A 209023-nucleotide genomic window follows, 5' to 3' on the forward strand; every position below is an offset into this window, starting at 1 on the left:
TTATGGTTTAAATGAACCGCCAAACGGAGGAGAGAAGTCGTGTCTAGAAGGGAACCCTTGATTTGCGAAACTCTCGCGAGATCTGTATGTATCGTTTCTTCGTTGTACGCGTTGCACAAAGTAATTGTGTCAACACCGTGGTTAAGATCTGCTTAGCTTTAGGGACACAAAAAATTTGGTTAGGGTAAGAAAAATGTCAGGGTTTAGGTTAAAATGATGACTCTCGCGAGAATCTTTTTGCGTGTTTGGGGTCCCCTGTATGCGAACCTATATACTCGCATACAAATTAAGATAAGGGTTGTGGTGTTTAATTACTAAGAGTCTAAGGGAAAAAAATGGAAGCAACTGTTCGCAAACATACATTTACTACAGTTAATTAGTACCAAGGAACTAATTAAGCACATAAGCACAATGGGGGCAATCACAAACAAAAACCCTGTAGGTCTGACATTGTTCTCTGTGTACCATGGTCAAGATTTATTAATTGTATATTTGCAGGCAACTGCTTCTAATCTTGTTTTTAGATTACACTTTGAGAAACTATGGAAGCTATTCGTTTTTTCTTTATATATTTATGCGTACATGTGTAAATAAATTTAAAAATGTTCTTGTTATTTTAATTTAAAGGTATTTTACTCAGAACAAAGTTACAATGGGTTTTACAGAATGCTTAATTACCCTTTCCTTGGTATAAATGTAAAAAAGAAACCTTCAAGGATAATTTCATATATATTTAATTTTCAATTTATCCAACCAACATAACATTTACGTGGGACTTGTATTCGTAGTTCATCTATACAGTGCCAAACACAGCTAAATGCAGTAAACAATTGACTCATCCAAATTAATTTAGTGAGTCATGTTATATTCCAGGGCTTATGATCTACACAGAGTAAGAAACAAAATATTTTTTTTCTTACTCATTTTCTATCACATATAAATCCTTGAATATAATGTGACTCATTGAAATCAGTTGTGAAATAAAGGTTATAGTATAGTTTTTTGTCCAGGAAAAAATTCAGCTCCCCCATTCACATGTATTTGTTCAGAGGCCAGTCTTGACATTTTCAGTATGGTGGTAATATTGATGCATGATCCAAAGACCAATGTGGCGTCTACTTATAATATAATCTATGCTTCAGACTGGTTTGTTCCCTCCAAGATCAAGAGGCCCCTGAAAGTTTGACATGAGGCAACAGATGACCCACAGCTGATTGACTGAGCCTACCATAGAAAGAGGAACAAGCCCATCCCAGATACGGCTCCTTCACCGTGCGTATGGCCCTCTCTACTAAAGTCCGCATACGGGTAATAGCCCAAGTCTTGTGGGGGTCCTCCATGCTGAGCTGAGGAAATTTCTTCAGTGGAGGGATAATGAGTGTCGTCCCAACCTTGAACAGCATCTGTTTCACAGCAGATCTCCACGCAGTCTATAATCACTCTCACCTGAGGGCAGTAGAGCTTGAACTTGTCAGGCATTGTGGCCTGGACTTGCTCTCTTGTCTTCCACAATGGTAGCGAGCCAAGAACCTGGTAAAGATACCTAGTCCATGTTAGGATGGTGCGACTCACTGTAGACAAGCTGACTTCAAAGATGGATGCCAAGGTTTTCTCCTGTAGCCCAGCTGCAACACGACAGAGAAACATGTATGACTCATCGATGAGTGGAAGTTTTCTCTGAGGGCCAGGTGTCTCTGGTGCTGTTTGCTGGGACTTGGACCAGTAAACAAGCCTCGAAGCAGAGGGGTAAACTGACTCCCAAAAGACAGTAAAAACTTCCCTTGAGCTGAACCTTGTGTAGTAACAAAAGTCCTCATCTGTGACACAAAACTTGAAAATCAGTGGCTGCTGCTTCTTAACTGTCAGTTGCTGGATTTCAGTTTCTAGTGACAAAAACATATACATTACAAAACTGTTTATAGAACATTACAGAACTGTTTTGGTTTAATTATTTCTCGTGTCATTCCAAGTATGTGAAAACAAAGTGTTATGTAGTAAAGTAGAGTGTGCATGACCAAAGACCAAATTGCAGACAGTGCGTTTTATTTTTCAGTAATGGACAATCCTGTATTTTACAGGACAGGTGGCAACCCCAACAGGCCATCGGGCAACGGTTAATGTTGAACCTTGAAAATAATAAAATTAAACATTTTCCAATGACTCCTTTGACACGATTTATTGAAATACTTTCAAATGGCAAAGCCAAACATCAAATTGTGTGATCCATATGAAATAGCACACAGAAAGTGAAGAAATTAAGCAGACATACAAATATATATATTTAGCAAACCATCAAAAATACTTACAAACAATATATTTGGCTGTAGGACAAGTAGAACTGAGCACCTGTCAAAACAAAGGCTTCTTTTTAACAATATTTTAAGGCCAGGAGAAACAAAATTACAAAAGCAAAAGTGCAAAAGACAGAGGGGAAAACAACTGTAATGAGTGCTGCAAGACACATTAGCTGTGTCCCAAATCCATGCCACTACATACTAAATCAACGCAGGTTTTGAGTATTTAAAGTGACAAAATAACGTATACTCAAAACAGTGAAACAGCTCCAGGAGTATCTCAGAAAACAAAATAACTGTAAACCAGCAAAAACTTTTTGTTTTCTCATTGTTAACTTTGATAGGCAGTGACATTCAAAAGTCACAGTCTGATTGAAGTCTCTGAAAGCATAAGTATTGTATCAAAAGTATTATAAAAACGGTCAAGTATGTGGATTTTCTGTATAGTAACTGCATTAACAAGATGCTACAAAGATTAGTATACAGCATATACTGTGTACAATTAGTATGTCGCAGGGAATTGGGACACAGTGGTTGCTTGAGACAGTACAAATCAGGTTGTTACACTCTATGTGTGGTTTGTAGTAGTCCCTTAGTGACTGAAATATGGACAACTTAACATGAAACAGACTTTACATTAGTCTGTTAACTGCAACACTGTATTTCACACCATGTACACTTCCACGTTGTCCTGTAGCCATTATGGCGCCTTTATGCACCCCCTCTGAGTGTTCTCATTGTCCCCAAACAGTATCCAGTAAAAAGCTCAGTGTAATAATCTCAGCTGGAGCTCAGGAGTGGACGTAAACAAGTGGAAAGCACAAGCACATCATGATACAGGCAGCTGATGCAGAACAGCAGAGTGAAGGCTGGTGTAGTTTATAATCCTACAGTTTATTCAGGAACAGTGCACGCCAAATTTGTATGACCTTCAGATTAGAGCTGCAACGATTAGTCGATTAATCGTTTCAGTCATTGTTCAAGCAGAATTGTCAACCATTTGCTGGTTCCAGCTTAAATGTAATGATTTGCTACTTTTCTTTGTCATATGTAGTAAATGAGGAGTTTTTTGGTTTTGGACTGTCGGTTGCACAAAAGAAGTAATCTTAAAATGTTACTTTGGGCTCTGGGACATGGTGAGCAATTTTTTTATGATACTTTATAGACTACAATGCTTAACTGATAATGAACATAATTATAAGTTGCAGTACTACTTCAGATTTAGGCAAAATAAACAGTATAAGGAAAGCCATTTAAGTAGTCGTTATCACCAATCCAGAAAGGATGACTACTCAGGAATCATAGTTAGCAACTGTGAGTGCTTGTTAGTGAGGATTTAAAATGATAAATTCTTCAGGATCAATAAAATATATTCCCATTTCAGTGTTGTTTACATATATTTTCAGTGCTCAGCATTCCAGGGGAACTCTGAAGGCCAGCCCCAATGAGTGTATAGATTACCTTTAGGTTTAAGGTCAATGTACTTTCCAAAGGAGACCCCTAACTACTTTGTCTCAGCACAGGAAATAAGAGCCTTTACTGGAGAAGATACTGGTAGACGGTTACACCCAGTAACATCCTAAACAACAACATATTATTCTCAACTTCCCTTCACAAGCTACCTCTTCTTGAACTGAAGTGATCTTCCCTGCTGCCACTCCCGATAACATTAACCATCACCACGAAAGTAAAGACACACGGCCTGCTAACATTCAGACTGTCAGCTGTTACCGAGCGGGCTCCAGCGACCCCGTGACCTTGAAGTTTATCCCGTCTCCAGGCAGAGGTGATGGTATGAGCGGGCAGAGCCAACAGATGTACCAGCGACGGCCCAGAGCGTGACGCAGGTTGCCCAGGAGTCCGAGGCTGTAGGGGCGGCGGGTTGAGTACCATTCCCGTGTGGTCTGTCCCCGAAGCATCAGGAAGAGGTGGAAGAAGAAGAAGGCAGACACCAGCAAGAAGCCCACTACGCATGTGTCAGCGATGAAGGCGAAGGCAAAGGCACGTGCTGAGACCTGGCCTGCAGGGAGAAACGGAACAGCAGCACTGATTAACTCACAGCCAGTCATATAAATCCAATATCAGATTAAATTTCAATATGAAATAGATTTGATTACATTTTGGATGACCATATCATCAGAAACAACAATTACCATGTGTCCAAGAGCAACATCCTGCGGTATTAAAAGCTAAAGAAAACTTCAGATTTGGTGGAAAGTGAAGTGTAACTTATGATATGACAATATTTGGCCTTGTTTTGATACTGATACCAGTAATGGCCCGGCTACTTCCCAGCAGTGTAACCTGATCCTGGCCACACAACAATGAGAGCAATCATATCATACCCATTAGCATCATACAGTAGTTTCAGAACAATTTAAATTCTTTAAAATGAGTTAATATTTAAGTTGCAAACATTACAACCAAAAGGGAGCAATTAATTTACTATAAAAGTTAAATTAAGAATTATTCCTGCAAAAGCTGTAGAAAGCCCATTACTCAAGGAATTGATCTAAGAACTGGTGCAGTGGAAGGAAACATATGGACATTTTCTTAAATTGTGATGTTAAAAAACCTTTTCAACAGAAGCCATATTGGTATGAAATAGTAGGGTAACACAGTTACAAATGATACTAATTAAGGTCTCATTAGCACACACTAGCAGCACCCTGACTCTGTTTGACCTGAATGGAACAGAGTCTTAAATTAGTACCATTGACAACACCTGTGTTAACCATATTTCATGTCAAAATGGCTTCTGTGAAAAAGGTCAATACTGTCATTTTCATTCACCTTAGTTTATTGATAATGTTGTTATTATCAGGCTGTCTTTATCCTTTATTATTAGTTAATCTTTACCTATTTAATGTTATTATTATTTCTCTTTCTTTTGTCTGGTGCTGTTGGGGGTTGTGTTGTTGTGTTTTCTATGTTCTATGGTTTTGTGTTGTTAAAACTGGAAATATAATAAACATAAAGTCACAAAAACTTGCCTGCTGCAATAAGGATCACTTTTCTTCTGAGAAAAAAAAGATAATGCCTTTCTCCATTTAATATCCTTCTATTGAACTGTCCATAATTACACTAATTAATTAGCTGCTCACCAGAAAATTAATTGACAACTTTTCTGATAAACAATTTGTAAGAGTAATTTTTCAGTCAAAAAAATACTTAACATTTACCTCTTTGAGCTTAAAGCTTTTCTTTGTTTTGTCTCATTGAAAATAGAATATTTTGTGTTTTTGGACTGTTGTCCAACTTTGAAAAAAGTCATCATGAACTCTGTTATTCTGCATTTCTCAATTATTTTGTGAAATTTTACCGACAACAACTAATTGATGAATCAAGAAAAAAATTCTGCAAAAATAATAACTGCACTACACTACACGTGGGTTTAAAAAAAACAAAATACAACATTTTTTAAACCACAACTAGTTTCTGTGTAGGAGCTCACTCTATTTTAAAAGCACACAGTCAATAAAGAAAAGTTTATGGATTACATTCTATTGATCAGTGTGCACAGTGAACAACATGTAGCACAACTACATGAGCTGGTGCAACTAATATGGGACAAACCTGAAACCAGCATGATCCAGGGTATGAGCAGCAACAGGACGCTGTGCAAAGTCACGCCCTCTTTCAGTATGACAATGAAGACTTCTGCATTCATCAGAGTAGCGTACAGCAGCCCAGACCACATAAACAACAAGCAGCTCAGGAAGTAGCGGTAGTTACGGAAGCCTACACACTGGCCAAAAAAGACACAGTGGTGATCCCGCCGTAGCACACACACTTTGCAGTCATAGCAGTGGGAGCAGCGAGGAGGAGTGTGCGTCTCGCATGTATAACAGTACCTGTGTGAAAAAAAAAGTGATAACATACCGTCATGAATGGTCAGGGATGCTTCTAAACAACATTTAACAGATGACATTGTCTGTAAATAACCCTGTTTAATCAATCCAAGTGAAACAAAAACACTATGACCATCGGTTGGAGAAGTCCACTTGAGAATAAATGGAAAATCTATCTCTGTGAAAAAGCAGAGGTTCAAGTTTCTTTGCTGTGATCCCTCCTGTAATATAAGCTTCTTAAAGTCACACTGCACAGACACTGTTAAACTCTGTGTAATACTGACCAGCTGTTTTAGAGGAGAAGTTACATTTCCTTCTAACATATACAATATGTACTGTAAGCTAATATTTTTAAAGATCTTGTAATATTATTCACAATTAGTGAGAAATTTGTGCAAAAAAGGAGAAAACAACACATACATGCATGAACCTAATGCAATGTATGGATGGTCATATAATCTTGATAAATTATAGGACCAGTTTGAGGTTGTTAAAGGACCCGCAGGCTGCTGCAAAACGAACAGGCATGTTCTACATTTATTCTCTGTATGCCTCTGCTCATGTTTTCATATATGTGTATATGAATGTATGTATGTGCACATATATGTATATAGTGGTTAAATGTAGTATTACCTACTTTCCACCGCTAGTTATGGTTTAAAATATAAGATTCCTTGTCCACCTACTTTTGTCCTTGTAGTATACTGTACATCCACAAATCAAGTCCGTATAATCCATTCATTCAGTTTTATTTAATAACCCCTCCAGCTGCTCCTTCCTTACCTCCAGCCCTGGCCCATTCCCTCTCCGCCCAGGAACACACCCTTGATGCTGGGACTAGTTTTGAGGAAGAGGAGGGCGTTCCAGCAGATGTTTCCAAGCATGAAGTACTGGGCCAACAGGTGGACCGCTTTCCACCAGGTGGACCACTCCGTCTTCTTCTGCTCTGCCTCCAGCGGAGCCTCGACCAGCACTAGGTAGCTCACCTCCCCGGTGATGGAGAACACCAGGAAGGTGTTGAGGACCACGGGGAGGTGGTGACACAGCCTCTCCACCCTACAGAACACTTTACTGGCGAAGCTCGTCATGTTTCCTGCCAGCACACACCTCTCCGTGCTGTTTGAATCACAGCTCACTGGAAGGACCTGTTTGACAGACGCACTGTCGTAACCGTTGGTTAGCTTAGTTAGCTAAATAGCCGCTCTGTTAGCTCCCCCTCTGCGGTTAAATGACCCGCATTATATCAGTAAAATCTGATATATCATCGACACAGATTCGTGTAATAGAAGAGTTGAAATGAGACGCTGTTACTCACTCTACACCCCTATCCACACCACGGTCTCTGCTACTGGACGGAATCGAATTTCTGCTACCGGGTGTTACATGAAAATACATCCGCAGTGCAACAAGATACCGGTGTTCCGCTTGCAACATCCCATGAATGAACAACCGTGTACCCCTTTAAAAATACAGATTTTAAAATTAAGAAATTTAGATTTTATTATGGTGTTAGACTGATCAATTATTATTTAGATATTAGGTTTTTTTTTTGTTTTGTTTTTTTTTTGTTTTTTTTTTCCATATTTACACATGTACTCATGCAGCTTTCTTTCTTCTACCCTCTAAAATAGGATGGCACTAACATACACACTGCTAGGAGTTTGGAAGGTAGGTATTTATGGCAGCATGGTAAAAAAAAAACAGGTCATTACAATGAGACTTTCTCAAAATCATGAGCTAGTATCTCAAAATAATTATCAAAATAATGACATTGATACTAAGTCATTATTTTGAGAGAGTAAGTCAATATTTTGAAATACTAAGATATAATGATATTAAGTCAATACTTTGAGATACTAAGTGATTATTTTAAGATACTAAGTCATTATTTTGAGAAAGTTTCTAATTATAATGATTTACTGAGTCTTTTCTTTCTCATCTTGTGGAAATGGGCTTCCACAGGAAAGACAGTCTTGTCCAGGGGCAATACTAGAAAATCTGGGCCCCCTGAAAGCATCTCATGTGAAGCTCTTAACTAATACAGTTCCTGATCCCTGTTCAGCTTCAGCCCCTCCTGAATCAGGTCCCCCATTCAGGACCCCTTGCCTCGATGCCACACATTTTACTATATCTAAGTAAATCTAGTTATAATAATTTAATATTTGAGTTGTCTACAACAGTGCATACACCTGATTACATACACTTATGTCATTTCTGATATATGATTCACCAATATGTGTTGTTGAAAAGTAGCCTGAGCAAACAGATACATTTCCTAGATGGAGTGAGGATTCTCAGATGTCAAGATTTTTGTTTGGTAGAAATTTGAATATGTCGCAATAAAGTGGTATATTAATGACTTTCAGATCTATATGTTGTATGGCATTAAAGAAACTCTCACTTCCATATAACTCCATCACTACACCCATGCGTGGATTGGCAGCAGGTCCCTCCCCCCCAGGGGACAGACTTGATAATCCCTGATAATCTGTGTGTCCACTGACAGCCTGCAGCCATGGCTGCACACAAGGAGAATTTACTGTCTCTTGGACATCTGAATGCTACAGAAAGAAACATTTTCACCAAACAAACACAGCACAGTTTCAAAAAGAGGTAAGGTCATTGAATGCTGCCATGGAGTCAGGGAGTGGAAATCATGACAAAAATAACCATAACACTACTGGACGTCTACAGGGATTTATGTAGAGTGGTGCTAAAGAGAGAGCTCATGGCGCAGTCTGTAAAATTTAAAATTATGTGTAGTTTGTACTTACTAGTTTGATTTGGACCAGGAAAATATTAATATAATGTAAAATGTAAAGTTAAGTGCTGTCAACTGAGGGGATTGTGTACGTGTGTACATGTGTGTGTCATGGGTCGCTATGTTGATGTGTTATGATGTACTGTCGCTTTCTCTCACAGTGTCAACAGGCCAGTGTTATTGAAATCTGACTTTTCAACTCTTCAAAGTCATCAGCAACTGTAAGTGTACAAACAAAAGGCAACAAGATGCTCACACTGTGCATCGTTGTTTATGTTGATGTGAATGTTTTAAAGGGCCAGTGTGTGAGATTTATGGGGATTTATTAGCAGAATATGCTAGTAATGGTATATAATATTCCTAACTATGTTTTCATTAGTGTATAATCATCTGAACATAGGAACTACTATGCTTTTGTTACCTTAGCAGGTCCTTTTCCATGTTGCACTACCATGTTTCTACAGTAGCTCAGAATGGACATTCCAAACACTGGCTCTATAAATGGCTTTGCATTGTTTTTCACAAGTTTTCACAGCCACTATAGATGCTACCTGCAAGCTCACCATTAGATGCCACTAAAATCCTACACACTGGTCCTTTAATCTCTGACCCTTTGTGACTGTGTGTGTGTGTGTGTCTTTCCTGCAGCAGGGCGATGCAGCTGCAGCAGCGTTGGCAGGAGCTGAAACAGAGAGAGCTCGCAGCTCAACAACACAACAGGCAGCTGCTGCAGCAGTTTGAGGAGGCCCAGAACACACTGAGAGAGATGCTGACCCTCAATACTGCCATGAAAACAATTCGGGTACACAAATACAAAGAGAAAACTCACATATTCACACATAGACATATATACATAGATGCAGCATTTATGGCTTCAGCTCACTGCTGTCTTTGTTGCTGCCATATGAGACCAGGAGGAGTTACTCCTCATAGATCATGAACACGTGAACTCATTGAATTGGATTAGAAATATCAACATTATAGTATTTTTATCCCCAAAAACTGCAGCTTTTATTTGTGTTTACAGGTCAGTCTTGCCCTGTCCAATATGGCAGTGATGTTGACGTATGACCCAAAGGCCAATGTGGCATCTATGTGTTGTATGTCTATGCTGGCTACTAGTGCACTCGTGTGGTGTCAGAATAATGGGAAAAATGATTTCCCGAATGGGAAAATTCATGTGAATGCACCCTCAAGTTGGAAAAACAACTGGGAAAGTTGGAGAAAATTTTGTTACACGAGTTGCCGAGTTGTGATTTGTTGATGCCGTATATGCAGAACGAGAGTAAATGTTTGGTTGATAACTTTTTATTAATTCAACATCTTTGGTCAAGTGATTTGTAATGAAGTATTAAGTTGTAATCTTTGGTTGCTGTCCAGATAGAGTGACCTAGATTAATTAAAAATGGTATGTATTAGCATTAACCCTGATAACAAGTTCCTTTCTTGACACTAGTACAACCTACTATTAGTTGCATCAATTGTTCTTGTTTCTACTTTAGGACTTAGAAGCACATGAACTCACCAAAGTCAGAATAAAAACTTCCCAGCTCGTAAACCAGGACCATCTGAGGAGCACAAGAATGCACTATTATTCCTTCCTTTGTGAAGCTCTGTTGCTGAACTTGACCGTTCTTCTTGACCTCTGACCCCTTTCAGATGGAGTATGAAAGATACCTGGAGGAGAGCGCCCCCCGCTGGCAGCAGCAATTCAAGGAGAGGACACAAGCAGCTCAGAAGAAGGTATAAACAGTCCTCAGTATGGATTATTCATAACCATTTTAACTAATTCTAGCTCATCCTGTTTGGTGTAAAGAGGAATTACATTGTTTCCATTTGTCAAAAAAATGTGTGGGAAGTATCATGATACATGTAAAATACATTTCTGCTGACCTTTTATTGCATAGCATGCAGCTCTATCAGAGGAGATGTAACAATATATCATATATCACAATATCATAATAAAAAATGACATTTAATGATAGTACATGGTAAATTATTTTATTTCATTTATAGTATTTTATAAAATGGCTGCTACTGACTGCTGCATTGTTTTTGTTTTGCAATTGTACAACTATAATTCAAATATTCATTGCCAGAGACAATTCATGTCAATTTTTTGCACATGCAAAAGGTCATGGTTGACTTCTTTTATCTTATCTTATTAAAGAAGGACAGCAGTAAGCATTTTCGGGAGAAACAAATTTCATAGAAACAAAATGCTTTACACATCAGATTTATTATTTAATAAAGGGTATTTTTAATGTTCATTCACTTTTAAATATCGCAATAAATATTGGATCACAGATTTTTTATCATGCCATTATCATACCTTGAGTGTTTGGTGTTGTTGCATCCTGTTTATCAGTATGAAAATAAAAAGACTCTTTCTTTTACAGAGGATGGAGGACTGTTTGAAGTCACGTCTGAAGAACACAGAAGATTTAGTGACAAAGTCCTCTGCAGATCGACCTTTGCATTCACAAGGTTTGTTCTTCTCTTCACTGACTTTAAGAAGTCATATTCTCACAATTATTCTTTAAATTTAATGGTGTATTTCTGCCTAATAAGTATCTTAATTCACAGGTCCTACCACAAAGCCACAAAATGTTGCTCCACCTCTGCAGCACTACAGCCAAAACAGCCTCTTAGACTACAACCAAGATGGCTTCAATCATCTCTCCTACATGCAGTCTTCCTGGCTGACCCAACCTCAATCCCACTCTGCTAGGATTCCCATCAGAGCACCCTATCAACCCCAGGGTGCCACACATGTCCCTCCATCTTTCCCCCCACCACCCATCTACTCACACCCACTCCAGCTCCACCACCTTGCCTCCACACACGCTCATCATCATCATCACCCCTCCTGGCCCAGGCAGAATCCACCAGGCCGGGTGTCCCCTCAGCCTGACTACCCCTGGTCCTGGACGGCTAAAGTCCCATCGGGCTCCGAGGCTCTGTGGGGTCAGCTCCACACAGAGGAGCCTCCACCTGAGAGGGAGGTGGTGCAGGAGGCTGAGACGAGCAGAGCAGCAAGTTCAAAGAGAGACAGAGGAGGTGGCAGCAGGAGCAGTCATTTGTCCCAGGAGCTGGACATAAAGCCAGGTGAGAAAAGAAAATATGATGAGTAAAACTTGTTTTTCTTATGCACTTATCTTCCTCAAGGCTGCAAAGATTTGTCAATTAATTGTCATCAACTTTTAAATTAACCCCCAACTATTTTAAAAATTGATTAATCATTTTGGATCAATTTTTAAGAAAAAGTGTCCAAATTCTCTTTCAGCTTTTCAAATGTGAATATTTTCTTATTTTTTTTTACTTCACTCTGACAGTAAACTAAATATATTTGTGTTGTGGACAAAACAAGACACTTGACAATGTCACCTTGGGCTTTAGGAAACAGTGATCAACATTTTTCACCATTGTGTGTGTGTGTGTGTGTGTGTGTGTGTACTGTCCCTAGTTCGTCTGTCCAGTGGGGGTCCTGCAGAGAGCAGTGAGAGCAGCAGGGAGTCCAGTCAGGCGAGCAAAGAGAAGAGGAAGAAAAGGGAGAAGAGAGGAAGATCACGGCGTACCTCAGACAGAGAAAGACTCAGCTCTCAGGGGTGAGTCATACTCTCCACAGATGACTTTGTTTGTTACACACCAGTTTTCAGAAAGTTGTTCCTTCTACCTGTAGTACTATATATCCATCTAGATTGTGTTGGCGTGAGTTGCTGAGTTTTGGAGATAAATTGGTCATAGAGATGTCTGCCTTCTCTCTAATATAAAGGAACTAAATGGCGCTTGCTTGTAGTGCTCACAGCACCAAAGAAATACATTTTAAAAACCCATGCAGTTTCATGTAGGAACTATTTTCTGTCTACTGAACATCAACTGTATCACGGTGCAGAAGGAATCTCGGCTCTAACACACTCCACCATCTTATTCTTTTTCATCGTCTCCTCTTTCAGGTCATCTAGGACTTCCAGTGTCATCATCGCTGCTGCAGTCACACCGGCTCAAAGCTCAGAGAGCGACGCTTCATCAGAGAAAGGCAGAACCAGCACTGGTCGAAGGAGCAGGAGAAGCGCCGGACTTTCTGTTGGATCACCGAGGGCTGAGGAGGTGGTGAAGGAGAGAAGCAGGAGCAACGGAGACGATTCAGGGAATAGCAGAGAAGAGGAGAGTCCGTCTACTGCTGAGGAGTCCAGGAGTGAAGAAGCAGGAAATCAAAGTCCTGACAACAAATCAGAGAGCTGTAGAGAGGAGTCTGGGTCCCAGAGGGACGAGGAGTCAGGGAGTGTTAGTATACAGATTGGAAATGGAGGAGATGAAATAGAAAAGGAGAGGAGCAGCTCTGAAGGAAGCGGTGTAGGAGAAAAGGATGAAGAAGATGAAGAAGAGCAAGAGCAAAATCTGGGAGATGGAGAAGAGAATGGTGAAGAAAAAGAGGACAGTCAGAAAGGTGAAGAGCAAGAGGAAAGAGATGTGCAGGATGATGACGAGGCTTCTGAAAGGAAGAATACAGAAGAGGAAGAAGAAGAGGAGACAGGAGCAGAGGAGGAGGTGGAGGAGCAGGACTCAGATGAAGAAAAGTCAGACAAGTTGAAGAATGAGTACAGCGAGAATGTAAAACAGGATTCAACATCCTCTCAGGATGAAGAAGTGGACGAGGACGAGAGCGAAGGAGGTGAAGACAAAATAGAAGAGAATGGAGAGTCAGATGAAGAGGAGGAGGACGCAAGAGGGGAGGAGGAAGAGGAGCAGATAGGAGACGAGGCAGGAGACCCAGAGGAAGAAAGAGATTCAGATGACAGCATCATCTCACCACCGTACAAGTAAGATAATTAAAGTAGGGCAGCAACTAACCATTTTCTTTATTGATTCATCTGCTGATTATTATGATTGTCTGTTCGCCTATAAAATGTAAAAAAAAAAAAAACAAATGCCCATCACATTTTCCCAGATGTCAAAGTGATGTCTTTAAATTGCCAACCAACAGTCCAAAACCCAATGATTCTTCATTTACTAGCATAACAAGGTCAAAGAAAAGCAATAAATCATTACATTTAAGAAGCTGAAACCAGCGATTTCTGCTTGAAAAATGACAAATCAATTATCAAAATAGTCTATATTCTACTATAATCAGTCTATGGTTTGTAGATCTAAAAAGATGCACATAATTCCTGAGGAGGCAAGTGAAGATGAAGATGATGATGAGGAGGAAGCAGGTGGGGAAGAAGAAGAGGAGGAGAGAGATTCAGAGGACAGCATCATCTCACCTCAGAACAACAAGTAAGATAATTAAAGAATCCCAGCTGGTTTTCTCCTCTGACTCTTTCCTGTCTGTAGTCTACAGACTCCAGTGTCTTGTTGAGACTGATTGGGCGACATCAAGTGAAACACTTCACAAATAACCGGTTAGATATCGGGCCCGTTACAAACTGCTGGAAAACCATTTTATTTATGACTGCAGTTTGATGAATTAGCAGAGAAATAAGACAGAAAATCAACATATGTTCCTTAACCCTTCTATTATATTCATTATTTCCATGGAATCAAAATCATTGTGTTATTTGATGGACTTGCAAGAATTTGGTCTTTGTGCCCCCAAGAACTTCACAACATCCAAGGCCAAGAGGCATTGCCCCTAAAATAATAAAATTCCAGGCCTGATGTGAACTATAACAATCTGTTGTTTTCAGGTCTAAGAAGATGTCCATTATTCCTGAGGAGATGGTTGAAGATGAAGATGTTGAGAAAGAGGATGAGGAGGAGAGTAACACAGGATCCTCTGATGACGACTCGAATGAGTTCAGTGACGAGGACATCGAGCATCTTCTTGCACCTCAGGAACAATCACAGAAAAAAGAGTGAGTCCTGATTTTACATCTCTGATGACAAAAACTACATCTTAACAGAAGCCTCTAATATCTCTTTTTCAAAATTACATTTTCAGAGAGAAGGACCTGAAAGCTGATGACAAACCCAAAGGTACAGTATCCTTACAATCACAATATATATAAAAAAGTTTTTAAGGACGTCAATTGTGATCTTCGTCATTTCTTTTCCAGATATTTGTGACAAGGTGGCGCTTTTTGTTGGATCAACAAAGACGGATCAGCAAAGTGACTCTGAGGAGTTTGACCACTTTTACGACTAAATGTGTTTGATCTCAACTGTGAAACCTGAGAATAAAAGACAAAACCTTCCTCAGAGACCTAGAAATTAGATTAGAGCTTGTGAAAAAGGAGGTGAAACAAAAGGGTCAGAGTATCTTTTGGTTACTGGATTTTTCTTTCAGAAACGTGCATTAAATAACAAAAGAAAGTGGTTTTTGAGTTTCATTGTAAGATACAAAAATTAAAATTGAAACAAGGTGTTTTTCTTTGTCATAGTCAAACAGGAATGAGCTAAATGTTTTTTTTTTTTTTTGTTTTTTTTTATGTTGGATTTTCATTTTCTGTTTTGTATGACTGAAACTAAGACTACTGGAAGAGAAAAACATTTAGTTTGTCATATTCATATTGACTGGGTTTTCACAAATGAAAAACTCAACCAGTATTTTAAAATAAAATTATAAAAAAACTTAAGCAAAATACAATGACCAAAAGATACACTAATCAGAAAATATTTTAACTATAATAACTCCACTACAATAAACTGCATTATATACATATTAAACAATTATTTATTTAACTTTTGGACAATTTCCTCTACAAAAGAATTCGAATTTTTATGCAGATTTCTTTCTCTTACAATCAGAAACATGGAAAACAAGATATAAAGCTCTTAGAAACAGAGGAGAAACAATTGTACAAAGGCTGACAATAATTTATTGAAAAGAGATTATTATTGTATCTGGGTGACTGAAGAGTCTCAACATGTTTGTTATATAAAAAATAAACCAGTGGTTTTACAGTGAATTGTTTTATTTTACATCAGCGTGCCTGTAGAGTGCAGTGTTCTGGTCCCGGTCACATCAGCTCATTTCTGTTGACAACGAGCATCAAAAAGTCTTCATTTCCTTTTAGATTTTCACCACCTGAGCAGCCAAACAGGGGCTCACTCTCTTCCCGTCCTCTGATGCAGCGCTGCGCTGAATGAGCAGCCTGCTGTAGGTCCCGCCCACCTGGCCTTTGGTCAGTCGTCCAGGATTGACACACACGCAGCCGACAACGTCCTGAGGAAAGAGAGGAGAGCAGGTTTCAAAAGAGAGAAGGTGCAAATAATAAAACACTCATTTAAGTGTTTTGCTTTCAGTGACATTTTAAATCAAAACATTTTAAACAAATAAGAAAAGATTACATTTAAAGAGGCAACCATTTCCCACTTTTCCAGTAAAAATTCGACGTTTTTAGGCATTGTTTATATAGAATTCTTTACTGAAGTCAATATGTTGTTAATATGTTGTTTCCATCTTAAAGCTGCACTTATTTTGACATTGACAATACATCAAATGGACGTTCACAGAAACAGGAGTTTGGTACCTTCACAAAGTAGCGCAGCTCTGAGGGAATGATGAGAACATCAGGGGTGAGTGGCATCTGACCGAAGGTCTGGAACTTCTCATAATCCATGTTGACGTCCTCCACGGGTGGGTACAACGGGTAGTAACTGTGTCGTGAACACACAAACATAGAGGTGGGCTTTAATGTTGGTCAATCGTTAACAGAAAAAAGAAGAGAAGTCTTTCAGGACTCTTACCTCCTCTGGGTCAGCATGTGCTTCAGTATGCGTGAAAATCTTTCTGATCCGGTGCCACTGCAACACAAAACAGTTTCAGTTACAGCACTCATTGAAATATATAATCAGTACAATGAAACTGCTGCATCTGATGTTTGAGTTAAATATCATATAAATTTAGCTTTAAAGACAAAGTGAGGCTTGCACGTGACCAGAAGGGTCTTTCTGGCTATCAGTCCCCATATCAATGACACTGGTCCTTGAACAAAACTAATTACCACACTTGGCTTTAAGTGCTCTTTACATGTTGTTATAGCGACCCAAGAAACATCTGAGCCTCACTTTTTGGTTGTGTCCCATTCTCCTTTATGGGAAATGAGACTGTCCTAAGTTCACTGAATAGGTATTTATTTGTTAAGGTGGCTGAGTGAGCTGTTCATATTCTTGTTTTTAAGCCTTGACTCATATGGAGTCAGAAAAATAAATAACATGGATTGATTTGATTTGATTTGATTGGATTGATTTACTCTGAGTAAATATTTGTTCTTGTGCTTCATCACTTTTTGTTATTTATCAGTTATGAGGTTGTGGTAAGATCACAGTTGCTGTCATGTTCATCTCATAACATGCAATACATCTATATTAGAAGCTAATAGGAAACTCAGAAACACGTAGGAAGTAGGAAAAAAATGCAGTTTTGGCCTGGGACTGAAAGGGTTAACACATTTTCCTCCCAAATTAATTCCTAACTGAGCCGCACTGCTGGATGAAGGTATGTGAAAATTAGACATGTTAATTTTGGCACACAGTTTTCCTCACCAGCTTATCTCCTCTGCACCCATGTGGAACAGGATGTCAGTAGACGTCAAGCCAAAGGTCACACCGTCGATCAGCAGGGTGCATGGGTCAGGGACCAGGGTGACACGCTGCATAGTGGAAAAAAAAAAAACACTGTTTAAGTTTATGATGTCTGGCTGCATTTATTAATGACTTAACTGACAATTTTCTTTGTTTCCCTGTTGAATCTTGTTGACAACCTGTCTGAAAAAAGGTGTTGACTCAAGTCACACAATTAAGACTTGAGTCAGACTCCAGACTCTAATCTGACATCTTTAGTTTTGGAAAACCACAAAACAGACTTCATACATAACCTACCCTAAGACTAGCAAAACCACAAAGTTTAAACCTACTAACTCAATGATGCTTGGCATGATTGCTCACAAGCCTAGCACATTATTTTAGTTGGGTGTTTGTGCATCAGACCTGGGCCTGGTCCTTGCTGAGGTTCGGCAGGATGAAGGGAGGCTGTGGGTAGATGAAGTGATGGTGGATGTCTCTCTGGGACGGCACAAATACCAGGTGGCAGCCAACACTGGATGGAAAAAACATCAGGCTTCATTATGGTAAAAGTTTATGATTAGGCCAAATTACAAGGTACCATGCAGCTCTTTAAATGTCCTCAGGAACTAAAATAACAGAATCATAGCTAAGAAAGATGAGAGACTCACCTTTTGGTGCCATCAACGATGCTTTCAATACATCTGGAGAAAATGGTCTCAAATGTCTCGGTGACCTGGGCTTTCTATTTGAGCAACAGGTGGAGATAAAAAGGACATGGTCACACATATTCATGATCAACCGGCATGGCTGTGTGTTGACTTGGGATGTGGAAGTTAAAATTAGTTTAAAAATGCAAAACATCATCTCTAGGAGCAGTGGTTACTCTGGGATAAATGCTGCAACCCATTGTACTCAAGGAAAAAAAAAAATACAATCTCCGATCCTATCGACCTCTGCACTGGATTGCAGCAAAACACACAAACTGAGCGTGTCAGCATACCTCAATCTGTTCATGTTTGGAATCCACAAACGGGCCCAGCTGGTGGAAAGAAAAGAGAATCAGAAAAACCAAACATAACATGCAGTGATGTGACGGCTGGAGGAATAAGTGACTGTGATACACGAAAAACTTGAAGCAACTGTACCAGCAGGCAGACATCAGGACGATCCCTGACAATGACATGGATGAGGTCCAGCAGAGGGTCAAAGCTCAGGCTGTCAGAGGGAGTGTACGGTCCGCACGCCACTAGTACGTTCAAGGGCTCTGTGATCACACGAGATGACGATGAGTGAGAGACTAAAACTACCTTTGATAAAAGCAGACTGAGCAGATATTCCTTCTATTGTAGTTGAAAGCTTTTTAAGTTAATGAGAAAGTTGTGCTCAACTAACAGAATTCACTATAATAAATACCAACCAACATCATTTCTCACCTTCATCCATCTCCAGTTTTACCTCAGCAGTGTAGAAAGGAAGAGGGACTCCCTAAAAAAAGACGCACACAAACCAAACGCAGATCTAAATGTTGAGATACTCTGAAACACTTGATTTAGATTTTGAAAGAATATTTAAAGAAAAAGCAGATTAGTAAATGATTTATCTTTGACTCTTTATGTGGCAGCACTTGTTAACCTGTAACTGACCTCATAAAGTTTGGAAGCCACCAGTTTTCTTCCTGTTGTGTTCATCCCCTCCATCACTACCACCTGAAGAAAAAAACAGACGAGAAGATCAATGAGTACTCTAAAATAAAGGCTTCCTGCAAAGTAGATTCATACACCACAGAGAGGGAGAAGTTGTCAGAGTTCTCGGTCAGACGCTGGGTGAGTCTCCTGCCCAGGTCCTTGGCATGCTCTGTTATTCTTGGTGGCGGTATAACCTGCTGCACACACCTCAGTGCACAGGCAAAGAAGAGCCACCGCTCATAAATACTGCAATCACAATGCACTCTGCACAGATGGATGTAATTCTTCATCTGATTCAATAAATATGTTTAAAAAGACTTTCAAAACAGTCCCATGTGAAGCTTAATCTGCCAAGACAAGAAGTGTCCTTCTGCTCACCTGACCAGGAAACAGGGAGTACTCTTTAAGCTCCGATAGGTCAACAGGTATTTGCTGACCACCTTGCTCTGGTCCCGCCTCCAACAGAACCGACTGTGCGTTCAGTTTGCCATTACTGTCACAGCAAATCTGACCCAACACGGTTATACCGTCCTACAGGTGAAGAGACACAAATACACCAAAGTCAGCAGGCAGGAAATAATTAATCATATAAATATACTGTACAATTTAGTTTATTCAACAGTTTCATAGCAATAAATAGTCAGATAAGGACATTTAACCAGCAGGAAATCACACACATGAATATTCTAATACCATTCTATGAAAAATGGAAAATTCCCACTCATGACAAACATCTTCCTGAAGTTCAATTACAACTGATTCAAATTTACAAAGTTTATCACTGATCAGCTCTCACATTTTGTAAAACTGTACGCTGATGTATTGGTTTATAAGGTTTGTAAATCTTAGGGTTGGGTGTCTAATCACATTGTGGTAAACAGATTTATATTTTTAAGTTGTGAAATTGCTTTAGTATGAAAAATATTAAGCTAAAGATTTTACTGTAATGTGTAATGTCATTTTCATTTTGTGGATTTTATAGAATTGGTATCGAAAAGAGGTAGTGTTCAGGAACCGATAAGGAAAATTTTTGAAAGATACCCAGCCCTGGCAAATCTATCAACTTCGTAGTTAGGCATTAAACAGTTCCTGGATTAAATATCCAATTATAACTATAAGACATTCATCCTGTTTCTATAGCCCCTCTGTACCTGGGCAGGCAGAGAGACAGGGGAGAACTCTTCGATGTTGAAGTGAGTCCTGAGGGCCTCACCGAGCTCCTCTATCTTCTCTGTCAACACTGAGGAAAACAGATGCAAAGATTCTCAAATTCAAATAATGTGTCAACACATTTTTGCATCAGTACATTTAGAGGAATCTATTTACCAGTTGAGATGATTTAAGATTTACTGGGTGTTTTTTTTTTTTAAATTACTCTTCTACAACACATGAGAGTATTTTACCATTTCGAACATCACGCAGCCTCTGGAACATGTACTTGTAGCTGCAGTGGAGAGAGTCTTCAGGCCCTTCCAGCAGCTCCAGCTGGACGCCTGCACCTGGAGCCTTCCTGCCTGCCCAGCGAGTGCCCTGCACGACCCCGAATGTTACCACCACCTCCCCTTTCGCTCCTCGCTGGCTGTACTTCTGTGACGGTGTAGCACTTTATAAGAGAGATGGGAAGAAGGGCAGGGTCAGGTCAAAGTGCAACCAATGTCCATCTTAACAAGCGATTCAGTTAAGTGTTTTGTTGTTGCAATGACTTAACACGTTATGCAACCTATGCCTGTGCAATTGCTCAGTATTTGCAACTTGTCTTGATAAGTAATACTACTAGGTCCATCTGAGAAAGTGAATTTAAGACTTGTCGAGACTAAATAAAACCAACATAAAAACTAGGAACCTCTGTGTGTTTCAGCTGTTTTCCAGCAGACTGTTGGTATGTGTTGTTGCTGAGTACCTGGGAGAGAAGCTGGCAGGAGACAGCAGCAGGCCAGGGCTGGCCAGCAGAGCTGCGCTTCTTTTTGAATGAGGGTGTTCGGGAGTGGTCAGTGCTCGCTTCTGGGAGCCCTACACACACAACACACACAGGTTAGGGAACACAAGTGACTCACACTCGATATGGTAGTAATTCTGAGAGACGGGGTCACAGGAGATTTAATCCGGGTCGCTAAATAAATGAAAGACTATGGAAAGACATTCTGCAAATTTAATTTAAATTGTGTATATTCCTTTACTGATGACCGCAAAAAACAAGAGCCTGTTAATTCTCCCGAAATACACTTATTTTGTCTCATTTATTAAGTAGAATAAAATGTCCTACATCGTTTTCCTGATAAGGAAATAAAAACAGTAAGATGTCCTGTTCACTCAGTCTAAATGCATTTATTTCTCATTTATGAAGTATTCAACATGTTAGTGTTTTCAATGGTACATGTCAAGATTATATAAGGTGATGTGGAAATGGCAGTAAAAATGGTGAGGAATGTTCATTTATGCACAAATGAACTCTTCTCCAGATTCATTGATAAGGCCTATTATGAACTGGGTTGTGATGGTTTTTCATTTTTAAAAAGTTGGGAAACAAGTTTGGGAAACAATGGTCTATAGGGCCACCAAGGGAATCACGCCTAGTTCATTTAGCCTTAAGCATACAACATGCAGTTTATAAATATATTCTTTCTGTGCAGGTGTGCCCCATGTGTTGGTAATGTAGCCAAGAGTTATGAGTTGCAGAGGCTCCGAAATATGAAACAAGATGGAACACTATTTATTGCTTCCAAATATTTTCAACAGCAGCACATTTCAGATCCACTTCTTCTCTACTTTGCACATCTGACTAAGAGGCAACTCAATAAAACAGCTTATGGTGACATTAGATGATATGACCGAGGAAGAACCACTTCTTGTATAGTTTTTGTTAAATTAACCGTTCACCTGCACATGTCATCACTGTTATATTATTATAATAATATTCTCATTTAGCGGCCATGTGAACAGTTAAGTTTGAATCTATTTTCCATGTAACTACAGCTACTGTCTGATGTCAAGGGCTGAGAGCTGCTTACCTTAGCAGGAGTAGAGTAGGCGTCCAGTAGATTCTCCTCCTCTTCCTCTGCTTTGATTCTGAACAAATAATGTCAAGTACTATAACACAGTGACACTCCTGATAGTTACTGAGAGAGCGAAAAGCTGTAAAGAGTTCACTGTCAAGGATACAATTCCTGGAGTGAGTGGATATCTCTGGTTCTGTTATGAATTTCTTCTTTTCTGAAGCTCTGTTTGGATTTAATCTTCTTGTTTAACACCTACAATGGAAATGAACACACTGTAAATATAAAATCAGTGTGACAGAAGGCCAAGTACTAAATTATAATGAATATGAATAATTGGGAAAATATGAACAGTCATTATGTTCCTGTTACCTCATGTTCAAACTGATCCAGGGTGTCCATGGTGAGTTTAAGTCCATTTTTTGTGGTGCTGAAGGCCACCCACTCCAGCACCATCTCATCTGCCTGTATCCTGTTACAGATACATTGCTCCACCACTGAGAGAGAGATGTGATGGAGAACAGATAAAAATTGAGACGTTACAATGAGGTGACTGCAAATACAGTGCACTTAGGTGCTATAAATCGAGCATTAGAATGACTGAAAATAATACTGTAAATCAGAGGTGGATGATAATTACAGCAGACGTATCTGATCCTGAAGTATTTTGTGTGCAGTATCACTCTGATTTGAGCACACCTAATTTAAACATATGACTGACTGATGCACATGAATTGGTTCAGATTCAATATATTTTTTTCTCTCAACTATACTGTCTGTTCAAATATTTATTTATCATCAGAAAAACAGACTAATTAACAACAATGTGATGTAAATGTTTTTGTGTTTGATGTGCCTTTTGTTTTGTTTTTTCATTGCTTCACCTCTTAGTGTGATGATGATGATGATGATACCACCACCATGTACATGTTGACAGTGTGAGGGGTAAAAACAGCTGTCAGGATTTGAAAGATATAAATGAGGAAAACAAAAGGTAGGCAAAAAGTATAAATGCCCATATAATGAGTGAGCACAAGTTACAAGAAACATAACAGCCGTTTAAAAACACAACACATATGAGATATGACTAAATAGCGGATGAGAGGAATCGTCTGGACAGTAAACATGTACAATCGCCTTATTGTCAACTTCAGCGGTAGTTGAGGGAAAGCTTAGCTACTTTTGCTAACATATATTCATGGAAAGGATTAACGACTATCCATCTGACATAAATTAGGAGACGTTAGCTACTTACTCTTGTCGAGGACGGAGTCATCTTGGCAGGGTATATCAAACACTTCCAGCTCTGATTTTAGGCTTTCTCCTGTTACTAGTACCATTGTCTTACTCTGTATAACGCTATTAGACTGTATATGAACTATGCTAATGTTTTGATACTTCGGTAGCTAACGTTAGCCTCGCTCTCACTTCATAGCAACGACGACGATCTAATTCTCTCAACAGTGCGACTTCTAAATACAAACTACAGATGTTAACTACACTCTAAATGGCAGACATGAAGAATAAATCCGTCCAACATCAGGTGCAGATGGCCATTTCATTTTACCGCGAAAAAGCGCTATAGCTGTTGGCGGCCGGAAATTGCGTCACATCATACGCAGTCACAAACGGAAGTTTACAGCGCCACGAAAATAAAAGCCTCCAATAACTCATTTTTAACTTTTTTTTTAAAACACAAATATTTTTAAGCAACGAGAAGAGGAAACAAAGAGCCAGGGAATTAAGCTATGACAAACAAACAAAAAAAAAAAAAAAAAAAACCCAACAGTATTCCGTTCGGTAAATTAGTAATAGCAAAATAATAAATAAAAGTAATAAAACAAAGGTGGATGGATTAATAAACGATTAACATTAGTCGATGTGTTTGAAATATTGTTTGGGTCACTGTTTTGTTTCAGCTTGACTAGTGAACTGAATCAGAAGTAAGGTAAATTCAATTTTCTGTAAGTCCATTTCATTTTATGTGTGTGGAATTTGAGATAACATCTTTGTCAAGTCAAGAGTTATTTTCAGAATAAATTAAAATATTTTTATAAAGCATTGAACCATTTGATCTAGTTTTCTAGACAGAAAGTTCTGCATATCAATTTAAAATATTCTGGAATATATACAGTTAAAAAAAAATATATATATATATAACTGTTTCATTTAAACCACAGAAATCACAACAATAATTAATATCCAATAATACTGAACCTCTCCATCATGTGCTTTAAAGGACATATTCTACATAAAATTTAAAATTACACCTCCTTCATTTTATTGTTACTACAACATTTATCTGATATTCTTCAGGTTTTTTCAAAGTCAAGTCACCATAAATAGAAGACCAAAACATCTGCACCAGGGGGATATTATGAGTCTTCAAGATGTGTTTATTTCTACATTTTTTATTTAGGACCCTAAGGTAGATAGTCCTTGTTCAATCTGATGACAGCGTTTGTCATCATGAGTTTTTCAGAACCTGTAAAACATCTTTTGGAAACACTAATACACATTCTTTCGGTAGAACAGGTAATCCAACCTTTTTCAGAAAATCAGTGGTAATTCAAAAGCTACTGAATGAATGATATTATTGTCAAACCATTTCTGAATATCTCAATATCTTTCTTGTTCCATATCTAATATCTGTGTGGAAAACAGTTGTGCGTATAAGCCAGGGACCACGCTAAAAATCAACTGGCTTAATAGGCAATTCATCTATGGAATAGTAACAATTAAAAGAAATTCAATCCCATATGACTATAAGTAACTGGGAAAGGTGTTCCATATGTTATTTTTGTGTCTCACTAAGGAATGCTCTCCCTTGTCAAAGTGCATGTTGCAGGAATACACCACTACGCCCTCCAAGAGAAATGATGGTGTAGAGAGGGTTAGAGGTGTACACATCTCAGTTTCCTGTACCACCTAAAGCTAAAGAATTGCATTAAAAATCAATACAGTGAATGTGTATTTTGTAAAACAGAAATATGCTCTCTTCTAATGCCACCTAGTCATCACTGTGAGCGTTTATTTAGTTTCAGCTCTCAGGTCTGACAAAACATTTTTTGATTTAAACCAGTCTCGTTGTTGGAGTGTGAACTACAGAACCATATGATGCTAACTCAGTCACAATCATAATTTATAAATTCAAGTACTCTCTAATGCACAGATGTTTGTGTTATTTTACCACAGTGTTTGTTGGAGCTATTCATTGTTTTGTAATATTTAATAATTAAATACTTATTTGTTTTCTTGCTATGTTGTTTTGACAAATCTGGCAAAATAGTTTGATTACAGCATTAGTATCATTATTTTTTGTTAATCTGAGTTCTTGTTAATGCTTTTGTTTAAAGCACTGGGCAGCTTGGGCACACCTGGGGAACCTATACAGTCTGTGTACGCAGGACCAGCAGGCACTGGGAAAGGTTTATGTATTTTTTTTGTTTTTAACCAGTGCATGAGAGGCTGCAGACGTCACTGTTCTTTGTTTGCTTTCTTGCTGATATAGTAAAATAAACTGTATGAAACGTTATATGAACGCCTGGACTATGGACTTTTTTCCCCTGTGTAAGATTTGTCCCCCAGATGCCTCAGTGGCTGTCTGATTTGAGTTTTCCCCTGTTTTTCTCTGTCTTTCAACTGTGTTTATGACAGGGGTACATAATAGGAAAAACATCAACAAAGAAAGTCATAAATTCAGTTCAATGGAGCTCTCTTTTGGAACACTTTCTATCTTATAATTATGTTAGAAACACTAATCATACATTGCAACACAAACTATAACAAAAACAATGCATTTTTTAATTAAATTACATAGCTATTACTATCATCAGCACTTTTACAACATGCCCTAATACCAGACTTATACAAAATATTTTTCTATTGAGAAATACTCCTTCCAGTGTTAATGTCTTTCACAGCCAGAACAACCAGAAACAAAACGTTTCAAACACAAACACTGACATCCTCAGATTTCTGTTCTGGTGGGCTCATCACTCTCAGGATGTTCTTCCATCTGTGAAAGTAATGGTGTGCTGTTACATTATGGGTTAAAAATCTGATGTCTAAAAGCACTGAAGCGCTGCTATAGTAACAACCCATTCACCTGAGTGGAGTAGCACTTTCCCCTGGGAATAAATTTCCATGATGTCACCCTCCTCAGTGACTCACAGAGGGAGGCTGACAGCTCATGGGTGTCACGCACCTGACAAACATACAAATATGATAAGGATGCACATCTGATTTTAGTCACGTTATCAACCTCCATATGTAACAGATGAACATCTTTGGCAGTGGTGTCTCTAACAAATTAAGAGAGCTGTAAATGTGAAATAACTATAAATATCTTAATAAACATCTTTAATTTTTTTCCCACCTTCATGCTGTTGAGACAGGCATTTCTGAAGTCCATGTTACTGCTGCAGCTCACAATACCGACGGATGAACTGAGAATCACTTCAGCAGCTGAACGCAGCTTCTCCTGGTCCTTACATGTCACACACACACACACACACACACAACACCCCAACACACACTATTAGGCAGAGGTGGGACCTCCTCAGCTTTGAGTTTTGAGACCTTAACAAGTCAAAATGTAACAGTGAGTGTCCAGTCTCATTCATTTACAAAGTTACTTATTGTTTAGCTAATGTTAACTAAGAATTACCTTGCTAATTACGTTAATATTAGCCTCGACTTACCTTTATGCAACTTAAAGTATCAAAAGAATGTGGGAGTAATTTTTGGTTCGCACATTTTGCATGCTACAATAAAATTTTTGCTGACCTCCGCATACTTTCTGTACATAAACAAAATTATCTTAAGTATCATTTTTTCTATCCGGAGCTCAGTAACATAATATCACTACTGTGCCTTGATTGAATGCAGTCAGATTGGTTCCAACAGACTTTTTTTTTATTTTATCTAGTTGAGTCTAAAGTTATATTTATTTAATGCTATTAGGGCTCATATCATTTAGAAATTTTCATTATTGTTTTCATTCTTTTTTTTAGATTAATCTGCTGCAAGCTGCACAAGTGTGACATCTTGATAAACAACATCAGCAATAAACTAATTATCAAAGCCATTATTGATGACTGTTTTCTGTCAAACAAACTGCTGAGGTAGTACACACTATTATATAAAGACATCAAAAATATGAAATAAAGACAATGTATGATTAAATATCATTATTATTAGATTATTTCCTCTCTGGCAGTTGGTGTGTATTGCAGACTTGCCTTTTTTCTTTTCTTTTTTTTTTTAAACTAATATTGGAAATTTTGTCCTAACATTATAAGACACTGCTTAGGAATTTTGATATCATGATTCACTCCCACATCCATCTACTGTACCTCTCTCACTAACTCCATAGCTAAATAAATAGTACAGAGAAGATTAACAGTACAGTACCAAAAAGTAAAATAATTAATTGACATAAATAAATAAACTGACTTGCCTTTTTTCTGCAATTTTGTGTTTGCAGCGTGTTCTTCAGCTCAGTCTGCAGGGCTGCTGTGACTGCCTGCCTGTTGTTGTTCAGAATGTCCTCCAGATGGCGCTCTATCAGCACCTCTGTGGCTGTGGGAGCATCACCGATACACAAAGAAATTGCAAGGAAGACCAACTATAATGAAGTGTTTTGTGATAATGCATGGAGCTGTGTCTCACCCATAACGTCAGAGAGGTGGTAGATGAAGGGGTCACTGTGCTGCAGGAAGAGGAAAAGCAGGAGACGCTGTTGCACTGAAGGAAGACCTGATTGTTGTTCTGAATCCTCCCACTTCTCTTGCTCTACTGTGTATACAGTGCCACCGCCGTGCAAGAGATCTGCGCAGGATGTTAAAATGAGAAGAACATAAAAGGACAACCTGATTAATAGTGATGATATCCACTTTAAACGGCAAACACACTGCAAGTCTACACTGGTTGAAGGTGGGGGGTTTTAACAACGTGTATGAAAGACTGTGGTAAGAGCAGACACACCTTTGGGTTGAGCACGTAATTGTTATAACATTCTGTAACAGTAACAACACCTCAGTTCGCTTAGGTTCAACAAGTTAACAGATGCTTAAAAAATCTTTTCTTGAGCATAATGAAACAACTTCAGCACTTTAAAATGTGTCTCAGAGTAAAACAACCATCACTGATTTGTTGTTGTGACAGGATCTTCTCTCCAGCTGTCAGGGACCGGAGCAATGTCTCTTATAGGACACTTTCTTGAGTTTATATTGTGAATAACTGAGCTACTTGTGATTTATGCACACTCGTGGTTTTGCTTGTGGTTGTGAGTCACTGTGTAAACTACAAGGCTAAGAAATGCTTATTAAGCAAGACTGTTTCTTGAGAAATCGGCCAATTCTTCACATTATCACAATATGAATGTACTGCCCAATATTGTGCCAGACAGAGATTATTTGGACATGATTAAGCTTCTATCCAGACAAAGTGGCACACTACACTAAACCAGATCAGCTCAAATCAGCTCTTTCACACATAGTTTAGAATAACCCCAGGGAGAATTTAGCCTTTTAACGTAACTGACTGACTGACTGACAGAAAAACTATTCCAGGACTTACTTACTCACAAAGATTATTTGGACTATTTCACTAAAGACCAACCACCTGCTTGACAAATACTTTGACATGAGAAAATGGTTCAGAGGCCACATTTATAAAAATGTTCTTGGATTTGGGATTGAACTTAGTCTTACAATCACATTCCATGCAGGTTCTAAAAAACAAATTTGTAACTCTGTTATCTATAAATCTCAAATTAACTTAACTTCCAATCAGCAACTTCCTTTTATATAATGCAGCACATCCGATGGTTAGGCCCGGAATAGCCAGGGACAAAAAGAGAAAAGCAAACTTGGTAGAGGAGATTGATGCTAGATAACCTGTGTTATTCAGTAAACTATATAGTGGTTTGACAAACAAAGTCAAGTATGTGGCTTGGGAGTTTATCACAATTAATTCCTCACACCTTTAATGGATAATTCACATCAAATTGTTTAGAAAACTGATTCAACCATCACCACAGGAACCTGCAAAACCCCAAAATAACCAGCAGGAAAATCACTTATGTCAGGGTTAGACATTGCTTACAGATAAGATCATTTCCACACCAAAGTAAGGTTTTACAATAACCACTTATACAAGTTTTTCTGTGTAAGTAACACTTGAGATCAAAATTGATTTAAAGTCTATTTCATAAATGAGGCCGACGGTGCCGGGATACGGTTAGCGTCCTGCAGCAGAAAGACTGGACTAACTGAAAAAAGCGAGTCTTTTTCAAAATAAGGTTTTATAAATGACCACTTATGCAGTGTTTTTCTGTGCAAGTCATACTTAAGATCAGGGGTGTCAAACGGAACCGGCCTGTGCAAAATGGGTCCAATCCAACCCACTGGATCACCACTTTGCAAAGTACACAAACAGCAGAGTGGTCATTAATTCCAGGCCTGAATATAGTTCTCTGAAAAAGCAACAAATACTTAGTGTCATCATATTTACGGGTATTAAACATTGTGCAAAACACTGTAAATCAGCAGCTTCAGTACATAATCATCTATATCAGACTCCTATAAATATAAACATTGGCAAAAATATCGGCAAAACCCTATTTGTCTTGTGAATGGTTTGTAAATGGTCAACGTCTTCCTCATTAGCTTCTACTTTAGTTATTGTTGTGTGATGATGTCAATTATTACCACACAGGAGTAGAAATGTGAGTGTTTCCAGGTCTCAACAAGTTTTTTTAATCATGTAGAAGTAAAATATTATGTTGTTTTTCATTTCCAATTATGAACATTTTAGAATGCACTTGCAGTTCTTATAACTAAAAAAAGGGGGAAAATTTGGAGATATTCTTATTTATAGATTAACATGGAGTGGTTTTCCTGCTCCAGCTCAGTTGAGATCAAATTGGGCTGTACAGGGCCCATTAACTAAACTGAGTTTGAAAAACCCCTGCTTACGATTAAAACTGATCAGAAGTCTGTTTTATAAATGAGACCCTATATTAGCAGGTATAAAGAAAATGTTCTTACGAATCATATTCATGTACGAGTATTTTCCAGATGAAAAAATAATTTTGGGGAAATTAAAAGCCACCCCCATTGACTTTTTTTAAACACATCAGATGCAACACATATGTTTATCACACCTGCAAAATGTTTTATTCTTTAACAATTCCCCTTGTGGGAACTAAGGCAGGATTAAGTTGTGATTAGATGATGGAAACAACATGGGCAAAGTTGAATATAACAAAGGTAAACACATTTCCAGTCCAAAACATGATGGAAAAACACATTGTAGACCATTTCTCCGCCCCTAATACCGCACCCCAACTATGTGCTGTGAGAATTGTTTTGCTCAGTAAACACAACTCTACTTCTTGCATAAGAATTTACTCTTTGCAATGAATGTAAACCATTTGTGCAGATTGGCTGCATGTGAACATAAATCACAAGAGACAGTAAAAATACTGTGACGATAATCATTTCATGTGTTGGAAATGTTTCTCTCGAGCGCAGTCGCTTTAAGTTTTTCTGTTACTGTGCTCTGTGTCCTGTTTTCTACTTCCATTGTTGTTTAGTTTCATTCCTCTGATTCAAATTATGGGCTCTTTGTGATCCATTAAGGTTTTACAAGCAGTTTCAGGCCAGGGCACATTCTCTTAACAAATAAACACAGGTGGTTGATATTAACACATCCCTCATAGTCAGGAAGTAATCAAGGGTTTAAGTGTTTTGTTTTTTTTTTTTAGAAAGGATTAACTGTCCTTGACTTATGACCTACTTCAGGTTTGATTTACACCGTGTCCTTACAGTTCTTCTGGCCTCATACGTACCCTGGCCATCAGTATGTGTTGTTTGCGTCAGTGATTGTGGTCTACCTTTGGAGGAGGAGCAGCGGAGGCCGTGCAGACCCAGCTCCTGACAGTCCAGATGTGCAGGAAGGTTCTGGAAGAAGGTGGAGGGGCCTGTGACAGGAACATTACTGGGGCTGCATACCAACACATGGACACACGTGCAGTCAAGGAGGACTAATCCAAATCAGATGCCCGAACCACTTCAACCGAGGCAAACATAAGGAGCAGCGATTCTACTCTGAGTTCCCCCTGGAGTTCATCACTCTCCTCACTCTCTATCTATCTGTGAGCCCAGTCAATCTACGAAAGAAGCTCGTTTTCATCGTTGTGTCATGACTTCACCTTTTGGTTATTACCCAAAGCCTACGACCCAACATGTGGGTTGTAAAGTAGGTTGACTGGTAAATCAAAAGCTTCGCCTTTAGGCTCCAATTTGCCAGCTGTGTGAGAAAGTATACTGGGTTTGAACATCTCTTTATAGCAAGATTTTTTCATTTGCTGCAAGTCTATTTCTGTTACGTTTCCCATGAAGGAATGAGTGCAACACTAAGACTGTGTTTTGGGAGAAACTATGCACCATTATCTCCATATTGAAACAATATGACAACTGGCTTTTCACCACGTCTTTGTGTGTGGCCATTGAGAACAATTAGAAACACATTTGGCTTATGGCATGGTCGGACAATACGTATCGCAAACTTCTTCTGTTAAGCTGCTTGAACTCCTTCACATGGAGCAGTGACTCACTGATCCAGGGGGAATACCATGGCCTTGGACTTAGAGGTGTTGAACTTCAACCCTTCTCCTTTCATAGTCAGCTGCAAAATTGTCCCAGTGCACACTGGAAGCCAGAGTCTGATGAGGCCAGCTGAACTGCATCCAATGCAAAAAGCACGCAATGCTGAAGCCTTGACAACTTGACTGCAGCTAGAGATCCTCTCTATAAAAACTAACCACAGCACTGTGGTAAAACCAGCAAAGGATATTTGTATGTGAGTGAGCTGTGTTGCCAGATTGGGGTACTGCAGCACACAGGGACTGAGGACTGTGACAGGCTGGACGCTGAGCTCCCCAAACAGGCCCTGGTCCATGGCTTCGGGTGGGATACTGAGCGGTAACCTGCCTCCGACGACAGGGTGCCCTCCCAGACACCAGCATCCTTTCTTTACACACTCTGGAGGCCTTTAAAGCCAAAGACAGAGAATCCACTTTCTATTTTCAACATGTTTTTGTTGCATTAAGAGATGAGGATAAAATTATTTTGGTTATGCTTCAGTACCTGTTGGATTACATGGACCTTAATATTACACAAATAATAACAACCCAATCAGAATAAAAGAACCTCAGGTAAACACCTCTAACTTTTCTTTTAGAGACCTCAAAAGATTTACAGACATTAATATTGTTGATCTTCACAGTGGGAACCAGGTGTCGAAGTAAACAGAGCTATTGAACCACACAAGCAACAACATTAAATAATATTAAAATCAGCATTACTGACTGTGTTCTGGAGGTGACATCCAAGATCATTGACGATTGCTTTGCCCATGCAACTTTACTCGCAATCTTCACTCTGCAAGAATGTAAATATTAATAAAAATATGGCCAAGGGGATTTTAACATGAGTGAGCGTGAGCCACTGTGTTTGGTATTGTGTTGCAACACCAAAAATCACAGCAAACAACTATTAAAATCTGATCTTCATCCTTTGTGTATGAGGTTTTACATTTATATGTTTAAATTGCTTCACTGAAACAAAACAGATAAATTCTGTGTATCAATGAGTGACTGAATAAATAACTGCAGAATGCATCAGGCATGTCAAATCTATAATGTAGATAAACAACCCAAAAGTACAGTTTTGAGTAGCACCGTTCTAACATGAGGTCATCTCATGGGTGGGGAACATTACCAGATTTACGAGAAAATGAGGTTATGAGCTGTGGCTGTGTAGTTGGCAGTCTTACCTAAACTCTCGCTGGAAGGTCTGCTGACTGAATTTGACTTTGAAGTGAATTCTGATCTTTAAAAGAGAGAAGCTGTCAAATATTTGCTGACAACTTTAAATGATGATGATGTGGATACATGACAGAGGGAAACAGATCCTACCCCTGCATTAACCAAACTGAATGCATGTAGAAACACTTCTATATGAGCACACCACTCTGGACTGAAGAGTCCTGTGTCTTTCATCTATATGGTGCAAAGATACAGACAGAGATGATATGTCAGTCACACCGTGATCGTCTAACTTAAATCACATTTTAAAAGAAATATTGTATATCAAATGTAAAAAAAAAAAAATCTATGCTGGTAGAGGATCAGTTGTTTGTACCTGAAATGACAGGAGTAATCTGATGGAACCGTACAGATCAGTGAAGGCACACAGCTCCTCAGGATCAGGCTGAGGACACGGCCACGCACAGGGGAACATGCTCTCCTTCAAATCTGTCAGGACTTGTGTAGCAAAAGCAGGTGATGTAGAGATACAGCATACAAAAGCTGAAGGTGTATACTTATGTTAGGTGTTTTTACATACCTAGCTTGAGTTCTTTCATTTTAATCCCTGTGCTCCAGGGACCTGCAGCAGCAACTGCACCACAAATGTGAATACTGTTACATCACACTGTGGTAAATGTCAAACCTATTTGTTTTGTCTTGCCCAGAAAGGAAATCCTAACAGCTGCTGGCAAAACTATCCCTTAAATTTTCTCTACAATGTGGGGAAGAGTTCTAATTTCAGGTCTCAAGTTGTCTTCTAATCTTCAAGTGTTTTCAAGCGAAGTCTCAGGATGAAATTATTCTAAATAAACATGTAATCACACCCCAAAGCACCCAGTTAGTCATGTCTGTTTTATTGTGGTGATCAGTTTCTTTATTGGATCAGATGGATTGCACTTTTTGGTCAGATTTCTCTGAGATTCAATGTCTGATGCCATATCTTCACTGTATCTTGTACATTTTACTTGAAATTAGAGCTGCATTGATTAGTCAACTGTTCAAGTAGTTGTCAGCCATTAAATTAATTGGCAACAATTCTGATAATCAATTAATCATTTTGAGTCATTTCTTAAGAAAAAAAAAAACAAATTCTCTCATTCCAGCTTCTCAAATGTGAATATTTTTGAGCTTCTTTAGTCCTCAGTGACTGAATATTTTCGAGTTGTGGAAAAAATAGATATTTAAGGACGTCATCTTGGGCTTTGGGAAACATCGACCAACATTTTCTGACATTTTATGGACCAAACAGCAAACTGATTAATTGAGAAAATAACTGACAGATTAATCAATGATGAAAATAATTATTAGTTGAAGCCGTACTTGAAATGTGATTTTATTTATATATATGGATGGTTAATACCCATGGTACCTTTACCATTTTTGATTGAAACCATCTAAAATGTAATACTTAGTTTAAAATGCTCATCAAAATACAGGTTATATATTGTGAACACCATATTAGACACTGCTAAAGCAGTTGTTTACTGCTTGTTTTGGGGTCAGATGGTTTCTACTGTTGAAACATTTAAATAAAGTACTCACTCTTACGATGATATCATACGATATGGGCATGAAAATTCTGTTTCAGAAGGGTCAAATTATTGGCCTGCATCGGGCAAAGAGAACAACTAAGAGGAGACTGATGAGATTGCTAAAATTAGTTTAAGAACTGTCCAACACATTATTAAAACCTGGAAGGATAGCGGTGAAACATCATCTTTGAGGAAGAAATGAAAAAAAATCTTGAATGATTGTGACTGGAAATCACTTAAAGGTTTGGTAAAATGGAATCATAAAAAATCAACAGTAGAACTCACGTCTACATTAAACAGTGAAAGTAAGAGCATTTCCACATACACAATGTGTAAAGAACTCAAGGGATTGGGACTACACAGCTGTGTAGCCTTAAGAAAACCACTCAGATTGGACGGTGGAGCAATGGAAAAAGTCATGTGGTCTGATGATTCCAGATTTACCCTGTTCCAGAGTGACGGGAGCAGCAGGGTAAGAAGAGAGGCGGATGAAGTGATACACCCATCATGCCTAGTGCCTACCATACAAACCTGTGGGGGCAGTATTATGATCTGGGGTTGCTTCAGTTGCTCGGGTCGAGGTTTAGCCACGTAATGTGCCCAAAAAATTAGGTTAGCTCACTACCTGAATATACTGAATGATCAGGATTTTTTCTTCTCTAATGGCATGGACATATTCCAAGATTACAATGCCAGGATTCATCAAATTGTGAAAGAGTAGTTCAGGGATCATGAGACATCATTTGCACACATGGGATGGTCACCAGAGTTCAAACTTTAACCCCACTGAGAATCTCTGGGATGTTCTGGAGAAGACTTTACACAGCAGTCCTATTTTCCCATCATCAATACAAGATCTTAGCGAAAAATTAATGTAACTCTGGACACTGGAAATAAATGTTGTGATACTGCATAAGCTTATCAAAATGATACATGGCGTAATGTGTGACATTTTTTTTGGCCATGCAGTGTGTTTTTCCTGTCAGATAAGAATTGTTCAAGCACATCTGGTCTTAATTTTGAACATTTCTCTCTGAGAAAATGTAATACTGCAGTTTTTTGTTTTGTGTTTCATAAAGTAACTATTGTTACATTTCTTTGTACATCCCTTTGTTGTAGAGAGATAAATAAATGAATAATAAATTTTGAAAAGTATTGATGCCTACCAGTGCACATTAGACTTTGAACAGAAGCTCCTGTTTCAGTCCACATAAACACCAAAAGTCCTCCTGCAGTCTTTAAACCTCTCTGATGCCTTTGCTTTCCTAACAGCATGACCAACCGCAACACCTGAGGTGATGATTGAAAACACAAACTCTTCATTACACACAAGCTAAAGCTGTAAGTTAGCTAGCTAGGTTACGTTATGTTATGCTAGCTAGCTTCAAACCTTGATTGACCCTCTCAATTTTTAGAAACAGTAGATTCACTGTTAAACAATAATTCTACACGAAAAATGCAGTGTTTGTATATAAAATAAACACAATTTAACTCATTACCTGCTGTATTTCTCTGAGCATCTTTACTGAAATGAGTCAACTTTACTGCCACGCATGCGCTACATTGGTTTTAATATTGCGCACGTGCCCGTCCTGCTCCGTACTGGTCGTGTCTAGAAGGAAAGATCGTGAAAGATCTCGCGAGAGTGATAATTTTAGTCAAAAACCATGAACTTTCCCTGACATTAACCATGCGTTTTCTCTACCTAAACCTACCTAGAGTTTAACACAGCCGTGTCACATTATTAGTTTATACAAAGTGTACAATAAAGAAACAAAGCGCACAAATCTCGCGAGAGTTTCGCAAATTAACGGTTCCCTTCTAGACAAGACTCTCTGTACTCATACAACTGAGTGAATGAATGGGTACATTTTTATTATTGTCATGCACAGGCAAAGTTCCCAGCCCAAACAGGCTTACAACACACCACCATCTGATTCATTCTCAACTTCTCCTAAGTCACACAATTCACATAATCTGTCTTCAAGTGTCAGAGGGAGGATTCCTGTTTGCAGCAATGCAACTAAAGACCTTTGACTCCTCTTTAAATTTGCATAAGTTTTGGGGCCATATTGGGCCCAACCCACAAACTTTTCTACACTCTCAGGTATTACAAATCTCAGGTATTACAACATCAGTCTCTAAATCAATAAAAAAAAGCAGAAATTACCTCGACTTTATCATTGTAATTTCCAAATTTTTAAGATATATCCTTTAGTCAACTGTGAATGAATCAAAAAGTCCAGCACAGTGTTGATCACTTGTTCTTGCTTCATATTAATCACTATATATAAGATATCCCAAGAAATTAAGTTTTTGACGAAATCACACATATTTATGCTATTCCATTTGATCTACATTTATTAACTAATGTAATATTTTTTTCATTTCCATTCAGTGAGCCTCCCCTGAAACTGTCTGGAGCCTCCCACTTTGTGTACTCAATCTTTATGTTACTGTTACTGTATAATAGCAGAATATTAGCTCCTCTTTGTGTCTTCAAATACCATCAAATTTACAGCTATTATTGAAAACATTATCTTAACTACGGGTCCACATACTAGCCTTTCCCTGAGCTGTTAACCACATCTGACTCAGTATCAGTAACGTACCAGGCCTGTTCAACTGATGGCTCCAATGAATCTAAATCCAGAGCGTTAATAACCTTTAACAACCTCAATCAACCCCAACTTTAGAACTGATTTAGACTTTAAATAACCTGCCAACATTCTGTGTTTATGGGTGTTTACACTGTTTGTTAGAATACCATTATTTTAACAGTAGGCTGACAAACCCATTCATTGGTTATGTATGTTGTTAAGCACAGATACGCTTATTATTTTTAAAGGTTTATGCCGTTTAAGCAGAGGGAATTCAGTCAAACTGAATGAAAAAACATGTTAAATGCAACACTGTGTTTAGTAAAACAACAAGCTACTTCTGATTATAAAGGTACATTGTTTTTTTCTTGTACTTTTGCATGTTTCTTTTCCAGTTGCAAAAATTAATAAAGTGGGGAACTTGATCAGCTTTACAGGTCAGACAAGCTACTTCAAATTTAAGATTATAAACACTTTATTTTTCTTATGTGCTTGTGTACATTGTGTTTCTTTTCCCAACTGTGAAAACATCCAGGCCCTTGGCACTGTACTTTTTTAAAAATCTGGCTCTTCTAAAAAGTAATTGAATAGGTCTGATATATACTGTCTGTTTGTACTATACTTGATGCTAGTGTGTAAATCTTTTCAGCATGCAGAAAGTGTTTATTTCCACTTTTTAATGATGCCCCAAAATACATGTAAATCTGTGTAAATGACATAATTTATTTCATTTGCATTTATGCATTTTTCAATACAATGATGTGCAAAACAATATCAAAAGATATCAAACAAAACACAAAAATGCTTCTCTATTTTTTCTGTTCAACTTTCACAGTTACTATTTGTATAAATATATATGAGACTTTGCCTTCAACATGAATTACTTCCCCTCTTTCTCAGACCACTCCTTGTATCCTCCGGCATAATTACGTGCACTGAAACAGAAGACAGATGGACAAATTTTAGAACAACAAGAAAAAGTAATACACATAAGGAGCCAAAGCTGTCAAACTGAATGTTTCTGTGAGGAAACAGAGTTGTTGTGCAGGCGTGAGATGAATTTTAAAACAGAGCCTCTATTCATGTACGAGACTTGGGTTGTCTGTTTAAAACCAAGATGGTGTGTGCATGTGTGTGTGTGCAATGTATAGTAACCAATCTCTTACTTACTTCACGTATCCAAGTGTGTTGGCCTTGTCCGTGGCCACTCCCCCTCTCCTGCCCATCTGGCAGTGAAACACAAGCTCTGGTGCATCCAACGGTGGCTTGGTTACTCCGTACTTGGCCTTGAATTCTTCTGGCTCCAATGCAAGAGCAGCTTCTACAGTATCAACTGAATGAAAGGGAGGAATGCAGACAATTGTTTTAAGGACATAAACATTAACATGTAATGGAAACCATTCAGAGCCTTAAAAAACAAACTACAGTACACCAATGGTTATCCACGGCTGTATGCTTTTGTATATCTATTACACAACAACATATTTTGATGTGTATAATGAGTGGCAACACTGAGTGGAAAAAGGAAATTCTGTGTTCAGTATGAGACAATAGTACATAATGTATTTTAGCCTTGATATATTTCCCTTTATATGAATTTAAAATGAGCTCACCTGGGATGTGAACAGATCCTGGAATATGTCCTTTATCCACCTCCTCTTTTGTGCGGACATCAACCAGAAAGAGATTCTGGCTCTTTCCCACAAGTGCTTTCAGGTCCTCATAGGAGATGTTCTTGGTGTCTGCCAGTGACAGAGGGAACACATTACAGGCTTTGTAGAGTCTGATAAGCCTTTGTTTCATACGTCCATAAAACTGTATCATTCACTTTTTTTTAAACCCAGGTTAGGCTTCAAGTAATAAAACATCCTGGCACAAGATTATATTGCTAACCATTATTAAGTGATAACTACAGATGGGTCAACTTTACTCTCATGTATACAATTATGCAGAGTTCAATGTACAGTGAGTTTCAGTCTCTGAATTTAACCCTTCCTTGTATTACGAGCAGTGGTCAGGCACTGTGCCGCACCTGGGGACCAACTCTAGTTTTAAGCCAGTGTGTGGAAAGCAATGATTAATCTACTATTTTGTAATCAATGTACTTGTCTGAGTCAAAATGATCTGATTCCAGCTTCTGAATATTTTCTGTTTTTTTTTTTTTTTTACTCCCCTGTAACAGTCATATGAACATCTTTTGAGTTGTGAACAAAACAAGACATTTGAGGAAGTCATCTTGGACTTTTGGGAAACATTTTTCACTATTTTCTGACACTAAATAGGCCAACAACTATTAACTGATTAATCAAGAAAATAGTCGACCACCTAATCAACTGTGAAAATAAACAAAAGCAAAAACTGAACCCGCTGTATGAACTTGCACACTGAAACGTAAAGCACTGGTATCAGATCAGTACCTCAGCTGAGAATCAGTATCAGGAGAACAAATCGTGACAAAATGTGCCTCCACCTTCAGGGTACATTCCACTCCAGAAGATTGCTGCCTCATGTTGGCACTCATACCTTTTTTTAATCTGGCTGTGTGTTTAAGTGTGTGTGTGTGTGTGTGTTTCTGAAAATGAAGGAGTAAAGGTACATTGCCCCCACTCGCCTTTGATGTAACAGGTCAGGGTATGCAAACACTATGATGTTTTGCTTTACTTAAGGGTGAAATTATGAAACTGGCTTGTGGCTGTTGCCTGGGTAACCAGCTGACACTCCCAGAGGATATAAGGAGCTTCCGGGTATGACCTTATTAAGACTTATATTATTTGCTGAGTCATTCTGGGCCGGTATGGTACATATATATTAGGCAAAAATTGTTTCCTCATGTAATATTTATTAGTAAGAGAAATCTGTGCGTGGGATAGTTACTTTAATGTAACAGCTAAGGACCCACCGTTAAAACAGTGCAAGTGACAATACCGAGACTGTTAAAGGCACTTTACCTGCGTCTATTATTTACTAACTAAATATTTACAGACTCACGTTAGTTAACTATATAGCAGAAACCTAAGTTTCTCCATCTACAATAAGGAGGTTTGAAGTCATTAATGAAAATCAGATAGGCGGTAGATGGCTAAACGATGTGTCAGTCAGTCAGCGAAGTGAACAGAGACTCACCTGAGCTCGCCATTGTTTGAAGTCGTTATGAGTGAATGGTGATGATAATTTTCATACGTTAAAAACAGCACACCTTCTTCCTCAAATTGTTTATTGACATACCATTGGCTTAGACACCGGTGGAAGGCGGGACTTAAAGCGCTAGCCAATTATATCAACTTCCTACTTGCGGGTTTTTTTTTTAAGACTTTCAAAATAAAAGTTGATATGTTGGAAAATATGCTAAAAATATCAAAATTACCCATAATTACCCTATTGTATGATATTATTGAAATATTATTACTGATGCATTGAGTTAAATATAATGTTTTAACTGGTTGGAGCTAATTTAAACAACTTAATGTTGCCCAATCATTTAATGTTTAAAAATGCATAATATTTTACTCAACTTTGTATGTAAAGCTAAGTTTTAACAACTTTAAATCCTGTTGAATAGTTAACTCTATAAAAATGTGTCATATTTTATAAAATCATATTTGTTTTGTATGTCAAATCTTTCATTTGCAAAGTAAAAAGTAGCAAAAGCTCTCAAATAAAAGAGTAGAAAGTACATTTCCCTCTAAAATGTAGTGGAGTAGAAGTATAATGGAGCATTAACTTAATAAGTAAGTAAAGAAATGTTCTTAAATTAGTATATTTTTAAACTGAAATATGTTCCAGCAATGCTTACATTTATTAATATGTGAATAAATGAGAGGAGAAACATAACAAATGCCAATCCTTTCAAACAGCACACAAGGAATCAATGACTGGTTAATTAAGTGTTGTGGGGTGACATCATATATCAGTCGCCAGATCTCAACTCAAATCAACATCTGTTCGACATTTTGGACCGGCCATTGTCCAATCCCTCCAGTAAAGTTTCGGAGATGCCAAGACAAATTAAACCTATCCTTGTGGGTTGTGGTGACCTTAATAAGACACATTACGCTGTTTTTTTCCATTGATTTGACACCCTGCTGTATGTCACGATATGTAGGCCTTTTCAAAACCTTTTACATGAAAGCAAAAATTCAACCAAGACATTTTACACAGTTTTTTATTAAAATAAGTTTTAGTTTATTACAAAAGAGTCAGTCAGTATATCCTAAAAATATTAATATTTACAATTAAATTCAGCAATGATAGAATAAAAACACTACAACAAACCTACAAAGGTTAATTTGCCAGCAAATAAACCTGCAGCTTTGACTACAAAAAACAGAATTACTCATTTGTTAGTGTTATGCCATGAACATTACTCCTCATTTCCACAATATGTTTACACATTCCTTGAAACAGGACTGTAAACAACCTTTTGATCATATAATCAATCATGACAGCATCCCAGAACTATGTAGTTTTTTGTTCATGGTTACACCGTTGCTGTGGCCCCGTCTCCAGGAGCCTGTTCAGTGTGACTGAGATGGATTGTCTATGCCAAACTAGCGTGGCTCACAGAGTTCCCTCTGTGCTGTAAGAAGGGTTTCCTAGTCCATCAGTGGAGTCTCTCTTTGCTCTTTGGCAAATTTTAAACTTCCAGAGGAGTACGGCTGTTACGATGAGAAGTAGAACAAGGGCGACCCCTCCTCCAATGACCCCGGCCCACAGCTGATGGTCCGAAGATTCAGGAGGAGTATACCGCTTACAGGAGAATGGTGAGGCGCTGCTGGGCCCTGCATTGTTCACTGCCTCCACACACACCTTAGTGCCAGCTTCCAAAGATCCGACCAAACCTTTTCGGGACATGGCTTTAAACTCCAGGGCATCTCCTTCACTCCCCTGAACCACTACTCTGTAGCTAGACACCACTGAGGATGGAGCACACCACTGCACCTCCACCTTCCCTATGTCCTCCCCTTTAGTAATCGGCTTAAGCATATGGATGCGTGGTGCCTGAGGAGGCTTATCAGCCCCACTAGTCCCAGGACAGCGGCACCCAGTCCTTTTGGCAAGCTGGGTGCAGGGCTCCTGATCCTCCCTGCAGTAGTCATACTGGCAGAACCGTGGTGCCTGTTTGAGAAGGGTGGTTCTCACAGGGATCACCACTTCAGGAGGAGAGGTGGAGACCTCAGGGTCATCATAATCTGTATCAGGGTCACCGTTTGGGCCAACGGCAATCACTTTGATCGTTGGAAGTGTGTCAGGAGGAGAAGCGGAGGCGGCATTAGTGAAGAAGTAGGAGGGAAGGAGATGTGAGGCACTCAGCAAAAGGAGAAGTACAGTCAGGTTCCTGCACAGTGACATCATCTGTAAGGAAATGACAAATGATGATAAAAAATTATTGACAATCGTACAGCCATAAATCAATCACTAATGCTGTTAACAGTAAATTGATCTATTCAGTCTAAGGCTGGGTTGAGCTAATAAGGATGAATAATACTTAGATCCAATTAAATAATGGTTTAATTTTAAATTATTTTGTACCAAACTTTTAAACTAGCTTAAAATGAAGTAAAATTAAAGTTAAAACCTCTCTGAACCTCATTTCAGTTTTTACTCAAACAGATTAAATTTGTTGTCCATTTTTTAATCTTCTATTTTTTGGCCATATTACTCCATTAATTTGGCCAACAGGTCTTTCTTATAGGAGGAGAAAATTAGAGCTCCTCTGTTGAGCCATCGTGAGTAGTAACTAACTTTTTAGCTAGCTCGTAAATAATAAAGGTTTTGTTAACTTTTTTAGATAGATAGCAAATAGTGTAACATCTTGTTAACTTTTTAGCTAGCTAGCAAATAATGTAACGTTTTGCTAACTTTTGTGACATAAGATAGTATTTCTTACATGCGTAACGTAGTTACAAGAAATATCTCCACAGTGACATAAAAGACAATGTCATGACCTTTCAATTGGACTGTTAATGACAAAGCTCATAGGCTGGGTTGCACCAAAAACAATATATTTTTAAGCCCAATTTGATGTAACTTTGAATTATGTTTCATCAAACTTTTAAAATAATAATTAAGTCAGTTTAGTTTTAAGTCTGCATTTTTTTTTTTGGTAAGCTACCACTTTGTTAAATAATACAGACCATGTGAAATGTAACAGTTTCCCCTCTTTTATTCTTACTAGCTCACAGCAGCTCACAAATTTATTTCTATTAATTTATTTAGTCTATTTTAATTCAAATAAACAAGCATCTCCATATTGATTAAACCATATTTAATTATGGTATACACACCATTAACCTTCAATTTACTAAAGGGATATTAGTTTTTAACTGTGCTTATCATTAATTTGTGTTTACTGATTTTAAACCTAGATTTGCAGAAATCATTGATTAAATTTATCTTTTTGAGGGCCAGTCTAGTAAAGGAAATACATGTTCATTGGTCATTGTTTCTTTTTTTAATGTGTATATTCAAATAATTCTCAGAGGCTATTTATAAGAAAGAATTAAAGTGTAAAGACGGTGAATAAAGAAAGTGAACTCAAGAAGTTGGTGTAATTGTAGTAGTCATCACTGCGTCATAACACAGAAACCAAAATGCAGAACTTGGTTAAATTGGTACACAAAAGAGCTACATCCCCTATGGTACTAAGAAAAAGTGGTATAGGGTGAAATTTTGAAATGTTTTTTTCCTTTTAACAAAACACAAGAAAGGTTTGTTGAGAGTGTTAAGACAAATCAAAAACAAATCTCTTTGGTTTGCTGACTAGGACGCTATTTCACCAAAGTTTACGGCTCGGAAATGAGCCTGTGTGTAATCAAACATTTGTGATGTCCTACTTTCCACCATGTAAACAACTTCAGATAAATAAATGCTGAGTCTTGGAAGGAATAATACAACTATTGGGGTGACCCCATCAGCACTTCCATTTTCTCCTGGCAGCAGGCCAGATGAGATGTGTGGGAACCCAACACTGAATGAAAGTGCAGATGGATTTTCACTCTCCACTGTCTGCTTCATTTTAGTTCAAATACTCACAAGATATTTTCTCATGGCTATAAATTCTATGATGACCACATCTGTTACCCATTCCATTGTTTTGTATTTGGTCAATACATGTCGCCATAGTAATAAAAAGTGGCTAAAAAGTACAGAAAGTGGTTTACTGTACCTGTTTGGTGGTAGTGGAAATATAAGTCTTCTGTTTTTGTGTCTTGTTCCCACTCTGTCTGCTCACACAGTGTACTAAAGTCCTCTGTTCTCACCGTCTTAAGTTGTTTCTCTCAGACTCCCTCCTCCTTCTCAACACCCCCTCAGTGCCTCACCCTCCCTCCTCCTCTCCTCTCTGACTCTCTCGTCTGCCTTTTTTCACTCCCTCTCTTTCTCAACAGGGCTCCTGCTATCGTTACTCTTTTATATTTCCTTTATGCAGAAGTTTTTTTTTGTGAATGTGTGTCGGGAAAGGGAGAAGGGGGGCAACACAGTCGCCATGTGCCTGTGTGTGTGTGTGTGTGTGTGTGTGTGTGTGTGTGTGTGTGTGTGTGTGTGTGTGCTGCTTAGCATATTAATTTGCTGAGCAGCAGCATGAGGCAGGCTTGTGCTTGCTGCAGAATGTGTTTGTGTAATCCGGAGGTGTAGCTGCCTGTTTGTGATTACTTCTTTAATAGTTCCTGCATACTCTGCAGGTGTTCTAGTAGAAACAAACAGCACGTAAGGTTACTTCAGTGTGTGTTTATGTGAGAGTAGGGGGTGAAGAATGCATGCATGCATGTGTATTTATTACAGGCCCCCTTCCACCTCTTGAAGCCACCATTGTGACAAGCTGGGGAAGGGACCGATCAAGGCTTTGTCTTCTCTTTTATCCATTTATGGGGTGAAGCTGGCAGGGAAGGCGTGTTCTTTCTGATTCCAAGTACCCACATTGTACAGATGAGAGGGAAACTACCAGGGAAGAGGCCTCTTTCGTTTCCAACTTCAAAACTCAAAGGATTTGCTTGACATACACAACTGAAAATACTGATTAAAATGATGATTCCGCTGTCTGGCTTCGTTTAGATTTGATGAGCTGAAAGAGAGTCTGTTTTTTGTTAAGTACAAGGGGTTTTTGGATCACTTCTCCCCCAAAAATAAGAAGGAACAATCAACAACATAAAACAAACACGTCAGGTTGTGAGGATGTGCACTTTCATGTACAAGTCAACTTGTTCGGAAGAAGCCAGACTGATTTACTAATATATGCATGAGATAAATACACATACACATAATTATTAGGATATGAATTGAGACTTAAATGTACAGCCACATAAACTGTACAGCAGGAAATAGAGTACAGATTTATGTACGGTTTTATGGGAAAACATCTGGTGTTAAGATTTGTGCACACACATTAAAGGGACAGTTCACCCCAAGATCAAAAATACATATTTTCCCTCTAGACTGTAGTGCTATTTGTCCATCCAGATAGTTTTTGTGTGAATTCCTGAGTTTTGGATTGGCCATAGAGATGTCTGGTTTCTGTTGAATGTAATGGAACTAGATTTAAAAAAAAAGAAAGAAAAGAAAGAAAAAACATCTGAAAAACTCAACAGCAGTGTATCTTTCCAGAAAGCATGACCTGGTTACTCAAGATAATACACAGACCTTGTTGAGAGTGTAGGAACTATTTTTTCCCTCCAAACTAAATCCACCAACAGTTTCACAGTCGTGTCTAGAAGGGAAAATTTGATTTACAAAATCAGTGAACCTCTTGCGAGATTTGTACGTATTTTTTCAGGCTGTAGGTGCATCCCAACCATAAAAAACAATTTATTTTAAATGACCTTTTTATTCATCTATTTGAATCATTTTTGTTTTGTGAGCTGCATAAAGGGGCAACATCAAGCACTTCATTATAAGAGGATAGCATGTGAAACACTAACTGGAAGCAATGCCAACAAGTTTGTTTGTTTGTTTGTTTGTTTGTTTGTTTGTTTTGTAATGAGGATGTTCTAATCTGCTCTGTACATCAGCAAAGAGGCTGAATTTTTCGTCTGGTTAAAATCAGCGCTGACATCCTTGAAGTTTCTATTTCCCAGCATCAAAGCAGTCAACAGGGAGGATGAAAAACGAATTAACAAGGTTGAAAAGGAGCATCTTTTATGGCACTATCCCCCAAAACAAACACTGAATTTACCCATCTGCAGAGGGAGAATTCACAAATTGTGTAGCTGCAACATTGCTCATACTATAAAAAATGTACTGCACTGAGACTACATGTGCAATAATGCAGTAGAACTAGAGTATGTATGTTCATGATTCATGTCCAGGGCCTCGTACATCAAGTTTGCATAGGGCTTTGATTTGGGGGTGAACTGTCCCTTTAAGTGAGGTTGTGAGAATGCACTTGCATGTACAAATCAAGTTGTTATGTTCGTATAAAGGCAAAGTGATTTAAAAATATTTACACAAGATAAAGACACAATACATTATGGGGAGATGAATAAACACTGAAGAGAGACTTAAATGTAGAGCCGCTTAAATTGTACAGCAAACTCACTGAAGCCAAGTAGGCTGCATCGTTCGCTCATCTCGACCTTGTTGAAATAAATGAGCAACAGTTTCACATGGGTCCAGAGCTGAATTTTATTTTGGTATGAGGCAACATTTTTCTCATTATATCACTATGGATGTAGAATTATTTGTTGGCTTACAATAAGAGCGAATGAGTCAGAGGAGAGGAAGCGAGCAGCTCTCTGTTTTTCCTTATAAAATATGTTGATAATTAGGGGTTCTGTGGAAGAAGCTTTACTCTTCTTACGATTAACCACGAGGGATTGCTCGGAAAACATGGTGCCTCAGGTTAGAGAAGTCAGAATTTACGACGCCAATGTGTATATCTTAGCTCTTGTCATTGTGTTGCATCCAAAGGATCTTTTTTCCCAGATAGATGACACACAGTGTTCTCACATGCTGGGTGGCTGCTTCGAGGAAAAGATCGACTGAATGGAAACGCACGATGACGCCTCTTGCAGCAGATTGTAACTTTTAACTGATTGTATTTCTACTGTAAATGATTTCACTCCCCCGTTTCATCATAGTTCACAGAAATTTTAAAATATTTTAATATTCATTGTTTGACTCTGTTAATTGTTGGTTGGTTGGCACACAAACATGGTCCTCTGAGGATGGCACCCACTGGCTTTAGTGATTCCCCTGACCTTTCCTTGACCACGACTATGAAATCAACTGCTTTGGATTATTATTGATTATTAATGATTATTATATTAAGTCAACATTAGGGCTAGAATAACACACTTATCTCTCAGTTCAATACTGTCACAATACTTGACAATTTGACGTTGTCCAATTTTTAAGTATTACAATTTGATAGAATGATTTTTATCGGCTTTTTAGACACCAGATCATGTGGAAAAAGTTGAATCATACACTTCTAGGGACTGCATATCATTAGTCTTTTATCATCTCATCACATGTCAATCAGTCGTTCTGAGTTTTATTTCAGCAGCATCATGGCTACACTGCTTATAGAAGTGGTAAATAAAAGACTTAAAGTAAACTACTATATTTAACTGTTTCGTGCTCATTAAGCTGATATAAGTGAAACTGAACTGAATCCCCTGACTTTTCATCTAATGCCACCAGCAGGTCAAAGTTTTCATTTATTGGTTGAAATATATCAATTATCTATTATATTTATCAATCTATTAAAAGCATTAGCACAGATTTTTTGTAAAAAACATTCAGTGTCAGGCTGACATTTGTGGCTTTGAGAGTAATATTGCAACAGCTATCTGATGAATTGTCATGGAATTTGTTATAGACTTTCATTTTCATCATGTTTTTAACTAGAGCACGGCAATCATTATAACTACCAAACATCAGCATGTTAGCATCATTGTCAGCTTTTTTGGGGCATGCTAATGTTAGTGTAGAGCTCAAAACACATGGAGCTGCATGGCTGTAGATCTTTAAGACAGACACGTTTATGCTATGATGCTAGTCAATACAAAGTGTGTGGCGCAAAAGGGAGGGTTCCTCCTCAAGTCTACCCTCATCTTTACAGTTTTTCCAGCTTCAAACGTTGGTTTGTTTTGGCTGCATGAGACAACCATCTCTTCCACCCCCGTCAGGAGCTAATATGTTTCAACAACCTGCCTGTAACTGGATGGCACAGGTTGCTGTGACTTACCACACGACTGAATGATTAATTCCAGGATTCATTCCTGAATGAGACAAACCACATCAAGGAACTTCAAGTTCCAAGTCCTCAATTTATTTTTGTTGTAAATTAGAAAATGGTCAGATGGACTGATAAACCACAATTTAAACCTATTTAATCTAACCACTGAGTAGACTGCAGAAAAAAAGAAAAAAAAAATCCTAGTATTTACAGCCCTCACTGTTGTGGTTCAAAATGGTTTAGGGTCATGCTTTTCTGGACTGGAAAACAAATCAAACTAAATCAAAGGGTATTTAAAGGGAAAAATGCCTGTCATGCAACACTGTAGGGAAATCGACTAGAAGTTTTAATCATTTATTCTTCTGGGGCCCAAACTATTTCAAATGTAAATAATACATTTGTTTTTTTGATCCATCCACTCTGGCCAAGGAGAAAGCTTGAAGCAGAGCTCTGTACATTTTAGAAATCTGAGAGAAAAATAATTGCTCGGTCCAAAATAAGTGCCATTTCTCTCACCTGTCCTTTAAAATCTCTGAGAAAATTATTATTACCATTATTAGAGGAAGGAAGGATTATCAGTATAACAGTTGATTTCAAACTTTTACACAAACTTGTTCTGTTGAAAACTCTGTTATTAATCATCTTATGTATGCTGATGACCTAATAATTGTAGTCCACATACTGCTGGGCTGAAGTAGTTACTGAAGGTGTGCTCTCACTACGACAAAGATTGTGGCATTAAATTTAATGCAAAAAAGAGTGATGTCATGACTGTCAGAGGCAGAGAAGCCAGGCGATCAGTTTTTCTTGCTTCTCTTGCATGATATTCCTCTTATGACATGCAAGGAAATAAAATACCTTGGCCATTGTATCACCAATGATATGTTGATGTAAAATGTTAATTATCTAGAGCTTTCTGCACAACTATGTAAACAGCTCATAGCAGGAGGGTCATAGTGGCTTACAATGATCCAGCTGCTTCAGGTTCCCGGATGGCATAGTGCCGGTCAACTATTTGTGTTTTTTGGTGTTCCTACATGTGAGTCACTATTAAGACATCTGAAGTACAATTTTGTGTCACTTGGACGAGTTTGAAAATAGTACCATAGAGGCTTTAACCACCTCTAAGAAAGCTGGACTCTGGACTCATCCAGGCTCAGAAAACACTGGCAGGACAGCCCACATATGAACTGTTTAAACTGATGAATTACTGAAGTTTTATATTCTGTTTTGTTTTGCTTTGCTCTTTTTTTCTTGCTATGGACGCCCCTGCGAGTCGGAAATAAGGTGTGAACTTAGTGACATGAGTGACCTGTGGGGTTATGGTGCTGCAAGTGTGTCACTATGTCAGTGGGCGATCACAGAATTAGTCTGTGACCACAACAGCTATTAACATGACATGAGTGTAAGAAATATAGTTATCAAATTAGAACAAGCTCATGTGCTTTTTACACAATGAGTGAGCTCATACTTATGTTCGGTTATGATTACATCAGAAAATAAAGAGCTCTTCTCTTGTTCAAATAAGGGAAACGGATAAGAGAGAGAGAGAAACACAAACGAGTCTGTGAAATGTTTCTAAAGACGACAAACAATCTGTATTTGTCAGATCGACAGAGACTGTGGGCATGTCTGTATGGTATATGACATGTTTTAAGCTACACTCTTAGAAATAAAGCTGCTAATTAGAACCAGTAAAGGGTTCTTTTGCTTGTCCCCACAGGAGGACCCTGTTTGGTTCCTGTTAGAACCTTTATAAAGATTCCACTCTCTTCCAGAGAGTTTTACTTAGAACCCAACAAAAAAAGGTTCTATCTAAAACTATCTGTAAAAGGTTCCACCCAGAACCCCCTATGAAAGGTTCTACAGAGAACCCTTTTTGGAGGTTATGTCGAGAACCTTTGTACCTTCCAAAGGTGCCAACAAGAACCTTTTGGGTGGCTTCCAGAGGTGCCAACCACAACCAAGAGAACCCCTCCACAGAGAATGTTTTTATATTTCAAGGGTTTTATATAGACTCCACCCAGAGGGTTCTACCGAGAACCCTTTTATATTATAGTACAATACAAAAAAAAACATTGACAAACCCTTGATGAAAGAGTTCTTCAAGGATTTCATCAGTCCTGTTGAAAGGGTTCTTTGGATAAAAATAGGAAAAGTGGAACCCTTAGTATTACAAAGAACCCGTGAAAAACCCTTTCGTCGCCTCCCTTCAGGAGGAACCCTTTTGGAAACTTTATTTCTAAGAGTGTACTTTAAGCCTCTTACTATCCCATTCAGTTACAGTATAGTGACTAATTTGTTCAGGAACACGATGGCGTGACGATGGGTGGGTTGGTCAATCCCTGAGGAACGTCTGGACTCACCTTTTAGGTGAAACCAAGCAGAGCGGCGCAGGAGGCAGACACAGATTGTAACACTGATATGGTTCACTGTTTTGTCTTCATCAGTGATGATGAGTAAAGCATTCGCTGTTCACGTCTGAATTGTTCAGTAGTTTTCTTCAAAGTGGGTGGCACCACTAAGGAGACAGCGTTCACTATACTCATTTTTCCACTAGTACTGACAGATCAACATGCTGAAGTTTTGTATAATTTGTGGTTTCAATGCCCCTAAGGAGTGACAGAAGCCACTGAGTGTGAGTCATCTCCCTCGTGATAATGGCGAGCCTGCCAGTGCATTTCTCTCTCCCACTACAACAACATGTTAGAGCCTGCTGCTGGACATGTGTCAGACAACCTGCACGTATCCACCGCCACCATTGTTTGATTGTAGATAGCACCGCAATTTCAACAGAGTGTTGTAAGTCCTTACGTGAACTGTTTATTTTATTAAGTTAAAGGGATAGGTCTGATTTATGGAAGTGGCTTTGTGTGAGGTACTTATACACAGTCAGCATATTAACAACAGTGATGGCGGTTGGCACAACCTCAGTCTAGAGAGGCAGAGAGAACCAGTGTTCACTCTTAGAAATAATCTTCTTACTAGAACCATAAAGGGTTCTTTGACTTGTCCCCATAGGAGAACCACTTTTTGTTCCTGGCAGAACTTTTTTTTAAAGATTTGACTTGGAACCCTTTCAAAGACTTATTCCGAGAACCCAGCATAAAGGGTTATACCTAAAACCATATATGAAATGTTTCACCCAGAACAGAGAACTCTTGTAATGGTTCCACCCAGAATACTGTCTGGAGGTTCTATTAAGAACCTTTCCACCTTCTAAGGGTGCCATTAAGAACCCACCTGTGGGTTTCTACCAAGAACCTTTTTATATTCCAAGTGTTCTATTCAGAACACACCCAGGAGGTTCTAGGAGGTTCGCCCTTTTTATATTCGAAAGGTTTTATCTAGACCCTACCCAGGGTTTTTAACTGCGAACCCTTTTATATTTCAAGGGTTTCATCTAAAGCCTACCTAGGGGTTTCTACCAAGGAAACTTTTATACAGTGGGACAAAGAATCCTTGACAAAGGAGTTCTTTAGTTATCTCAACATTACTTGAAAAACTTTCTTCCAGGATGGATTCATTGGATGAACAGTTATGTAGCTTTTCCACTGGCACTTTTGACTGTGCCGAGTCAAACCATGCCACGCTGACTTGTATTTCCATTACCACTTTTATTGCGCGGCGCTGAACCACGCCTGAGATGGACCTACTCTGGAGTGGATCCAAAGTGAGCCCAACATGCCTCCAAGTGGGCTGTGGTGCTGTCTCGCTGACTACGACTAACCTGTGACAACGCCCCTTTTCTCCCCCTCAAACAAGACTGTTGTGATACTCAGCTCATGTGTGTACAAGAGAGCAGAGACAGACAGTTCTAAGAATTTGTTTGTTTAGCTCTCAGTACTTTTGTGGCTTCTAACAGAATCTCCATGCTTTGAAATTTACTTTCTCTCCCCTTTCGCTGTTTGTTCTTTCAGGTATTTGCTTTATTTTGATGTTTTATATTCTTTATATACTGTGAGCAAAGTCAGCAGCAAAACATAAATTAGCCACCTAAAAAATGTAATGTTACTTTTAATGTATGCCATATTTGGAATATTTTCACCACTTTATTCATTTTTCCAATGGGAAACTGCTGTTTTATAGGCCAAATATCGCTGTCTCTGAAGCAACCAGACTCCATTGGCAAAAACAATAATTTTACCTCACAAACACAGGAGTTCCAGCATTGCCTCGACCTGTTAGTTTGTTTGTGTTACTGTGTGACTTTGTGAATCTAAACTAAACACACAATAACAATAAGACAAACACTCTAACCAACTAACCAACTGATACCTGTAACCCCCCATGTTCTGCGAGGTAAAATTACTGTTTTTGCTCAAAAAGTCTGGTGGCTTTGGAGAGAATTATATTTGGGTTGTACAATGGCAGTTTCCTGTTGGATGGCAGGATGCTGACCGCCATCTACTGTAGCTACTACACTGATTATCAATAACCACCTGATATAAGCCCAGTTAAAAAAATCTGAACTATGCCTTTAACTCAATAAAACAATCATCAGTCGTCTTCATCGCCATCTGAGGCAGGAATTTCCCTTAAAAGACTTTACTTTCATATTCAGTCTCAGTCAGGCTTCATCTTACAGCGTCTGCCTTCATCAGACTCAGAAATATGTGGGCCCCTCACAGATGCTCATTCCCTCTGCTACCCACACCTCTCTGAGGAGTTGAAACATTCCAATTCAAACAGGAAGCACTACTATTGGCTGTGTCCCTATCACCTTTTGACCCCCACTTCATTCAAAAGGAATCCCAGGGTAGTTTTGTAACCAGACTCCGTGAAGTTGTGCGAACTGCTATTTTTAGCTAGGACACACTGTGGAGCCAACGTGGGTTCTTCTGTCCTGCCGTTACTCTGGGGGATAATTGGAACCAGGAGTGTGGTGATGTAGCAGCTCCATCTGATGACAAGGTCCCACATTCCTACTTCCACTGCCTGTTTGGATGACTATAAACAATACAGAATCAAAGGAATAGGCACAAACAATGTTGCAACACGCAGAGTTGAGTTGAAATCCACTCTGCTGAAGTGGATCTCCATAGATGGTAAAATATATTCAAGGGATAGTTTGGATTATTTGATGTGGGGTTGTATGAGGTACTTATCAATTGTCAGTGTATCACCTACAGTAGACGCCAGTTGGCACGCTCCAAGTTTAGAGAAGCAGAGAGCGGAGCCAGCACAGAAGCTATGTCATGAACTGCTTTGGATGGGGTTAGGAACAAAGCATATTTCAGCCCCTTAAGAAAGGTCCATCTTAAAAATCTTTATATGTTTTTTCTACATTTAGAATATTTTAGTGCTTTACTGATGGGAAACTACAGTTATATAAGCCAAATGTCTCTCTCCATACTATAAAATCTAATAAGTTGGGTGTACTCAAAATTAGGATTTATGCAAACTCATTGCCTCAAAAAAAATAATTAAAGTTGAGATTTTAAAGTAAAAATAACTTCTTTATTTTGAGTCCACAATACTTAGACTAACTTGTTTACTTTGAGTCCAAAATACTTAAACTAATTTGTTAAATGAGAGTGCACAAAAGTTAGACTAACTTGTTTATTTTGAGTCCACACTAATTAGACTAACCTGTTTATTGTGAGTCCACAATACTTAAACTAATTTAATTGTGAGTGCACACTAGTGAGACTAACTTGTGTATCTTGAGTTCACAAAAGTTAGACCAACTTGTTTATTTGAGTGTGCAAAACTCATATCAACACTTTATGTATCTATAAACACACTGTACTCTTTGTTGATGGTACTGGCCAGATAACTACCTACATGAGGTAATACTGTGAGCTGAACACCCTTCATCTCCAGCCCCCCACCCAATTTCACATAAGATCCACACCAATATAGTTGCTGACTGTTTTGAACTTAGAATGGCGAGTTTGCCAAAAGGTGAGGAATTGTCAGTCACATTGCAGCAGCATGACCACATTTTGTTGGTGATATAACAGATGAGCTAAATTATCTTAACCAGCAAGCACCAGATAGCTGATATTCTTTGAACAGTATATATGCATTAACACATTTATTTTCAGAAATGTTTAATAACGTATATAATATAATATAATATAATATAATATAATATAATATAATATAATATAATATAATATAACATATAATGTATAATGTTTTATAGTATTACAGATGCTGACAAAGAGAAGAGGCCAGAGTTGGGCTGTTTACGTCAGTGATGACAGTCTGCAGCACAGATCAACTGAAATAAAAGATGAATGAGGGTAACCACATTTCTAATTGTAGGAAAAACTCTGTTGACTGAGGCCTCATCTATGAAAAGATGTTTAGTGGTTTGAGTAGCTGTCATTCATTACATCCACCCCTGCTCACCATCTTCAAGTCATTTCAGTATAAATCAGTAAACTGAGACAAAGTTATTTTCAATCAAGTCCAAAATAAATATTCTGTGAATCTCTTAAGAGTTCAACATAAAAACACCACTATTCAGGTCTTCAGCAATAAACAGCAAAAGGAACTCGGTTTGTTCAGTGTCTCAGAATTTGGCCCGAGTAAACGCTCTTCACTGAAATAAATCAAATTAGGATATGTGGGAAAGTTTTAGTCGTTGAATTTATGTTTTACCCCATAAGTAAATCACCTCCCCACAAAAGTTTAAACACTTTCTGGCCAGGTTTCAGTTGTTTAGTTCAGTTTTAAAGGACAACAGAATGTTTGATCATTTTGTCCTTTTCTTTTTATCCATGAAGCACTTTATAATTTACTTTGATTAACTATAACATGAAGAACCGACAACTAAGTTTGTGAATATTAAGAGAAACTTTTAATTGACCCTCATTGCCCCAGGGGCAAATGTTCAGCAGCATTAAGGCAAACGACACAGGGTTAGAACCAAACATGAAATTAATGGTGATTAAGAGCAGAAAATAAAATGATATAAGGAAAGATAAAATTCATAACTATTCAAGTACAATACAAAAGTCAAGCAGCAAACATAAATTCAAGCTGATAGTGCAGTACAGTCTAAAAGTTAAATGATAGTGAGTAAAGTTGCAGCAAATAAAACTAAAACTAAATCAAATCAATATTTGGTTTGACCACCCTTTTACTTCAAAACTGCATCAATTCTTCTAGGTACACTTGCACACTTCTGTGGGATCATATTCAGGTGTGTGATTAACCAATTATACCAAACAGGTGCTAATGATCATCAGTTTCATATGTAGTCTGAAACACAGTCATTAATTGAAACTGAAACAGCTGTGAATGAGGCTTAAACCTGGGTGAGGAGCAGCCAAACTCTGCTATCAAGGTGAGTTTGTGGGAGACAGTTTGATGTCACAGGTCAGACACCATGACAAGACTGAAGGATCTGAGACAGCCTACATCCACAGAAGATCTGTGGTTAGTTCTCCAAGATGTTTGGAACAATCTATGTGCTGAGTTCCTTTAAAAACTGTGCGCAAGTGTACCTGGAAGAATTGATGCTGTTTTGAAGAAAAAGGGTGGTCACACCAAATATTGATTTGATTTAGATTTTTCTTCGGTTGGCTCACTTTGCATTTTGTAAATTGATTAAAAAATAAAATAAACCATTAAATGTTGTACTTTTGAAAGTATTCTTAATTTGCTGCATTTCTGCACACCTGCGTAAAAATTTTGCACAGTACTGTGTGTGTGTGTGTGTGTGTGTGTGTGTATGTATGTACACTATGTATGAACTCAGTATTTGTAATTAAACTTGATGTTAGTATTTACAGTGCATACTATATTAGCACATTTCCTCCCCTAATAAATGTTAAAGTGATAGTTAGGATCATTTGATGTGGGGTTTCATAGTTGGTGGATGTACCTACAGTAGATGGCGGTCAACATGCCGCCAGTTTGTAGAAGCAGAGACGAGTACCAGGACGGAAGTTAAGCAATGTGGACAAAACAATACAAATAACAGTACAGGGAGTTTTGGAAAAGAAATAAACTAATAAATATAAAGTAATATAAATGTGAATGAATAAATATTTTTAGAATTGAGAGAATCAATTTACAATTGCCATATTTTACGACTAACGCAGAACGGATTGGGCAGCTGGCTAATAGGCTAATATCAGCGAACTGCGTGGTGTTACTGGTAACTATCCAAGATGGTGGCCCGCTTGCGCATGTGCACGAACAGATCGTGTAGTGACAAGGTCTTTTTCACAGCAGACATTTTGACTCATAATACAAGCACAGGTATCACTAATAACATTGACACCAGACCTGTTCTACTGAAGTGTCCCAATAGATTGTTTTCACCGCAGCCATATTGATCTGAAACAGTAGGTGTTACCAATGATACTAATTAAAGTCCGGGTCCATTTGGTGTAGCAGAGCCTTACCAGTGAGCACAACATGCACAATAACAGGACCCTGACTCTGTTTGACCTGAATGGAACCTCAATACGGTAACATCTGTGTTTACACTATGACCTGTTATACAAGACAACTCAGACGAGGTTTACTGAGTGGATTATGTGATGATGCTATGGCAACAAACATGGACACACATGTTGATATGTGTTTTCTGATGAGAAACAGAATGTGTCACACATCAAATAGATTACACAAGATAAAAAAAAGCATGAGTGGAAAGTTGGCACACTGATTTACTTACCAGTGTGACTTTAAGACTCCACTGGATCATAATTAATACTTGCAGTATTACTGCAGCATGTTTCTGCTAGTTGAGATCACAGCTTACCTTTTATAATTTGAATGAGATAAAAAATGTTTTCTGAGTGGTGTAATTTCAGCAACTTTATTATTACACGTGGGTGAGTTAATATTAAACATTAATGATGGTGAAATAACAGCTGCTTACAGGTGCTCAGTAGTTGCATTGAACAAATAAACAATTGGATGTGCCAGATTTTTTTTTTTCAGTTAAACAAAGATAAAACTGAAGTAATTGTTTTTGGAGCCCAGGAAAAATTATTAAAAGTCAGCCCTTAGCTTCGGTGGTAATGTTGGTGTGGTCATGGACCCAGACATGAATTTCAACACATTAAGATAAGTACAAAATCAGCCTACTCTCACTTGAGGAGGATATCAAGAATTTAAAAAAAAAAACTTCTCCATGCATTTATCTTCAGTCGACTCAAGTACTGTAACTTTCTCCAAATCATCGATCAGACAGCTGTAGCTGGTTCAGAACGCTGCTGCTCGAGTCCTCACTAAGACCAGAAAAGTGGATCACGTCACTCCAGTTCTGAGGTCTGTCAACTGGCTTCCTGTCTTCCAAAGAAATTACTTCAAAATACAACTGTTGGTTCATAAAGCACTGAATGGTTTAGGGACAAAATACATTCCTGATCTGCTGTTATGTTATGAAGCACCCAGACCTCTGAGGTTGTCTGGGACGGATCTGTTTTCTGACCCCAAAGTCCAAATTAAACATTCAGTTTTTATATATCTTATATTTTTATATATCTGGAACAAACTCCCAAAAAACTGCAGGTCTGCTGCAACTCTCAGTAACTTATACTTTCCAGTCTTAGCATATTTTTATTTTCTATTCAACTTTTTAAATTGAAATGTCTTTTCATGTTGTCTTATGTTCCTTTTGTATGTTTTACATTTTTCTTTTATGTTTTATGTAAAGCACTTTGAATTGCCTCATGTGCTATACAAAAAAAAAACTTGCCTTGCCTTACAACCTTAGCACTTGAACTTGAATAAAATGGTCTTACAAATATTTATGAACATTACATTATACATTATATGAACATTAAACAAAACAGATTAAAAACAGATCAAAAAGACACACACAGAAAAAAAATCACAGAAACATAATGTCTTGGGATAATCAGTAAATCAAAGCAAGGTTGCCTAATTTAAAACAGGATGTTGCGCTTGATACAAGCAGAATTTATGAATGATCTCGCTCATTGTCTAAATAAACACACTGTTTTCCCCCCGTTCTTTTTGGAGTGGAATAGAGCAGGTCATCTGTTCTAGAAGATGTTAAGTGTTTAACAATATTGACAAAGAGGCCTGCAGTGTCATCATTCCATCAGGAATATGTCCAAGATGGAGAGATGTGAATGTTGATACTAAAACTCAGGACTTTTGAGGTTATTCTTGCCGCTTACTTCCAAAAAGTCTAAATGGAAAGACAAAACCAAAATACATGGGCACAATCAACCGTAATTTATGCTCATTACACAAAAATGCCTTTTATGGTCCTCAGCTGTGTAACTTGCAACCACTGCAACCATACTTTTTGACGTGCCGTGGTTAAAAAAAAGCACAGCTGTTACGAATAACATTAACAATGGTTCACTTTTATTCAAGTAAGCCATAACTGTGTGGCAGTGAGTCGGCATGCACAATACCAAGACCCTGACACTGAAACACTAAACACTAAAATTTATTTTCCCAATGTGGCAAGTCATAATGTCTTCAATAAAACAGGCTCATGTATTTGTTAAAAATATAACACAACATTTGTGCTAAAAAAGATTAGACCAAATGAGTCATGAATAAATTAACGTAACATATTAAGGAAATCTGTGAATCAACCACTCTGAATGTAAAATGTTGGGCAACAACCTTGCTCTTGCCATTGCGAGCCTGAACAGCAGCTTAAAAAAGAGTCACAGCTCCACTTAGTGGTGAAGACTTGTTTTTGTCACTTACTCTGACATGAGTCCAGAAAAACACAAGTCCCTGTGGACTATCTCTGGGAAGAATCTAGCTGCGGTTCTTGCCTATTTGAGGTTATCTAATTAAATCTAATGGGCTGGTAAATATGCTGACTTGATTTGATTTAATCTTTATGTCAGGAGAAAGGGCAGAAATTATGTCCAGACATACAAGAGACTGAAAGAGATTTAAAAATCTTTTTCTGCTTTTCAGATCAAAATGTCATTGAACATATTAAGATTCTTAATCTTTGTGTGTCACACAGTGGACATCATCAAAGAAGATTATAATGTTATTTCTGCTTGAGCCTGTGTTTTTGTTGCTCGCTGATTTGAAAAATCTGTTCAAGTGTGAAATTATCTCTTTTAATTATCTCTGCTTGGAGACTCTTTCTCCCTCCTCTCTCTGGTTTCATAAAGATCAATCTTTTGTCTGGAAACTGGATTGTTGACCTACATGTTTAGAAACAAAATTATCATCCCAGCCTGATCTCATCCTTTAAATTATGTTTTTGACTGTAATGCATTAAGTTATTACTTTAATAAAAAATGTCAGCGATGGAACATAAGTACATTTACTTGTGCTCTATACTATCACACAGTTTTGAGGTACTCACTTGAGTGTTTCCGTTTTATATTTCATACTTTAGTACTATACATTTCAAATGGAAATATACTTTTACTCTGCTACATTTATATTACAGTGAGTATTACTTTGTTTACACACAAAACGAATAACGAGTTCGACCTCGTGCTGCATGTGAGTCCCCTCTCTTTTCTCCTACTTAAGTACAAAACTGAGGTCCTTGAGCATTTTAATTCAATACTTGGTACATTTACTCTCAATATTTTACTTGTGTGACAGCTGCTACTTTGAAGACAGAGACTTAACATATAAAACATATGATCAGCTTATTAAATTTGATTAACTGATATTAAACCACCAAGCAGCCACCTGGAGAGAGGCCACCCACTCATCTGGGGTTGAACTTTCTTCAGGTTTTCTATGGTTACAGCGACGCTCTCACTTTGAAACTTTCTGTGGGTTGGATCCTCTCAAAGCGTGAGTGAGCTTCTCTCACTCTTTCTGTAAGGATCTCTATGTCGAGACGTTCCTAAAAAAATATGTAAACAGTCTGAGCTCCTCTCTCACGCTCTCTCCTGATCTCCTGATCAGTTCAGTTCAGTCAGAACTTTGGAATATCAAATCATTGATCTTTACTTTCTACATCTTGGCTCTACAGGTTATAACTACAGTTTATATTGTATATAGGGATGGACAATATGGATTTTTTTTTTCAATAATTACCTGCTTCACATGGCTGAAACCGATGAGATAACCAATGATTTCACATTTGTATTTTTAAAAGAAGTTCATATAACAGGTAGTTTTTATTTTAATTTAAAAACTAAAATTTAGTGCTCCACAGCTCTGATCAAAGCAAATATGACTGATATCACTATTAAAACAAAAACAAAGAACAACTCTGACTCTTCAAATGTTCATTTATTTTTTCACCAAAAAACTTAATAAACATACATTTAGCTTTATAGAAAATTTTGCTGAATAATTAAAATGAAATGCTTTGTCAAATCAGACATTATTAGAGCCAATATCGATTGGCCAAAATTTTCCAGTACCAATATAGACTGATATACTGTGATAGGCCAATATCAGTCAACAGTTTATCAGCACCGATATTTATTGTGTGTCCCTATTTATATGAACTTCTTTTGAAAATACAAAAATGTGAAATTATTGGGTATCTTATCAATATGGACCATGAGAAGCAGGTAATTATCAGTTATCGGTATTAGCTGAAAAAAAATCCTAAAAATATCATATTAATATGATATGAAAGACAAACAAACAGGTCCGACTCTGAAATGGCATTTAATCATTGAGTCAACAAGGATTTACAAAACTGATTGCATCCGACTATAATCTTTTGATCAGCTACCAAAGCTGTTTTGCACCCTGTTTGTAAACAAGAAACCAGTCTATACATTGTATATATTACTATACATGCCTGATTATTTGGTAACCAATTCCTCTTTATTATTCCTCTGTAGGGAAGAAGACTTCAGTTGAGAAACAGGATTTTTTCAGCCCAGGAAGAAAACTTGTTCTACAGTTTTGGTTCAAATTTCATTCCAGGGTTTTTAGTCATTTTCACTTTTAAATGAGCAATATGTAGGACCTGTGCATGTAAAAATGAGTACTGTAGTCCAAATAGCAAGTTGATGAAATAGATAGTGTAAATCCTACTTAAGTAGTGAGAAGTGAGTTGTTTCCCCCTGCTGCCTCCTTCCCAGACTTGAGGAGCAAAGTGAATCACAGCAGGAACTCAGGACGAGCACAACATGGTCAAGTATATTATGGTATCAAATTAATATAGTAATGCCTTTTGCAGTAGTTGAATTAGTGCTATGATAAAAATACAGCATGCTGAATATTACTGTACAGTTACAGTATTGTGACTATTACTGTCATATAAAGTACAGTACTGTGGTATTGTGATTAGATTTATAGTAATCATACTGTGAAATGTGTTTTCAGCAACTTTCCCGGGCTAACTTCTTCCAGTAAGTTACTGTAAATTGTACAGCATTCTTGTTACAATACACATAAACTTTTGTCAGGTAAGAAAAAGAGATCTCTTATCAATCATCATCTTTTTTTTTTTTTTACATATCCATATGAGATCACAAATTATAGCTCAAAATGTCAAGAAAATGTTTCAAAAACTCGACAGCAGTGTCTCTTTCCTGAAATCATGCCCCATTACTTCAGATAATCCACAGACCTTACTGTGAACAGTTTCATGTAGGAACTATTTTCTCTCCTGTAGAAATAAAGATGTTCTAGTAGATTCTACTGCAGAAATAAAGTAGTTCCTACATGAAACTGCTCCCAACATGGTCTGTGGATCATCTTTAGTAACTGGGTCATGATTTCTGAGAAGAGACATTGCTTCTTATACTTGAGAGAAGGCAGACAGCTCTATGCCTGATATATCAAAAACTCAGCAACTCAAACAAAAAAAATTAGATGCATGTAAAGCACTACAAGCCAGAGGGTGAACATTTTATTTTAAATAGCTCTCTGGTGCTGGAGGTTTAACCTGCTCTTCAGCACTAAATTGTTTAAATTATTATTACAAAGTATAAATTATATAAAAACAACTTCCATTGCAGGCATTTTCTAATATGAAATTTCTACTTTCATAATAAATACATCTCTGGCATTTGTAACAATCCAAAACTTTTGAAAAGTGGCTGAAAATCCAGCCAGTTATGATGTTTTTAATTGTGAATAGCACCGCCTCCTGCCTCGGTAGATTTACATTAGGAGGCGGGCTCTTCTCTACCAATATGGCGACCGTGTTGATCGCCCCAACGAACCAGCAGCGGACAGGAGGTGCGTTCGAGCACGAGGCAGAAGCTACTCGAGTATTTCCGTGAATCCGACAAAACCCGAAGTGTAAGCTCGTCCCACAACTTTACCGTAACTGTTCTGAAGCTCCACCACCGGTTCTAACCGCCAATCCGCCGACTCTGAGCCAGTACTACTCGCATCCGCCGGGGAAAGAGAGGCGGGGGCGAGCTGTTGAATGACGGCCGTAGCTCTGTTGACACTTTAGAGCCGAGTCAGCCTCTGGGACCCACACGGGCCTACCTAATTCACATTTAACGCTATCAGATGAAAGAGGAGGACCGCCACTTCAGTTCTGTTGTCACCGGGGGATGTTGCGTACCGTGTACGGACAGCGTCACTGGACGGTACGGTGCCGAGACTGAGGGGACGTTTTCACAGGTTGATGATCCGTGTTTGGCACCGAGCAAGGAGACCAACTAAAGTAAATACATGGTTGTAGTCTCTATAGGTTGTTCATAGACAAACAGGCTTACACTTAAAGGAGACATAGGCGGTGCCGGCTATTTCCTGGAAGAAAACAAACCAGAATGACACATTTAACGTGTGCAGGTTGAGGTTTATTCACCAAAGTTGATCAGACTTGGGCTACAAGCAGCGAGTAAGAGACTTGTCTGTCAACAAAGAGACAGTCTGTGTTGCACATTTTGACAGATAACCAATCAAATCTGCTATTCAAATCGCTCCTCTTATGTCAGTGACCTATATCTCATGCATGTACGCCAAGAGCCCACAGTAACCTCTCCTCCAGCAGACCAGACAGCATGGGGATCAACGGGCTAGACAGTCAAGCGCAGCCGCCGTCCAGCGGAGGAGTTTCTCAGTCTGCTGCAGATCCTCACATGGAGCAAAGAGATGCTCCCCAAGAAGCAGACAGGAGTAATAATAAAGATGATCAGGCGGCTGCCAGCGAGGGTAAAATCGTGCAGGAGGAGAGCGCCTTGCAGCTGATAGAGGCCGGCTGCAAGCCGCCCCTCTCCCCGGCTTCTGAGTCCGAGGCGGGGGTCCAGGTGGAGACGCACCACGGCAGCGAGGGAGGATTCGTCCCACCCGAAGGAGGTTACGGCTGGCTGGTGGTGTTTGCAGCCACTTGGTGCAATGGATCCATCTTCGGGATCCAAAACTCTTTCGGCATCCTGCACTCGATGCTGGTGAAGGAGTATGCAAACCCAGAGGACAACAAGACAACTGAGTTCAAAGTGGGTGAGTACCAGACTGTCTGCTGAGGTGAGCCTGACAATGAGATGAAGAACATTTGTACTGGACGTGCTTACAATCAGTGGCATGTAAATTAAATTATTCAAGAATCTCCGCATGTTGGCAACTACATATGTTTTAATGTGACACTAGCATGGTTGTAGTTCATGATGTATATGTTTCTATAAATGTGTCACAGACATGCAACAGTCTAAAAAAGAAGTGGGTCAGCTCAGAGTTCATGTGGGTTTACCCTGCACTTAAAGGGCTTAGTAAACATAGTATTAGATTGCATATGTCTCTCACCAATACATTCCTACAGTCTGCAATTCTTTTTCTTCACGCATACTGAAAATGCTCCATTATTCCACAGGCGAGTTAGTCGGTTGCATGTTTTTGAGAGCAGCATCAAGTTTAATGATTAACAGCCATTTAACTGACCCACTGTGTGCTCGCTATCCTTTCATTCACACCACTGTTGTTCTAACTCCATTAGGTAGCTGCTGCAAATCCATCACGGTTTGTCACAAGCAGCCCTTTGGTGAAGTTTTTCCCCTGGAGGCTGGAAGCCATACAAATGTACTCCAGACCATATACTTGAACAGTCATTGTGTGAGCATAATGTACTTAAAAAGTGTGGCACCACATTAAGACTACCTTCATAAATGATTTCTAAATGTTTAGAATTAAATTAGATTGTAAGCGCTTTATAAATAATTAATAAAGAATGATAAATAAAGTATAACACAGTTTACATACATCGATGAGGGCTCACTATTTGGCAAGAGTTTCTGCTTACTACTAATTAAACTTACTAATGAGTTACTGACATTTACAACTGGTGAAAAGAAGCCTTATTGTAAAGTCTAAAACTGCATGCTGAAAATGTCAAGGTCAACAATATTGCCAAATCCTTAGTGTACGAATTTGATCATTTTGTATTTTAATTTGATAAGTCAAATGAAACTCTGAATGTGACCCGATATATGCCTGATATGGGTGTATTGTATGGGCGTATATGTTTCCAATATGCACTGATATATACATGAACATATAAAGCAGAAAGCGATGCTTTGGGTGACTTAGATTTAGCACAACGAGGAACATGTATGAGTACAAGAGGATCTCCCTGACAGGTGTAAATGCTGAGAAGCTGTGCTTCTTGTTTTATGTACTGCCCCTACTTGACTGACAGTATCAAAATATTTATCAATTGACTGATCCTGAACAGTACTGTTGTTTATTTAGCTATTTATTTTATTTTTTATTTATTTTTAATTTCCCAGTTCATTTCTAGAATTGTTTGCCATTTATTTAACATGGCAAGAATATTTAACTTAAATTTTCTTAGATATTTTATTTGAATATATTCTTTATTATGTTATTTGTTTAAGAAAGCAGCCTTCCGAGTAACTTAACATAGTTAGATTGGTCCAAAATCGGTATGAAATCCACTTAGAAAATATCTATTTTCATTCCATTTCTCACTATATGAGCCACCATAAATGTGGGCTCACTATTTGGCAAGCAACAGGTCCTAATTTTTTCCCTTTTTTATCTAATATGTTGTCACAGTTTATGAATAATTTATAAAATGTTTACAACCTAATTAATAACCTAATTATAAACCATTCATAAATCATTTATTATGCAGTCTTATTGTGACCCAACAAACATTGCGTAGTGACACATTCTGCACCCACTTAGTATTCAACAGAATGTGAAATATTCAATGCTTCATTCGTTGTTGCCTTGCTTTTTTGGTTTTCCCCTTTCACTGGACTGGACCAGCACCCACATAGAGTAGGCCTATACAAAAGCTCAAAGCTGTCATGATAAATTAATTCCAGGAATTGATATTCAATTGTCTCAATAAAGCTGCTGTTGACCACTCATACTAGTGCATGTGACCAGAATGAGGCCAGTGTTCACCTGTCTGTCGCCCTTCATGCTGCAATTTAAACCATTCTGTTGAGGATTATAGCACAAGCTGGTGAAAGTTTAATCATTTCTCACGGTATACTGGCTTGACTGTGATACAATGTCATAGCAATCAAGGAGACATCTTAAGAAAGACATCTACTGATGTTACCTTTAGTGTATGAGACAGTTCAGTTTTCTTTTATACACATATATTAGTGTTTATTGCTCTACTTCGGTGGCATTTCTTTTCCTTTTCATTTCTTTTTTTTTTGAGTTTAATGTTTCCTATCAAATGTCAGTGGCTTGTTGCATGGTGGTTTGTACACAACACTTAAATCTGCTGTCTTTATATTGATTTATTGTGTTTCTATATGCTAATTGCAAATTTCCTGGTACACGCATCCAGTTTAACACCATTTATCAACATGCTCAAGTGGGAAAGAACAGAATTGGCTGTCAGCACAAGTTTTATGAATCCCACATAGGATTTTCTTGTTTTCCTCTTACTGCTTTGTTTTTGACCAAATGTATAAGAAAAATAAGAGAGCATTAATGTATGAGGCCCAATATCTTTATTGAATGTTCTGATACACAAACAACTACAAAACCAGCCACCAGACCAAACGGTATCGAAGGGAAAGGCTATGTCACACACTAACAAACATAGGGGGAGATCACATGCCCATCAAAGACAGCAGCACAGTTTTGTACTTCCCCATATGCAGTACAGAATCAGAAACACTTAGGGACAAACAAATACACAGACAAGTACAAACAAATGCAAAAATAAACCAACAGAAGGGGGGCATATCACACATAAATTATGAAATAAAATATAGATAAATGAATGGAGGTTATGATATGTAATTAACCCCATTAGAGACAGAATCCTGGTCTTGCATTCCTGTACTGCACAGCATCATTAAACACTTATATATTGTAATCCGTGCAACCCCATAGCAAATCAGTTATGCATTAGTACATAGCGTGGTTTTCTAACTGTGATCCACCAGATGTTTCAACACAATGGCTGCCAGTATAGTTCCAATGTAGTCTCAGAACGGGAAACAAATCTTCTAAAATTCTTTAATTATACACTGAGAAATGAATGTCAGACATTCCATGGTTATTATATTAATATATGAAGTTAATGTACTTATCATTATACAACACAGGTTTGCACAACCAAATGAGAGCTGTAGTTCCTTCATGCTACACGCACACAGAAAATACAGTATGTGCAGATAATTAACTATAAGAGTAGAAAAGCATAAAGTATAAAATAGATTATATTCTATTATATTATATACATTTAAACATGTAAACATCCAGGATTTTTTTTAAGTGCATCTTGCATCTTAAGTGCATTTTTTAAATTAGATTATAGGGAAATGTAAATGGCAGCAACAAGGTGATCATTACATGGTCAACATCTGTCCATTAAGTTTGACTATGTTGTTGAGCATGATGCATCATTTATGTAAACAAAGAGTCTACCTCCCCTTGTCCTGCTGGTCCCCTTGTCCTCTGTCGGGTTGGAACACGGTCTGCCCGTCAAGTGCGTGAGCAAGTTGTCGTTTTTGCCCATTTCATTTTCCTGTCCAGACATTAGCCAGGCGGCAGCCTTAAGTCTAATCGTGGTTAGCACAATGGTTCACACAGTCCTTGGTGGTGCTCGGCCCGGCTGATCCGGCTGAGTGGTCAAAAGATGTGCATTTTTGATCGTCTCAAGGTCTGCTGCTCTTTCACCCAAACTCCATGCTTCCTTTTCCAGTGCCTATGAGTATATTTCTGTCATCAGTGATAATGTGTTTTAGCAAGACAGCCAAAATAAAACAGATTAAAACAGTAACTCCTGTTACCATGGAGCACGGAGCATCAAATATAACCTTGTGCCACTCCGCTATTGTTAGAGGTTATCAGGCTGTCCATTTCAGCAATGTGTTTTTTTCCTTGCACAGAAAGTAAGGATACATACAAGTCTTTTGGAACGTACTTTCAAGTTCTGTGTCTGGCAGCCGAAACAATAGGTACATAGGGTTCTTGTTCAATTTGATGTCAGGAATTTGGCAAAGTCCATCCACCGTGTTTTTCATCTTTATATCTACTAGTTTAGATAAAGTTTGAAGGCAGGGGGTGTAAAGACTTTCTCAGCCTGCTGATGCTCCATCAATAAATATAGAAAACTGACAGTTGTTAATTTTGTCAGCAGATTTTAATTTAGTTTTAGTCAGTCTTTTGACAAAAATGTTATTAGTTTTAGTTATATTTTATTCATCTGAATTGTTTTGTTTTTTGTGTAGTTTCAGTTGACTAAATATCATAAGATCTTAGTCAACTAAATAAACAGTAGATTTAGTTGACCAATATCTAACAAGTTTAGTTAAAGTGTGATGCATTATTTAAATGTTTCTGTAGAATGTCCAAACTCATTATACAGTATATTTCTGGTCAAAAACATCTATTAAGCTGTTATTAACATTAAATATACTACATTAATACACCCTTTTCCTATTATATGTCTAACATTAAATATATACTACTTCTGCTTCCCTTTCCTGCCATTGTCTGTGCATTTTTATTGGTTATGTTACACATTTGTTTCAGTTCTAATATTGACAAATCTGGCCATTCACTTCTGCAGTCATTACAGCTGTGATTTCTTTTAGCTGATAGCTTGAAAGACATCTTTGTGTGCTATGTTTGCATAAATGTCCAGATGCCTTGTCTGCAAATGTTTGTTTTGGCTTCACCAGTGATTGTTGCTTCACGTGGTTAACAAGGGGTCAGACGTCAAATGTGAAATTTATTCATACGTTTATTCTTCTTTTTCTCCCAAATGTTGCCATTTTTGTACAGCTTATGCAACCAGTGCAAGCTAGTTGACTTCCGGGACAGATCAGTATTGTTGTGTGTCTAAACTCCCTACCACACAAAGAGATCTCTTCCCAACTCGTCCCCCTCTAACATTTTCATCCCATTTTTATTAATTAATGAAAATATCAGTAGATTTTGTCATAGTTTTTGTCATTTTAAATGAGTTTTTATACAGTCATCGTCTTGGGTGAAATTAAGCAATTGTCTGTCTAGATTTCAGTGAAAAGACGTGTTTGTGAGGAGGGGAGTCGCAGCATGAAACGAGTGCGTATTTTCCTTACCTTCCTGTCAAGTTCCACAGTCACCAGCAAAGGTGAAGGTCAGGATGTGGGAAGGGATTATGTTTCTAAGACTGTTCCCTGGAACAAATTCAACCCTTTCTCATCACTGAAGAACAGTTCCAGAGGAAGATAAATCAAAGGCTCAGACATGATCGAGCTTGTTTGAGTTGTTTGTGTAAACACAGACTAATATCTTTAATGACATCTTGCAGCTTGTGATCTCTAATTTGTGTGACAGAAATCGTTGTGTTGGGGGGAAGCGCGATGAGGCGTCACATTACTTTCAGGTGTGGTGTGATAGAGAGCCTGAGGAACCAGATATATTACTTATATATTTTAAATTAAACAAAGAGAAGTTACTATCATTGTATTTTTGTCCAGATTTCCCTCTTTTTTTTTTTTTTTTGTCTTGATAGGGATTTCGTCTCCAGCCGTTCTTTGGATTTGATTCTGGTCGTTCTCATATGTGAAAGGATTAAGCTGAGTCCTGACCTTTTCCCCTCAAGCAACAGAACAAAACAGAGGGGAACAGCTTAACTATAATACTCACAGTTTTCAACAACTATCCAGTCTGAGAGGGATCAGTCAGTAAAAGTTAAATTCACATGTGTAGAACCTCTTAAAACACACATCAAAGTAATTCACAAGCAATAAACTACAGGACTGTTAAGAAAGACGGTGACAAGAAAGGATTGAGATGTGATTAAGTCTTGCTAATAGATTAGGTCTTTGCATAGAGCTCGATCATACTGGATATTTATTAAGCCTTGAGGGGTAAACAAGAGATTTTAAAATGTTTCAAGTGCATCAAGGCGGGAGATCAGAACAGCCTTTCTTTAAATAAAAGATGGTAATGAAGACGTGGTGAACGCGTTATGAGTTGCAGATGGTGATGTTTTGCTCAACGATTATAGCACGGCTCAGTCAGAGGTTTCATTCCTCCACAGCGGTACAAAACTGTTGGTACGTCAAGGTGTGTATTGGAAGTATCCAACAACACATTCTTTTCAAATTAAAAATAAAAACTGCGGTGCTTTTATACTCGGTGGGGAGTGAGCCCCTTCTGAGGTGATGTGTGATTGAATGTGGGTGTGCCAAACGTGGGAGAGAAGTTCAAGCTGCAGCGCTGGCTCTGCTGAGACAAAACTGGGAATGTGTGTGAAGGGGTGGAAGAAAGGGAATGAGTGAGCCAGTGATGAATTTTTCATTGATCTCTGAAATGATTCCCAATTATATGATGTTCAATAGGAGGACTACAATGAGACCAAAAAAAAAAAAAAACTGAACCAATTATTCCTGATATTCACTTTTTTTTTTCAGAATTTTGGTGCCTTATCAAAGGCACAAAGGCAAGAATGACACTGCAGCACAGGCTCTATTAGTGGTGCTGCTCCTTCCATAAAGGAGAGGTGTTTTTCATTTTAATTCCAGTCTAAAGTCCAGTATATAAATCTTACTGACAACAGCGTCTGGGCGTGCAGAAAGTTTCCATTAAATGTTAAAAAAACAAAAAAGAATTCAGGCTTACACAATGTAAGTGGAAAAATGGAAAAACATCAGAAGGCTACACTTCACATTGAAAGATACTGTAGTTCATTATAGCTCATAGTGACTGCAGTACAGGAATGCAAGACCTTTGAGTAACAGAGGTAACAAGAAAAAAATAGTCAGAGATTGGGATTTTTTTTTTTTAATTTTCCAAAATTGCTTAAGTCTGTGTGCAGATGTCAAGTTGTGTGTTTGATCAAGCCTCTGTCCTCTTTGTGTAACCTTATTCTGCATTATTGGACCTGGCAATCATTATTATTAGGGTAAAATCTGGTTATTTTGTAATTAAGTCGATGATCAGAATTAGCATTTCTTTGAATGTGCAACATGTAAGAATTTTTGCTTAAAATATTTTAAAAAATGTCTATGGTATGGGTCTTGCAGAGATATCTACTGCAGTAAGCATGCTAACCAGCAAGCCTTGGCCTGTGCTGTCTTGTAATACTGAACCACTTTGTACCTTAAAAAGTAAAAGTGAGTCAGCATCCAGTCCAACTACACCAATGTAGTTTTCTTGCTAGGTTTGGCTGAACAATTAATTGAAATTTTATTTTGAAATGTTTTCTCTAAAATAATAATTAATTAATAACATTTTGGGTCTATGGAGTCCTGGTTGGAGCTGCTGGAAATCACCTCTGTATTGTGTTCTCTGTCATCAAACAGACCTCCGTCAGTCTCAGAGGCTGTGTTTGGTCCCAGTCTGGCAGTCGTCACTGGGATTTTTTTTTCCTAGGGGAAGTCATGTTCTGCCCTCTTGTGGCTCTGGTCATGAAGAATCTGGCTGGGTAGGGTATGAATATCAGGGTAAGCTAATAAGGCAGAGTAGGGCAGGTCATGCCTTTGCCATGAAGTGTCGCTCACTGAGTGGCTTTTGAGCCTTTTTCTGTCGCCCGCTCACCCAGCTCTGGTTTTGGTGCCCATTCTGGTCGTGCCCCTTTGCCAGAATTTCCGCTGGCTCCCCCCTGCCTGTGCCTGAAAACCTCCTCCTACTCCCAATGGTCCAAAGTTCATGTGTTCATGGAGTTTAAACCAACACCAAACAACACTGCTAGCTGCATGGCTAACTGAGCTAAGTAGCTAACACCAGCTACAGTTAGCAGCAGTTAGCAATTACTCTGGTGATTGCACCATGAAAAGACCATTCTAACCATTTAATTGTATGTGGAACTCAGCCTCAGCCTAGGACTTCAAATGAACAATTAAATAAAATGTAGCTGCAGGTTTTAACTCTGAATTTCTTTATTTGTGGTCAGAAAGTAGGCTTCCATCATATCAGTGCAGTGCTCAGGGGCTGACATTTCTTAAAAGCCAAACAATAGCTCTCTAAACAAAATATTTTAGCCAGGATTCAAACAGGCTTGTGCTGTCACAAGCAATCTCCAGCATTAGCATACTACTGTGTTCTGCATAGCGCTGTATTGGGTTCTGCTGCCCCAAATTTCATCAGCATCTCTGGGGCAGCTGCAAAATCCCAGGTTGGCAGAACACCTAGTACTGGGGCATTTTTGGCATTCCAGAGGGCAGGGGATTGGGTTTAGGTCGGATCAGAGTCTCTAAACTTTCCATGCACTCATAAGCAGGTACATACATATGATCAGGTCCAGGCATGTGTTTTTTTGTTTTGAACTTGTATTTATTTTAACAGTGATTTAATGCAACAGTTTTCTTGAAGATGCAAATGGTGAAAGGACAAGAAAATCAACTATCCCTGTCTGACGCGAGTGGGGAGGTGTTAAGTAGTATTATCCTTTTCACAATTTGAAACAAGTGTCTATGAGAAAAACATATCCTGTGTACATCCATACCACCACCCCGTCTTGCATTATTGATAGTGTGAACACAAGCAATTTGCACAGCTGTAAATATTGGTAGCGTGGAGCCTGATTTTGACTAGTCAACATCAGAAGGAGAAAATAACTAATGGAGCATCCAGAGACTCTTGCTGTCAAAACACTCACTGCTGAGACTGACTTGTTTGAAGACACTCCTTTCACATCTGTGACAGCTGATCCCCCAGATGACTTGTCTTACACTGGCAATCCTATGCAAACTATGCAGCCTGACCTGATGTACAGTATGGTAATTAGCTGCTTAGGTAGTTGATGCATGCTACAACAAAGCCTTATGAATACAATACCCCAGTCATATATAAGGAAACAGTAAATAGTATTGTAACTCCAGACTTCTCAATTTCAATCCTTTTTATATGTCAGAGCCTGCATGGCCCAGTGGAATTTGTGGCTATTCAGAGGGTTAATGTTTTGGCGTACAGCTTATTAGATTGTTCCCAGTAACTGAATTTAATGCCAACAATTAAACACTATCATGTTCAATTTCCCAAATTTACTCCACTTTAGTGGATCATAATATATCAGGTATAGAATTAATTAGTAGATGCTCATGCTAAGATGAAATTAAACTTTTCTATGGATGTCAGTTTCTGAGTTATGATAAAGGCCAAAATGTGGCCAGCATCAGACACGTAGGTAAACCTTGTTTTTAGCCTAGCAGCTGTTGATGAGTTGTGGCCTCTACCGGCAGGTTAAGAAAACAGAGCAGTCAATAAAGGTAAATATAAAGGCAATTAAGGTTTTTCAAAAACCTCACCACAACCATGAGAGGTCCTTAGGTATACAGCTACAAATGTGCACAAAATATATAAGGCTGATTGGTCTGGCAGTACACAAGATTAGCTGTGACACAACAGTAGATTGAGCCTTTTGGATACACACATACAGTACATATGCACAAACATACGACACATTGCATCATCTCCCCCAGGCATACACCTACAGGAGATAATTATAACACCATGGTCATTTTATAGCTAGTCTTTTACAGCTTCTCTTCTTTACTCTTTGGCTAGTGTGCACCTCTTTTTTAATTTCAGTTTTTATTTAGTTTTTCTTTAAGGAACAACATAACCAAGTCCAAAAGACCAAAAACACAAAAACACATGAACAAGAAGCAAAAGAGCAGAGACTAAACAAAAGCACTGCATCATCCCAGCAGTGTAACATTAATGATTCAAGAGTCTGTCAGCACAGGACCAGTCCGCACCATAAAACATTTTTGGTAGGTCTAATACTCTCCACTGGTGCTGGGCGTCTTTTCCTACTCTCCAAGACAGTGTAATAATATCTTTTAATGTCTGTGTTTTTCATTTCGAATAACCTCGTACGTCATTGCCCAGCTCTAGCACCTGCTAAGGACATTTAATGTGGTCTTGAGGGAGTGGGCTTCCGTACCAAGTGTACCGTACCACGTGTATTGTACCCTCAGCCTTTTCCGCTGATGTTACAAAAATATGTATGGCTATTGTTATTTTACCTGAGAGTACCCAAGACAATTTCTAACACAATATGTTGCATTGTGTGTTTGAGGAAAATCACAAGCAGTGTCGTCAGAGAGCATTTGGACAGAGATGTGTTTTTGATTGTTTTGGCACATTTAATTTGAAAGGAAACAATGACTATGAGGTTTAGTTTAGTTCATTTGATTTGTAAAAGGACAGCGTGCAATGACATTGATTATTTACAAGAAATTAAAACATGTTTGCACCAGATTTAGTGAGACACTAATTTTCATCAATAGGTTAAGCTATTGTTTCTTACTTACTGCAGTGGCATCTGTCTAAGCAGGCAGTTTTGATTGTGTTTGATTGTGTTTGGAGATAGATCCTAGATTTGTACGGTCACCTAAAACCATTGGAGGTGAATAACATTTTTTTGGTACTGCTCAAAGCATTGAAAACATTTGAAAAAGTCAGCAGGCAACCTGTCTTTCCAGGAACTATGTCTTTGTTACTCAGTATAATCCACAGAGCATGCTGTGAACAGTTTTCTTTGAAAGAACTTCCTACTTTACTTTCTGTCCACTAAAAACGAGCATCTTAAGAGCTGTAATTGCTGTACTGGTCATCTGATATGAATGTTAACACCATCAAATTAAAACTGAAAGTTGATACTTTAACCTCTTTGTTAAGGATAGGATAAACAAAACAAAATGTGTCACTGTCCAAACACTTTGTTACAGAACAGGAGCTGCTATTTTGTGAACTTAATCTTTGGTTCCATATTTTAACTTAAATGTTCCACCCCAACAATGTAGATAAGTAAATTTCAGTGATGTTTTGAAAGGAGGAGCTGAATGATATGAATGATTCAGTGTCATTACACTCAGTCAAGTGGTTCGTGTGGCATGCAGGATGCTTATCAAGAAATTCAACTCATCTAGAGTTTGAGTTATGTACTCACACATGTCATTGATCAGTATAAGTAGACACGTATAGCCCATTAAACCTGGTGGATCTGTACCTGGATACATCTGGAAAATATATGATCCAATATTGCTTTTGTGTTTACACTTAGTATATTTTATACATATTTGATGAGATCAGACATCACAGTCAAACACAGTAATTAATAGGTAGTTAGGTAATAGGTAGCAGGGCAGAAATACATATCAAAAATGAGAAATTAATTCCATGAACACCTAAGAAGGGCGTATTATCTAGTGTGTTTCCTGATTTGACTTGGCAGCAAATCAGCCCAAGACTCCCTTTAAAAAACCACCGTTTTGTGAGTTGTTGAGTTAGAGGAAACTTTCTAAACGTTTTTGAAATACTTTCTAAGACATATTCTTGATTATTTGTCCCCTGCTGTAAATTTGGCAAATGCAACACATTAAGTAATTTATTTCTTTGTATAAAAAATACTGTGTCAGTTTGTCCCAGTGTGTTGCAGCACTGGCCTTCGGGCTACTATGTGATAACACAGATTATATGCCTTGCTAACAGCTGATCAGCTGCACTGATAAGTACAACATACACCGTTGCACACATAGTTATATCTTGCTGTATGTCATATATTTTGCACCCCAGTACTGGTTTTATTTTTCAAGCGGCTCTGCTGAATTTGGCATCTGACATTTCATGTCACAGAAAAGACATATAATCAGAAATGAGTGTTTCTCTTTCAGCCTTTTTACTTGCTTGCTAATTCAGATGTGTGTGTGATGTGTTTGGAGTAGTGATGTCAGGATATCAGAAATTTAGTAGTCAATACCAATACCTGTGAATCTACAGGATTTTTCATACCCAATTTTATACCATAGTAAAAAACACAACACAAAACAAATAAAATTAATCCATTGTTGTTTTTCTTTGCCACCTGAAATAGGAGACATCCGCCCTTTGAAACCCAGAAAGTTGACCTGAACCCATCTGCCCAGTGGATTGACCCACAACACTTTTTCTTACGAGTCGAGGTGGAGCTGTTGCAGATGCATATATCACTCTTACATGTTTTGTTGTTGCTCAGTGTCAGTATCCGTTTTTCTTCTTCCTTTGACATTTAACAGCAGACTTCAGCATTTGTAAGCATATATGCTGTCTCTGTCAAGTCCAGAAGAATTGCATTGCTTGTACCTATGGTACTGCAAAAAATAAGTCCCACTACATTTTCAAGCTTTTGGCATTGACTTGGTACTAAAATATTGTTTCTCATGACATCCCTAGTAGGGAGCATGTTGTATGGATATAGAATATGAGTCAGACTACCTTGGCAGCAAATCAGCTCAAAACTCCTTAGAGTTAGAGGAAACTTCCTAAACTTTTTAAAACATTTTCTAAGACAGATGTGGTCAAACAGATCTGATCACATTCACAACTCATTTACACCTGCATTATCATGTGTTTTTCCTTATCTAGATAATGTGGTCAGAAACAGAACAGACATTTATACTAGGTATCAGTGGACTGATGTTCAAGCATATATATATATAAATATGGTGCATTACTCCAATATGTTTGCTTGGGTTTTACTTATTAGACAACGTGACACTTGAAAAAAGGTACATAGTTCACAAACAAAGGATATCCACAAACACAGTTATCCTGTATGCATGCCTAATAGAAGATAAGTACTCCGGGGGAAGTCTCTTGGCACTGTCTTCAACAGTGTTTCTCTGCTGCAAGAAGTTTGTTTCTCCATGTACAGATGGGTTCTATACAGTCTCTGAGTCTCTCTCTGGTTGTCAGACTGCATCCATCTCGTAAATAGAGGAAAGCTTGTCCCCTCACTACCACACACACACACACACACGCAGCTTTTCATTTTGCCTCAGTCTCCCTCGCTGTGTTCTTTTGCTTTTGTTTGGAAGTGTCCAGTCCTAATCGTCTATAATGAGTACACTCCACTCAGTCTAATCAAAAACCTTTGCTTGTGCCAGGGCAGGCGGGGGAGGAATGGGGCTTTGGAGGTGGGGTTGGCCAGAAAAGAGAGGAGAGACCGGAGGGATGAGAAATGTTTCTGCTTGTTGCTTTGTTAGCCTCTGATTGTAGATTGGACTTTGAATGCTTTTTTGCATGCTTTTGTTTTAGTTTACCCCAGGGGCAGCAGTCAACCTCTCCACATTGGTTCTGTCAAGGAAGCCTGTTGATGCAGGCTTGAGTGAAGTAATTGTGTAATATAACATAACAAGCATCAATGGATAGTACTGTTGGAACTACAGGTGCTCAGGGTTTCATATTGCCTCAGAGCTGGACTGGTGCTGCCTCCAGTTATACAATTTTCTTCCTCTGAACCATTTTCTACTGGAGACTTGGTAAAGGAATGAATGTAACATACTGTTCTCACGTCAGTCTACAGATTCTTCCACATTCTTCGGTACTGTCTCTGTATGGTCCTGTCTCCCTGTAATTATATTACATATGCAATTCAGGAAGAACCAAAAAGGAGGAGATACTAAGCAATCTGATAATCTTAGTTTAAAGAGCTAATTCTTGATTGTCTTCATCCTTGGTATTAAGCAGTTGTCACTTACACAGTCATTTACACAGTATTTCCCAAACTGTAACATATATTTTCATGGATTTTCTATTGATTAAATTTGGGTTTCTGTCCTTTTTGTCTATATTCCCAGTCTTTCTGTTAGGTAGCCACATTTCTGAGTCTTTGAAGCTTCAGTCAGAATTACCTTTAAATATTAAAAGCTTTGACAGGTTGTAGGGCGTGTAGACAACGCAAGCCATCATACTTTCCCAAGACATGAAGGCAGGAGGGGAGACAATGTCCACTGTTTATTCCATCCCCTGCTTCCAAAGTCTCAAAGTCCTTGGTTTTTATCTGTGCAGGTTTTGAGACTAATTAAATGTCATGGAGGAGCTCCGTTTCTCACTCTTAATCAGTCTTTAGCCTCTTTTTCGGTGCAGCCGACGGTAAAAAACCCAAACAAACAAAACACCCCCGCAGCATTCAAATACTGATTTGGATGTGTATTACCATAGCAACGGTAGAAGTTTCGAGCTTCAAAGCATTTGGGTCAGCCCGACAAAAGAGCCATCTTACATTTACTCAAGTGCAAAGTGCAAGTGCAGAGCCACCGAGAGCCGAAAAATTGTAATTGTGGAAGAGCATACAGGAAAAGCATATGGTAAAGGCTATAGATGGAAAGAGAAGTCAGAGCTCAGACTGCTTAGACAGATCAACTGTAAAACATTTTACAACTCTGTGGGCTTCCAAGGATGAACCGCAAAGAGTGTGTAAGATACCGGTAGAAATTCCAGATGGGAGACACCACTATGAGAACTGGCCCTCCCAGACAAACAAACTGGACATGCGGTCATGGACAAGGAATAGAAAATGGAACTGGTGATAGATTGAGCTGTCCTAAGTGCCTGTGACATAAATAAGAAGCAACTGAGAAGTTGGAGAAATGCCAGTGAAAGCAAAAGTGATCCAAATGGTAGGAGCACACAACGCTGTAGACATAAATTTTCCAGGCACCAGAGGACTGCAATCCAAACTAAAGCCAACCCGATTCTGTCAGGACTTTTGGGCTGAACTTTCAAGGCTATACAAATATATCATTAAATTTTTGATTTATTTCTGACAGTATGACAGATTCCACCACTGAACTGGTACTCCTCTATAGTCATGGAGGTTTAATGACTACCATTGCGTGCCCTTTGTGCCACTGTTGAGCCAGCCGTCATCTCCCTATATGTTTGCAGATGTTTGGTTATTAACACAGTACAGCAGCTCTAACTGGAGGGATTAGTTGCTCAAGTCAGCACTATAGGACAGTGCATTGTTGTTTTGTGATGCCTTTCAGCTTATGTCCATATCGGAAAGCCATGTGTTCTTCCCTCGGGGCAAATGTGATGCAAGAGCTAAACATATAGTTTACATTTGCTCAACACTGTTGCTTGATCAGTTAAGGAAGTGTTAAATGTTCTGAGAATTTAATAATTTTATAATCAGTACATCTGTACAATGGATCAAGTGCTGTATGTGTAATGTGAAGAAGAATTCTTGCAGTGATGAACTAACAGAGATTTATAACCCAATTCTTCCATTTCTTTCACGTCTACAGGGCATCTTTCAGCTCTTTGTTTCGGTTTCGGTTCAACTGTATTGTTTTGACTCACTCTCATTGAGAGTTGTTTTTAGTGAAAAGGCACTGCTATACACTACCTGCCCTGCACCAGATGGCTGGCAGACAAGCAAAATCAGAGACTAGCTGGTGAACAAAGTGAAGCATTTAGCAGCTGAGAGCCAGATATTTCCATCAGGATTTGATGGAGAACAAAACAGATTGGGAAAGGTGCAGGGTAGAGAGTTTCAGGCCCCTTTCGACAGTCTGACAAGCAACAAGTTTGAAGGTGCTTAGAAGTGTGGTTGTTAGCTCTCTAGATCAGTGGTGCAATGTGGTGCAATTGTAATGCTAAGGTGCTTATGGGAAGCCAAACCCAAACTCCTTGGCTTATTAAGTAAAGTGGGTTAATCTGATCTCACGCCACCTTACTCAATTTCTCTCTCTAATGCATATATTTTTGTTTATAGTGCATCAGTTGAAATGGGATAGGAGACCAATGTAGAACTACCATTTCAAATTTGATATAGAATTTAACCCACTTTGCTGTTTTCCTTGTTGATACGCCATATTGATATCAACTCTATCATTAGTAGGTAGGCATGCGGGTAATCCATCCGATCATTTTGTTTGGGTTAAATGAAATGATTGAATGGGCCAGATTGATTTTTTTTGTCATACCGTTTTATTGATTGCTTTGAGGATGAACTGAGAATCGACTCTTCCTAATTCCTGCTCCTTTTGGAACCTTGGTCGACTTTCTCCTTTACTGTTTCCTGTATTTAGATATGTCATGTGCTTGGTTTGTCTGTGTTGACAAGAAATCCAAATTTTCAAAACAGTTAGTTAAAAGATGTTTCAGAGGGAGTGGTAAAAGCAACATGTATAGTCACATCTAAAGTTAGCCAGTGTTAGTAAAACACCAACTAACTAGCTGGCTAATCCACATTAATCATTAGCTGGCTAGTAACATCTGATAGTTAATGTTAACCAAATGCTAGCTACCTAGCTACTGTACATTAATCATTAGCTAGATAGTTTGCTAGCTTTTTGCTAACATTCATTTACTTAAGATGTTACTCAATGTGGCTTTTTCAGCTCCCTCAGCAACATGTTTCAACGCTCTTCAAAATTGGGGTTTCTTTTCAACATAGAGGAGCCAAGCCCATAACATATCTAAGTACAGGAATGAGGAAAGGGGAAAGGTGACTGAGGTTCCACTGGCTACCAAGCTTGCTCAAATGTAACTGGAGCACAGAGAGAAAAAGGGGCGGGGCTTAGGAAGGGTCAGTTTAAACAATTATAACAAAAATATGCTATCTGCCATCTGCTGCTAGCTTCAAGTAGAAGAGTCCCTCCCTGTCTTGTTTGATTTAGATAAAAATTTGGAAGGCTGTGGTGCTGTCCCATCGTTACACAATACAAAATTGGACTTTGTAGTGTACACTGTCTACCAGGTGTATAATACAGAATGTTTAGATCAAACTCCACAACAAAGACAGTGTTTACATTGTGCTGTACAATAGAGCTCATGTTTTATACTGTAAACAGATATATCAGTCCATCAACCTCAAGTCAGTCTCTCTGGTCTCATTCCTACTGGGCTGTTGGCTCAGTGTGACCCACAACCCAGACACCACGGTAGACATTAAAGCTACCTTTGCTCCCCAGGAGACTCAACCCAGACATTTGTTTGTTTGCACTTCAGGGTACGCAGTGTCTCTGTTGGATCATTCTGGCTCGTTATGTTTTAACACTGGATGGATATTACACCGCAGGCCAGAACTGCCCACTTTGATCCACTTTTTGATCTGCGTAATCACCATGAGAAATCTTATAGCGTGTTTCAGATGCAAGTGAAGACACAATAAAGAGTTACATAAATTTATATTAATAGCAAATCACATCAAATAGTGGAAGGTCACAGAGAGAGAGAAATTTCCAAGAAAAATGGCTGCATACAAAGGCTTTCAGATTTTCAAAGCTTGAGCAAACATGACATCCACATGTGTGAGGACAAGATTCAACACGTAGTGCACGTTTACCTTTGGTTGTGACTTCTGATTAGATCACGGGTGGCACATGTGCATGCAGTCAACTAGACATGAGGCCAAACACGATGACTTGCAAGTGCAGGGGGTCATGAATAAAGGCCTTGTTGCTGGTTAGAGATGCCTTTTTGATTGTCACACAGTGACTTCTATATGTGAGAGAATATATTATAAAATCAAAAAGCAAGCATCTCATCTTTCTTTTGTAACAATTTTTATTTCTTGTTCACAATTTCAAGAGGGGGGCCTGTACACTACAATAGTTTGACTGTGTAGCATTAAAAACAGAGCTGCTTCAAGGCAAATTCTTCAGCTTTACATAATGTGTGTACTTTAGAAACTGTTGAAAGATTACACTTGACAAAATGAGGCAGTGCATTGTTTCCATGCAGGAAAGGGAATCCATTTCTCCTCATTGTTTTTACTGTATGTTGGTTGCATTGCACATGACTGCATCCTGTATCTGTATCCTGCATATCTATTATATGTTGATTCACAACACACAGTGCATTTCATTATCTGTAACTTTCATCCTTGCTTGGTGTACAAACTGGTTTAAGATTATGTTAGGTGATAGCTAGGGCTGGACAATACAGCTGAACTGTATAACGATAAAATGTTTTATTTCACTTGATATTGATAAATTAGAAAAGGTTGAATTTAACCACTTTCTTCTGAGTTTAACAATTTTATTTATCAAGGCACACAGGTAATAGACTTTAAAAAAAGACAAAAAAAAAACTGTCATACTAGTGAGCTGACCTCCTTTTTTATTGACAATTTCCTCACCGTCTGCCTCATTTTATCATTTCATGCTGTTTCTATTGTCATATGCCAATAGTGCAACTGAACAACACACCTTTTAATGATTGGCTGTTTGCTTGTCAATTGTAGCACGTTTTATTATCAGGGGATATTTATTATATTTATATTATTTATGAGCCACATTCATTACGTGCCTTTGTGGCAGCTTATATTTAATGCATTAAAATGGAACTACTGAACATTTTACTGAACATTTTTCTTATTACTATTGATGAAGTGTCTATTTTTAGTACATATCACTATTGTTTTTATTGCCCAGGCCTAGTGATAGCTAACCACATGTTTCTGACGATGAATTTTCTCTCCTCTCCACTTCCTCCTCAGCCTGGGTTGGAGCCCTGGCCATGGGCATGATCTTCTTCTGTTCACCTGTGGTCAGCATGTTCACAGACCGCTTTGGCTGTAGGAAGACAGCTGTTGGTGGGGCAGCGTTGGCATTTATAGGGCTGCTCAGTACATCCTTTGCAAAGTAAGCTCCTGTACATTTATTAAAGACAACATTTGTTCTAGCCCCAGTTTGTGGCTCTGATACTCTACAATTATGTTTTATTCACAGAGCCACATTTTTTTTCTGAAAAAAACAAAAAAAAACAACAAACCAAAAAAAAAAACACAAAAACCCTCTGCCATTTTTGAAAAGGACAGAAGTTCATTTAACTACACATACTGGTGTTCTTAAGGAATCTTCAAAGTCTCCTTTAATTGTTTGGATGTAAAAATAATTGCTTACCACTCACCACTTAAGCTTTTCAACATTTTCTCAAGTTGCAACTATCTATATATACATCACACAATAAAAGCTAAATATATGTCTTAAGAAGTAAGATAAAACAGGGAACTGACTCTGCAAGCCTGATCTTCTCTGGCAGATTGTTCCGCAGTGTAGGGAACCTCACAGCAAAGGCTCTGTCTCAAATATACCCATTACTCTGTGTGTAACTGTGTTTTCTGTCATAATGTTACAATGTCAGATGTTTGTATCAAATGTGGCCAAAGTTTCAAATAATGAGGTAAATAAAAAAAGTAAAAGCTCAGGCTTCACACTGCTCTGAATACTACAGAATGCTTCCATTGTTTTTTTTTTTCTACAAGTATTTTTTGCATTTGATGTCAACTTGTCAGGGATTTCTTGGTTTGTCATCTGCTCTGGGAACAGCACACCCACATAGTGTAGGAACTCACCCATCTACCCACTCAGACTGTCTATTCGCACTGAGGTGATTTACAGCTACTGTGACCAGGACTCTGATCTGGGTCCAATTATATGGACAAAATATTTTCTGGTTTTCCCTCTGATGTCCTGTGGCTGCTCTCCCTGAACTCTCTGTGATTTACTGAGTTTCTTGATCCACAGAGAGCTTTACTTGTTGCAAAAGTAAGAAAAGTGGCAGGAGCTAAAACAGCTTGTTTAAGACAGAGGGCGAACTGAGGTGCTGCAAAAAGGACCCGTGTAAGATAAATAAAGAGGAATTTTTAAAATCTTTTTTTAAATTTTTTGCATTATGCAAAGCTGCTCTTGTGGAGCCCAAGAATAAAGATTTACACCTGGGAATGAGTACACAGACCCGCTTTGATTAATGTTACAGCTAAATAAATGGTAAATAATAACCAAATTATTTATTTTTTCTGTCCTGTTGCAGCTCCCTGATCCTTCGCTACTTCACATATGGCATACTGTTTGGCTGTGGCTCCTCCTTCGCATTCCAGCCCTCATTGGTCATCCTTGGCCATTACTTCCGCCAGCGCCTGGGCCTGGCCAATGGTGTGGTGACGGCCGGTGCCAGCCTCTTCTCTATGGGCCTCCCGGGTTTCCTCAAGAAGGTGGTAGAACCTATGGGTCTTAGCAGGACCTTCCAGATCCTCAGCCTCTTCATGCTGGTCCAGGCCCTGCTGGCACTGATGTACAAACCTTTACTGCCTGCTGGAGGGGGCATGGGACCTCCAGGCATGGGTCCTGGCCCAGCCGATCCCCAAACTCAGTCAGGGGCCATGGCTCAGGGGGGGAGCAGGTGGAGCAAGGTCCTGGGTGGGTTCAGGAAGTACTTCAACCTGCGTGTTTTTCACATCGTGACATACCGGGTGTGGGCATTTGGAGTAGCTACAGCTGTACTGGGCTACTTTGTGCCATATATCCATCTGGTAAGAACAACACTGTTCATGCATGTAGTCATATTATACGTGTTTACTCCTGCTTTAAACTGTCTAAATGTAAACACAAGACTATATATACATTTTGAATAAAGTCCAAGAAGTCTGTCTTAGTTCAGTGTGTATACCAGTGTCGAATCAGCCACCCATATTTCATTTTGTTTCTATTTGATAGGTCTATATATTTATATTTGATATGTCTAGTAGATCGGGAGATTGTATGGAGATACTAAGCTTTGTGTATTTAACAGTCCTCCCTTCATCTCAGTATGCTAAACATTGCCTAATATGGAATACACAGCATAACGTTTGGTATGTGACTGTGAAAATCTAGGAATCCTGACCTCTTTATTGATATTATAGGGTTATATGAACAGCATCGTGGTGTCACAGTTGCATAATCATGTGTCTGACATCTGTCAGATCACTTCATTTTGAACCATATATGCATAAAGCAGTAATGTTAATGTTATGTTTCAAGTAGACAGTCACAGTTGACTAACCAGATAGCAACCTGCTACACAACACACGAGCCACAGACTGAAAAACAACTCAGATTAGCTTTTGTCCTAAAGCTTGGTATGTACATACTAAGCTTATCTCACTTACAAGCATAAACACGACTGCTCTGCTAATATCAGTCTGTTTAGATGCTGGTTTGGTTCTTTCACTTCAATACCATTGCTAACAACAAACGGGCTGCCAATGGTTTGTAAAGTGGAGTTTTTTAGACCTGATTTTCTACTTGTCTGCAGTTTTTGGACACTGATGACAGTAGCTTCCAGATCAGAGGCACACACCCCTGTGAGTGATGATTGCTATGTGTGAACTGTTCAAAGATGCAATCCAAGAGCTTGTATCAAGCAAGTTTAACATGAGGTTGTGTCAGGAACAGTTTGGGAGCCCTGTAATGAGATGAGAGTGAGGAGAATGCCACCAGAGTGTCGTGTCTGCTAAAGACTCATTTATGCCCGCTCTATGTACGAAAATGGGTATATTAATTTCCAGTGATATAACCGTCGCTGCCAACATACATCCAGGTGTCCCTTATGTTGGCATGGTTGTTAAGCGATTCATCAACTGGTGTGCCCTGTTAAGAGTAAAAAAAATTACCCCAAAGAATAAGAAGAGTTAAATGTTTCTGGAGGAGGTTGTAATAATGTACTTCTTGACAAAGAGGCAAAAGTGGATGCAGCGTTGCAGACGGTGGTGGTTTTTATTCACAGACTGATTGTCGATAAACATCATTTCCAACACTTCCAGATATTTAAACTTCTTTGTCATGTCCTGCTTTGTTTTAACGTATCCATAACCTTGCAGAAAACATGCAGAAATACAGAGCAAATGAACGCAGAATACAGACAGAACGATCTGTCCTTATCTGTATGTGTAGCTAATGTTAAACACAAACAAGTCTTAATACAATACCTTGAAATATGTAAGGGGTGGAGGTTTGTTAGTGGCTTCTTTCCCTGCAGTTCAAGCAACTATTATGTCTTTAGAAATCCCATCTCCATCATCTCTGATGATGATCTGGTATTGACTAGAAAAGCCCAAATATAAAAAGTAGTACTACTATTAGAAGTAGTGAAATAGTTTATACAAGTGCCGGAGATAGGTCTGGTTATACAAGACTACTATAACAGTAACATGCTGCACAATGATGCCTCAGAATTAATAGTTTAATGTAACTCATAGCATGTGTTTTTGTGACAAAACATGGAGAACCAGACAGGCTCGTTGAGGATTCCTCCTGGTGAAACAGTCATAATGTGTGACCTCCTGTTGCTGTGCAAACCACGGCAACATCAAGATTACGGATTACAAGGCAGAAATCGTTGTGGTGTGAACGATATAACGATCTATCGACGTGTGAACTTTGAAAGTCTTGTTGTGCGACCAAGGCTTCAGCTACAGCAGAAGTTTGTTTACTTTGTGTTATTCCCCTGCTGGGACTTAGCCTGCAAGCTGCTGTCAATCAAAGACAGACACACCCCTCCAGTGGCTGAGAGGATACTTACCTCGGAAATCAACTGACAATAAAAATAAATCTGACATTATTCTTGACTGCAGAAAGGGACGACTGAATGCGACTTCTGTTGGGCATCACGATGAAAACAAGTCAATTATCTGCCAAGTCAAAGTAAAATTTATTTGCAAAGTCCACACATGACCTGTGGCCGACTTTAGTGAGAGATGGTGAGATAGTGAAGGATGTGGATGAAGTGTAAAGCTGCAGTGTGGAGCTGTGAAGTTGATCTCCCTCTATCCAGATGTCGGATGTTCCAGCTCCGGCCTCCCTCTGTCAGGCCTGTTGTTTCAGGCCGGGGCCCAGATGTAAACACAGCCCCGGCCTTTGTATTGGCTCGGCCACCTCAGGAAACCTCTCCTGTATGGCCTCTCTGTATCCCTAAACATGCTTATCCTATGGCCATTGATGAATGTAGAGCTCTTCAAAGCAGAGCAAATATTACACAAGGACCAGCTTGTTCAGGAAAGACTTCAGAGGGCGGTTTAATGTTTTGGATCTGATTTAGGGGGTCAGGACTGAGGGGAGTGGGAGGGTCTGACCTATATGCGTTGGGTCTTCCTGTCCCGCTGTTCCAAAGGTCTGTGGATGAAGACATATTGTTACTGTAAGACCTTGGTTTCAAGGCCATGGATGGACAATTCCTCCACTCCACCAAATGCACACCCAATTGCTGAGGTCATTGACTTCTCGGGCATGCAGCACAAAAACATATGAAAGCATTCATCAGCAGGTTGTGTGATGTCTTTGTTCGCTCACTCATCTTTAGGAGTTTCAAAACCCCAAGAAACATTTAGTCCTCATCTACAATGATGTCGAGTTACAGACAAGTTAAAAATAAATCGGACAAAACACAGATGGGACTAAAGAAAAACAGTTAAAATGTTTTTTTTTCATTGTTCATAGGTTAGTCGAGGATTGATTTTCAGTGTGTGTTGAAGATCTTATATAGTGGCAATACATTTAACCACCAAACACATGACTAAAATTTATTTTCCTCTATTATTTTCAGATGAACTTTGTGAAGAAGCAGTTCAAGGACACCCAGAAGGAATGGGTGCTCCTGGTTTGCATAGGTGCTTCATCTGGGGTGGGGCGACTCGGTTTCGGCAAGATCGGCGACCTCATTCCTGGTCTCAAAAAGATCTACATGCAGGTGAGGAAGTGTATGAGGGCATACATGTGGGCAGATCACTTTATCTTTAATGTTTTGCATGTTTCTATAAAAACTCTTAAAGTGACCTGCCTGCAGCATTGAGTCCATATTGAAACGGGTAAGAATTAGATCTAATACTGCCTATTGTATCATGACTTCAATGATTTATTTGTACCATTTTACAAATGGTCAACAGTTGAAGTCTTTGTTCACTCATATCTGATTTCTCACTATTTTTAAGACCTTTGTAAACACTACAATTAGGACTGCAACTAACAATTATTATCTCTGCGAGGCGTAAGCCTGGAAGGGATCATGGGGTCGCTTGTGTGTGCATGGACCGAATCGATCAGCCAGTTTTTTATGCAAATTCAAAGCTGTACACTGAAGGACCTCTGTGATTCAGAATTTGTGGAAAAACTTTTTTTGTGGCTCCACACTGGAAATAGCCGTGGTTAGAAGCATTATGTTTTTGGGTCATGTGATATCTCTAGAGCGCCTGAAGAGAATTCCTTCTTGACCACTTGAACTCAGGGATGAACTGATTAGATTTTTGTGGTCAAAGATCGGCCGTAAACTCAAGAATTCATCTGCTTATGACACAAGTGTCCAATAGGATACTAATACTTACATGTAACTAGTTACATGTAATTAAATTACAAAATAAATGTAAATGTAATATGTTAGTTACTTACGTAATTAAACTACAATCTTGAGGGGATCTCTACTGAGACTATACTGAGTAACCTCTTCTAGTTTTCATTATAAATCAATCTGCAGATTATTCTCAGGATTTATTGTTTAGTCTATGAAATACCAAAACAGTGTGTAAAATGCTCACCACAATTTCTCAGAGCCCTTTAGATTTCTTCTTTTATCCAATCAACAGTCCTAAAGTCAAAGACTCTTCATTTACTGTCATAACTGACAAAGAGCAAAGCTGCAAATCCTTACATTTAAGAAGCTGCAACCAGCAAATGTTTGACATTTTTGCTTGGAAAGTAACTCAAAACATTAAATTAACTCAAAATAGTGGAAAATTTTTTTTTCTTTCAGTTGACTAATTATTGCAGCTCAAACTACAAATAACATGTCTGTATAATTATACTCTCAATTTTAACCAGAAATAGATGACTTGTGGTTAATTTTTGTATGTTTTGAAGCTCTTTTTTTGTGCTGTTATTCACATACTTACATAAATCTGCACAGTGGCTAGGTTTGATGTTAGATATTTTTATTTGCAATCTGACTGAGTGAGAGTCTTTAATGGCTCATCAGGCTACAGATAAACATGACTCTGATGATAATTTGCCTATACTTTGACAGTAGCAGAGTAAAAAGACGCTGTCATGCTGCTATAAAATTAGCTACCTGGATAATAGTGGGGATGAGTCAGTCTTGAGAAAATGGAAAGGGGAAAAAGCACAGCAGTTCAGAGCAGTTTGAGAGGTGAGTATACACAGGCTTTGTCAGTTATTGCTGGTGGTATATGTACTTCCTGCTGAATGAAAACACACAGATAATCCATTGGCTGTGTTTGCCAAACTCAATCTGTATGGTGTTGTTGTGTGGTGATGTTCAGTAGAGGGATACTCATAGACAGACCACCTTTATATTGTGTGACATGCGTGCTAAAAATGTGCATGTGTCTGTGATATAAACCATAAAAATATACATCTTCCTAATGCTTCCTTGGCACTATTAAACATTTAGACTGTACAGAGATGTTTTCCGTTGAAGGGGAGGATGTGTTTACAACATACTGCACATTAATTTCTCTCCTGCTGCTATAATAAAGAATCACACCGGCTTTGAGGGACTCTTCTACAGATGGACAGCTTTGTTCATTCTTTTATCCAGAGATGAATGCACTGTATTTTTTTTTATATTTTTAGAGTTGCTTTCTTGTACAATGTGGTAATTGTGAAAGGTTTTAAGATTACAGCTTTTAGGTTGTTGTTGCAGCACAGAACCCTTGTTCACATTTCATGTTATTAAACTCATGAACTCGGAGCTCAGTGTGATGCAACAGTGTTAGCTGACTCTTTAGATTTGATCAAACAGGCAGGCAGCCAACAACAGCAGCTGACAAAAACCTAAAGCACTAGATTCCTCGCTCAGCCTATAGAGCAGTTGATGTAGTTCAGCTGTAGAACAATTCGTTATATTCGTTTAGCTTAGTTATGATCTCCATATAGCATTTAATATATTAAAATTGGTGGATGTACCAGCCAACAGCCAACTCAAACTGACTTAGCATTTCAGCTCACCATGCTCATGGGAAACAATATATTTATTTTTACAAATTTATGGGATTCCTAATGTTACGGAGACTGTGCGCATTATATTGTGTACGATTGCCAGTTATGCCAGTTATGTATATCAGTGTTGTAAGTTATGCATTATAAATCCTGATGTTTGTACAGAAGTAAAGATGATATAAGTTTGGACTCTGTTATGTCATGATACAAGAAATTAAGTAGTCAATACCAATACCAGTGAGCTTCCACGATTCTCAATACCCAATTCGATAAAACAGTAAAAAAACAAAAACAAGACATTATCATTTTTCTTTGCCACAAAATTGTTCTGAGTTTCAAGGACAAACACAAAGGGGGATATTTATTATGCCTGTCAGGGGAGTATGTTGCAATGTCTGGAAAGTAATGCAAAAGTGCAGTGATTTCTGCTGCTGAAAAACACTAATGTTATATTTTGTAATTTTGATGACAAGCCGGTAGCCCATTGCCATTGCAAACATTGTGGAACATAACTGGCAACACAGCAGTGCAGCTATCTCAGACTGGACTAACTAATGGTAATAATTTCAGGATAACAAGGAGAACACTTTGGATATGTTTGTAATGTAACTTTAACGTAAAGTGAAATTCACTCAGTCACCCTCTGCATGTCTGTCTGTGAACTGCTTCACTAAGTTGTAAGTGTTTCCTAGACAACTCTGTTTACTCTGCCTGGAGTCGTGGCAGCAGCTGCACTTGTAGCTATTGTACACACGTAGTTGTTATTGTTCCCCCATTTTTTCGTCTTCTTTTGTCATTTAATGACAGACTGCAGCACTTGCAGGCATGTATGCTGTGTCTGTCAGGTCAGGAAGAACTGCTTCTCTGATACCTTTTGTATGGGAGTATCTGCTGCCATACCACTAGACTACAGAGCAGTTTCTTACCCCAGGCTGTGAGACTCCTTAATTCCTTCTCAGCGCTCCACCATGCAAAATATACTCAACAAAAATATAAATGGAGCACTTTTGTTTTAGCTCCCATTTGCATGAGTTGAAGTACTACACAAAAGGTTTATTTCTCCCAAGTTTTGTTCTCAAATTTGTTAAAATCTGTGTTAAATAAACCTTTTATGTGCAAACTCATGAAAAATGGGAGTGTTGTGGTTATATTTTCATTTATAGGTAGGTGCATTTCTATGACATTATTTATTTAACCCATCTACTGTATATAATGTTTCTATAAAATGTGTAAAATAGAACTGCAACTTAATCTAGTTTACAACCATTTGTTGTAAATGATACATAAATCTACCTTGTGTTTTGTAACATTAAAGTTTAATTAAAGTTAATGTTAGAGAAACTATTTCAAGCAGTTTTCAGCACTTGTTTGTTTCAGATCCCCTTCTGTAATAGCTAGATGATCTCGGGCAAAGTGGTACATTTTTTATCACGCTTAGGTTTCTGGCAAGTCCTAACAGTAGCTGGAGGGTGTACTCTATGTAACAGAGTTCACACTGAAGACTAAACCCTTGGAGGCCAGATCTCTGTGTACAAGCAGCGACAACAAGTGTAGAAAATGAGCCAACTAAAAACAGGTTATGTATTTTCAACTCTCTTATTACTTCTGTTAGCCCTAAAGAAATCAAATACTGGAAACAAGCAGACACCAACCACTGCCATGAAAACAGCAGTCTTGGCCTTTAACAGCAGAAATACCAGAGATTTAAAGCTTTTTAATGTGTCCTCGCTGTCTGTTTCAGGTGGTGTCCTTCATTGCTCTAGGCCTGATGTCCATGATGATTCCTCAGTGCTCTGTGTTTGAGGCGCTGGTGGTGGTGTGCGTGTTCCTGGGGCTGTGTGACGGCTGCTTCCTCACCATGATGGCTCCCATAGCGTTTGAGCTGGTTGGGCCCATGCAGGCCTCGCAGGCGATCGGCTACCTTCTAGGCCTGATGGCTCTTCCCATGACAGCAGGTCCACCCCTCGCCGGTGAGAGGAATGCTCTTCTTGTTTTGATCTTGTTTTTCACAGCAGGATTTATATATCGTATATTCCAGAGAGGACTTGCTGGCTCCTTGTACCGCCTCCAGGATGTTGGCGGGAACAGCACACAGCACGTTGATTGATATTAGCAGAATAAAGATAGAGCAAATCTAGGGCGTAGAGGGAGAGCAAGACAAATGTGTGCCAGAATGGATTGTACAGCAGATTGTATTTAGGGAGGTTTTGGCTCGTGTTCAGCTGCAGGCTGTCTCCTGAGATTTGTCTTCCAGGAAAAAAAGAAACACACACAGACAGTGCTGAACTCCCTTTACGTCTCCTCTACCTCCGCTCTCCCTCCTCTGCCTTTCTTCACTCCAGCTCTGCGATAACAGGAGCACTGAGGGCAGAATATTAATTTGATGACTCAGGCACCCCCTTGCTTCCTCTTGCCAACCTCTTTCATGTCTCGCGCACATACTATAGACCGCTTTTACTACAACACACTCAGATTCTGGAGGTTGTTATTAATGGTTTGAGATATGTGTCCAAACTATATTTCTCAAGCTGTTGAATTTATAAAAACATACTCTTACTTAAAACAAACAAACAAACAAACAAAAAAAGAAATCAAAATGACGAGCTCTCTCTTTTTTAGACAGTGTTTTGGAGAGAGCAATATACTGATATTTACCAAATTATTATTATATAGATTATATATTATATACAGTTGAGCTGAACAAAAACAATAATAATTGGCAGATTATGAAGATCAGTTGCAGCTATACACTTTTTTCTTTTGTATAATCTTGTATAAGATAAATATAAGATAATACTTTAGTAATCCTATAACTGGGAAAGTTACAGCAGCAAAAGGTAAAGTAAAACAAAGCATTAATAAAAACGCAATAAGGAATTAAAAAGTAAGGAAGTAGGAAATAAAACAGTAAGAACAATATAAATGAGCAACAGACTCACACTTGAATTAACTTCATGGCATGTTGTAAATATTGATATTGCACAGTATGAAATGATATCACACTTGTGTAATATTGGTATTGTTCTCTTAATATGATTTTAGATTTAATTTGTATATGAAATGTTATGTATTATTTAGGCAAAAAAAGATTCAATTAACTCAACTTAAATGGTAAAAAAATAATATATTTCCAAAGCCTAAGATGATGTTCTTAGGTGTCTTGTTTTGTCCACAACCCAAATATATTCAGTTTACCATCATAGAAAAGTAAAGAAACCAGAAAATGCTCACAATTGAAGATTTTTTTATTTAAAATAATTACCTAAATCGATGAATCGATTATCACAATAGTTGGCAGTAAATTTAAGGTTTGATTAATAATCAATTATTTGCTACAGCTCTAATGTTGTGTGAATGATTACTCACAATTTGGTTTGGTTTGCCTTGTTAGTGTAGAAAGGAGTAATTGTGCCTCATTTGTCATAATTTGTTTGACGGAGCCATTTATTGAATACAGACAGGTGGACCTGAGCAGCTGTTCTGAGTCGAAACTTTCATGTTTTATTATACTGTTCATGTAAATTATTAGTGAAACATGAATTAATGTTTCATATTACTAATGTGCCATGAAAGTTATTTAAAAAAACTTAAACTGGAAAAAATGATTGATAATTAATAGTTAACTTGTTCAACTGTCAGTTAAAGAAAAGCCTAGTTTCTGCTCATTTTATGTATTTTTTTCTCCTTGTCAGTGACATGCCTGTCATATAATGGATTAATAGCATCCAGTACATGCATGTGTGATGTACTTTTAAGAGACTAACAAGACAAATGAGAGCACTGTTTGTGTCTCCACACAAAGACATTCATTGAGACATAAATTATAGTATGGTGGCATATGGTTTCAGTTTTCCCTGACTTACACAGATGCAGATGTTACTTCCCCCACTTAAACAAAAAGTATAACTGATGTATAAAGTGCTACATGGATAAATAGATATTCTGTTGAATATGAGCTGCTCCCTGCCTCAAAGTCTGAATGAGGTCATCATTGTGTCCACATGTGTTGTTCAGTACAGTCTGTACAGTTCATCATGAACAAGAATGCATACAAGCATGCAACAATGTACGTGCACACCCCTCCCACTGCTCTCAGGCTCTCCATGGTAGATCAAACATACAGAGCAGCGTGTTAAACTTGTTGACCTTTTCCTGCTCACTGTACAGTTTGTTTGCTTCAGTTCGCACATAAATACACACACTATAGACAGGGTGAGATGTTAGTGCCGCATTGTATGTCCTTGTTGACTTCCGCTGACTCAAAGATGAATTCATGTTTAAATTCATGAGTATCAAATTATGTTATATGAGAAAATTATTGTGGCCACACCTTGTGTTCCCACTTATTTTTATCAGCAGAGAACACTTTAAATAAGGTACAGTGCTTTAATGAGCCAGAACAATGGCTGAATCTAAAGAAATGTCACTATACATTACTCTGACGATGTCACAGTGTACTGGCACACACTGGTGTACACTTCTACATAACTGCAACAAAGAGAGACATTAAACTGCAGGAGGTCAGCAAAAATAAGATTTTCAGCTGATGTTACTGCACTCTTTTACAGGAATAAGCCAACGCTTTCAGTAAAAAAAAAGCTAAATTGTTTTCTCTCCCAGAGTTGGATGAGAAAATTGCAAACACTCTCATACCTGTGTGTTGAGTGCAGAGCTGAAGCCAGGAAGTGGGAGAAACAGCTAACTTCTCCAAACTTAAGAAATATGTCTACTAGCATCTCTAAAGATCACAAATTAACATGTTATACATAAACAATAAAAATGACGATATGAGGTTTTAGGAGAATCTGTGTGGACATCTGTGTATCCCCAATTTGTTGTGACCATGCAGACTTGTCCACTGACAAGGCCACGTGGACATTACGCCACAGACTCCAGAAAGTAGTAGAAACAGCTATTACTCATCTGTGGTGTCCCCACTTGACCATGTACGTGTCCATTTGCTTGTATAACCAGGCCTCGAAGTTGCTAGGTGCCATCATGGCTGTGACTTCTATAACATGCTATTGCATAGGCTACATATATATAATCCTAGGAACAGCTAAGATACTGCGCAGAACCATCAAACTCCCAGGCCTCTGGTAGAGGAACCGAGCTTTAGGAAGACACACCAACCCCAGGGGGGGGTTGAGAGAGGGATTTTTTTTATATATATTTATATATATATATGATATATATTTATATATTTATATATATATATATATAAATTCCAAAAAAGCAAAAATGTAAAAATACAATTGTTTTTTGTAATTATACACTCATTCTGTATTTGATGCCTGCAACACGTTTCAAAAAAAGTTGGGACAGGGGCAACAAAAGACTGAGAAAATTGTGGAATACTCAAAAACGCCTGTTTGTAACGTTCAAAAAGTAAACAGGCTAACTGGTAGCAGGTGACAGGATCATGACTGGGTATGAAAGGAGCATCATCGAAACACTGAGTCATTCACGCACGGATATGGTGAGGTTCACCACTTTGTGAAAAAAATAGTTAAAGATAGGAATCTCAAGGAATTTAGTTATTTCACCATCAACAATCCATCAAGTTATTAAAAGATTTATAGAATCCAGAGAAATCTCTGCACATAAGGGGCGAGCTCAAAGCCAACATTGAATGCCTGTGACCTTTGAGCCCCTCGGGTTGCACTGCATTAAAAAAACATGATTGTGTAAAGGATATTAGTACATGGGCTCAGGAGCACTTCAGAAAACCACTGGCAAACACAGTTTGTTGCTCCTTCTACAAATGCAAGTTAAGATGCTACCATGCAAAGTGAAAGACATATATCAGCAAAATCCAGAAACACTGCAGAATTCTCTGGGCCAGAGCTCGTGTGAATTGGACTGATGCAAAGTACAAAAGTGTGTTGTGGCCTGCCGTGTCCACATTTTAGTTTGTTTTTGGAAATCACGGATGTCATGACCTCCAGGCTAAAGAGGAAAAGGAAGAAAGTACACATAAATGAACAAGGGCATTAAGCATAAAGGAAATGAATGCTCAGAGGTTCATATGCTGTCATTCAGATGACATGGGTGTCCCTGTTTATTTCAGTAAGACATTGCCAAGACACATTCTGCACATGTTACAACAGTGTGGCCTCTTAATAAAGGAGTTTGGATTCTAGACTGACCTGCCTGAAGTTCAGACCTGTCTCCCACTGAAAATATGTGGTGTATTATAAAGTACAAAATACAACAATGGAGAGCCCAGACTGTTGAGCGCCTGAAGTCATATATCAAGCAAGAATGGGGAAAAAAAAATTCACTTTCCAGACTTCAGCTCTTAGTGTCTTCAGTTTCCAAATGCTCAATGAGTGTTTTTAAAAGAAAAGGTGATGTGTCACAGTTTTTAACATGCACCTGTTACAACTTTTTGGAACATGTTGCAGGTGTGAGCGTACATTTACAAAAAAACAATAAAGGTAATCAACTTAAATATGAAATATATTGATCTGTCATCGGTAACAACAGTGTCCTCCTGTCTCCCCTGTCCAGGCCTCCTCATTGATCACTTTCAGGACTACACGGTGGCTTTCTCCCTGGCTGGTGTTCCTCCTATGGTGGGGGGCGTGGTGCTGGTCTTTGTGCCCCTGATACACCACAGGCTCCAGCGAGGCCAGGCAGCTTCACCAGAGGAGACGTCCACAACCGCCCACATGCTGCCCAGTGCCCAGCCAGCAGAGGAGCCCAAGAGCTGTTCTAATGGAGACATCTTGCCCGGCTACACTGACGTAGAGACACACATCTGAGTCGCACCGTACAAAGGTGACCTATATTAACACGTATCCATCACAGATTATGTACATACATGAGAAAGTAATAATATAATAATGATATCAGTAATGTAACTACAAAGCAGATAAATAAAACCAAATGATTTAGCACAGAGAAAGTAAAAACAATAAAATGAAAAAGATCAAATACATAAGAATAAAACATGTATGAAGCAGTTTCAAAAAGCTTTGACGCAGAGAAAATTTTTCAAAAGAGTTTTAAAAGACGACTTCAGGGACTTCATATGTGTGACTTGAGTCGACACAGAGATCCATAGTGTGGGGCCTCTAACAGCAAAGGCACATAATAAGCTGTGACCTGGGAAAGCTCAGCTGGAAAGCTGTGAGATTTGTTTGGCTGCAAGGATCCATGGTTTTTAATGGCAGGCATAATTGAGTGTCAACAGCATGAAAAGGGTAAAAGACATAATTATGAATAACCTGGTCTGAACCTTGACCTTGAATAACCTAATATGAAAGAGGAAAGTTGCGAGATTTTCTTAGCTCTTAGGATCTGTGGGTTTTACTGTGTGGTATAACAGAGTTTTGTCAACATAAAAATGGTAAAAGACATCATTATCAATAACCTGGCACAGAGGCAGCATATAAATAGAAAAAAGAGGACCAAGAGCAGAGCCTTCAGGAGCACCACAAATCAAAAGAGCTGATGGAATTTGGGGGTCCAAACATAATGACCTCAGACTTATTATTATTAAATTTAAGGAAATTTCGGACATCCAGGATTTAATTTAAGAGGAAAGTGTGAGATTTGCTTCGCTGTTAGAATGTGTGGATTTTAATAGCAGGTATAACTGAGTGTCATCGGCATAGAAGTGGTAAAATACATCATGATTTTCAATGACCTGGCCCAGAGGCAGCATATAAATAGAAAACAAGGGAGGGCCAAGAACAAAGCCTTGAGGGACACCACAACTGCACAAGTAGCAAGCTAAGAGCCAAACCCTTGATTCCAACTCGAGTCTTTAAGTGATGTAAGAGCAATGTATGAGCAACTATATCAAAGATGCCACTTAAATCTAAAAGAACTAAAAGCATATGTAAATGCACATATTTCATCTTATACATTACTTCACTTTGCTTTTTTTCCCAGGGATTCAGCCCACCAGCACCTTTTTTCTCATCCTTAGATTGCCCTCCTCCCAACCAGAGCTCTCAATCATGGACTTCCTGCTGGCTGACCTTTTACCCTCTCACCCTCCTGGACTCTCATTGGCTGTTTGTTATTTTCACGTGGAGCGAAATCGAAAAGGGCGCTCAGGCTCATGAGCCACAGAGGGGATGAAAAGAAGGCACATCGGCATAGGATGATGGACACATGTCTGAGGAGGATAAGCACAACACAGTCTCAACTCTGGGGACTCTGTAGTAGCTCCAAGACGAAAGAAATGATGAGATTTGAACTGACAGTGGTAGTTCTTGATTTCACAGCCTTTATCTTGCTACTTTAGCTTTATAAAGCTCTACAAAATACTATGCTATGTTTTTAGATTCCATATAAACATGTTTTTAAGATAAGAGGCATATAAAGTAAGAATTAATGAAGGGATAAATTCACGCTTTCTTAATGTAGTACCTCATGCATCTAATTTTTTTAACACGATGCATTTTTCTTAGTTTGTGTAGCTGAAACAGTCATCTCTTTTTTTCTATTTTTCTGCTGTTTTCTGTGACAGAGAAGCATGCGCGTCTGTTAATGTCACAGGAGGCAACAGACAGCTCCTCTGAGAGATCAGCCACCAGACACAATCACCTCAGCTCAACCGCACACTGTACCACACTGTACTCACACCCAGGGTCCAAAAACTTCAGCTGCACGACTCCTCTACCAGCCTGCCTGCGCAGGAGACAGATGTGTGATTGTTGCAGCTGTGTATTCCACTAATTCGTATGCCAGGAACCGTAGAGTGTTAGATTTTTTTCGTGGTTTTAATATACATCAGGTTAACGTATGCAGTCAAAGTCAGTCGGGGTGAGTCGCTAGAGTGGTGCATCTTCTGCCTGGATTAAGAGAATTTAACACTACAGTTGTTACAAGGTCTTCTCATGAGTTGCACAGCCTTAACTTTCATCAAACTACAGTTTTTATTGGCCTTTTAACAGTTTTAGCAGGGTGCTAGATGAATCCGCATAAACTGTGTTTGTTACAGTTAGAAAAATAATTCAGAATAGTTTTTTTTTGTAGTGTGCACACTGTATACTTGTTAAAGTGGAAAGACAGTGGAGATTGACAGCTGTTGGTAGCATAGATCTTCATTAACCTTAGAAAAGCCTTTTTGTATCAGTTTATTCTGGACCTTTCTTCTGTGCACTGCACCTACAGTTTTTGACAGTAGAGGCAGTAACATAATATGGAACTACTACGTCACAGTCCATCGATGAGAGGGGACTACTGAGATTAAAGCTGCCAAATGTCCTGGGCCCCGATGAGGGTCAGGCCATCTCACAGATAATCCAATCAGTTTGCTGCTTTAGTTTAGTTTTGTGTCATGAGAGTGTCGCTCACTGTGTTGGCAGTAATGAAACAAAACATCCCGGCCTCACTAAAATATTCCTTCATGAGGACAGTCTGCAGTTATTATGTTCCATGTTTCATGTCACATCAAGTTTCATGTTACATTTGGAACACTTACCTCTGCACTCTGAGGCTGTATTCAGACCAAATCAGGCGTTGAGGCAAAAATGAATTGGGGTTAAGGCTCATTTATGCTCAAGGTTTGAAATTGACGGAGATTCTGCATGTTTTCTGGAAGCTTACAGATGCAAACGGAACGGAGCAGTCATGGGGGGCAGTGTAGGCAACAGTTAACACGAAACAGAACCACAGAATATAACAATGCAGTTCACGTGTCACGATGTATTTAATGACCACACAGACCTCCAGTGTCTGAGGTACATTATTACAACCTCCTCCAGCATCGCCATGTTTGTTGTTGTCAGAAACTTTTGACTGCTCCTCAACTTCTCTGGGGTAACTTTTGACTCCAAGGTGCACCTTCTAGTGGATGTGTTGCTAAGGGACACTTAGCATAAGTGAGCCGTTAGACTGCAGTGGTTGGTACTGCAGGGGATTTTGAAAAAAAGTGCAACCCGATGCCCAGTCACGTAAGCTGGTGATCAGACTGCTCCACAGTCCGCCTGAAATATTGCTGAAACTGTGTACAAAATGTTAATTAAAAATGATTTTATTGATTTAATAATGGTTTTATTGCTCCTTCCGAGTCTATCATCAGAATCATAGACATGGTCTGTTATTCCAAAATAGATCTTAACTGCTGCTATAAGCACAAACAGAAACTCCCAGATCTTTGCCTAACCCTGCGCTAACCACCGCAACGCCTTGTTTGGTCTGAACGCAGCTTTAGATTACAAGTTCTTTTGAACAATGAACTTTAATGAACAGATGTGAAGTAGAGACTGTTTGGGTTACACTCTGTGGTTATATGCATAACTGAATTGCAGAAAGGGGATTTGATACACAGTAAGGAAGGACATGCTCTAGTGTTCAGGTGGCCTTCCTTTCTGTCCAGCCCCCTCTTTGCTTTCACTGCCATTATTCAGTCGGTTTCTGTGTTACAACACATTAGAGCCTCAAAACTACACAAACCTCACTGCTGAGTGTAGTTTTTGGGGGTTGATGCTATAGGACAAACAGTTCTGAATAGGAAATATACACCAATACCTCAGTAATCTAACAATCCTCAGCAATCCAGTGGAACCTGTCGACATTCTTCATTATTTTATTGTGTCACTGTTCTGTGGAGTGGAGTTTGTTGCAATCACAAAGCTGCCAAACATCTGTTTTCAATCAACCTTGCTTCCTCAGAAACCTCATTAATGTCAGTTAAGGAACCACGAAACTGTGGAAATGTCAAACTTCCATCCCCCCGTAATCATAACAGTTGGTGCATAATCTTCATTTCCTCCTTATTTTGCCTTCATATCCATTTGCTTCTGTTTTTAATCCTCACCATTCCTGCTCTCTCGTACCTCTACCTACACATTATCATTAGCCTCTCTTTATCACAGTCTTATGTCTCTGTCTGTGATTGAGGAAATACAGTAATATAAATGTCTAATAATATCCTTAACTGAAGATAAAAGAGACACTAAACCATAAGCAGTAGAGATCCATATGATGGACAAAGCGTGTCTGAAAGAAACAAAGGCCTCTAGTTTGACTGAGGTAGTGTTACATTTGTCCAAGTTTGACAAAACAAACCATATGGTCCTGAGCAGGGAACACTGAGCTCAATTAAATCTTACAAATAAGGAATCATTTGTCCATCACTTTTAAAGTGACTCATTCTACAGTATTTTGTATTTAAAGTGCTTTATTTAACTGAACAAATGCCCTCCTGCCTAAAAATAATGGCTAACTGTTACATTTATTTATTTAGTTGAAGTTTGAATGTTGCAGGAGAAGCTTTCCACAAAACTGCAGACCCGCATGTAAAATCTGTAACCCATAGCCCTAAAAGACAATTTCCAGTTATTTTGACAGCAGTCTAAGGCTGCCTTTACACAGTGAAACTTCCATGCAGCTACTGTAGTTGCAGCTTGCAAATTGCATGATACATAATTTCCATGCAGCTTGACAGTTACTCAAAGAAACTCACAAATAATCAGAGTCTCATGCAACACATTTGTTTAGTCTACTTGTCTCAATGGAAAATATGAAGAAAAAGAATAAACTGGTGTCAAAAGAGTTAAGAGTTAAACGTTATTTTGTAAAGTTACCCAACAAAACAGACAACAAACCTGAGGAAAATATTCAAACAACCATAATGTTAACGTTAACTCAACTAAACCAGCGGTAATGTTCGTTTAAACTTTAAAGTTACGACAGTGTTACCAACCTTGCATGAAGTGTGTGAGGATAATTTCCTTGTGAACCATCCAAGAGAACATTTTCTGTTTTATTATTTAGTTCAGAAGTTGTTCGCTGGCACATCTTAATTTGATGTCATCATCTGGCATGTTAGCAGCATTTTGATTGGCTCTTGTGTGAAAGGAATTTCACAACATCGAGAGATTCCAACTGAGTTTCAGACAAGTTTCAGGTGTGTTGCAGAGGGTTTTACATGATCCAACACAGATTCAACCAACTGAAGTTGTGTTCACTGTGTAAAGCCAGCCTGAAGATGACATTTTTACAGAATTAGAGATGCAAATTTTGTTAATAAGTTTGTGTTGTGCTTGTTTGCACAGCTTTAAAGTTGAGCGTCTGTTACTGCTCCACTAAAGAAAACGGTGCCAAGTGTTACCAACAAGTTGCCGAGTTTACTGCTGTCAAACTAGAGGCCTGTGTCGCTGAAGTCCCACCAATGAATGAGTGAATGAAAACTGCTACAGAGGTCTGACCCTCTGACAGCCATATTAGAGGATCTCAGCCTTTTGCGTAACAGGGCTGCTTGTGTTTCTATGCACAAAATGTATTTGTCTCAACAAATTTAAGAATTGTTTAGTTTTTGTGTTTTTGTTTTTTTTTTGACTGTGAATTGTTTTTGTTTTCCATTTTGTTTGTGTTGAATATGTCGTCACCTTGTTAGCTAGCGGCTTTACATCACTGTTGTTTTCGTATATTTTCGAAGAAGAGACGAGGAGTAAAAGCAAGCAGTTTGAAAATAAATCTGCCTTATAGTTACAGCTGTGATACACCACAATCAGATTCGAGCTGCTAGATTTAATAGCTTGTGTAGTGACCTTTTCAGATCGTAGTGAGACTTTTTACTCTTCATTTTTCTTTTTCTTTTTGTCTCTGTAGTTATTGTCAATTCTGTTCCTTTCTTAATAGCCTCCTTGTTTGAGTCAGACTCAGCTGAGTGCTCCTTTTTTAATACGAAAACTGACATGTATCAACATATGTACTCTGTACACTTTGTAATGGTTTTTGATTAACCATAAACATTTTTTAATGTGTTAGTTTGTTTTTGATAATTATTATTATTTTTTTATTTGTTTTCAATGTTTTTAGTGATACATTTCAATGACTACTGGAAAAAGAAAGCTGAGTCAGTGCATCTGTTCAGATTTGAAATGATAGATAAAAGTGAAGGAGCTGAATGAATGATTGACAGAACATCTGGATGGTTGCATGTGGTGTGTGCTGAAACCAGTGTTTGGCTTGCCAAATCTTTTCTTGTCTATGCAGCATCGTTTCCAGGCCACTTCAGGTGACCACTTCACCTTCTGAAACACGACAGACTCAAAACGATGAATTTTTACTTGGACGCTCAAGTTTGCATTTGTCGCTTGTAGCACTCGGAGCTGTAGCCTGCAGCAGTTTCAGGACCAGTTAAACCTACGGTAGAGCCCCTTACCCACAACCCTAATTCCAAAAAAAGAGTGTAATCTCCTGTTACCGATTAGCCTGTTTACCTGTACAATGTTCCAGCACATGCAAGACATTAGGTCTCAGGACTCTCTGCCAGAAAGGGCTTTCTGGCAAACATCTTTCTATCAGAAAGCCCAGAAAGCTGTTATGTTTTTTGTTTGTTTTTTTCTTTCTTTCTTTTGGCTCATAAATATGATATCAAAAATCTGTCTCACACATGACAAGATGAAGCTAGCAGACACTATTGATTCTTGGTTGTTGCACTCTTTCAAAACTGTAGTGCAGCGCAGGTAAAATCAGGTAAAATCAATATGTTTATACTGCATGAAGTCATGCGACTTAGTATAAAGAGAGACATCCACAACAGCAGCAGGCTGTGGAGGATAAAAAGGTCAAACATAGGACTTCTGCCCTGGAGACTGGGTTTCAGCTGCCATGTCAAGTTTATTGCTGACTTATTTTTAGACTCAGCTGACTGATTATCTTCAGCTTTTTTTTTTCTGTTTTCTCTTGCAGTTTAGGCACCAAAGCTACTTGGTTAGGTTTAGGAAAAGATCATGGGTTAAAACAGACTGTCAAGCACAAAAGCTCTTTCCGGCAGAAAGTGCTGCTGCCCTCAAATTCAGAATAAACATATATTTACAGGAATCAATGACATTGATGAGGTAGAACATTAAATAAATTGTCTTTGTAGTGTTTTTAATTGAATATATGTCAAAAAGGATTATTGTATTATCACATTTTATGTTCCTTGTTCTTTGTTTTACACAGTGTATCAACTTTTTTGGAATTGGGGTTGTAAACTATAAACTACTAACACTACTACATGTTTGTTTGTTTTTAATGATCAAATAAGGTTTTTGAGCTGTTGTTGTGTGGTGTATGTTGTGTTGCCTGTGGCATACAGTATGCAGGTCAGAGCAACAAAGAGGTACTTTCAGCACATGAACAGACCTTCCTCACAGCAGCCATTTCGACAGGAAATAGTAACACAGGTGTTACCAATGATACTAATTAAGGTTCTATTCAGGTCAAACAGAGTCAGGGTTCTGCTGCTGGGGTCAACTGAGAAAAAAAAAAAGAGCCATGTGTAAATCTGTGGTCTGCAGGCCCGGTTTTGCAATCAGATTCCGTGTGCACGGTTTTATAAACCTTGCCCGTGGTTTTAGAATTTATGCAGACAGATTTGCAGTCTGTTCCCATGCTATTGCATTTTGCAAAATGTGTGCATGGTTTTGCAATCAGATTTGGTGCATGCAGATTTACAAACTGCGTGCACATAACCGCAGGAGCAGATTGGAAATCTGTGCACATAAATTAAAAAACAAAGAGCATGGTTTCCAACTACGTGCACATATATTTGGAAACTGAGAGTACAGATTTACACATAATCCTTTTTTTTTCTGAGCTTATCCGAGGGGAGCTCCTTAATACGAATATGGCTGCTGTGAATACAGTCTATAAGGAGAGGCTGGTGTCAAAGAAGGAAAGATAAAGTTACCAGCCACTATCTGGCCATCGGCTGTTACAATCTTCCAAACCTATTGCAAAGCAGGTAAAATGAATTAAAATCAACATGTTAATACTGCATGAATCAACATCTAATGTGACATATTTACTTCTTTAATCAGAATTTCCTTGACTGTCTCGGTCAGAAAACAGAACCTGTACTTTCAGTCTAACCTCATGAGACTTTTTCCCTTTGGCAGAAAAAAAACACCACCTGACTTGAAATCGGTCCAGAGTATTGCAATATTGTGCCTCCTCTGCTCCTCTGACCTCAATCTCTGCTTACTGTTTAACTGCTTGTCCTCAAACTGAGACCATTCAAACTACATGTGAAACAGGATAGCTCTCTATAGAATATCGTGAAGCTGAGCCGTGATTTAAGACAACACCTCATACACTGCAGTGGATCGCTTTCAGCAACTTCTTCCGTAATGTTGCCAGTACCAGTCATTTTAAAATCATGTATGAAGGATTTTTTTTTTATCGCTTTTAGTCAGAATAATATATAAACCTTTATGTGCTCCATATGTCATAGAAAACCCTGTATTATCCACACATGCTTTTCATTATCCTGACTGTAGGCATCATGTTTTCACAGCTATAAATACTCAAGCTTTTTTTCTGGTGATATATTATTCTCATTTATATTTCTGTATGGTCACCGGGGCAACACTCTGCCCAGGCCTTCCCTCAGCCTTACATGTTGAAATAATACTATTTCAGTGCGGGGCTCTGCTAAACTTTCCTCCTCTAACCTCCAGTAAGGTTGCTGCAGTTAAACCTCTATTGCCTGTCTCCTCCTCTTGAAGCTGTCCACCCTTCACTAGCTATACCATTTTTATATATATATACAGTATAATACATATTTCTGTTGTAGTCATTTTACAAAATGTTCTAACAAGGCCAGTGACGCCGCAAGACCTGAAATTAAGTCATGCTGCTAGAGAGAGTTAATGTAATTTTTTGTGTTTGTGTCAAAGTAATTTTGAATCTGTTATCAAAGAGGCACATTTTTTCTATTAAACCAACAATAAAGATGTAATATGAAAACAGCCCATGCTGCCATGGCCTTTGAGTCTTTGTTGCGTGTGTGCTTTCAGTCCTCAAGTGCTCCACTTTCACTGCAGGCGCTCAGGTTGCTCTTGACACACGGTCATGGCAGAGATTAACCCCTCTGAATACACACAGAATAATGACACGAGTAAAGAGGAGAAAAGCAGTACTGTTGCTGCGGGACAGGGACACGTCAAGTGTGTTTTCAAACATTTGATCTGCTCATTATCACCACAGCAACATGGCTGCTTATTCAGGCGTTAAAGTCCTCTCTTGACTCCCCATTACCTTGTTTAACCTCAGTAGGCTATGTCACAGCCGGGCAGCCAATCATGCTGCATCTTAAAGATCACGCTTCACTGAGTCAGTTCCGAGCTGCAGCACAGCTCTTTATGTACATACAGGGTTCTATTGTGCACAGATCTCAAAGCAAAGAATAAATCACTTGTTGAGGCTGTCTTTAAGCCCCTGAGCGTAATATGTATTAATACAATGAAGAATTATGCTTATCTGGGGCATATACATCAAAATAAAATCATCTCTTTTATTAAACCTTGAGACAGTTCCTCTGTTGATCTGACATAATTATTTTCAACAAGGGCTCATGATGAGGTCTCAACACAAGTGTCTGTGTGTTAAAATGAGGCAGGATTCACCACTACTAAAACAAAAGATCAGGTTTCAAACATTTTGATTTTGCTTTGAATTCAATGATTTATGTCACTCCTCTGGTGTTTATTTCTACAACTATAATATATAATGTAATTCTGAAATGCTCAACTTCTTAAGATGGATGTTTTTGAATTGTAACCTATGTGTGGTTCTTTTGGGTTTTTATTCTAAAATAATTACAGTACAAAAAATGTTATTGTTTATTTATCTTTACACAAAAATCAGCTTCAGTTGTATGTGCAGCAAGTAAAATAAACACAGGTGCTTTATTAGAGATTGAAAAGTCAGCATAGATTGAAACACTGTTTCTTAAAGCTGAGCAAGTAATGCTGAATAAGCAAAACAAAACAAAAACAAAAACAAAAAAATATTGAGAACACACAAAACAAGACAGGGATCAAGTATCCAAAAGCTGAAGACAGAATCAAACAATAATGGTGGAAATGATCCTGCAGCAAAACTGAAAACAAACAGGAAACAGTAGAGAAGTCAATCAGAAAAGGATATATAAGAACGAAAATAACAGAAGGAAAAACAAAAAGAGCACAATGAACAAGTAAGATGTATTAAAAAAGGACAGAGAAACAGATATGTACAGTTTTTTTTAACCTTTCTGTTCATTCTTTCCATAGATTCCAGTGACTTAATGCTGAAGTGTGATGCAGCTGCCTTCGTCTTCTTGTGTATTCATTATTTAGATAAAACCAGTTAGTTGGACGGGTACAGACTGTACAAGCGTAGAGTGTAGCCATTAGGGCCTATACAGTGCATTTGGGGATATGCTGTACATGCTGGCCAATAGGCGTCTCCACACAGCAGAAACAAGGGCAGGAAACCATGACTTCAATGCATCAACTCATGTAACGCTGTATAAAGTCCAGTAGGGGTCCTCCCTCCCTCATTTCTGTGAGTGAAACATACTGAACTCATGAATTCACTTAAAGGATCTTGTACAATTTGAGACCATGAAGAACCAATGGGGTTCTATGCCAATGAGTTATGATTCAATCTAGAATATATTGCATATCTATGTGTGTTATATGGCTGCATAAAGAACATTGAGGATACAGTAATAAAATAATGGAGGGGTTTTCAATCAGTAATTATTTTAAGTTGGTGTTATTTATTAAGACCTTGCACATATATTTTTCCCATCATTATATTTTTGCTTTAGTTTTTTGCAGTTATCTGATAACACCACAGAGTGAAGTTAACTGTCGTTTTTAATCTAGGGATGCAACATCTATAAAATGTCAGAAAAAAGTGAAAAAATTCCATCCCAGTTTTTCAAAGTCCAAGATGATGTCTTTTTTTGTCGGTCTAAAACCCAAAGATATTCAGTTTAATATGATAAGAGAAAAGGAAAGCAGGAAATGTCCATTTTTGAGAGGATGAGGACAGTAATTTCTCCCAGTTTGCATGAAAATTTATTTAAATGATTAACTGATTATCAAAATAGCCAAACTGAATGAATATTAATTCTTTTTTAAGCACTTGCCAGCGGTCAGGTTCCCTGTGAGCACATGCCCATGTTTAATGTTTCCTATGGTGGTGAAATTAGTTACTTTCAGGAAGTTAACTAGTGTCAAAATTATAGGAATAAACTGTACAACCTCCCACACGCCCACACTGTTGAGCAAGAACTGTGTGAAATCTATTCTTAGAGAGTTAGTAATTAACATCGAGTCACCTTATTGGGAACTACGAACCACAATGTCTTTTCTAACACTGTCGCAGAATCACCACGTACTTAATGTGAGTAATAGAAAATATATTTGCTGTTTCGCTGTTTCTTTTTATATCAGCGTGGAGGTTTACGGTCAAGCTGATGATTTTAAAGTTAAATTCAGGACACATTGTTTACCAAATGGTAAGCAGTCTATTGTGTTGCTCACAGGTTTTTAATATTTTTCCACCAAGAAGTATATAAAAAAAATACTTATTAGTTAATAATCAGTTTCTTGTTCAATTAATGTGATGAATAATTTCTGTTTACAACATAATAAAAACATTATTAAAACAAGAATTTTCTTAATGCAAAACTGCAGTAATTTCCTGTGTTGTTACAAACTATTTTCTTCTACAAACAAATCAGTGAGACTCAGTTAAAGCACCTTTTATTTTCAGAGTTTAGAGATATTAGACTTCCCAGCATGCACTGTGTGTGAGTTAAAACTCTCTGAGAGACTAGACTTGAAAGAAAACATATATGGTGGAAACTTACTGTCTGTCCCTCAAACATTTTAATCACGCTTGTCGAACATATTTTCATAAGTTCACTTAACTTACATGTTTAAGTTGAAACAGCTCAAAATTATTTACCGTACTCATCAAAAGTTTTGTGTTCAAGCTGTTTAGAGTAAACTTTTACAAGGTTTGAGCACAACAGTCAAACACTGCCCTCCAATGGAGCTCTTTCAGAAGCTCCGCCCCTCAAATTTGTTTAACACACATCGCCAAGGAAATGACAGGACAACTGAGCAACATGGAGGAATCCAACATGTCTGGAGTCCAAAGTTACCAGTAGCCTCAATGAGGGAAAATAATATTTCACTGCTATGAAAATACAAGTGTGGAGAGGACGGAGACGGAGCACAGAGCCGACAGACCGCTGCTGAGAGCTTGGGACAGGCCGAATGCTAATCCTTTTGTGCTCAGAGTTTATGTTTCAAACTTTTGGAATTCAAAAACAGAAAAACAGATTTGTCTTCATCCTTGTTTCTCGACCCGTCTGCAGCAGTGACCCACAGACGAGCTCCATGTTGACTGCTGACAGGATCCAGCGATCAAACTCAAATGAGTAACACGAGGTGAACACACGCCAGTTAGTTTACGGTCCGTCTCACTTCCCTCATCTTCCCTCGTCCTCCTCCTCCTGTCCTGTGCACAAACACAAACATCACCTGTTGTTGACTGGCTGGAATAGTGTTGCGTGGCTCGGTCTACGCCGCTTTGTTTATATCCCAGCTGTGTAGAAACATCAGATCTTTTTGCAGTGCACACACAGAATGGGGAGCTAGAGGACCGTGAAAAAATATTCACTTAATTTGATTTTAAAAAAGTGTATTGGATTAGAATAACACACCCCACCTTTAAGGTGAGTGAGTCAATTGGCGTTTGAACTATTATTGTACTGCTGCTTGCACCCACACGCACAAATTGTCACTTAAAAATGTGTTTTAAATGTCACCAAGAAAAAGAAGAAACAGACGAAGAGGAAAGAAGTCGATAAGGTCAACTTCTGGTTGGTATTATCTTTTAGCCAGTGGGTCTCCAGGTCTTCTGCGGGACCAAGGCAAGGAAGTGATGTAAATGAGGATGACAAAACTGTGGTAATTTTTTCTGTTGTCTTTCTCTGTTTTTCTTTCCTGCCACTTCATGGCACTTCCTCACTAGTCTGCTGACAGAGAAACAGATTTGTTCACACTGTTCTTACTTGGTAGCAGGTTGTGACAAAGGGAAGTGTGGCAATCATTCACGTATCACAGAGAATATGAAACTCCAGGTCACAGATATGTCATGTTCTCATAGTACTTGGTGCTACATGGCTGGCAACTTGGTTGTCCTTGTCAGTCCACAAGATATGTCCTTGTAAATGGATTATAAACATACTACTATTTAATTTGTGTTGGCAAACTTTGTCTTATGTGGTCTGTTACAAATTGAAAGAAGAAGGAACCTTGTGGCCGATTGTGAATTTTTGCCCATTAACCACAAAGTGTACACTAAATATTTTGTCACCAGTCCCACTCGTTCCTCACAGAAAGTCTTTGGATTTAGTTCCTTATTTAATTTTTTTTTTATTTCAGTACAGGGAAAATGAACTTCTATGTATGAAATTGGTACTTTTAGAACTTCCTTGCATTGCAAAGGATGTAAGTCAACACCCAACTCCAGATGTCTGACTCTCCCACAAACCCAGGAACATGAGGACCTGTCAAAACAGTCTGGCTCAGCTTCTTAAATGTGACACTTTGCTGCTCCTCTTGGTCTTATATAATTGTTAGTATAGTATTTTTGGTTGTTTTGGACTATTGGCTGGACAAAACAAGCCGGCTGAAGACATAAACCTGAACTTTTTCACTTTTTTTTTTGAGATTTTATATGTCACTAAATGACTTATTAATCAATAATGACAATGACGTTGCTCTCTGTGTTGGATAAACTGTCTCAAGCAGGTTTTAATGTCTCTGCATATTGAGAGACTTCCCAGCATGCATTGTGTGGGAGTTACAACTGCTCTTTTTCATAGTTTGATGAAACTTGCTGTGTCTCTAATACATTTTAATTAAGTATATTGAACATGTTTTCTCATGTTGCATTAACTTGTTTTTTTTAAAACTTGAAACTAATTAATCAACCAAAGTTCAGTTAACTTAAATGTTTTAAGTTGAAACAAAAATATTCATTTTTATTTTATTCTCATTATTTTTAATTTGGTATAATCATGTGTAGCTAAAAGTTACCCAGCCACATCTTTTAACCGTCTTAAAAATAGTTTTCTTTTCAACATAAATGAGCTCAGCACATGGCATAACTAAGTACAGAAATCAGGAAGAGGAGAAAAGTGGAAAGTGGAAGAAATGTGGGACTTATCTTATTAATATCTGCAGTATCATCTGTAAAACTTGAGTTTATACAATCATATTAATATCAATATGGCTACTAGTTTATCTTGAAGCTGTATAGTTCAAGCAAAATTTGGAGTCACTGAGCTGATGATGTGAAAGCTAGCGTGGCTCTTTGAACTCCCAGGTCATCTGCGGTGTGTGTGACCGGCCTGGATTTGTTGTTGTTGCCTCTTTCACACGGTGTGAGCACAAACCCAGCAGCTGATAGTTAATCACACCTGGGCAGCAGGCCATGGCCTCTGCTCACCTCTGTGTGATGTGTTTCAGATCATGTTTATTAACTGCTGCTCAGTTGCATACAGGTGCTGGTGTCTGTTGCTGAGATTAGGGACGGTGTGTTATTGTTTTCGCAAAGATAAAGTGTGACAGCCAGGCACGATGTGCTGCTGCCATGTCTCTGCCAACGCATGTCCTGTCCTCCAAACGAAACACACACCCCTGTCTGGAAACTTCCTCTGCTGATAACGACCTGATAAATGTTTTTTTGGACCCACAACGGTGCTGCTGGTGTTTTCGTGTTTCACACAGTCAGACCCAAAATATACAGTTTAAGACACACTTTGTCAGTGTTTCCCTTCCAGTCGCCTCATTATTTAATCCTCATATGTGAACATGATTGTTTTTCACGGCTGCGTATTTTAACTTTAACAATGTTGGAGCACAGTCGCTCATTGTTTCTGTAGGGGGGCCTGGTGGAGGTGGATAAGAAAAAATAACAGATCAGAAACGTTCTGGACTGCAGACAGATGGAACGAAGAAAGAACTGCGATAATGTGCTGGGCAGAGGGTAGAAAACAAAAGAAAAGAGAGAACGCTCTGCTGCCTTTCCTGACATGGAAATGAAGAACAGGACACGAAGCCTCCAAGAGGGTTTATCATAGTTTGTTTGCTCGTGTTCAAATACCCACCTGAACTTGGTTAAGAGCTCTGAAAGCACACGATTGTTTGAATTTTGCCTTCAGCTGGAACATTAGTGTTTCTTTGTGCATGTGTTGGTACAGAAGAAGCTGTCACACTTGAAATAAATGCCAGTGAAACCTGTTAAAATTCATTGTTTTTATAAACTCTAATAAAGCAGAAAAATACATTAAACTTTTCCAACAATATACATCGACCATTCAAACTTTATACATCCATCTGAGTCTGAAATATTTACACATTCAGCAGGTTTGTTCTATAAAATATTGTCACTCAGCTTAAACTCACATCTTTTTTTATAAACTTCTTTCTTCTAATCACATCAAGCATGATTCTTTATGCTATTTCTGCATGAAATGACAAAACGCCATGTTGCAAAAAAAAAAAAAAAAGGGTGGAAATGTAAACAAAGTTGTGGCCATAGAAGAAATAGCTTCTCTTACACAGTTAGATATATTAGAAAACTTAATAAGTGCTCTGCAAAACAATACAACATTTTTCATAACTTGCTAAACTCCAACTGAAACCAGGATACTTTATGCTACTTAATCGCTTCTGCACAGTGTCGGTGAGTTTATCCAGCGGTGTCAGAGCCCCTGCTGTGTGTCGCAGCCCAAGACCTCCAGACGCAAGGCGATGTCGTTGATCCAACCCCGTGGATGGATACGGAGGTAGCGGCCAAACAGAGGGGGCTCAAAAACAGAGAGAGCCTCCTCCTCCGAATCGCTGTTTCCTGTGAAGATCTGCCAAGGAGGAAGAGAGGAACGATGAAGAAAACTAGGGAGTTTAGGGAATTAATAAAAGTAATAAACTAACACTGAGGGCCACAAGTTATAGATTATATACAGTAAGTATATCCACATATGGGATTTTCAGGGGTTTTTAGGAGTCATATCCACATTTAATACAGTATGTGTCACTAAAACATGAAAACACACTTTCATAGGATTCTTTTATTGGTTGTCAGCTCCATATTACAGAGCAGTGACTCATCCACGTGTGTAACAGTAAGGGAAACTGTGAGAGTACTACATTAATGATTAAATGACGGAATAAGTGACGCGAGTAAAGAACATGTTAGTCAACACAGCAGCTCTGTCAGGGGCCTGATTTCAGTAGAAACGTGGGGTGAAATCCCCACTGTGCTCTACAACACATGTACCTTTTCTCTTTGGGAGCCCTCCTCTAACACGCTGTTCCAGGTGTGTTCATCATGGCTGACGGTGACAGAGAACTCTGTCACCATCATTTGGGTCAACAGTGATCGTGCTCCTTGGGTCACGACCCCGGTGATGCGTCTCATTTTCCCCAAGTCAACCTGGAGCCACTCGTGAGGGTTGTTGTTCTGTGGTGAAAAGAGCAGAAGAGAGATTTTAGAAAGGGAAATATGAATATAAAACAACACAGAAACAAAAATAATAAAGTAGATGGGCAAACTGGTGTACTTGGGTCCTTCCTTATTTACTATAGAAAGAAACCACAGTATATTTATTATCTCCAGATTAGAAATATATATAATATTATGTGCAAAAGAATGTGATTATGAAATTATTTGACTGGAAACACAAAAGTCATGACTGTAAAGCCTTAAATAAAATAAGGGAAACTCTATACCCGCCTCTGAATGAAACAGGAGTAGCCAAAGCAGAAGGAAAACAAAACAATCCAGATGTTGGGATGGCCAAAGGGAACGCCAAACCACTTCCTCTCCCACATTAGGAAACTTAGAAAGTAGGAAAATGTTTCTGGCAGTACATCTTTTTTTCCACTGACATGATGTGGCAGCAAAACCAGATGCGCTGTTAATGAAGGGGTTTTAATTCCTCAATCCTCATGAAAATCTTGAACTGATAAGCGCAGGGTTGCTCGGCTGCGGGAAAATTCACTATAAACAAAAATGATTTAGAGTTGAAACTGGGTGTGAAGAAAGCCAAACACTGCTTTCCTATTTTAAAGTCAATCAAGGTCATCCCATTTTATTCTGTATCCTGGAACACTTCTGCAAGAAGTGTGATTTCCTGTTTAGACTGATGTCGAGAACAATGAAAAACTGCAGCTACTCTTAGAGGACACTTCCAAATGTCTGGGGACGTGTAAAAACAGAGAAATCTTTGTTCATCAGAGGCCATCTGCTAACGTCATTGCAGCACTGGTCCAGATAATAGTTGGCCTACAGTGGGTGACTTCAGTCCGTGGAGTACAAGTGCCTCTCTTTAGTGTGTGACCTTAACAGTCTGACAGAAGGACAAATCACACCTCTGCAGTTCAGTGCTACAAAGTGTGAAAACGATAAGCTGAGGAGGAGGATAGGAGAGGAGGAACCACAGAACAAAACAGTAAAAGAATAAAGAGTGGAGGGTGAAAGGGTGACAGGTCTGTGCTGGTTCCTGTCACAAGGTGAGGGAGGAACTATGGAAAAGGATAAGGGCCACAGGTGGAAAAAAAAAAAAAGACTTCTGACTCTGTTCTCAGACTTCTGACTTTCTGAGTTTCTGGGTTCAAAGTCAGAATTAAAGTAAAGTCCGAATTCTGTCACAATTCTGAGTTTAAAGTCAGCTAAAACACATTTTTCACAAGTCACAAAATCCGTCCTCCTCCACAGCGAACAACTTCACTTTGTCTTGTATTTTAATTATGTGGTATGAAAGAAATGTTGAGTAAGTAAAGTTAGGTCAAGGATCAAAACCGTCTTTTCTCTCAGCTTGCTGCAGTGACGCAGAAATGTACTCCAGGGTGTGTTAGTACACTGTGGCCTCAGTGTTGGATGTGTATACGGGTGCGACCCGTCACGGATGGTCAGATGGGAAACAGACTTTCACCCAGTGAAGTAGACGACCTTCCTCCAGAAGAGGATTAGGCTAATCTTACTTCTGTGTTTTATTGGACAGTGGAGAGACAGAGAGAGAGGTCACTACCCAATTGAAAGTTTATTGAGGTATCTGTTTGCCAGATTTAGCTTTACTATGTAGTATTAGTGTGTATGTGTGTATTTGTGTTCACCTTGGGCCTCCAGGCGTTGGTGATGCCTTCCTGATGGAGGCGGGCGAGCTTGGGGGGCCAGCTACGCAGCAGATACGAATAAGATGAGGAGGCAGTGAAGCTCTCGTCAGGAATCACAAGAATCAAAGGAGTCAGTCCCTTATGGAGCCCGAGAGGGAAAGAGCAGCCTGGTCACACACACACACACACACACACACACACACACACACACACACACACACACACACACACACACACACACACACACACAGAGTCACTGAGTCATTCTCAGCACTTTCACACAGTAAAATTAACTCCAACCACAGATTCTCCTGCTGGAGGTAAAACTCACTGTTGAGGTCGCAGCCCAGCAGCTCCAGTCGCAGAGCGGGCCTTTGCTTAAAGTCCATTGGCTGAATCCTGACGTAGCGAGCTACCAACGGCGGAGCGAAGCGGTTGTGTTTTATTCTGGAGCTGTCCATGTTGCCGTAAAATACCTAAAACAGAACCACTCATGTCAGTTGAGAGATCATGGATCATTTCAGTGCAACAAGCCTACAAATCAACAGCTGTCAGGCTTTTCTGCAGATCAGACCAAAGCACATGTTTTCAGGCTGATCTGTCAGGAAGCCACTGGTTTCCTTCTTTATTAACTTGCAGGGACTTGCTTCAAATAGGCGACACCTTACAGTAAACAATTTGCTACTGTTGTCCAATGGACCTAATGCAACTAATTATTCTTGAGCAATAATTACATTCATACTAGTGCAATAATTCTTGTGCAGAAATACACCTAATTACAAATTACATTGTTTATACATTTATTTTACTTATTATTTTAATGCCTGTGTTAACAGCTGTGGATGCTTGTTTGCTGAGGGTGTTTTTGCTTCTCTTGAGTTTCCTTGTGTCTTTTTTTATTATGTGTAGTGCTCCTCATTTAGTTATATTCTGTACACTGATGATAACGGCTTTCTATTTGACAGTGTAACAGTATCATGTCATGGCCGCTAGTATGCCAGTACGGCTCAAACTCCCATGGTTAGTTGCTGAACAGCAACCATTTTTAATGCAAACACATTTTCTGGTTTGATTTTCTGACATCATAACGCACAACCACGAATGGCTTCAATACAAAAAATATATAGGAAGTAAAATGATCACTTCCCAGTCATCACAATAGCAATCTTAAGTATTGTTCAAGAAACACATGTAAAACAATTACTGTAGAGGGAGATTTGAAGTCAAATAGAATTTGTTGTTAACAAGCTAAAATAGACAAGCACTTGTCATGTATAATTCAAAGGTAATTTGTGCAGGACAGTTTCAATTTAAACTAATTTTAACAGCAAAAGCACTTTATTACTATTTACCATTTTTATTTTATGCATCGTCTGTAATATGCAACCGTCATTGCTTCTATATTTATTTGCTCTTTATTGTGTCTTTGTACTAAATCCTGCTATACTACTGAGTATTTTTTACTTTATTATTGTATATGATTTGTAAATAAACATTTCACTTCATTTTATACTATTACTTTCTATTTATCTTATTATTATTGTTCTGTCTTTTATTACTTAACCTACCCATTTTTTTTTATTAATTTAATCTTTAATGGAGATTCACAGCAAAAAATTTTCACATGATTGTACTTGTATAACAGGTGTTACAATAAACATCTTGAATATTGAATCTTTATGTGTTGATGTAATATAACTCATCTACAGGAGAAGGTCCATCCTCCTCACAACTCCCAAAACAACAAGATAAACAGATTGTTGGAGCTGCTTGTAGCATGTTAAATATTTTAGTTATTTCACCTAAATACACGAGATATTCTGTCAGGGTTCGTATCTGCTGATGTGGCAATTACATGTTCCACGACTGCAGGTTCAGCTTCTGCAAAGTTGAGGAACTCATGAAACCTGAAGAAATTAATAATTTTATTGCTGTCAGATGGTAACTGTAGCCCCAACTGCGGCAGACAAACAGTGTGTGTGCAACACAGCAGAAGACATACTTTGGTCTTCCTGGTGCTGTTTCCCCTGTAAGTGGTCCAGGTCTCCTGATCCAGGCTGTAGGAGACGGTGAAGAATGTGATGTAGTTGTCCCTCAGCTTTGCCCTGACGCCCTGCGTCAGCACACCATGCAGCAGAGTGGGCCTCTGAAGGTCAACCTACCACCACATATGAACATTAATTACAAAGAATATACAATTCCTACAATATCCTTTATTTGGCACACTGGAGACTACATACTGTAGCATATACAGTGTGCAGTAAGTGCTGTGCAAAGGTTAACAGGAGGTAGGCTGCATGTGTTACCTGTATCCATGACATCTTGTTTGTGCCCATCCAGGCGTTGATATAACCGGACTGATCCAGCCTCGCCAGCCGCGGCTGCCAGTTATCTGGACACAGACATGTGTAAACACAGTTATAATCAACTCAATGGGGGTCACTTCCAGGCTTTCACTTTTCATAAAACTGACTGGAGGCCACAGGGGTATTTGTGGTAAGCACTTCCACTTCCTGTGACAAGAATTAAGAGTCTTCCTGGTGTGTTTGCCCTGTTAAAAGAAAGAAAAAAACACTGCCTTACCTAAATAATCTGATGCTGTGATCTGTGAATCCCCAATCCTTCCTGATTTCATCCCCAGAGGTGAAACACATCCTGCATGTCCGTACAAGAAAACAAAATTTCAGCTCATTAATTAATGCTAAATTTCCAGGTGAACATAATTATCAGTACAAAAAATTCTTACTTCCTTACTTCCATTTCTGTGGAGTACAGAACTCTTCATTTTGAAATTTCTGGAAATTACGTTTATGACATGTGTGACTCTACAGCTTTACCTCAGATATCTGATGTAGCAATATGGAAAGTCCTCTTTAATTAAAAAGCTCCATCAGTGACACAATAAAAAATACTTTGTAGTGTGGAAAATGAAATGAAACTGATGATGAAATTTCAAAATGCAGTGATGAGTGTTTAATACAACTGTACAAGTTGCAAAATCTCTTTTTTTTCTTGAACAATTCCAGAGTTAAACAGCCCCATTAGGCTGTTATGCTCAACACACACCACAAAATACATAAATGAATATATAAAAAACAGATCCTTACCACTAGTAGAAATGTTTTTGCCTGAGTGTAGTAACAAAGGGAGAATACTACTCTGATCTGTACAGTGATCATTTTAAGTAATCTCAGGTTTGTTAGGCTCAGCTATGTTGGCAGAAATTTCTCAATTTTAACATGTTGAAGTGCAAACCATTGTGTGAAAACATGCCTACAGTCAGCATGGATGAAAACAACTGTTGGTTCATTACATGTTGATGTGTGGAGTTCAACATGGAGCATATCTTGGTTCCCCAGGTTCTATGTTCTATGCCAACCCCTCGCCCTATCCCCTAACCCATTATGTGCTATACAGAGCTGTGGAACGTAGGAACAATCCTGTTTAACATCAGCATCTTAGCATGTTAGCAACAAAGCTATCATTACCATGTTTACATACATACACCACTATCAAGACAATACACTGAAGTATGCTTACAACTGATGTTTTAACAGCAATGTTACTTTGCCAGAGCCTTTTGTTTAGCATGGCAACATGCTTTAACTCAAGCTTAATAAGCTGAGGTTTATGTATATGTTAACCTGAGAATTTCAGAATACAGAGATACTCTTTCATGACGTGTTGGAATGGTGGAAAATTTTAATTATTTGTGGCCCTGAGTGCATCATCAAAATCCTTGCCTGCATTGGAGACAAAAACGATACTTCCTTTCCTTGAGTCACTAACATGGCTAAAAAAAACAAATGCAAATCCACTATTATTACTCTGAGTATGTATTAGAATATGTATCATATTACATTATAAATATTTCTCACAGGTACGTGACACGGCGTGTACCTACGTGGATTATAGACCAGTAGTTTAGCCCTCATGCCGGCGAGCTGGTAGTCTCCTACGGTGCACTCGACCAGCCATGTGCCAACCGTGGGGGGTCTCATCTCCACTGTGCCAAACACTCCTGGGTGACAGACAGCAATAAAACATTTTAAATAATAGTCAGGAATAAGGCTTCTGGGGGGCAAGAGAGCCAATTACCTAAAACAAGGATAAGAAAAACACTGGAATTTACCAGGGTAGAGGTTGTAGACCCCCATACGGTGTTCTTGTTTAGTATGAACAGTGAAAGGTAAACCATGGAAGTGCACAGCGTGGTACTCTCCATCACTTCCCACATTCAGCAGGTGCCACCTGACTCGCTGGTGCTGGGCGACCATCAGACCAGGAAGTGTCTCCGCCACATAACCGTTTATTGCTGAGGAAAAAACGCAGGGATTATTTCAGAGAAATTACAAAAAAACTAATTACAAGATGACACCAACAATCAAGCTTGTTGCCTCCACCTGCGAACTTGTTGCTGACGTGGTACCAGGAGTCCTCAGTGTTGGCCTGACAGGGTGGAGCACAGTGCCGCTGGAGGCTCTCCTCCAGGTACCAGCTTTTAGTTTCATCAAAGGTGTGGAAGAGGAGGGAGAAGTCCTGGACGTCCGGCTGCGTGTACTGGCGAGTCCGGAGGGTGCCGGGCTTACAGATCGCCAGAGGACCAATCAAACCCGAATGAAGGTCCCTCTCCTGGAACATAGCAAAGAAGTATTTATTTTCTCTTTTACTGGTTAGGATTTTATACCAATTGTGCAGCTTTTTTCATTAAGTTACAAAGAATTAAACAAAAGACTAAAGGATGAAAATTACAGAGAACCATACAGAAAGATCACGCAGATTCATTCATGTAGGCATACATACATACACTGTGCAGACATTACAATCTACAGTGCACGCTGTATATTCGCCTATACACACCTTATTCACAGTGGAGTAATAAGCCCCGGTCTTGCAGTCAAATTCAGTGTCAGTTGGTCCTTGTTTCTTGGTTATTCTCCAGTTATACGTCCGCGCCTCCCCAGGAGCCACAGGATCTCCCGGGACCCCGGGTGGAGCAGAGGAGGCGTGCGTTTGGGCAAAGCCGGCCCCCTGGCTGCGGTCATAAACTCCCTGAAGGTGGAAGGAGTACGGCCTGGACGCCTTGTTCTTAAAAATCACCTGGAATAAGACAGAGAGGGAGAAGATGGGTCACCAAACATCAGTAATAAATCAGACAGTTACATCATCTAGTTATGTTTCATAATTCAAGTGTGTTGTGAAACATCACTTGTGTTCACATTTGTTTTCATTTTACATGAAACAGTAAAACTGAGGATTGTCAAAATGGAAGCAGTTACTGAGACAACAGAAAAACATCACTGCGTCCTAAAAACCAGGATCACTCACAGTGAGGAGATCATTAATCTCAGTTCTGATCAAAGGTCCCATGATTCCCAGGTGTTCCTGAAGCTCTCCTCTGCCTACAGGATCTTGGAAGTCTTCGTCCCTGTAGGCTCGAAACACCACCTTCTTATATTCTGGCAGGAACTTCCTCATCCCACGACGCATCTCTCTAAAATGAGGAGTGGAGTCAGTTCTGCTGCTTTTGACGTTAAAGAGATTGGATTTTAAAATGCGGTTTTCTGTCACAATGGTGCAACATTTTGTGTCCTTTCATCAATAACACAACTGTTCTCTATGTTATATCATGTTGATTTTGCCCAAAACACGAGGTGTCAAAATTCTGGACATTGCTATTAATGAGGAAAATCATCTAAAACATCAAATTCTGACAAACAAATATGAAACTAGACTCTGCAGGGATTCAGACTAAAAGCAGCTCTGTGTGTGTTTGAGGGTCCAGAGTTGTACATGAACACGCTAAAAGAGCAGCATTCATTGAAAATGCTCTCATTTTTTGTGAATGGTGAACTGAACAGATCAGTGTTACGACCCCCAAGTTGGCCTTGGGGATGAGGGGTGTAACATCAAATACATTTAACCGGGAGAAAAAGGAAGGAAGGAAAACTGAGACAAAATGGTGTAAACAAAGGGTTTTTATTAGCAAGTGGTGTGAAGTGAACTAATTAAATAACAAAAGGGTTAATCCTTTTGCAGACCTCCATCTGCCGAATGGCCCACTGGCCCTGACATGTGGCCCATGGGCCCTGACTGGCTGCACTCTCCAGGTTTTTAAGCACCAGGTCCTGATTGCAGAGCAGCTGCACCTGATGCCAATCACTGCAATCTGCAAGGGGGGAGGGGCAGAACCTGGGCACAGGAGATCACAACACCACACAGACACTGTGGCACGTAACAATCAGTTTGAGATTAATGAACGTGAATGTGAGCAACGTTCACTCCTGAGAGAGATAACGTCAGCTGATTTAAACAAAGTGTGATCCCAGCAGAGAGAGAGACAGAGTGCGTGAACGTGGATAGAAATGTCGGCGGTTTATATAAAGTTTGGCTGATCATGCATTAAAAAATGAAAGTCATGGACCACTTCATACAACATCATGACAAAGACTCCAGTGTCCCTGGTCAGAGGAAGTTCTATTTAATTTAAATTTAAAAACAAAATAGGAGAAATAAATGTGAACTAGTTCATTTTAATCAGTGTGAAATAAACTTTGGGATAGCACTTTTTGATTGTGAACTTGCACAGCACTGCAAGGGGGCTGCACTGGCAGGGGAGTGTTGTTTAAGTACCGGTGTAACAATGAGATACAATCCAGGAAGTTGGAGCGACAGATTCATGGGTTTAAAAGGCTTTTCAGACGCCAAAACACAGCACAAACAGTTTGCACTGACAGGCTGAAGGAGAGCACTGCTGACTGCGCTTTTTCCTACAGGAATGCAGTCTGAGACTCTGCAGCCACACTCGAAGACCCTGCAAGGATGTAATGTACACTGCAAAACAGAACTGTTCAATGAGACAAATTGCTATTCCAGTACCAGAGCAAAGTCTGCGTAGTTTGACCTGGTTTGGCATAAATCCCACAGACTTACTTTTCACATTTTGGTTTGTGTATGGATTAAAAAAAAATGGAATACAACATGTTAGTTAGTGAGTCAGGCAACCTGTTTCTGCTTGTGTCCAGTCTCATCCCCAGCTGCCAGTCCATACCTAAACAACCACCAATGCCAATGAAAATCTATCTGACAAGACTCCGGCAGAAAGAAGGAAGACTTCCTTCCTCACTCTCACTCACTGTGTTTACTTCTAAGAAGCCACGCAGCTGTTATAACTTATACATGCAGGTCCTGTATAAGTTATAGCAGCTAGCAGGAAATGCACTGTTACCTTGAATAAATTATAGATTTTTATGTGTTTGAACATGGTTTGAAACATTTAGGATAATGAAGGACGTCTAGATGTTCTTAGACATTTTAATGTGGAAATGTTAAATGTTTAACCCACATATATCAGAAGTGTTAAACCTTTCATGTCTCTTGACAAGACGATGTCAAACAATTACTTTTATTTCTAGTACATGCCTTTCTTCTTTTTTTTACCCTGTTAAAAGGTTTGTTGGGGAGTTTGACCTTACAGCCCCCTCAGGCAAATTGTGATTTGTGATTTTGAGCTATGCAAATAAAATTAGCTTATTAGTCCTGTCTGGAAACCTATCCAAGACATTGTTCCTACCCGGGTTTGATGAACTGATGTGGTTTTCTGATGCCGTAGTCCCAGGTGATCTCCTCTGCAGCAATGTAGTAGTGGCGATATCTGACCTCTCCGGAGCGCAGGTCCATGTAATCTGTGCCAAATATATCTGATGTGTGATTCACCTATGAAAAAAAATCAGTGTGGGTGAGGGGAAGCGTTTGTATTTGTGGTACATAGTGTCCAATACATTGGAATTATAAGTACTAAATAAATGTACAGATATACAGACATAGAAAGTGGTACCTCTTGGCTGTAGTCATCATAGTCAAGGGACAGATCAAGCTCTGCTGTGTTGTTGTATTCTGGATCCAGCAGATCCACTGTAAGTCGCTCAGGTTCAGACTGAATGTAGTTTTTATCCATCTCTTCTGAATCAGTTACTTCTACAGCTGAGACATTCTCGTTCTGCGGTAGATTTCTGTTCACCAAGATCTCGTTGCTGTCTTCAAGGTCTCCTCTTGTCTCATTATTTACACTTGACATCTCACTCATGTCCTCAGCTTTTACTTTGGCACCAGTGTCAGTCCTATTTTCCAGAGCCTGTTCTTCAGGTTTTACCTCGGCACCAGTGTCAGTTCTATTTTCCAGAGCCTGTTCTTCAGGTTTTACCTCGGCACCAGTGTCAGTTCTATTTTCCACAGTGTGTTCTTCAATCTCCATCAATGTTCCTCCATCTGCTGAAGCTCCAGAACTGGCATCAGCATCTGTCCAGTTGCCCTCGGCCTGTCTTCTCTGTCTGATGGTTCTCTCCTCTCCAGGTTCAGTCTCATTCTGAGAATCTGTCCACTCTCCATCGATCTCTAATTCCTCCAGGATATCCTGTGGGATTCCTCCCTTCAGCACGTTGGGTTTGTCTCCTTCCGGTGGTGTTATTGTCACTAACTGCAGGCGACATCCTGATGATGCGTTTAATGACTGAGTATTGTTGCTATCCATGGTTTTATTGCACACTCGAACCAACATGCGATTTTGAAGTCTGCTGCTCCTCGGCCGCAGAGGTATCTGATCAACGTAGTCAGAGATATCGTCTTCATCGTGATCACGATCGACTAGTGGGAGGTCTCCATTGTCGCAAGGACGAACGGTGTACCGGATGCTCATCCCCCGGCTCTTCAGAATGCCATCAAAGGCACTGATCTCCCACTCACCTGAGAGACAACATGAGTAAAAATTAATATGACTCAAGAGCAACACAGACAGGTGGTGAATTACATGTCAAAAAACCTGTGCTGAATTTCAATCAGATCTGTATCGAGGTATGCCATCTGGATAATAAAACTACCCAATCTTTGCCTTCACACCTGGTATTTTTAACGCTTTCTGATTAACATTACTGAGATCGAATCTCTGTCCTTCAGAGAAAAACCTGCATGAATAATTTAAGGTGGTGGCAAATCAGCGCCTCTTAAAAAATCACAGTTGGTAAAACAAGAGGTCCTATTTGCACAATACTAGTATTACCATGTGTTTTAGAGCGCTGACTGCTGTTCAACATATTATGATCCACAACCAAATATTACACTTGTTCAGTTGCATGACAACTGAAAACATTACAAAAAATAATACAGTCCTAAATCACAGAGATATCCATTCACACAGCACTATTATTACAGGACCTCCGTGGTGAAATATGGTAGGTAATTTGAGGTGGAATTTTTTACAAATTACAAGAGATTTACATCAGATTAAGATCACAGATGACCTCTGCAATTATTATAAATTAACAGAGTTTCCCAGGTGATACTCACACTTTGTGAAATGCCGTCTACATCATATTTTCAATTAGTGTTAGTGAGTATTAGTGCAGATGAACCATGCAAACATATCTACAGTAGATTACTGTACCTACCATATAGTTGACCTGACCTTCCAAGGTGCAATTAGCAAAAACTTCAGGGGTGGGTGAGTGCATGCATGTAGCTGGAGGCAGCTATTACCCATAAAGTCCAGTCGGGAGAAATTAAACCTCAGTCTCACCTATCAGCTCGGATTCCATGGAAACAGTCATGCCAGTCATAGGGAAGAGGGTGAGAACAGACTGGAAGAGGCCTTCATATTCAAAGAGATTTCCCGTGAAGTAAACAGAGAGGAAGTCACTCTGGGTCCCCACATTAGCCACATGCCAGAAGGTGACGTCTGTTTTACAAATCACAAACTGACGCCCGCTGAACATGATGCCGTTCACACCTGGAAGTGAAGGGAAAACAGAGCGCAAAGAGAGTGAATTTTGCACTAACATTTGCCATGTCGTCAGAAATACGACTCCAAACGAATGCTAGTGTTGCTTTGCAAACTACTGAGAGCTGTTTGCTGTTCAAAACTGATGATTATTCCACAACAGCAGCTCAGAAGAGGTAAATATACAAATGTAACTCTGAGGTGAACTTACTGTAAATGACATTGGAGTTGTAGAATTCAGGGTCAGAGGTGTTGTAGGAGTTCAGGCTGGACCTCTGCATGTTTTCGTTGATGTACCAACTTTTGTTCTCATCAAACACAGCAAATATCACGCTCCACTCTTTATCTGAGCCAAACTGCATGCAACAATAGATTCAGTACAAGAGATTATATTACATTAATGCAGGTGTATATTTTTTTTCAAATGATTTCTCTTTGGTGATCAATTGCTGTGTCTGCAACTCGAGCCTATTTATTATCACATGAACGTTCTTCTCACCAGACGTCCACTGATGTCGATGGCCTCGCTCTTGCAGATGAGCAGGGTGCCCACCAGCCCGGAGGCCAGGTCCCTCTCTGGAGAGACAGTGCTCTGATACAGGTGGGTCAGACACTGGGGGTCTCCGGTCAAGGGCCCATCATCTGTTGTTAGCTTCCAAACGTAGCTAAACGTTTCATTGGGCAGTACTCCCATGGAGCGCAAATCCTTCTCTGCAGCTGTTTAATTAGAAGAGATGAATTTTGGGAATTAATATAAAAGATATAAATGGCTCATTCTAAGATAAAGAAAAGAATGTGATTCTCATTTTCAGATGATTATACACTATGAAAACATACATATATGCATACATATTCTGCCAATAATTTCACTTAAGGCTTATACACTGGACCGCTGTAAACTAAATTATATCATGATGACACACATCAATGCTGATGTTGACATTCACATGTCTTAATAAATTTATGGAGTCTGTTGAACAGCGTTCTACTTAGTATTTTTGAATTTTAGTACTTTTTATGACTGTAGAAGTTCCACCAGACTGCTTTCTCTCCCTCGATGATGATGATCACATGATAAACGGTAGGATTATGATTACGTACTGATACTCCACTAGTTAGCTTTAGCTCTGCTCGCTACACTGCAAGTACAACACATAAACCTTTTTAAAATGGGCCACAAATGTGGTTCTAGTAACTGTGAAAGCTGCAGCAGACTCTGTGTTTCCAGTGTTTCTCTGCAGACACGGAGAGTCTGACAGCAGCTGCTCATGGTTAATTGGCTCGGACTGATGGGTGTTATTGCCACATTAAGCGGTGTTACTTCCTGTGTCACACACTATGTGGCCAAGAGGCCACATCCCCTACAGTGGTTGTACTAACCTTCACATCATACAAAGCCACACTCGGCTATTTTCAATACAATGAATTGGAGGCATGTGGAAGCCTCATCCAATTAAATCCTTGACCTTCCTTACTGAGCCTTTTCATTAAAGGAGCTCAAATTTGTAGAAAAGCAGTCAAAATAGAAAGACATTAGGCTTTCTCTGTTGGTTTGTGTCCATGCTTGAGCTTACCATTTGTGGATCTGTGGAGGGGAGAGATCTTGGTGAGGCCGTTGGGGTAGATATTGAAAGGGCGACTGGCCATGTTTCTCAAAATGATCTGAGGACACAATTCAATCCAGTGAGACATCAGTTAGAAGCCATACAGAGAGCTGCACAAGTTTACTTCTGTTTCATGTATGTTGTTGTGGCTTGATTTGTTCATGCACAAAAGAAAAACTCCCATATTTTCTTTTCAGACATTTTACTCACATGGATCTGATCATTGACTTTTCCTTTCAGAAGTGGACCCAGCAGTGTGTTTGCAGCTCTCTTCCTCTGAGTGAAAGAACTGTCTGTGTATTCCACATACGCCGCCTTTTTATACCTGTACCTCAGGTGATGGGGAGCTGCAGGCAAATATTCAGACTGCAGCTCACTGATGTGTAAGAGAGAAAAGAAACAATCAATTTGAATCAAGTCACTTTGTTATTTTTCCCTCTTTGTCTTCCTTCATCTGCCCTACCTGGGTTTGACATGAGGGGCGTAGTCCCAGGTGACCTCTTCAATAGCGATGTAATGCTTCCAGGTTGCAGGCTGCTGTCCTCTGCTGGCTCTGGCCTGCACTTGTGTTTTCCTAGGATGGAAGCTTATGGTGTTGAACATATCGTCATTGTAGTCTTCACTGTAGTCTTCACTGTAGTTCGGGTGTTTGACTTTACGAAGATCGGGTCCGGGCAGCCCAACAGGGTCGGGGCATTTCTCCACCACAAACCATGCATTCATACCATCTGGGTGGAGTAGAAGTCCACACTAACAATCAGATTATCAGTAAAATACAGTTAAATTAATATAATATGGAAAAAAGATTTTAGGACGCTTTATGTTACCGTGGCGGTGAGCATGTATCTGACAGCTGATAAGAAAGCGGCCTACAGCAGCAGGTCTCATTTCTGCAGTGATGAAAGTCATAGGGGTCACTTCCAGCGTGACTTTACGATGGGTCATTACCTAAAAAATACAGAGCCAACATATAAGATTTTTAATAAAAATGCTACACTAGGTTGTGGCAAGAAAAGTAAAACAATATTCTGCTCATTCTATGTTGGGAAACACACTTTGTTGCTAAGGTTTGATAAGAAGATCGATATTTCTCTTGTGTGTGGGTGTTAAATATGAATATCAAGTCAGAAGCTAATTAGCTTAGGTCAGCTACAGTGAAACTGCAAGAAAAAATAACAAAACGTGATCTTTACATCACTCTTTGTGAATGCTTTCAATACAATAATTTGTGTAGTTTAGAGGTGCTGGGAAGTGTATTTTTGGAACTTTGGGCAAAGCCAGGCTAGCTGTTTCCACCTACTTCCAGTCTTTATGCTAAGCTAGGCTAATCATCTCCGGGCTCCAGCTCTTTACTTCACAAGATTGATATGAATCTTGTCACTCTCAGAAAGAAAGCACAAATGTCCTTTAAACAAAACACGGGCCTTTCAAAAAGTTTCTCAAAGCAAAGTGCAAGTATTGTAGATAACAAATGTTGTTAAATGCTGTATGAACACCTTTCTAAATTAAACTGTACTAAAACACAACTGAATTCAATGTCAGTCTTAACACAGAACTTTCAGAAAACAAAACTCATCTTGGGGTCGCAAGTTCATTTTCTGTTTGAAAGATATCAAAATAACTAATTAATTAACTAATGTTCTCCTGTGAAAAAATGGTTTCACTGGGTGGAAATTTAAACTTTTTTGTCTTTAAATCAATCAATCAGTGAAATTGTGCACAACAAACGAAGGAGTAGCTGAACAAACTAATGAACCAACAATGAACACAAAACATTATATTAGGCTTAACAGTTTCATCATATTTTATGTTGTAGTAAGTAAAAGTAGTGTGAAGTAATCAAATTACATTACTTTAATATTGTGATACTTGGATTAGATTACTGACTACATGTTTAACAAGTAATTAGTACCTGCATGGGAAAACATTTTTAAAGTAATCCTTTTCGGCCCTGACACTTGATGTATATTGGCTAGCTGGTTAGCTTAGCTAGAGTTAGCTAACGTTAGAAAAAGACTAGCTAACTAGCTAGCTGATTGATGAGGTACCAAGCTTGCTCATCTGTTATTGGAGCATGGAGCAAAAAGGGGCGGGGTTTAATTAGTCAGGATAAAAGTTAACTTATTTGTTTGATCTCCTTTAACTTTTGAATCAGTTTCTCTATGTGAAAATTCATATTACCTCCAGAGAGTGATCCTGGAACTGAATGGAGTGGATTTCTGGAGCTGTGCCCATCCCAATCATATGCCAGAACACATGATTACGACCCTGACAGATTTTCAAACCTACACACACACACACACACACACACACACACACACACACAGAGACAGAAAGAATGAAGCCAAATTCCTGACTGGACCACATGCAGCGCAGCTGCTGATACACTGAGCACAGTGTTAGCAACACTTAACATTTCAACACGACTTCATGGAACAAACTCCGTGTCTACAGCCAGTCTGGTTCATTACCGGGTAACGTAGAGTTGACATATCCATTGATGGTGTGGTATTCCTTCCTGTTCTTGTTCCTCTTAAACTTCTCTCTGCTCCTCCTCTCTCCTATCTCTCCATACCAGCTCTTGCTCTCATCAAACACTGCAAACAGCAGCACAAACGCTGGATTTCTCCTCTGGCCATTCTCTGCGAAGGCACCTGGGAAAACACAAAAGCACATAATATATGTTACGCAAGATGCAGCGCAGTCTGATATTACAGGAACATTAAGAACGTCTGCTCCTATTTCCTGTTAAATTCCTTTTTCTATAGAGTGAGATAAACCCCTGCCAATAGCTTAAGGTACGACAATGTTGATCCACCATGTTGGTGCAGACTGTATCTCACTATTGAATGAATTACTGTACAATTTGGTACAAATATCAGTGGTGCCCAGAGGATGAATTTGAATGCATTCTGACTAACCCTTTAGTGCCACCATGAGGTTCACATTTGCAATTTTGTGTTTGGTATTTCAACAACTATTGAATCGACTGCTAATTGAGCACCATCATCAGATCATACAGTGTTAATTTGGTTTGTGACCAAATACCTGCAAAACTAATGACTAATGACAGGTTTACTGGCATCTCACACTGAGCTTGCAGATTGCAAACATGTCATTTCACCCTCCCCTTCCAAACACGTATGAGAAACTAGGGTGGCTGTGAAACTTGTACAAATTAGTTAAGTCTGAATCAATAGTCAATGTTTGGTTTGTGTGTTCTGGGCTACTGTAGAAACATTTACATATAAATGGCTCATTCTACAGCAATTTGGCTAGTTTATGTAATTTATCACCTCATCTTTTCATTATTGCCTCATTCAGTGTATTTATTGTCACTCAAAATAAAACTTTTAAAATATTTGCACAACTTCTTTAATTGTGTTTCTGTGTGCATTTTTATGTAATGAGCTAATGAGGCAAGGTGTCAGTTGTTCATTAATTAATATTAGAAAAGTAAGTGAGAGCATTAAAGGACAATAAATTATATAAAGACACAATACTGACAAAATACAATGCATGTTTGTAGGTGAAATCAGATGCTGTGTTTGTGAAAGACAATAACAGATCAAAACTACACACTGACTTGATTTGCAGATGAGCAGGGCACCGATGAGTCCTGAGTTTACATCTCGGACTGTGTCCACCTGGGATGAGTAGGAGTAGGTGAGGCACTCTGGGTCACTGGCGGTGGGCCCGTCTTTAGGGCTGATATCCCACACGTACTCATAGTATCCTCCAGGATAGACGGCATCATCCTCCTTCTCCTGACCTGCTGTGGAGTCATCATATCCGGCTCCTGGAGAGAGAAGACACAGCATGACTTCTCTGTGTTCACTCTGTAGTAGAGATGAGTCAACGCAGGAAAAACCGCTTAGTCTTATCTTTCTTTGGAAAAAATACAGTAATTGACCCCTCCCACAGCTGCATTCAGGTGCTCCTTTGATGGTCCCATTTCCTGAGCTGGTAAGTCACTCTTATGATGCGGGTTTGTTCATGAGTTGTTGTTCTTGTAACGTCTGTGCGATACGCCGGCAGAAACGAGTATCCCAGTGAAGATTCATGATATCATCCAAGTCTGCTGAAACACTCTGAACTTTTATATTGCAAAGTGACTCAGACTTGGTGCTGCACCAGTAGGAATCAGTACTCAACACCTTTAAGGTACAAAATGAAATAACTGAGTACCATGTACTGTCAAAACTTCTCCAGATTAATGATACGTGCATTTGATCTTTTGTGTATCCAGATCCAAAAAAAAAAAAAGACTATGACTATGTAGTTTTACTTGAAGCATTCTTTGATTTAATGCAGTATGTGATTGGCTCACTACCACAGCTACACACAGTCTGTGGTATATTTGATGGACAGGTGCTGAAATGGCCCAAAATGAAAGAAGAGGGATCAAACAAAGTACTCTGTTGGTGTTGGCGTCACCAACAGAGTACAGTATAGTAATTATTTAAATGATACCTGGTCCTATGCACCAGTATATCCCTTACAACCATTAAAATATTGCTTTACCTAACTTGTTAACAGGGTTAATGCTAAAAAAATGACTTTTCTAAGTAATCTAGGCGACTCTATGTGGACAGCAACTAAGTGTAACAACCTAATACCATGTTACAAATTACATGTGAGGAATAAATGGATATACAATACATGAACTGATAAAAAGTTATCAACCAAACACACTTTCATGTTTCTGCGTTTATTGTGTCAACAGACAAGTCAGAAAGTTGTGTTTTTAAAGATGGTTAAAAGATGTTGCTGGCAGACATTTAAAATCAGTAGGGGCATCTTATGTTAGCTAATGTTAGAAAAATACTAGCTAAATAACTAACTAGCTAAAAATAAATGTAAATTACCTAGCTAGCTAGCTAGTGTTCTGCTAACATCAGCTATCAGATGTAACCAAGGAATGTAAACAAACCTTTTTAGCTAGCTCAAATTTCATGCAGATTAACCAGCTAGTTAGCTAGTGTTCTGCCACCATTAGCTAATTTAATATGTGACTCCATGGCTTTTACAGATTCCCCGGTAACATTCAAAAGTTGGTTTTCTTTTCAACATATACAAGAAACAGGAAAGGAGAAATTTTGACTGAGGTTCTGCTGAATACGAAGCTTACTCAACTGTTACTGGAGCACAGAGTAAAAAGCATCAGGGCTTAGGAATTATAATAAGACAGTGAAGGACAATGTGCAATGATGACTTATATCAGAAATGGCAGTAACCTCTTTATTCACCCTTAATACCACAGGTTTATGTGATTAGATGTGCTTCATGACGGCTCATTCCTGGACATGACAGATACAGCTTTTCAGATTATAATGAACTGCTTTATAGGAATCTGCCTTGTGGCAGGAAGACATGAGCCGTTTACAGGAACCAACTGCTTTGGATCTACCGCAGCATTAGGACATACGCCAGCGCCTTCTGTGACGGGTATTAACCTCTGAGAGCTTCTCACATCAGGGATATTCTGTTATTTTCTTTTCACTCTGACATTGTAATTCAAAGGCTAGTAAAACGAGGTATTTTAACTACATTAGGTTTCTGTATTTATTGTGGAAATCTCCAAAGCCATCTTCATTTTAACTATGGTTGAATGATGTTTTTTTTTTAAGCTTGGAAAAAAAGTTTTCTCACAGGGGAGCACTGATGGTTTCTTCATGTTATGGAGACCATTTACTGAGAATTTTAACAGCCTGTAACCATTCCTGCTGACTAATAAGAACCAAATCTCTGGCTGCTTACCGTATTTACTAGAATGTACTTTGTCCTGCTGAACTCTTTTTTTAAACAAGTTCTGGAATTGTGACTTTAACCGTTATACTAAAAGTAAAGTATGGTGATTAAGTATGTTCTACCTATCCTGCTTTCACCAATAAAATATTTACACGTGTTTTAGGCAGACAACTCTGTAAGACTGACCGTTAGGCACTAACACGTACAAAATCTGCACACACGAGATAGCGGTAACGGTTGCTCCCTGTAATTTCTCCAGAATAAGGAGGCAACTTTTTTTTTCTGTGTTTCCTTTACACTTAACATAATTCTTGTTACATCATTGCCTTTGCCATGAATAGTTTCTCTGCGTTTAGCAAAATTCTTTCAGACTCAAGCAAAAAAGCTGTGAGTAAGAAGATCAGATTTGGATTTCTCTTTCATGCTGTGGAGGTAGGATTTGTATGTTTTTGCCATTGACTCATCTTCGCTATTATAAGATGGACTTCAAAGTGATTATGAGTCAAAATGCTGAGTCAAATGATGAACAAGAAGAACGGGACTCTGCTGACTAACATTCAGTGTGTGCTGGAGAGCATTAGAGACAAAGTAAGAAAGTTCACAACCTTCCGACTGTTTCCAGTAGGTGATCCCCACGGGGCTGATACTGTAGGGCTGAGAGGCCAGGTTTTTGAAGTGGACCACCACCCTGTCACCCGCCTGGGCAACAATCACTGGGCCCTGAATACCTGCGACCAGAGGACACAAAAGAAGTCAGAAGACACATGACTCCCTAATTTAAGACAAATCTGAAGATACAAGAGAACTGACAACTATTACATTTTACACTAAATCTATACCTTTAATTTTGCATTGCAGGCACTGATCATTCTTTTGCTTCCGATTTTTGTAGAGCTGCAACTAACGACGATTTTCAGTGACACTTAATCTGTCCATTGTTTCCTCAATTAATCGATAAATTGTCTATAAAATTTTTAAAAAGGGTGAAAAATCAGTGTTTCCTAAAGCTCAAGATCACTTCTGAACACTTCTGTCTTCAGAAAATATTCACATTTAGGAAGCTTAATTCAGAGAATTTTGATTTGTTTTATTTTAATTATTCAAACCCATTAATCGATTATTCAAAATAATCAGCAGTTAATTCAACACAACAGTTGACAACTAATCAATCTGTTGTTGCAGCTCTACAATTTTGTTTTACAAACTAAAAAAATGAAAGAATACTGATTGAGGGGTATTAACCATTAACATAAGTGTGATATGATGACAGAAATCTTTTGAAATATATAACTGAAAGCGAGAAACTGAGAATATTAGAGTAGGAGACCTACCTGTCCACGGTGGCCTTGGCTTGGGGACCATGTATGTTGAGTCTTCATACTCTCTGTAAATTGCCTTGATGTATTTTTCAGGAATATCTTTAGATGTGCTGAAAGACAAACAATATTCAGACTGTCAATCAAACCAGATCAACAAAATAATAAGAAAATATAATGTCTTAATCAATCTTACCTCTCTTAAGATCATTTTTTGGGGGAAACTTATGACCCGACCTATACGCTACTTGATTTCTGATGCTGATGCTCCCTAATAATGATGATCAATATTAGGGAGTAAAGACATTCCCATGTCAATAGGCTGGCCAATTACATTAATAGGTAGATAATAGACTTATTAAACTAAATGTAACATACAAAACTGGCCATTAATATATACACACAAACGCACATTTTTCCAGTGATCCCTAAACAAAGATATGTAACGGAGGCAGGATATTGAGCAATTTAACAATATTTCAAATAATTAATAATTAAATTAAAAAGAAACATACAACAGAATAAATGTATAGATTAAAGTATTCATAAAATACTGCCTCTAAAGCTATAAAAATCAAAACAATCTGCATTATGTTCTATTAAAAGAAAATGTCTTCATATCGGACAACATATGTGTAGTCCGATTTACCTATGATCGTCAAATATTGGACCAATAATAAAATATTCATTTTTTTTATGTAAACAGCCCTAAACTTATGAAATACATTATTTTATATTATTTTAGATTTTACAAGTGATGTAACAAAAGCAGCCTGTGGAAACTGGCAATAAGGTGTCGCGGTCCTCCCAGAGAGTGTTTCTGAAATGAGACAAAGTAATATTCACCTTTGATCGGCAGCTGCAGTGTCGGTGTCGTCCAGGTAGATGTAGTCCCAGCCGATCTCCACAGCAGCTATGTAATACTCTCTGACCGCAGCGGCAGGCTGCTGAGCGTCTCCCTCCCAGGAGCAGAGCAGCAGCAGCGGCGGCAGCAGCAGCAGAAGTGTCGCTGTCATGGCGGTGTGTGTACCTGCGTGTATCCAGACGCTGGCCCGGCTCTGCCGCTCCTCCCGCGGGCTGAAGTATTTAAAGGGAAGGGGGGCAGAGGGTGGAGAGAGAGGGCAAGTGACCGGGAAGCTGGAAATCGCACGTGGGGGCGCGTGGGTGAGACTGCCAGGCTATGATAAGATCAGAGGAAATTCTGTTGTACCAGGGTAGGGTTTAATCTGCTGGAAAAAAAAAAGCTATTTGTCAGGGCTGCCTTAAACTTTTAAGTTGGTGGAATTTGAAAAGTTTAGATAATATTTAAATGATTTTAAACAAACAAGCTTTCTAATCAACTTGTACTTGAGGAAACACGTTTAATAAGCTTAAAGATACTGTATATGATCTGACTTTGTCACACCACAGAAATGTGTTATTAATCACAAAGCCAAATTTGAATGGATAAAAACAAGAGCTAAGTATATAAAATTAGGTCTCAAAATCATGAAATCCCATTGTCAGCTGGGATAGGCTTCAGCCACCTGCAGCCCTTCTGTTGTGGACAATGAATGAATTAATGAATGAAAAATCACAAAAAATTAGCAGTTTTCTCTGCTCTGAAATGGTGGGGGTGTGTCCAATCTTGTCCCAGTGTCAAACACCAGTGTGACCTGAAACATGGACCCTCTGTCTAAAATAAGATATTCCTTTATTAGTCTCACAATGGAGAAATTTACAAACATGTCAAAAAAAAAAAAAAAAAATACCTTCTGTGTTGGGTTGTTGGAACTGAAGTGAGCTGAAGTGAACTGTTGGCCTGATTTGGACTGAGAGAGTAGTTGAGGGTATGTTTGTAACTAACCCTTAGGGAGGGTGAGAGGAGGGGGAGGCAGTGTCTTTTGTGGAGCTTATATAGACCCTTTTACAGTTTATAAGCAGTTATGATTGGATTCTCAGTCCAGTCAACACATTTAATAGCTTGCAGCCGTAGATGCCACTGGTTGCTCTGAAATGCACATGCGGCTTTTCGATGACGTCGGCTGTAAAAGGGCGTGTGGTGTTGTGGTGAGCAATGGCTCTGACCACAGAAATCGTGAACAACAGTTGAAGGGTCTAAACTCCAGAATTCAAAACCACAGAGTTCTCAGTGTTTTCACACGTTTTCAGTTAACATGCTGTGTTTAGAAGAAAGCCCCTTTCCTGTACATGGACTTCAGGTTTTTAAGTTGAATCAAAAACCCATCAGTCCCAGTGACAAACTCTACATCAGTTTCATCTTGGTTCACAGCATGTTAATTATTGTGAAAACAAACAACCATGACTTATCTTAAATTGTAGTAGAGACACACAGCAAGTTCTTATGTTAATTATTCTTATGTTAAATATTATTATGCTTTAACTATAAAAAAAGCTGATCGTGTTTCTCTAGAAACTTGATTTAATGAGTTGATTGAACTCTATACAGCACATTCATTAAATTCATCATTTCAAGTCAAAAGACTTAGAAGTTAGAGGAACTTGTGTAGTAAGTTCTAAATTGTTCTGAAAAGAAATTTTAAGTTTAATTAAGTTAAACAAATGAAACTTGAAACTATATATATACCTTAAGTTACTGAAAAAAGAAGTCAGAAGTTAAATTGTTTCCTGAGTTACTGCATTTAGCTGCATTATTATTTTTTTTTTTTTGGTAAAGTAAGCCCACATGTTAGAACATTTTGCCCTGTTCACTATTGAATTTGTGTAACATCATGTAGACTTGGGTCCAAACTATGATTTAATGAAATGTGACACTGGTTGATTTTATGGTGTGCAGTTAATGTTGTGATACTGTTCTAGAATACAACAATAAACCACATTGCATTGAACAAATAATAGAATTTAATGCCCTTTACTTGATTCATGAGTTAATTAACTGACGCAATGGGCACAGGGTCCTAAAGTGACAAGCTTTTCATTACTATGCTTCACTGCTATCTTGTGGCCAATAAGAGGTACTACCAGACTTTTTCATTTTGCAGCACAATTAACTCGGAAAAGTAAGAGCCAGTGTACAATAAGTGGTTTTAGTACTTTAATGCAAACGTATAAACGTACAAATCCAGAAACAAGCATAACTCCTCAACTCTGATGGCGCAAGTATATAAAACTGAATTAAATAGTCAACAAAAACAGAAGGAAAACAAGGCAATACACCATACTTAAAAAAAAAATACATTTCTTCAGATTAAACGGCTCATATTTGTACAACAATGGGGAAGACAGGCTCACAACAAGGAGACAACCACCAAAATGGACGAGCACCAGTTTTCAAAATCAAGTGAATGACAAAAGCTTGATAATCAGTGTGTGACTTAGTAATACAATTCTGAACACTAAAACTTTAAATTACTTCTGGAGAAAACATTTTTAAAACTGGTGACCACTCTGTTTCCCAACAAAGTTAGGTAAAACTGTACTTTGTTCAAAAGTGCTATGTAAAATGGTTCTTTATCACAGATTTTTGTAAAAGAAGAATTCTTTCTGAGCATATATTCTAAACTGTAATGAGCTGCTCATTGTTGTTTATATTGCAAAACAATAAACATAAGAACAAAAAACATAACGTGATGACGATAGGACAATGTCACATTATTTTCCAAGTAACTGACATAAAATAATTACAATATACTTTAAATTTGGGTTCAACAAAGTTTTATCAACCCAAGGTTTGCATAGAAGAACACAGGAAAAATGAATCCAAAATCTGCAGGATGTTTACAGCTGTGCTGATCATAGTTTCAGTGAGTTGACCTCTATGATCTGCTGCAGGATGTGGTCTACATCAGTGGTCTCCAGACTGATGCCAGCCAGGTCCAGTTGGGGCAGGAGGGCAGTGAGAAGCACCACCACGTTGTTCCGGATGCCATGAAGACTCTCCTGCGCCAATCTGACAGGAGAACAGCTTCATTATCAAACCAATAAAACATTTCAGTCACGTTTTGATATTTGCTCATATTTAAAAAAACTGCTGAAATCTTAAGTTTTTTTTAAAGAATATTTAAAGTAGATGTGTTTCTCCTTCCAACCAGAAATTAGGGCTTTTCATTTATGCATGCATCTCTACCCTTGCCTTGCAAACGGTTGGCTCATTGGTTTGTTTACAACACACAGAGCTGACCGTAAACATGCAAGAGGATGTGTGTGATGGATGCAAACTGCAGTAAAAACCCCAATTGAGATGCATATTCTGAAAGCGCTGTATACACGTCTAAAGAACACTCCTAAACCTGTATATCGGCATATCCTACGTCTTAATCGGAAAATGTTATATTCAGAATGAAGCCTAATGCAGAATATTGAAATGGAATATGCTGTTTACATGACCTGTGTCAAATTCAGAATATTGCCATATTCTGAATGTTAGTGGAAAACTAGTGTGCATGTAAACATAGCGTCTGACCAGTAAACTCACTTAGATGTCAATCTGCATGAGCCACATACAAAAATGCAATGAAGTAGAAACCTGTTAAAAAGAGAGTTTTATTACATAAAGCCAGCACTGTCTGTCTAGAACACACACCTGCTGTCGTCACAGGCCTCGCTGTCACTGCCTCTCATCCTCCTCTGAGCGTCAGTTTTGTCTTTCCAGGGTCTGTACTGCTCGGGCTGCTCCTTCAGCCCACCTGCGGCCTTCTGACCCTGGACCACTGACCCCTGAAGTCCGGGAGCCTGAACCAGACAGCTGGATGAAGTCGAGCTCTGATGAAGACGAAGGACAGGAGAAGATTACTGAGGGTCTGTTGTTAAGATCTTCATTTAATATCAGTGATAAAACACTCTTTGTCACTTTGACATTTTTTTTTTTCGTTATGAATAGTGTAAGGACTGTTTTGGTTTCATTATCACTGTCAGGACTCTGATCCTTGTACAGCATGTGATGGATCAAGAATATAAAGCTTAGCTGAGCACTGGTTTTAATATACCAAACAGTGAAATCTGATCTTGTTGTTAGCTTCTCCATCTTCTCTCCATCTTCTCCATGCTATATAGAGCTATAGAGCAGCAATATGCCACAGGGTTTTAGTGGCAGTCATATATCTTATCACTTGCAATATATTTTAACATGTAATTTTAGCGTAATTTTCTTTCCAGTGTGATTTTTTTTTCAATTTACCTGTTGAGTAAAGTTGAAGAAAATAAATGCTTCAAACTCTAACATTAAAGGGGGGTATTATTCTTTCCCTTATCCTCTGTCATACAGTATTTTATGATCTGAATGCTAGATTACAACAGTGTTTTTTTCTTTTTTTTCTTTTCTTGTTGATTTCAGCTGATTGCAGATTTCTTTATTGGTCATCTGCTCCAGGCACATCATGCCCACAAAGTTCAGAGACGCCCTCATCCACCCACTTACTCTGTCTGTTCATACCAAAGTGATTCACAGTGGCTCCAACCAGGACTCTGATCTGGGTCTTACTTTATGGACATCATAGTTTGTGGTTTTCCCTCTGATATTCTCTGGCTGCTCCACTAATCACTAACTGCTGCTCACTGTAGCTGCCGTTAGCTAGTTAGCTCAGTTAGCCATGCAGTCAGCAGTCCTATTATCTGACACACTGCACTGCAATTTGAAATGTTTGGTAATAAACTCTGACCTCAGCCACATCCGTCTGGCAGCTGACCTCTCTGCTGGCTGCAGAAGCTGGTTTTTCAGTCATTGTGCCTCGAGTTGTCTTTGTGATTTCCAGACCTAGAAGCCTCCGAAGAGTCTGGGCCTCTTTTTCCAAACCAGCCAGCCTCTGCATGTTAGCTTCCCGGTCGCTCCCCTCTGGAGGCAGCGGTCTGGTCCGCGGCCCGTCTGTTCGACTCAGTGGAGGCACCACCACAGTCTGGGTGGAGGGGAGCGAGTGGGTCCAGGTGTGGTTGGTGAGGATTCGCTGTGCCGTGTCACCTGATTTCTCTATTTGACAGCTGCTGTCTTGCTTGGTCTTCTCTGAGGATTGGGTCTGGGGTTCATGTGCTTGTTTCTCAGGATTATTCTCTTCTGCCACATTTTGTGACTCGGGCTGTTGCTGCTCCCGAATACATGGTCTCTTTTTCACGCAGTAAAATAATGATCCTGATTTCCTTTTGAAGCTACAGAAAATAAAGACTAAAGTCAGTATTGTGTGGAAAATTAAACATCCTTGATACAGTTAATTCATAACACTGAGCATTACATTGTAGTTTGTTGTCAAAGTTGTTTTACCTGTTTTACCTTGCCATCAGACAGCCTTTTCTGACAGGAAAACATCATTACACAAGACAAATTTCGATTTCTCCAAACCAACCAAACTCCACAGGTGAAATAAGTAATTTTAGCGTGCAGAACACAGGAGCTGCTGGTCTACCGCTGCCTCAATCTGTTAGTTTGTGTTATTGTGTGGCTACGTGAATCCAAAATAACATTTTAAAACACTGAGGTCGCACAGTAACATAAATAAAGTAACAGATCAAGACAGCGGTAGACCAACGACTCATGTTCAGTGAGGTAAAATGATGATTTTGCCAACTGATTTTTTTTTCTTGGTGGGCCTTTGCAGGTGGCTAAAACACATTTTGCTGCTGACTCAGTCCATTGCACTTTATTAATTTATTGGTGTCTTTTTATTGGTGTTTGCCACATTGTCTCACACATTTGGCCTAGTGCTCTCTAAACGTTATATAACAGTTGATGAGGTAAGGTTTTGGGAGAGGCAGCAAGGACTTTGATCCTTTAAATTGTCTATAGAGGGAGGATCCTTCAACATTAGAGATTTGACGGTCAGCAGTCAAAAAGTAATGCATCCATCAAGACATTAAAAAACACACCCAGACAACTAATAACACAAAACACCAATAATCAACAAGCAAACACTGACACATCTATTTATAAAAGCAAACTGTTAGCAGCAATCTCTTGAATCTCAACAGTTGGAGTGTCTTGGAACATTTTCACAACTGTTTCAGCTCCCAACTGCAATTACCATATACTGATGACACAACTTTGTCATGGAGTTGCTGCAAGTTTTTCACTGGAAACTGAAATATATGAGATTACAATGACTAAAAGGGGAAGAAAAACAGTAAAATTGACAAAACTGAACATGCATGCAACATACTCCACCTTATTGTGTACGTGCTCTCCTCCTGTCTTTCCGTCGGCTTCGTGTTCGTGTCTTTCTCTGTGTCTCTCTCCTCGCCTTCGGGCCTGTGATCTTTTGTCGTATTTTCCACATCCACATGTGTCTTGTCTTTAATGACTGTTTCTCTTCCAACAAGCTTCTCTTGTGTGTCTGCATCATCATCTGTGTGTGTGTCTGCCAGATGCTCTGTGTGTGTCTGATCTTGTTCTTGTGTGTTTTCCTCCGTGTGGCATCGATCTTCTGAGCTGGTGTGCTGAGGTGTGTGTGTGGACTGGTCGATGGGCTGGCACGGCTCTGACGAACTGCGTGAGAGGATCTGATGTTTAGCTGCTTGGTCTTGAAACGAACACACCTGCAATGCAAACAACCACACATGCAGTGTTCACAATATATCCAGAAGTGATGCAGCAAAACAGTATTTTTTATCAAAGGAAAGTTGTCTTAAGTTTCTAATTTTTCACAAACCTCCAGGGATTTTTCTCGTTTTCTGCTTTTGGGCTGCTCTCTGTAGGAAAAAACGCAGAGATTAAAGAGTTGAGAGGTCAGATACTGAAAATATGAGGAGATTTACTCTAAGTAAGTAAATGTTTGTGTAGTTAACCCTAACCCTAACCCTAACCCTAACCCAACAAGAACGTCACACATTTTTGAAATTTTTACTGTGGAAGGTTGGCTAAAGTGATGCACAAGGAGAATTAAATGAAAAGCGCATGTAGAGTAAGAGTGGGTTTGTGAGCAGACCAAGATCAGCACTGTGTCAATCATCACAGTCTCCTCATTCATTTCAATGAGGCCACTGTGTTGACACAGTGGCACAAAGGGTAAAAAAACAACAACCCAAAAACAAGAAGGGCTATCAAGTACAGACAATTTGATCTAATTAAAATTTGCCAGTAACATTACATCACCTGGTAAGGCTTTAGCTGATCAAATATTTGCAGTACAGTGTTGGAAGTGTCTAAATCCTTAACGAGTAATGGGACATCGAGAAAAGACAAATTTTGCGCATTTTTGCAAGCACATAAATTATTTTAGGTTGAGAAATTATCATCAGCTTCTAAGTTAGTCAGTACTTTATTTCCTTGCACCCTAACTATCTACATCTATTTTGTCTTGAAATTACAGCTTCAGAATGATTTTGATGGTACACTGACTTCAGGAAAATGGTGCCTCTTCACCAACCTAAATGCCTGTTCTTGCACTATGCAACCTGGGGTGCCAGACAGACTCTCCTGTGCGTAACGGTTTACGGCACTACGTCACACACCACCAACAATGTTATGAACCTGGATCAAATGTTTTCAAGTTTTTCTTTTGATGACCTCTGGTTGTTCTGACTCTGTGAGTTTTTGATGGACAGATAGCTTTACTTGTTGCTAAAGTTACAGTTTGCTGCTGCTAACTGTAGCTGTCATTAGCTGGTTTGCTCAGTTAGCTGGGCAGCTAGCTGATTCTGCCTGGACTGAACTGGGCGCTCAGAGCACCCGGGTAGTTCTGGTGTTTACATAGCTGGTACATGAGCTTTGGACTGCAGGGAGGAATGCTGGCAGGAAGCGGCACTGGAATGGACATCCGTCCTCGACAACAGATTTGTAAGTGGGCTCAGCAGCCTCAATGGCTATCATGGCAGGAGGAGAGGAGACCAAAGAAGATGTTGATGGAGGAAGATAAGAAGAGTGAAGGAGAGAATGACCAAGCAAGAAGCAAGACACAAGAGAAAAACTTGGACTGGCTTTTAGTCGCTGGTGAGAGCTTTGCAAAATATAAGACTGTAAGACAGATGCCAAGCTATTTGCTGTCGGACTAGTAAGTAATATTAGCTGTCTTGTTATGTCTTGTGTTGTTGCATTTGGGTTATGTCTGGCTCTGTTAGCAAAGTTGAGACACTAGTTTTTGAAATAATAATTATAAATGCACATGTATAGCTATTCATATTTACAACAGCAGCGTTTAAGTGAATTGCTCTAAGAAACTCTGAGGGCCAAAATTGCAAGTTAGCCAGCTAATGAAATGATTCCAGCTAAGAAAAAGCCATTAACTTCCAACAAATGACAAAGTAGTTACAGTTAACAGTTCAATATTTAAATTGCTGTGTATTAATGAATAACATATTTTGAGGAACTGACTGATTTCTCATCAGTCAGTCCTTCTGTGTTGATCATTATCAGGCAGGGCAGGGTAGAGCAAAAGACTTTTCTCAACCTACACACACACAGTCACGTGAACAACCACCGGAAATAAGAGCATGAAACTGACAGATGGAGACCACAAAATGGCATGTGAATCTAACCACACACACACGCAGGAAGACAAGCAGCGTGAAACGTCTGTCCAGCATCAAATTCTCACACACATAAAGAGTTCGAGAAGTTGAGAGAAATGGGAATTTACTGCTTCTTGTGGTTCTTCTGGTAGCTGGGTGTTAACTGCTCCACACTGTCTTCTGTTTCCTCTGGGGAGGAGCAACTTCTGAAACACCAGAGACCAAGAGACCTTAGCAACTCAACTACTGTTAAAGTTAGGCTCAGGGCCTTCCTGTTACAGCGCCACCGTACAAACACACACACACACACAATCACACACACACACACACACACACACACACACACACACACACACACGCACACACACACACACACACACACACGCTAGTCTCCTTGGCTGGTTAAGGCACAAGTAGATATGTTCAGTCTTATGTGACAGCTTTAGGGGGAGGGTTTTTTATCTTACAAATCAATCAGAGATGTAATTATCTGAACATTTTAAGCCTTCACTATAAACAGCAAAGAGAGTACATGAAACAAAGAAGAGACAGTGAGTCTGTTGCTAACTTTGGTTGATGCAGGGCAGTATTTACCATGAGTTTTTTTTTTAAAGTAATGAAAAAGTAATACTGATTGTTAGAAATTTTATCTCAGTTAATCATAAATCAAGAAATCATTTCATCCATAATCAGTTTTGGGTAGTAATATTTTACTCAGTAATATATTACTGTAATATTACGACTTCTTCCAGTATTAAGAAGTGTAAGGGATTACAATTTCTAAATCAGTAATTATGTTACAGTTACAAATCAAAGTAACTCTCAGTTAGTGGGTTACTTTTTGATCTAGATAGGCTATCTTATGATAACATGTACATCTGCTGCTAGCCAAATTGCTAAACAAAGGCTGGAGGACGAGGGAAACATACTTTCCACAGGACAAGTAAGGGTATTCAGGACTACTGCAGTTTAGTCGTCATCAAGTACTACCGAAAAGTAGCCGAGTAGGTGAAACAGCAGAATCCTTGATTGGCTCTGAGAGTCTGTTTACAAATGAGCCATGATCTGATTGGACTAAACCTCCAACAAGCTTATCTGAGCTGGAGATGCTCTGCAGTAACAACATGACTGCTTTCATTAAGCATAACAGAATAAACTCTGTTAAAACCACATATAAACGACTGGTCTGCAATGACTCACAGTTTGACAAGTGGTTTTGATAGTTGACTATGTGACTATTAAGTGAAACCCCTCGTGGGAGTTGAACATGCACAAGCTTCTGCACTCATTCATGTAAACAGTATGTAAAAACTGCGCCTGTTACACAGGAAACTAAAGCAAAAAAGCAATAATTAGAAGGTCACACCTGTAACGTGAATTGGGGTTCTGGCTGCAGTTCCAGCTCTCAGGAACCACTTCGTAATGACCAGGGGGAACGCTTCGCCACTTCAGGCACTCTTCACACTGTAACCACATGGGAGACCTGTAAATACAGAAGTAGAGGTGTGAAAACTGTTAGTTAGAAAAGTAGAAGTCCATTTGCCCCACCAAAAAAAAAAAAAAAAAAAAATTCAGTTGTTTTTATTTGCTGTCAGTTTGTCGTGTACTTCAGGGGACAGATTGGTTCTCAGAAGCAGCTGAAGAGTGAGCACTTCCTGCTTTTTCTTCAGGGTAAGATCACTCCACTACATCAATTCATCCTGTCTGCTCTGTGAAGATGTCTGCTAACAGGTACGGGCAACTGCAGAGACGGACCCAGGGTGAGTCTGAAGGCCTGAATTTACTCACAAACTAACAAGACACAGACACAGACATGGACAGCTGCAGACACTACAGATGCACAGTAGTACGACTAAGGCAGCTGCCCGGAGGAAGAGAGGTGTTGCCGAATCAGGCTCCGAGGTAATTTTATCTTCTGCTTTCTGCTTAGAGGTGGTGAACATACAGCTCACTGCAACCTAACATGATATGGTCTCAGACTTTTGTTTGATACCTGGAGTTAGCAAAAAAATGTTAGTGTAGTTAGCACACATTAGCTTCAAGGGCGCCCCTTTGGGAGCATAATCCAGACATCGCTAAATTGACTTGTTTACAATATTATGTGAACATCACTGTTGTCCTGAGCGTCCTGCTGAACCCCGGTTCAAAAATATGGCAGCTCAGTAGCATGACATGATAGTCTATATCAGGGGTTCTTAAAGTTTTGATCACTAGAGGCCCTTTTCTTCCAAATGACCTCTGGTTCTTTTTGGAACCAGCCCATGTTTCTACCAGTTTTGACTGGAACCAGTGTAATCAAAAATGTCACCATTAGAGGGTGTTGCACAATGAACATGCTGACTTTGGTTCCAAGGAAAACTGTTTTTTGGAACTGGACCTGGAACAGGGCCACTTCTACATGGCGGTAAAGGCCAATAAGTGACAATTTAGAGAGCCAGCATATGACTGAGAGCGTTACAGGAAAACCCATCAACTTGTTGTAGGATCTTTGATTGGTCTCATAATCACGTTTAACATTTAATTCACGGAGGATTGAATTCACCTGTTTGCGGATCAGTCAGATCATCTCTAACCTGACAAACAGTTGTTAGGGGGGCACAGTTTGATAGAAGTTGGGTTGTGTATTAAACGTAGGACATTTAAAGTAAAAGTATTGACAGTGAATGATTAAAATATAATGGCTGCATTTCATGTCGCATTCAGGGGCTGCACTAAATGTTTCTGAGGGCCACCATTGGTTTGCGGGCCATACTCTACACACAAAAAAGGAACGATGGGTACAGCATTAATACTCTCTAGTTCAGCTCTCTTCAAGTTCTCTGCCTCAGCATTTTTACTCTGTCAAAACAGCAGCTCCAGAAGCAGCATCTCAATTCTCTGGTTTCAAGCTTTGAAAAAAAAAGAGACCTATTTCCACTTTCATTTAAACTGACAAATATCCAATATCCCTGAGAGAGTTATCAACTGACTTGCATCTACCTGTTTTTTCTTCTTTTCTTTTTTTTTTTTACTGTCATGATCCATAAAAGACTTCTGCGGCTGCAGAATTTAGACTTGAAAAATTTGATTTTAAGCACATTTCAAGTGTTTTAGAGCGAAGTTATGAAGACTCTTGTAGGTGAGAGGAAATATTTTCACAACTTGCACTACTACTATCAGAAGAAACACTGAGCACTCACTCGTCAAGCTCATCTTCATCTTCGTCTCTGTCCAGAGCCTGAAACTCTCGCTCTCTGGCCCTTTTCTCTGTCACCTCCCTCCAGTAGTCGTTAAGTTTTAGGCCCAAAGCACCAAGGGTGAGTCTTGGCAGAGGAAAAAATAAAATACGGTTAATTTATTAAAATATTTTTTTCTAATATGATAAACACAACAGCACAAGTAAGAGTACATCAGGCATGAATTTCATGACAGTTCGGTCTCACCGGTGTGTGTTTGTTTTGTGTGTATCTGTGTGGTGTACCTGTATTCTTTAGTGTATTCAAAGTCTTGCTTGTTGTGAGCAGGTTTGAGAAAGTTACACTCGATGATACCGATGACTCCGACTCCTGCCCTTTGACCTGAAGTCTGCAGGACATTGTGAAGTGAGATTTAGGTGGAGGCAGGCATAACACTGAATTTGGAAGTCAGCACTCTGCTCGTCATGCATAAGACATACAGTAAGAAATCCTTTCCCTTTACCTTCAGCTGGCAGCCCACTTTCTCGTAGGCTTTTATGAGTCGGTTCTTGTGGTACATCATGATGCCATAGTGGTCTTTGTTTTTCAGGCTCAGCCCAAACGTCACCTTCACCTTCTCTTTCTGACAGACATCAGTCAAGATTAACAGCACTGGACACTGGCAGGTTTCAGAATAACGTGTAAATTTTACAAGCTTAAGATATCAGTCGTGGACAGAAGCAAAGGCCAAAAAACTGCTACTAATTACAACTGACTTTTATTTTTATTATTATTACCATGGCATATAAATGATAGAATAAATATTTCCTGGAATTACTGAAAATACAAATTTTAATGAAAAGAGGCTGTTCAATCAGCCCAGAAATACTGTATATAAAATTAATTGGACTGGATATTGTTGAAAAATCTTGAACACTTTTGCCGATATGATACCTGAGTATCAGTGTCAAAACAACACCTATTTTTTTTGACAAATATATACATATTTTTCTGCAAAACATTTTTTCATTTCAGTAGCAGCTGCTAAGGCAAAGCTCCATGGCTGGCTGGTGATCTACAGCAAAAGTTTCAGCATATGTTCTGTTTTCTCCATAATGATAATTTCATCATTTCATAATGATAATCTATTATAAATTAGATAAATTATATATTATATATTGAATAAATGATCAGATTCTGATAAGTGATGAAATATACATCTCATGCTTGCCATTTAATCCAAAGATTTAAATCAGGAAGTGATGATTAAACAAGATTATCCGACCAAACATTTATGCCAGCTTTCCATACTGGACAGTGTTCAATACTGTGTGCAACAGACACATTTCAGTTGGAAACAACTGGATACTCAGTCCTAACAATGACCAATTCACAAGTGTTTCATCAGTGAAATGACTTACCACTCTAAATTACACAAATCTATTTATTAAAATTAACTGTTTCATCTAGGCAACGTAGATATAAAATGAAAACATTATTCCGCATTTGCAGGGGTTTTATTTTGCCTCAGGTTTGTTCGTCAGTACTAAAGGTTTTGATGGACACAAATTTATCATTGCCTGAGCCACTGTGTTTTTTGGTGCAACATGTTTGGTTGTGCCAAAACAAAGCAGTGGAAAGGAGCTGTGATGCCTGTTTTCATTTTCCCTTCTCAAACATCCCCTTAATTACCATATGTATTTTTGCCTCGTCACGCAACCACATTTCCAGTCTCCACCTGAGTATAGACACAAACACAGATACAGACAATGGCTTGACTTTATACTATCATCCACACACACAAACAAACATAAAGATAGCGTAAGGATACACTGAAGTGGGGTTTGTATACGTCGTGCTCAATATGTGTCAGGCTCTTCGACACCAGTTTAGCCAGATTCTTCTTCCCCCTCAGAATAACCTGAGTCCTCGGCTTCAGGTACAAGATACTGAGGTAGGCCTGAGACCAACAGAGAAACAGAGAAAAGTAAAATAAGTAGAGCATTTTTAATTTTTAATTTTGTGGTCTGACACAATCTGTTACGACTGTTGATTAATATTTTGATATATTAGCCTCATTTGAGCATTTAAGACTCACTGAGCAAACGACTACATCTAATTTTGAGTGTTATAATGACGTCAAAGTAGAAACGGGGCCCAAAAACCACTAACAATTTGAACATAGCCTTACAATGAAACTGGGGCAGTGTTACTACAAAACCACAGGTACATCTCAGGCAGTGAAGATGTACTGAAACTGGCACACACACACACAGCTACGCCCAGCTTCACACACACATTTCTATAGGACTAGAATTTGCTATGAACTGTCTGGGCTTACCCAGACCAAACCACAACCACTACATTTCTTGCCCTCAGTTCTGTTCTAACTCTCACCTTAACCATCCACCCAAGAATCACGCACAGTGGTGTCCAGGTGTCCAAACCAAAATCTTGAATTTCTTAAGATAAATAAACCAATTAAAATCCGCACATTACTAAAACAGTGGCAATTTTTAGTGGATTAAAGGCTCACATTTTGGAGATTCATTGTTTTTATAAGGAAGGAAACATGTATTTTAATGAACGTTTTCAGCTGCATTACATGTACGAACAACGCTACATTACATTAGCTATGATGGAGTGAGCCAACCTCCTCACTGAACAACCTGCGCATCTCCATCTGCTGATACAATTGAAAGCTCCAGAACAGCAACTAAATGGACGTTGTGTAATTAACAGCTGTTTCAAAGGTCATAAATTAACTTGCAATCCCAACTTTTAGGCCAACCTGGATGAAAAGAGGCCAACCTGGAGAAATGAACATCTACAATTCTACAAAAAACAGGGCAAACTCCATCTGCTGATGAAGAGCCTGTGATAGGATCGAAAGCTCCAGAACAGCTACTGAATGGACCTTGTGATATGCTGTTGGCGTGATCTGACAACTACTAACTGATTCTCAAACTATGCTATGCATCTAGTGATACACTGAGGAATCTCCTCTAAAATTTAAAAAAATAATTTAAAAACTTATTAAATACAACTAAATTTCAAGTGAAATTATTTAAACTCACTGAAATATAATTTAAAATAAGTTTTGTCTTTCCTGTAATATTTTAGTTTCAGTATCAGCCTGACATGTGCTTACTGCACGCATGTGTCATCCATGATTACTCACAAGCTAAACTGTGATGGCGAAACGCTAAGCAGAGACAAAATGAGGAGACTGAACATCAATGCGCGCGTGTGAGGGTCTGCCACCTGTGGTGTCAGTTCTAGTGCTAGCTGTTTGCACATTGTGGTTGTGGTTGACAACAGTCAGCAACAAATTATTAAAGATGGCAGAAGTACATACGTTCCACGCCCAAGTTAGAGTACAGATACCTGTGTAAAAAAGACTGGTGAAGTGGAAGTACTGATTAAACTTCTTTACACAAATAAGCGTGAAAACGTGAAGGCTTGGAAGTGTACTAACCCTTTCCACCAGCTGTTTCTGTGCAAAGCTAACAGAATCTCATCCTTCTCTCTAGTTTGTCTCTCTTGTCTGTTTAATCTTGGTACATATTTTACACCATTTTTAAGGTTCTTACGTCTTTTGCGTCATTTTTTGATGTAGCTTTTCTTTTTTTTGTCTTTTATGACTTGTTGCATCTTTTTATGTCTTTTTCGTATTGTTGTCATTTATGTGTTTTTTCCTGTTGTTACGTCTTTCTTGTCTTGTTATGTCTTTTGTGTTAGTTTTTACTTGTTATATCTTATATCGTGCATTTTTTTTGTCTTGTTAGGTTTTTTTCATCTTGTTATGTCTTTATTTCCTTTTGTTGTCTTGCTACATTTGACATTTTCTTGTTACGTGGTTTTGTTTTTTTTTCACAGATAGATACACAGAAATGGTCTTTTGTTTGTGCTATAGTCCCATCTATTTAGGCTGAAATTGGTCTTGAAGTTGGGAAGGCGGTGCACAATGACGTAAAATAAAAATAATCAGTAATTCTACTAAAATGCTTTAAAACTAAAATAACAAATCTGTTTTAAAAATGTAAGAAGCAGCAAGTACAGATATTTGTGTTAAAATGTCAGGAGTAAGTATTTGTAGTTGAACTACTTGTAAATGATCTTATTAGTACACCTGCCTCCTGCGTGAACTGTCCCGAGCTGAATAAGGTCGGCCTACACTTCTGTATTTTAACGTGAGACATTAAAGGTGGTGCCTGGACAGCTTAATATTTTCTGGTGGTACAGAGTGTAAAAAGTTTGAGAAACACTGATTTACTGGATGGGAAGGAAATTAATTTACAAAACAGGGAGAGGGTGCTGTTTTGTCAGTGGAACCAGAGCTAAAGGTGTCAAGAGTTTCTTGCAGCAGCAGGTGGAAGGTCCTCATATTCTGCTCGGTGAAGAAAGAGAAAATAAATGCAGGCACAGCAGGAATGTCAGGTGAGAAAGGACAACCTCTCTGCATGAAGGGAACCAGGAGGTTTACAGCCGAGCGCACAGGTAACACGCTTTTTCTCCACTCACCCTGAGACTGTAGTGCATTTCTGGAATGTTCTGTTCGGCTCTCAGGGATCCACTGTTCCTCAGACCCTTCTTCAGCTCCTCAATCTGAATCGAGGGCAATCGGAAGTCACTCACATCGGTCTCAAAGTCCATCTCTGGCTTACCATCTTTGGCCCTTCAGGATACCATCACAGGGAGCAGTTATTAAAACAGGTCATGACACACTATCTCACTGCTCTCAGACACAGACAGCAAAAATAAGATATAGCAGATCTTCCAGTTCAAAGGTTATAGAAACGGCTTCTGAATGTACTTTGCATTTGATGATGGTGAGCAAAGTGGAGAGCCGTTTCCAGCGTAAAGAGGAAGTGAAACAGAAGAAAGTCTGACAGACACCTGAACCGTTTCTCTTAGCAGAGATTAGAGTCCAGAGGTGTTTGTATATGAACGCCAGGAGGAAAAGAGACTTCACATCTCTCTTTCTAATATTTCTCTGCTCTTCATATGACGATGATATGAGGGTTAGTTTTTGAACATGTGTTGTTTTGCATGGATTTGTCTAAATGCATGCTTAAACAAATACATGTGTGTGTGTGTTCATCCTTATTTGCCTCTCTGTGTTTGAGTCTGCGTTTGCATACTCATCAGTCTCACATGCTGTACCTTGAACCCAACTTCAATACATGCAGCTACAAATTCAACCCAAAGATGTTTGTGTGAACTCAAACTAAAGAGATAATAATAATTCAGACTGGGAATCTAATGTCAGTCCAGGCCAATGTCCATATTCAGCCCATTCACAACAGACAATGTATATTCAGGCAAATTTAACATTTGTGTATATACTTTTTGTTCACTTTTGTAGTGCTTGTTTTGCACCTGGCATCTCCTCTGAGCTCTGACCGGATTTGCGTTTATAATCCTGGAGCTTCAGGAACTGACAGAACATTGTGGTGATGTGTATCTAGGTGCCTGAGGTTAAAAGCAGGCAGTGGGTTGACTACAGGTCTACAGTTGTTTTGTGTTGTTTTCTCTTTAATCTACACATTTAATTTAGCATTTTTAATACTGGCCAATCAGCTGGCTAGACCCCCAGCCCTCCCAATGGCCAATCCGCCACTGCCAACATTTTGGGAGACGTGTATTGGCTGAAACACACTTAGCCTGGCTCTGTATAGAGGTAACAAAATCTGCCTACCAGTTGTTTACTACCTACAAAACCAAAAAAATCACACTTTGTGAGACAAACCATTTCAGAAATTAAGCTGTAAAGGTGCTAGGAGCTTTTTTTTTTTAAACTTTGGTAAAGTCAGACCAAAAATGACGCCAACCCAGAAGTGCCAAAAACTGCAGCTCCTTGAATGGCCACTTGAGGCTGGCTAGTCAATCGAGCGATTCGATCCCTGTAGATCATAATAAAATGCCCATTTTTACAGCAGAATAAATATGTTCACAATAAGTATGTTTACAGCCCTGTACAAAAATACTTTTGGTCTCCATAGATACATTCCCCATAATTAAGGCCCGCTTTTAGTAACAGGTGGGTAGTTGCTAGGTAGCCGTTTCATTCGGCCACCTCAGCTTCACTCACGCGCCACCTCTTTACTCAGTTTGAGTCAGGTGCTACCAAGAAGGGACAACCAGAATCACAACACGGAAAAGCTTCACAATGAGTCACCAGAAACCTGGGTTACATCACAGAGACTTTGTCGACTGTTCAAGCTAGCTGTTCTCAGTCTTTATGTTAAACTAGCTAAAAGTCTACTGTCATATTTAATGGTCAGATAAAAGAAAAGCATCAATCTTATCATCTAACTCTCTACAAAAAAAAAAAAAAACTTATACGTGTATATCACAGTTTTAAACCATTTTAAAACTGAATTTTGAATTTCTAACTTGCAGGTGAAAAAATTAATTTGCAAAACTATGATTCTGACCTGCGGATGTTCCAGATTAATATCTTGGTGCCTTTTTTGGAGGGAATGGAGTCAAAGTGTGTGTGGATCTGCTCCTGCGAGGTGATGATGGAGTTTTGGAGGATGGCTGCCAGGCTGGCCTCTGAGTCCTCAGTCGTCACCAGAGACCGTAACACTGAGTTAAGGTCCAGAGATCAAAGAGTTTCTGACATGATCTTTAACAACCTGCGTGAAGAAACAGTTTTACTTTACTTTGAATATTTATTTACTGTTCTCACAGCCTTCAGCTCAGTCTGCCAATTTGCATTTACACTGTCTCAGTCTTGATGGTTCACATTAATTACACAAAGAAATCACAAAGTTACGCTGAAGCTCATGTTAATTTTTCCTTCCCATGCCCTGTTATTTCCCGAAGGATATTGGTTTGTTGGTTGAAGGGGACAATGGGGACAATGACAGCCTGGGCCTTGATGTTTTCCAGGTAGGTCTGAGACAGCATTCCCACAGTCTGACAGCCGCCATTCTTGGTGAAGATGAGCGCATCGCGGCCCAGACGCATGGAGCCAGACTTGAAACCGTTGCCGTACACGCCGATGGCCTGCTGACTGGCTTTACCTGGCCCCTTCTCTGTGAAACCAAAGCTGGATATATGGGTGAGGGGGGGAGAGTGAGGAAATAAGATGTCAGATGTCAGAAATGTCAGATAAAAAGTGAAAATGGCTTGTTTGACTAACGAACAGTCCAAAACCAAAGGATATTTATTACAGTGATACAGAACAGAGGAAAGCAGCAAGTCCACACATAAGTTCACATAAGTAAATGTGTTCTTTATTAATATGTCACCTTCATGAGGATTATATGTGTCCCTTACCTGAGCATCTTGTGCAGCTTGTTGGGGGTCATGCCGCTGCCATTATCAGTGAAAGTTAGACAGAGGTGTCCGGCTTCCTCGACTACATCTATCCAGATCTGTTTAGCGGATACACCAGGATCTGATGCATTGTCTACAAAATGAGACATGAAAACATACTATTATTAAAACATAATAGCATTTTCTGCCATATTCTGCCAATAAATCTCCAAATTACAATCCTTTAACGCTTCATTATAAACTGCAGATTCTGGGACTGGCTGATATGGACAAATATCACAATAATACCTCAATATCGATATTTATTGATATTGCAACTAGGGAACTAGTTCCAGTGGAGAACTAGTACCAAATTGTCTAATCCATCTGATTAATTAATTAATCCATATATGCCTCAGATCTTATCCATTCCTTTTATCAATGCTGACATGTTTTTCAGACAGTTGCGCAGGTAGTCGTGGTGGGAAGGAAGTTCCTAGTATGGTTTAATTTCACAAAGAAAGATGACAACAGTGTTAGTTGTAAAGGGTGGAAACACTGGCAATATGCTGAAACATCTTTATACCCAGCTTGGGCTTAAATTCCAGGAATGTGTTGTATTTGATCCATACAACTCGTACATTCCAGAGGGTAAATATTCCACGTTATAAAAATGACAGCACCACGCAGGCAGGCATAGCAGATTTTTTCTTAAATGAAAATAAAAGCTGTGAAATGACATCTGTGTGGACCTACTTTTTTTTCCCATACAGAAAATTGATCAAGTATCAGTTATGACACTAGTATCAATAATGCCCATCCTTAATTACAACAATTTTGGAGGGATAACTTTTGGTGGGTCCATAAAATATTAACACAACAAGACTTTTTTGATGAATAATCATCAGTAATGTGGATATAATGACTAAATGGATAAAGACAAATAAAAGAACAATGTCAACAGTCTGGTAAGTTCGGAAATTTAAATTGTTTTCCACTAAGGCAGCAAAATAAGCCAGAAAAAGAAAACGCACATGCCGTATCATGATTTGACAACATCCAAAATCTGATACTTTGCCTCACAGTATCGATATATCAATATATTGCCCAGCACTAGTAGATGCTAATTTTGGTTTTCATCACTAATCTGTACCATCTGTTTTTATACTTTGCTGCGGCTGTAACCCTTCACTTCCCCTTGGTTTATCTTATGCTTACCTCATCTCTTTGACACCTCTCTCACACATACACTGATAAAAACGTGATGTGATAAAAGCACCTCAGTGGCTGAATGTTATTAAGTACATTTACTCGAGTACTGCACTTATGCACAAATCCAAGGAACTTGTACTTCACTTGAGTATTTCCATTTTATGCAACTTCATACTTCTACTCCACTACATCTCAGGGTTAAATATTGTTAATCTACAACATTTGTCAGACAGCTTTAGTTACTAGTTACTTTTCTGAAGTAACTGAAGAATGAGGTGCTCCTTTATGGTTTGAGAAAATCCTCTTTCTTCATAAGCAAAGTAAACTATTTAAAACCTCTCTTGGATTAACATTGTCACAGAGGCTGTTTTTCTGACACAATGAAAAGTTGATTTTTCAAAGATACGTTGTTCTTACGGGACAGCAAAGCTACAAACATATGATGATCTTATAGATTATGATGCATTTCTGCAGATTAAACGACCCAACTGTATATAAAATAGTCTGCTGGAACCCCCTATATAGTCTATATGAAACCCAGCAACGTTGTTTCCTGTTAAATTTTATGATTAAAATGTCATCTATAGGCTTATCAGAAGAAATTAAGCATTGTTGCTAGAGTTACATGTTGGGCAACATGAATAATTGGCATAATGAGCTAATGAATTGCCTTGCATTGAAAATGGTGGTGACGTTTCTTGTTAGCGTAGAAAATTTATGTAAGAGTCTAGGCCATGTTTGTGATATCCGGGAATATAAAAGCAAGATTTTATTAACAATCCTCCCTCTTCCTCTCTTCTCCCACTGGCATCACCTGCTACCTGGTCAGTGGTTCTCAAATAGTGGTCCAGGGACCTCTAAGGGGTCCACAGCACTCTCCATATAATTTTCTTTATATTTCTGGACATCACAAACATGGACTTAGACTCTTGACTCATCTTTCTAAGTAAGCAATAAGCAAAATCATAGCCAGTCCCAATGCAAGGCAGTTCATGATTATGATAACTGCCCAACTTGTTTTTTTGTTTTTTTTTTGTGACCAAGCTTAATTTCATCCACTAGGCCTACAGATGACATTTCAATCTTAAAAGTTCATAGGAAACAACATTAAAGAGCTCAAGAAATTTCCAGCAGAGATATGAGACTTAAGTTTAAGTTAGTTAATTAGGATTTGCTCCTGTAATATAAAAAAATCTTCCTATCTTAATTTAAAGGTGCTACTGATAAAAATGATAACATTCAGCCACTAGAGGTCACACTCCCAGCCATTCCATTTCAGTGGTTACCAGTTTGCTGTAGTGGTTGCCCAGGAACTCGACATCACATCTCACAGACATGCTGCGTCCAAAATTCACTAAACTAAAACAGTATGTCATATTGTAAGCTGATTCTGCAGTACGTCTGAAACCTTAGTATGAAACTATTAGTAGGTAAAGTGCATTTTCAAGGAAATATTACAGAATGCAAAACACTGGTCACTATGCAGGCATGAAAATCCGATAATGCAATGCCGCATTGTTGCAGCACAACAACGAGATAACAGAAGACGGAAGGCAGCAACCAGTGCAGCTCTGGTGTAACATCAGTTGTGCTTCAATTTAAGCTGAGGTGTAATACATTTTCAAATTAGTTCACTGTAGGCATGGGGCAACATAAGGAGACTTTCAGGAGGTGACATAATGCTGCTGAGCAGCTGGTCCAAAAAGATACATACTACTTTTTATTTACACAGGTACAATGAGCAATACACTTTGGATATGTAGTGCATTATGCTTTTTTTTTTTTTTTTTTAATGATTAGTTCACAATTAAAAAAAAAACGTTTTCACCACACCTGTCTAACAGATTTGTTGGCGTATTATATTCATAATTATTTTCTTATTTATTATTTGTCTATATACAAATGTTTACGGTTATGGCCCCAGGATACTTGTTCCACCGCTGGAGTGCATCTGCATGAACACTCCCACCGCTGTACCTGCTAAAAACTCAGCAGCCAACAGACGGTCTGCACGTCTGCACCAATGACAGAGCTCCACTCCGTACCGTGCGAAAGGCAATGTTGACAGCGCAGAAACAGACGCGCTGCATCACGTGCGGGCTAAAAATTATCGAGTGAGAATATGTCGTTTTTAACCGGACTCTTCCTTATCCCTTTTTAACAGTCTGAGGCCTATGTGACAAAAAGCTACGGTTCATAGTCCTCATAAAATGATACAAAACTATAAATCTTTGACGCTGTTTACAAGTTATTAGAATTAACGACGTTAAGTAGAATAAACTCACTTATTATTAATTTAAAGCATTCTTATTACAGTGGCGCTGCGCTCTCAACAGACATGAATAACCGCGTAACGTCAGCCGTAATAAAATCGTTGGGTGTGTGAAAGAGGAAGTCCATTCGGTCCATTTTAGCACAACACAAACGTCTGTTCAGCTCACAGTCCACTTTGTCTGCTTTGACAGCGGAAGAGTGCACGACGTGAAAACCACGAAAAGTTGCACGAGCAGAGAGCTCACCGCGGCAGCAGCAGGTGCACAGACAGGACAGCACAAAAAAAAAAAAAAAAAAAAAAAGTTTCAACAACACCGTGACCTACCTATTAACTCTGCCACCGCGCTGAAGGGCCAGGTATGACTGGTTGAGTTACTGTTCAGGAAGGAAGGACTCATCTGGAAAAGACAAAATAAAAAAAAAGAAAGAAATAAGTCTCACTTGTCAGCTGTCTTTCTTCTGTCCCCTGCAGCGACGGGCATTTTGCAAATAAATATTACACAGGACACACGTGCGATGTGGAGAAAAAAAAGTGAAATACGTACGGAACTCAGACGAATGCCATGCTCGCTTAACCTCGCCATGTTTTGCGACTAAGTATTTTGCCTCTTGTGGTGTGTTTTCTGCGCGCAGGCACGTACAGAGAGACATGCAATGGGCGTTGCAGCGTCCCCCTGACTGCTCTATAAGAGGAAGTCAGATGAAGCACAAGAAGCATTCACAGGCTGAAGGTAACACACAGGCTAGAGGATGATGAAAGCATTTTTTTTCTTTTTCTTTTTTCGTGATTGATATTTTTCAACCACACTCCTTATTTTTTAAACGAAATATCTGTAGGAAGATGCAGTCATACAATCAAAAGACAGTCTCTAAAGTGCTGTGTGGCAAAGAGATGAAGTGCAGAGAGTTCAGTCTTCCTTGCATAGAGATAGGGGAGACAGGGGGGGTTGGTAGCAAAGGGCAGTTGTAACACACTCAACCCCCCCAGTCAGAAACAAGATAGAGTGATGATGTCCTCTCTGCACAGGCTCAGTAGGATTCACTCTGCCTGTGGAAGAGGAGTGGGATCATTTAACCTCGCTAAAAGGAAAATTGATTTTGAAGTATGAAAGTTACTTTTTGGATGTTTTTTTTTCTACTGGGTAAAGTTCAGATGACTGTGACTTAAAAATTTCAGCTTGACACGAACAAACTGCTGCTACAAGTTTTTTATCATGTCTGCAGGATCGAGTTACAGCTGCACCTGAGCTACGTGATCGAATGTAAGCACCATGTTTGTCTGTGTTGACATACTTTTCTGTTAGAACGTGAACAGATTTCACTAAATTTGAAGTGGAAGGACAAGTCAGCATTTCAGAATATTTTTGGAAATCAGGAATTTCATGTCCTCTGAGCTAAAGAGGAGGAGGACTATCCCAGCACTGACTTTAAAGGTCAGCATCATATGGCATATGGCCATGGCATAGGTAACTGTCACATCTGTGAAGACACCATTGATGCTGAAAGGTACATGCAGGATTGAGAGCAACATAAGCTGCCATCCAGTCGACATCTTTTTCAGGGATGTCCATGTTGATGGGAACTAGACTGACCTGCCTGCAGCCCAGAACTGTCCTTCATGGGAAATGTGTGGCGCATTATGAAGTGCAAGATACGACAATGGAGATCCTGGACTGTTGTGGCACTGAAGTTGTATATCAAGCAAGAATGGGAAATAATTTTTGGAACATGTTGCAGGAATCAAGTGTAGAATGAGTGTATATTTACAAAAATATAATAAAGTTAAACATTAAATATCTTGTCTTTGTACTGTTTTCAGTTGAATATCTGTTGAAAAGGATTTGCACATCAATGCATTGTGTTTAACACAGCATCCCAATTTTGGGGAGAATTTGGATTTGAATTAGTGCACATACATGTATGTATGTTTCTTAACAAAAGATGGGTGGTGTACTTCAGGTAGTCTGTTGGTTATGAAGGAAAATGTAAGAAATGTAAGATATTGCCCCCAGTCTCCCCTCATTCAGGTCAGAAATCCAACACATGCCAAGAAAGGTTCTGATTTTTATCAAGAGTCCTCCACCATCTGAGGTCTGCAAGGCACATGGTTGTTGATCATGTCACTGTTTAATGAAAATGGCACATCTTGTTTTCTATAGTTTGACTCTCACAATACTGATGGAAAGGTTCTTTTTGTTTGAATGACAGTCTATACAGCAGTCCAGGCCCCTGCAAAAATGGACCAGTGCCCGGTTGCATTAGGTTGCATAATCCACTTAGGGTAAGGGTTCCTTAAAATTTCATCTAAGGATGCCTTAGGAAAAATTAGTTGCATCAAATCACCATAAGGATTAACCTTCAGCGTGATTCAAGACCCCTCCACTTCACATCAGGGGTCGTGCACCAGCCCTGTGCTGCTGGTCATGCAGACCTTTCCCTCAGATGAACATGTCGCATCTCAACAATATTTGCCATCATGCTGGTGACTTTTACACTGCAAGCTGCCTGAAGGTGATTGTGTAGAGGCCGGCTGTGATTGTAGATTGTGATTGTAACATGCCAGAAGAAAAACAAGCAAAACTGACTGTTCAAACCAGTTTAACTGCTGCTGGTTTAGTTTTGTCTGTTGTTTTATTTTCCTCAATGATACCCAGCTTCTTTTCTTTTTTTTGCAGCTTAGTGCCACTCCCCTCAGATTGGAAGGCATCCCACAAAATGCATCTCAAATATAACAAATAATTCAATTTCAAGCAAACTAGGGGGCATGTACATGTGCATACAGATTGAATTTGACACTGCTTACACTATACATATACTGTAATATGTAATATGGCACATTATAGCTTTAAATCACCTTTTATGAGCCAGGTGTTGTTTTCTGTGGGCCTTATAAATAGGCTTGGTGGCTTGGCTTTTGTGTATTTTAAACACCTGTGCATCTTCATAACCTGTTTAACTTTTTTGGTCTCAAGTTGTCCACGCATTTTTCCCAAAGGTGTGGTTCAACTTCACACAAATTGCAACATAAATTGCAATATATTCTGAATTAATTTTGAAAAATTGCCTAAATATGATCCTACCAAAAGTGCCTCTTTTAGTGCAGCGACACAAAACCTCACACCACAGTTTGCAACGGAAAGTCTAAAAAGGTTTATTGAGCATAAAAGTCTCTTCTATAACATTTTAAAAAGTTCTAAGAGGTACAAGATGTGGTTTAAATGTGTTTCTTAACCACTGTTAAGACATTTTTTACTTCATAAATAATAATTTAAATCAACATCACTATATTAGCATACTTGTATACAAGACAATATAAACTGGCACTGATCCATACAAATTTTGGCATTTAAAAACAAAATTATTTAAATATCACACAACACTTTTATATTACTTTGAAAATGCTCATTGGCTGCCAAATTGTAACTAGTCAACATAAATAATTATCTGGCAATTATTAATTAACTGGCAATTATAAACATAAATTTGTAAACCATGTAAAAAACAACAACTTGTTTTTATTACTAAGATATTGCAAGAAGACAAACTTGGTAATTTTGACCCACTTATGCATCTAAAATTGAAGAATTTCCTTGTGCACATGTACTGCACTGCATCTGTCATGTAAAACATAGTTACTGGTAGACCACACTGAACCTTTGTGTGGACATCAGAGAAGAAGATATAATAATAATAATAATAATAATAATAATAATAATAATAATAGGATAAGTAGGGAGGAGTCATTATTTCAGTGAAGTGACTCACTAATGTCACTTATATTAGATTAGATATTATAAAGTTTTTCAACACAGCTAACATTAGCCACCATAAGCTACTAGTCATACCAGACAAAATAGAACTGAGTGTACTGAATTGAATAAAAGTGATTTTAAGTGTGATTTTGAAGTCAATTCGCATTTTTGTGTTTCATAGAGGAGATTAATACAGACAAGCTAACAATATTTTGTGTTACACAGGTTGTTTTATTTATTTAAAACAGTACATGTCGAACAGCCTGCCTGACCAGAGATACATTAGTGTTTGTTAAATGCCTTGTTTGTGTTGTTCTGATGTTTTGTTCAGAATGATTTAGGGACAGAGCAGCACTTCCTCATTGACGGTACAAGTCTGACAAGTTCTTAACCTTTTGACTTTACTGACAGGCTGCTGGGGGGACATAGGAATATTTCAGTACACTAGTAAAAGCAGCTGCAGTTCAAAAGCTCCAGGCTCAGAAGAGAAGAAATACATGTATGTCCGGGCAATAAAGCAATATTGTTTTATTAAATATTGAATTTTTATTAATTAAATGCCTCTGCAAGAAACAAATTGTGACAAAATTCTCATTCTCATTTTAAAATGGGCAATAACAAATTCAATTTTATACAGTTAGAGTACAAATTATACAGTTTTTATACAAAAGTGCTGCTGTAACTTTTCTGATGGACAAACTGCTCATTTTCCTCTCAAATTTTAATCCTCAGGTTTTAAAAAGTGATCTAAGACATGAGCATAGACAATAAAGAAATAAGGAAATAAGGAGAGAAGCATTCCTTTTTTTCTTTTATTATCTTAGTACAATCAGTCAATCCCTTGTTGCATGAAAAAGTCCCCATCTTTGGTCTCCACTGTTGGAACGTGCCAGTTTTTCTCTCCATCCATTTACAATTTCAAAATAGTCCTCTTCAGAGAATTCCTGCAGGACACAGAGGCAGGCATGGTGAGCAATCATCCAAAGAATTTAGGGAGGAATTTCAGTTTTAATTGGTTTCAGTCATTGATTTCATTAAGTTGAAGTGTGCACGTGTGTGTGTGAATGCTGACCTCAATGAATTCATCTTTGATGGTCTCTGCCCTCTGCAGCTCTGTCTCAATCACATGGATGAACTGGGCTGTCCGGTCTTCTGCCCGGACATTGCAGAATCCAGCTTCTTCAAGGAACTACAGCAGATGAGACAGAAGCGGCGCAATAAGAGAAGGAAGAGCACCACCAGGTGATGAACACTAGTAATACACGAACAACACATCCACAGAGAGCACAGTCACACCATTTGTGCATTCAGGCTTTCTGTACAAGAGAAGACTTTTTATGAGTTACCCAATATGCATATCTGGTTATTTCACGAAGTCTTCACTTCACCTTTGACCACTGAAGAGCAGAGCAGCAGATCACTGACATGTCAGTAATTCCACATAAGGATGAAACATTTACACAGCTTCAAGGCTGACGGTTAAAGTTAATTTTAATTACACAAATCTGAACAGAACAGGCTTGTTAAATCTTGCCCAGCAAAATTTTATGTTGAACAGTTAAAGGAACATACTCATTACACTGTGTGTTTTAGCTCATTTACTACAACTTGCAGTATATATATATATATATATATATATATATATATATATATATATATATATATATATATTTTATCACCTTTACTGCATTGTGTGCCTTTATGGGACAGCTGCTAGTACAGAAATGATCAGAAACTGGACAGAGACGGGTAATGACATGAAACAAAGAACCAAACCAGACACCGATACAGGTTTCTCGGTTGTTCCACTGTTTGAAGCATGCTGCAGTACTTTTGATTTCATGATTGGATAAACACCACTTAGGTAATCCTTCCAAGTTAACATAATGATTGTATTAATTTTGCGCAGTTTCCTTACTGTTGTGTGGTAAATGGTGTAAGAACAGGTTGATTTTTAAAGGATGAAGTACATAACCACACGAATAAAAGCAGAAATGATGTAATAAATTATAATTGTCCATGTTGGATATTTGATAGTTTAAAATATCAAATGACATATGACATAAAATCACAGCATTAACATTTGTGGATCACTCACATGGGGTTTTAATTAAGGAACTGTGACCAAGTCAGGCCACCGGCAGCTGGTTTCAGTTGAACATTCAGTTCCTAGTAGCAACTATTACTGACAATCTACACTTCAGCGGTATAATTAGGGACCCGCTGCATATTTACCTTGCCGTACTGTGGGGGTGTATAGAGGATGTAGCCTCTCTGTTTGACATAGGCTTCGAACACCGGCGTCCAGGGCTTCTCCCCGCAGCAGTAATCACTGATAAGCAACTGACCACCTGGTTTTAACCATGACTGGACACAAAGAGGAGGAAGTAGAATGAATTAAATATGAATTCAGTCGTGTCACACCAGATAAAGCCACATTAAAAAAAAAATATTTCACCAAAAATATAGTTTGTGTATGTGTTTTGTAAGGTTTGCAAGATTCATAGAGAGGTGTGGTGATCAATGAAATAATAATAAAAAAAAAATTATTAATGCTATTTAATGCCAAGTATGAGAAAATGCTCACATGGAAGCGTTTGAAGAGGGCCAGTTTGTCGTCTATGTGCAGGATCGTGTCTCTGCTGTAGATCACGTCAAAGGAACCTTCTGGGAACGTTCTCTTCGTGGCATCAGCCACCTCAAACTGTACTGAGGGCAGCTTCTCAGTGATCGCTCTCTCCATGGCGATATCCACCATGTTGTCTGACAGGTCCAGGCCAAGCACTTCAACTCCGAAGGTCTGAAATGTAATGTCGCCATCGTTGTAGTCCTTTCAATCGTTATGAATCCCTCTGTCATTATTCTCTATCATTATTAATTGTATCTGTATAAGTATGCCAGACTCCTTCGCTCTTACTTTTGCCATGTAGAAGTCTCCTCCACCAATGCCACAGCCAACATCTAAAACCTTCTGTCCGGGCTTCAGGTTCAGCAGGTCCACAAACTCCTGTTAACACAAAAAAGGTTAATTTTTCTTTAGTGTTGAAGTGTTCAGTATCTCCAAGGTTTGAAAAATAAGGATGGAAAAGAAAACACAAAATATCGAGGGGTGCACTTTTATTATTTTGTTCATGACTCCTATATTTTTTGTAACATCTAGTCATTGCTTATGGAAATCCATCTGTAATAACGTAGAATAACAGACTCAGATCTGAGATCTGTTTGGCACAGCTTTATTCATGTGGCATGGGGATCAGCCACAATATAGAAACCACGTTCAGCTTCTCTAAAATGAAAATAACTTTCAAAGAGAAGGGAGGAAGCAGGAGAGGAGTATTTCCTGATAAGGTTGCTGCCAATTCTGTTGCTCTTAAAGGTCATTTGAATCTTTTGTATGACAACAAGACTCAGGAACAGGAATCTACAGCCACACTTTTGACTGTGTATTTAAAGGTCCAGTGCAAGAAAATCTACAGGGATTCATATTCATAAATATGATACAATATTCATGACTTTGTTTTTGGTAGTGCACAATTACTTGAAATTAAGAATTGTTACGTTTTCCTTACCTTAGAATGAGGCGTTTATATTTACAGTCGCCCAGATATGGTCTTTCACGTGTTGCACAAGTTTTATGGCCACTGTAGCTTAAAGAGAGGGTGAGGCGAGATTTTTGCAAACTGCAACCTCACTGCTTAGACACTCTGGTCCCCTTAAAAACAGCTGTTCTTTGAGCTAAATGCTAATGTCAACATGCTAACATGCTCACAGTAGAGCTGAGGCTGATGCGAATGTCATTAGTTCAGCAGATAATTGGTCAAAAACCAAAATATTGTACAAATTGAGATCACCAGAGTGATTACAATAGAAGCGCTTGAATGTGTGGAGCAAATTTCACGACAATTCATCCAACAATTGTCGAAACATTTCACTCAAAACAACAAAAGTCAAACGCACAGTGGTGCTAGAGGAAAAGTAGTAGTTGAGATATTTTTGTCAGGACCAAAGTGGTGGGTAAATTTATTTCAAGCAAGCGACTGGTTTTCTGAACTTTACATTTTTGAAATCACCATTTTGTTCAGTATTCTTGTTGTACTTATGTATTTTGTTAAAAAAGGTTAAAAGGTTAAAAAGTGTTTTGACAGACACAAAGCAAAAGCAGGATATGCAGGAGGCAATAAGCACCTATTTATTTCTTCCAGGCTGTTTTTTCCCTACCTTGGTGGTGCTGGGCCCGCCTGTGCTGACGTAGCCAGCCCCGAACATCTTCTCGTAGCGCAGGATACCACGGTTGGTGTACTGCTGGTTGTCCAGGAACTGTTGGAAGGTGTTGAAACCGTTCTGGGCGCTGGAGGACCGGGTCACCTTCTCCAGCAGCCAGCAGATCTGATTGGGATTGTTTTTCATCTGGAAAAGGAGGACACCGAGGATGAAGATACAGGCGGGAGAATAAGAGACGTAACTGGACATCCTCATGCCTACACACTCATTCTATTTTATAACTGACTTAAGAAGATTTAAATGACTCTACCTCAATATAGGCCTGAACTTTCTTTTTCAACACAATGTCGAAACCAAACATTTGGCCTGCCTCTGGCCCCTCTGCTAGTACTGATGACACCAGGTGGCTGTATTGTGCCTCAGTGCGGTAGCAGGTGGGGTTGAAGTCTCTCTTGGAGTCACCTTGGTAGAAAGTTCCACAAAATAATAATATTCATATAAAATATGGTAAGAAGACGGGTTTAATTATTTTTAGTTAGTTAATTTGTCACTTCAGTGTACAGTTTAAATGTTAAAGTCATTAATATGATGAAAGAGAAATGTGTAAGTTGTATTGTTAGCTCTGTACCTGACCGGTGGTTGCAGGACTCTCTGAAGAAAAGAAAGCCATTAGGCCGCAGCCAGCCCAGTGCCTTCTGTATAAAGGACTTCAGCTCCTCATCAGTCAAGTACATCAGCAGCCAGTTGGAGAAGATGAAGTCAATGCTGAGGAGAATATTGAATGGTTTATGTATCTACGTTTCATGTGAATCAACTATGGATGTATAATAAATTTATATTATTATTCATTATTCTGATAATAAAATTACCACTGATAAATATCAGCTACACTAATATCTGATTTGACAAATGATGTCAAAGCATATTATAATTAATTGTAACATTATAATATTCAGCCATCTTAGCCTTTCTTACCCACACGTGTGCAGTTACTACAGGTTATATGATCTCCTTTTTAAAGTGCAAAAATGTAAAATTGTTGGTTATCTTATCAGTATTGGCCAGGAGAAGCAGGTAATTATCAGTTATCTTATCGGCTGAAAAAAAAAATCAAGTTTGTGCATCTCTAGAAACAACAGTGTCAGTATGTTATAGTGAGAGGTCTTTGCTTGCACAGAGGAAAGTCTAGTCTTTGCTGTGTTTGAGTATCCCTACAATTATGACCCACGGCAGAGAGATATTGTGACCACAGTGAGAGGCTTGGTTTTACTGGTTCTTACAATTAGTCCAACAGTGGGCCAACATCTAAATGGCCAGGGGATCCAATGGCTGTAAGAGGGCGGGGTTTGACATTATGGAAGTATGAAGTATGGGTTCACTCAGTTCACTCAGTCTGCAAGCCTGATCCTCACAGAAGAACCACAAATAACTAAAGGTAGACTATGAAAAAAGGCAACAAGAATTTAGGAGTGAATGGAGGCAGAAGTTTAAGTGGGCAGAATAAGGATGTAATATTCTGTGGTGTGGGACAAACCAAAAATGTACTTAGGCCATCAAAAGTAGGGGCTTGGTGACCTTTGATTAAAATATTAGCATCTGTCCCTGAGGGGGTACTACTCTACTACTTCACAGACTTCAAGCTTGCTTTAATATGACAGTCTTAACACACACCTGTTTTGGGGGACATCCAGCTTTGTGACGTCAGCTTGGATGAAGGTAGCGTTGCTATGGTGACCATTGTCCTGCCTGTTCTTCTCCACAAAGCTTTCCATGAAGTCCACTGCCGTCACATGACCGGCCTTGGTCAGCAGGTGGCTGGTGTAACGACTGCAGACACATGTCAGTATGAATCAGTCAAAAAATTATTTCCAACACAACATCCCAATCAAAAACATCAGTTTGATCACCTGAATTGAAAACAGCCAGTCTTGATATAGCGTGAACTGAAATGAAGAACGCTTTCAAAGTACCGACTGTCTGCTAATGCACTGATGAAAAAACAGACTGGATTCTTGAACAGAACGACCTATGTATGGGCCTGTTTTCCCACATTCTCAGTTCTAGTCTTGTAGAGACTGGCTGTCTGTCAGTCTTAGGTTATTATCATGTCATCATATTATCCACTCTAAATGCTGCCTGTCACTCTGCTTTAGCTTCATAGTTGTTGACTATAATAAAACTTGGACCGGATTTCTCGCTTTGTAATAAGTGAAGATCATTGGCTCTTGTTTACAAAGCTTTTCTGAGAATCTTTCACTTCTTGCATGGAAATCTGAAGCTCATCAGACCCTCCTGTCTTCTGCTATGGGCCCCTGAATTAAATAGAAACCTTAAAAAGTCTGCTCGCACACATCTACGCTGTACAACCACAGACAGCCTAAGGCAGCTTTGTGCTCACCCGATGCCAGCTCCCAGTTCCAGCACTGTCTTTCCAGTCAGGCAGGGCAGAATGGAGAGGATCTCAGGCAGCTCGTGCTGGGTCAGCTCTCTGGCTCGAGAGTCCAGCATCATCTCCTCCACTGTGGCAGCCTTGGAGTGCTCCTTCCAAAACTCTGTCATGTTGCTACGAGCTGTCAAGCACACAGGTGTCCACATTAAGCATTTGGATATAACTTTTTTTGTATAAAACTTCCTTACTGCTCGGTCAAACCAAATGTGAACAAAACTAAAAAATAAGTAAAACAATAATTATGAGACCTGCACGATATGAGGAAAAATGCAACGTGAAATAACATTGTTCAATATTGCGAAAATGATATGACTAGTGATAAATAAACAAATATTTAAGTGTGCAATATATATTAGCTCATTAAAATAATTTAAGTTGCAGAAGTACTATTCTTTTTCACCATAACGTCTTCATAAACTATTTTGTCCTCACTTATCTCTCCTTTCTCAGTCATTGTGCTAGCTAATTAAGAGTTGAGAGTAATCGAGAGCTACCTGGGCTCCATCTGATAGGTCAAATGTTCGTAGTCTGAATGGGAATTCATGGCATGTGTAAATGAAATGTTTTTTCTTATTCAGTGAGTTCTGTGGAATCTTTTGCAATGCATATTCATATTGCGATAAAAATATGATTTAATTGACAGTTCTAATAATAAATGCTTTACAATAACAATGTTGAAGGCTTCTAATTGTTCATTTTCAAGGAGAACTACTGAAGCACAAAACTCAGAAATCTAAAATCTGAAATCAGATGAAGCTTATTATACCACACTGAGATCATCAATTTTCGTATGATGAACTTTTCATAGTTGCGTCTTAAATGCAGACACAGAACAGAGAATGGTTTTAATCAATGTCCTCTGGAATATGTGTCAAAGTTCACTGACCGCTGCCTGTGAATCATCTATCAAGCAGCTCAGAAAACAAAAAACAAGTGTTCATGATGTTTATCTTGACATAAACTGTGCATCCAGACATTTGGTTTTTTTTTAAAAAAACAGCTGATATGTGTTACATTCATTCAATTTAAAAGTGATATTTTCCCAAAATGCATGTCATTCCAAATTATAACTAGAAATCTTAATGCACATATCTGGCACACAGATAAATCATTTGTCAAACCAACTTACAGCAAACAATCTTAAAACAATACATTAAAGTTGTTAAAGTTGCCAAATACCAGAATTTTAAACTTTGATACAATGCTACAATAATAAAACATGAAAGTACTCAATGTATCTTTTCAATAGAACAAGTAAAAAATCCTAGGCACAGAACAACACGGTGCTGGTACAGAAAAAGTTACTGAAGTGAACACTGTCTGGTTTTGCTGTAAGTTAAATTTGAGGCAGGACTATGAAGATGTCTTGAACAAGCTCTTGTCCATAATACCATAATTAACATATTTTGTATCATTCCAAACACACTGTATCGAAAAGTCTTTATACTTTAATACTTTTGACAGTTTAACACTGATGTGGCACGTCTACAGCCACTGAGCCGAGTAGATTTCCCACCTCCTCTCTTCCTGCTGCTGCTGATGTTTTGCATGCTTTCAGCAGCGGCCTGGGGCATTTCTTATTTCTACACCCACGACACAACAGGTTTTACTTACTTAGTCAAAATAAGCACTGTAAAGTACAGTTAATCTGTAAACAAACAAAAAAAACAAAACAAACAAAAATAAACGAATAAATAAATAAAAACCCTGAAACCATAAATGGCATGCTATAAAGTCATTTATGAACTTGGCAGAAACACAAGAAAGCTAGTGGCAGGGAGGAGGGGTCGTCACATGTGTAATGTATGCCATGATGCAATAAGCTTCAGGAAATGATGAACTGATGCAACAAAAAGGTGATGTGTAGTATGACTATAATAACATTTAATCAAGGACAAACTTCAAGCTTATTCAGCCTCTCTTGCTTTTACATCCCCGGACACCAGTGGTGGTAGAGCAACTTAAATCCTTTACTTAAGTGAAAGCAGAAATACTATGATCTAAAAATACTCCACTGCAAGTAAAATTCCTAAATTCAAAACGTTACTTAAGTGAAAGTACATAAATATTATCAGCAAAATGTGTTTAAAGCATCAAAAGTAGAAGTACTCACTATGCAGCATGGCTCCTTTGAAAAGTACAGTACAGGTACCTCAAAATTATACTTAAAACTACTACAAGGAACTTTCATATTTTGTTGGAGATCGGTTAGCAGACATTAAGAATAACTATATAGCAGTAGTTGATCTTGTCACAGTTGTCTGCATTATGAGCACTTTTACCTTTAATACTTAAAGTACAGTTAGCTTATAATACTCATGTAGTTTTACTTGAGTAAGTTTTTCAACGCAGGACTTATTTTTCCAATAAGTAAATGATCTGAATACTTCTTCCACCCCTCACTAACACAAAAAATAGTTACATAATCCAGGACAAATATAAAAAACACAACTGTAGACTAACATTACATCCTCAGAAACTCCATACTATAAACCAAATTTTGCTAAACTGTCAGCAGCACAGCAAAGTGGGTACCAACCTCTCATCTCCAAGCGAAAAGATGATAGCTGAGGTAAATGAATGTCTTCATAGTCCACTACACAGCTCCACGCACATTAAGCAGCGCTAAGATAACTGCAGGTTAACACTCACACAGTGAAGCCGCTGGGGTCATCTGACAGCTCAGTCAAACCACTGACACATTCCAGCTCAGTGTTCACAGTGGGATTACTTCCACCAGCTGAGTGAACAGTTCACACAAAACAACACGAGGCAGCTCCAGCAAAGTGTCCACATATCAGCTGCATCAGGCTCAACACACGTGTCAAGAAAGAAAACACAATCAAACCTTCACACAACACTAAAATAGCCTTTTTTGTTTGTTTTTACCTTTTTCCATGATGATCTTTGGCTGATTTCAACTTATTGTGAAACTATTCTACAATCCTCCCATGTAGTGAATTAGTGTCTCAATTATAAGAAGGTTACTAAGCAAACCCTGAGTGACAGAGTGCAGGTTTCAGCCTGAGTGTGGGCTCTTTAAATATCACGACCACCGTGGAGGAGATGGTCGCCAGGTGGGAAACTGGCCATTAGGATGCGCCCAATATGAGTACAGGGGAGGGAGGAAGAGGGGGGGGGGGGGCGTGCACATGAATAATCATATCTGCAGACTATCACAGGAGAGTTCATGGATGGGATTCCCCCCTGACAAAGTGCAGACACAACACACCTCTGTGAAACAGGTTAAGAGTGTCAGTGAAGTACTCACATCTTTGCGCACAATGGTCGGGTTAAGTTGAGTTATGCAACGGTGTATTTCCTCTCCCCCTCACCGGCTCCCGTCCCGTACCGTCCCGGCTCACCTCGCCTCGGTTGTGCTGACAGGCAGGAAATGTCCCGTGGCATGCGCCGATTACGCAACATTGCCTCATGGTGCGGCTGAAAACTCATTGAAGGCGGAGAGAAAGGACTGCTGAGAGCTCATCCTCCTGCCCCTGACAATAAATGTTAAACTACACAACTTCTCCTGTTAGTGACATTTTAGACATACTAGCACAGGAAACCAGGCGCAGGGTGCAGGTGTCAGGAATGGTGACGCAACAACGCGCTGATTTTATGTAATGAAATTTCCCCGTGTGTCAATAGATCCTGTTCACTGATAATGAAAGATAAGTTGATAAGATTTATCTTTAAATTAAGACAGTCTTATAACAATAAAAGGATCCTTGTTTTGAGCCACAGTTTAATTAACAAGCTGTTAGGGCAACAGGTGCCACTTTGTAACTTTATAATGTTAAATGTTGATGTTCAAGACAGATGTTTGGGATGTGTCCGAGCTGTTCATAAACGCACCAAAATATTAGTTGAATGTTGAGTCGCTTTTCCAGGACTTCAAATTGCCACGTTTGGGGTTGGTAAAGCGTCCCGTACGCAGCAGATCAATGAGAAAATAAGGAAAAGACAGGCAGAGAGCAGGGTCTCTGCAGTTACAGAAACCACCACACACTTCCACTGAGTCATAAATCGAAAGAGATTATGTCTCAATGAGTCTATATATTGTTTTTGAGGAAACAGTTCATCTAATCATCATCACCTAAACATCTGTAGCCCTACTTTGCACAACCTTTTGATTTTTGAGATGTACAGGGTGTCCACAAAGTCTCTTTACAATTGAAAAAAATTATTACAAAAACAATTGATGAGATATGTTAATTTGTTCTATGTACTCAGTGGTTATCAAAGGTTTTAATCTTATTCACACATGAGGCAAAAGGTCACTGATGCCTTTGCCACCATTGATGTTAAGATAACAAGAAATCGAGTACTGTCTTGATGTGCTTTGTGCAACTAATGGTTCCCATATAGAGGTGTATTAAATGAGGCAAAAAAACAACTTCAATATCTACTTTTCATGTTGTAATAATTTTCACAGATTTGTCTATTCATTTACTTTTGTAATAAATTTGTTAAGTTGTAAAGAGACTTTAAGATCACTTTTTGCACATGTGTGAGAGAGTGGCTCCAGCTGTGAACTAAAGAAGGTGATGGGGAGAAGTAAATAGGAGAGAAAGTAGAGAGAAGACAAAGATAAAATGGGTGTCACTTCCTCAAGTCACCATTTATAAATGTGTTATAAGCTGTAACTAAGGGCTTTATTAATGCTTACTTACCAATTCTTTATAGATAATTCTTTTTAGGAATTCAATCTTCCTGCTTGGTCATTAATTGTCAATAAATGCTAATAAGCTATTAAATCATTAATAGCTACCATTAATCATTAATGGCTAGTAAGACATCTATTCTGCAATAACACATGTTAATAAAGTCTTTTAAAAAGTGCCAAAAGTTTATCACTTTCTAAGTAGAGAAGAGATATTTGGATGAAACTCCTTTGTAATTACCAACATTTTGATCAGCAACTCGAATGTAATGACATATTTTTTTCCCAGTAACTGATTGCAAGTACAATTATTTTGTAGTTCGATTACATGTAACAGCTGTTGATGAACTGCTGCCTCTACTGGCCACTTAAGAGGATCAGCTGTCTGACTATTACTATTTTGATTAAGAGTTTCATACAATGTCTGTGATGAAACATCTAAAAGCAAAAATCCTTTCAGATGGTGGCTCTGGGACAAAATATTATCAAGGGGTCTGTGGTCTATTTTGTACCCGTTTAGGGGTCTTCAACCTGCAAAAGTTTGGGAACTCCTCAGACTGCCACCGCGTCCTGCTGGAGAAGGATTACCACCAGAGAGTTAGACATTCTCCACAACCTGGTGACCCAAAAGCTGTTCTCATTAATAGCTTATAACTTATTTACTTCAATTACTTACACCGTGTAAATCCTCATTAGTGTGACTAATTAGAATTGCTCAGGGATGCTTTGGTGCGCAGCAGCCCACTCAGGAGGACTGAAGGAGTTTGACAGACGGGTTCTCAGAGAAGAAGAAGACCAGTGGATAGATGTGGAGGTTGTCGGTGTTTACTGTGCAGATGTTGACACCTGCTGCTTCCTGCCTGTCAGTATGTTGGTTAGGGGTGTTGGGGGTGTTGATGGTTGTGTGAATTGGAGTTGGTGAAGTGTCAGTGCCTGGGTTTAGTTTAACACATTCAGTTCTCTGCAGTGTAAAATCTAATAAGTTGGGTGTACTCAAAACAGAACTATGCAAACTCTTGCCTCAAAAAACATTCATTACTTCCCCCTGCTCAACATGTTGCAAAAATCACTATGATGCACTGATTATCAGCAAAATATTTCATCATCGGTTTTATAGGGCCAGCCAGAGTTCATCTCACAATTTCCTGTTTGAAATTTTAAAAAGGTCATTCACCCACATGGGTGCATGAATACACTCACTCACAATACAACCCACTTTTCATAAAAATGAACCACTAGAACAGCAGCACACCAATAATCAGGGTGACAATGCAGCACAAGTCAGTTCAGTATAAATCAGTGTCGTAACAGGACAATGAAAAAACACATTTAACCAGAGAGACAGGAGAGAAAAGAGAAAGTCATTTTCAGTCAAGTCCAAAATAAATATTCGCTGAAACTCTTCACAGTTCAACATAAAAACACAACTCAGGTAGTGGTTCAGTTTAGTAAAGAGTAATTAGAGATATCTGGACAGGTGTCAGTTGTTTGGTCAGTGCTCAAACAGAAAATCAAACACCTAAGGTTTGTGAAAGAAGAAAATAAACAGAAAAAAGGGGGAAATGAAGACCTGGCCTTCGCCAACTCACCTGCCATGAAGGGAGATTATTGATCGGCTGGTTCTGGAGATATTTGGTCTTTTTGGAGGACTCAGGTGGCGTTTTCCCACGCCGTCTTTCAGACACCATCACTTCCCTTTTACCTCCATTATAAAGGAAGAGACATGGGCCGACTACTTGAAAAATGGTAAGTGATTGGTTGTCCGGGGCAGTACATATTATTAAACATACTATTAACATACCCGAATTAGCCAAAAGGCTAGTTTTTATTGACCAGATGTAAAGTTGGCAACCAAAAATCAATGTGAAAATTAAGAAAGAAGAAATTAATTATAGAAATCTGCCTGATAATCTGAGACAGGTCACTTTGAAATGTGGACGCAGTTTAAAAAGGCCACATGTTAAACTCAATATCAGCATCTTTACAGAGGCATTATGAAGAAATGAAAAGAAAAGAAAACTGGATCAGAAAATGTTTATAATTCACAGATATTTCATGAACTCATTAACTGAAAATGAATAAAATAAAGAATTTAAATAAAGCAAACACCAGATATCACATATATGAGTTTCTTTATATATTTTTTAAATTTTAGTAATATTCTATTCTCCTTTATATCTTCATTTTATTTCTTTATCATTCTGTTGTATTATGTTATTCTTTATCATTCTTTTTCACTTGTAAATCTTTTATTTTCATATTTTAGGGGCTAGTTAAGAAACAAGCATTAGTAATACTTAATACTTTATTTACCAGAAAAAATAAGTAAACATTAAAAGGCCCGTAACTGTTTAAATTCAAAATGACTTGCACAGTTTTATTTTACAATATTCATATTTACCTTGTTCTGGATCACAGGATGGAGGATTAGAGCTGCTCCAGGACGTCCAACAGGCAGGTTTAACTTGTGCTCACTGCTGTTTGAGAAGGAACATGGACTGTTTGTAAAATCTAAATCAGGGGTGGACAAACTTTTTCCCTTCAAGAGCCAAAACTGAAACTTACTGTTGGGTCATGAGCCAAAAACACACACCTGATGTGTTGTATAGATACAAAATGATACTAAGATCCCAAGTTCCATTAACTTCCTGTGCAAAAAGTTGCTCTATCCTTCTGCTCAGATTATGAAAAATAATAAATAATAAAGGATCTTATTTAAAGAGTTTTTTATATTATTTGGGGGCTTTTTCCTCTATTGAACAAGACAGGTGAAGGTAGACTGGAAAGGTGAGAAAGACAAAGGAGACGACAGACAAAAATAAAACAGCATAAATAACAATTTATATTTTCATTATTAATTAAAGCTAGAAACATCTGGTGGGCCGAATCAAACATTATGGTGGGCCAACTTTGGTCCGGGCGCCCCAGTTTGGGCAGCCCTGATCTAAATAAAGAGTAACAGATGAGTCTGTATTTAACTTTCAAAAACTGGATAGTTGAGACAATTTGTTTTAGAGGCATTTTTCACTCCCACTATGTAAAGTGCCTCTAATTTGTGGGATACTTAAGTACAAGAGTAATGTACTAAGTTACATCTCACGACTGAAAAAAACATAACATCTAAGTTTTTGGTTTGTTTAAATGAATCCAGCTCAAGCACGCTGAGTTTGGCAGCTTTTTCAACCTCAAAGAACGGGTAACTTATTTAAAATGAGTGTTAAGTTGATAAAAACTGAGTTAGGTGAGCTCAGTATTTGAAATTAAACTTGATGTTTTACATGTTTTTGATTTTCATCACACTGTTGGCGGGTTGGCTGTTAACGTTTTATCTTTGTAACATAACTACTCTTAGCTACTCGCGTTTCCTTTCTCAGTGTCAGTGAGTTTTTATCCTCACTTCTGCAGGCCTCCACCTGGTGATACTGCCTGAGTTTTGGCTGTGAACTTTGATTTGTCTTTGTTGGACCTCTGCCAAGTTTTGCTGAGAAAAGCATACCGTCTGATCAAACAGCTGTACAGAGAATCTGTCTGAACAGGAGGATCTTGGTCTGTTTCCAAGTAAGCTGTGGTTCGATTTTGGTGAGCCAACCACAACATTTTGTGAGAGTGGTTATGATGCAACAGTGTATCATTTCTTTTTTTTGGTGTGGACAAAATGACCCAAACTACAGATGTGAAAGTGACCTCTGAAAGCGTGAACTTTTTTTTGCTTTTGAAGAGTAGCGTGCTAGAAAAAGTTTGGGAAGCACCGGTTTAAAGGTTCGCTGAGAGGTTCCTGAATACTGGCTCCGAGTGCTACAGGGGTGATGATTTTTTGGAGTCACTTCCCATTAACATGGGACATTTCCGCATTAAGATTTTTCCTTATTGTTTCTCTGTTAAACCCGACTCATATAGTATTAAATATATGGTTGTGACATGAGCCATAACCGGTGGAAATCTGTCTGAACAGGAGGATGGTCAGACGTATCTGCCAGGTTTGTCTGATTAGACCCAAACTCTTCATACTCCTTCAGCAGCTTTGTCATACAAGCTAAAGCCATCAATTCAGTTCAGTTCCACAGCTTTCATACATTATTGTTATGCAACTTTTTAAAAATAATTTCTTTAAGAATTTTTATCATGCAACAACAGAGCAAAACAGCTCAACCATGACCTAACAAGTAACAAAAGAGCAAGTAAAAATCAGTTAAATAAAGGGGATTTTATCCAGCCACCACCCTCCCCACCTGCTACAATACAGAGAGACAACTTGAAATTGAAACTTGAAAGTATGTAAACAAAAAACAAAGGACACACTGGTTTCAGAAGATAAAGACACAGGCTAGGCTGGGTTAAGAAGTTCTTGTGGTATGGAGGATGACAACGTATTTATTCAAATTAATGCCAGCAATGCAGTGTAGCAGGCTTTTCAACACCCAGCAGTCACACTGCAGTTCCTTCAGAAATTGCTTCTCTTGTTCTGTACAGTCTAATACAGAAATTGTTTTGCAAAACAATGAATTAGACACATAGAGAGAGAGAGAGAGGGCTTTTGGTGCTGAACCTGTGTGACACTCTGTGTGCCATGTTGTGCAAATATGCACTTGTGGATGCATGTTAGTGTGTGTATGTGGGATTTGTTGTCCGTGTTTGACTTTTTGCACAGTTCCAACTCACCGACATCCAAAGTTCATTGTGACTAGACTGAACTGGATGAGCAGAAGGTTTTTGGTGGGTATTTTCCTCAGGTGTGTCATCGCTGTACTGATGTCAGTCCGAGCCCAGTGAGGAGATGTGTGATTTAGGTAGTGTTAATTAACAAACATGATAAATTAATATATAACCTACTGGGATTGAAAGTTAATCCTTGACCTTGGAAATGACAACGCAGTCTCACAACAAGGTCCATTCAGTAGCTGTTCTGGAGCATTTAATTCATTACTCATGAGTAAGTATTTGACTAAATTGACTAAGTTATAAGATTTGAATGAGAGACTCTTGTCAGACAGTTTGATGAGCAGGCAGGTGGTAAACAGTCTATAGCTTTGTGCTGATGCAGCCCACACATTAGTAGGATGACCCATCTTCAGAAGCTGAACAAAGACTTGTTTGTTTGAACACACTGAGTTGGAGGAGGAGGAAAATAATTTTGTAAATTCAGTTTAAAGAGTCTAAATCTTCCGTTGCAGCGAGGAGCCTGTAAATGATTACCCACAGTGATAATATTGACACGGCTGTTGTGAAAGACTCATTTCTTAAACCTGGATATGTCTACACATTTCTGGGGTAAAGCGACATGTTCTGGAAGCAATAACAACGGTCAGAGCGATCGTGTGTAATCTGATTTTCACTGCTGATGTGTCTTTGCAGCTGTCCAAGTGTGGCGTCTTATTCATGACCAATTGATTAAATAAAAAGAATCTCAGTTTGTTTTGAAATTGTGACTTTATTATTTATTATGTTGTGTTCACTTTTCAAACATCTTTTGAAGTCAAAAGAGAGTAGATTGGAAATTTGGAAGGCCTTTCAGGCAGAGCAGAATCAGATGTCAGTGGTTTGAAATGACAAATAATCTTCTAAAATGAGTGGATGGCTTACAAAATGCTAGAAATGACTCAATCTTAGTGTTAAACTGCTTCAAAACATCAGAATATTTTAAAAAGTACATCAATATAAATATAAAATATCATCTCATGTATTTAAACAGATTCCATGTCTTGTAGTTGGGTCGCTTGGGCTCTCGCCCACGACTGCCACCCAAACCACCTTGCATCGGCCCCTTCTGAACCCTCCCGTGGGTGATGGGCCTACAGGAAGGCGGATCCAGGTCGCCCCTTCGGGCTGGGCTCCAGTGGATGAAGACCCGGCCACCAGGCGCTCACCTGCTAGCCCCAACCCCGGGCCTGGCTCCAGGGTGGGGCCCTGGTGACGCCAATCCAGGCGACATAGACGTCCCTGTTGTTATGCTATTCATCAGGGGCATTGGAACCGCTCTTAATCTGACCTGTTTGCCTTGGGGGACCCTACCAGGGGCAATAAGCTCCAGACAACATAGCTCCTAAGATCATTCAGGTACTCAAACCCCTCCACCATGACAAGGTGGCAGTTCCTACCCTCACCTATGGTCATGAACTTTGGGTCATGACCGAAAGAACGAGATCGCGGATACAAGCGGCTGAAATTAGTTTCAGGGTGGTGGGGCACTCCCTTAGAGAAAGAGTGAGGAGCTCTGTCACCCGGGAGGAGCTCGGAGTAGAGCTGCTGCTCCTCATGTCGAGAGGAGCCAGCTGAGGTGGCCTCCTGGACGCCTCCCTGGGAGGTGTTCCGGGCATGCCCCGCTGGGAGGGGCATGCCCGGAAGCGTGTCCGGGGAAGACCCAGGACACGCTGGAGGGACTATGTCACTTGGCTGGCCTGGGAACGCCTTGGGATCCTCCTGGAAGACCTGGAGGAAGTGTCTGGGGAGAGGGAAGTCTGGGCATCCCTGCTTGGACTGCTGCCACCACGACCCGGCCCTGGATAAGCGGAAGAAGATGGATGGATGGATTTAAACACACAGTATGTGATTTCTCCCATGAGGGATCTCACATCAAAACTATAACAAAGGATGTATTTGGATGATGTTGTGAAGTAGCACAAGTTAATCGTTTGAGTGTGAAATGTTAATCCGTTATAAGAATAAAAAGTGGAAAGACTCACAAAGAACCAGAGCTGTGGTTAGCTTGACTTCATTCAGTTACAGCAGATCTGATGGTTTTAGGGTATAATTTAATAGTTCTAGCTGGAGTATTTGGCCACATTTCAACATAACATGACTGTTTGAAACATAATATCAATGCAAATGGACATTAGAAGAGTTGATTATGTTACAGGAGAATTTTAAAACATTTAAATACATGCTAATACAAAAAAAAAAAAAAAAAGAAGAAGAAAAAAAAGATGTTTAACAGTGTTTGAAATGATCTGACATCACATTAAACTCTCTGCTTCCAGGCCATTTCTCAAGATTTTCATTGAAAAGTGGCAAAAATGATGATGAAATATGCTGCAAAACAGCAGGCATCATAACAACTGACAAGATCTGAGTTTGTTCTTTGTGAAGGAGAAGACATGTTACATTCCCTTTTTAAAGCCCAGGTTGAGTTTTTGTTTGGATCTCTTTCAGATGACAGCACTTTCAGCTGTAAAGCAGAGTAGAGAGTTGAAACTCTCCACCAGAGAATACCCAAGTAACTATCAGACTCACATTTGTCCACTAGATGTCAGAAAAGGCCCACAAAAAAAGATCAATACTAATTGAAGTACAGCAGTTACGTGTAACATGTGACACGTAACTGCTGTGGATTGTAAGGGGGTATGGAGAGTTCATGTACACATGTATTATCTATGATACGATCTTCTTTGTGTTATCTTTTAGAGGACATCACAATATCATTACAATAGAGGGCAGAACTGACAGGCAAGGCAGACAAAGGCAGACAAGCAGGATGCCTGTTACACCATACATTGTCAAAATCATAGTGGGTTAGAAAATCTTTTTTTAATTAACTTAAAGTAAATGTACAACTTTTATTTATTCATGTTAATTAAACTTTAATTTCTAGTATTTATTTTCAGAAGTTCCTATAACCTGAAGTCTTTTGAGCTGAAATAATGAGTTGAGTGATTGTACTGAACAGAATTCAAGCAACTCATTAAATTAAGTTTTTTAAAGAAACAGCAGACTTCCCAACATGCATTGGTTGAGAGTTAAAACTCTCCTGAGAGAAGTCATTGTTTATCACAATAATGAAAACATTGCAAACCATGGTGATGGTTAGTATTGAATTAGTTAATTAAAAGTTAATAAATAATGTTTTAAATGTTCAGTGTGACTGAAGAGTTGTTGGTTCAACTTAAAATTTTAAGCTTATTGAACAGGTTTTAACTGAATTAATTAAGTTTTTTGATAATAAACATTTATTAGCCTGGGCAGCCTGGACAGTAACTTTTTAAAGTTAAAACAAATAGTTTATTTTTACAGTGTAATATTCAACTTAGGAGAAACTAAACAATGCTTGAAAACTTATACAATACTCAAGAAACAGAAGAGGTAATGATGGAGGTAGACTCTGAATCGTTCCTGTAAATGCAGCTTATCCACTGAAGTGTGCTGACTGTGACTTATAGGGCTATTGTTCACCGTGACCTCTACTATTAAACAGAGTGTGGAACATTATGAGGCTAACATTACACTAAACTCTCTGCTTTCAGGCCATTTCTCATAATTCTCATTCAAATGTGGCAAAATGATGATGAAATATGCTGCAAAACAGCAGCCATCCTCACAACGGCTATACATGAAGTCAGAAAAGGATCATTTTCACGCTTATTTACCTAAAAGAAAAATGAAAATGACGCATCAGGGATGAGGTGTAAGACATCTTTTCATTTGGAGCTGTGTGCAGGCTTCACATTTCCTGCATGAAGAGAGGTGTAATGATAATAATAGTCCACTGTGATCACCACTTGTAAATATTCATGAGGCCTTTCATGTGGAGACGGTTTGTTTTGTTTTGTGTGCTACGCTCCAAAATTAGCTGCTTCCCCTGGGACTGAAGAGTATCTCTGTCCATTTTACAAACAGGTTCTCCTAACAGAGGAAAACAGACGGAGGAGAATCTTTTACTGCTTAAGTACTGCTGCTGTCATACAGCAGGTAGAAAGAAGAACAAAAAACAAAAATGTGTTTGAGTCAATATGATATAGGGAGTAAACAAAGGCGTATTGGATGTGCTCGGTCCCTGGGAGAAAATAAAGTAATTGCACTTCACTTGAACTTGAGTGCAGATGAGTCGTCACTGGAGGGAAGGAAAACATCTTTGCACATGAAAGATTCAACGGAAATCTCACAAACCAAGCACATCTTCCAGGTTTCGTTCCTCCCCTGAGAGAAGATGGAAGGTGGAATGAAACATGAGTGGAGAGAGCGATCATGATGTATGTAAAATGTATTTACTTATTGATTTTACTACAGGGGATGCATTTCTGAATTATAGAATATATATAGAGAGCACTGCTCTTAAAAATACCATATTACCGTCTTTATCCATCCATCTCTCCAGCCACCGTCTACACTTCCTATATGAATCCCACTCAGGGCTAAGTTCCCTGTGATATTGACTGATCTCTGTGTGAACGCTGTGCGCTGTCCATCCTTCTTTAACCCCCCTGTTCCTCTCATCCATCAAGGACAAATGAAGACACAAAGAAGTTATCAATATCCTCTTGCGCTTCCAGGAGGACGCCCTCTCAGAAGAAAGCAACGATGAATCATGGAAGTTTACGTCAAAGTAAAAGTGAAGGAAGCGATTTTCAGGTTATTTTCAGACTCACTTTGGGCTTTTTTCTCCTATGTAGATCATGGAGACTAATGAGGGGTGACAAAGTAGACCATCCCTCCATCCACATGGGAGTTGACTTCTTTTGAAATCGACAACAGGCAACAGCAGGCAGAACATTTCTCTTGGCCCAGGGCGAACATATTAGAAGTGCAATTGTGTCATTGGACTCAACTCTGAAGCATATGTCTCATTATAGGATAAACAGGTTTCCGTGTTACATCTGCTGTTGTCTGCCAAAGGGGAGACAGAGTGAGGTTATCCACAGCCAGTATGCAGGAGGAGTCGACACACTGACCCCTTCCACTTATATTTTCAGAACAGCGATCATTCGGGGTGTGACATATAGTGTTGTTTACTCTACAGTGGAGGAATTAGTTCCAAAAAGGGGAGTGACTTGAGTTGTGTGGAAGTGGTTTGCTAACAAAAGATCAGATGTACAAAAAACAATGGCAATATGTAAGAACTGCAAGAGGACTGCAACAATAAAAGGGGCTCAGTTGAGTATGAGGACGGACAAAAAATCCCACAAAGAGAGCTCTGCAGCTTTTGCGAGTCCTAAACTAAAAATATCTTTCAGTATTTTGTCATATTGTCAAGAATATCATTATCTCAGATTACCCTGAAATATTGTGATATTAAATTTGTCATATTGCCCACCCCTAGTGGTCATTTAATACTAAATCTTGAAATCCAGTCGAGAAGTCATAGCGTCAGGAGGCGTAAGGCTGGAAGTGATCATCAGGAAAGTCATCCTGACTGTGTGTGAGTGTGTGACACTTACATTTTCAACATGGTCCCTGGACGTCTCACCTCAAGATGTCTGAATGCAAATGCAAGAGTCTCCCCTTTAAATACATACCCATGTTTTGCTCATCTCAAGCAGGTCTGGGAAAAAAAGCACGCAGTTTTTTGCATTCTTTTTTTTTCACCTAAAAGTGGTGGATTTCAATATTTCTGATACTGATCATCTCCTTCATTGTTTCCTTATTACAGTTTGATGAACCCAGGATTCTCAGTTTCAATTCCATTACATTATTGTTTCCCAAACTTTTTTTTTCTGGAGGCAAACTTTTGAAAAATGACAAAACATTGTGACCCAATTCACAATAGGCCTTATCAACAAATTGCAAAGGCTCTTGTTTTTATTGATGAGAGGAAAAAACAATACACACACTTTAAATGCTTTATAAAATGTGTACTGCAGATATCAATTTTAAATTTGCTGATTTTTCCAGTCTTTTATTTATTTGGGGATTCAAATAAAATCTCCTATGACCCACCTGTGGTTATCCACCTAGTCTTTGGGAATGACTACATTACTCTATTCTATGCATCTTAAAGAAAACTGAGACTATACCATACAAAAAGACTTTGCCAGTCGCCACTGGCTGTATCTGGCAGTTGTGGTGGCATTGCAGTAGGTGCTTCACCATCTGTGAAGATCTATGACCTCTTCTAGTTTATGATGTGTCAGTGCCTCGGGCCCTTATCAGGTTGAACTACAAAAGGAAAACAGCATCAGTTCTGTAAACACAGCCGGTCTGAATGTGAGTGCAGCGCCTCCCAACATCCACACTAATCAAGGTCAATGAGCTCTTCTGCTTGTAAACAGAATCGTACTAAGCTCTTGCAATTACAAGCAGTAATAATACACTTACAAATGTACAAAGTTAAACTACATATGCAGCATTTTATTTGATGATAGAAAATGCAGTTTCAAAGGAAGAAAATAGGTACATATGACAGATTAAGGAATTCAAATGTCAAATGATGGATGGATGAATGGGTGCATAGATGTTACATTTTGTTTCTAATTATCTGGTTTAAATATACAGTATTTGGTAATGTTGCTATTTGCCTACAGTATAGGAGTATTTCCTGCTGAAGCTCTGCGGAAATTAAGAAAGCACAAGTGATGGACAGTGTGTGGGATGTTTTAGTGTTTCGGAGACAGTAATTATCAAAATCCATATGTTTTTGTGTATATTCATATCTGTATGCCTTGTAAGTATACAGACAAACAAACTCCTCTGCGCATGAAATGAAATGTCAATTAGTGCCTGAATATTTGTCAAGTGAAGTGAAGACATAAATCAAACAAGTCCTGGAATTCTATACAGTCTATACAGTATTTCAGGTTTACAGTAATGGTTTAGATTTTCACCCCCATTATTATCTTCCACTGCAGCTTGGCAAAAGAAAACCCTGTGTAGGGAAAGACAAAGAGTGAATTTTGTATTAAAGAGACTGTAACTCTGGAAGATCCTCTCTTAATTGGCTGTCTCAGACTGCTGAAGTCTGGCATTAGCTTTGGCTAAGCTTGAGAAACTACTTTTGCACAGAACAAAGACTGTGAATTTTGTCCCCCATCTCTGATACTCGAATCATGGCAGAGAGAGATATAGCTTCCTCACTATATGATCAATCAGTAACTCTTTCAATGAACATAATGTGCATAGGAGTTCAGACAGACTTAAATATTAACTGCATCTGTAAGTGTTTCCCTGCACTTGTCTGTGTGAGTTAATGCCATATGCTGTGCGAGGGCACCTGAGAGGTCTCGTCAGAGCGCGATCTGAGCGAGGAATTACAGTGACAGGTGTTTCCCAGCTGAATAAACTGTCAGGACTGTGTAACTTCCCTCAGAAGGCCGGCATGCTATGTGAGCATGATGTGATGCATGGAATAAGTCTACCTGTTGTGGCAAATCCTCACCTGACTAATCCTACGCTGAGGGACTTAAACCACAGACAGTGTGGGGCTGTGACTGGAACATTGTTGGGGAAAGTGATGAAGAACAGTGGAGGGGAACAACAAATAAGTAATATTCACTCATCCCTCAACAACAACAACAACTGTCAAGGTCCCCTTGAAAAAAAAAAAAAGTTTATCACAAAATAGTCTTGTTGAGTTTCTCAGTGACGCAGCTCCCAGATATAAAACCTTCTTGCATTGACATAAAGGCTAAAGATACCCTCCAGTTCTTCCCTCTAGTTCTTTTAATGACTTAAAGATTTTTGAAACTACATCTACTTCACTGACATTGACAACTGCTGGACAAAACATACACAGCACACTGGACCATGACTGGCTTCTAAACTACTTGTGATGCCACAAAAATCCAATGTATGTTTTCTGGAAAGACTTTGAGAGTTATATATTGCAAAACAAAACATGATTATCAGAGGGAAAAAAAATACTATTTATTTTGAATGTAAGGATAAAAGTCTATGCACTGTTGTTATCTTTATTTTATTAGTGAATCTACTCAGAGATGTCTACTTGAAGAGGAAGTCTGTCACCAAAATAAAGAATCCTATTTTTTTCCCCCCTTCAATAGGTGAATGTGAAAACAGCCTTCTGGTGTCAAACTATGCATATACAGCATGTGAAATAACAAGAAGCAGAACATATTTTTGAATAGAGGAAGACTTTAAACTAAAAAGAAGTACTTTCCAGTGCACATGGAGAAATGATATAACATAAAATGTGTCACACTGTGTCAGTTCTCTCTGTTCTCACTCACTGCAGACTGTAGTTTAAGTAGTCGGAACAACATCACTTTAAGGCAAACTAAGGTCTAAGGCTGGAAATATACTTGCTTTTAACTACACATTTGCATATGGCATATCATGGCCGCCTCACGAATCGTGCATTTGTTTGGAATGTTGTTTGTGTTTGTCCTCAGAAAAACTAAACAATCCAATATTATGTTAAAAATAACTCAATAATCCATGTTTTTGGTGAAACAGAGTTCCAAAATGCATTTTTACTTTTTTAAATTTGTCCTCTGCAGACAGACCAAAATTTTCACAGTGTCAAAATGGTAAAAACTTTACCTGAAATCAATACATAATCATGAAAAAGGCACCAGTACAACTGTGAATTATTCAGACTGATGTACTTTTGATGTACTTCCATTTGGTGATTAAAATTTTACACATAAAACATATGATAAGGTCATGAAATATGAGTTCACTGCATCAATATGGTTCACCCACACGACAATGAACAGCAGCACAAGGACCAGTTATAACATGACAATCTTACTTACAGGTTGTCAATATTATTTGTCACTACAGTAACACTGCTATACTTTGTATTAAAACACAGTTTTGAATGCAGCACTTTCTTTTTTTCAGCATGGTATCAAATAAGTTTGAATACTTTGGCCAGCAAAGTAAAAATATGCACATTAGGTGGCAGTATGCACCTGATGATACATGCAAACTGTGAGAGGAGGGTAAATGCTGCTTTATTATATTTGTTGACTAATTGCAGTGGTTAATGATTCACATAAATCAATTTCCAACCATGTACCTTGTTTGGTTTAAACCTGTCTGAAGCTGTTTCTCATTTCTCTCCTCAGGTGTGTTTGTGCCACCAACATCACCTGCTTATTCTAAAGAGACCACAGCACCAGTTTTTTATTCACACCTCTGAAACGAGGTTCGTCTTTGCTTCGACTGGGGAGTTTCACTCTGAAATTAAATTCCTGTTGTTGAAAACGTACTTGAGATTATTGACTAGGAGCCAAATTCATTTTGTACAAGTGAGTCATCATCATCACCATGAGGGGCCTGGATGAGGACCTAACTCACATCACAGGTACAAGTTGAAAATATAGTCAAATATGCTCAAAACATGGACTGAGGAATGGATGAAGCAGGCACACAAATCAACACATTATACTGAGCTGACCTGGAATGATAATCTGTCTATGCCAGAGGAGTGGTCTGTAAGTACAGTTGAACACTAATTAAAAAGAGCCTGACCTGTTGTGTAAAAAGCCTCATTATTTCTTCATAATTAAATACAAAAAGACCACATCATGACCCATTTATTAAGATTTCTTTCCTGTCTCTCCTCCTCTATTTAGCAGGTGAGAACAAAATATGGTATTTCTGTCCAGAGGTGCCTGAAGGCAGCAGGTGCCTGAAGCAACAATAAATGAGCAAATTAAAAAAAGAGTGTGTTATTTAAGCCTGTCAAGATTAATTTAGACCACCAGCCCCCATAGTGTCCAGCGCCTCCCTCATGGTCCATTTATAGGCGAACTTTACCACCTTGTCAGTGCTCTGCTGTTTATATTCTTTAGCAGGGCATCATGTTTAACATGAATTCAAAGCTGTAGGGAGCAAAAGTCCTCAGAAAAAGCAAAGCTGACCTTTGCCTGCTGGCTCTCAAGAGAATAAATGAGACGGAGCGCAGGAGGAGTCACAGTGTGTTTGTGTGGACCACACCCTAACAAACCAGTCTTTCCTTCTTTTCAGACTTTTTATCAACCCCTCTCCAAACTTACCTGCAATCTTTAAAGTTTCCATGACACAGCTAGCAGGGTGCTTATTGCTTCCATGTTTCCTGTATACCAGGCAGCTAGGCAGGAGCTTCTTGCAGACATTGACTGGTGTTTACCGTAGCAAATACCACTGTGCATTACGCCCCCTGGTCTGCAGCTAAAGCAGTCCTCAGATGTAACGCTAGGAAAGAGAGCGGTCATATTATCTGAGTCTTCACAGACTGAGAGCTTCTAATTAACTCGACCAAAACAGTCCAACAGAAGCAAAGCTATTTTTTCACCAGGAAACTCTGTACCCAACCTTGGTACTGTTTCCCCTGTCAAAGGCCGTGTTCGTTCTGGTGTCTGTCTACAATGTGAATTGTCAATGAAGCACTGATGGAAAGTGGTGATGGGCCAGCAAGAGTGGGCTCGCTGAGTGACAAGCATCTGTTCCAGTGCCAGAGCACAGAGTAAACAGGTGGGGCTCACACACGCTTTACCTTTAACGTGACAGGTAAAAGCTTTTTCTTTCTCGTTGTTTCTTATATGCATGGGCGACCAAGCCCTGGAAGCCCCTAGACGAGCATATGCCAGGTTTCACAAGGTTCAGTTGCCTGCAAATGGCACCTCACAGCTAAAAGTTATGGTTAGCTACTTTAGCAACATGTAAGCTAAAGCCATATGTCCATCAGGAAACTCTGAAAACCACCTCAGTACTGTATTCCCTGTGGGTCTTGGAGGCTGTGTTCAGTCCCTGACTGGCTTTATTCACTGGATGGCCACTCGGTCTGGTTCTGTTGCCTGCTAACAGCAGCTAACAGCCATGGTTGGCTAATTTAGCAAGTAAGCGGAAGTCATCTACCAACCAGGAAACACTGTAAACAACCTTGGCCCTGTATTCCTTGTCCATCTCAGAACCTTTGGTCCCGGTTTGGTCCTGGTACGGCTGTGTTTACTGGGGGGCTGTTGAGCCCGGTTCTGTTTTCTGCTAACAACAGATAACAGCTACAGTTGGCTACTTTAGCAACGAGAAAGCTGCTTAAGCTATCTGTCCATCAGGAAGCTAAGTCATTAAATAACAGAGAGCTGAAGCTGAGCAGGACAGGCAAAGGACATCAGAAGGGATACTAGACAATATTTCTCCATAAAATATAATCCAGTTTTACCCAAATCAGTGAACTAAATTGTAAAGTTGTGCTTTTGTACAATGAGGCCTATTCCCTAGAAACAATCCAGTCCACTCCTGTTAATGGGTGTGTTCTCTTTCCATGCTCCGGGAGCGTGATTAGTGGAAAAGTGTTTTGTTGGACACAAATTTAGCATATGCCCTTCAGTGCAGCAACAGTTTTTAATCATTTTCCGGGAAAAGACAAACTCTGAAATACCGTTAAAAATATCCAAGAATATGCAATATGCAATACATGTGTGATAAAAACACTAAAACATCAATTTGGATTTCACAGTAGCTTTAACGCAGTCAGATCGGTTTAATTTTGTTGACCTGAAAGCTGAACTTGAACTTGCATTTACATTACACCACATCATAAATATCAGCTGCATCCAAACTTGCACAAACAATAAAAGTCTGTATCGGTAATAACCTGCTTTAGGACTTGGAAATCTCTGTTGCAGGCCAGGGCCACCAGGGCAAAAGTAATTACACAATCTGTTTAGGTGTCATCAGCACATAATTTCTGTGGTCGCTCAGACATGAAGGAGACCTTGAGGTGCTTATTTGTGTGTTTTTGTGAGTGTGTGTGTGTGTGTGTGTGTGTGTGTGTGTGTGTGTGTGTGTGTGTGTGTGTGTTTGCTTCTCATCAGGCCTGGAGAGCTGCTGTCAAGGTGTGGAAATATAATAAGTAATAAGAGATGCTGTTCTAACTGTTATTGATTTCAGATGCCCTTGCAAACAATCAGAGTCAACAGTGATCTTTTACGGGAGAGAATTACGGAGGATGATTGTTTATTAACGCTTTTCTTATGGATTGAAAAAGTCTCTACATGGGGAAAAAGTTAGAAAACACCAGGTACTGCTACAACTACTGTTAATAAATATAGAAAATATCAATGTGTGTGGTTTCAAATTTATTGTCAATAGTGTTTTTAAAAAGGGAGATAAAAAGGTCTTCACATCAGAAATGTACAGGTATGTTTACATGCTGTTTAATTTGCTGTAGCTGACCAGCAAACTGATATTAGCAGTGAACTTTTCCCTGTTGAATGTTTGGTAGCTTACTGAACAAGCTAGTGTGCAATGTGTGTGTGTGTGTTCGTTCTTAAGGAAACTTCATCAGGAAAGCTAATGTGGCTTGTTGTCCACAGTCTGTGGCTCTCTTGTTGTGTAGCCATTCATTAGTGTGACCATCTGCTCTGTGACATTACTGCTTCATGCAAATATAGTTTCAAATGGGGCGTTTTGGGGCGCTCTGGTAGCTTGCTTGGTAGAATGTGCGAAGGCTGTGTTGGAGCCTGTCGCCACTGGGCTCGATTCCAGCATGTGGCCCTTTGCTGCATGTCCCCCAACTTTCCTGTCTTATCTAATACAGGCAAAAGGCCTAAAAATAATTTTAAAAAAAGAGTGCAAGAAGGCATTATTATGATGACTTACTACAAAAATATGAAACCAAAACAAATAGAGTGATAGATTATCATTATTCATTATACAAGGTTGTATAGTGAGATTTTGATGTAGTTCCCTCTTGCACTGATTGATTAGATTGGCTGAAGGGGATGCAGTTTGATCTTCTAGTATCCTCTGGGCTCCGTGCAGGCACCTCACCTTCCTGATATCCCTGATGCTTGGTAGATGGGTACCAGTGATGTTCTGGGCCATTTTAATGACCTACTGTAGAGTTTTCCTGTCCTGGGTGGTGCACATCCTATGACATTTTCTTATGTTCCCAGTCATACTTTCTATTGCTCCTCTGTAGAAGTTAACAAGAACTTTGCAAAGCAGTTTTGCCTTCTTTAGTTTCGGCAATACACGTATTCTGAATTTGGACTTTAAAGAAAAGTTGGCCCCAAGTCGACAGCTTGAAATAAAGAGATCAGCAAAAAATTTCAATCTAATGATAATAGATTTACCTTTGTTTATTCTATGTACAGTTTTTTTTATGTGTTGATGAATTGAGTAATTAAGTAACTTATGTTTATGAAGACTTTGTTTAATTTAGCAGAAAACATTAAAAACTGGGTTAGAAATTTGGCTAAATACATCTAGAGTGGGACAAAAGAGGTTTTTGATCATTCAACATTACATTTCACAAGATTAGAAAAACAGCTGTTTTCAGTTTTGTAATAATACATCTTTCAGATAAGACAGAGGGATTGAGATGTTTTACCTGACTGGCTTCCTAAGAGAGTTTGAGCTAAGCTTTGATAACTAATTATGCAGAAAGCATGTTGAAAATTAAATAAAAATAACAATAACCACAATTAAAACCAAGCCCAGAAGTTTAGTATTTGCCTAGAAAATTACTTACATCAAGATGAATCTGTCTGTTTAAAGATGATAAAAATGTACATGTGTCAGGAAGGATGAATGTCACTCATATTTGAAAATTAAACTTACCAATATATAAGTACTACATAAATTTAATCAGGTACAAGCACAAACTCAAAAAGTTGTAGCACTCAAAAATGTAGCGGTGAAGGATTTGATTGATTCCCCACCTTTGGACCAGCAGTGAACCACAAGCAATCTCTTCTTTTATGTGGAAATCAATTTTCAGAGTGGGTGTATGAAATCTTTCATGATTTATTAGACTGCAATTTTTTTAATCACATTTTCTCCCATCAGGCTTATGAATTATACTGAGTTTTATGACAATATACAGCTGGTGAGAAACTTTTGTCCTGACAAACTGTAGCTGCTTGTTCAGTAGTGCTAACTTCAGTGTTCTCATTGGTCCAGAACTTTACAATCATTGAAAAATTAAGTCCTTCTCTCTCTCTCTCTCTCTCTCTCACACTCACACTCACACTCACACTCACACACACACACACACACACACACACACACACACACACACACACACACTTTAATGGTCACTACATATAGGGATCAGTGGGCTAAAATTTAATTTGGGACTGAAACACAAACCACAAACATCTTGATATCACGAACCGAAAAACATTTCATGGCCAAGCCACTGGACTGCAATGCCTCATTAAGCTCAGAGTAAAGAGGCAGTTTTGGGTCAAAGTGAATTTCTATGCATCTAACAATTAAAACGAAAGGGGAATTACAGTTCTGCTGTAAGGAAAGAGGAGATCTATGTGCATATTATTTATTTCTGGTTTATTTCATAGAGACAGATATATATTGTATATATAGACGAGCTCAAACAGCTGTCTGATGCAAGTATTATGTTCGCAGTGAACGCTAATTCGCAAGACCTGTCCCTAGAAGGGCTTTATGAATAAAAGAGAGTAGCTGTCTCTCTACCTCTGTGAGTTTCCCCAGCACAGACGCAAAGATTCAGCTCTCAGACAATTTACTTTTATTTTATGACTCCTGCCTAAAAGACTACAACATAACTATGTATGACATGTGTCTGTAGATGCCTGGCTCCTGCAGCCCCTGTCTTCCAGTCAGCTCAAAAGCAACGAAAATCCCAGGCAGAGTTCCTCTTTGTTGTGGGAGCAGAACTCATCTGCGGGCCACCACGCCACTGCATAAGAAGGGGAGGGCGTAATTAGGAAACCAGCAGCAGCTGTGCTAATCAACTCACCTGACACGACTCTCATGAGCCATCCTCCCACAGCGCTCACTGTCCTGCAGCTGACTGCTAACCACACCCACAAGAGTGAGACAAAAAGATTGTAGACTGAATGTGGCAGCATATCATAAAACGTAAAGTAAAGCCCGAGTACATCAAAAACCACTAAAACACACATTTATAGCCATTACCTTTATATGAGAGCATCTTTGTTGCTTATATATTAATATTATTAATTTAACATGGGTTTAAGAAGCTCTGATGGATCTGCTCTGTAGTTTCTAGTTTTTGTAGTCAATTTAAACATTTAAACGCAAGCTTTACATGATGAATATCAATGAAGTTTGCAAAAAGTAAAATGTACTGACCTAAAATGTGGCAGTGATGGTACCTTATTAACTTTTGGTCTGACTGGTTAGTCTGCGACCACATAGTTAAACCACAGGACAGATGTGAGAATATCACTGAATTTAGAAACAGCAAGATGCAGTCAAATGTCAGCTAGTTCAGTTAGCTAACTGAGAGTCTAAAATGATCCCGTCTGTCTCTCATCCAATGGGCTCATCTTTAATTGTAACGTTCAGTGATTCTGTTGCAGTTAGACTGACTTTGTTTTCTTAGTGTTTAGTATTAAACAAGAGGTGTCAAGCCTTCTCTAAGGTTTTTTGATTAGCTTGTCTGCAACACTGTCACAGGTCAGATACATGAACGTCAGCATACATCTGACTATCTATATCAGGGCTTATATGTCTGGAAGGTTATTAACCTAATGCAAACTGAAAAGGATGGGGCCCATGACAGTTCCTTGGGGGATTCCTGGTTTAATTTAGCAAAAAGCAGACTTTTAAATTTAGTTATTAATCTAAGTTATTATTATTAATTAAGTTATTAATCACTGCACAGTATTCACAACCCTATAAATATTAATCAAACCATGACAGTGACTGTTTTGAAAATTTTCACATGGAGGCTTTTGATGTTAGGATATGGGTGATTTTATGTTGGCCAACACACGGGTTCAGCAGTTCAAACTCTGTGGTATTTCTACCAAACCTTTTTCATGATTTACTTTGGATTAAACAGAAAAGACAGGGCGCAGAGGTCTGACATTTAAAGACTGTCACCATTTTCCAGGACCTGCTTCTCTTCCCTAACAGCACGAGGCAGAGCTTTTCCTCAAGCTTAAACTGACACCTGCAGACTCAGGCCGGGGATAACGACCTACTGAATCAGGCGGAGGAGTGGCGTAAAGGTGCACTTCTGTGCCTGCATGATGGCATAAATCAGAAAACCTCAAGTAATTATTTTTATTTCTCCGTCGGCTCGGGAATCAGTACCCTTGAGGTGGTTTCCTGCCTGCCACCCCTGCACCTCCAACATCCCTAACATCCAGCATCCTTCTTTGCCTTGACAGTTCAAGCATCTAATCCCCACCGAAGGCCCCCCAAGGTTAGAGAAGATGACTCTCCTCTGTATATCAGCAAAAAAGGCTGAATGAGAAGGATGAGGAGATTGAGAGTGCATGAGAGATACAGAAAGGAAAGATGGTAAAAGAGGACGAGAAGGAAACAAAATAATGTCAAAACAAATCAAAAGCCTCTACAAGGATCAAAGTCCTGTCGGTGCTGAGGTCAATAAGTCGGCTTAAGCAGGATTTGAGCTGCAGCGCTTGGTGATCTTAGAAAGTTTAGGAAAACAGCTGCACGGTACTTCTGTGCGTCGATCTGTAAACAATATGTGAGCGTGCGTGGGTGCCCTTGAGTGTATCCATATTTGTGTTCATGTGGGTTTGTGTACCTGTGTGCGGCAGGTTCATCTTTCCTAAAGCATACACACTGTACTGTTTGTGTATTTAGGTGGATACACAACCTACAAAGCCTTTCCAGGGCATTTGAGATGAAGAGATAAAGCAATGTAGAGTCTGTTCAGTCTGTCGGGGATGTTCTCATTGGCTCAGTGTAGCAGCTCTACAAGCCTCAGCACTCCAGTAAACAGGATGCATAGAAAGACATTCTGTGGTCTACAGGAAGGTTGTTTCACAAGCCTTCTTGGCTGCTGTCCAGGTGATAAACCCAGTCTAAGATGTCCATTTTATCTAAAGCCCAACATGAGACCTTTGTGCACAACATTTCTGCAAGGTCTGTTTGAGTTTGGCTTCTTTTAAGATAAACCTTAATTGGACAACACCTTAAAACGCTTTGCCACAAACATCACACTGCATTTAATCTTCAGTCCTTAGTGATTTCTTTCCAAATACACTCTGTAACCTACATCTGAACCTTTGCAACCCTGTTAAACCCTCCTGTATGTCTGCGATTAAACAGGAGAATGGTGCTGCCGGTAAGAATTTGACATTAAGCTTTTCTTGTTCAGCCTTTCCGCCATCTTTGCTATCGCAGGAATAAAAATGTGAGAAATTGGTGAAAACAAATGTGTCTACTGCTGGAAGAATGTGTGACAAACAAAACATGAGACAGGCTTTTCATGTGACTTTAGAAACAGCTATGTGTGTGCCTTTAATTATTAAAGTCAAAGAATAATAAAGATGCAGGTGTACTATTCACTGTTGACCTCCTCTACACCTTTACAGCCACTGTTGCCCTGTAAGGCACCCAAATTCATTCAGTGATGAACAAAAAATCTTTGTGTGTCAGGAGACATTTATGTCATTGACAGATCAATTTATGTATGTGGGTCATTTATTCTTATGAAAGCTGTTCAGTTGCAAATGAAGCCAACATTGCACATTCCACATATACTTCTGCATTGTGTGGCCAGTAGAGCAAACACACTTAAGACTTCCACCAGCCAAGCATCTAACTTCTGCTTTAGCCCTCTGCTAACTTGATTGGGTCTAACATGATGCACCTCCTCTAGACCTTCCAAATATTATCAGACTGAGTGGATCATGCTCAAAAGAATTTATACACAGTTTCACAGCTGCTTCTTTCAAAATGTAAATCTATGGGAAAAAGTCTTTTTGGGATGCAGATGATATAGAAACTTGTAGTACTGGACCTTTGTCTCCCCCTTCTGGCAGTGAGAATAAACACTGCCAGCACCTGCTTCCCTCCCCCCACTCCTACTTAAATCTTCCCATGCACTCAATAGTTACAAAAATACAGAGAAATTTGCACAATTCTGAGGAGGGATGCACTGATACCGATAACAGTATTGGGTATTGGTCCAGTACTGTCCTCATACTTGTACTCATAAAACTAAGAACCAACACGATACAGCATTCAAGGCGTTTGCTGATGCTTACCCTCTGTTTTGGCCGCATCATCATCATCAGCAAGAGACTCGCTGTTCTGAGCATCATCCACTAATGACTGCAGCGACTTTGGAAACTGTCTGTAAAATTCCATGTAAATAAATGCACAGAGAGCACCTGTAGACCACAGGCAGCCGCTGCCCAATAAGTGTAAACTAGTTGAATGCCTCGGCTAATTAAGCTGACAACAAAGAAAAAACACTGCGGCCACCGGTCTGCAACCCTGTTTTCTTGGTAATAAGCTGCTTCAATTTCTCTTTGTGAATTTAATCTTCACTAAAATGGCCTGACAGCACAGTACACCAAACTTCACTATTTAGGTTCACAGCACGGTAAACAAAACTGTTGCACATGGCACCACACTCATACCTGTTCCCCCCAAACAATGGGAGCTATGAACTAATTAACTCTTAGACAAGAGGGACATGAAGAAGAAACTATAGTTACACTTGTAGCAGGAAACAGCAACAATGATAAAAAGTGGGTATCCAATGAAAATAAAACATGTTTTTAAAGTTATTGTAAGAACTTTAATGGCGTTTAGTACTCGTATCGGTACTCAGTATCAGCAAGTACCCAAATGTAAGTACTTGCACTTGGTCTGAAAAAAGTGGTGTCTCTAGTTCTAAGACAATGATCCATGATTTGGGTAGAGTAAATGTAATAGCTCAAATATTATACAAATACCAACCTGTCCAAGAGCAGTGATGCAACACCTGTGTCTGCCCTCAGTCCCTTCTCTTTTTTCCATCAAACACCAAATTTAAAAAATACAGAGAGATTTACCTGGCGGTGATAGATTTAATCACAATTATGTGAACGTGTTCGATAAGGCTCTAGGTTGTACAAAAGGAACTGTACTTTCGTGAGTTTCTTGAAGATGTTTCACCACTGAAAGGCTTCTTCAAATACCTTCAAGAACCTAGCTTGGCAAGGACTTGAATTTAATGCATATTCATTTTTATGAAATAGGCCAGCACCCCAGCTTTGAAAGAATCTATTTGATAAATAAATGAAAAAAAAAAACTGACATCTTGGTTTCCTATTCCTAGCTATTGGTGAGATATGAGCACAAGATCAGAGTTCATGTTGATGGAGTCCCTCCATTTACTTGGTCACAATGAAAACAAAAAACAGCTTTATGGGAAAAATCAATATTTGCCTGGTGATGTACGTTCAGTGTCCTAAACACTAGACATTTTTCTTGCTTGTACAACATGTTGATCACTGAGGGTATCCTCTCAAGGGTGCCGTGTCTATAAGGTGGGTTGTCTTCATGGCCTCTTTGACACTGTCTGTCTATGTGCAGGAGGATTTCAATGTGGGAGAGAAACTCAAGAAGCTACAGTATGTTCTGTGAAGGAGAGGTGACGCAAACAACATGACCCATCATCAGAATCATCAGTTTTCTATAAAGGGTAAACATAACTTAATTAGTTTATTATATTTACTTATAATACTTAGATATTTATTATACTTATACTTATAATATAAAGAGAGTAGAATAGATGTACTGTGGAATAAACCACCACTTCAGTTTGAGAAAATGAGCTCTAACTGTTTCAATGGGACTTCAGACTCTTTTCTTTGTGAGGTCAGGTATGGGTCAATGATGATAATCTATAATTAAAAGATGTGGATCACCCACACAATCCTTTGAAAATATCCAGTACTGTCAAAGGTTTTGGTTAACTACACCTTTTTTTTTTTTTAATTTTAGAGTTACTGTTTATTTTTCATAGTGGTTAAAGTGGCTGGGCTGCCTTTGAGTTAAAGGGATTAATTCTAATTATTTGGAGCGGTGTTGTGTAAGGCTCTTATGGATAATCATTAATAAATGGATAAATGGTGGTCAACACGCCCCAAGCAGAGAAGAGTACCAGCATGGAAGCTAAGCAATGAACTGCTGTGGACAGGGTCAGCAACTAAATGTATTTTGGCCACCTAAAAAATTATAAGTGTACGCTACATTTTCAATGCTGTTTTACAGGAAACTGCTGTCATACAAGCCAAATATCGTTCTCTCTAACTGAAATTACACAATAGCACAAACACTGAGGCAGCAGTAGGCCAGCAACTCACATGTTCTGCGGGGTAAGACGACTGATTTCACCACTGAAGTCTGGTTGGTTTGGAGAGTGATATTTGGCTTATTTAACAGTGGTTTCCTGTTGGAAAAGGCTTTCAGACAACAAGGTAAAGCAGTGAAAATTCTAAACATACCATACATTTAGGTGGGCCTTTTTTAAAAGTTAGGTTAAAATAAGTTTTACTGCTGGCCCTGTCCACAGTAGTACAGTGCTTAGCTTCCTACAGTAGTACTCCTCCTGCCGTTTCTCCAAACTGGGGTTGTGCCGATCACAATCTACTGTTGGCAATTCACTGACTATGTACAAGTACCTCATACAAGTGCAATTTTTGTTACCTATGGCTTTTCATCTTGAAATGACATTTATAAACTACTAAATGGTTTTGTCAAATCCTTTTAGGAGGAAATGTAGTTGCTGCCTATATACAACTCTTGCTGCTGCAAATGTAAAACTAAACGGTCTTGTCATTTTAATCTTGCAATCTTTGCTTCATGAAGCATCACATAATAACATGGACACAGTCGAGATGACAACATATTCCATATTCAAACCCTAAATGTTGCCTTGGCTGACTGAGCTATAAGGATTTTCGTGTGTCACACTTTCCTCATTTTTCTGCCTCTCTCTGCCTTTTAGCCCTGGAAACATTTTGCGTCAAAGTGATTCCTTTTATTACTCTCTCTCTCTCTTCTTACTCAGTATTTCCCTGCTCTTCACTTATATATTCCAGACTGCCACTGACATTTGTAACCATCATCGTCTTTGTACCCTCTTTTTACGACGCACTTTTCCATATTATGCCATAATATGTCCTGAACTGCATTAATCATCAGTGTTAGCTCATTGCTGATGCTGTATGCATCTTCTGGCCTGTGGCAGATTCCACGGTCCAACAACAGTATTTAGATACAGGCTGTTTTTAGCTGACATGTGGTGGTCAGAGGCAAGGCAGCTATAGACCTGAGGTATGGACACACAACAAACCATGTACACAAAAACATAAACACACAGGCCATTATATGGTTTATGGATGGAATAATTTGCAATACTCTTAATGTACACAAATAATGCTTAGAACAATGTGAAGTATTTGCTTGACTGCATGACAAAGAACCTCCAGAAGAGAGAGAGAAAATCTTCTGAATCAGACAAAGGAATAAAGGATCTTCAGCCATGCTTGCAGACGTCTGCGTTTCAATAAATCATTATTTGAGGCTTTTGCAGTAAAGTAAACAGTTATGCTCCGAGCTAATGTGGCGTGGTATCTGTGTTTCTCCAGCCTCATTTATCAGTCGCATCATTTTTCATTTTGCATACAGGTGGGTCAATGCTAAAGTTCTGGGAAGGAGTTTGTCCCGTATTGGTGAATTTACTCACAAACATCAAATAAAAATAATAAAAAAAAGTTTCCATAAAAAGTTGCTCATCTTGAAATGAGGAAGTAACTCGCATAGCTTCACAAGACATTTATCTATTTTCAGTTCCATGAATCATAATTTTAGAGCATTGTACCCACAGGCTACTAATCATCTTGATATACATATGTTATTCATAGGAAAGGTGATTCAGCTCACATGACAGTCAAGATGAACACAGAACTAGAGACATCAGTCTTAGATAAGAAAGGCCCCCAGCATCTATACTGGTTGTCCACATTGTAGGAACAACACATACAAAACAGAAAAGCACTCACTGAGCTACAGGGCATAAATCTACAAAATAATAAAAACACAATATTCAGAGTTAAAAAAAAAAAAAAAAAAGATCAGCTCCTCTTGGCATCAGTGAAGAATTTGACCTCAAACTCTGTCTAGAATGTTCTTGGACAATAATAAGCCCCGTCCTCATTTCCAGGTCATCAAATACTGATACTTCGTCCCTCATCGAGTCATATAGAAGTAATCTACTGTATATGAGATGCACCAGGCTTTCAAATACATTCAATGTAAATCCACTGAGAATGGGTTGTATTTTTTTTTATTGTAGACATATTTTATCTATTCACATAATGTATATTCGACCAAATTTGCTTCTATTCTATCATGCTTACTTTGCATATCCCTGTATTGTACACTTATATCACCTTACCAGGTTATTGTAGTGAATCTTTGCATCATGGATGTTCTTTAACTGGATTTTTTTATTCTGAAAATCTGGACATGCTGATGTCAGGGGCTTTTCTTGGCTCTTGACGGACCTCTCTATATGTATTCTTTGTCCGTGGTGATTCCTGTGAACTCACTGATTTGAATCCCCTGGCTCCTTTCTATACTATATACTGTATATGACACTCTGATGATTACTAGCTTCTAACATTTCTCATCTCGAAGCAGGCGAGATGTGCAGAAATCTTGATTCTTTGAATAAAAAGTAAAAAGATTGCATCCTCTTTTCTCTGATGTCTACCTGAAAGATGCCACTTTGTGTTTTTCTTCCGCTCTTGATTTTCTGCAAAGGTCAAAACAAAACAATCTGCCACTGATGTAGAAATATGCACTTAGAATAAGAGCTTGGTAAAAGAAACACCGCTCCTTGTGATGCAAGAAAATGTCATGATATGTGATTTGCAGAGGAGAGGAAGGTAGAGGAGACGGGTGATGAATTTATGGATTTAGAAAGAGTACAGTACAGGGAGCTCTCCTGACAGTGGGAGTGAAAGTCATTCCAGCATGGATTGAGTTGCCACAGGGAATAGGGAGCTAAACCCAAAGTAGCAGCTGAGTGCAGGGCATGAGCTACACATGTAAGACTGGATCTTGACCTCGAGGCATCAGGTTGTGAATCCTTTTACAGCCTTGAATGTCTGCAGTTATATTTTGGATGTGAATGTGCATGTAGGAGTTACGCAGACGAGACAAGATGTATGTTGCTGCATGTAACTGACAGTATCTCAAAATAGGGCTTTGTCCTGAGGCTACTACATGAGCTGACATCTTGTTAGCGTATTGGTTTGTTATATAAACAGGTACATGCACACATGAGTACACACAATAACAGCGCTAAACAAACTTGACTTAACTTGGAATGGCCCGGGGACAAAGTGCATCAGAAATGACCTCACCCCGAGCTATTTCTCTGACAGCACACGCTGCCCTTGTGAAAGCAATAACAGAGCTCATTTCCCTCGAATGGCCTGGAGTTAGATTACATTAATGTGGATTATAGTCTGCAAAGATCAGCTATACCAACACTTTCAATTATGTTTCTGAATCTCTGTGTAAATAACTATTTTCCTTCCATTACAAGCCTGAATGCTGCGCTGTTAGCATCAATTCTCCCAATTCTTTTAGAGTATTAAAGATTCGATGCTTGGTTCCAGTGGTTGGCCTGTAAAGCTGTTGAATTACAATTTAGGTTAAAGAGTCTGGAGGACACTTAGCTCCTCACCTCTGTTCATAGGCTGTTTTTCAAGAATAATTGTGACCTGCTCCTCCTGCTAGTTATGATGGACATTTGATTTTGATTCCCATGAAAATTTATAAAGATATGGGTAGAACCTTGGCTCTCTCTTTTTTCCACCTTCCGTCTCGGCTGCAGCAGTTTTTATTTATAAATTACTTGATTTAAACTTTAAAGTTTTGTTTTTTTGGCTTAGGTTAGAGGGATCCAACCACAGGCGTAGATTTTGGATGGAATGGAGGGGACAGGTCCCCATCAATATTTAGAACACATGCATTTGTCCTCTCAGTAAAAACATGAATGTAGCAGGGGACTTTTATTTTGACAGCTGCTAGCTAGCCTATGATTCTATGTCATCTTTTTGCGGGCGCTACATGATTCTTTTGGTATGTTGGATCTCTTGTGTAAAAAGCCTTTTTGGCAGTCATAACAATAATAAATAAATAATGATAAATTACAAGAAATTGAAACTGAACTTAACATGAAAAATAAACAGTTATGACCATCTTCTCTCCACCATACATGTACTGGGAGCTTCATTATTTGATGCAAAGTCAGCAGTAGATATTTCCCCTCTCTTGAGCTTTCATGTATGCGTGATCTTTCCATATCCCTACATGAAATTTGTCTCCTTGGGGACTCGCCTTTAACCTGACCTCTCTCTCAAAATAGCTTTGCGTCCTGTGGGAATTGATTGATGCACATGCAATCCAGCAGGCTGCATGGAAAACAGTCTTTTGCTCAGCTGTGTGGGGAGCTGTATGGAAAAAAATATACAGTCTGCATTATGCATTGTGTAAATCAGTATACTGGAGGCTATGTTAGTCTGGAGTGTGCTTTAGTACTGTCACTTTTCCTCATGGAATGCATAAATGAACATGGCTATGAAAGTCATACTTATGCATACATGAGTGCACTTATGGGACATGGACATGGCCACAGACAGGCATACTGACAAGCTTAGTCACTCACTCATCATCCACTGACTCACTCACTGACAGTCAATTTGCACCAAGTAAAAGGGGCTGAAATCAAATTTGTTTAAATACTTATCTTGCAGAATGAGAAATGATGTGGCCCAAAACAAACAAACAAAAGTGTAAAGCTTGACACCAAACAGCATATTACACCACCATACATACATGTAACGAGGTGAAAATATTTAATCCCAATCCTGTATTTTGAACTTTTGAACAGATATATTTCCAACAGCACTGGCTCTTGTCAGGTCAATCACAACTGTTTATCTAATATGGGGCTTGTGATTCAGTGACTGTCCAGAGCTCAGAAATGCAGATAAAAGTGTCAAACTAACCAGTGCTATTTAGATACGAATCAAGATTCTGTTGCTGCATTTCCTGACTCAAATGTTTTCAGAAATACATAGCTATAATTTGAAAAACTTTGTCATCAGGCCACCATTTTTTTCCTTTGTGAAAGCAGATGAAGCACTGCCCCAACTTGCACTACATCACACATCTCATGACTCTGACTGTAGGACTATCCAGTATGTCCACAGGAATTTTGGTCTGCCCCAAATGGAAGATGAAATGAGAGCTCCAAGACATAATATGAGGAACATTTACAAAATGTAAAGAAATAGTCTTGCCCTAACTTGTATTGATCTGATCTAGAGCCAATTTGCCCTATAACCAGGTGATTTCCCAACATTATGTGCATCCAATAATTGGCTGCAACTGAGCCATTATAATAATCAGCTGATCCTATTTTTTAAATGAACCTTCGGTTGGTTAGTTCTCTTGTGTAAACCCTCTCCACATCTGACTCATACAAACATCTGCTCTAATTGCATCACTTTTAAACAATTACTTCCATACGAAAACCATTTCATTTTTATTTGAGACAGAACAACTGAGGTTTTTGTGCGCTGGCCAAGTTTTATTGGCTTACATGTCAATCAAACCAGTTGTCATGCTAACAGGTTGTAATACAAGAGTGTTTTATATGATTCCATTAGAAACGTATGTAAAGTATTATGTAGCAATTTAAGTTGAACATAGTGATAAAACTACATGTATGAAATACAGTTTGACTCACTGTGCATTTACTTAGATCAAATTTTGACTACTTTGATGAAGCATCTGATGTACTTTTGTTTTCACAGTACATCTACAGTGTGCATATTTGATATGGCTGCTTGCATGTGTCCAATTTGAAAATGAAGTGTTTGTTTTGAGTGTTTGTGGTGCTGCATGCTGTGTTTTCCTATTTTTTTCTGCAGTGACATACTTCTAGCACCTCCTCTGCCAGCTGCTGTGGACAATCAGACAGAATCGACTTCAAGATTCTCAATCAACCATCTGCAGTTTGGTTGGAACAAAGAAGAACAGAAGAGCTCCAGAGTGTTGAGCAAAGAGGGAAAGAGGTCTGACAAGACAAGCAAACAGAGCAACAACTGATGGGAGGCAGCTGGGCTAGACAGGCCACAATCGGTAGACCAAAGCCAAATGTTGTGCTAAACCCTAGGGCCGTGCGAGACAAGTAAAAAAGTGAGAATCAGAGAAAGCGTTACCTGAACAATGCAGAGACAAGACCCCAGTTTACAGTGTTTTGAGTAATGTTGAGATAATGCAGTGAGATTATTAGATTTCTTCAAGAACAAAAAGACATATAGAATATGGGTGGTCAGTGATATTATGCAGCTGATGTCATACAACTACAATGTTGTCGTATTCAAGGTTAGTCTCAACACCAGTCTCATGACCACGGTCTCAGAATCACATTTTTACTTGGTACAGACCGACAGACTTGAAACACCCCATAAAGCTATGTAGCTAATCTATAGATGGTACTGTATGTTCTGATTTTCCTCCAGTTCAGTTGGACCTGACAGTGATCCTTACAACTTAGCAGTGGAAATACACAAAGCAAAGAGGGCATACAAAAGTGGTAGGTTGGTTGTAATGTAAGGTAATATGGGATTTGTTTGTGAAATAAAAGTGAGGACACCAAAGGATATTCTGGTTCTGTGCGGACAGGTCTGTACAGATATTTTTACTTCATGACATTATTGTAGAGACATTAAATGCAATGTGATCTGTGATTGGTGCAGAAATATAAATGAAACTATTGATTATGAACTATTTAATTGATAAGCTACGTATATTATATCAATGTTATCTTCAACATTTGCGTGAGAGAGCTAGAGCTTTAATAGCAGTCTTGGTCATGACTCTTAAGTTTCTCATAAATCTGTTTAGGTGGTTTTGATTACAACACTCTGTGCCCCGTCTGAACTTTGAAAAGAAAATCCGTAATTATATTAAGACAGGAAGGGCAAACTTTTTTGCAACTCCAAATTTATTCACTTTGAGACCTTCCACAACATATGCAGTTGAAGACTGATCTAATAGTGTTCATATTTTTGCCTAAGAGCTGTATTAGATACATGACACACTCAGATGCCTCATATGGTGACATTTTAATGTTGGCTGTGGTGAAATGTCAGCTCACTGATGAAAGAGGCCAGTTCTCTGCCCTGTGGAGGTGTTTGCGAGTGGAGAGGACAGCAGATTTAGAACTGGTTCAAAGCCAACTGAACCATATGTGACCTGTTGGCCTTTTGTCCACACCTAGTGTACATTACACTGTGATATCATATCATCATAGCAGTACTTTGTGCGTGGCTGGAGAGGTGACAGTAGCTTTCCACGAGCTGCTGTACGCTGCCAGGAGAAATCTCTATTCAAGCTCCATTTACGTCAGAGTCAATAGATTCAGAAATGCAGCACGCAGAAGGAATCGTAAGACCACGTTCATTATGATCAGAATGAGACATTTGGCTATTTATAGGACATCAAAGGTAGATGGGGGGTATTGATGTGAAGTTGTGTGGGGTGCCGCAGCCTGAGGATAACAACAACATCTCCTCTCCATGGGATCCCGCTGTTCATGTTTTAGAAGGGAGACGGAGAAAAAAACAGCGAGGGCATCCTAATAATGCAAAGAGAGTAATGTTTGTCCACTGATTCGCATTCTGCTTTAATGCTGCCAGCACTGGCAGACAATGTACTGTATGAATTTACTGTCATATGTTTGTTGTTTGCAACCCAACCTGGGCAGAAATCCACATACTGTGTGGAAAGATACAGCTGGTCAAACATTGCTTCGGCGGAAATGCATTCCACTGTAAATATGAAGCAGATGACATATAAAAGACTGGCAAATTGTGAATTCAAAACATCTCAGAAACAGAAAACCCACATGTAGTATTTCATTGTCGAAGGACTATACAAGTCTCTCTCCACTTCTGTGACAAATTTGCTAATCCCTCACTCCCATGGATCAAACAAAGTTGTTCACTGAGTTGGTTTAATCTTTTGCATCAGTTTACAATGCACGCACAGCAATATGTAGGCCAGTAGTGCAGGCCATAAATGTAAAATGTACAAAACAACATGTTAGCTATCCTTTCAAAATATTTTTGCGCAGTGTTTAATCTTAATGCGTGAATGGGTAAACAATGGTTGTATCTCCATTTCTGAGTACAAAATAAAATTTTTGTAATCTGGACTGCATGTACTGCATTTCTCAAGTTTCACACCATTAGCATTATGGTAATTCAGACTGGCCCCATTCCCAACTCGTCACATACTGACAATATGGCATTGCCTCCCTGTGACTCATTCGGACATGCAGGATACCCTATAGAGGCTGAAAGAGACGCACCAGGCATCTCAACTGAATTCAGTGTAAACCCACCCATGGCTACATGAGACACACCAGGCTATTGACAAAGTACAAAGAGGGAGAAAGTCCACACATGAACACATGGCGGGGTGGATGGGTGTTTCAAACAAACAGGGATTTTACTCATGAAACCAGGGTCTGTGTCTCATGTGAAACCAAAACTTGATTAAAAGTTGTAAGGAACATAAAGTTACATGCATCAGGTGACTTTTGCCTTGCAAGTCGCTTTAGTGATGTCACATAATGTAGGCTTTATCCTAAAGCTGTTTTTGTACCCAAACTATGGTGTTTCACAGCATTAACCATGTATTAAAAAATGCTCTCTGGCAGTGTTTCATAAAGTTGCTAAAGATTATCTTGTGCATCAATATGGAACGATTACAGGCGATGACAAAACGTTGATATGTGACAAGTTGGGATGAGAACAGGTTGGTGGTTCCTATAATAGAAGAAAGAAAGAAGAATTACTAAGATGAAAGTATTAGCCTCCCCTGCAGGTCTTTGATGATGAGAGGAAACTGGAGCACCCGTGGAGACTCTCATGAACACAGGGAGAATGTGCCAGCTCCCTGCATGAGGAACCTGAGACAGCTGAGGTTGAAGTGGGGACTTTCTTGCTGTGGAGCCACCACAACAACCACGGAGCTGCTGTACTGCCTGCTGAGAAGGGAGAGAGCAGAAGAATGGGGTTTTGAAGAAAGGGTGGTAAGAGATGAAACAAATGGGGGGGTGGGCTGTCTGACATAGCCACTTGGGTGGGTACATTGCTCAAAGTTCAGACTGGAAAGGCTGAATGGGAGGAGGAGCAAACACAATGGAGACTGTGATTTAACCTCTGGTGAGAAAAATGGTGCTGAGGCCTACGTTACTACCACACTATTCATACATTGAAGGCGTATGATACATGTGGGTGTGAATCTGTGTATGTGTGGGTCAATTAAGAGGGAAAAGGAAAGTAAGAGCAAAGCCCCAAGCAGGCAAAAACACAGGAATAGCCCTTTATCACTCAGGAGCCCAGCTGCTGAACTTGTTCACCAGCTGTTTCCCTGGCCGTTTAACTGATAAACTGCTGCTTACCGGCCTTATGCACGGTAGCAAAGATCAACACAGTAAACAGTAAAGCCCAGCGGCGTGGGACACACAATCAGGACATCGAAGCACAAACAATTACAACATGGGACTCGGCTGTTTGTCTTCATGCAGTTACAGCTGCAAGACCTGCCTCTGCCCAGACAAAGCCTCTTACTTGTGTGAACTGTCTGTCCAGTGCAACTGGTGGGCTTTTATGCATGATTTTGTGTTTCGGCTTTGTTCTTTATATGTACCTGCCTTTGTTCAACCCATTTGCGAGGTCCCAACACAAGATTACTCGACAGAGCAACATTATTAATGTGAAAACAGATTGGTCGGGGAGTAGAGAGAGGGGGGAGATTGTACTCAGGCATGCTATGAAGCACTTATGCCTAATGTGAAAACACCCTTTGACACGCTTACATAGGTATTTACACGTGATTGGAGAGGCACAGATGGTTTAATTAGCAGGACACAGGTGATTGGGTTTGTGAGAGAGAGTGGCGTGATCTTTTCCTGAACCTTAGTTATAATAGCTTCACATGGTGAGCTGCTGTCAAAGGTTTCAAAATCTGGACTCTGGATGAAAGTGAAGGACAAACTTTCACGGACATTTTTTTCCATTTGATAAAACCATTTTATTCTGGTGGCGTCACAGTATGCCCGTACTGTTTTATTATTCATCTGCGCTCACAGCGCATCCCCATTAGTGAACATTTCTAACCAAGACAAGGCAGACACGTGGGTCAAGGACAGTTATTTATATCGCAAGCTGTATCCAATTAAGTCAACATGTCATCCAGAAACCCTCTGCAGCTAATGGGCTTCCATCACCATGAAAGATGGCTTGATAACTATCAAACTCGAGGACATACAGGAGAGGAGACAGCTTGATATTAATGATAATACAGAGGATCATTATGATTGAGATACTCTGATCAGATACATGTGGATCAAACAGTCAGCATGGTTCACTTAACAAAATTATCAAGCTATGTTTTCTTTTGATTATAATCTCTCCCCAAACAACAAGTTTTGTTGAGCGTTTAGATAACCAATCATTGTGCAGTCACTTACACCATGTTAATGAGCTTGTAGGCCTCGCCATCCTAACAAAAAACAGCCTGCTTCTCATTACTTAGAGTTATACTGCTGCAAAAACTACTTCAACAAAGCTCACTTCTTTGTACTCAACCTCAGATGTCAGTCCACATTTACTCTCTGTGCCCAAGTGGCTCAAGGGGAATTTATTCTTCAAAAGCAGATTGTTCACAAGTGTCTGTGAAGTTCTAACATCCATTTCATTTGCTGATCTGCATGAGCTATTCCAACAAAGGTTATCCAATTTTCTGTCACTGTCTGACTGCAATGATATACAGGTTCATGCGCACAAATACTAATCTCACCAATCTTTATTTCCAACCATCAATTTCAAAAATGCACCATAAACTGCAGCCCCCAACTCGTCAGTAAAAAAGGCCCGAGTGTATTTTCTTAATCCATTAACCTGTGAAAGTGGCTGCAGGCGATGATGAAAAGCTCCCATGAGACAATCCTTCTGGCTAAACCAAAACCTCTTCTGGACTGTTTCATCCAAATAGAAGCACTCAATCTTAAGGACAGCTTGCTTCAAAGGCGATGCGGCACGCTGGCTGCAAGCACCGGTCAACAATAAGTGCTTTAGAAACACTTTTACAGAACAGAGGTGTCAAAATGATGTGGAACTGATACCTGAATCATTTTACCTTCTCTATACATCTTATATAAACCAAAAGACCCATAAAATTTCAGTCAGGTGTATGACACCTCCAGAAATTTAGGGTTTTGATATATGGAGAAAAACAGCAGAGAAATTGAGAGAGAAAAGGAGATGAAATGCTCACATCACTTTGTGCACTTTGAGAAAATGGATCTTTGACAAGAGACCATTTTAGCCACCAGTGATTACCAGCTATAACAGTGTGACTGGTACTGTTTTTACCTTTAAAGTCTGTGTGTGTGTCTATGTTGGTGATCATGGCAAAATGTGGTCCTGAAGATGCTTAATATAGTGGAAACTACCACATAAGCATTTTGAGTAGGTGTTTGTAGGTATGTAGTTAAGATCAAAATGAAGGTTTAGTTCCAAGATGGGTGTGGTCTGAGCAAGTGTGTTGGGTGTAGATGGGTGTGGTTCAACCCCTGTGTACTGAGAACTCGTGTACTCTGCCAGTTTGCTTAGCTTACAAAGTTTTTTCAATTTCTTTGGCAACTGATGTTTTTATCAAATATAACACTATCTCAAATGATGTTGACTGGTGTAACTGGAGCGTAAACGTCCCCAAATCCCCCAAGTGGGACAGAGATCCCAATGTTAACTTAAACTCTGACAGTGTCGACACACTGCTGAAGTACTACACGGTGAATGTGCAGGTTGCGAACAGAGATTCTTTTTAATGTAACCTGCAACTGTTAAGCCCTGGTTAATGATATGCTAACTGGAAGGTACTACTGTAGTAAGCTAGTTAGCCAGATATGCTAACAACAGACCTTTTTTCTCTTGTGTTTTTGGCCTTAGAGTGGCTAAAAGAAGTTGCATACCTCCAAACTACAGAGTGTAAGGTATGATTGAATTACTGTTCAGAGGAGGGGATTTAGCCAACGGTCAAGAAGATAGAGAATGAACCCATTAACAGCCACCTTGACCACATCATTCCTATGGTTTTCTCCTAAAACTGTTCATCAATATGTCAGGGATGATAACAATATCTCGATGAAACTAACATCCTGTCATCTCCATAGGGAAAGATGGAAAGGTAGAGATTTCTGCTGAGATCTCTGTGAAGCACCTGGACATATCGCTGTCTTTCAGCAGGACCATCAGGCCTTCAGGGCTCCCTGAGACGCCACCGGGCCAGATGATTGATTCCTCTCTCAGAGATTAATCTAGATATTGACTGTGTGCAGTGCGAGTGTTGGTGTGTGTCTGGGTGTTTGAGTCAGAGGGAGAGAGACAGTGTCTGATAGAGACAGAGCCAGTGGGCTCGGTGATCTACGGCCTGTTTAGATCCTCATTTCCCAGAGTTCATAGCTCTCTTCCATCAACCCGCAGGCAGGGAGCCAAGCCTTTGCTCTCTCTGCCATGGTGGTCTAATTCATCCTCACTTAGGAAAGGTAAAGGCTGCCTCTGTGTGCCTCAACAGGTCCAAAGGCAGCTCATTTTTATCACTTCACTTTGATCTGCGTTCTCTGTATTTCTCATCTTTGATTTATTATGTGGATTGTGCTGTGTTGATCTTTTTGTTTTTATGCTCAGTGTACTCAGCGGAAAGCAAGAAGGAGCCTCAGTCTCTGAGGAAATTTCCTTAAGCAAAGGTTAAATAGGTGAAACTGTAGCCAAGGGAAGAAAACAACCTTATTACAAGACACGTGCAGCCACCCACATGCGAGCAGGCACAAACACACACAGAGAAAACATGCAAGACTGTGAACACATGCACTCCCACTCACACACTCCAACTCTCCCATCTGAAAGCAGATCAGCCTTTAATTCAGACAGATTTAAATAACTTCTTCCAAAGCAGATGGTGATAAAATGGGGCTTTTTTCTTTTTGAGCATCGCTCCACTCTGGGCAGGTAGGTACAGCTGGAGCAGGTGTGTGTTGGTGAAACAGGGCCAGGAGCTTGATGCAGATTTGCAGTTCATTATATCCAGCTGTGCATTTGTAGCAGCAGTGACACCTCATTGACACTCACAGATGGTCATCCACAGCTGATGACAAACCTGGGTGGAAGGGGTACTATTACTGTGAGGTGAGTAATAATGATGCATTTAAAGCTACAGTGCAGTGTCTTGAATAAAAATAAGTTGTTGTCATAATTCCTGAAACCGTTACTATATCCTGACAGTAGTACTGTACATGAGACCGATAATATATGAAAAAATCAGGTTCAACGCACTTGAACATAAACAACCACTCAGAGGCAGCTTCCACATTCATGACGGTGTGCTGAAGGTCCTCTCTGATTTATTATTTTTGGTCAGAGGTCATGGTGACCTCATAAAACACATTTTTGGCCACAAATGAAGGATTTGTTTGCTACATATAACAATTTCACATAAATGTCTAATAGGATACTAGGGGTGCTGGAGAGTAACTCACATCTAACTATGTAAATGTAATTAAATAAGTACAGAATAAATGTGATTGTGATCCATTACAGTGACTGAAAAAAAGTAATTAAATCACTGTTGCTAACCAAATATTATTACAAAAGGGTGAAATCCAAGTACTCTTTGTGGGTTGCCTCCACTCTAC

General features: G+C 39.0%; 10 protein-coding genes across 14 annotated transcripts; 2 read left to right on the forward strand and 8 right to left on the reverse strand.

Moving 5' to 3' along the window:
- Positions 1-2160: 2160 nt before the first annotated feature.
- zdhhc24 (zDHHC palmitoyltransferase 24) lies at positions 2161-7544 on the reverse strand. 2 transcript variants are annotated; one of them, XM_084719030.1, is made up of 4 exons: positions 7461-7544; positions 6929-7290; positions 5871-6148; positions 2161-4314 (listed from the first exon to the last, which is right to left on the reverse strand). In XM_084719030.1, exons 2-4 carry the CDS (start codon positions 7231-7233, stop codon positions 4022-4024), a joined length of 876 nt encoding a protein of 291 aa, XP_084575156.1. In that variant the 5' UTR covers positions 7234-7290; positions 7461-7544; the 3' UTR covers positions 2161-4021. The 2 variants fall into 2 exon arrangements, with proteins under 2 accessions (XP_084575156.1, XP_084575155.1); XM_084719029.1 differs by having other exon boundaries at positions 6929-7522.
- A 1106-nt stretch (positions 7545-8650) lies between these two features.
- On the forward strand, positions 8651-15409 carry LOC146326708 (uncharacterized). Its single transcript, XM_084718394.1, has 12 exons — positions 8651-8758; positions 9068-9127; positions 9555-9708; positions 10566-10649; positions 11306-11393; positions 11493-12014; positions 12373-12514; positions 12863-13729; positions 14055-14122; positions 14656-14764; positions 14851-14885; positions 14966-15409. Exons 1-12 carry the CDS (start codon positions 8661-8663, stop codon positions 15052-15054), a joined length of 2316 nt encoding a protein of 771 aa, XP_084574520.1. The 5' UTR covers positions 8651-8660; the 3' UTR covers positions 15055-15409.
- A 295-nt stretch (positions 15410-15704) lies between these two features.
- pola2 (polymerase (DNA directed), alpha 2) lies at positions 15705-23711 on the reverse strand. Its single transcript, XM_084719031.1, has 18 exons — positions 23351-23711; positions 22468-22592; positions 22262-22350; positions 22111-22168; positions 21003-21112; positions 20506-20705; positions 20254-20342; positions 19481-19633; positions 19061-19123; positions 18851-18902; positions 18563-18681; positions 18418-18456; positions 18086-18159; positions 17841-17949; positions 17397-17503; positions 16599-16655; positions 16382-16508; positions 15705-16074 (listed from the first exon to the last, which is right to left on the reverse strand). The coding sequence occupies exons 1-18, from the start codon at positions 23433-23435 to the stop codon at positions 15922-15924; spliced, it is 1809 nt and encodes a 602-aa protein (XP_084575157.1). The 5' UTR covers positions 23436-23711; the 3' UTR covers positions 15705-15921.
- Positions 23712-25738: 2027 nt separating this feature from the next.
- Positions 25739-35793, reverse strand: top6bl (TOP6B like initiator of meiotic double strand breaks). The gene is made up of 13 exons (XM_084718395.1): positions 35673-35793; positions 33513-33566; positions 33309-33430; positions 33083-33166; positions 32941-32996; positions 32475-32546; positions 31960-32155; positions 30998-31121; positions 27769-27927; positions 27557-27678; positions 26474-26584; positions 26204-26302; positions 25739-26113 (listed from the first exon to the last, which is right to left on the reverse strand). Exons 1-13 carry the CDS (start codon positions 35779-35781, stop codon positions 26066-26068), a joined length of 1356 nt encoding a protein of 451 aa, XP_084574521.1. The 5' UTR covers positions 35782-35793; the 3' UTR covers positions 25739-26065.
- Positions 35794-37809: 2016 nt separating this feature from the next.
- Positions 37810-40355, reverse strand: tstd1 (thiosulfate sulfurtransferase like domain containing 1). The gene is made up of 4 exons (XM_084719032.1): positions 40230-40355; positions 38720-38848; positions 38277-38439; positions 37810-38041 (listed from the first exon to the last, which is right to left on the reverse strand). The coding sequence occupies exons 1-4, from the start codon at positions 40240-40242 to the stop codon at positions 37987-37989; spliced, it is 360 nt and encodes a 119-aa protein (XP_084575158.1). The 5' UTR covers positions 40243-40355; the 3' UTR covers positions 37810-37986.
- A 1304-nt stretch (positions 40356-41659) lies between these two features.
- On the reverse strand, positions 41660-44426 carry LOC146326712 (LRRN4 C-terminal-like protein). Its single transcript, XM_084719034.1, has 2 exons — positions 44272-44426; positions 41660-42458 (listed from the first exon to the last, which is right to left on the reverse strand). The coding sequence occupies exon 2, from the start codon at positions 42456-42458 to the stop codon at positions 41664-41666; it is 795 nt and encodes a 264-aa protein (XP_084575160.1). The 5' UTR covers positions 44272-44426; the 3' UTR covers positions 41660-41663.
- An 18064-nt stretch (positions 44427-62490) lies between these two features.
- Positions 62491-97340, forward strand: slc16a2 (solute carrier family 16 member 2). Its single transcript, XM_084719035.1, has 7 exons — positions 62491-63588; positions 81788-81932; positions 83104-83602; positions 86653-86796; positions 90799-91027; positions 95571-95840; positions 96960-97340. The coding sequence occupies exons 1-6, from the start codon at positions 63150-63152 to the stop codon at positions 95822-95824; spliced, it is 1710 nt and encodes a 569-aa protein (XP_084575161.1). The 5' UTR covers positions 62491-63149; the 3' UTR covers positions 95825-95840; positions 96960-97340.
- Positions 97341-111109: 13769 nt separating this feature from the next.
- f8 (coagulation factor VIII, procoagulant component) lies at positions 111110-133483 on the reverse strand. The gene is made up of 27 exons (XM_084719036.1): positions 133276-133483; positions 132445-132542; positions 131719-131841; positions 128949-129161; positions 127834-128016; positions 127544-127647; positions 126190-126310; positions 125826-126090; positions 125573-125738; positions 125333-125420; positions 124258-124475; positions 123970-124114; positions 123558-123767; positions 121824-122728; positions 121560-121702; positions 119315-119480; positions 118847-119086; positions 118390-118618; positions 118119-118301; positions 117891-118007; positions 116570-116641; positions 116293-116378; positions 115989-116144; positions 114318-114462; positions 113987-114153; positions 112149-112331; positions 111110-111729 (listed from the first exon to the last, which is right to left on the reverse strand). Exons 1-27 carry the CDS (start codon positions 133443-133445, stop codon positions 111574-111576), a joined length of 5052 nt encoding a protein of 1683 aa, XP_084575162.1. The 5' UTR covers positions 133446-133483; the 3' UTR covers positions 111110-111573.
- A 1988-nt stretch (positions 133484-135471) lies between these two features.
- LOC146326715 (MORC family CW-type zinc finger protein 3) lies at positions 135472-156413 on the reverse strand. Its single transcript, XM_084719037.1, has 17 exons — positions 156275-156413; positions 156055-156127; positions 152265-152397; positions 151814-152034; positions 151415-151562; positions 149499-149652; positions 146806-146934; positions 145498-145617; positions 145280-145383; positions 144999-145121; positions 143186-143302; positions 141948-142025; positions 140022-140061; positions 139538-139908; positions 138048-138528; positions 136973-137151; positions 135472-136339 (listed from the first exon to the last, which is right to left on the reverse strand). Exons 1-17 carry the CDS (start codon positions 156311-156313, stop codon positions 136183-136185), a joined length of 2667 nt encoding a protein of 888 aa, XP_084575163.1. The 5' UTR covers positions 156314-156413; the 3' UTR covers positions 135472-136182.
- Positions 156414-160279: 3866 nt separating this feature from the next.
- pmt (phosphoethanolamine methyltransferase) lies at positions 160280-173299 on the reverse strand. 4 transcript variants are annotated; one of them, XM_084719040.1, is made up of 11 exons: positions 173216-173299; positions 166101-166272; positions 165374-165529; positions 164331-164467; positions 164013-164164; positions 163700-163888; positions 162399-162488; positions 162069-162311; positions 161717-161848; positions 160554-160670; positions 160280-160425 (listed from the first exon to the last, which is right to left on the reverse strand). In XM_084719040.1, the coding sequence occupies exons 2-11, from the start codon at positions 166259-166261 to the stop codon at positions 160315-160317; spliced, it is 1488 nt and encodes a 495-aa protein (XP_084575166.1). In that variant the 5' UTR covers positions 166262-166272; positions 173216-173299; the 3' UTR covers positions 160280-160314. The 4 variants fall into 4 exon arrangements, with proteins under 4 accessions (XP_084575166.1, XP_084575165.1, XP_084575164.1 ...); XM_084719039.1 differs by lacking the exon at positions 173216-173299 and adding an exon at positions 169423-169580; XM_084719038.1 differs by lacking the exon at positions 173216-173299 and adding an exon at positions 168691-168848.
- Positions 173300-209023: the final 35724 nt, after the last annotated feature.

Source organism: Lutjanus erythropterus, chromosome 5, assembly GCF_056507025.1.
Source record: "Lutjanus erythropterus isolate fLutEry1 chromosome 5, fLutEry1.hap2, whole genome shotgun sequence".
Classification (NCBI taxonomy): Eukaryota; Metazoa; Chordata; class Actinopteri; order Lutjaniformes; family Lutjanidae; genus Lutjanus; species Lutjanus erythropterus.

Coding starts and splice junctions, on each gene's coding strand:
- zdhhc24 (XM_084719030.1), bottom strand. CDS start 7,233: ATGACGAGCTTCGCCAGTAAAGTGTTCTGTAGGGTGGAGAGGCTGTGT. Junction 6,149..6,928: donor GGAATGGGCCAGGGCTGGAG/GTAAGGAAGGAG, acceptor TTTTTCACACAG/GTACTGTTATACATGCGAGA. Junction 4,315..5,870: donor CTGGATCATGCTGGTTTCAG/GTTTGTCCCATA, acceptor TTCTCCCTGCAG/GCCAGGTCTCAGCACGTGCC.
- LOC146326708 (XM_084718394.1), top strand. CDS start 8,661: ATGGCTGCACACAAGGAGAATTTACTGTCTCTTGGACATCTGAATGCT. Junction 10,650..11,305: donor CACAAGCAGCTCAGAAGAAG/GTATAAACAGTC, acceptor TTTCTTTTACAG/AGGATGGAGGACTGTTTGAA. Junction 14,886..14,965: donor AGCTGATGACAAACCCAAAG/GTACAGTATCCT, acceptor TTTCTTTTCCAG/ATATTTGTGACAAGGTGGCG.
- pola2 (XM_084719031.1), bottom strand. CDS start 23,435: ATGGTACTAGTAACAGGAGAAAGCCTAAAATCAGAGCTGGAAGTGTTT. Junction 17,504..17,840: donor TCAGCAAGGACCAGGCCCAG/GTCTGATGCACA, acceptor TCCACTATGCAG/CGTGTCACCCTGGTCCCTGA. Junction 16,656..17,396: donor GGTGCAGAGGAGATAAGCTG/GTGAGGAAAACT, acceptor TTTGTGTTGCAG/TGGCACCGGATCAGAAAGAT.
- top6bl (XM_084718395.1), bottom strand. CDS start 35,781: ATGCTGTTAGGAAAGCAAAGGCATCAGAGAGGTTTAAAGACTGCAGGA. Junction 26,303..26,473: donor CCTGTCTCAACAGCATGAAG/GTGGGAAAAAAA, acceptor TATGTTTGTCAG/GTGCGTGACACCCATGAGCT. Junction 26,114..26,203: donor GAAAGTGCTACTCCACTCAG/GTGAATGGGTTG, acceptor TTACTTTCACAG/ATGGAAGAACATCCTGAGAG.
- tstd1 (XM_084719032.1), bottom strand. Junction 38,440..38,719: donor AGGATCTGTTCACATCCCAG/GTGAGCTCATTT, acceptor CCTTTCATTCAG/TTGATACTGTAGAAGCTGCT. Junction 38,042..38,276: donor AACACACTTGGATACGTGAA/GTAAGTAAGAGA, acceptor CTTCTGTTTCAG/TGCACGTAATTATGCCGGAG.
- LOC146326712 (XM_084719034.1), bottom strand. CDS start 42,458: ATGATGTCACTGTGCAGGAACCTGACTGTACTTCTCCTTTTGCTGAGT.
- slc16a2 (XM_084719035.1), top strand. CDS start 63,150: ATGGGGATCAACGGGCTAGACAGTCAAGCGCAGCCGCCGTCCAGCGGA. Junction 63,589..81,787: donor GACAACTGAGTTCAAAGTGG/GTGAGTACCAGA, acceptor CTTCCTCCTCAG/CCTGGGTTGGAGCCCTGGCC. Junction 81,933..83,103: donor CTCAGTACATCCTTTGCAAA/GTAAGCTCCTGT, acceptor GTCCTGTTGCAG/CTCCCTGATCCTTCGCTACT.
- f8 (XM_084719036.1), bottom strand. CDS start 133,445: ATGACAGCGACACTTCTGCTGCTGCTGCCGCCGCTGCTGCTGCTCTGC. Junction 131,842..132,444: donor GCCAAGGCCACCGTGGACAG/GTAGGTCTCCTA, acceptor CTCTGGTCGCAG/GTATTCAGGGCCCAGTGATT. Junction 119,087..119,314: donor AGATTAATGATCTCCTCACT/GTGAGTGATCCT, acceptor GTCTTATTCCAG/GTGATTTTTAAGAACAAGGC.
- LOC146326715 (XM_084719037.1), bottom strand. CDS start 156,313: ATGGCGAGGTTAAGCGAGCATGGCATTCGTCTGAGTTCC. Junction 146,935..149,498: donor AAATGCACTACAGTCTCAGG/GTGAGTGGAGAA, acceptor TGTTGGTCTCAG/GCCTACCTCAGTATCTTGTA. Junction 140,062..141,947: donor CAGAAGAACCACAAGAAGCA/GTAAATTCCCAT, acceptor TTTTTCCTACAG/AGAGCAGCCCAAAAGCAGAA.
- pmt (XM_084719038.1), bottom strand. Junction 163,889..164,012: donor AAGTTCAGGCCTATATTGAG/GTAGAGTCATTT, acceptor CTCCTTTTCCAG/ATGAAAAACAATCCCAATCA. Junction 162,312..162,398: donor GAGACTTCTACATGGCAAAA/GTAAGAGCGAAG, acceptor AACGATTGAAAG/GACTACAACGATGGCGACAT.